General features: G+C 38.1%; 27 protein-coding genes, 2 long non-coding RNA genes, 1 other non-coding gene and 1 pseudogene across 37 annotated transcripts; 14 read left to right on the top strand and 17 right to left on the bottom strand.

Annotated features, from left to right (window-relative positions):
• Positions 1-17,333: 17,333 nt before the first annotated feature.
• On the top strand, positions 17,334-20,409 carry LOC137959991 (protein trichome birefringence-like 6). 2 transcript variants are annotated; one of them, XM_068807429.1, is made up of 5 exons: positions 17,334-18,108; positions 18,224-18,416; positions 18,503-18,693; positions 19,122-19,283; positions 19,379-20,409. In XM_068807429.1, exons 1-5 carry the CDS (start codon positions 17,393-17,395, stop codon positions 19,704-19,706), a joined length of 1,590 nt encoding a protein of 529 aa, XP_068663530.1. In that variant the 5' UTR covers positions 17,334-17,392; the 3' UTR covers positions 19,707-20,409. The 2 variants fall into 2 exon arrangements, with proteins under 2 accessions (XP_068663530.1, XP_068663531.1); XM_068807430.1 differs by having other exon boundaries at positions 19,125-19,283.
• Positions 20,410-25,487: 5,078 nt separating this feature from the next.
• Positions 25,488-45,990, bottom strand: LOC137959078 (histone-lysine N-methyltransferase EZ3-like). 4 transcript variants are annotated; one of them, XR_011114039.1, is made up of 20 exons: positions 45,816-45,990; positions 43,890-43,991; positions 43,462-43,784; positions 42,935-43,096; positions 42,587-42,671; positions 42,262-42,417; positions 42,125-42,172; positions 41,972-42,043; positions 37,562-37,649; positions 37,134-37,467; positions 36,720-36,873; positions 36,405-36,622; positions 36,103-36,234; positions 35,711-35,801; positions 35,577-35,624; positions 35,364-35,492; positions 35,157-35,234; positions 34,875-35,090; positions 32,770-32,858; positions 25,488-25,740 (listed from the first exon to the last, which is right to left on the bottom strand). XR_011114039.1 is itself a non-coding variant. In XM_068806365.1 (19 exons), the coding sequence occupies exons 1-18, from the start codon at positions 45,852-45,854 to the stop codon at positions 34,905-34,907; spliced, it is 2,445 nt and encodes an 814-aa protein (XP_068662466.1). In that variant the 5' UTR covers positions 45,855-45,990; the 3' UTR covers positions 32,453-33,238; positions 34,875-34,904. The 4 variants fall into 4 exon arrangements, 3 of the variants coding, with proteins under 3 accessions (XP_068662466.1, XP_068662468.1, XP_068662467.1); XM_068806365.1 differs by lacking the exon at positions 25,488-25,740 and having other exon boundaries at positions 32,453-33,238; XM_068806366.1 differs by lacking the exons at positions 25,488-25,740; positions 32,770-32,858 and adding an exon at positions 33,278-34,042.
• A 3,619-nt stretch (positions 45,991-49,609) lies between these two features.
• On the bottom strand, positions 49,610-51,397 carry LOC137959620 (DELLA protein RGL1-like). The gene has a single exon (XM_068806975.1). It carries the CDS (start codon positions 51,395-51,397, stop codon positions 49,610-49,612), a length of 1,788 nt encoding a protein of 595 aa, XP_068663076.1.
• A 3,533-nt stretch (positions 51,398-54,930) lies between these two features.
• On the top strand, positions 54,931-58,108 carry LOC137959839 (ubiquitin-conjugating enzyme E2 32-like). Its single transcript, XM_068807224.1, has 5 exons — positions 54,931-55,233; positions 55,873-56,004; positions 56,093-56,177; positions 57,338-57,501; positions 57,589-58,108. Exons 1-5 carry the CDS (start codon positions 55,123-55,125, stop codon positions 57,997-57,999), a joined length of 903 nt encoding a protein of 300 aa, XP_068663325.1. The 5' UTR covers positions 54,931-55,122; the 3' UTR covers positions 58,000-58,108.
• Positions 58,109-58,402: 294 nt separating this feature from the next.
• On the bottom strand, positions 58,403-59,370 carry LOC137959621 (uncharacterized). Its single transcript, XM_068806976.1, has one exon. It carries the CDS (start codon positions 59,186-59,188, stop codon positions 58,403-58,405), a length of 786 nt encoding a protein of 261 aa, XP_068663077.1. The 5' UTR covers positions 59,189-59,370.
• A 2,566-nt stretch (positions 59,371-61,936) lies between these two features.
• LOC137959914 (probable WRKY transcription factor 35) lies at positions 61,937-63,421 on the top strand. Of its 3 annotated transcripts, none has more exons than XM_068807326.1 (3): positions 61,937-62,266; positions 62,382-62,519; positions 62,671-63,421. In XM_068807326.1, exons 2-3 carry the CDS (start codon positions 62,410-62,412, stop codon positions 63,188-63,190), a joined length of 630 nt encoding a protein of 209 aa, XP_068663427.1. In that variant the 5' UTR covers positions 61,937-62,266; positions 62,382-62,409; the 3' UTR covers positions 63,191-63,421. The 3 variants fall into 3 exon arrangements, with proteins under 3 accessions (XP_068663427.1, XP_068663425.1, XP_068663426.1); XM_068807324.1 differs by having other exon boundaries at positions 61,937-62,213; XM_068807325.1 differs by having other exon boundaries at positions 61,937-62,213; positions 62,683-63,421.
• Positions 63,422-64,436: 1,015 nt separating this feature from the next.
• On the bottom strand, positions 64,437-68,060 carry LOC137959460 (ATP-dependent Clp protease proteolytic subunit 5, chloroplastic-like). The gene is made up of 9 exons (XM_068806829.1): positions 67,774-68,060; positions 67,512-67,637; positions 67,293-67,410; positions 67,103-67,195; positions 66,698-66,743; positions 66,522-66,594; positions 65,358-65,392; positions 65,167-65,255; positions 64,437-65,047 (listed from the first exon to the last, which is right to left on the bottom strand). Exons 1-9 carry the CDS (start codon positions 67,905-67,907, stop codon positions 64,844-64,846), a joined length of 918 nt encoding a protein of 305 aa, XP_068662930.1. The 5' UTR covers positions 67,908-68,060; the 3' UTR covers positions 64,437-64,843.
• A 2,246-nt stretch (positions 68,061-70,306) lies between these two features.
• On the bottom strand, positions 70,307-74,320 carry LOC137959002 (uncharacterized). The gene is made up of 7 exons (XM_068806253.1): positions 73,949-74,320; positions 72,440-73,191; positions 71,383-72,064; positions 71,166-71,266; positions 70,923-71,012; positions 70,702-70,829; positions 70,307-70,560 (listed from the first exon to the last, which is right to left on the bottom strand). Exons 2-7 carry the CDS (start codon positions 73,121-73,123, stop codon positions 70,416-70,418), a joined length of 1,830 nt encoding a protein of 609 aa, XP_068662354.1. The 5' UTR covers positions 73,124-73,191; positions 73,949-74,320; the 3' UTR covers positions 70,307-70,415.
• A 1,398-nt stretch (positions 74,321-75,718) lies between these two features.
• On the bottom strand, positions 75,719-77,224 carry LOC137960251 (universal stress protein PHOS32-like; annotated as a pseudogene).
• Positions 77,225-77,632: 408 nt separating this feature from the next.
• LOC137960252 (uncharacterized) lies at positions 77,633-78,885 on the top strand. The gene is made up of 2 exons (XR_011114124.1): positions 77,633-77,889; positions 78,208-78,885. It is a non-coding gene; the product is annotated as an uncharacterized lncRNA (long non-coding RNA).
• Positions 78,886-81,845: 2,960 nt separating this feature from the next.
• LOC137959240 (receptor-like serine/threonine-protein kinase ALE2) lies at positions 81,846-88,671 on the bottom strand. The gene is made up of 8 exons (XM_068806618.1): positions 88,275-88,671; positions 87,287-87,760; positions 86,713-87,087; positions 85,878-86,093; positions 83,590-83,961; positions 82,950-83,193; positions 82,730-82,877; positions 81,846-82,485 (listed from the first exon to the last, which is right to left on the bottom strand). The coding sequence occupies exons 1-8, from the start codon at positions 88,303-88,305 to the stop codon at positions 82,111-82,113; spliced, it is 2,235 nt and encodes a 744-aa protein (XP_068662719.1). The 5' UTR covers positions 88,306-88,671; the 3' UTR covers positions 81,846-82,110.
• Positions 88,672-90,498: 1,827 nt separating this feature from the next.
• LOC137960576 (polyubiquitin-like) lies at positions 90,499-93,251 on the bottom strand. Its single transcript, XM_068808232.1, has 2 exons — positions 93,150-93,251; positions 90,499-92,029 (listed from the first exon to the last, which is right to left on the bottom strand). Exon 2 carries the CDS (start codon positions 92,027-92,029, stop codon positions 90,656-90,658), a length of 1,374 nt encoding a protein of 457 aa, XP_068664333.1. The 5' UTR covers positions 93,150-93,251; the 3' UTR covers positions 90,499-90,655.
• A 350-nt stretch (positions 93,252-93,601) lies between these two features.
• LOC137960577 (uncharacterized) lies at positions 93,602-99,988 on the bottom strand. Its single transcript, XM_068808233.1, has 9 exons — positions 99,769-99,988; positions 99,563-99,646; positions 98,875-98,984; positions 98,715-98,765; positions 98,225-98,368; positions 98,044-98,133; positions 97,060-97,166; positions 96,017-96,101; positions 93,602-93,864 (listed from the first exon to the last, which is right to left on the bottom strand). The coding sequence occupies exons 1-9, from the start codon at positions 99,878-99,880 to the stop codon at positions 93,766-93,768; spliced, it is 882 nt and encodes a 293-aa protein (XP_068664334.1). The 5' UTR covers positions 99,881-99,988; the 3' UTR covers positions 93,602-93,765.
• Positions 99,989-101,502: 1,514 nt separating this feature from the next.
• On the top strand, positions 101,503-106,813 carry LOC137959021 (aldehyde dehydrogenase 22A1-like). Its single transcript, XM_068806279.1, has 14 exons — positions 101,503-101,628; positions 101,759-101,802; positions 102,117-102,215; positions 102,512-102,639; positions 102,851-102,973; positions 103,833-103,986; positions 104,069-104,172; positions 104,247-104,325; positions 104,608-104,703; positions 104,857-104,994; positions 105,084-105,299; positions 105,390-105,581; positions 106,029-106,172; positions 106,278-106,813. Exons 1-14 carry the CDS (start codon positions 101,517-101,519, stop codon positions 106,431-106,433), a joined length of 1,785 nt encoding a protein of 594 aa, XP_068662380.1. The 5' UTR covers positions 101,503-101,516; the 3' UTR covers positions 106,434-106,813.
• Positions 106,814-107,203: 390 nt separating this feature from the next.
• On the top strand, positions 107,204-107,277 carry TRNAI-UAU (transfer RNA isoleucine (anticodon UAU)). Its single transcript has one exon. It is a non-coding gene; the product is annotated as a tRNA-Ile (tRNA).
• Positions 107,278-109,527: 2,250 nt separating this feature from the next.
• Positions 109,528-113,224, bottom strand: LOC137959089 (nuclear intron maturase 3, mitochondrial). Its single transcript, XM_068806387.1, has one exon. The coding sequence runs from the start codon at positions 112,690-112,692 to the stop codon at positions 110,464-110,466; it is 2,229 nt and encodes a 742-aa protein (XP_068662488.1). The 5' UTR covers positions 112,693-113,224; the 3' UTR covers positions 109,528-110,463.
• A 1,623-nt stretch (positions 113,225-114,847) lies between these two features.
• Positions 114,848-120,090, top strand: LOC137960481 (DEAD-box ATP-dependent RNA helicase 24). The gene is made up of 6 exons (XM_068808117.1): positions 114,848-115,178; positions 115,444-116,050; positions 116,596-117,824; positions 119,226-119,268; positions 119,367-119,760; positions 119,855-120,090. The coding sequence occupies exons 2-6, from the start codon at positions 115,453-115,455 to the stop codon at positions 119,904-119,906; spliced, it is 2,316 nt and encodes a 771-aa protein (XP_068664218.1). The 5' UTR covers positions 114,848-115,178; positions 115,444-115,452; the 3' UTR covers positions 119,907-120,090.
• Positions 120,091-122,088: 1,998 nt separating this feature from the next.
• LOC137960480 (FIP1[V]-like protein) lies at positions 122,089-129,857 on the bottom strand. Of its 2 annotated transcripts, none has more exons than XM_068808115.1 (9): positions 129,082-129,857; positions 128,807-128,967; positions 128,347-128,509; positions 128,197-128,265; positions 127,983-128,102; positions 127,710-127,811; positions 127,395-127,561; positions 125,576-127,130; positions 122,089-123,217 (listed from the first exon to the last, which is right to left on the bottom strand). In XM_068808115.1, exons 1-9 carry the CDS (start codon positions 129,652-129,654, stop codon positions 122,567-122,569), a joined length of 3,561 nt encoding a protein of 1,186 aa, XP_068664216.1. In that variant the 5' UTR covers positions 129,655-129,857; the 3' UTR covers positions 122,089-122,566. The 2 variants fall into 2 exon arrangements, with proteins under 2 accessions (XP_068664216.1, XP_068664217.1); XM_068808116.1 differs by having other exon boundaries at positions 122,090-123,217; positions 128,383-128,509.
• Positions 129,858-132,319: 2,462 nt separating this feature from the next.
• LOC137959947 (uncharacterized) lies at positions 132,320-135,957 on the bottom strand. The gene is made up of 8 exons (XM_068807375.1): positions 135,554-135,957; positions 135,322-135,389; positions 134,463-134,529; positions 134,204-134,352; positions 134,049-134,119; positions 133,164-133,232; positions 132,928-133,028; positions 132,320-132,810 (listed from the first exon to the last, which is right to left on the bottom strand). The coding sequence occupies exons 1-8, from the start codon at positions 135,812-135,814 to the stop codon at positions 132,529-132,531; spliced, it is 1,068 nt and encodes a 355-aa protein (XP_068663476.1). The 5' UTR covers positions 135,815-135,957; the 3' UTR covers positions 132,320-132,528.
• Positions 135,958-137,669: 1,712 nt separating this feature from the next.
• Positions 137,670-138,861, bottom strand: LOC137960230 (uncharacterized). The gene is made up of 3 exons (XR_011114122.1): positions 138,623-138,861; positions 138,395-138,487; positions 137,670-138,283 (listed from the first exon to the last, which is right to left on the bottom strand). It is a non-coding gene; the product is annotated as an uncharacterized lncRNA (long non-coding RNA).
• Positions 138,862-148,596: 9,735 nt separating this feature from the next.
• LOC137959239 (uncharacterized) lies at positions 148,597-152,687 on the bottom strand. Its single transcript, XM_068806617.1, has 8 exons — positions 152,489-152,687; positions 150,850-151,377; positions 150,594-150,659; positions 150,324-150,490; positions 150,092-150,245; positions 149,533-149,991; positions 149,337-149,441; positions 148,597-149,039 (listed from the first exon to the last, which is right to left on the bottom strand). Exons 1-8 carry the CDS (start codon positions 152,618-152,620, stop codon positions 148,776-148,778), a joined length of 1,875 nt encoding a protein of 624 aa, XP_068662718.1. The 5' UTR covers positions 152,621-152,687; the 3' UTR covers positions 148,597-148,775.
• A 6,931-nt stretch (positions 152,688-159,618) lies between these two features.
• Positions 159,619-170,051, top strand: LOC137958442 (uncharacterized). The gene is made up of 27 exons (XM_068805455.1): positions 159,619-159,899; positions 159,999-160,064; positions 160,478-160,564; positions 161,167-161,223; positions 161,327-161,391; positions 161,481-161,650; positions 162,461-162,522; positions 162,616-162,699; positions 162,830-162,989; positions 163,110-163,225; positions 163,330-163,458; positions 163,551-163,622; positions 163,735-163,830; positions 163,932-164,009; positions 164,103-164,228; positions 164,474-164,650; positions 164,778-164,972; positions 165,062-165,175; positions 165,260-165,510; positions 165,767-165,812; positions 166,034-166,282; positions 166,442-166,672; positions 166,828-166,919; positions 167,081-167,309; positions 168,757-169,113; positions 169,645-169,718; positions 169,804-170,051. Exons 1-27 carry the CDS (start codon positions 159,798-159,800, stop codon positions 169,907-169,909), a joined length of 3,591 nt encoding a protein of 1,196 aa, XP_068661556.1. The 5' UTR covers positions 159,619-159,797; the 3' UTR covers positions 169,910-170,051.
• A 1,013-nt stretch (positions 170,052-171,064) lies between these two features.
• On the bottom strand, positions 171,065-176,057 carry LOC137959843 (solute carrier family 40 member 3, chloroplastic). Its single transcript, XM_068807228.1, has 14 exons — positions 175,731-176,057; positions 174,853-175,057; positions 174,666-174,729; positions 174,446-174,570; positions 174,259-174,348; positions 173,895-174,074; positions 173,674-173,748; positions 173,237-173,338; positions 173,028-173,148; positions 172,797-172,943; positions 172,316-172,422; positions 172,127-172,240; positions 171,488-171,979; positions 171,065-171,408 (listed from the first exon to the last, which is right to left on the bottom strand). The coding sequence occupies exons 1-13, from the start codon at positions 175,874-175,876 to the stop codon at positions 171,686-171,688; spliced, it is 1,770 nt and encodes a 589-aa protein (XP_068663329.1). The 5' UTR covers positions 175,877-176,057; the 3' UTR covers positions 171,065-171,408; positions 171,488-171,685.
• A 239-nt stretch (positions 176,058-176,296) lies between these two features.
• LOC137960028 (pentatricopeptide repeat-containing protein GUN1, chloroplastic-like) lies at positions 176,297-180,534 on the top strand. The gene is made up of 4 exons (XM_068807482.1): positions 176,297-178,422; positions 179,376-179,592; positions 179,676-179,860; positions 179,968-180,534. The coding sequence occupies exons 1-4, from the start codon at positions 176,570-176,572 to the stop codon at positions 180,224-180,226; spliced, it is 2,514 nt and encodes an 837-aa protein (XP_068663583.1). The 5' UTR covers positions 176,297-176,569; the 3' UTR covers positions 180,227-180,534.
• Positions 180,535-180,634: 100 nt separating this feature from the next.
• On the top strand, positions 180,635-181,351 carry LOC137960029 (dirigent protein 11-like). The gene has a single exon (XM_068807483.1). It carries the CDS (start codon positions 180,728-180,730, stop codon positions 181,349-181,351), a length of 624 nt encoding a protein of 207 aa, XP_068663584.1. The 5' UTR covers positions 180,635-180,727.
• Positions 181,352-182,382: 1,031 nt separating this feature from the next.
• On the top strand, positions 182,383-189,031 carry LOC137958565 (ATP-citrate synthase beta chain protein 1). Its single transcript, XM_068805631.1, has 17 exons — positions 182,383-182,614; positions 183,867-183,992; positions 184,110-184,212; positions 184,351-184,416; positions 184,501-184,624; positions 184,804-184,938; positions 185,447-185,507; positions 185,641-185,717; positions 186,736-186,891; positions 186,969-187,097; positions 187,198-187,330; positions 187,459-187,586; positions 187,674-187,779; positions 187,959-188,035; positions 188,134-188,204; positions 188,309-188,593; positions 188,794-189,031. Exons 2-17 carry the CDS (start codon positions 183,893-183,895, stop codon positions 188,867-188,869), a joined length of 1,827 nt encoding a protein of 608 aa, XP_068661732.1. The 5' UTR covers positions 182,383-182,614; positions 183,867-183,892; the 3' UTR covers positions 188,870-189,031.
• Positions 189,032-190,426: 1,395 nt separating this feature from the next.
• Positions 190,427-202,286, top strand: LOC137958855 (phytochrome B-like). The gene is made up of 4 exons (XM_068806037.1): positions 190,427-192,913; positions 193,224-194,031; positions 194,144-194,437; positions 201,555-202,286. Exons 1-4 carry the CDS (start codon positions 190,804-190,806, stop codon positions 201,772-201,774), a joined length of 3,432 nt encoding a protein of 1,143 aa, XP_068662138.1. The 5' UTR covers positions 190,427-190,803; the 3' UTR covers positions 201,775-202,286.
• A 1,482-nt stretch (positions 202,287-203,768) lies between these two features.
• Positions 203,769-219,620, top strand: LOC137959041 (uncharacterized). The gene is made up of 13 exons (XM_068806312.1): positions 203,769-204,350; positions 205,267-205,681; positions 205,935-206,586; positions 217,544-217,584; positions 217,732-217,800; positions 218,058-218,158; positions 218,334-218,412; positions 218,504-218,602; positions 218,682-218,750; positions 218,874-218,923; positions 219,048-219,129; positions 219,239-219,333; positions 219,415-219,620. The coding sequence occupies exons 1-13, from the start codon at positions 203,944-203,946 to the stop codon at positions 219,548-219,550; spliced, it is 2,295 nt and encodes a 764-aa protein (XP_068662413.1). The 5' UTR covers positions 203,769-203,943; the 3' UTR covers positions 219,551-219,620.
• Positions 219,621-219,967: 347 nt separating this feature from the next.
• On the bottom strand, positions 219,968-223,572 carry LOC137959042 (uncharacterized). Its single transcript, XM_068806314.1, has 4 exons — positions 223,326-223,572; positions 222,676-222,731; positions 220,149-220,215; positions 219,968-220,062 (listed from the first exon to the last, which is right to left on the bottom strand). The coding sequence occupies exons 1-4, from the start codon at positions 223,455-223,457 to the stop codon at positions 219,982-219,984; spliced, it is 336 nt and encodes a 111-aa protein (XP_068662415.1). The 5' UTR covers positions 223,458-223,572; the 3' UTR covers positions 219,968-219,981.
• An 8,150-nt stretch (positions 223,573-231,722) lies between these two features.
• Positions 231,723-233,408, top strand: LOC137959622 (glycine-rich cell wall structural protein-like). The gene is made up of 2 exons (XM_068806978.1): positions 231,723-232,287; positions 232,609-233,408. Exons 1-2 carry the CDS (start codon positions 231,756-231,758, stop codon positions 233,406-233,408), a joined length of 1,332 nt encoding a protein of 443 aa, XP_068663079.1. The 5' UTR covers positions 231,723-231,755.
• A 1,205-nt stretch (positions 233,409-234,613) lies between these two features.
• LOC137960012 (uncharacterized) lies at positions 234,614-237,579 on the bottom strand. Its single transcript, XM_068807455.1, has 11 exons — positions 237,401-237,579; positions 237,179-237,323; positions 236,841-237,036; positions 236,510-236,622; positions 236,357-236,426; positions 236,073-236,233; positions 235,904-235,999; positions 235,552-235,651; positions 235,373-235,459; positions 235,152-235,243; positions 234,614-235,023 (listed from the first exon to the last, which is right to left on the bottom strand). Exons 1-11 carry the CDS (start codon positions 237,460-237,462, stop codon positions 234,874-234,876), a joined length of 1,272 nt encoding a protein of 423 aa, XP_068663556.1. The 5' UTR covers positions 237,463-237,579; the 3' UTR covers positions 234,614-234,873.
• Positions 237,580-238,871: the final 1,292 nt, after the last annotated feature.

Below are 238,871 nucleotides of genomic sequence, written 5' to 3' on the forward strand. Positions count from 1 at the left end.
AGAAAACTGTTAATAAGAGAGGTTTACGCATTTACGGGGAGAAGACGACGCTTTAGAATTAGGCTCTTAAACTTCATTGCTGCGTTGTCGGAGCTTGAGGTCGTGGGTAATGGAGGTCCTCGGCTTCAGGGTGCTCGGAAGGGTACAGAGTTCAGAGACTGGAAATGAAGGAGATATGTAGTTGAAGCAAAGGATAGAGCAAAACCTGGGTTATTTCCACTTTTATGCATTGCATTTACTTTTGTGTGAATGTTTCTGCCATCTGCGTGAAGCGCTGGCTGCGATCTGCTACCTGTGACAACACGGACAGAGACGACCTGTACCAGGGGAGTTAACTGCAGCGAGTGGAGAATATCTCAGTCTTTTACTTTTCTTTTTTATCTTTAGCCATCGGTGAGCGGACCAGCTTTAGCTGTGAATCGTGGGGAGAGACTCGGGGGATGTGAAGTGAGATGTGAACGAAAAGAAACAGAAAATGATAGTTCCAGCAGGTGTCCCGGCTCTCTGCTCAAGCCTCTCAGCGTCTCTTTCTGAACACCTTCAAATACTTGTCGCCTACTGAACATTGATCGTCAAGTAGCTGCTGCTATCCCAACCAATTTCCCCCATGAAACTCTTTTAAGCTCCAGATCTCCCTCGTCTTTTCTGGGTTATACGAGCCCATCTGTCGTATTATTGTCTGAATCATTAATTTACCTTCCCAACAAAAGCCATGGTGTTTATCGTTTTTGGGTTTTGAGTTTTGACTCGAATATTTATAATTTAATCTCTGGTGTCCTGCGATTGTATCCATACAACCGAAACAGATGATTCAAAATCAGCATTGGAAAGCCTGATCAGCTTTATAGCTTTGTTCAGTGGTCTTTTTTAACTGGTTTTCATGCTTTTTCTTGTTTAGCCTTTTCTGGCCCTATGCTTCCTCCTAAAAAATAGGCACGAGACTAAAGCTGAATTAATAATAATTCCACTCAAAGTAATCTTGTCTTAATCTTGCCTTAGTCGCAAGATTATTGCTTTAAATAAATAAATAAATGACAATTTTTGGGTCAAAGTTTGACCTTTGACCGAAGATGGCAGGAGAAAAGGCATAACGATGGGATAAAGAAAGCATTGCCCAGCGAGAACGCACTTCATGAATGAATGATGCTGCGCCGGTTGCCACTCTGGACAGTCGCCATGGCTTCTTTCGTCTTTTACCGAGTACAGTCTGCCGGTGCAGCGTTCTACTTGGTTCTGTTCGTTTGATTCATAAGATTGGGTTAGACGAAACCTTGATCCGAACCCCTGAGAATCAGCATCGTCCTTACAATGAGTCCTACATGAGCGAAGCTTTCTGAATCCAGTTCTATACAGTCGCCATGGCCGTGGAAGTTCATCTTTTGTATTCATTTCTTTGTTTTAAACTTTACTGAAGTGACGTGCATTTCCAGTTCCATACAGATTGATGCGATGACAAACTCCGCGCGGAAGAAAAAGATAGATTATTAATTAATTCTTTGTCTTTGTCACTCCAGTGAACCAGTGGAGATGCTCCTAGGTAACCACTCCTAAGTCTGAATTGTGGTAGATTTGCATTGCTCGTCTCTTTCATGAGTGCATTTGTTGCAGCAACTATCACTGTAAAATTGCGACGACAACACAGTGTGATGGGACTGGTGCGACAAATTCATGAACAGTGAGGTCATCTGATCAAGAGCAAGTTGATTGACGGGTCCTTGATCTGGGATAACCAACAGTAGAATGGCGACAAAATGTATTTGTTTCTCTGCTAAAATGGGTCCTTTCTCTTTCCCGCCCATTGTCAATCTCTTTTGCATTGACCCGACTTAAACCAGGCAATCAGCTCTTTCGCCATTGATAAAGCTGCGACAGGACAATGGAATTTTTCCGGAACCCACCTGTCTTGATCTCCTTTTTCTCTTTCCACACGAAGGTGAAGTGAGATCCAATGCACGGGTGGAGATAGCTGATGATCATGTAATCCAGCTAACCGCGGGTTTCGATAAGATCAGTAAAGAACTGGAGGCTGAAACAAGTCGGAAGACTCAGGCTTTTGATTATGGACGTTCCGATTCTTCTTAAAGCTTACCACCAAGTAACACATTGTCCGGCTTCCCGAGACTTCTCCCAGCCGGGAAACACGACTAAGACTATAGATGACATTGACACTTCACTCTGCACTGAACGGATCAACTGTTTTGAATATAGATCGACTTTTTCTTTCTTGAAAAGAAGCCCATGCTTGTCGTGTCGGTTCTTAGTCCATAAATTAAGGGCTTTTCCCTTAAATCTTTAGTCTCGAAAGAAGTATTTTCTAGTGCATAAATTAAGGGCTGTTTGGAACTACAGAAAAGAAAAAAAACAGAAAAAAAGATAAAATTTTCTGTAGAGAATTATTGGAAGAAGATAAAATAAGAGAGAAAATCCCTTTCCCCGGTTTCTTATTTTCTCCATGCTACTCTCCCCGGCCGATGACTTTCCCCATGCCGCAGCTCCCCAATCCACAACCAGTTCTTGCCTCCATCGCCTGCTTTGTCGCACCCCATCACCGCCCGCTCTGCCTCGCTGCTTCCCTCCATCCCTCATCGTGGTCCGCCGTGCCTTGTAGCTTCCCGCCACTCATTGCTTTCCTAGTGTAAGTTATTTTTTATTTATTTTTATTAAATGTAAAAATTCTAAGGGGGCAGGCAGGAGGTTAGGGGAGGATCTGGATCCATTCTAGAATTGAATCTGATGCTGAATCCAAATTCGGATACAGGTAAGCATGCCGATCTAAAATTGAACTTAATAGAAACATTGTCACTGAATCATACAGAAGAGAAGAAAGGGAAGTGGGACTCAATTAGGAGAGGACGAGTAGATGCCTCAATTTTAGAGTTCATAAAGGGTAGAAGCAAAGTGCAATAGTTGCAATAAATAAAGTGAATAGACCCTAAACAGAACTAGAAAATAGAACAGAAGACCAACCCTTAAGAGGGTGGAAGTTAGCTAAGGAAGTGCTCAACCCAAAAAACAGAAAACAAGGTCCTAAGTGTTTAAAATAGAGATTGCCATAAAAAAATTGCAATATTAGATTAGTCCATAATACGTTGGTAATCCGGTATCGGTGTAATAACGGCAAAATAACCATTAACCTTACACTAACTTTAAACCTTAAACCCCAAATCCTAATCTAAATTGAATCCAAAATTAAATCCTAAAACCTAACCCTAACTCAAACCCTAATCCTAAATCTTAACCCTATACACTAAACCTTAACTTAGGGTAGATGAGGGAGATAGGACCCTAAGTTTTGTTGAGCTTGATTTTAATAATAATATGAACTTAATTGAAACCGAAAATGAGTCTAATGTGATCATAATATGAACTTAAGATGAATAGAATATGTAAGCATAATATAAACATTATAAAAACACAATAATGTGAAACTTTCGAGCATAATATGAAACTAATGAACAAAAAAATACCATACAAATTTGAAGCACAATATGAAAGCATTATCATGAATAATATGAAAAGAAGATCTACTATAATTTGAAACTAATGATATACATAACATGAACATATAATCTAAAGAAATCATGATTGCAACAAGTAATAATTCATAATATTATTCATAAATGTGTTATGCTTGGCCGAACTTTAGCTTAACTGTCGAGGAGTTAAGGCAAAGCATCAAGTTAAGAGTAAGGAGATAAGGTTGATTGAATGCGTCCTTAATTGCACCATCTTGACATCTAGCATGGGTTTTCTATTCATTGTAGTCTAATAGTTTTCGCTAGTGAAATCCTATCTCATGTTATTGATGTAAATTATTTAATTGAAATATGATTGCTCGTTCAAGAGATTGTAATGTATATTTTAGGTTTTCACATTTTTATAAATAAAAATGCACAAGTGCTAAATATACTCGTATAACTTTTGAGTTGTCCTTTAGGACAGTTAGTCTTGAAAATTTGTTTATTATTGATGGTGATATAGTTTTCGATAATTGTCTATGTATTTTGGATGCATCTCCCTGATTTCTTTGAGTGTTGTACCACATTTTTTGTTGACTAATATCTATTGTGCTTTGGTGACGGAGTATGGTGCATGCACATCAATAAATTATGCTACTAAAACATGAGAAGCATAGGGAGATGCTATAGAAATTTTGACAGATATCTTAAATTGTACCCATGCACTAGTAAACAATTTCAATTCCTAAATGGGCGAGATGGAGTCGTGAATTCAAGTGAACAATTTCTTTTTATGTGATCTGGGAACCATAATTTAGGAACCTTCCCATCTAAAAATAGGGATGTCAAAGTAGGGTCTAGATAGTTGTTACGATAAATAATTTGTGTGTGAAACATATTGGTGTTAAGCAGAAAATGGATAAGAGTTGGACAAAGATAATTCTCAATAGGCCCATGACTAAAGAATATAAGAAACGGTTAGAAGCTTTCATTTAAATGACATACAACAAACTTGTGTAAGGTACAAATAACAAGATATATTGTCCTTGTAGAATGTATGTTAATAAGGTTTTTCGGGACGGACACTAAATAAAAGACCACCGAGTTATACCCAATGGACATATCATGGCAAATTAATTAATAGCTAGATATTAGGAAACTTGCTAAAGACAATATTCTACCGCCCAAGCCGATCATCACATGGAAGTGAACGTAATATGCATGATAGAATCCACAAGTTGAATAAACATTTTTTAGTGATTGTCAACCAGGGCCGGGTAGTCATACTAAATATTCAAAACTTAAAATAAGTGGGGTTGACCAATTGACGCACTTGTTCATAAATGCAAATAGCTTGTTATATCCTGATTGTCAGAGCTTCTCTAAGTTGAAATTTCTTATTTGTTTGCCCAATATCAAAAGGACATGTAGCATGAGTAATAAGGCAATGTATAATACACTTTTTCTCATGAAAGAAGCATTTTCTCCTGACGAGTCACTGCCTTATAACTTCTACAAGGCTACAACTCTTTTCTATGAATTGGGATTCCATTATGAGAAGTACATGCGTGTGAAACTGATTGTCTTATTTTGGAAGGAATATGAGAAAGAAGATAAGTACCTACATTGTTGTGAGCCAAGGTATGTATGATCTAACAACAAAAGGAAGTCAGTCCCTAACAAAGTCTTAGCCTATGTCCTACTCAAGCCACGACTTCAACGGCTTACATGACAAGAAATAGCTAAAAAAATGAGGCGACATGTCAAGATGTTGTGGATTAAATAAATATATTGAGACATTCAACAAATTCAAAACTTTTGCATGAAATTGACAAAGAGTACTCGAGGTTTGTTGTAGATTCATAGAATGTACATTTAGGCCTCACAAGTGATGTTTTGACCTATTTGACAATATTTGTATATCTGACAACATATGGTCAATTGTGTTGATACTGTGTAATTTTTCTGCATGGAAATGTATGCAAAAACCATTATTTTATGATGAGTTTACTAATTCTAGGGTCCTAGAATGTACATTTAGGCCTCTCAAGTGATGTTTTAACTCATTTGACAATATTAGTACATCTTACAACATATGGTCAATTGTGTTGATACTATATAATTTGTCTTCATGGAAATGTATGCAAAAACCATTATTTTATGATGAGCCTACTAATTCTAGGGTAGAAGTATCTTGACAACGATATTGATTTCTATTTGCACCCATTGGTGAACGAGTTGGAAGAGTTACGTGAAGAAGGTTTGCAAACCTTTGGTGCACATATTGGATAGGGTTTTACAATGCATGTTCTACTTATTTAGACCATAAATGATTTTCTTACTTATAGGTCACTTTCTAGTTGGGGTACTAAATGAAAATTGGCATGCCTAACAGGTATAAGCCAAACACAGAAGGGGAAAATGTTATATGGATTATTGGGGGGTTTTAACCCATGGACCATAATAGTGAAGAGACAGAAAATTTGATGGTAACAGGAGCATCAACCTCCGTCACCCTCCTGGTTTAGCTTTCTGGATGTAATATTGAGAAACAATTGTAGAGCTCTCCTAAATATTGTATAGAAAAATACAAGGCAATAAGAAGAGGAAATGATCTCCATATAAATTGAATTGGGAAAATAAGAACATATTCTTTATGCTATTGTCAAAGTTGAGATTAATGGACAATCTGGATGTCATTCATATTGAGAAAAACATATGATACAATATTATGGGCACAATTTTGAATATAAATGGTAAAAGAAAATAAACTTTGTGAGTGCTAGGTTTAATCTAAAAGATATGGAGAAAAGAAAGGAACTACACCTAAGAAGAGAGAGATTCGGTTTACATGCCTCTTGTATCGTACACATGTCTAAAAAAGAAAAACATTATTTCGTGTTTGGCTTTGTAACATAAAGTTTTCATTTGGGTATGTTTCAAATATATCACAATATGCCAAGGTGGATTGCCCACATGTATCAAGTTTATTGAGTCATAATTGCAACATAATGATGTAATGTTTAATTTTTGTGTATGTAAATCTGATTAGTGTTCCATAATTAACATGTTAGGCTTTGCCTAGTTTTATCTCAAATCCGTTGGTGTTATTGTCTTTTTATTAGTAGTGTTGGAATATATGAATAAGTTGGAGTGTCATTGATGTAATTAGTTTATGATTTTTGTCTCTTCTTCACTCTTACTAGGGTGAAGGATATACTTGTAATATTGATACTTTTATTATCTATAAATACTTGTAATATTGGTTTTGCCTAATTTTATCTCAAATCTGTTAGTGTTATTGTATTTTTATTAGTAATGCTGGAATATAGGAATAAGTTAGAGTATTATTGATGTAATTAATTTATGCCTAGTTTTATCTCAAATCCGTTGGTGTTATTGTCTTTTTATTAGTAGTGTTGGAAAATATGAATAAGTTGGAGTATCATTGATGTAATTAGTTTATGATTTTTGTCTCTTCTTCACTCTTACTAGGGTGAAGGGTATACTTGTAATATTGGTACTTTTATTATTTATAAATACTTGTAATATTAGTTTTCCTAATTTTATCTCAAATTCGTTAGTGTTATTGTATTTTTATTAGTAATGTTGGAAGATATGAATAAGTTGGAGTATTATTGATGTAATTAATTTATGAATTTTGTCTCTTATGCACTCTAACTAGGGTGAATGGTATACTTGTAATATTGGTACTAGGGTGGGCAATCCACCTTGGTACGATGTGCCAAAGTGGATTTCCCACATGTATCAAGTTTATTAAGTCATAATTGCAGCATAATGATGTAGTGTTTAATTTCCATGGGTTTATGTAAATTTGATTAGTGTTCCATAATTAACATGTTAAGTTTTGCCTAGTTTTATCTCAAATCTGTTAGTGTTATTGCCTTTTTATTAGAAGTGTTAGAAGATATGAATAAGTTGGAGTGTCATTGATGTAATTAGTTTATGATTTTTGTCTCTTCTTTTCTCTTACTAGGGTGAAGGATATACTAGTAATATTGATATTTTTATCATTTATAAATAAAACTTAAGGGAGAGAGTTTGGACAAATCCCCAACCCTATTTTTTTCCCACTTTTCTTCCCATATGCACTTTTCTCTCTTCTTCTCCTGCCTGTCACCCTCTCTCTCTCTTCTCTCCTTTTCTCTTATCTTCTTCTTCCTTATTCCTCTTCATTATCTTCTTTACCCAAGATATAGTCAATGGAGTCCTGAAAATCAACATGGTATCAGAGCAATTATTAATTTTCAAGACTCATAGTTACGATTTTTTAGAATTCCAAATTTGTTATTGCTTGGTGGAGTACAAGGTGTCAAAAACTTGGTATAGTGGTCTTGATAGAGCAGTCATCCATGAAAGTCAGATAAGTGTTTATTTTTTTGGTTGTCGACACATTATCTCTGGAAGACAAGGTTCTTTGCTAGTGTAATGCATATAATCTATATCTTGCTTTTATTCTTCACTATCTAGCCATTGTAGTGATTGTTCATCACTTGGTTTCTATTGTTGATGCAACATACTTTGGTTTCTGGTTCATATTTCTGTTGTGATTATGTTGGCTTCCTTGGTTTCTTCTCTTCAAGAAAACCTTGCCAACATTTGGCTTGTTGATGAAATTAAGATTGACAAACCAATAGTTTAATCTAGAATTATTGGATGAAGTTTTTTTATATACCTGTTTGAAATTTTGGAATGCCGAATGATTGTTGGTATTTTTTTTTCTCCTTGATTCTTCATTGCAACCAAAGGTCTTTTTGAGCTCCAGAAATCTGGATGAATTCCAGCAGCTTGAGCATCCTTTTATGAAGCCTCTCTGAACTTGGCATCTTGGTATGTTATCTCTTCTCTTTGGAAACAATTCCTTATTCAACGATGCTGCTAATTATGTCAAGATCTATCATTAGAAAGTTTATGTTTTTATTCAAATGAATCTGGAAAGTATCACAGATAAAATATTTTGAGACTTTTTTTTTCCAAAAACTTTCTTATGATGAACTAATTTCTTGATCAAGGTAAAAATACTTTCTACTTCTAAGATATACACTTACCAAAACAAGACTTGCCTTTCTTTATTGTTGATCAATATGAGGAAATTATTTGTTGCTGCTCTTGCTCTCTTCTTGGCTCCAACAGGTTGACCTCTCTAGGTCTGATCTCAGAAGTTTATTTTCGGATTGTTGTTGTTATTACTTAACAAAATCCATAAAGTTTCTCAAGTTCTATACTTGGAAAGTCGTTGTTATTGGTCAACAATATTAAGAAAGAATCTCATGATCTATCCTGGGAAAGTTTCTTTTTGTTAACTAACAATATGTGAAAATAATCTTTAGAATACCATCTTATTTTCAGAAACTTATTTTGATTTATTTGTCAAAGAGAAGAAGTATGCCTATTTTGAATTACGACAACTTCCCAAAAAGGTAGTTACTTAATTTGATGTTACACATTACAAAAGTATCTATGTAAGGAAATTCTAATATAGGATCAAATTCAACAAGTACGTTTTTTTTTCTGGTTATGAGAAATCCTTGTAGCATATTAACAACATGTTGGGACAACACTCGGTGTACCTCAATTATCACTCAGTGAAATCCTTTCCAGTTATAACTAGTCTAACCTCAAGTTTTGCCTTTGGTATGTTTCAAATATATCACGATGTGCCAAGGTGGATTGCCCACATGTATCAAGTTTATTGAGTCATAATTGCAACATAATGACTTAATGTTTAATTTTGTGGGTTTATGTAAATATGATTAGTGTTCCATAATTAACATGTTAGGTTTTGCCTAGTTTTATCTAAAATTTGTTAGTGTTATTGTCTTTTTATTAGTAATGTTGGAAGATATGAATAAGTTGGAGTGTCATTGATGAAATTAGTTCGTAATTTTTGTCTTTTCTTCACTCTTATTGGGGTGAAGGGTATACTTGTAATATTGATAATTTTATCATCTATAAATAAAGTTTTAGGGGGAGGGTTTGGACAAGTCCACAACCCTATTCTTCATCCTATTTTCTTCCTAACATGTGCACTCTTCTCTCTTCTTCTCTTGGTCGTCACCCTCTCTCTCTTCTTTCTTCTCCTCTTTTCTTCTTCCTTCTTCCTTCTCTTCTTTACCCAATATGTAATCTATGAATTCCTAAAAATCAACAAGTATCATTATTAATATTATGAAAATACTATGTAGGTCACCTTATATCATGCCTCCCTACACACTAAGGATACCACCAACATGTATAACATCCCCCAAGAACGATGATATATCCATGATTGGAGATGCATGACAATGAGCTACTAGGGAAGGACAACCATGTCCCAGAGACCCAGGGTATTAAAGGCAACACAAGGGTATTTGTTAAAACTATATAAATTTTTAGTTGTAGTTATTTATTTAATTTGAGTTTAATTATATATATATATATATATATATATATAATTATATAGATATGCTGATCCAATACGAAAAGCGATTTGGTGTGAAACATGCGAAATGACTATCTCAATCATCTGATCATAATTAGACTGCTGAGATAGTCATTTCTCATGTTTCACACCAAATAGTTTTACGTATTGGATCAACCCTATATGTATATATATGTCTCTCCATCCACACGTGGGCATCTGGGATCTATAGTTCACTCTTCACTCATTAGGTAGGCCATATCCTTAAGAACCATAAAGACATAAAGGTAGATCATTTGAAGACCTACACTAATGAGACATTTCTCGTATGGGAACCCCTATGTTGAGGTAAATAATAAAATTTACAATTAATTTTTACATTGACCTTAATTGTTAAGTTTGATAATGATTTTATTCTGTCTTATTCCTTTTTTGAAGGATAAGTTTGTGTAAATATTCGGGATAACATGGACATGTAGTTGTATATTCAATATTTGGTGTTGCATTTTGACAATACCATAGTATGCACACCTAGTACAAAAATCATGGGACTCACCTTGTAATACCATTGACCCCTTATAGAGTTGTTTCTCTTGTGGATTGGTTGTGGTTATGTAAGTTGTGTGTTTAACATACCAGGGCCAAAACTTATACGCAAGCTAGTAGTGTAACACACTCACTTTTGTATTTTACAAGTTGTAGGATGAAAATTATAAATAATATTAATTTATTTATATGCTTTATTTCAATGGATAGTAATACTATACTTTTGCCATGCTATCTTCAACAAGATGACATGTAGTGAATGGTGTAAGAGACAAAAGAGGATACATGTAGTGAATGGAGTAAGAGACAAAAGAGGTTGGTGATCCAGTTGATGACCATGCCATAGTACATTGTGCACGTGGTACCAAGTTTAGGTGCATCAAGCGGGTTCGGTTTACTTTAGCCGCCTATATTGAATATGGCTCGAGCATCTTCTTCTTCTTGCATGTCACATTTTGAGGACGAGTACAACCAGACTCACGAAGATTTGAGCTAGGCTCGAGCACAATTGAGGGTTTCTAACCACTTGACTCAAGAGCTACTAAAAGTCTCCACTAGAGGAGTATGGGCATAGGATGAAGGCTATGAAGTCTCAACTCCAAAATGAGATGCAATAGTTTTTAGCAATGTCATGCTCTACATTATAATATTAAACATTGTCATGTTTTGTACCATCATAATATACCATTAAATCATATTTTGTGATTATTACAACGATTTTGGCTCTCACTGTAAATCTTATCTTACTTGATCCCTTAAAATAGATGAAAATAGTTTTTCATTTTATAGATTGGAGATTAATCACATATGCAATGATGATAATATAGTTATTAGCATAATACACTACAAGAAAATAGACTTTTTCCAACCAATGTTTCACTAAAAGACTTCACTTGGGCATTTTCACTACTATAAGTTTTGCAAGTGAATTTTCAAAAAAATATTTGACAGTGAAAACTGATTTCATTGATAGAATCTTAAAAAACTCTACCAACGAAATCTGATTTTACTGTAAGAAATTTAAAATTTACTAACAAAAGTGAATTATTTACGGATGAAATTTAAAATTTTCTATAAAAGGTCACGAATATAAAACTAAAAAACTATCAATAAAATTTTGTAATTCACAAGCAAAAGTCTAAAGTCCAACAATGATTCAATTATATTTTATTAAAAAATATTCGAAAATTAAAATTTAAAAATTTCTTGCAATGAATTTCTTATTTTCAGTAGTAGAAATAGTTATTAAGTATATTTTGTATATTAATTTTACCTTACTTAATAATAAAAAACAAAAAATAATGATAAATTTAAAAATTATATAAAAAATTTTACTAATATAAATAATAAAAAAATAAAAAATGTATAAACAATAGTTAAATGATTAAAATAATTAATTGGTACAAAAAATACTAATAAAAACATAAAAAGTATAGAAAATATATAAATTAAAAATAAATTACAAAAATACATTAAAAAGAAACTACACATCACTTCGGGGGAGTAAAAGGAAATTATAATATTAAAAAGAAAATATAAATTATATTACTAACATTTTTAGATGGGTTTAAAGATATTAATCAATTTATCTAGTATTTTAATTTATTTTTAAATTATACTAATAAATCCATGCTAATGGATATTATAATCCAACACTCATAGGTGTCTAAAAAAACCAAGTAAAAGGAAAAAAATTGAAGCAGTGGTCACAAGTTTAGCTTTTAATCCAATTCCACCCTATTTCTTATTATCAAGGGACCTAAACTCAAGTGAGTGCTAGCAGGATAGTCTCATTTAAATAATATTAAAAAATTAATAATTTATAAGTTTGAACAATAAGTCTATAATTGACTAGTCATCTTAGGATGATATTGGCTTCAATGTTAACATAGTACCAGAGTAGGATCTTTACCTAGACTTAAACCCAGTTGCATCCGTCTATCTTTTCTACATCTCTAGTTCATTATCTAGGGGTGGCACCAAGCCAAACCTGCTCACAAACCATTCGAGCTCGACTCAATTCAATTTTTACTTGAGCTCGGCTCAAGCTCAAACATGAAATAAGGCTCATTAAGTATAATAAGCCAAACTCGAGATTGCCCAAGTTCGGCTTGTTAGCTTGTGAGCCAACTCGTTAGCCTACATTTTTTTTTAAATACCCTTTACTCTAATTGCTCTCGTCAATTCCCTCTTTAGTTGGTTGATAATAGCTCTTATTTACCTCAAACCTCAAAGACGATCAATCGTTCAACCCTTTTGGGTCCCTCAATATCTAATGTTGTTGTTTGCAAGTGGAATCAATATTATTGATGGAAGTGTTTGCTCTTTCTTTTAGGTCTATTAAATTGGTTATTATACATTAGTCTGCTCTATCACAAAGTCTTGAAATTATCTGTGACACCTTGCAGTTCAATGGTACCAAAAGTCATCATAATATTCTCTTTATTTATTTTTGAATTTTTTGTTATTTTTGAAGTTTTAAATGTAGGTTTGAGCTTGAACCCGACTTGATCTTGGACTCAAACTCGATTAAAATTTTTGGGCTCAAACTCGATTCCAATTTTAGGTTCGAGGTTGAGCTCTAGCCCGAAGTATTCAAATCAAGCCAAACTCGAACATGTACATGTTTGAGCTTGGCTGGACTCAATGCCACCCCTAACATTATCCTTATATGTCCCACACAACCCAGTTGCTCCGCCAAGTCGGCTGGGTTTTATCTATTTCAATTTGTCGGTTCTATCCGAATTTATAACAATGATCTCATATAAAAAAAATACTAAAATTGTTTAAGAATATCACAAACATGGGAGACTAACTATTCTCTAACAAAGGCTTTAAACCTCGGATATGGAGTTCAAAATAATAAGGAACACAAATGTCCCGTTGCCATGCAAAGAGGTACTTGTCAAAAGATGAACATCTCTTCTAGAATCATGTGGAATGGGTACAAATGTAGAACGACAACACCACAAATAGCATGAGGTTCGAAGACGATCCATTTGTTGATGAAAAACAACCACCTCTAAATAATTCAAATCTCAATGACTTGCCTATTCATATGTAGCAACTTGCCTACTCTTTAAAATCTCGAATCTCGGAGGCGAGGAAGAACGGTTCAGAGGTTGCAACTTCTCAATGGATCGTCACTGGTGTTAGGGGACGGCATCGTGCTCTTGTCTCTCATCGTCTCCGGGAAGCCATCCCGCCTGCTGGTGAAGATCAACGACGGGTGGGCGACGGCGAGGGTGGTGGGGCGGTACATGGGATCTATGCATAGACTAGCGACGTCTGCTACTGTGAAGGACGGGAAGGCGTATGCGAGCCATTTCTTGGGCAGGAGGTTTCCGATGAAGAAGCATGTCATCGTCGAGGCCGTGTTCTCGCCTTTGAACTGAAAGCTTTTAAGGCGGCATCCGTCGTTTTCGTCGATGAGATAAAAAAAAAGGGCAAAAAGAGAAGGGGAAGAAATACGGCTGACATGCTTTAGGGTGACGTGGCAAGGCTGATATGTCATTATGCTCGCTGTCAATGATGACGTAGCTATTTGAATGCCAACGTGATGGTTGATCGATCAAAGTTTGTATATTTAACTAATAAATTCAAAAGATGGGTATTTTATTAATTATTTTTTAAAAAAATGGACTTCGTAGTAGGAATTTTTTTTAATATCCTAGGGATTTTCAAATCCTCGTTCTACTAATTAAAGATAATTAATACAAGATATATAGTTTCTCTTCTTCCCCGGTTTCAATTGCGACAAACTTGAGCAAAAGTTGCAGAGGAAGCTAGTTTTTTATGAGTAAAATATGTTACCTGAATAAAAAGCATGTTGAAGAGCATTCCATCAGAGCTGAAAATGGGGCCGCAACGGTGATACCAATCACTGCTCCCCATTCTCAAGTACAAGATTTTATGAAGGAGACACATGATCGTTAACTCGAGAAAAAATTCTCCATCTCCTTCTATGATAGAGATAACCAATAACTTCTATCACGTAATCTTATCTATATTTAAACTATAAATATATGCCTTCATGAATATAAATCACGGTGAAATTTTTTTTTCCTTCTAATTGATCTATATGGTATCAGAGCGATCGATCAACAATTTTTATTCCCGTCGCTGCAATGTTCTTCCTCTCTAAAACACCCTTTGGAAATTCCTTCCCTGCATCTAGAGAAAGAAGGTTAGTTGTTCATCTCTCCATCATCATCGATCATCATTAGAAAAATTCGACTCTGTCCGTGGTTGTCGCCATCACCTTCGGTCAACCAACGCCGTCGTCAACATAAGCCAAGTAACTCACCAAGCCGATTCCCTCTTTCCCCTTTCTATTGCTTGTCTCCAACATCAACAAAGATTTCTGGCGACCACTCTTTCACCATTGATCCACCGTTCGTGACACCTACAAGCCACTAATGACAATCAACATCCTCTCTACCATCAAGAAGCAGAGGAAAGCCACCACAACCGTAGTTGCAGGTTTGTAGCCACTGTCGCTAGAAACCGCCATCGTAGCCAGACCCCAAGGGCCATCCAACACCATTGCCTTCGTTCGTCCTCCTTCCTCCCCCTCGCAACCTTTGGTCGGATTGGATTAATAAAAAAATTGATTAATTGAAGTCTCAGAGAAGAGGCCAATGCACGCCGTTCAAGTGAGCCCCACGTGTGAATCTCACCTGTGCTAGAAAAAAAAAACCTTGCTTCATAGCCGTCCATAGACTCATCACTAAGGAAGGTGTCGAGTCTTGCATCTTTGGGGGGGTTAGTCAACAAACTTCAAATTTGAACTTCAACTTTAACAATATTGCAATCATCTACATGAACTTCAACTTTAAATTTGGTGTTAGAGTAAACAAATTCATGTGCACTGGAAAACATTATCCAGTATTAGTGCCCTTAAACGAGAAAAATATAAAAAACAAGAGAATGAGTAACTTTTAATAATATACTTAAATAAAACATAATAGCTAAATCCAAAATTAGGTAAAACAAATATGATTAATACGCGAATAAGCAATTTAATGTATAATTAAAATATATTAATATACTAACTAATTAAGTTAGATATTATTTTACTTAATGATTGCACTTTATTGTACAATAATATAGTAATTACATGAGCCAATTAACTGTGCATGTGATTAATTATAAACAATTAAAGTTAAAAATAGCAGAAACGAATATAATAAATTAAGTTATTAATTTATTAATAATATATGATATACTTTAACATAAAAAGGAATGATTAAACAAAAAAAATTGATCAAATGCTAACTTTAACACACTATATATTTTTATGTATAATTAATTAATAATATTTTTTGTTAAATTTAAAACCATTGGTATTATTAATTATAAAAATGGGTTAATTTTTTTGAAATCGAGTTAACCCAGATTAACTCGACTGAAGTTGGGCAGGTCCGAGACTCTGGTAGAACCAGTGGTTTAATTTTTCTTTCCTCACGATGTTGCGACTAGGGCTATGCGACGGAGGCGGCCCTGGGGGGCACTATGATGACTGCGACAAAGGTGACGTTGGAGGCTATATGAGGGTTGTGACAGAGGTGGTGATGCGACAAAGACGATGTTTGGTGTCGGGAGGCCGGAAGGTACAACGGCGTATTGCGATGGAGACGCACGGGACATACCGAGAGGGAGAAGCAAGTGGGAGAGAAAGAAAAAAAATTTGGCCTCCTACGATGTGTCCCGCTTGCTTTATCCGAATGATTTGCAATATACTACAAAATTTGAAATCCCGAAATTAAATCATGAGTGTTACCTTCGAATTCATTTGATTCATTAATATGAATCGGGCGCTAATGCTCCACTAATGACATCAAGAGATAAACTAAGTAATGGAACCGAAGTTCATCTCCTTATTCAAGTTAACTAACCCCCTTTTTGTGCTCCTCTATACACATCAATTCCTTGGCAATTTATAGGTGATAGACGTGTTTGTTCAAATAGAAATTCTCCCTCATTTTTGTAACAAAAGTGTGAGGTGAGAGGGAGGCCACTCCGGCCATTTTTATAGTTAAAGTAGGTTCTCCATTGTCCTTATTCCTACTCCAACAACAAGTGAGATGGTATCCTTGTCTTTCTTTAAAAGGGATTAGGAAGGGTAGGGTCTCTTCGTAACCTGACTTGCCAGTCTTCTTGGACCAATGTATAAGCTTGAAGTTGAAGCGTCTCCCTCACAAGAAAGTCGCTCCATATATTCATGGTTGACTCTCTAAAGCAGATTTTCAGGCGGGGCATATGGGTTTGGCTTCTGATAGTTGAGGTATCCCATGGGACAGCTAGCTCAGTTTCCATTTGGGATTTCTTCTTTTATTCACTTTATGCTTACCAATCAAGCTCTGCATTTTTCCAAAGAGAGAAAGTTATTCTCTGTATAGTATGTATGTGTGATACGGACAACGTCTCCACGATGACGGAGTATAATGGAACCAACAGGCACTCATGCACCGTAGCCTGATCCGAGGCTCAGGCGACTTTATCCGGGAAAATAATTTAGATCAGTTGTACATTAACGAGTTGAATGTGAGAAAAATTATAGTTTAGTCTCGGTTTTCCGTTTTAAAAATTATAGTTTAGTCTCGGTTTTCCGTTTTAAATTTTTCGTCGGAGAATCCGACCTTCACGGTAGCTTAATTTAATGGCAGTTTGGAAATGACTGTAATACTATCGATGTATCCGACATTATTGATAAGGTATTGAAAAAAGGAAGAAATAGAAAAGAGGATGAGGGTACTATTGTCAATCAGTCGAAGATATAGGACTTTGATGGACTCGGTTGAGTCACAAGATCCTGTACGGTGGTTTCTTTGTGTCGTTGTCCCTTCGAAAGCGTTCCGGCTTCCCCTGTACAGACGCTGTCTGCGACCGCAAGCTTTCTTACGAACCGCAAGACTGCAACAATCTATACTGTGTACGAGCTTGCTTTCGTTGTTTAGAGGAGGACATGGAGAGGCAGAAGAGTTTCTCTTTCAAATCGACCAGGCTTTTCGTCTTCTCCTTCACCGTCGGTTCTTCGCTGCTCGTTTGCTTCTTCTTTTTCTATTCTTTTACCGACCCACCTTTAGCTACTCGAGAGATCTTTCCCAGAATCAGTGCTAGAGGTTCTGAACTTCAGAATATCACCTCTTTTGCTTCAAAGATTCCTGTTAGAGAGGTGAAGAATGGGGGATTGGCGCTCCCTCGCGTGAATGAATCTGCAAACCTTGAGAGAAGTAATCAGTCTGGTGTTTCGAATATTAAAGTCAATGCTACTGATGCTGAAATTCTCGCTTTGGTGCGCACCCATGAGGAAGTCTCCGCTAATCGTTCTACAGAAGGGGTAGATTCTGTTGTCCGGGAGGTTACGGTCAAGAGAAATAAATCTGAGGTACTGATAGGCAAGATTGAAGAAAACATGTCTAATGAAGCTCAGAGTTCAAACCTGACAACAAAGCCGTCGAATCCATCCGCTAACATTTCCTGGGAATTTAAAAAGCCTGTTGCCGATAGAAGTAGATGTGATCTTTCGAAAGGTAGATGGGTTTTTTACGAGAGCTATCCTTTGTACAGTAGCAGCTCTTGCCCCTTTATAGACGAAGGTTTTAGCTGTCAAACTAATGGGAGACTAAACAGAGATTACATGAAGTGGAGTTGGCACCCCCAAGATTGTAACATTCCGAGGTAAGTGGCTATCTTTAATTTCTTCTTTTGCTGTTAAATCTTCTTGAATTTGTGTTGATGTTCTTTAGTAAGTTCCGTTCAAAAAGAAGACGTGGATTGTGGGTGTTGGTGTCAGGTTTAATCCTGTGAAGATGCTGGAATTGATAAGAGGGAAGAGGCTAGTTTTTGTTGGGGATTCCCTAAATAGGAATCAGTGGGAGTCTATGTTGTGTTTGCTGATAGGTGCTGTCAAGGATCCGAGCCGAGTTTATGAGGCACATGGACGAAAGATTACCAAAACCAGGGGGAATTACAACTTCAAGTTTGTGGTAATTGGATATCATATGCCTCTCATTTAGTTTTACTGTTTGAAGTATCTGTCTAGTTTTTTTATTTCTTGAGGTGGATTTTGCAGGACTATAAGTGTAGTGTTGAGTTCTATGTTTCACATTATTTGGTTCATGAGGGTAAGGCAAGAATTGGAAAAAAGAAGGTACAAACACTTCGTATAGATACAATTGACAAGGGTTCTTCCAAATGGAGAAGTGCAGACATTTTGGTATTTAACACTGCACATTGGTGGTCTCATTACAAAACCAAAGCTGGGTGAGTGCAGTTATGCTATCTTTGGCTTGATTTTATTTTGACTTCTGACTTCTGACTGCACCTGTTCAGTTGAGAACTACATGTTTATCTCCATGAGAACTTTAGTGCTGTTTGTCATTGTCATATGCTATTGCCTCTATTATCAGAGTGAAACTGATATAAAAGCAAAAATAGTTGATTGTATATTGATCTGTTAACATAGGTTTTCTAAGAAATGTGTCAAGTTCATGTCAACAGACATGAGATATTGTTAGTCTTGGTAAATATTTTCCATTGTTAGCTGAAATGCCCGATGTTTTCATTTCAAGAACTTGAAGTTAAGGTTTAAACTACTGCATTAGCTAAGCTATCAAGTAACAATTTATTTTGGTATACGACTTGTTCTCTGAACCACTCTAAGCGCATTTTTAACTTCTATCATCTCTTAGCAGAGTGAACTATTATCAAGAAGGAGACCTTGTCCATCACCACCTTGATGTTTCTATTGCTTTCAAAAGAGCTTTGACAACTTGGGCATCTTGGGTTGATCAGCATATCAACCCAAGAAAGACCCGAGTCTTCTTCAGAAATTCGTCTCCATCACATTTCAGGTTAGTTCTTGCATCACTCTTTAGTTTGGTTCTCAACAGGATTACTAAATTTCCATAACTGATGGCTTGACCATGTCTATTGTTACATTGTATAGTGGAGGTCAGTGGAACGCTGGTGGACACTGTGGGGAGGCTACAAGGCCCCTTAATGACACTTCTCATTGGAGTTATCCTGAGAAAAATATTGTTGAAGAAGAAGTTATAGAGAAAATGAAAATCCCTGTGACAATCTTAAATGTGACTGGTTTATCAGAGTTTAGAATTGATGGTCACCCTTCTCTATATGGAAGAAAACCAGAAAGAGGTTCGTCTACTGGTATTCAGGATTGCAGTCATTGGTGTCTCCCAGGAGTTCCTGACACTTGGAATGAGTTATTGTATTTTCATCTGCTAATCCAGGGGAAAACAACTCCCATTGTGTGATCCCAAACTTTCTACTTGTTCCAACTGAATGTATGATGTAGTTCCGGGTAAGTGGATAAATAAACCGAGAAGAAACGAGAGAGGCTCAGACTTTGTTTGGCAGAGACAAGAATAGGAACAATTTTGAGCCATATAAATGCCACTGCCTGATTTGAAAAGTGTTTGTAACATTAGATCATCAGATTTCGCTCCAAATGTTTCTCACATTCTTTCCCCCCCATATTTGTGACCAAATTGAGATGTTCAGAAGATGTAGTATTCTTTGCCTCCACATTTGTTACCAAATTGAGAAATTCAGATGAAGTATTCTTTGCTTCTACATTTGTTATCAAATTGAGAAATTCGGAAGATGTATCATTCTTTGCCTCTATATTGTTACTAAATTGTGAAATTCTGAAGATGGAGTATTCTTTGCCTCCATATTTGTTACCAATTTGAGATTGCAGTACTGGGTAAGATATTTCAGCGACGCCTCTGTTTCTGGTTTTCGATGACTGAAGACAAGCTCTATGTTTTGAGAGATGGGACCTGCTGTGCCACAGGAGTAGCAGAGGGGGTCTAGAGGAGCCATTGAAGCCATTTTATTCTGTTTCCCTTCATTTGAAACTCTGCATTTCATTAAGGAAGTGGTCTGTAATGCTGTGAGTTGTGTCTGAACCGTTTCCTTTCAAAACCTTCTGAGCCAAGTACAAACTTCTTCAGATTGATTACAGATTTACTCAGAATAGTTCCAATACAGATTTGGTTAAATGAAAAAAAAAAAAAAAAGGGCCAGTAAAGGGTGTTATGTATTTGATTACCCATCTGCCCTTCGAAACCTCTTTAGGTAATCTTTGTCCAATCTCTCATTGGTTTGACAGTTAAAAAACCTTCATCAATGAAATGGGGCAAAAGCTGTTGCTGTAGAAAGGATCGCTCTTAAAAAAAACCCATCTGCCTTTCGAAAGATCACATCTCCTTCTATCCCCAATCAAATTTGCTGATGGATTCGACGCTTTTGCAATCGAGATTGAACTATGAGCCTCACTGGATCTCATTTCTTCCATCTTTACCAATCGGTACATTAGATCTATTTTATCTCGGTAGTGACTCCAGGATTACACCTTCCGTCGCACTGTTGTTGGACTCCACCTCGTGGGTGTGCACAGTACCGATAGATGATGAGAGAGCTGATTTAAAGAGAACACAGGAACTGATCTCGCAATTCCAACAAGTTCATCAAATAAGGGTGTCAATTTTATCAGTTTATTCTATTTTCTGTTTATCATCCGTTAAATTGAATAAAAACAAAACGAAAATTCTTACTTGATTTGGCATTCGGGTAATTTTACCCGATTACCGGTTTATCATTTGTTAAATGGAACAGAAATGAGTGAAGACTATTCTAATACCGACTTATCTGATAAAATGAGAATCCACTTAAATATGCTTCATTTTTTTAAAGAGAAAAAGTGATTGTTGCTAATAAAATTGGTTGTTTGATTGTCATGCTATAATTGAGAAATCAAACCCCTCCAATAACAATTTTACTCATATAAGGTCGTAGACTGTGTGTGCCACTGGCCTGTACTCTGCTTCTACACTAAATTTTGTCTCTACATTACCAAATTTTCACAAAAACAAAAAGGCAGAAACCATTGGTAGAACGCCTGTTTACTTTAGACCCAACATAGTCTATGTTTGAAAACTGTTTTAACCTCAAAGGTTTTGCGGACATAGTAGTTCATTTCCTAGTGGTTGTTTCAAGTATCTCAAGATTCTATAGGCTCCATCACGATAAATCACTCATGTGATTTCATAAATTGATTAATCAAAGGGAGAATAATTGATCAACGTCCACTGAATGATTGATCAATCACGAAATCATACTCTGTTTGATCGATCAATATTCAATGAACGTTCAATTCCACTTTGATTGATCGATCATTTTATGCAAATCTTAAATTTGACTTTTCTCCAAACTTCAAGATACCATCTCAGACATTTCCCTTCAATAAAGAATTTGAGACATATTTCATCTCTGATAAAAAAAACTATTTGGGTACACTACGACTCGTAACTCTATATAAAATAAGTCACCAATCAAATCAATTGTGGCACAAAGACAAAAAAATATAATTTACAAACCTAGATTGATCAAAATCACAACTTTGAGAAGCCATCCATTCCGATTAAAGTCATTGTCTAGGGTTCAAGAAGGAGGGCAAATAAACAATGACCTTCCCTGGTTTAGAAGAGCCTTGATACCATGTAAAAATTGAAGAATATTAAAAAAACAAAGAAAAAAATCGCAAGTGGGGATATCAGAGAGGATCAAAATGACAACCTTTTGGTAGGGGTGAAATTTCGAAAAGACTTTTATTAATTTTAAACTACAAATTTATAAAAAAAACTAATATAATACCACCAAACTAACTCATATTACAATAATTTATGAATGAAGTACAAAATTTTATGATATTTTATACATTTAGTGAATAATTTATTAAGTTCTATTCGTATATAGTTTTATCTCTCGTCATGGACACTACCAAGTTCATCATAGCCATTGCTAGGGGTGGCATCGTATCTCGAGTTTGATAGAAAATATAATTATAACATAAAAATAAATTATTTTTCAAATAGAAATTTTTGATTGTTTGTCAAGATGATGGCATTTAAGTAATAAGCTATTATCATCATCCCAAATTAAGTTATCATTTTAGTTCCATAAGTGGTGCCTTTATAGCCCATACATGTTTACTTCCTAGGGTGTACATTTTGACATGTATTACCATAATTGGCATTTCAATACAAACTAAACATTTGAAGCAATTAAAAATAACCAAAATTTGATCTTTTGGTGTAACATATAATAGTGCTACCAATTATTATTACAAAAATATTACAAATAAAACACACACCATAATTAAAAAGTTGAGAGAGCCGATCATTTCTTCAATGTTGACACTTCATTATCTCATTAAAGTTATAAATAATCTTCTAGTTTTCATCAATAAAAGGATCATTTTTTATTTTTTATTCTCATCATCACTACTTGAATTTTAATGTACGCATCTATAAGATTTGTGAAATAGGTAATTACTATAGGTGACATCTTGCATTGTTCATACCTTTTTATTAGTAGTAGATAAATGAGGGTTTGTTATTATAAAATCCATATTAGATCATTCGTTGGAATCAATTGCTCTTATACCAATGTTACAATCTAGCAAGAAGAATAGTAGAATTTAAGTTTTTGGTGCAAAAGGGAACAGAGAAGGAAAGGGAGAGGGAGAGCTAAGAATTTGGATAGGAAAGCAAAGATAACAATTTTTTTTAGGGTCTTGAGTCTTTCGTTACTTGTCTTTTTCAACTCCTTAAGTGGAGAAGATAATTACTTAACTCTGACAGCAAGGCTAGGCTGCTCCCATCTTGTAAAACCATGTCCTATTTCTACTTAATTACCTCAGAATGTCCCTTATATGCTTAAGTAATGAAAAAGACCTAAACTTATAGTAATTAGCTTATATCCTCTCTTGCACCTGAATTTTCCATTTTACCCTTATACATTAAATTAGTAAATTGCCCTTGGGGAAACTACTACTAACATTGGATTGCTAGCAATGACAAATCGATTTGTATCATATATTGATGCAATATAAGATACAATAGCTAATAAAGATATTAAAATTTGATATGTAATTGTGTCACAATCACACTACACATCTTAAAATTAGATACTTTTTACCTAATATACAATGCTAGTCGGTTACAAGGGCAATGTCGCGCTAGTAAGAATAATCATGCACCATTATTGAAAACAAGGATCATACAAATTTATCTAGGAAAACAATTTACCAATAGTTGAGCAATAAAGACCTTGTAGCCCTTGCATGCTCAAAAAATTATTTATAGGAAAATTATAGTTTGACTAATAGCTCTGTTTAAAATTATTCATTTGCAAATCCATGATTCATGATTTAATACATAACTAAAATACCATTTATGTCATAGGGATTAATAAGCTAAGAAAAAAAATGTAGATTTATATAAAGGAGAGGATGATTATGTCAGTTAGTATAAGATTTGAGGGTGTAACATTGGAGTCATAAGATCCAATTTGATGTTTTTCTTTGTATCAACTCTCTCTCTCTCTCTCTCTTTGAAAGTCTTTTGAGCTTCCATCACATAGATGCAACTCCTTGACAAGTGAAATCTTTCTTACAAGCTGCAATATTTGCAACAACCTCTCATGTCCATGAGTTTTCTTTCGTTTATTAAAAGGGATAAATGGAAAGGTAGAGGATTTTTCCTTTTAAACTATTGAATGATGCCTTGAATTTCATTAATAACCATTTAATCTTTAGGGATCCATTTAGATGAGGGCATTGTGGGGTGTAATTTGGATCTTGGTTAAGACAACAATTAGAGTTTCAATAAGAACTACTGAAGGTCTTTTGCATCTCCTTGAATTTGATAGTGGATCTCTTCTCTCTCCTCACCTATGGATGCAGGGGCATCAGTCGAACCACATAAAAATTTGTGCCTCGTCTTTTTCTATTGTGATCTCTTTTTCCTTTTTCTACGATTCATTTTCCCTCTTTTGCAAGTATCTTGATTCCGTTTAAAAAAATTGGTATTAAAGCGCTAAATATCGACTTCATCTAAGTCTTAGACCTTATATCAACTTGTGTCACATAAGGTAGAGAAGAGAAATCAAAATATGAAAATTGATTTTGGGCTTGTAGCAAAGAGAAGATTGTCACAAAGTTTGATTTTGTGAATGAGAGATTTATGGTAAGAAGTTGTCTTCTCTTAATTGTAATTGTTAACATAAGGTGTAAAGATGGCAGCAACAACTTTGATCTATGGTGTGTCAAGATGCTTCTTATGTTGATAGAAAACAATCTAAAAATTATGGTTAAAGAGATGGAGACGAAGCCAATGAATGTGAGTGATACTGATAGGGAGTAATTAGAAATAAAGTCTTGACTAATATTCAATTATGTTATCAAAGTGGATCTTAAGGAAGCTCTGGAAGAGAAGATTGTTGCTAGTTTATGACTAAATTGCTCGCCAAACGTTCAACCTTGAACGATTGGCCCTACACACTTCATATGGTGGAAGGTAAATCTATGAAATCTTAGTTCAATTATTTTTGCTCTTGCAAATATAGAGGTGGACTTAAAATATGAATATTATGCTTTGTCGTTGTTATGCTCTTTACCTTCATCATATAAGCACTTTAGATAAATAATTTTGTGTGTAAAGAAAACAATTTCAACTAGGTATTAAGACATCTTTATTGAGCAAGGATATGATTGATTATCAGCTTGTTGGTGTTTCTAGTAATTCAAATACTAATCATACTTTATCTATGGGAAGAAGGTCAAAAGATGAGGACTCTAATAGTGGTAAGAAAAGGTCTCGATCAAAGTTTAAACATAAGAAACTGATTCACCGTTATTTTAAGAAACAGGACATATTAAGGTTAACTATTACAAATTTAAGAACAAGTAGTAGAAAAATAACATTAATAGATATCAAAACAAGAAGAGTCAAATTTATAGAAACTAGTATTAAAGAAGATGATAAAAATGTTATCTCAATTGTAAGAAAAAAGGCAAATATGAATAGATTCTAGAGTAGGGTTGTTTCTACCATATGAGTTCCCACTAGTTGACCCATTTTAAGGCTATTGAAAGTAGAGTTATTAGGATGACTAACAATCTAACTTGTCAAGCTATTAAGATAGATACAATCTAGTTGAAGATGCATAATGATATGGTGACAACATTGTAAAATGTTAGATATATTCTAAACTTGAAGAAGAACTTCGTCTCCTTAGGCACCATTGATACCATAGTTAAAAGTATGTAGCAGAGTTCTAAAGATTAGAGGAGGTGCCCTTACAATAATGAAGAGAAATAAGATTGAAACTTTGTTCTTCAGCCATTTCCAAATAATTGATGATAGAAAATGAAGCCTCCAGACAAAATTTCCAAGTATTATGATTTTATAGCCGCCTACTCGGATCTCCAATAGGCACTCCCTAAAAAAAACAGGTTGTTGTCAGTACAGTTGGGTACATAATATGTACTATTATTTAGACTTTCTTGAATGTGGATATGGCAAAATAATGTAGAAGGATGAGATGTTTTTGAGGAGACAAAAGAGAAGAGTTTTTTTTTATATATAAAAGAAGAAGTGGAATAGTTTGATGGCTATTGCCATAGAGAAGAGTTAGTATTATGCTAGTACAATCCCATATTTTTTTAACTAAATTTGGGATGTGACAAGTTGTGGCACATGAGCTTGGGTTAAATAAGTGAAAGAGGATTGAACTTATTATGCAAGAGAGGCATGTTATGTGGGTAAAGTACAAGAAAGGTGGACATTTGTGAACATTGTGTTTTTGGCAAGTAGAAGAGAAGTGTCTGCATAATAGTTCATTAAATCAAAGGTATTTTGGAATAGATCTATTTAGATCTTTTTGGACTAGCACAAATTATTTCTAAGGGTGGTGATTTATATATGTTGATTTTTCAAGGAAGGTATGAGTTTATTTTTTTAAAATCAAAGAATAATGTATTTGTCATCTTTAAGTAGTGGACATGCACAATTGAAAAATCAAACAAGAAAACATATTAAAGGGCTAAGAATTGATAAAGGCTTTGAGTTTTGTGGTAAAGACTTTAACAAATTCTATGAAGATCAAGGCATTGTTAAGCACCTTACAGTATAATACACACAAAATAATAACGATGTTCCAAAGCACATGAACAAAAAAAACTTAGGGATGAAGCATGAAGCATGTTGTCAAATACAAAGGTGGACAAGGAGCTCTAGGTAGAGGCTACCAACCTAGCATGCTATTTGGAAAATCTTCTCCCTCTATAACCATTGAATGCAAAACTCTAGAAGGGTTTGATACTTCTATAGATTATTCAAATTTAAGAATATTTAATTGTCTTACATATATACATGTTAGTGAAAGAAAGCTAGAACCAAAAGCAATGAAATGCCGTTTTTTTCATTTATGCTTCATGTGTTAAGAGATACATGTTGTATTATCTTGATCCAAAATCCCCAAGACTTTATATTAGCAAAGATGTTAGTTTTGGTAATCTACTTTATTTAATGCAAGGAATCATGATTTTCCATTTCTACAAGTATAAGAAAATAAAAAATTTCTATTAAAATAGTTGTTTGGAAAATAAGAAGCACAACTTCAAATAATTCTATCAAGACAAAAAAAAATCTTCTTTTATTTAGTCTCTACTAAATCAAGCGCCTTCAATACGTATTGAAAAGGAAAAGGCACCACCTGGACATGAGTAAATGAAAGAGTACAACCAATGGGAGTTGTTAAAAAGCCTTAAAGATACAATTATGCAAATTTGATTGCCTATGTTTTGTTAGGAATAGAGAAAAGTGATAATTCAAAACCTTCCACCTATTCAGAAGCTATTACTTGTGACAATTTGACAAAGTGGTTGATTGCAATAAATGAGGAAACAAACTCTCCATTAAAATCATACTTAGGAAAATTTGTTAAGCCACCTAAAAGGAAAAAAAAATGACTATTGGATAAAATGAGTTTTGAAGAAGAAGGAAAACATCCTAGATGTAGAAGATACAAGGTATAAGGCACAATTAGTAGTTAGAGGTTACAATCAGGTACCAAGTTTAATTGTAATATCATTTTTCATCTATTGTGAAGTATTTGTCTATACATGCCTTGTCTTACTTACACTAGTAGATATGTATGATTTAGAATCACAATAGCTTGATTTTAAAACTGCCCTCTTGCATGATGCATTGGAAGAGTAGATTTACATACATCAACCTTATTTTGTTATTCCTCAAGGTAAGAAAGATTATGTTTGTTTGCTAACAAGGTTCTTACATGTTTTGAAATAGTGTTCTGGATATTTGATTCTTTTATGGTAATATTAGTTATTTCATTACAAGTATGATAATTGTGATTATTTCATAAAGTTTTCAAATGGTTCATTTATTTGTTGTTGTACATTCATGATATGTTGATAGTGGCAAAGAAGATGTCTAAGATCCTTAGGTAAAAGAATAGTGAATTCGAGATGAAAGATTTAGGAGTTGCTAAACAGATTCTATGAATGGAGATTGAGAGGGACCAAAAGGAAGGGAAACTATATCTTTGATAGAAGAAATACAGTGAGAAGGTCCTAGAGTGTTTTAGCAAAAAAATTACTAAATTAGTTAGCTCTCCATTTCTTGTTCATTTCAAACTTTCATCTACTTTGTTGCCGCAAAAAGAGGAAGAGAGAAAGCTTATATGTTATGCATCCCTTACACAAGTGCAATAGGATACTTTATGCATGTTTATGTGGTTATAGTGGTTAGCATGTTTATGTCTAATTTGAGGAAAGAACATTGGCAAGCTGAGAAGGTACATCTAACACTTTTTTGGAATGCAATAATGCTAATAGTACTTTTGTTGGTTATATTGATTCATATTATGTTGGAGAACTAGTTCGTAGAAGGTCACTTATAGGCTATGTATTTTCCCTTGTAAATTATGCTATTAGTTAGAAAGTTACATTATAACTTGTTGTTGCATCATCTACTACATAGGCAGAGTACATGGCAATGACATAAGTTGTTAAAGAAGTAATTTGGTTGCAAGATTTGTATTACAAGCTTAGTTTGGATCTAGATTTTATTGTTGTTTGTTATGATAGTTAGAGTGACATACACTTGACTAAGGATAAATTGCATCATGAGAAAAGTAAGCATTTTGTTGGAAGATTGGCCCAAACCCATACAACCAAAGAAGGCTCACACGTCCAAGTGTGTGGAAGACGGGCTCAAACCCGCATACAAAGGAGAACGCCCACAAAGTGGTGGTATGATGGTAAATAAAGAGTCATCTCATAAAGATAGCACTCATATAATTAGTTTATGATTTATGTCTCATATTCACTCTTCCTCTTCACCTCCTAAAATCTTCTCTCCACAACTCTTCTTCTTCTCACCCTTAATCGTCTTCTATTGTGATTATACATCATGAAATCTTAAGTTTCAACATGGTATCAGAGTGGGAGAAAAAAGAAGAGGAAGAAGAAGAAAAAAAAAAAGAGTTTCTCATTTCTATATTTCATTGGATGTTTCACTCTCTTGATATATTTTTTATTTAGAAGACTATATACTATTAGAAAGATATTTGAGTCTAATTTCCAACTCAAAAAGAATCGTTGAGATCATATTTTTCTAGAAAGATAAATTGACATCTGAAGCAACAAAGGTCAAGCAACAGAAAAGTTTAGTGCAGTAGCAGAAGGCTTCAACTTTTGAGCCATTTTATGTCATCAAGAATGAGAATTTATATGGAGAATTATATATTAAAAGAAAGATCTAGGTGGATTAGCACTTGAGCTTGCCGAATATTTGTTAACTTCAAACTGAGATCATTGACATTATCTCTCAGCTTGAGGAGGAGAATAAAAGGAGAAGTATGAAGGGTGAGCACATTTGAGATTGTCTAATTTATTAATTATCAAACAACACTTGGTTCAACTAATTATTGGCAGTCTATTACTCGGCTTAACTCACTCACTGTCAAAACTACTAATTGCTATCTGCTATCTAGTACCGGCTTGACTCCAACTTGATTATTACCTTGGATTATTACCTTGGATTATCCTCAACTTATTACTTAGTGCATAGCTTACTTATTCAATGATGGGCTTGTTGCATATTCTTTTATATATCTTTATTGCTCTTAAAGATTTTTACTACCAACTGGTTATTCTTTGCTATATAACTGCCTATTTGGTACGTGTTATTTGGACTCATGCCCATTTCAACTGTTATTATTGTGTCTCTCTGATTGAAACATTATTATTGGAGGAATTCTCAGTTGTTTATTGTTGTCAACATTAGTTATTCTAATGAAGAAAAAAACACATAGTAGTCCCATTATATTATCTTTCGGTGATTACCCTTTACTCCCTTATTTGGCATTTTTACTTTGACCATTTGAGAGTCGGTACCCTGTGGAAGGACATCGTAATGGAGGAGTTTACTGCTATATTTCTAAGCAATGCCTATAGACCCACTACCTACAAATGATAAGAGTGTATCCAACATCCAACATGAGTCAAGTCTATTATTCACCCAAAAGGTGTTTTTTTTAGCTAAGCTGAAAAAGTAGGGCTACTTTTTCGCCTGTGAAATTGAGTAAAAAATATTTTTTACTATGACCATTTGACTGGAGTGTGAAACGATATCTTAAGACTAGGAGTAATTTTACTCTCTTATATTATGCCAGCTGGGTCTCTTGGAAAAAAGAGACCACCAGCTTTAGGGGGAGTGTTGGAAGATATGGTAGACTGTCATTCTATACGAGAAGATCTTATACACCATTTGTAGCAAACTAGGCGTTTATGATGTTCTCTCAACCCTAGCTTGAGGGAGAGTGTTGGAAAATGGGCCCAAATCCACACAACTAAGGAAGGCCCTCCAAGTGTGTGGAAGATGGGTTCAAATCCACAGACAAAGGAGAAGGCCCACAAGCTTACACAGTGGTGGTATAATGGTAAATAAAGAGTCATCTCATAAAGATGATACTGATATAATTAGTTTATGATTTATGTCTCTTGTTCACTCTTACTAAGGTGAAAGATATTCTTATAATATTAATATTTTTTATATCTATAAATACAATTTAAGGGGGAGGGTTTGGATAATTCCATTACCCTATTCTTCCTTCTCTTTTCTCCAAATTTGTCACTCTTTCTCTTATCTTCCTACAACCTTCTCTCTACAACTCTTCTTCTTTTCACCCCTTAATTTTTCTATTGTGATTATACATCATGAAATCCTAAGAAGTTTCAACACATACTGATGTCAAATTTCGTTTTATCTGAGCCACTTTTGCACAAGGTAAATAGTGAAAAAGATTATAATTGAAGATAATCCGAATGATATGTTAGGTAACCTAAGTTATTATGTGTGAGCAAGTTCAAACATTGCTTGAACTTGATTAAAACTTGAGACAATTGAGTTGTGTCCAAGGGGGAACTTGTGAGGATTTATTGAATGGTGAATTAAATTATATAGACGCCCATCAAACCATTAAGGATTTGTTTAGATGAAGCCATTATATATAGTCTAGTTTTTGGTTGAGATAATCACTAGGGTTTGAAATCCTTTTTTAATAACTATTGAAAATATTTTTTATCTCCAAAATTTGATAGTAGATCTCCTCTCTGCTCTCCTATAGATGTACACTACACTAGCCAAACCACATTAAAATTGTGTATTTAGTATTTTTTTGTATGTTTTCTCTTTTTTCTAATTTGTGTAAGTCTTGCTTTTGTTTTAACAAATTGGTATCAAAACTCTTTTAAGTATTGAACTTTACTTCACATTTTTTTGGCTCATGAAAGTAAGACGAGTTGGATAATAAAAAAGGTACAAACACTTTGGGTAATACAATTGACAAAGGTTTTCTTCTATATGGAGAAGTGTTAATATTTTAGTATTTAACACTGATTTGTACTCTTATTCAAAAACCAAAGTAGGGTGAGTACAATTGTGTTATATTTGGCTTGATTTTATTTTGAATTTTGACTTTTGCCAGCATAATCTTATGAATTAATGAATGGGATATAAACTATTTATTTTAGAGCTACCTGTTTATCTCCATAGAAACTTTAGTGTTGCTTGTCATTGTCATGGGTCATTGCTTCAATTACCAGTTTGAGATCGACGAGGAAGTTGAAATTTTGGTTGTGTATTGATAAGTGAGCATCCCTTTTCTAAGAAATATGTCAAGTTCAAGTCAATAGACGTAGTATAACTTGTTTGTCTTGGTAAATAATTTCCATTGTAATCAACAATGCCTTGGATTTTATTTCAAGCACTGGGAAGCAAACGTTTAGACTACTTGATTAGCTAAGTTACCATTAAGACACAATTTATTTTGGTACATGACTAAAGTATTCTCCAAACCACTCTAGAAGCATCTTTTAACTTTTTGTCATCTCCAGAACAGAGAACTATTATTAAGAAGGAGACCTAGCCCATCATCATCTTGATGTTTCTATTTCTTTCAGAGGAACTTTAACAAATTGGGCATCTTAGGTTTACCAACATATCATCCAGATGTGCTTTAGTTCACGTATCACTCTCTAGTTCGGTTCTCAATGAAATTTATTGTTTTAAAGATGATGGCTCGGTCTTGTCTGCCGTTATATTATGTAGTGGAGGTTAGAAGAACTATGGTGGACACTGTCAAGATGCTACGAAGCCCCTTAATGACACTTTTGTTAGGAGTTATCTTGAGAAAGATATTACTGCAACAGAAGTCATACGAAAAATGAAAATCCTTATAACAATCTTAAACATAACTAGTTTATAAAATTTTAGAAAGAAACTTTGAAAGAAGTTCTTCTACAAGTAGTCAGGACTTGCAGTTATTAGTGCCTTCCAAGAGTTCTAGAAACTTGGATCCAGGGGAAAATGACTCTCATTGAGTGATCACAAACTAAATATATTGTGCTATGGTAATTTCATTTGGTAACTCAAAGGGAAAATTGCTCCCATTGAGTGATCAAAACTCTCAACTTATTCCAACTGAATATATTATGGTGATTAAATTATAGAAAATAAAAAATAATTAGCATGCACAATGGTTTAACGTGGTTCAAGCATAAAAGCCAAACATTCTCAGAGAGCATAATACATTCTATAATTTATTATTGTCTTTAATATTTTCATATAAAACTAAGCATGGATATGAAGGCTGCTATATAAAAAGAGATGACTGGGTGTCCAAAGTGGTCTAGAGAGGATATCGGTTAATTAAACCTCTATGGGAACTTACTAAGTTTGTCAAGCACCAATATCAACATGTTCTCTATCACAATGATAATCAATTTCTATATATTTGGATTTGTCGTGTGAAGAATTGGATTAATAGTCAAAACTAAAGCACAGCAATTATCACCAAATACAGTAAACCTACAGTAACAGTTCAAGAGGACATTAGGTAATTGACAAATCCAAGCTAACTTTATTGTGCTAATTGCCAAACCTTTTGATGTAGTGCCGCAATCCCAAAAATGCAGAGTATAGCCTTATGTGAAAATTTATGCCACTAATGAGAACCTGCATGAACATAGGCTTTGGCCCCAAATACCCGAAGGTGTTTATAAGAGGATACTAATGTGTGCGTTAAAAAATTTCTCAACATGAGAACAAAATTGTTTAAAAACAGAGTAAATGCCAGACTTGTGTTGAAGTAATTAAACCCTAGTAAACCAATAGACTCAATAAAAGAGATAAAATCAAGAATTAGACATAGATGGCGTAGATGCAGGACCCCATACATTTGTATGAGGAAGTTGTAAAATGTAATTACTAAAGCTCAAAAATGGAACTCGTGTCTGTTTCGATAATTGGCAAATATGACATACAAAATTAAGATAAGAATGACTAACTTTATTGCCAGAAAGTTCAGTAACTAATTTAGCCACATAATCACCCAGCCTACAACACCATAACTGAAAATAAAAAATAGATGACAACTCATGTAGAGAAAACAAACCAACAAAGAAAACATGACTAAATAAGACTTTAACAGAAAGAGAGTTCCATTCTAAAATACCCAAATTAGTGCACAAAACTCTTCCTTGGGACCAAACTTGTCTCTATTATTTACCTTTCAGTTTTTGGATCCCCCTTTACATCCAATGAAAATCACAGCCTTCTCTGATTAAGCTTGAACCTGATATAAGTTGAAGCCTATCCCCTTATACCAGATAAAAATTCACATTTTTTTTATATAAAGTAAGAACAGATCTCCCTTTTCATAACAATAATCACATCACATTGAAAAAATTACAGACCGTAATTAATAATTGTAAAGTAAGTAAAGCAGCAAAGTTTAAATGAAAACTGAGTGATTTGATGAGATACATCAAAATAATTAGAGGCATGCCTCATTGCAACTTGATTAAATCCGCTTTAGAGAGTGAGTCATTCGAGTGAGTGAAACATCCAAATGATGCAAGCACCCTGCATAAGGACACCCTCGGCTGAACCAAGTGGCCTAGGATATCTCATGTCTGCGCTTAACTAAGAATGTTGGGGAGACAGGTTAAATGGAGAACTTGCTCTGCCTTGCCCTTCTAAAAGCAAGAAACCATTGTTGGTGTGCGTGTAGCGATAGCAGAATAAGGGAGAACCATGCTTGGGTTTGGATTTTGGAACAAGGACAGGTATTGCCAATAGAAAGAGAGAGGAGAAGGACAGGCCTCCCTCTTATTTTGGTGGAAGTCAAAGTCCATATCTACAAGAGTTTGTCCCTGGAAAACTTCGCTTAATAATTGAAAGAAAAAAAATAAAGACCTCTACACTCAAAAGTCTAAATAAACTATAAAGCTATCTTGTGTGTCGCCTTTAAAGAAAATATGTTATTCATCATTTCATGCAACTTCTTGCAATTATTTCATCAACTTTATGATTTATATTCTTTTTAGTAACTTAACCGCACCAACACTTAATTTTATCCATTTACTCACTCAATTTATCCATTTATTGGATTGAACTTTTGTTTCGGTCATTTACAAATAGATATAAAAAAATGTTTATCTAATGAAAAAATCCAGAGATTATGCCCGTTTACCCTTTTACCATTTATTAAATGAAGTATAAATAATAGTTGTTCCATACCTGATTAATTATTTACCAAAAATGGTCAAAGATAATTTCATGATTTTAGTTTTAGTAATATAAAAGCTTGATCATTCCCTTTCTAATCCCTAACCCAACCTTATCATCCTCCTTATCAACATCATTCAAAAAAGCATATTTTAGTACGAAATAGTTTTAACAAAAAGACAAAAATTGGATGGAACAAGACGAATATATGGCACCACTTCTGAGAAACGAATATATAAAGATATTAACATATTCAGTTTTCATTCGTTAAACAAAAGTAATTAACTAGAAGAGTTGCCAAGGTGGTCTCATGTAATATGTGTTTGAAGTGCTCAGAAGTATGTAAAGACATTTTTATTCAATCTATATACAAGTTTGCCAACAAGGAATACATGTAAATGTAATCGAATTCTAGGCATTATTTATAAAGAAATAAATAGAGAAGCATGACAATAAGATGGAGTAGAAGCCAAATACCTCATATAGTCAGCTTTACAATCTGGGAAATCAAGCAATTTTTTTTGCACGACCATGATGGACGGGTGTATCATCCTTCCTCGTTAAATCAGGCTTTCGAGCCCAGACTGGAGCTTCATTAGGGCCATAGCGGTAGTCATAGAAAAGCTCCTCGCTAGCTTCTATGTGCTCATTTGCAAATATTCCGACTCTATGATCTCCAGCTACGAACATCACCTGTCCACCGGCTCTCCATTCAGATAAAGAAAGCATTTCAAAGTGGCATTGCCAAAATTAACGAACCTTTGCATGACAATTTGGGTTTGACGAATGGTTTGCAAACTTCAGCTTGTCTCCCTTGCGATGTGCATCAAGAACACACTGCAGACAGTCAAGAGTTCTGTTCTTAATACGCATAGGCAAGCCCAGGCAATTACGGTAAATAAATGCTAGGAGAGTTTATGCACAACAAGGGTTCGAAGCGACCAAACAGCTATGAGTGTCACATGCCTGATCGTTTAAGTCAAAAAGAAAAGAGGAGTTTGCACGATCATATATCTTCCCACGCTTGTCCGCTTCTTTATGGGAAACCAATTCCCCTGTATATTCTCCAAGGTAATCATTTTTGTTCACAGGGTTCTGAAATACATTTGAGGTTAGTTCTGGTGAGAAAGATCATAATACACTCTGAAGATAGATGTTTTATTTTTTATTAGAACCAACCTTTATAAAGGCTCCCCATCCTGCAACATCAGACTTTCCTAATAGAATCTGATTAAAGCAATCAAATTAAAGAAATTATGAGCAAGATTCTCTTTGACAATATATATAAGAATGGAAAACTACCATTTTCTTACCCTCTGTTGTTGCTTTAAGAGAAGCTTCATATTTCCACATTGATAGCCATCCCCTCGAGCCGGTGGCTCACCCAGCGAATCACCTCCACAACTGTAAAAAGAAATATATAATTTAAGTGCAGTAGTTTGTGAGGATCCTTTACTCAGGTGATCCCTAAAAACTACAAAGGATCCGGCCTACGAATTAATGAAATTTCAGATCCTATGAATTAATGAAGTTTCATCACTTTCATTGGTAAAAATGTATATATTATCCTCCTATGAGATAGATGAATATACAATAATAGACATCTAAAACAAATACCGAACACAACCTGTCCATTCCTGATATTCAACCTAAAATGTGATTTGCACAGATCTAAACTGACAAGTAGAGGCAGAGAGAAAACCACCTAACCCAGCAGTTCCTACAAACATCAGGGTCACATTCCCGTCCTGCTGCGAAGCATGGACACTGCCTACTTCTGCATTGGCTTTTAGCACAATGGCATCCTCTGAATCTGTTTTTGCAGCTCTTTGAACACCTGAAACATTAGAGGAATCCACAAACTAGTCATTAAAAGGTGACAGCTTATTTTTAACTTCTTAGAAAGTAAATATTGGACTTGTATCTGAAGTGGCAGTCATGTCACTAGTTACACACCCAAAAGAAATGAGGAATGCCCGAAGAGAAAAACACTAAAAGGGAACATACCCACAGTACTTCTCGCAGCAAGTACCATTATGAAGACATGGACATTGCTTCCCACACATTAACTGGCAGCCACATGGTGTGTACTGCGTACAAGGTAGTTTCCCATCAGCTATCCTTTTGCGTTTGGACATATGACCAGCTGACTTCCAAGTGTACTTAAGTTTACGTGTTCGACCCCTTCTGCGGAAGAATCTTGTTCTTGTTGGTATTTCCTGTTCCTAAAACAGTCCAGAAAATAAAACAAAAAGACTTGAATTATTAGATAAATATACAACACAAAAGGATCAATAAGCTGCTGCTTTTATGAGTTCTAACCGTATGCTCCAGATCATTTTTTCCATTGTTGTCTAAGGTTAAGCTGGGCAATGTGGAAGATCTGTTTGAAGCAGTTTCTCCATCATTAAACATGTAATTGAATACTTCCATGCAGGTCCTCAAGCCAGGTAGTAAGTTCCTAGCTATAAGGCAACTGCAATCACAACAATAGAGAAGAAGAGTTAAGGGCAATTACTTTTTTTTTTTTTGAGGCATCGAGTTATGTGCAATTACTTAATGGAAAGAAATCAATAAACAAAGTCTCCATATTTCCTTCTTATTTAATTTTCATTGGAATCTTCCTTTTCTCATGGTCTATAATACTTCAAAACCTACCGCTACCAAAATAATAAAATAACTCCAAAAATTATCAGAATATTTTTTCAGGGTAAAATGCAGATCCCAAGGCATTACCTATTTCTTCCAAAAATCTCAATTCCTTTCGTGCATAGCTCCTTCTCAATTGGATACCAACTGTGTTCAGCAACATCTGCCTCTAGTTCTCCCTTGCCGGAATAGGAACTTTGCATTGTAATAGGAACTGCAATTCCAATGTTTGGGTCCACTCCAAATGATTCAGCATTTTTGCCTGCCACAAGATCAGAAGCTGCCTCTAGGCAATTCACTGTTTTCTGTTTTTTAGTTATTGAACTAATAGAAGCTTCATTAGTGGCCAAAACGCCATAGCTTATGGCTTTGCGCTTCTCCATATTTGCAGCACTTGATGTCCCTTCAATATTTGCAGGAACTGCAAATGAACCAAAAATCCATTTAAATCAACATTGTGCAACAATTGTTGCTTCAAGATTTCGCTTTTATGATTTAGAAAAAAGGTGTCATACCATCTGTTTCTATGAAAGTCGCATTGCCCACCACATCATCAATATTTTGATTAGTCTGAGTGGTATGTGAAAGTTGGTTTCCTTTTCCCTGTGAAGAAAAATCTAAAGTGAAAATTTGATGTTTCAGAGAGAAAGATTAAAATTTATTTTAAGAAAAGCTATAAAGCAAGAAATTAAGCACTTGTGGTCAATTGTTTTAGGCAAAAGATGTACTGCAATGCTGTGAGGTGTACAGCTAAACTCTCTGATAGTATGAGGTACATAGTGGTGGCAACTGTTGACCCCACCCCAGCCCAACCCATTTATTTGACATGAATGACCCAAAATGGGTCAGGAAAGGGTTTCCTTATCTGACCTAATTAATAAACAGATCAAGCTTGGGTTTGACACCAGGACCCGATAGTCCTGGTTAATTTGATCAAAAGAGCAAAAATTGGAACGAATTGGTCTAGTTCAATACATTTAAACCAGACTGGACCTTTATTTTTAGTTTGGGTTTAGTTTTTACTGCTTAAAACAACTTATCTACAAGGAAAAAAAATAAAAATTTATTTCCTTTAATTTTAAATAATAACATATATATATATATATATATATATATATATATATATATATATATATATATATATATATTTATTTATTTATTTATTTATTTATTTATACTTTGAGTGGGTTAACCCAAACCTAGTTTGGGTCTACATTTTTACAACCGTTTCATAAATGGATTGGGTTTGAGACAACCCATTTAACAACAGATATAGGTTGATCTGACCTGAACCCTACCCAAACCCAACCTATCGCCAACTCTATATTAAGGTGTTGAGGTGTGAAGAGTTGAGCAACATGATCATCATAATGATCATGAAGACAAAATCCTCTCCCCCATGCCCTGGACAAGCTGACCTTCTTTAGGTGGCGTGTTTGTGGATGTACTGACAGATTTTGTATTGTTTCAAGTACGTATTCTCATCATTTCCTTCAGTCATCAGTTGTGTGTGTGAGCAGTTGCTTGTCATCAACAGGGGAAGGTTAGTCCTTATCCTAGGTCAGGCAAGCTTGTAGACACCAAACAAAGGTCTTCACTATCGCTATGACATTTGTATTTGAGCCACACATAACACACTGCACTAGGAAAAGTCATCTAGGCAAAGTTTGTGGTAGCTGTGTAGGTGACATAAGTAGGGCTGTAAATGGACTGGATTTGGACCAGATATGGGAATATCTGATTCTGATCCATTCACAAGTATCTGAATATCTGACATACAAAAACTAAATAAAGTATTCGAAAATCAGATATTAGAATCCAACTCCATCGGATAATATCCAAATTCAGTTACTGTGCAAATCCGAAAACCTGAAACAAGATTAAATGGAAAAAAAATAATGATAATAATAATAATAGAAAACACTACAGTAAAAACTATGATCAATGGAATCTTGAATATACAACTTTAGTTAAGAGTAATATTTGAACATATTACAATAGTATCACACATCTCTTCTTTGCCCATTCATATAAAAAGATATTACGCATAGAAACTGTAAATAATATTGTCAAATTTGAAGAGGTCCCATATTCCAATGTTTACTGGATCCGGATCTTTTGATTTTGGTGGGTTTGGTCAGATCATAATTGCAAATATTATCTAAAATCTCGAATCAGTTTTGGACACTATTTGGATTCTTTTACAGCACTAGGCACAAGTTGTGACAAGGAAGTTCACAACTTAGGTAGGGGAGTTATTCGTGTAGACAACTCTCTTCCCCATGCCTTGGACAGGTGGCATAGTTATAGGTCAACTGACAGATTTGTATTATCTTATATATGCATTCTCATCACCTCCTTGGCTGTCAACCATGAGTGAGCGTGGAGTTGTTTGTCACCATTAAGGAGAAAGTTAGCCCATGACTTGACTCGAGCGGGTTTGCAGGTGCCACATAGGGTCTCTACTGTCCCCACAACAATAATGATGCAAAAACAAGAATAATAATGATTAAGTACCTAAATACTCTTAAGATATATGCAAATGACTACATGACCAAGAATTTCAGATTAATACCTTACAATGCCATCAAAATTACCTACATGCCCTTACCCTTAGCTAACTCTAACTTAGTGAATGAAAAGTTTTCATTAAGCCCAAACAATGAAATATGACATAAACTTACAGTACATGTTATATGATAGGGCAGGTTTCAGTTCTTACACAGAAAGGTAGTTTAGATTCTAGTAATAACAATATTGAAAGCATCCTCTATAGGGTTGATAACCGAGATTTCAGCAACTTAGAAAACTACAATGTAAATCCAAGTTTCTTAACTAAAACTTAAAAGGAGAGAAAATAGAATTTATGAAGTTATAAAGAAAAAAAATGAAAACAAAGAAAAACAAAAGGATAAGTTACTCGAATAGAGAACAAAATCTTGAATAGAATTCAATAGGCAACACTGATCTTTGTGTTACATATGAAGCCGTTTTATAGGCCTGAAATCAACAATATAGGAAACTTCTATGCTATTCCATTGTAGGAAATAGACTAAAATCAGGATTTATTAATCTACTTCTACTAGCTCAAAAGGAAATTTAAAAACAAGAAACGATTTCTAACTCGTACAGTAGCTAACTTTTAAGCTCAAAACAGAAAATACTACTAAAAGAAATTTCTAATTGAAGTTTTTATTAAAACAACAAGTTGCAATTTAGTTTGTGCTTTCCATCTAACAGCAAGGTTAGTTGAAACTACACAAACTAGCAAGATGCATTTATTTTGTATTTTCTATTTCAAAAAGGTTGAAATAGAAAATTACAGCTTGCGGACTTTCCAATTTAAGACCATATATTTTAAGACTAGGTCTAACATTGCAAAGCCGATCTTCTTTAAATTCAGCTTCCCTCTCCTTTGATTGAACCTTCTTTCTTTTTAAGTTGAACTCCTTCCTTCTTCTTTTATAAACACGAGTGATCTTAAGGTGATCTCATATCTGTAAGTCTTCTTAAGCTAGCTCTTCCATATTATGATAAACTACATCAAATTCTTGGAAAAGTACCTTAAATTGAGCACACTATGCATGCAAAACTTCATGATATTTCGTTGCAAACCTCCAACTAGATGCAGTTTTGGAAGCTAAAATCTAACTTTTGACATGTGTTCCACATTAACTTTGTAATCTCCACGTGTACAACAACATTTCCTCAGCGCTGTAGATCAGCCAATTCATGACCAATGTGTCTTCTTTGAATGATGGTTTGCAATTGCCATCATTTTATCAATGTGGGAGGTAAACCAATGAGGTGTTCCTGTACATCAAATAAGAAATGATTGCGAACAAACAAGAAATTAGAAATACCTTTGAATGGATTTATAGTAATTGTTTGAAATTTCAGGTTTGTCTTTAGAGCTAGACAACACCAAATTTTCCCAATCTTAAAGAATGTACCAGTGCAATAAAACCTAGACCAGAGGCTAATTGAACTGAGCTCAACCAGACCTGATGCCTTAATCAGGTCAATATCCTAGGAACACATTTTTGGTCAAAACCCAATTTACCAGGCCAGTTAGGCTGGATAAACTGGTGAACGAGCCGAATTGTCCAGTTAGCCAGGTCGCATTATCAAGAGGGGGTAATTCACCCCTGAACGACACAAAATGAGTGAGGCCTCCCTCCCTCTATTTTGGCACACCAGCAGGGAAAGAGCCCCTGCCCTCCCCATTGTCGACGGCTGAGAGGGCAGGGTCCCCCCTCCCCCTGTCAATTGAATGGCTGGGGGAGGGATCCCCTACCTTCTGTGCCATTGTGGATCCCTTGCTTTCCTTATTGTCACACACGACAGTTAGGAGAGGCAAGCAATCCCTCCCCATTGCGCAGAAGAGTGGAATGGGGAGGGGGGCAGAGCCCTGCCCCTTCCCCCATCCTCCGCCAGCGAAATTGATGGAGGGGTGGGGCTTCGGTCCCATCCCCTGATATCAGTTTTTATTTTTTTAATTTTCTGAAACAATGGTGTTATTATTACATCATCCTGAGTCAACCAGCAGTTGAATGAACAATAAATGATATCAATGTAAACCAAAAATAAAGGATATAAACTAGAGAAAGAAGTAAAGAGCACTAATCAATAAGAAATCCCAACAAAATGAGAAATGAGAAATTCTAAACAGAAACCGTTGCTAAGCTACTCAAAGATAGCCCTAACAAGGTTTGTAAGGCTTGCAAAAATGGAAGTTCAACTTATTGTAATTTATTATTTGAGTAGGTTTTTCTTTTCTTTTTCTTTTTTGCTGCTGTTATTGGTAGTATTGTTGTTATTATCAGCAGCAGCAGCAGCAGCAAATAGTGCTGCAGCTGTTGCTGTTGTCATTTTATCACACCTCCAATTATACAGGTAGCATCATTGCAAGTTTCAAGCCATACCGATAGGTAGCACTGTTCACTGCAGGGTTTCCCACCATCTTCAAGTTCAGATCCAACTGACAGCTTCTCACTCTGTGCAGAGCAGGTTCTCATTATACAGAAAATCTTTAATGTTCATGCTCATAGGAGATGCTCCATAGGATGAAAACTTACAGGAATAATTAGGGTTTGCGAGCAGCCATGCAAGCGGCAGTCAAAAACCTGCAACAAGAACTAAAATAAATATCATGCAGCCAGAAATGCTAATAAAAGGGTCTTGATATTAAACCATTAGAGGATACTGAAACTACCAAACAGCGACGACAGAAAAGATTGTCAAAGGAATCAAGTGCTGCACTAAGCGTCTTGTCGAAGAGAAATTGCTTCTCATGGACTATCTCACTGGAGCCTTCAGAATCATTAACATGCTTTGGCTGATGCTTCTCCATGAGCATTTCATACCTCTCCTAGAAGTGTCACAGGATGAACAAATAACATCTTGAGAAAACCAGCTTTTAACACAGAAAGAGAGATTCTCATATGATGAACAAAATAAAAGCAGATGAAGCAAGAAGCAAGACGGAGAAAGACAATAAAATCTGAAGCTCGTCATTCATTGGCTAAAGTACCCATTACCTGAATTTCAGAGTGGCTCGCTTCCATGACCTGACTTAGAATATTCAGCACTTCAGGTTTCAGTCCATACTCCTGAAGAACCTGCCTAAATTTCAAGAACAGAAAAAGGACATCTTAAATTGATACTCCTAATAATAAAATTTTATGAGATTGGATAAGGTGTTTGCAGCATAAATAATGTATAAACTGTTATAAACTCCTTGACCCTAACTGGGGCACAACTATGGATCATATTTGCTAGACTATTTAAATACCAGGGCTTTATCTGTCGGTCTGCCATTTATATGGTGCTACTGCCTAAATACTTCGTACTTATTTGCACATCAGTTGCTTCTAAATTTTGCTTACCACAGAATTTGTTCTTCTCCTTCCAAAAATTCATGCTTCTCTTCTACTGGCTCTGAAATTTCTTGCTCGCTATCACTGCAGATCAGTGCTTCACTACCACATGGATCATAATAGATCTGTCTCCTCCCAGCAACAGATTGATCTTCAGCCATTCTTTGGTTTCTGTGCTGTGTGAGTCATGTAAGAACAAGAAAGTAAAATCTTTACATCAAAAGACAAAATATTTACGAGAGAAAATTTGAATATTTCAAGTTTTTTTGCAATAATTAGTGCATCTAACTGGGATATTCAATTAATTCTATCCATTGCAGGTCTGAAATTAAAATAAATCAAAATTTTCATACTCCAAGACGGAACCAAAACCACGATCTTTACATAAGGCTTTCTCAAGTGAAAGTGAAACCAATTCAAGATATAAAACTACTTAATCACATCAAGTAATTCAAAAAAAAATGTGTTCTTCAATAAGTCAAACAAATATGAGGGTGGATATGTATAGAACCTGTGAAACATCTAAGTTTTCTTACCTGTCCAAAAATATCCAGGTAGTATATGGAGGTATTTTTTCAATAAAGGGAAGCTTGATAAAGTGAACAACAATCTTTACACTGCTGTTGCTTCCAAATACTATTATAGAGGATGAGCCTTCCTCTTGATAATTGATATTTTCTTTGTCCCCTGATCCTGTGCCAACACCACTCAATTTATAGGTATCTTCCTTAATTCTAGAATCAAGTAAGTTTTTAGCATCATTCTGTTCCATTGAACAAAGATCTTTCTTTGATGTTGCTAACACAAACAACCGAGAAGTGTGCCCAGCCAAATTCTTCCTATTCCTCTCAATTTTGTCCTACACAACAAAGAAAAATGATGATTTGTTAGTAATCTCGCACATAACAGTGAACATCCAAGCATTGACTTGAGTCGACTACAAAATGCCCATGCAGTCACGTACTTGAATTGACGTACATCTGGCGGCCTGGATTTGCTTTTTCAGTTGATTTATCCTAGCTAACAGGGTCACAAGAGCTTCATTTGCCTGTTCTCCTCCAGATTTCTGCAAATTGATCAGAGATATTTTGAAGTTTTTGGACCATAACCCATCAACATCTTATTTATACATCAAGAAGTTTTTTTGTTTTTTGGAAATAGCAAAATTGAGAATTTGGGATGTTGAATCAAAAATAACATTGACCAAAACAGAAGATAAAGATATTTTTACAGCCAATGTACAATCTCAATATTTTATGTTTGAAGAAGAACTCAGGATGAAGGGCCGTCTTCTCATATTTAAGACTCAGCATGCATTATCCTCAGCAACACGCCAAAAATGATTTAACTTGTATTAATGAAATCCACTATGGCCAAGAAGCACATGGTGACCAGTTAATCACGCATAGGGAAAGCGCAAAATGATGAAAATACTGAAGAAATTTGGAATATCAGCAGACATATCTCACAAAGCTCATTGCATTAAATTAAGAGGTGATTCTCCTTTTTCCTGAGGAACTGTTTAGATCATACCATTTGAAGCCTGAAGAAAGGTCACCTCTAGGAAGTGGAGCCAAGTTAGATCACCTTAAGAGGGTGAGCCGTCGCGTCTGGCAACATTGCTAGAATAACTAGTTTATTCAAGAAGTTCCTTCAGTTCACCTGCTTATATAAATGTTTGATGAGATTCACATTCAACCATCAAGCAGACCATGTAGATTCCATGGATTCCTGATGTAACAGTCTCAAATTGTGGATCCCCTGCTTCACTAAAGAATAATATTTTGCATTGCAAGTGCTTTTTACATGTTGTTTTTTTAACTTTTCTCATCTGGGAAGCTTCAGTTGTCCATGATTCGAAGGTGATGATTCCATTACTAATGACTTACATTAAGTCACTCAACACCCATAACCACTCTACCAAAAATCAGGGAGCGACCAACTTATGTAGGATGTCGTTCATATTTATTGTGAAAAAACCTACATCCCATTAGGTGACAATGGCAACAGTTAATGAAACCTGTTCTTTGAATAATACTATGATGTTGTTGATGCCAATTCCTGTCAGAGTGAGAAGCTGCAGGTATGAAACTAAGCACACACATGGAGCTAAAAACATTAAAGAAGCATTTACATTGCAAATAGAGAGAGAGATAGAGAGAGAGAGAGAGAGAGAGAGAGAGAGAGATGATAACTACAAACACTCAGGTCATAGTTGCAATCAGAAAGCATCCAAGAGACCCAATAACTCTACATTCCACCCCTGTACTGTCCCGGTTCTGCATAATAAGAAGCCTAATTGAAGGCGTTGAAGTACGTGGAAGGATGATGTTCATCTAATTACATGAACACCGTGCTTCCTTAATTTTCTCATTAACCTACCCAAATATCTCCATCAACTTAATCTTCACACTTACTTCAATACTCATGCATGTAGTTTTAAACCGTCACAGACAGCAGTGGAAGTCCTTTATCGATTCATGAAATACAAGGAGTCATATTATTAAAGTTCTTCATCTTAGGTGGAAAATGGAAGAAATACTTCCTCGTTCAACGACTTTACATCATCAACAAAGTCAATTCCGCAGCAGTCCACCAAAATTCAAATGCAGATTTAACAACAGTCCTTGGACATGACAGAACTTTAATAGAACATATTCGTATCTCAGAGATCATTACCGATTCTCGACGAAATTAGACAAAAAATACGGAAAAATATAGAACTGGTATATATATCGAGAGAAATATCGTCGGATTTTCCCAATAACATGTAGAGCAATCATATAAACGAGAATAATAAATGATTAAATCGAGTAATCAAACGCGAACAAAGCTAAGCTTAAAAAAGCTAACGTAGATAAGTAATTAGGAGGGAACTTGAAGAACAGACCTTGCTTCTAGCCGCAGAATCGGAAGCCTTAGAAACCATATCTTCTCCTCCGCCGCGATCGAAGTCAAGAAGTGGAGGCGCCCGAATTAGGGAGATATTTTGCGACGATTGCAAGAGGCGTTATATTGCAATCGTCGACTTGTTGGACGTGACCTCGTGACAGCAAAGAATAGGCCGTAACCGTACGGTGTGTCAGTGTTTCAGACGAGCGGAAAAACTGAAACGCTTATTCTCTTCTATTTCTTCCCGAATAGACTGCCACGTCATATGCCGTTTGCGTTACTGTCTATCTGTCAGAAAAATTGGCGGCTTCGGAAATCGTGACGGATAAGTGGACTCGGAGTTCGGATCTGCTGCCTGCTAGTCCGCTGGTAGCAGTGGATCCGAACTTGGAGTGGTCACAGAACTCACAGACTCACTGAGTTGTTATTGTCGGTATATCTACCGAACCTTGTAAGCCCTGTATCATCCGGTTTCTTAGATCAATCTCAAAATTTGATACGTAATACCTTAATCTTGTTTCTTTACTGTCAGAGATCTCAAACGGACCAAAGCATGAATACAGAAACTAAATCGATCAAATTCGGAATTTAGATCGAACTGATCCGAGAGTACTAGTAAGTAAAAAGGGAATTTTACCAAAATACCGGTTTTAAACAACTTATTTATGAAAATAACGAAGACCACAATTTATTTACAAAACTACCGAACTTTGACCGGTCCACTGTATATGTGGACAGTCAAAGGTGACACGTAAGCTTTGACTGCTTACGTGTTGCTCTATCATCAGAGCGATGCTGTAGATGAACACATAGACTGCCACATCATTATTATTGACACGTCATTTGCCACGTCATTATATGATAAAATTTTGAATAAATTTAAAAAAAATTAAAAAATCACATACACTTTTTACTACCTTATATCTAAAATAAAAAATTATTTAAAAAAATTAATAAACAATTAAAAAATTAACTCTTACTTATTTAACACCATTTAATATCAATTAAAATATTTATTAATTAAAAAAATTATCGTTATACTTTTTATTTCTTCATATTTTACAAAATAAAATAAAATAAGTAAATTAATTAGATTTAAAATATTTATAAATTAAAAAATACAAAAAAAATATTTTAGAGTTTAAAAATACAATTTATTTGTATATTTTTATCACCTTATTAACGAAATAATAATATTTACAAATTTTAAATATTTATAAATTTAAAAAGTCTTACTCTTAAGTCTTACCCATATATTATCGATTTAAAATATTTAAAATTTTAAAAAAAATACAAAAAAACTATTTTAGAGTTTAAAAATATAATTTATTTGTATATTTTTATCACCTTATTTATAAAATAATATTTAGAAATTTTAAATATTTATAAATAAAAATAATCTAACTCTTACCCATTTACTATGGATTTAAAATATTTATAAATAATTTTTTTTATTTTTAAGTCTTACCCGTATATTATCTATTTAAAATATTTATAAATAGAAAAAAATTTACTCTTAAATCTTACCCATATATTATCCATTTAAAATATTTATAAATTAAAAAAATATACAAAAAAAATGTTTTAGATTTTAAAAATATAATTTATTTGTATACTTTTTATCACCTTATTTACAAAATAATAAATTATTAAAAAATATATTATTTAATTAAAAATCTTACAAAACTTTACAATAATTTTAATTTGGCAAAAATTTTATTAACATAAAATCAGAAATTAAACAGTAAATCACATAAAAATCAATACAGTAATTAAACACCTAAATTCAAATTAATATTATAATTAAATACAATAATTCTATCCAATTAACAAAAACCCTAAAAAATCACCCCAAGGTTTTGAGAGAATGGCCGGGACGAACAAAGGGGAAGGGAAAGAACGTCGGCGGCGAGAGGATGAACAGAGGGGAACGGAGAAAAAGAACGAATGATAAGGCTGAGACGAAGAGAGAGTGGTTGAGCGGAGGGCGTCGAGGGCGAGGCCGAGTGGCGGCAATAGGGGCGAGGTCGAGGTCGAGGCAGAGCAGAGGCCGCAGGCGAGCGGCCGAGGCCGAGCGGCGGCAACAGGGGAGGCGAGCAGCAACAGGGGAGGTGAGCGGCAGCAGGGGAGGCGGCAGAAGGCGAGCGACGAGAGGAGAGCAGCCGAGATGAGAGGCGAGGAGAAAATCGTGGAGGAGAAAATCGCTTGCGGCCGCTGCTCTGCCTCGGCCTCGTCCCCGCTGCCGCCGCTCGCCTGCGGCTGCTGCTCTGCCTCGGCCTCGACCTCGCCCCTGTTGCCGCCGCTCGGCCTCGCCCTCGACGCCCTCCGCTCAACCCTCTGTTCATCCTCTCGCCGCCAACGTTCTTTCCCTTCCCCTTTGTTCGTCCCGGCCATTCTCTCAAAACCTTGGGGTGATTTTTTAGGATTTTTGTTAATTGAATAGAATTATTGTATTTAATTATAATGTTAATTTGAATTTATGTGTTTAATTACTGTATTGATTTTTATGTGATTTACTGTTTAATTTCTGATTTTATGTTAATAAAATTTTTGCCAAATTAAAATTATTGTAAAGTTTTGTAAGATTTTTAATTAAATAATATATTTTTTAATAATTTATTATTTTGTAAATAAGGTGATAAAAAGTATACAAATAAATTATATTTTTAAAATCTAAAACAATTTTTTTTGTATTTTTTTTAATTTATAAATATTTTAAATGGATAATATATGGGTAAGATTTAAGAGTAAATTTTTTTCTATTTATAAATATTTTAAATAAATAATATATGGGTAAGACTTAAAAATAAAAAAAATTATTTATAAATATTTTAAATCCATAGTAAATGGGTAAGAGTTAGATTATTTTTATTTATAAATATTTAAAATTTCTAAATATTATTTTATAAATAAGGTGATAAAAATATACAAATAAATTATATTTTTAAACTCTAAAATAGTTTTTTTGTATTTTTTTTTAAATTTTAAATATTTTAAATCGATAATATATGGGTAAGACTTAAGAGTAAGATTTTTTAAATTTATAAATATTTAAAATTTGTAAATATTATTATTTCGTAAATAAGGTGATAAAAATATACAAATAAAGTATTTTTAAACTCTAAAATATTTTTTTTATTTTTTTAATTTATAAATATTTTAAATCTAATTAATTTACTTATTTTATTTTATTTTGTAAAATATGAAGAAATAAAAAGTATAACGATAATTTTTTTAATTAATAAATATTTTAATTGATATTAAATGGTGTTAAATAAGTAAGAGTTAATTTTTTAATTGTTTATTAATTTTTTTAAATAATTTTTTATTTTAGATATAAGGTAATAAAAAGTGTATGTGATTTTTTAATTTTTTTTAAATTTATTCAAAATTTTATCATGTAATGACGTGGCGAATGACGTGTCAATAATAATGACGTGGCAGTCTATGTGTTCATCTACAGCATCGCTCTGATGATGAAGCGACACGTAAGCAGTCAAAGCTTACGTGTCACCTTTGACTGTCCACATATACGGTGGACCGGTCAAAGTTCGGTAGTTTTGTAAATAATTTGTGATCTTCGTTATTTTCATAAATAAGTTGTTTAAAACCGGTATTTTGGTAAAATTCCCAAGTAAAAATGGCTACATCAGAGACTGGGTAAAGCTCCAGTCCCCTAGTTTCATGGGATCATGATCAATACAATGAAAACCCTTCCTGCTATTAGTTATTTTTCGGACACTGATAAATTACAGATATTCACATCCGTCATGAACGAAGCTCGATCGTCTCTCATCTGAGCTTCCACGCAGAAATAAAATGAAGGGGAGTGCCTTTCCAGCTAATAATCAAACTCTTCCCGTTCACGTCGATGGTACAAGAACTGCAAGTGGGGAATTTCTCGACGATCAGCTCCGCCTGGTATAGATACATCTGGTTCATTTCCACCTCCATAAATCCATAACGCGAGAAGAAGGATCTCCATACATCAAGTCCCACATGCCGTACGATCCTCTCCCTCCCCTCCGTCGCTACCATACTTCGGATGCCTTCGGAAAAGAAATCGGCTTCGACGGACATCCTGTTTGGGTCGTTTTTGTCCATGCCGGCGTCTAAGCAATCGAACCACGCGCTGAAGAAGAAGAGACATTCGATGAACCGATTGTTGAAAGAGAGCGAATTAAGATTTGCCTCCACTTCAGTGACCGCCATTAAGCAGGGTTTCAAGCTTCTGATCACCCTCATCGTATTTTCCAGGCTCTCCGGCTCCACAATCATGAGGCTTAATACGACTGAAGCGTAGACAACCACGGACTCCTCTGCCTCCACCTCGAACATGTCTTCCTTCAGGTCTTTCATGTCTGAGACGGGAACTTCCTTAAAGGCGAAAGGTAAATTGAGGTTCTGTGCGACGCTCGTCAATCGTTTACCCGTCCTTGCCATCCTCTCCGCTGATGCTCCAACAGCGCTGATCTTGAGCAGCTCCACGGGGCAGGTGACCCTTTCTGCAAGAGCCTGCATCAGAAGAGTCCATTGAACTCCAATTCTGATGCCCATATCAACCAAATGAATCTTCTTCGATGTCTGCACCGTGTCCAATATGGCTTGGATTTGAGTACATTGCATCACGAGCGAGAATGGGAGGCATTGATGGCAAGCCAACAGAGCAGGATGCGGGCCGCTCGTCAAATCCTCGAGCTCTTCACCCCATTTAACTCTACCTTCCGAATCCTTCCATGAAATTCTTCCCGTTACTCTGTCGATTCTTTCGCGCAAGGCATCGGCGAAGTAGTAGACTACGCGTTGGACTGGATTGCCCACATCGGAGGACAAGTAGCGACACTGGGTTAACAGTCTGCTTGCTCGATCGAATTGTTGGTTGCCAATCTTCTCAGCGGAAGCTAGAAGGAGCTGGGCTAGCTCAACGTCTTTGATTTCATCCTCCGTGAGACCCGCAAGCGAGGTACCGAATGGATGCTGTAGCATCGAGAGATCATCGTCTTTTACTGAGGTTTCTATGTAGTGAGCGCCGGCGACCCTCATCACATCTTCCGTCGACAATTCTCGCCTTCCTGCAGTAAGAGGCAAAGCCACCGCGATGCTCGGTTCTTTGATCTTTTCCCTGCTGATCATAAAACTCTTCTGGGTAGCCCTGTAGTTGTTGAGAAGCTCCAGCGATGCCAAAGATATCGAACTACTCTTCTCCTTCTTAGGTTCCAGTACCTCCCAGGTTTCTACGACTGCCGGCTTCTGAGTGAAACTCGGATCAGGTTTCAGCTTTTCTAGATCATGGAAAGACTGAACTTCCGGTTCAAATTGTATGTCATCAGCCATGATGAACTCCGGATAAACTTGCTGGTCCTTCGTTGGCAGAATTCCTTTCTCGAACAGGTTGTCTTGAGTGAAGCCACAATCAGAGAAGAGATGATCAACAACTGCCCATTCTGGGGTTTCCATGAAATGAGTTCTTTTCCCTTGGCCAACTTCCTCTCTTTGCAGTCCGCCTAACGAGCTGTAACCATTAGCATCTAGAGCTCCCTGAAAATTGAAGGGATCGAAGGAAGCCAGAGATCTAGCCATCTCGAAATGGGAACCGACCAACTGACAGAAGAATCTTTAGAGATAAATATAAGTTTCTTGATTTCCTCCCTTTGGAGATTTGAACCAGTCTTTCATTGACAAATAAAAGAGAATCAGCATAAACACCAAGAAATTCACCTGTATAATCCGTATTCAAAGGACTAGAAAGACACAAATACATAATTGCTAGGCAGTTTAAGATAATCAAAAGCACACGCCTTGACACAATCAATATCAAAATCAATTTGTAATATTTTATCAATCTTCGACCTTCTCGCTGATTTTTTTACTGTGATGAAACTACAAAAGAAAATTAATTTAGTCCACCTTGGGATTATCACTCGGTGATGGAGATTTTCCCTCGGCAAACATTCGAGCCACTGGTTTCATAATCTCATCAACTAACCAGAGTTTATATATTGTAAAATATGCAGCGCCGACAGAAGGGCGAAAGCTTAGAGTTGATATGTCGATGCTACCGATTAAGCCTGCAATCGTGGCAAGTTCTGGATTTATCTTTTGGCCTGAATTTGGTTGAAAGGAGGGAGCCAACTGCAACTATAAGAATGAATCTGGACAGAAACTAATGTTATTAAATGAGGTAAAACAACAACAGAAGCCAAGCAGATGAACAAAGCTGCAACTCCAATGTTCACTTCGTTGATTTTACATTCGAGATACCGGAGCAGTTTTAGATTTCAACCTATGGGTTCTATCATAATACCAAAAATCTACATCAAAAGTAAATGCATCAATTGCAGACAAAAAAGAAGGAATAAAGCATAGGAATCACAGAATACTAAGAAGCCAACAAGGTGCAATTCTACAACAGGATCTCCGGCGGCATGCTTCAAAAAGATGTCGGAGATTCTTACCTTCAAGGGTCTGTCAATCCCTTCTTAAGTGAAACTCAAAGGTTGTGCCAAAGATCATCGAATGAGTATATTATCTGATAATTAATAGATAAGGATCAAAATATAAGTACAAAATAGACTCAAACTCAAACTATGAAGAGTTGTAATCTCTACAGTCTTTGTTGTAAACTTTATAAATAATTCATTCCTCATCAATGAAAACCATGACAAATATTATTCTCCATCCTGAAATTCTATATGGTATCAGAGCTTTTGATCGATTAATCAGAACCAGCTCGTCGTCGCTAGAAATCGCCACCAAAGCCGAACCTTGGGCTCGATTCTTCGCCTGTTGTCGCCATCGCCGCTCCCTATCGCTTGCTAGAACCATGTGCCCCTTCTGCTCCTTTCTCTCCCTCCTCTCCGACTCTGTCTCTTGTCGTTGATTTCCCGTCGAAATCCCTCCACCTTCATCGTTGCCGTCGTCCGCTCTATGGGCAACCACCCTCACCGACGCCACACCAAGCTTCCCCCCGCTTGGACTCGGTAGAACTAAGCCAGGCAACTTAAGTCTAGGGGGGAATTATTTTCCCCCCGACGCCCTATCCTGCGCACATACCTACACAACGTGCGAACTCACACGCATAATTCACATGTGTGAGTTTTCGCACGTGCAACAAAAAAATAAAATAAATAAAAACCCTCACTACAAACCCTCTTCTTCCCATCTAGACGATGTGATTCCGTCCACCCAAGCTGTTGCTCTTCCCCATCTCTTCTCTGGACGATGAGATTTTGTCTGCCCCAGCTATTACCAGTGTCATTGCTCCTCCACATGTCTTCGTTAAACGATGTGATTTTGTAGGCCTTAGCCACTATCAGTGCCACTGCTCTTCCACATCTCTTTTCCAAATGATGCGAGTCCATCCACCCCAGCCGCTACCAGTGCCTCTGGTCTTCCACATCTCTTCACCAAACGATATGATTCCATCCTCCCCGGTCGTTGCTCTTCCACATCTCTTCACCGGACGATGTGATTTTGTTCGCCCCAATCGCTGCTCTTCCACATCTCTTCTCCGAACGATGCAATTTCATATCTAACAATAATATGGTTTAGCATAGCATTTACAGGCTCTGAGACAAATGTTGAGTAAATGAAGATTGACATGACCTAGCTAAGGGCCCTTTCCTCACCCTTCTCTCCCATCAATAAGAGGGAAATGAGCCTCTTAATCCTTTGACTAACAAGATTTGTTGAGTCAAGGCAGAAAGGTGCGGTTGTTCATTCATTTGGATCACCATGAAACTTGAGTTTAAAACCATGTTATAAAAATTTACCAAGAACAACCTTATCAGTGTTAAATCAAGTCCGGCTCGAACATATGCAGGTTCGGGCTCGCCTCGATTCAATGCCACCCCTAGGAGAAGTTGTGGAGGCCAAAAATAAAAAATAAAAAACACCCTCCCCTTCCTACTACCTTACATGTACTTTCTATCCAGTCATTTCTCTCTCTTCTGCAACTTGTTGTCTAGTTAATCTCAGCTCCTTACTCTTGCATAATCAACATGCATTTACTGTATTTGTTTTGATTAATTGTGATTGAGAATCAATTCAATTTTGAGGGAATGTTTCATCAGATGTAGTCATCTTATTATCAATGTTATAAAAGCTAACTTGGTCACCGTCCTAGAGAGGTGACTATGTCTAATTGAACCAAGTCAATTGGGTTGAATCACCAAATGATAACACATATCGAAGAATCAATGTCTCCCACTCCCACTCTCTATAAATCTACAAGGCACGAGAACGGGGGAAGGACTCTCTCCTTGCATGAGTGATCCAATCAAACAAATTAGATAAATTGATTAATTGGTTCCACTAGCCAACAAGGCCTAGTCAAGGAGGTTTTGACTCATCTTAGGTCTTTGATATATACATTCTAAACAAGTACTTGAGTTTAGGTCTTTATTTATACAAAAATAAATTAATAAGATGGATAAAATTATAATAGAACAAATTAATGATATATTTATTAGTAAATTAATATAAAGCATGTTAAATCATTTATATGTTTAATAATAAATAGAAATTATATAAATTCAGCTTTAAAAATGACACATTAAATGAAATGTATGTAATAAGAATATAAAATCATAATATTTTAATTTACGACCAAAGATCTAAGATTCACATCAAAAGGTAAACCAATGTCTATTGGATTCAAATTTATACTCTTCCCATGTTAAGAAAAATGGATTTGGTTCAATCGAGTCTCAGCACATGATCAGGGTTAATTGCACAAAGCAAAGCTACCGGGGAATTTGGAAGGAAAAGGAAAAAAAATTTCAGAGAGGGAAAAAATGAGATAATTATACCCAAAAATGATCTCTTATCACATTTTTATCACAATGTATCACAAAATGACAGTTTGCTCGAAGTTCACTTCATCACTTAATTAGAAATCTAGATTGCATAACTCGGCTCGAACCGGGTACATTCGGGCTCGGTTCGAACCATGACCCAACTCTTCTCGTTTCTCAATAGCGAGAGACCCATTCATAGCCTCGTCAAATAAAATTTCGACACGTCAGATTTCTTCTCTCATTCTCGTCATCGAGTCCAATAATCAGCAACGCTATCCTGCCCGTCAGATCTCCATTGAACTCCACCACGTCCTTCCTAAACCTTTTTTAACTTATTCCGTTTCGCTGCCGCCGACTCTGTGGCTTTATCGATTTCGAAGCAATTTCGTTTTGCCTCCCATCACCGTTGTATCAACTTCCCGTCGTTATCTTCCACCTATACTCGATATTGTTGAAGGCTTCAGATCTCCTCCCCTCAGGTTGCGTTGACGCTGTTTCTGTACCGACATGGCGGAGGAACGGTACAATCTGAAGAATCCGGCCGTGAAGCGGATACTTCAGGAGGTGAAAGAGATGCAATCGAACCCTTCTGATGATTTCATGAGCCTTCCTCTTGAGGTAACATCATATGGTTACCCTAGTCTGTGTTTTTTTATTTTGTTTGTATCATTTCGGCTTTGACTTTTTTGGATGCGGCTTGGTGATAGGGGTTTACCGGCTTTCTTTGTTTTTATTTAACTTTTCGTGGGACGATCCTTCTGGATTTGGTGGGTGGCTGTGAGTTTCCCTGGAAATGTTTCGGAGTTTATATGATCTGTGGACGTGACAAGCTTCGGAAGTTTGATTTGATTCAAAACGATGTCTGTCACGGGAGGGAACTAGGTTTCAGTTTTCCGTAGGTTGCGTTTAGATTTTGACTGTTGGAAATACTTTGATCTGTTGATTGAGGATTATGTGTCCTTGTATTTTTGGAAATTTAGCTGTTTGAAACATCACATCTGAGTATTGGATCACTTAAATAATTTAAGTATTTAACCGATTGTGATGAATCATTATATTTAGTGGGAAAATGTAAAATTTGAACCCCTTCGTTTATTTTCTTTCCTGTCCTAAATCCAGTCTGGATAAATACTTTGATCTAGCCGTCTGAAACCATCTTTTTAGTGGAGAAGATACAAGTTTAAAATCTCTCTGTCTATTATTTTCTGCCCTAAATCCATTCTGGTGGTGATAACTGAGAATTTACTATGTGTTCAGGAAAATATATTCGAGTGGCAATTTGCAATTAGGGGTCCTCGTGATAGTGAGTTTGAAGGGGGAATTTATCACGGACGAATCCAGTTGCCTGCGGAATATCCTTTCAAGCCTCCATCATTTATGTTGCTAACGGTATTATAAAGTTACAAGTCTTGAAGTTCTATTTTTTATTTTTTATTTTCTTTCTCATGCCCATAGACAATTTCTTGTTTCTTTGCAGCCAAATGGTCGCTTTGAAACTCAAACTAAAATTTGTCTGAGTATATCAAATCATCATCCTGAACATTGGCAACCGTCCTGGAGTGGTAAGTTTTTTTTATTTTCAACTCCGTGCTTCATCTGTACTGTCTGCATGTTATATTATGCAGTCGAGTTTTGAAAAGTAGGTTGCAGCATATGTCACTTAGCGAGATCATGATTCATGATGAGGATAGATGATTTAGGGTCAAATGTTTTTGTTCCTGTCTTTATGTTTGGCATAATAAATTTATTCTTTTATTTACTTGTTTCATAGATAGAGTGCCAGATTGAATAGTGTTAGTTATCTGTTGTTTGTATTTTTGCTTAAATTCATTCTCTAGAAATACATATTTCCTGTCAGGTCATTCTTTTCTCACTGTGGCTTTGCTTATGCCTATTGACTGATTTTACTGCTCTATTTGGGCTGCACTAGTAAACAATTAGATTCAACGACTGTGCTCCTTGTGGTGCAATAAGGCCTGCATATGGGGTCTCTCCCTCTCCCGTGACCCATTTTGTGAGACTTAGCTTTCTCTTTTAACAGACTAGAATTCAATTGGCAGATTTTCTTGATTACTCCTTTTTTGGAAATGCTTTATGAATGTTCATTTGTCCATGATGGGTGGCAGATCTCAGTTTCTTTTGTGTTTAAACAACTTGCTTTCTCTCCATTTGTAGCACCAAATATTCAGTTTACTCTTTTTCTGGTTTGTAGACTATACGAGCATGGTGCCACAAAAATGTATTTTTGGCTCCTTGAGACTGTCTAGTGGCATGTCAGCCATATGACAGAGTAATCAAATGACATCCATTTCTTCAGTGATAAATGTACATACTCATGCCACATGAATGCATGTGGCAGTATAATGTACAATATGTCAGTGCTTCTTGCGGTTGTAGTTGGGTGTCATCCCGTTTTGTGTATGTTAAGTGTGCCATCAAACATTTTGTAGTCTGTTCTTTAAGTTATATGAGCATGGTATGAGATGTAATTTTTTATGCCATCTAATTGTTGTTTCACAGTCATTATTGGATGATATGGGCTGGAATTAAGGTATCGTGATTAGGTTGTTTGAAAGATATGTTTACGTAGTAAGTTTGGTGCTGCTTACCGTATAATATGTTTGTGTGGTAACTTGTGTACTTGTTGATACTGAACTTCTGCTAAGTATGCTTTTATTAAGAACCATCTGAAACTAAGCTAATTAACCGTTCCTGTTTGCAGTACGAACTGCTTTGGTGGCACTCATTGCCTTCATGCCCACTAATCCAGATGGAGCACTGGGCTCTCTCGATTACAAGAAAGAAGAGAGGCGGGCTCTTGCCATCAAATCAAGGGATGCTGCCCCAATTTTTGGAACACCTGACCGCCAGAAGCTAATGGATGAGGTTTTGCATTGCAACCCTAGTTTAATCTTCTATCTTGCAAAACATTTCATACCATCAGAAGTCACTCTGTTTTCTTTAACGATACAGATTCACCAATATATGTTGTGCAAAGCTCTCCCAGTACCCCATCCGAGCCCAGCTCCTCCAGCAGAAGAAATTTCAAGTAATGAAGTGGGAGAATCCCAGGTAAATTCAGAAATTTTGGAAGATATGGCGACTGAGCATCCTAATCCATCAGAAGCAGAACCAATGACTGTAGAGGATGTGCGGGAGGTCCGAGTGAATGCCGATGCAGGACCCCTACGAGTAAGTTTTAGTGCTGGTTTTCAGTTGACAAGAAGGATGTCAGCCGAGTCAAGCTCTCAGCCTCGGGTTCAGAAACCCGATGATCGCTTATTTACATGGGCAGCTTTTGGTCTGACAATTGCAATTGTGGTTCTGTTAGTGAAGAAGTTCATGAAAGCCAATGGCTATGGCAGCCCTGTAGATGGTCTGTAAATTTAATTTTTTTTACATCTTCCTACAATATTTTCGCACAGTCATTGTCCAGTTTGGATAAGTAGTGTGTAAATAAAATTCGGCATTATTGTCATCGAATATTGGTTTCTGTTTCCTCTATCGACATCTACATGCTCGATTTAAGCAGGCAACTTTGTACAATATTATTTTATGATAATCTTAACCAATTAACTATCTTTTCCAGTATTATGTAATCAAATGGTTTTTCATTTTTCAAATTAGATCAGCTTATGGTTTGAACTGCAATGAGTTTGGACTGATTTTCTTGTATATCATGTTTTCTTTACTATCTATAATTTTTTTATTGGAACAGTCACTGAGCATTAGACAAACAGAGAACACTGAAGAATCTTTACAAATCCGATACAGAAAAGAAAAAGAATTAGACCTTGTCACTGTTATCGACGGACTGGACATTTGCTCTAACCATACATAGCTTCCCCACCCACACCATGCCTTTCACTAGCCTCACCACGCCCATTACTACCGTGATGTAATACAGGCTCAAACAGATGAAATCTGTAATGTCGATCCCTGCCGCTACCTCTTTCTTTAGGCTCACCACCAAACCCAGAATCTCCACCTCATCCCTCAATCTCCACCACCAGACTGCACCGAAAGTCGCCCCCGTCACCACCCTCTGCGCTGCCGTCTCCTCTCTGTTCTCCCCATAAACCGTATCGTCTACCAGAGGTCTCACCACTGTTCTCATCCAGAAAATCGTCATCTCGTGCAACCCAACAAAAAACAGAGTCCGTTGCGCCCATGTCAGGCGGCATTCGCCGCTCTCCAACGGCCATTCTCCGGCGACGATAGTCGCCTCAATGCCCACTCCGACACACAGCTGCAAGACCCATAAAGCCGTCCACGAAACGAGGAGGCTTGGTCGAATATCTCGGCCTGTGAGAGAGTCGAGAAGGGCCAGGAGGCTGATGGAGAAGACGAGAATGTGAACCAGAGGGGGGTTCAAGTCTACGAGGAAGGAGATGATAGTGGAGGATGGAGTCGGATGGGGCATGACAGGAAGAAGCTGACGGGCGGTGGAAAGCCTAGCCAGCAAGACAAGGGAGAGAGGGGAAAGAAGGCTTAGAATGGCGAGCGTGAAGAAATAAAAGGAGGGCATCAATAAAGTTCTGCTCAACTTCTCTCCTTGTCTCCATTTCTCCATTTCTGTCAAGACCGACAAGGACTGAAGCCTCTTTTATTTGCAAAACCAGTGGCGATCATGAATATAGACGAAAGATTGAAGTGGTGATCAGCACGACTCCGGCCTCTATGGTTGGTGAAAATTAAAACGGAGGGTATCAATATCATGGGCGCATGACACAGTCCTCGCGTCTTCTTACCAGAAAATCTTTATTATACTTTCAAATGGATAGAGGAGAAGCATAGAATACTGCTCAATTATATAAGAAATCTGGGTGATCAGACTGGAAGAGTACATTTGGACGCGTTTAGGAGAAACCCTATTGCCGGCCGTCAAGTGCAAAGTGCAGACTGGGCTCGCGTTCAGGTACAATTTCTGTTCGAGTATGCGAATGTTTCTGAAATCACCATTTTTTTCACATCCAGATGAAAACGAAGATCTTTCCACTGGCACGAGGAGAACTCTTTCAAATTTGGAATCTGAATCTTGCCAGTAATTGATTTCTTTCATTGGTGAAATATATTTCACTGACTATAGTTTAAGATTTAATTATAAATGGGTATTATGATAAATTAGAAAATATTTTTTATTCCATTATTTAATTATATGAATCATTATATTAAATTTATACATTAATTATATTAGATGACTATAATTATTAAGTAAAATATAAATATCACATATAGTTTAAATTTGAAATTAAGCAATTAAATAATGTATTTACTAAATCATATTAATATTTATAAAATTTTATTCTATATAATGTTTACTAAATATAATTATTTAGTAAAATAAAATTACTACATATGTTATAATTATTATATATATATATATAATTTATTGTATTTAAAAATACAACAAAAATGTTATAAATATTATTTTAAAATAAAAATAGTAGACTATGTGGAATTTGTTCCACCAAGAATAGTTATGTTTTATTGTCGTGATCCTATTTGGTTGAGAGAATGCATCAGGAAAGTTTTCAGATTGTCTTTCTCGGTGGAATTTCCCCAATTCTTCCCTCCTCTTCTTCTTCGTCTTCTTTCTTCTACTGCTTCTTCTGCTTCATCCCACTTTGCCTGGACATTGGAGTTTGACTCATCCGCATGTAGGCCACCATTGGGATCCTTCATTACTGCCATCATCTACCACCCATAAAGTTACCCTTGCTCCATGTCCCTTCCCCTCGTACCTGACCTGCCTTCCTCTCAAATCATTGTCCTCATGTCCCGTCTTCATTGTAAACAAAAAGCGGAGGCCGCTTGCCGTTGTCTTCATTTCCTGTCTATGCATAAATAATAAAATGCGGAAAGAGCTTTTTATTATCGTTCCCTGCTTTCTCCCAATCCTTTCTCTGTTATAGCAAGAAAGCTTATTCCCCTTTCTTCTCCTCTCAGAGACTGGAGCGATGAGAACGAAAGTTGGTGAGCGGAGAGGCGGCTTTATCCCCCATCTCTATTCACTACTACCCTACACAGAAATCTCAAAAGTTTACGAAATCTAAGGGTGAGTGAACCGAGAAATAGTTTCCCACTTTCCTATCTCTGTGTTTTGTTTTTTTGGGGCGAGAACACATTTATTGAGTTCGCCTTTGCGAAGTCCGGCCGCCCAACTTGTGTCTACTTGCTCGGAAAAAGACAGGTTCCAGTGCTGAATTATTGTTCAGGGGGAGGTCCATCTGAGCTTTCAATTTCTGAGTGCATTTGTATCATATGCCCTCTCTTAAGAAAAGTCAACATTTGGGACCTTAGCCATATGTCTCATGTATCTCTCATAAAATACATTATATCATTCTTTATTATAATTTTTATACGTCTACAATTGCTTAATTACTTGTATTAGGTTAAATTTACCCTATTTTCGCAAGGTTAAATTTTCAACTTCATCCTTCGTCTAATTAACTGCAGTTCCAAAACCCCAAGTATTTCACTTTCATTAAGAGGTTGGGTGGAGGGAAGGGAAGTAGTTGAGGAAATTGATTGTAGCCAGCTCTGAGAATCCAGTTGCCTCAATGGCAAGGTATTGGATTATAAAATGATCCCAACCAGACGAGTAGTGGAGGTAGAAAGTTTCGAAAGAGGGCAATCGTGAAGAAAAGCAGCCAGACCTTGATAGCATCCTTTTCAATGAATCTTGTTCATATTGATTATATGGGAAATGGGTCTCGTTCAAGTTATTTCCGTCATTCAGATTGCATTCTATCACTAACTAGCATTAAATTTCAAATTAATCATCCCAAATCTCATTAATAACCGTACCTGCAACCGGTAGCAGAATGCCAGAAACATTATCTCGTCCACTGCAATCGTCTTCTTCTGCAACCTGCAGCAGGCAGGACCACTCGATAGTCGAAGTTTCTGTAGCTTCATTCCCTTCGTGAATGTTTATAGATGACGTCTTCTTTTCCCTGTAAATTCACGGCCTGATTCTTACTTTTCCCCATCAAATCACCATTAAATGGACCATTGAGCTCTAATATCTCAGAACTGTACTGGGATGTGGAGGGAAAGTTACAGAGGTACTTCTTCGGCGTGTACTTGAGTTAGCTTTGCAGATTTCAATACCCTTCATTAGAGTCTGGTACGTATGGGATACAGCTTTGCTTCTGTAGCTCTGTACGCTGTAGACGTCTATGAGATATTGGGGAAGACAGTGGTGTATGCGCGTGAGTGGGGTGGCGGTGCCCCCGTTTGCTTTTGGGATAAAACTGATATTTATTGCTCTTCACCTGCGATTTTTTCTACTTTTATTAAGGAGTGAAAGGAAAGAGAGACAGCAACTTGGCTTGTCACATCTTGCTCTCCGTCTTCTAAATGGCTTGGAGATGATTCATATCCGTTTCTCTGCTACTCCATCTCTATATCTCTTCGTCCTCAGCACTCTCACGTTTTTTATTTCTGCTCTTTTGGGTTAAGATTCTACAAGTAGCCAGGAGAAAGAAGTGATAACCGTAGACAGGAAAAACAATGGAAGATTCCAGTCGCGAAGAAATGGAGTTGAAGTCTTTGGATGAATCTAAGTTGGATCATCAGGTCTCTAAAAAGAGGTAGTCGATTTGCTTTTGTTTGGAGAAAATCTGGTCCCTGTGAAATATTGCAGGCATGTACTGTAATTTGTTTCAAGAAGTAGTCCTCTTTCCTCTGGATATGTTCTATAAGATCTTCTGTTCTGGTCTTCGTTTTGATTTGTTTTTGTGGAACTCGTCTGTTAACAGGAAAATTGTACAGAAAACGGTAGTGACGATGACGATCGAAGCAGATACTGGGAAACCCAAGGGTGAAGGACCGCCGTCGGATCTCTGGTCTTGGAGGAAGTACGGGCAAAAACCCATCAAAGGATCTCCTTATCCAAGGTGATTCCTTTTTCGGAAGATTTTTTTTTTTTTTCATTCTTTTCTTATAAGATCTCAGTCAGTTGATTGTAACAATTAACTGCTTTCTCATGCCGAATGTAATTTTCAGAGAGAAACTTTCGTGCATTTCTGATAAACTCCATAACTGCAGGGGCTATTACAGGTGTAGTACCTCAAAAGGCTGTTCAGCCAAAAAGCAGGTGGAAAGATGCAGAACAGATGCTTCAAAGCTTATAATCACCTACACCTCCAGCCATAATCATCCAGGCCATGATCTTCTCTCAGACACGACCAAAGAACCCCATAAAAAACAACCCAACCAAAGCCTCGAAGCTCGTATACCAGATCAACCCATTGTCAAAGAAGAAGATTTATCTGGGAATCTCTGCTTGCAGTCTGCCATGAACGGTTCCCAAGAGATCACAACTCAAAACGAAAACGCTTTAACTAGCACAGCAGGGAGCACCCATGAAGACCATTTGAGCCTCCTGTATGATGAAGCTCCTCTATCCTCTTACCCCAGCATTATCAACTTCTCTTCCCCCAAACCAGAAGAAAATGACTTCTTCGATGAACTTGAAGAACTACCCATCTCTTCATCATTTACAAGCTGGATGAGGAGCAGTTTCTTTGATGACCGGATCTCTTCTTGCTCCTCGCTGTTAGCCTAGTTTAGCATTGAAGCATAGCTCCTGCACTCCCTGTAACTTATTTTTATTTTTCTCAAGGATTATCCCTTTTGTGTAAGATATGAGAAGAAAATGGAAGTAAACAAATCTGTAGGAATCTAGTTGATACACTGTTTCTTCGAGATGATTAACTGCTTTTTGACAAAAAGGGGAGAAAAAAGCTGGGGAGAAAAGAGGCCATAAGCTTCACGAGGGTGGCTGCTGGGTGTTTGATGATGTGGCTGTTTTGGATGATTTTCTTGTTGAGATGCTTGCTTCTTTTTACCTCTCTCTTCATACACGATTCGTGTCTAGGATCTGATCCTCCTAAAAAGCTTCCTGTACTAAAATCAGGGCAGCAGCACTAACAGAACACCCACCCAGAAACGCCAACATGATCACATCACCCTCCTGATTTGAGGTGACTTGCAGCACCAGTCAGTACAGAAAACGTCAAATGAGTATTGAGTTACAGTTTTGAAGCTTAAAATAATGAAGATTCTTAGCTGCATTAGAAACCAGTTCTGTGCTCTCTAAAAGTGATGGAAAGAGATGAATTAATTAATTTCTTTCTTTCATAATGGATGAGCATTGGCTGTATCAACAACAGCCACATCCGCATATCACATCGCCATCCTAAGTTCTACTGTGTAAAAGAAGAGAGAACTTCTGAAATAATTTAGCCTAATTTGTTGGGGGCAATTGGAATCCACAGCAAATAAGTAAAGCTTGTTTGGTTCTCGTTTAAGGGATCTGGCCTCCATTGATAATGCTGATAAATACTGGTAATTGATCTTCTACATATTGAAGTGGAAAAGGAGAAGATAGCTCCTTTGAAATAAGAAAATGATTTGTAATCAATTGAAAAAAAGAAAGAAAAGTTTGTTTCTCTAATTAATCTTTTTATTATTTACGTTTTATCTTGGTATCAAATCATTTACCTATGTGTTGGCGACTTGATCTAAAAAATTAAAATTATTCTTGAATATGAACAGAAGAAGGCCAACAAAGAAGACAGGAACAATCATGTGTAGATGTAGGATTAGAAAGATTTTGTCCAAACTTCCTGAACCAACATCAAGATTCTAACCCTCAAAAGCAAAAGAAATCCAATTTGGAATTGGAGGGTTCTCTCTGTTTCAAGAGTCATTATGAAATAGATGAAAAAACAGCCACCACTCAGTAATGGTAAGAGAATCTTGCAAAGCATCTCATGGTGATAAAAAAGAAAGAAAAGAAAAAGGGTATGAGTGGCGGTTGCTGTATCTGGGGTTTGTGTTTGTTCGTTGAAAGTAGGTATAAACGACAAGACAAGATGAGGCAGGCAGAAGGAGAGAAGGAATGATTAAAACCAATTTTAAAAAGGAACTCCTGAGTGGAAGCACTTGGGTCTGTCTTCCCTGAACTGGGGGTTCAAGTTCAATGCAGTCATGATCTGGGGAGAAAAATGTAAAATTCATTTCAGAGGCTTAGACAAACATGAGGGAGCCTCCACCAGCTGCATTCACATTTCTGAGTAGAAAAATTCTTTTATCTCACAAGATTTCGAAATTAATGTGTTTCACCTGTGTATACCCAGATAGTGAATACAAAGACTGAACTCATTTGGACCTGTGTATAATGGGATGAAGATGAGTGGGTATGGCAGAGTACTCCTTACAGGACCTCAGCAGCTGGAAGAGGTTGAAGAGCTTTGAGAGGGTTCATGATGACTCCATCTATAAGCCCATATTCTTTAGCTTCTTTAGCACTCATGAAGAAGTCACGATCTGTGTCCTGGTTGATCTTTTCTAGACTTTGACCGGTGTGGTAAGCAAGATATCCATTAAGATTAGCCTTGTGATACAACATTTCATTGGCCTGTGGAGCAAGACTAACATGGTAAGAAGTACTATAAATTCAGGATCGGTGTCAGGTACTTTTTCATAAACAAAACTAGTGACGATCAAGTGTATCCGAACATATGAGAACTAGGGTACCTGGATGTCTATGTCAGTTTGTCCACCTTGGGCACCGCCCAGGGGTTGGTGAATCATAATCCTTGAGTTTGGTAAGCTGTATCTTTTCCCTTCATGTACATGAGTCACGAGAAGAAAGGAGGAAATGTTTTCAGAATAGTTTGGCCGAAGATGCTGAGGAACTGCCTATGTAACAGCTAAAAATAGATTACCTTTGGAGCCAGCACTGAGAAGGAATGCACCCATACTGTTAAAAAACACCAGAAAATACCAACCAGTGAATATATAATCATATAACTTCTGAATCATAATCATACATGGACAAAATCAAATGTATAGTGTGAGAAAAAACTAATATAGTAAGAAATTCAATTAGCCCCATATCCTAATTCAGCTTGCTGCTTCAGCGAAGAGCCAAACCATGCTGGATTTCATTTTAAAATCAAAATATCATCTAAAGCCGACAATGCACAGTTCTCTGTTTGTCCTCTGTTTGCTATGCAATCTGAAAGTCCAAGGTTAGCCTGTTGACAAGTTCATGCAATTAGAGAAAAAGAAGCATATGATGATCTGAAGACCAAGATCCCAGTGCATGGGGAGAAGAAGGTTAGAGCTCTATAGGGTTATTAAGAAACTTGTTACATGGGGTTCCTTTTTAATTGTATATTTTTCATTTTGTTTATATTCGGGCCTGTTTTATTCAATTAGTTGGAAAATGTGTAGCTGCTATAAATGGTAATTCTAGCCTAGGGTTATAAGGAGGGGGATTATGACTCTAGGTGCTTTTTGGAGTTCTGAACTGTTGGTGGAGCTCTCCTTGATGAGAGAGATTTGGATGCTCGAGTTACAACCTAGAAGAGTAATTCTCAATAATCTTTTCCACTAAGTACTGCTGTTATCACATGCTTAATTTAAGTATATTCTATGGAGAGGTACTGTTTTTAATTGAATTGGAAAAAAGACTCAGGTCCCATTGCAAAATTTAGAAAGTATAATCTAACCAGCCATGACCAACAAGTTTTCTATATCCTTTGGCCTATGCTTTTGGTTCATGTTCTTACTCAAAGACTCTTTCCTCATGCAACACTATAACTCATTTTTTTTTTTAAAATAAAACTATAACTCATTAGTACCACATTCTATACAACATGCTGTTAGAATGCTAACATGTTCACATGTTCAATTAACCAAATCCAAAACATTTCGAAGGAAGTATCCGAGATTTTATAAACCAATTTTTTCAATGTTATACTAATTAAAAAAAGAAAGAATTTACAGGAGCGTTCAAGCAAAAACAAAGGAAAAAAGAGCTAACAGTTGCTAAACAAAAACTGGAATTTTGAAAAATAAGAACGGCAAACACTGTAAGACACTACCTTGCTGCAAGTCCAACACAGACAGTGGACACATCAGGCCGGATATGCTTCATGGTATCAAATATAGCCATACCTACAGAGAGGTAGAATCAACAAAAATGATTAAAACCACATGCAACATGGCCTGAGTACTTCTAATTAACAAAAAACTCCACAAACAACATATTGTTTCTTACCCGCTGTTACAGATCCTCCTGGAGAGTTCACATACATGATGATGTCCTATTGAAAAAGATCATGAAACAAAGTAGAAGGCAGCATTCAAAAACCATAATACATGGGTAGAAGGCGGAAAGAAACTATATCTTAATATCCAAACCAAAGTTTCTATTGAAGAATGCAAGGTTTGTAAGGTCTATCAAATTTGTAGCAACCCTTTTCGCATAGGTATAATTACTAATTGAAACTATCAATCAAACCACCACACTAATGGGGTCAAACACGGATGTTTTTAGATTTGTTTCAGTTCCTCCAACACAGAGCAGACCTATTTCATCTTCCCTAGCATAATTTCGTGAAAAGAGAGAAACAAAATTGTTTTTTTTTTTTTTTCTGCAGAAATGAAGGATCAGAGAATCGACCTTGTTGGGGTCAACAGCATCTAGGTAGAGAAGCTGCCCAACGATGATGTTAGCCATATCATCATCCACGGCTCCACCACACCGGATTATCCTCTAAAGATCAACAAGCACCGAGTACCATGTAAAAGTTAAGTAAGAACCCTAAATTTAGGGAAAGCCTAAAACTCACTCAACTCAACATAAACCTCACATGCTGAAATAACTGACTGATAATGCTCTGAAAGCGCTCTTGCACCATAGGTGGTGGCCCCTGACCTCCAGATGCTTCAACCGGAAAGAAAGGGGAAGAGGGGACGCACAGATCATCCCTAAAAACAGTTCCAATAAAAGAAAATAATAATTATAACAAAAATACTAATACACAATATTCCATAAACCAACCAGGCAAAAAACATCGTATAAGAAGTACCTTATAGACCAAATCTCCCGACCGAAGCTGCTATTGTGTGTCCTGTATTCAGCTGGAGAAGAATAAACAGCCTTCGCAGAAGTCGAACGTTTATTCCCACTATGAGCAGACCAACTTCGGAAGTTTCTAGTATAGATTCAAATAGAAACGACTGAAAAGATAAGCAACGACAGCAGAATAAAACAAATCATATTTCAGAGGAAAATGAAACAAAATACGGCACAAACAAAACCTAATTCCAGAAACGGAAGCGAAACCGTACATGGAACGAAGACGTTGGAACGGAAGAGAAAGAGCGTGACGCTGGGAATGGGAGGATAGGTTGGAAGAAGAAAGGAAGGGAGTGTTGAGTTTGAGAGCAGATGCAGAAGTAGCAGCCACGCAAGAGTTCGCCATTTGAGAGGTTCTAAGTTAATTGTACAGGGGAGAAGACAAATGGTGGCGGTGTAACTGGTGCGGTATTTCAGCTGGGTTCTTGGGTTCTCCCTTACCCGCCCGCTCCTCGACTGGTGGATTCTTTTTTTGCAGTAGCGGCGCCGGGAAGTTAGAGCGACCCAAACAGGCAACTTCCAGTGACAGATTCGGATACAAGGAGCGGTAGCGGTAACGGTAACGGACACGCACGGCCGTCGCCGAGTGGTGTATTCGCGTAAGAGAGACCGGCAAGGGTGTCGGATTCAGGTCGGGTTTATGAAAACCCAAACCAGCCCGCTAGTTTGGACCTTAAAAACCTGTAACGGTTCTGCCCGGTTCTCTTGCTCTCAAACCAGAGTTTCTCCCTTGTCCATTGGCAACTCTAACAACAGCCTTAGGTTTCGAATCTAACAACACTTCACTGTTAGCAAAGAAGAAATCAATACGTCTCCTTCAAAATTGAAAAGCAGCTCCAGTTCTCCAAGAAGAAATCATATCGTCTCCTTCAAAAGAAGTAGATCAGCTTGAAGTGCACGATTATCAGAAAATTAATCTTCTCCAAGATACTTCAAACTGGTAACCAGATTTTGGTGCTGTGATATTCTTTGGAGAAGCAGACATTGCACAAGAAGCTGCACCGGAAGCAAGCTCTATCACACTGTAAAGCTTTGGTTCATGCTTGCTGGGAATGCCTGGAAATTGTTGTTGAAATCAAGGACATTAGTCACTCCTTGACTATCACATGGCAGCCTCTAGCCATCAAAAGCTCTCTCCCTTTATGATAAGAATACAGCTCTATTTACAACTTGATCTTTACTGTATCTCCATTCTCTGTTTCTTTTCATATTTGATATTTTATCTAAGCTTTGTACCCTTCCATGTTTGTGCCCGATCATGTACTTCATCAATTAATTCTTTTCTCATTGTTCTTAAAAAGCCAAACCAATCTTCTTAGTAAATTGGATCTCCATAGATTCCACTAATCTTCATTTGCCTTTCACATATCTTCCTTTTTCTTCTTCCATCTTCATAACACTGTCCTTTAACTGCTAAATAACAAGATTATGATCCTAGATCATCCTCAACAATAGGAAAGGTGACAAACATCCCAAGGTTGTCATACACAACAAATCATCAGTTTCCTACTTGAGGTTAAATAACCAATCACATCATATTCAGAAGGAAATATGTTTTATAAAACCAGTCAACTTAGGTCCCTATCGATTAGGAAGAAAATGAGAAAAGAAGAAGAAAGTGACAATGAAGACAATAATGGTGGACAATCTAAAATTATACATTCAAAAACCACCAAAACTGGGTAAGATTGGGATTGGGTTGTTACTTGCAACCCTGGTACATGAAACTCACTCAAACAATAGTCAGACATTTTGCTGTTAGTTCAGCACTAGCACAAGCCAAGGCTAACATAAAAGATACTTGCCATTTGAGCTGGTCTTTAGTCATCACTTAGAAAAAGCAAAGGCTAGCAACCTAGAAGATAAAATCCTCTAAAAATTAACATAATATAACGCCAAGAACAGGTAATTTGAAGAGTCAAAGGATGCCATATTAAAGGTTAATTGCCACCCTTTTCTCCCCATGTATCTGACCCTTCGACATTTTGTTTTTGTCCATCAGAGAGTGCTCCCAGTTTTGTAAGCCATGAAGCAAATCTTGGAAGTCCTGCAACATGTACATCAGATGATCAGCAACAAAGTCGAATAAGTGCTTCCCTGACATTGTACACAGCAAACTATGTATAGATTTTTCAGAATATGTCCCTAATAGCAACGATACAAGCCAGCAAAGAACTCTGATTCGTGGCTCATCCCATCAATCACCTAACGTACTATCTAGTGGACGCCAGCAGATAAGTAGAAGCCGTTCCTTCCACATTTCAACGCAATCAATTTGGATTTCTATACGACTGGAGCACCCCACCTCAAGAAAATTCCCGATTAAACGTAAAAACAACCAGATGACAACTCCCATCTCTTATATCTTCTCGCTGTCAATGAAGTTTAAATACAACCTAGTTCGTGCATCAACATACAGAAAGGGTTGCTCATTTGTGCTTCACTCGATTGTACACAGAACTCGTTAACGCCAATGTGCAGACATTCATGACCAAAAGGAAGAAGTGAATTAACACGAGGATACTTCGTTTCTTTTAATAAAAATAGCTTCTCATCAGAGAGTGAGGAGGGAATGAATCTTACATCATCTTTATTACGACTGTGTCCGTTAAAATCTCCCGCCATTTTGATCTTCGATTCATTATGGATAACACTGCCACATTCTTTATCATTCTCAACGCTTCTGGATAAATTCTGGATGTTTGGATTCCAGAAGAAAAAAGGTCACCCGAATCTGATTTTTAGAAGAGCCAAGAATATCAATTTTCATAGCAAGCATAGTTGTTTCTACTAACTTTTACAGTTTCAAGATAAAATATATAAGCATATACATATATATTCAATTGAGGGACCATCAGCAAGTTGTCACTGGCTGTGTGGTTTGCTGCACAGCTCGATAGCATTGCAAACTACACAATGGAAGTTTAGACTTGGAATCCCGATACTTGTATGTATTTGTGCACGACGGGCCTGCACATTTCTCTCTCGGAGGAGGATAACTACAATCCACAACAAAACCACACAGGAGTCAGGAGCCGAAGTGGGGGTTAACTACTGACTGTAAATAGAGCAACTGCATGAGAAACCATGTCATGCAGCAGTAGATCATAGATTTGAGTAGAGAGCATGTGAAAGCTTACCTTCTTGGCTTAGATTCGAATATACTAGGCAGGCCAATATCTTTAGGAAATGTGACCACTGTGCCAGTCGGACCTATGACCCATCTGATTGCATTTGAGGCAAGAATTGCAGCATTGGCAGCCTTCTCCTGCACAATTAAAAGACAGAGATGGAACTAAGTAAATGTGCAAAATAGTCAGTAGGATGTACTCCCAAAATTAAGGATGCTTAGGTCCATTACCTTTGCTAACTCATCCCGCTGCTTTCGCTGCTTATCTTCTTTTCTCTTCCTATTTGAATCTTGTCCCCGTATCTTCCTGATTGCCTCAGCCTGTTGGATCAACGCAAAATCAGAACCCTTGCAACATCACAAACCACAGACTAGAAAAATATGGCGTAGGTAGTGTGTCTTTATGTGTTTGTAAGTGTTCATGCCCACACATGAGAGAGAGAGAGAGAGAGAGAGAGAGCATATAACACAAACCTCTGACTCCCTATTAGCCTTTTCCACTTGCATCCTCCTCCGCTGAGCAGCTTCAGCCTTCTTAAGCTGCTGCTCCACTTCAGAGAGTTTCTCTTTATGCTCTGGAATTGCATCGTTTATGTAAGTGTACAGAATCATAAAACTAGGTTGAATGTATATTTTTTATTTTATTGGACTAAAAAGTAGACAAACCACCTTTTGCATATGAGCCACTTACTTCTCGAGGGAGCAGGGGGTAATCCATTTGGAAATTCAATTAAATTTTCAGGCGTTCCAGAAGATCCATCTTTGCCTGATTGCAGCGCGCGTTGACGTGTTGTGAGTGAGATTTCCTTCTTCCCATCAGCCAAAGAATCAAGAGACTCTTTTTTAAGCTTCTTCCTCTTAGAGTCAGGCCCACCGTCTGATCCCAGATCTTCTTCATCTTCTATATAATCAGTATCTTCAGAATCTTTTTCAGGCCTTGACTTCCTCTTACCATCTATAAACCTTTGCGATGATCCATTCTCTTCAACGTCATCATCATATACACCATCAGCCATTTGACTTCTGGAACCCTTTGATAACTTTCTTTTCTTAGCATCTTCATCCCCTTCGTCGCCGTATTCAGCCCCATGGTCTGCACTAACTTTGGCTGTTTTGAGTCTTCCAAGATACCGAAGCTCCTCATCCTCCTCTTCATCAAGAGCCCCATCTAAAACCCGTCTTTTTGGGACGCGTTTGCTCTTCCGAACTGGCTCAGAGAACTTGTCTGCGTGTTTTAAAGATCCGCCTTCATCCAATAACTTGACCTTTGAACCTTCCTTTGATGTAAGATTACCAGAACTAAATTCCTTCCATGTAACTCCTTGCAGGCCACCCGCTCTATCAGGAGGTGACAGCTCATCATCAGAATTGTCCTGCATGATACAAGAGATATGTCCATGAGTTAAGAGACAAGCAAAATAAATAAAGCAAATAAAATAGGATAATTGAGAAAATATAAAGACATTATGCTCCACAAGTCAAATGGATACATGATATGGAACCTACATGAACAGCCCAGTTCCTACCCTTATCAGCACCAAAATGCAGGGAGGTGACTCATTAGTCACAAGGTCAAAATCATCATTGTGATGTGGAAGAAACTAGACTGAGTTCAAGTACTGCCCTTTGAAGAAGAGAACACACCCTCACAAAAGGGATAAGCATTTTCAATCCAATTCTCAAGCTACTGAAGCTTATTGTCTACATATAATAAATTTAAAGAAACTGATAGAAAAACACCAGCACACCTGAAGGATGAGCTTCTGCCTTCGTGGAGCATCTGAACTACGAAAAGATTTAGAGGTAGAACCACCCGATGCACCATCGGTTGTAGATTTGGCATGTATTGTTCGTGTGACACCCCCAACCTTCAGCTTTACTTTCCTTAGCTTGTTCTCATGTGAGGAAGCATCCGCTTTGCCCCCAGATCCATTTGTCACAGTCCCAGCATTACGAGCATCGCTATGCCTTCCATTGCCATCCTCTGAGCTTCTTGGTTGTGAATCAAAGTTAACTTTATTGGTGTTCTTCCAATTAGCAGGTGCAAGTACTCCTTCACTTGACCGCCTAATATCCGATGAATTTCCTTTAGAACAACTGCCATTGCCATAAAATCCACCAAATTCTCCGTATGTTCCATCCTCCTTTTTACTCTTCTTGGGAAGACTTTCCCCTTCAGCCCTGTTGAAAGAAGCCCTAGAAGGATTGTTGAGATTCAACTCCCTCCTATTAGAACCAGCACCTTTACCTGCATTTTCATCACTAGAAGCTTTGCTGGCATTATCTGAGGGAGGTGTGGAAGATGAAGGTGATATTTCCCGAGTTTCAAAGAATGAGTGAGAATCAGAGCGTGGCCGCCTTGACGTGTTACTTCTCCTCTTCTTAGTTACAGCAACTGTACTATCAAAAGCAGACCCCCCAAGCGCCTCCATGGCTTGAAATCAACCTTGCACAAGAATATTACCAGAAAATTGAACTGTTTGAATCCTTCTGCCAATTCCTGTGTAAGAGTAAAAGAGAACAAAAAGATTTACAACAAATCTGAGAAAGAAATGCATTAAACAAAGCTAAAAATATCTCAAAGGAATTTTCAGAATGGGTACACAAAAACATCTACCATGATGCCAAAATAATTAAATAACATCAATGATGTTAGTAATAAAAGAAGCTATCAAATATGTAAGTACGACTACAAAACAACATCCAAACCCTTGAAAAGAGCAGTAAAAAAAAAAAAAAAAAAGAAACCAACGATTCAAGATTAAAAAAAAAAAAAACCAAAGAATTATAAACCCACTAAACACCAATGCACTATTCAACAAACCCAGATTGCAAAAATCAACAAGTTACGGCAAATACCAAGATAATGGAGAAAGCCATAGATTATCCTATCTCAAACAACAAAATCGCTCATCTCTAAAGGATAAAACAAATCCCGAGACAACCCACGCGACCATGGGAAAAGATCAAGAACTCAACAGTCAATCCAATGAAACCAAGAACACCTACCAAAGCGCCGAGCAGATCAAGAAACCCAAATTAGAAAAGCAAAGCAGCAGATGAATCAACCAAACCAGATCAAAGACCATAATCTCCACCACACCCGATTCCCAAATCGACAGACTATCGAAACCCCAACAGACAACAAATAAAACATCAACGAAACAAGAATAACCCAGCTGCAAAAACAATGTACAGACAGCAGATGAACCCATCTAAAGTACGTGAAACAGAGAAAGCGAGAGTAAGGCGATTACCAATCTGACGAGATTCCAGAAACCCTAGCACGAATGTTCGTCAAACCGCCATAAAAAGCAAACCGGAGCCGTCGAAACAGACAAGAGAGAGAAAGAAAAGCAGGCAAAGGAAACGGGAGACAAGCGCGTTTTTATCCGTGGGGAAGGAGGAGGAAGTTTCATGGGGTATCTGTTACGAGTTAGGGTTAGGGTAAAAGTTTGGTTGAGGTTGGGGCAACTGGTGAGAAAGATCGAGAAAGGCGGGGTGGTCTGGGCTGATGATGGGTCATGATGATGGTGGAGGTAAAGACGCCTTATTTTCTTCCTCATCTTACCTTTCGTTTCTCTCTTTCTTAACACACGCCCGCCTGTGTGTGCCTCACCTTAGCTTAGCCCCCCCTCCCTCTCTCTAATGTGAAAATGTGCGATGATGACCATTCAGATTTTCTCTTCCTCTCTTTCCTGTTCTTTCTCTCTCTTCTCTCTTACGCCCTCGTTTTTCTCTGAAAAAAAAAAAAAAAAACCACAAACGGTTTTGATGCAGCGCGTGCGCAGGTTAAGACAGTTCGCACTGTGGGTACAGAATAGTGGGGGGGTGAAAACAGCCTTGGCAAACACTGTGCGTAGTGTTTGAGGTTCGGAGTTTCAGTAGTCCCACGACCAGGAATTCCGTTTCGAGTGACTCGCAGTTGCAGAGTTGGTCACCGACTCACCGGAATCACGAAACTATCTACCGAGGCGTGGACCCCGGGTGAACCGGGTTCACCCACCATTTCTCAATAGACTATAAGGCCAAAAACGTCCAAGTAAGCTAGAAACGTATCTGATGAGAGTTATTAAAGGGAACCCGGTTCATACCAATAGAGATTATTATCCATACGTACATATATATGTATCTATGATACTCCCACTTCTAGCCAATATGGGATTTTAGTCGGGATTACGCAAAGATGCTTTCCAGGCTCCATCGATTCAATGAACTGGAGGCCTACGATCGGACAGGCAGAGAGAGTGGGGAAGGATATTGCTTTATCCCTCTCTCGATGGAGCTACTCTTCGTTTCCAACCGTCAGTTCAGAAATTTGCAGAATTTAGACGAGCTAGTAAACATAGGCAATTTAATTTCTCTAGACGGATTGTTCTTTCTCCATTTTGCCATTGGTCGTGGGAATTAATACCAGTTGCTGAATCGATACGATGGCAGCATCATAAAGACAAGAAAATGATCAAACGGGAAGAACCAGAAGTTCCAATCTTGTACAGAAGTAGAGTCCACATTTTCCAAACACCATTAAAACATGCATGGGGAAGAACAGTATGTTAGAAAAAAAACATAATAGTAAATTTTAATTCAGAATTTACAATATGCCAGAAAATTAGGATTGTGGATAAATACATGAATCCATTCCGAAGTTTCGTCTTTATGTTACGGAATCACTACGGCGAACGAGACGAACAAATGATTGATATTGTGGTCTTCCTCAACTAAATCTCTTTATCCCTCAATGTGACATTCGTCTCTCTTCCAGATAGGGAGAAGGGAAACTGTGTGTGATTTAGTATATTGGGGACCATAACCATTTTGTCTCCTTGTATAGGGTTCTCATAATTCCCTATGGTATCTACTCAATTGGCCCATATTCATGGCTCATTCCTTAATGGGCTTAACAAAATTAGATCACTTAATTTCAGTCCATTCTATTAAAAATAAAAAATATAATTATATAATAAAATAGAATAAGATATGTGAATTTCACGTACAGTAAACACAAGGTGAGCCTTTGGGATACACGACGAGGAACAGAGGAAAAAAATAAATCATTCATGAGTGATTGCTCTTCACCACTGTAACAGGACAGGTTCCATGGTTTACCACGTAGTTACTGACACAGCCCAAGCTGGCTCTGCAGAAAATCAACAAACAGAAGTTAGCTAGCTGATTACTTTCATTCATCTTTTACAGATAAATCCATCCAAGGAATCGTCTTCAGTCCAACACTCACTGAGAATTATCAAAACTTAGACAACGTAAAGGGTGCTGGAAGCCTAACCTCTTGATCTTGCCAGGTCCTCTGATTCCAATAACAAGACAGCTCAAAGGGATATTCTCAATAGCTTCGCAAATCTTATCACGGGCATCCCCCCAGAAGACCTTCATAACCACAACGATCTGCGAAACGAGAATCTTGGTCAATCAACTCTCGAGTATTTCATCTTGGATTCTCGCTCCCAAAAGGAAGAAAAAACTGCAAATCTACGAACACATACCTCTTTCTGAGCGGCTACAGTCTTAAAGAATATCCAGAGTCTCAACATCCGGCTTCACCCCGTATTTCTTCTCAATATTTGTGTCTGTCAATTCGTTTAAAGGGATCAAGGCTGCAGAAAAGAACCCCGAGAACTTGTTAATGATTGCGAGAACTACCCATTTGGGCAAAATGCAGCTAATAATTCAGAAAAAAAGGTAAAAGATTCCCAAAATCGATGATCGTGTACTGAAACTGAAAGCAGCGGCAAATTATAATTATTTCTCTTTTATGGAAAGAATTACAGTTAAAATGACCCTTTCTTTGGCCAGGCATTCACAGTGTATGAAAAAAAAACAAAGATTTTGATCATAGAATGATATCTCAATAATTTGTTGCTCTTCGCCGGTGATAACTGAGAAACGCAGGCGACGACTCACTGAGGTTGATGGAAGGAAACGACTGTTTGACCCCCGAAGGTCGGATAGAGTATCAGAAGATACAGAATGATAAAGAACCGAACTTCACAACAGCCGCCATTAGTCCTCTGGATGAAGAATTCCTCAATTCTCAGCGAGGCCAGTGCAGTAAGGTAATTTACTCTTCCTAGTGCTGTTCTTTAACTAAAAAGGGAGGGCTTTGTGCGTCCTCTCATGGCTGCTAAACGCACACTCGAGAAGCAGAAGCCCTTGCCCAATTACGCAGAGAAGAAGAAATACAGTAATATTCCTTCAATTCATAAACTAAAAACGAACAGATACGTCGAGATAAAGACCCTGATCAAGTGATCATGATATCAGAAACATAAGGGCAAAGAAGAACGGAATACAAAAACGAAGAAGAGAAAACTGAACGCAGAAGATTAGAAAGCAGGAGATTTTGCTTACGGGAACCGGTGGCCTCCCAGAGCTGCATCTCGCCCTCTTCGTAGTGCACAGAGGCTTGGACGTTAACGAGGATCAGATAATCCCCCTTATGAACCAGATTGTCAACCGCCCACTGTAGGGCTTTCTTGCTGCGTGGCCACTCCTACAGCTCTGTGTCCTTCCATCTTTCCCTTGCTCCGATCCATGAACACACCTTTCTCCTAATAGAAGAAGTCCCCAGGAGAACACGAATGATATGAAGCAGAGCTTGAAGATTCCTCCATTAAAGCACGACTTGTGGTCTACCATATACAGGAAAAATTCTGATACTGAGATATCTGAATTTTTAGGACTCAAATTCCCATAATTGAACTGATACGGCGATTGATTGAAATCGATAGGCAAGAGATGTCTGAGTCTCACAGTTAGACGTCTTTCTTGTCCTGATAAGGTTTATTACTAAAATTACGATTCTTCGACTAAATATGTTAAAATGACAACATAAGGACTTTTTGGGACGAAAATGCCCATCGACCCAAGATTTCGAGCCCAACCCATTCGACTCCCTATTTCCGTCGCTCTCCCTACTTTCTCCTTCCGCGTGTGGTTCTTCACCTGCAAAAGCTAACCTGGGCGATTTCCTTCCATCTCGCTCTGTAAAATTACCTGCGTGACTCCTCCTCTCTCTTTCCTTATTTTTCTTTTCTGTTCCCCCCGTTTCTTCTCCTTTCTCCCTCTAGATCGATCTAGGTTTCTGGTTTTTGTCTGGATTGCCCCAATCCGAACGTGCAAGTCACCTTGCGATGGTTTTCCTCCTTAAGAACAAGTAAGAGCCTTCACTGCTGATCATGTAAGTATTAATCGTTGATAATATTTGGTCTTTTTTCTATAGTGTGGATCCAAATTTTTCACATTGCTCTTTGAACTGCTCTAGATTTGTTCGAAAATTTACTCGTTTTTCACAAAGAGAGGGCAAGTGAGCTCCTATGACAAAATTAAATGAGAAATTTTCATTTAGTGCCAGACCGTGTTCGTGATATATACACTTGGATTCCTTTTTAAATAATTGGATTTCGGTTTTCCTGATTGTTAATTATATCAATCTAATTCTCAATCCATATTTATCTGTTCTAGTATAGCCTAATTGCGATACTTCAACGTTTCGCAGGTGTGGATTTAAAGATCAAGTTACTTACAGTTACTGGAAAGAGATTGAAGCTTAACAAAGAAAAGGTATAGAGGCGATCCCTTTTGTCCAGCGGAACAAAGAGAAAATTTTGATTCACTGGTTTTGTGTTCATATTTGCTGCCTCTGCATCTCATAATATTCCCAAAAGCAGCTTCTCTTAATTCACTATTTTCCCATTCTCTGAATGCTTAATTGTTACTTACTATTGCGCCAAAAGACCGGTCTGTTAGCGAAGGCGTAGCATACATATTAAAGACAAGTCATTTCAACACTCCCCCGCACGGGGAACACCCGTGTACAAATGCAAATGCACAATCCCACCTATACGGGGACGGCCAAAGACAAAGTCCTACCTATGCGGGGACGAAACAAAGACCAAGTCCTACCTATGTGGGGACGAAACAAACGGGGGGAGAGGGACTGGAACTCGAGACCACCTGCTCTGATACCATGTTACTTACCATTGTGCCCAAAAGACCGGTCTGTTAGCGAAGGCGCAACATGCATATTAAAGACAAGTCATTCCAACATTAATCACTGATGTTTTACTATTCTTTGTCCCGCAGTTTGATTTATTTTCTATGCTTAGACATGGTGTAATGTGACAGGATCAAGATGATTAAGCATACCTGGTATTTTAAAAATGACCTTGCTACATTCTGAGGCTTCGTTGCTGTTTGAGAGGGAAGAAGAAGAAACAAAGAAAGAAGAAGAGAGAAGGAAAAGGAGGACCAAATCGAGGGAGAAATTTGCAAAATCTTCATTCATCCCTATCTTGTGCATCCACTAAATAAAATAAAATAAATCAAAAGATTATAAAATTTGTAACCAACTCTTAAAATCAAGAAAACTAAAAATACAAAAAAATTACATAAATATTTCCTAAGACGAATAATCACCACCCAACCACATTGTGGTGGGTCTGACCGTAGGAAACAGTAAAAAATTTCACTTTTGGTAAAAATAACTTATTTATCTAAAAGAACATCAATATAGTCTTTGTGTGGATGCTATTGGGAGAAGAGTAGGATCCAAAGAGACATCAAAAGATGAATGGGTGTTTTGTCAATCAATGTGATAGAGTTAGGAGGTGTAATACAAATGAGTCATTAGGAATGGATGGGTAACCCCTTATATGCCATCAAGTTTTCGATGTTAAAAGTGGAACTAATTTTTAAGTAAGTGACAAAGTCAATAATATAAGGAATTAAGACTACCTTTTCAACACCTTAAAAGGTCATGCACTACAAGCTTACAATTTTCTAAAAGGTCTCGTAGGAAATTGCTCGTATCAAATTCGAACCATGACAATCACCCACATTAAATTGATTTTTTTTTCATGTTTATGCACATTTGCCTCAAGTTTAAGTCCAAGTTCACTCATATCAAATTCGAACCATAAACAACTTGAAATGGGCACATGCCCATAGACCTATTCACAAAATTGACTAGTTGGAAGAATTAAGTCCAAGTTCGGTGTTGATCTCCAACACGGCATGAAAGTAAATTTTCCAAGCTTCAATTAATGACTTCAATTTGACCATCAGTTTAAGGGTGATAAGCAATAGAGAATTTTAATCGTGTCCCCACCATGTGCCATGGAGTTTGTTAGAAATAACTCATAAGTGAACATCCCTATTCAAAATTATAGTCCGAGGAAGACCATACATCAAAAGAATAGCCAAGCGACATTGGAGATCAGGCATTTTGGTACAAGAAATAAAATAAGCCATGTTGGATAAATAGTCTACTACAACGAAAGAGAGGAAACATGTTTCCCAAATGTACCAAGAAGGCCAAAGACGAAATCTAGGTCTTACCAAGGGCATATAGGATCTGGTAGGAGATACACAATCTTGTGTTTGGCCAATTGACACATCCTACACTGTCCTACCAATTCTGCAACATCCCTTTTTAAATTAGGCTAATAGAATCAACAATCTACCTCATTAGGCTTGTTGCAACCAAAATGTCCCTCTAACCCTCCCGCATGAATTTCACAAATTAAGAAGTCTCTCACCAATGCACGGTGAGTGCGTAACTTATCGCCTTGAAACAAGTAATCATTCTCAATGTGGAAGTCATTCAAGGTGTGAAGCAATCCTTCTTGCAACTCGGTATAAATGTCACCAAAGTCTAGACATGTGGTGTAATCTTCTATGAGCTTCTCAAACCAAGTAACCTAAACAACTCACAATGCAGAACAATCTAAATCTATGACTTGAGGCATTGCCACCTTATGCTCACTACTTGATTTGTGCTCCAAGTCAGAGTACTATAGGTATTTGATCCATTGACCATGCATATTAAGTTTCTTTTTGAAGTTGAGATAACAAAAGGTCTCATGATCAGAGTATAGAAAAAAAATTTGCGACAAAATGTCGCTCTTGACTAAGTAATCCACCAATAACTACACATGACACATAGCATTCCACTTGAACCACTTTAAAAAGAGTCAAGTAACTTCATAAAAAGTGCCTTTGTCATATGTTATCCATTAGAGACATGATGGTACTAACTCCCCTAAGGAATCGTCAATAAAAAGTTGTGAGACTATAAAAATTCCGAACCTCATGGAGAGTAAAAGGTTCCGCACTTTACGGGGGTCAACAACAATACCAATAGAAGTCACCGAAAAAACTCAAAAAGACCACATATTTAGTCAAGAAGGGACACTTCGGGAGACTAGCATAAAGATTCTCTTTCCCTAAGTGTTTGACAAACTTGGGTGAGATGGTCAAGGACATTGTCAAAATAGAACACAAAGAACTTGACAATAAATGGTTGAAGCACCTACATCATCATCTGTATAAATTCTCAAGGTGGTCAAGATCTATAAGAAAATCTTTGGCCATCAAAATTGAAGATGAAGAAGATGACTACCTCCGCTTCATCATGCAGCAACAAAAGAAGGGAAAAAAATCTTTTTAGGCTGATGAGAAGAGCAATGGGCAGCGTATGCAAAGAAAAGAGGCTTTCTCTTCATATTTCAGGGAGAGAGGCATCTTTTTTGTCCTATTCTTTGAGAAATTATACCATAGAAACAAATCGGGAAATTTAAAACAAAAACTAAATCCTGGTGAGAGGACGAGAGGCAATCTTGAAAAATATACTGAAAGCTTCTTCAAGCAAACAAGTAAAAGTTTCTAGGGCACGAAAATTGGATGGATGGATTTCAAAAGAAAAGTCGAACCAGAAATGGTGCGCATTTTCGTCAATTTATTATGACCGACAGAAAACGTCAACATCAATCCCGGTTTTTTCTCTCTTCCGGTCAATAGCTAACTTCAAAATCACATTAGAAAACCGCCAAAACTTTCCTTGTTGCTGCATAGCGACGGCCCTGAGACTGGACTTTCAAATGCCAAAGGTAGTCCAGTCTATTTTCCGGCAAGGGCAGGCAATTTTTTCTGATTTCTCAGCCTCCGGTTCGGAGGACTATTACTCAATAAGACTAACTCTACAGGGATTTTATACTTTTGACCAGACGCAGTAATATTTGTCCAGGGTATCTGATTTGCTCTTTTCGGACCTTAGAGCAAGAACACGAAAACATTCACCAAGACTGAAAATTAATCGGTCAGAAAACGATGGCTGACAACCAAAAAAGACACCTGTAAAAAAAATTACCAAACAATTTCATGATGATCAAGAAACACAAATAAGAAAAAGGAAAACAAAAACGAAAAAACACAAAAAGAACTTGAAGGAATATACAAAGTTGGCATTAGTGGATCAACCAACTGCCAGTTGGAAAAAGGACCTGTCCTGGGATCAACCCAAGAAACCCCTTTTCCATTCCAATCATAAACCAGAACCCAGTCAAACCATGTAAAGCCAAAAAGGACTTCATTAAATCATCTAATTTTGATTTAGTGGACTTCATCTTCCTTCGTGCAGATCCTCTGAGAATACTGCTGTTCGTGAAATGTTGTCAGTGTCAAATGCACTTAGGCCTGAAAAAGGACCAGAAGAAAACATGGATGATGTTCCATCGGATTCGTATGTAGTGGAGGACTGCTTCAGATTGGGACGGTTGGACGTGGTTACAACGGAATCTTGGTATTCAACTACACGCTGAACCATTTTAAGAGACTGCACAACTTCTCCCATGGTAGGTCTCTGGTTCGCCTCAGGGGCAACACAAGCTGCTGCAATAGTGCACACACGGACAAAATCATCCTTTGGGTACTTACCTTCTAGTTTTGGATCTGCAAGCTCCTCTAACCTGTCCTTATCTCGGAGGATAGGACGGGCCTGCAAGAAATATCAACCAAAAGCATGACCATGACAATTATTATTTCCAAATTCTAAGAACATTATATAAAATATATCCAACCCCAATAGAATGTGTACAAGTGAAGTCAAAGTTGAGCTGCAACTGAGATAGAGATGCATAGCCTAACTGCTTGAGCCTCACAAAGCATAATAACCAAAAAGCTTCATGAGATAACTTGGACATGAAACTACGGAAAGAAGAAACATGAAATGTAGTACTTACCCAAGTAACCAGGTTCTCCTGGCCAGAAGGTTGCGACATTTCTACAGGCTTTCTTCCAGTCAATAACTCAAGAAGAACAACTCCATAGCTATAAACATCACTCTTTACCAATAGATGTCCAGTCATAGCATACTCAGGGGCAACATACCTGAAAATCAAATTGGTTCAAAGTTTGTGGAGACAGGACAGACAGGAATAACATGCCAAAAACAGATCTTACCCAAATGTACCCATCACACGTGTAGACAGATAATTTGCACGACCTTCAGGAGCTTGTTTAGCCAGACCAAAGTCTGCAACCTTAGCATGAAAATTGTTCTCAAGCAATATATTGGATGCTTTGAAATCCCGATGGATGACACAAGGTTGAGAATCCTCATGCAGATATGCAAGACCTCTAGCAGCATCAAGGGCAATTTTCATTCTAGTTTCCCAATCCAAAGGGCAGTTTGCCCCCAAGGGACCTGGAAAAAAAAAAAAGTGACTCATAAAACACTGCTTGTAAGTGTGTTAGACCACTGATAATTCTTGTGCAATAAGTATGATACAGATTTTGCAGGAACAGCTTTTCGAGTCTCACAAAACTTTAATCAGTTCCACAAATATCAGGACTAAGCAATATAGTATCCCAAAAATCCATAGCATACCAAAATCGACCAATAATGTTCACCAGTTCAATTTGACCAAAGCTAGCAGAGTTTTAATGCCCGCTGGATTTATTTGGGTGTTCTGCATTTCATAACTCTTCAAGTTAGATTTCATCAAATATTTAGGTGATTCCCATTCTTTTCCACCTGGAACAGAATGCAAGTAGACACAATACTAGGAAGCTACCGGAAACCTGCAAGAACGAAATATACCATGGAGCCAGGCCTCCAAGCTGCCATTGGAAACAAGCTCATAGCAGAGAAGGTTTTGTGAAGAGTCACGGCTGCAGTAGTAACCCACAAGCTTCACAAGGTTGCGATGATGTAACCTGCTCAGCATCTCAACCTCTACTAGAAATTCTTTATCTCCTTGGTGCCCTCCATTGGTAAGCTTCTTGATAGCAACAGGTGTACCATCACTCAAGACACCTTTGAAGACCCTTCCAAACCCTCCTTCACCAAGGATACTTGCAGGCTCAAAATTATTTGTTGCTTCTTTAAGTTCTTCATAGGCAAGAAACCTTGTACTTGCTGGATGAGGAAGAGATCCTTCTCTAGAGACAGTATCACCACTCTTAGGCTTCACTGCAAAATAGCTTCTTATACATTCAGAATTCAATTGAAGGACCACAATTTAAAACAGTTATTTCTATAACAAGGAATTAATATGTCTAACCTGCAACAATTAAAGGATTACTATCCAATGAGATGCAGCAGAAAGCTATTTACACCTAGAAAATGATGAGGACAAGCGAATTTGCACCAGAATTCTCATGCCGGGTAAAAAACTGAATTGAGGATCTTATAAATCAACTGGTATGAATTTGCCTGCTAGCTTTCTAAGGAGCATACTTGTATCCTTTAGAATTTTTAGCTCCTTGGGATGGTCGCATTCCATATCTTGAAAGTTCCAACTATTTCAGACAGCCTACTAGATTGTGTTCATGGTCTAATCATTGGTTTATTGATTCCTTTCTTCCTTCAGCTCTGTTATTACACTGAGAAGAGAGATAATGAGTTATTTGTTTATGACCAGTTCCAAGAGAAGGTGACCCTTTGTTTATGCATTTCAAGGATTTGAGTTTGTCAGCTCTTTTGAGGAAAGAACATTGATAGTTAGCTCTCAACCGGAATTGGCAGCAAGCCAACCCAAGAACATGTACACCAACTTGCCCATAAGAAACATACAGGTCAAGCTGACTACACTAATGAGAATGCTGGGAATCTAGTTTTAGGGCGCCCGATGCTGTTAATGAGTGTCCCCTAAATTCAAAGATAGAAAAGTGATCTTTTATCTCTCGCTTACAAGTTTAGAAGAACAGATTTCCTTTTATATGTGTATCAAACCACAGAATCATGAACCTCTTCCTGCTATAGACAATTCCAGGGTTCACATATTACACCTTCCGATTCCAAAAGAAACCTAAACTTTATATTCATTTCGTAACATAACAGTTAAAGGTATGAATTGGGTTTTTTCAGCAAAACAAAGAAAGAAGGTTAAAGGTCCTTTTTTTTTAATGGCATAACAGTTAAAAGGTCCAAAAAATGCATTTTTATGCCTCCAAACCTGATGCTCTACAATTCAAGAAAGTATCAAAAGCATCCTACAAAATGCTAGTTGGCAATCACTTGATCTTGATAAAACCTTAAAGAGTCCTTATTTTAACACCACTAGCCATTTTTCCTGTGGGATGTAAAGAAGAAATGAAGCACTATTGCTTTATTTTCTCAGGATTGTGAAGGAGAAATGAAGCACTATTCCTTTATTTTATCAGGAATGTAAAGGAGAAATGAAGCACTATTGCTTTATTTTGGATTGTTGAGAAAGTTTATGAAAGAAACAGAAAGGAAAATACAAAGCGTAAAAACAAGGGGGCAGGAATATTGCACAATGAGGTATTGGAGATCAGTGCCTCCCCTTGCAAGCTTATTCAGAAATACAATTTTTCAGATCTCAAAATATAGACTAAAAGATTGAAATACAATGAGAAGTCAAGAATTTCATCAAGATGCAACTAAATCTTCAAGGAGGAAAGGTTGTTCTTGCACCATCTCCCCACCAGAGAGAAGCCAACTTCCACCACTAACCAATCAGAAAATTTGCTTTTGAAGATCCTTAAATCTCATGAGAAGGGCCTTTAGATCAGCCTCATTTGGTATCAGTACTACCAAGAGGACCCAATGGGTCAGAAGAATAACACCATCACCATCTCTGAAAGAGTCCACTGGTTCCAGATTATTTATGTTACCATGAACCTTCACTTGACGAATTGACTTGTATATTTTATTTCAATTTAATGTATAGCCGTTCATTGAGAATGGGGAAATTCTTCTCAGTAGTCTAATACTTTCAAACTGACAGCATCTGTGAAAATCTATCTTCCTTCAAATGATTCGTATTTTATACAGAAATGTTACTGAGTAATATGAGCAGAGACTTTACCAGATCAAAGATAAAATGAATGTTCTTTGATTGAAATAAAATGTACAATACATACCCACGTCTATGGCAGGAAGAGCGTTCTTCTTATCTTGGCCACTTGTCCATGCATAGACAATAGACACAGAAATAACAATGACCATTAGAATCCCGCCAACAACGCAGAGAACAATAATCAAGACTGAATGGCCCCCTCCATTATCAGCAGCTGATGTACTTGGCACATTGGGATGGAAATGTGGCGAAGATATTGGTGACAAGCCTGAGCCAGGAGCTGCAATCATATTGCAATCATATTATATTGATGCTGACAAAACACCCTTCTAGTATGTTACCAGCAACCAAAATGTTTGCGGTTTAATATAAACTTACCATTTCATTTCATATGCTATAGCAATTATAATCTGACCTTCCAAAATCACAACTTTCATCCAGTCACACATGCCAACATTTGTTCATAAAAGCACCAGTAGATTTAGTTATTGAACTCTTTTACCACTAACAATAGCAACAGTGCAGATAGTAGAAGACAATCTAGAGGTCACAAACCAATTACAGCACATACTGCAAAATTGAAGGAAGTTCTTGAAAGACCAGGGATTGAAGTCCATTCAATGGATGCCATATATATTTGAATGATAATCTTTCTATAATTGTTAGTGAGCTAAAATGAGGAATAGAAAAATCAAACAATCTGCCCCAATATGCACAGCTGCTCTCCATAATGTGTTAATCCAAAGGCCACTAGGAGAAAAATCAACATATACTCAATTAGCCTAGCTGATGCAGTAAGTAAGACACCATAGTACACTAACAAAAAGGTTCATCTGGTAGGGACATGAACTGTGCACTAGATTTATGGGCAAGTAAGAATTACAGGGAAGGAGTGTTACCAGGAGATGGAGCAGACGGCTTAAACCAAGTGAAATTTAGAAGTTTGTAATCACCAACAAACGAAGAGTCAAGATGAACCCTATGCATAGAAAGAGAATAATTCATCCGTGACATGTCACTTTCTGAGAAACTGAGCCCTGTGTGAGGTGTAATATCCATTGTAATATTCAAATCAGCCAAGCCCAGTACATAAAACTTAGTAATCTCAAACTGAGAAACTCGCAGTGCCAGCTGAGAAGCTAGTTCTTTCAGAAACTCTGAACTCCAGTTTGAACTTAATGAAACATTTAACAGAACGAGCTCAAGCTTTATTGGATACACACAATGACAACCTCGGTTTGCTTGTTTTGGCACCATGTCACCTTTGCAACAACCTGTACAAAAGATGCACCCCTTGCACATATGTTAATAGTTTGAGATAAAGTTTCTTCCAGAAAGCGAAATTTGTGAAAAAGAAGTATACAGTGCCAAGATTTGAAAATAATAACTCTCTCAGACTAAGGCATGTTAAACTAAGCTCTAGAGAAGGAAAAAATAAAAAGACAAAAGAGAGACAAGGAGAGTGAAACTCACCAGCAAAGGTAGGAGACAATGGTGGTTGCGATAGACCAGATGGAACAGTGCCAGTACCGACAGCATTTGGAGCAAGAGAAACTAACCGTGGGGGTAGAAAGTCAGAATGGGGAGCAGGACTTTGGTTTGTTTTTTTCAAAGGTTTTGAAAGGTGCTGAGAACTTGGGGGGTGACCATGGGTTGTCAATGAGCCGTAATTTGGAGACTGTGCAGGTGTTGGGAATCGATGTGGTGAGGAGTGCTTCCTATAGGGCCTATTGATTATAGGAAGTGGGACGGGCAAAGGGAGATCGCTAGCAGCAGGTGCTATTTCAGAATGATCATGACTCCATCTGCCGGATGAAGCCACATTAGGGGCCTTGGAAGGTGCTTCTGATATAGGTTTGAATAATCCAGCTCCAGTGACCACAATTGCCATGTATAACAACAATATCACGTGTTTAAGCAATAGCCCTTCCGCTGTTCTGAGAAGTCCTGCAAGTTCAATTAACGTCTTAAACATCCATAGTGAGGCTAAAAATTACAGCCGACAAGTTTAGCCAACTGTAATAAACATTCTGTGATGTTGGATTCACAATCATAAGCATTTCATGATAGAATAATATACAGTAGTAAAACGCTTGGAAATCTTTCACCTCTAATAAATAAACATTTGCAATCTGAGGTTCTGAATGTTATTATGCAAAACAGATAGTTCCTGAACAGTGACCTAGTTTCACAACGTTACAAATGCCCAAACCAAGAAACTCGTCGTCAATAGAACACCAAGGAATGGAGAAAACGCAAAGAGAAAAAGAAACGACATGACCAAAGAAAGCAGCTCCAGACGCAAGACAGACACAATGGACAAACCACATCCACTCTTTCACTCCAACTCCCATTCCACCGCATTCCCGAACCGTACTTCCAAACCCGCACTATCACAAAAGCCACCATCAAACTCCTCACAAAATCCAAAACCCACACAATACAGCTCACAAAGAAATACCTTCACAGTACCGCACTCCGCAACCCGCCATAGCACCTTCCACGGAGCAGATCTGCGTAATCACAACCCACAACGTTGTCCAAGATCAATCACCGCCGAATCAGAAGAGAAAACTCAAAAACCTACTAAGAACAAGATTGATCAAGCGGGTAGAAACGAAGAGGCAGGAAGCGGTGTCGATCCGCGGCTCGCGAGAGCCGAGTCGGAGATTGCGAGCCTGAAAAGAGGAGAAGTTGGAGGTCCATGAAGAGAGCGTTTTCAGTAAAAGAAATGCAAAAGATTTCTCTTTCCCGTCGAGAAACGAGGTCCTTGGCGCAGGCAGGCAGTCTGTTGCCGTTTCGGGGGTTTACGCAGAAAATCGCGTTTTTCGCAACTTATCTCCGCCACCTCTTTGGCTTTTGTCGGAAGCTCCTTCCATTGTTACATACACACTGTCACTCTCGTCCGTACGAGTAATAATATATTTTTCTCTTCTTCTTTTTTTAACTCATTATCTCATTCTAACGTGCGCGCATGACGGTAAAGCACTGTGTAACGGTAAAAACAAACTGTCGTCACCTCTCTTCTATACACAGCAGCGAGCTTAACGTGAGACGCCGATAAAAAGCTTCAAACTCTTAAAATCTGGCATCGTTCGAGCAACTGGGTAGCTTCTCTTGAGATGATTATATTAGTGATCGTTATTGTATCACCAGCGAGAGGAAACATGCCACGGATTTTTCAATCTTCTAGACTGAGACGTTGCTCTTCCGCTTTACTACCGATTAGTATGAAATGACTAAAATAACCTGGAAACCCGGTTTTAGAAAATAAATGGATGGTATCTAGGTGAACCTAACTCAACCCAGGTTGAGTTCAACTTGCTAAGCTCAATGGATAAGAGCCCTGTTGCTGGTGATGCTTCCTCTCTCTGTCTTCATAAAACACCAGGAAAGACCACCATGAATCAGCTTCCTCTCTCTGTAAGAAAGCTTGCTTAATCTGACGGACTTCGAGATGGAATCCTGGTTTTAAATTGTATAAAATATAATTTTGTATGTATTTTATTCGCAGCTTGTATGATGGAAGATCTCCTTTTGAGCTCCAAAACCCTAAATTAAGATTTCGACCACATGACGATTGGAATAAAAAAATCAGTCGACCTGGAGCGATCGAGGCAAGGAAGCTGAAAACAGATGATTTCTCCCCGTATATAATTCCTTGATGCAGAAGGAAGTTTCAGTTTTGAACAACCCAACAATCGATTAAATCCCTTTCGTAAGTCACTGAAAAAGTGAACGGGAAAAGTCATCTCCGATCTTCGTCCTATGTTAAGTCCGACTTGCAGACGAATGCATCATCATCTGGTGTGGCGTTTATTTGATCTTCATCGAATTTGCACTCAACCAATCTCAAGGATGACTTGTAATGGCACACAAATGACTGGAAAAAGACTGTTTTGCAACATCGATTTCTTGCACGCAGCGAAAGATGGATGGAGGGGAAGTCCAGCAGTCCGAGTGTTTTGATCCGTATCGACGATTTGGCTTCTCCGAATGGAAAAACCCAAAAAAAAAAAAAAAAATTACTCTCGAGTGCCTCACAATTCTTCCGCCGGATCGATCCGGGAGCTTACGAGCCTCTGATGGTCATTACCGGACCGCTCCACCGCGGGAAACGGAGCCTGCAAGCCATGGAAGAGCACGAACGGGGACATCTCTGCGGGATCCTTTCCAGAAACGAGAATGATAGCCTAGTTGCAGTGAAGGCGAAGGGGGATTGTACTTGAGACGATTAACATAGACGGCAATTAGTTCGTTGAGATGATGGCTCCCGCATGTTGCTTCATCGTGGAGCTTCTCTGTGGAGCTTCTCTGCAAGGCGACTAGTCTCTCAGAAGTAGATCTTCAAGACGCACTACAAAAGGCCTCTGCTAGAGACGAATTTGCTCCTGCTGGAAAACAAGATCCCTTTGTTTGTTCCAGAAATGCTTGTTCATCCTGCTGAGACTTTTGCTTTACTAGGTATTTTTATATTTTTATACATAATAATATTATTCTCCATAATTTATTTATTTTTTTACTAAAATCCATGTAGATCAAATTTTATGTTTTCATCATTCGTACTACCAACTTAAGATCATTTTTATAAGCTAAAATCCATAGGACAGCAATAATCAACACCGACATTTCCGATCTTTGACTAGAGATCATCAGAGGTTGATCCCCCCCATACACGGAGGTAGTGTCACATAAAACACAAAGGATATATTACTACCCTCTTTAAGAGGATTGATCAGTCAATATCATAGACACACCTATTATTAGAGTTTTTATACGCAAATATCCCCCTTTAGTCACCACAAACACAGCAGCAGTTCAGGCCGGAGCCCGCAACTGCTTTTAGATGCCCCCACGCAGACGCAGAACCAAGTGCAAAGTCGACTCCTTCTGGATGTTGTAATCCGCCAGAGTTCTTCCTTCCTCGAGCTGCTTTCCAGCGAAGATCAACCTCTGCTGGTCAGGAGGAATCCCTTCCTTATCTTGAATCTTCGTCTTCACATTGTCAATTGTGTCCGAGCTCTCCACCTCTAGGGTTATTGTCTTTCCAGTCAGGGTTTTCACGAATATCTGCATTCCTCCCCTCAGCCTTAGCACAAGGTGAAGCGTAGATTCCTTTTGAATGTTGTAGTCTGCAAGGGTCCTTCCGTCTTCTAGCTGCTTCCCTGCAAAGATCAGCCTCTGTTGATCTGGGGGAATTCCCTCCTTGTCCTGGATCTTCGCTTTCACATTATCAATAGTGTCAGAGCTTTCCACTTCAAGGGTGATTGTTTTGCCCGTAAGAGTCTTCACGAATATCTGCATTCCACCCCTCAACCGTAGAACAAGATGAAGAGTGGATTCCTTCTGAATGTTGTAGTCGGCGAGAGTCCTTCCATCCTCTAGCTGCTTCCCAGCAAAAATAAGCCTCTGCTGGTCCGGCGGAATCCCTTCCTTGTCCTGGATTTTTGCCTTCACATTGTCAATTGTATCGGAGCTTTCAACCTCCAGAGTTATGGTTTTTCCGGTCAATGTCTTAACAAAGATCTGCATTCCTCCCCTCAATCGAAGGACAAGATGGAGTGTAGACTCCTTTTGAATATTGTAGTCCGCAAGAGTCCTGCCGTCCTCAAGTTGTTTGCCAGCAAAAATCAAACGCTGCTGGTCAGGAGGGATACCTTCCTTGTCCTGGATTTTGGCTTTCACATTGTCAATAGTATCAGAGCTTTCGACCTCCAAAGTGATCGTCTTTCCTGTTAAGGTCTTGACAAAAATTTGCATGCCTCCCCTCAATCGGAGGACAAGGTGAAGGGTGGACTCCTTCTGGATGTTATAATCAGCAAGAGTACGGCCGTCCTCAAGCTGCTTCCCAGCAAAGATGAGACGTTGCTGGTCCGGAGGGATACCCTCCTTGTCCTGGATCTTGGCTTTCACGTTGTCGATTGTATCAGAACTCTCAACCTCCAGGGTGATTGTCTTTCCTGTCAGAGTCTTGACAAAAATTTGCATCCCTCCCCTCAATCGGAGCACAAGGTGGAGGGTGGACTCTTTCTGGATGTTGTAATCTGCAAGAGTCCGTCCATCTTCGAGTTGCTTGCCAGCAAAAATGAGACGTTGCTGGTCAGGAGGGATACCCTCCTTGTCCTGGATCTTAGCCTTTACATTGTCAATTGTATCAGAACTCTCAACCTCGAGAGTAATTGTCTTGCCAGTGAGAGTTTTCACAAATATCTGCATCTGTTTTATAACAAAAAGGGAAACAGAAGAAAAAAAAAACACAGCATCCATCAAACACAATGACAAGGATTTCAGAAAAAAACAACCATTACTGCAGCAATAAAGCAGAGTAAATATCATTCAACTCGATCTAAGATACAAGTGCAAGAAGAACTCCCCCCCAAAAAAAAGACTAGGCAGCGTCTCGTCCAATTTGGGAATAAAAACGGAAATAAAAAAGTAGAGTATACGAAAATATGAGAGTAATTATAAATTGATACAAGTGGGACCATGAAATAAGCTCCGATCATGGACGAATGATATCGTAAACAAAATATATATGGAAAACAACTCATAGAGTTCATTTACTTTTCAAAAACAACGAAAATATGTGATCGTTTTTCTTTTTCATATTAAAATTTTGACATAGAAGATGTATGAATTAAAAAAAAAATGGTAACCATGTCTAAGTTGTGTACTCCCTGTCGACAAAATGAAAAGAACTGATCAAGATCAACAAAAAAGAAGATATTTTTTTATGGTCGGCGGTGATGGAAGGGGGTCTTGACAGATCATGCAGTTAGAGTGAGTTCCAGAGGCAAGCTTATCATAAACTAGTACAATCCATGAAATAAAGTCCACAATAGAAGCAAGAACCAGATTTAACAAAACGAAATTTAAAATAACAAAAAACAATATCATCCAGATTGAAGAAAGACATCTATAATCTATTAGATCGGAACCACATGAAAACAAAGGGCGAAATGAGCGACATGAAACCTCCAAAAAGATGATGACATGAAAACAAGAAAAATAAATACAACAGAGAGAAGAGACCCGCCACACAAAAAAATAAAAAATAAAAAAAATTGATTGAAGATGTTAAACGATCATCAGCATAAGGGACAGTAATCTAAGAAAGAACCCAAGCACGCAAACAAATCAACCCATTAAATCCCTAAAGCAAGCTCAACGATCTGCAAATTCGACCGACAACCGATCGTAACCTAAACCAACGGTAATCCACACCTAAAATAATAGCAGAACGAACCTCACCGCTGCGATTGATTAATAGAAAGCACAACAATTACAAGTTAAACCTGAAAAAATAAGATGAAGAAGGAAAAACGGAGAGACGAACCTTGAAGAGGCGGCGAGCGGTTTCTTTGATCGAGAGGAAAAAATAGAGGAGAGAAAAGTGGCGAGGATAAGGGTGGGCAGCCGTATTTATAGATAGAACGGCCCATAGGAGACGGTCACATTTGGTAGGAATTACGGGTCTACCGACCAAGTCGGTCGAAAGTGGAAGCATCGGGAAGATACGAGGATTTCAGGGCAGATGACCGACGCGTAGTTAGTAAGCGATGCCGTCACCATGCGTTCGAGCTTTTCCAGCAAAATTTTTTTTTTTTTGTATATTTTAGACGGATAATCCACTGGATAACAATCGGCTTTCCACTAATTGAACAGCCTTCCGTTGGGCAAGAATAGATCGATTGACGAAAACAATTCTTTTGCGCTTCTTGAAGAAAAGGGGGGCAGATCAACATATCGCAACATCCAATCATCGGACGGCTGAGATAGCATACCATATGACTTTGCAAATTAGATCAGTCGTGGGTGGTGACACGATTTCAAATCTGATAATCACGACATATGAATACATAGGAAAACTTGATTGAACATCGCTCGTTGCAACATTGCACTTTGGGGGAAAAAATGAAAGATATTGAACATCAAAATAGAACGGGTGTTATTCAATCTCCAAGAACTTTCATTTTCTTGGCTGTGTTCATATATGGTCTGATGACCCACTCGTTCTGTGCTTCATTTTGATCAACAGTCCCCAATTTAATCTGGCAAATTAAAAGCAAATGAGAGAAAGAGCATATAAAAACCACATACCATATAACAACATATAAAGGATTATACATGTATTGATTTTGAACTGTTATTATCTAGTATTAGAACTGATCTCTTCTTTTTACGACATTCTGTCACAAATTTTCTTTATTTTCAACAGCTCATCCTTGTCACATCTACTATTATATATTGGGAAAAAATGAAGTCAAATGTTCGATAAAGTTTTCTTTCATCCACTAGTCCAGTTCCTTCTCAATTCTATCCTTCAACATTTCTGCTTTACAAATTACTGAAGGGATGAAGGAATTACAACAGGAAGCAGAGACAAGGCTGTCTAGAATGAAAGAAACTGAGAATTTTGAGAGAGGAGAGAGAGGATAAGAGAGGAAATCCGGCACAGTAAAGAGGAAGAATGATCAGATAGAAGAAAGGGGAGTGAAAACCAGATTAGTGATTGTCTCACTGGGCTTCATCTCGTCAATAAGATCACATTACCTTTCATTAGACATGCACCATTACTAAACAACCTGCCCAGATCAAGGGATCATAGTGGAACGGCAAAAAAGCAGTCCGGTCTCAGTTTTTTCTTAGATTACACACAGTAAGAAGTAAAAAAGGTTCTTCTTTCGATTTGAGTGGAAGGTGAGGCCCAGTTCTTTTTCACACGGTCAACTTCTCTCCTACTGCATTTCCGGACCACTTTCCCATCCTTGGCTCCTATCCCTTAGTGTCTTTCTTTTTTTCTTTTAAATAGAGTCCCATAGTGTCTTTTGAAAGAGAAGAATCGAAGGATCTTCTTCAATAATGTCTCTTCTCATGACAAGGTAATTGACACAGTTAGTTATCAGGTTTTTCGCAGGTTCTTTTACTCGGGAGAGTTCAAGTAATATCCATGAGTGGTGCTAGAAACAATCAGCTGACCTTTCACTTAAATCAACAACCTGCCACCCCCTTTGGCTCCTTGTATGTAATTAAACTAATGTTTGACAGGAATATTAAAGAAAAACTGGATAGATAGGTTGTGGGAATATTAGATCCCATCATAAATCCATCATTCTTACCTATTTGAGTAACCTTTGTTGCTGATTCAACAAAGTAGAGCATAAAGATCTCAACTTCAAAAAATTGTGGACTTCTAGAGGACGATTTCCTAGTGCTCTTGAGGTTGAAGGCAACTCTCCAGTTGTCATAACCTGGAGTAGGGCTTGTAGTTATCCTCATTGGTGCCTGTGGATCTACAAAAAATCCCAAGAACTAGCTGATAGAAACCCCACTCTTGGAATTACATGCACAGAGTCTTGTGTAGGCTTGGGGCACTAATTTCTCATTATATGCACTCCAAACCGTCCTCGAGTTCTTTAAGTTGTATTTTTTAACTTTCTTCTTTATAGAAGGCTTATTTCTTAACTATTGGACTACCACTTTGCACAGTTGACTTTCTGATGTGCAATCTTCTCTACATTTTTTTTGGCCTCTGATTATTTTTCTGGATCCTCAGTATTTACTTCAGCATTCAAAAGAAAATTTCTGTTAAAAAAAAAAAGAGGGTTTTAGACTTGAGTTAGGCAGACTTAACTATCATATACATGATTTAAAACACATTGTTGAGTTTCTTGGGTTGAGCTTGGTTTCATCCCAAATGACTAGCCAATTAAGTGGCATATTGCTCAACCTTATAAACCATTTAACTTTTCTTTTCATTTTTCAATGTGGGATTTTTTCCCAATCAACATTCCCCCTCACGTCTAGGCTTACACATAACGGGACTGATATGAAGGCATAAACCCTCTAATAGGGCACGACCTTCTTAATGGGGCACAGACTCCTTCATGGAGCCTAAACACACACACTCCTACCTCAAGGAGCCCACAATACATAGATAACCTGGGGACACAAACTAGGCCTTAGCCCACACAAACAACCTACTCTAATACCATGTTCAGTTTTTGGCTTGAGCCCGGTTCCATCCCAAATGACTAGCCACTTAAGAGGCCTATTGCTCAACCTTATAACCCATTAACTTTTCTTCTCATTTTTCAATGTGGGATTTTTTCTAAACATATATATGGTATGAATTGTCATATTCACTCTTCAGTAGCATTTGTTAACTTTTAAATTGTGAAGTAACTAAACCTTTCTAGTTACCTGATAAAGCCTCAACTCAAAACGGGGACCCATCTCCTTCAGTTCAACAGATTTTGGACCTCCATGTTTCTCATAGACATGATGTCTGCTTATTCAATTCCAACAGAATGCAACAGAAGTCAATACACATGCCACAACTATAAAAGAACAAAACATCAATAACAGAACCTTCACAAAAAAAGAAACATTAAAATCATGTTTCATGCATTAACATATCAGAAGACCAGAAATGTCATATGCAACATCATTCTAACCCTCCTCTATAGAAGGTGGCTTAAATTTTCCCTGAGATTGTCATATTGCTCAATGCACACAAGCATTAGCATTAAAGTAAAGCATATAGATAATCTTTAGATGCTTGGATGCTAAGAAGATGAGAGATAAACCTCCAGCTACAGGAAACAACCAAAGAACACTTCTATTAGTAGGGAAAGTCAAAAAAAAATTATGGTTATTAGATGGAAAGAGACCTCTAACTTTGGATAGTCATTTTGGGATGGATGTAGACCCAACTTTAACATTGCATCAGATCAGGGTGTCTGTTTTATTAGGGCCCCGTTTAGTTTATATTCCATTTATGTTATCCATGTCAAAAGCCATTATCTGTTAATTTAGACCTGAAAGTAAGCAGGAATGTAAGTGCGGAATAATCTTAAGGTTAAAATCTTGGACCTGGACACAACTTTAACAACTCCAAATTACTTTAAATGGGAATATTAATATTATTACCAGAATAGCTTTTGACAAAAGGTAGGTAGACGAGGATTGAAATGCATGTTGTACATCAGCTCCCTTTTTGCAATTATCTAACCATTAGAACTTCATTAAACCAGCAAGCATAAGTTCATCTTTAGATTGCTCTTTTAAATGCTTTCCAAAACTTTATATAATAAATCGTATAAACCTGATCCTTGAAAATGATTTTGACTATGTAGCTCAATGTTCAACTAATGAACATTTAACAGCAAGAAATTAAGCTCATCAAAGAGTTGTCACACAGAAAAGCACCCTGCAGTTTGCAGTTTAATGCATAAGGACCTTACCTGAATGAAATGTAATCAGACTGATTTGAAAAGGTAATAATGCGCTTTGAGTCCGGCTTAGGTACTGGAAAGAGATGCTTTAAAATATTTGCGGTCCTCTCACCAAGCTGTCAGAGAACACAAGCACATTAGAATGCAAAGGTACCATAAACTTTTGGCTACTTCATACAATTCTAAAGATCTTTACTATTAGTAACTCATCTGGCAGCATATGGGAAAAGGCGGGGGTATCTATATCCTGATACATGTAACACATCAAGTGATACATGTGAAATCTCAGGGGTGCCAATACAGCCCCAAAAAAGAAACTATACAGCCCGGACACATGGTGCGTATCAGGCATATAGTATCAGATTTTGGGTATCATAATATGATGCCTAATATGTGCCAACCCAGGAAAAGACCGCAACTTTCTCAACTTGAGAAAGTAATTTTCCAACAGCACACTTATTTGAAATCCCAAACCAAATGCATAAGAGTCTGTTCAATCCCATCATTTATTAACAATATTTTATTCAGTTTGTTTTTCTTAGGAGGCTCAACAAGCTATAGGTAAGAATAGAAAATCAAAATGTTTTCCTTATGTGCATAGTACTTTCTTTGGTGAAACAGTGGAGGGGGGAAGGAGAGAGGGGAGGAAAAGGTTGTCAGATTTTCCAAAACCATAAAATTGCCACAATGCCATCTCTACCTACAGGCAATGAGATAGGCCAAAGAGTAGGTATCCTTCTCCACAAGCTTTACATTGATAAGCTTGGCATATTGCTTCCCTTTTCATCAAATCACTAGAGATTCAAAAGAAAAAAGCATGGCATTTAGTTGACCCTATTGAATTCTCCAGTTTCAGTTAGATCCAACAATTCCGTTTGGATTCCAGAACTTACCATGTGACAAGAAGCATTGGAAAAGCATGAAATATGAATTTGAAATTTCTACAGACAATTAGTATAATAGCTCAAATAAAGTGTAGAGTCACAACTATACCTTAGTAGAAAAGTTGTTCAGAATTAAATGAGGATAAGCCTCTGACATAGTTCCCATTGCCTTCTTGTCTTTAATATCATGTCTTGTAACCTGAAGATAAATACCATCCTAAGCACTCCTCCAAGATGCAAAGGACCAAGAACAGGAGTTCACAAGCACAGGAACAACTGGAGTTACATACCACATTAAGCAATCCAAAGTAAGCAGTTGGTCCAAAAGGTAAGTGGCAGACAATCAAACCATCAGGCTCTCCACGATGCTCATGCACCAAGATCACATCCGTAAATTCGTGTGCACGGCAAGTTTCAACGATTTCAGAAATAACCTACAAAAGAGTAAATATGGACTACAATTCAGCATCTTTCTTCAACAAAAACTTACAGAGACACGTTAAATTTCAAGATTGCATTAGCAAAAACCTCGTAAGAACAGGAAAGGACATATAGAACAAATCAGGGGCCAATCTTGTTCCCGATAATAAACATTTTAAACTTGTGAAGTTATATGAAAAGAAACATATCTAATACCCCCAAACCTCCTTCTTTCTTTTAAGATGTAGTTTCACATTACTGATTAATTCTACACATTGAAACCACAAATGGGAGCCATATTTCCAGGCAATATTCAAAATCATGCAGCAAAGACAGCAACCACAAGAAGATTGAACCAACCTGTCCACCACGGTTCATTCTTTGTGCGTTAGGGAAGACAATTTTCATTTCCTGAGGGATCAATACAGAATAAGTTAGCACAAAGTTGCAGGGTCAAACTCCAACAGAAGGTCAAATCCATAAACATCCATGAACTTGCAAGTAACTTGAGGATGATAACCTTCATGAACTGGGTCAGGCGAGAACTAGGATTACGTGATGTGGTCAACAAAATCTTCGGATCCCTCTCTGATGCTTCGGCATATTCATCATCTATATGCGTCCTTGGCACTAAATACGCATACAAGACAATAAAAGGATATCAATTTGAGATTTAGAGTAGGTAGCAACTATAATCAGAGACATTCTAATCCAGAATATTTAGCAATGTAAGTTATCTTTAGGTAGCTTAAGCCAGATTAAATACACTATTTCAGATCTCTTACTGGGAACAGCACTACTAGCGTCAAAATATCAGATACATTCAACTTTTAAAGGATGACTATTGCATAATGCACTTCGAGGTTTTATTTTTTAACTCATCAATCAGCATGGAAATGAACTGCACCAACTACGAGATTACAACTTTAAGTTCAAACAATATACACACAGGGATAGAAGGGGCAGCAGTAAAGGCCCTAGCAGATCTGGCCAAGGTCTTAAATCAAACACAAGAACCCAGGGGTAACGTCCTATTCAAGTTCGGACAATAGCAAATATAGCTGGAGAAATTGAAAGAATCTTCGTCTGTAGTTGCACGCGAGGTTATCCATATTTGCATGACAAATCAAAGTTCATAATTTGAGACAACCAAAGTCCGAACAGCAGCGAAGCCTAACCAGTGAGTCTAAGAGAAAAAGCCGTCTAACCTTCAGTATTTTCATCTTCAAGATCAATTTCTTTCCTCAACGCAGCCTCCTCATTCCTGAGCTCGGTTGGAATTGGTTTACCCTCTACCATGCAAAGCCAGAGCCAGTACCAGGACGATTTAATGCAAACAACGAATTTGTGATAAAATAAAAACAAAAGAAACTAAGAACCTAACGAAATAGAAGCCGGAAAACAATTCTGGTACCTTCGAGAGCTTCTTTAATTTTCCGCTTCTTCTCATAGAGCAAACGCTCTTTTCCTTCTAAGCTCTTCCGATACAGGTACTCTCGCCTCAATCGAATGTTTCTGCGCAACATAACTGAATGTTCTTCGATCACAAAGCCTGGGTTGGCAAGCCGTGTGTCTCTAAATGGCGGTCGACGAGCAAAATCTCTTCGGTCCCAAAAACCCTGCCTAAACGTTACCTCTGCAGTAACCCTGCGTACTTTGCAAGCACGTCCAAGTTTACAACTCAAACCCGGAGTAGCCGAAAGCTCAATTACACTCGGCTCCCTAAACATTAAGAAATTATTTTTATCACTTTCCCCAATTTCCAAAATTTTCATATAAATTTTTAATTATTTTTATTTTTAAAAATAAGATGACGCCTAATTTTTGAAAGTATGTATCATAGGAAAAACATTTCTAGTTTTTTCTATAATATAAATTTTCAACCGTGGGCACTAAGGAGGCCACAGTAAATTTAAATTTATGGTCAGATTTAAAAATTACAAAATAAGTTAGACAACATTTGGTGTGAAAAAAATTAATATTAGTGCGTTCTAATCCATTATCGAGATTCAATCCTGAACCTCGCCTCTCATATTTTTTTTTAAATGTATGCATAATTTTATATATAATTTATTTGACATATATTTTATCTAATATTAAATGTCGGTTAAGCTCGAACTCAGTTAAAATTATTAGGGGCGCCTTGAGTTCGAGTTTTAAATATTTAAATCAAACATGGCTGAAACATAGGAAGGTTTGAATTCAACTAAATTCGATGCCACCCTTATGCCTAATTTTAAGTAAAGGTCATGCCCAATTTTATGTAGAGGTCATGCCTAATTTTATGTAAAATATATGCATAATTTTATATACAATTTATTTGACATGTATTTTTTGAAAAGTTTTAAATGTATGTTGGAGCTTGAACTCGAGACATTTTTTTTTAAAAAAGTTTTAAATGAATGTTGAAACTCAAGTTCGATTAAAATTATTGGGCTCAAGCTCAATAACAATTTTAGGTTTCAACTCGAGTTCAAAATATTTAAATCAAACTCGGCTCGAGCATAAGCAAATTTGAGCTTGGCTCGGCTTGATGCCACCCCTAAGCAGGGGTCTTGAGTGTGAGCATCTTGCGATTCTTCCTCTACTCCTCTATTTTCAAAAACTACCTCGTTCTTTCCTATTTTTTGCTTTCTCCCCGATTATAGAGGAGGAGAGCTCTTGGTCTCGGTGCTATAAATATTTTACTTTTTATAAATTAAGTTAATAAATTAATATTATTTTGATATTACTAATAGATATTTAGTTAATAATTATTTATAATATCCTTTTTATATAACTATTTTATATTTAGATATTATAAAATTATAATTTTAATAGTAGAAAAATAAATATTTATTTAATAGATATATTTAATATATTTTTATTTAGTAACTAATATTAATTTAATTTTCTAAAAGTTAGATATATCAAAATATTTTATTAATAAATAATTTATCTACACTTTACCCGGCACTTTCCATCCATTGTACACATACACAAATAAAATTACTTTATACTACACTTTTTATTGCGCACTAACACAAATACGTAATTCACTATCCCTTTCGTTTACTCAGGTTTTCCCACTAACCCATTAGTCGTTGCCGAGCATTGTCTATACATATTTGGATGTTGCAAATACTACACATATTCTCGGTAGTTCCACATTCCGACTCGCCGATGGCGTTCTGGTGGCCTCTGCTTGTTCTCGGATTTGCTTACGCGATCTGCCGTTTCCTGCTCATGCTCATACCCCCTAACGTCCCTTCCATTGAAGTAGACGCTTCTGACGGTATTTTCTGTTTCTTCTATTTGTCATTTTTTTCTTAATTTTCTCTTACCCTTGAACTCTGCTGGTTTTTCCTCCCAACTTATTTATGTATGTGAATTGTTTCATGTTTAATGGTGATGATTCATCACAGTGCTGGATGATGGAAATCAGACGAAGGAGAACACTTATATTTATGTGAGTACGCGACAGAGGTGTCGAGACCATGTCGCATTTCGTGTTATTTATTGCATGAGTGGATTATTTCTCGAGTTTCCTAAGGAAGAGGATGTTTTGAAACTCCTTTCGGTAGTATTCTTCTCTTCTGGGTATTTTTTTCCTGAAGATCGGGGGAAGGACAGGGACAATACGAATTTGTAATCGAGCTTCGAAGACAATTCAGCGGACGTCAATTTTGCTGAATTTGTCACCACTTTAATGGTAGAAAAGCTCGCACGTTGAAAGTGGCAGACCTTTTTTTTTTTTTATGCTTTTACTGAATTTCAATGCAGATACCAAGTAAAAAAGCAGCTCCGACAGACAAGGTCCAGTGTTATGAGCCGGCTACTATGAAGTATCTGGGATTCTTCCATGCATTAACTCCTGATGAGGTTAGTATGGATGTACTACACATGTTGGTCTGGTTTTGCTACTTAAAGAAGGTCACCATTGCCCAAGATAATCAAATGAAATATGAAATATATAATGGTATCAGTTCAATTATCAGGCACTTTATCAGATGGCAATGTATATACTGACAAATCCATGCACTTTTCCAGTTATTTCTTGTACACTGGGGCTCTTTGATAGGCCTTTGTCCTTCATAAACTAACTGTTGAGCTATAGTGGTTACCACATTCTATTCTATCAGCTAAACCACAAATTAAGCATAGAATGAATTATACAGGTCAAGGAGCATGTGGCACAGGCAAGGAAGGCACAAAAGATATGGGCAAAAAGTACTTTTAAGCAAAGGCGGCAATTTTTGCGGATTCTCTTGAAATATATAATCGAACACCAAAAGCTGATATGCGAGTAAGGACATATTCTTAGAATGATATGTCTGCAAGATAGAACCTTCATGTACAAAACCTTCTTTTATCGAAGGTGCTGGAAGTACTTTTGGCAGTTGATCCATCCTCTTATGCCTTAACTTTTTGGAATTTATGCACGAAAATTTTGAGCATTTATTAAGGCTTTGTTTTACCTGAAATTCTCCATGAGCTGAAGATTTCATTTTCAATAGGACATCTTCTCGAGACACCGGAAAGACAATGGTGGATGCTTCACTAGGGGAGATAATGACTACTTGTGAGAAGATCACCTGGCTTCTGGAAGAGGGTGAACGGTGGCTAAAGCCTGAATACAGGTTACCTCTTTTTACTTTTTCTGTTTATAAAAAATTAACCTGTTAAAAACTTCATCGAAGTTCTGTGTATTTGTGGGCTCTTTGCCCTTAGATATTTTGTATTTGATCAATGGACCTGTAGCGCCATTACTTGTCCACATCGTGAAATGGGGGCAGAGAAGGGAGAGGAGAGAGAAATTGGAAGGAAGGTTTTCCATAAAAGGGGAGGGAGATAAGAAAAAAGATTAAAGAAGTGTCTGATCATGGCTTGCCAACTGGCTGCTTTGATCCTTTCCTCCATTCTGGCATAGATAAGATGCATGCACCAGACTATTTTAAAGAAAAAGTAGTTCAACGTACATAAAAGAAGCACTTCAATAAATGGAGATAAAAAGTTCTACCTTAACAGTTAAAGATATTTCTGAGAAGCATATTAGGATCGATGTATGTGGCTGACTGCTGCAGATAATTTGGAACCATCTTCCTTATCCAGTAAGCAGTTACATTCGATTTAGCCATAGTTCACAGTAACAGACAATAGCATTGAGTGTTATAATCAAATAAATTTCATGAGAACTTGAATTTTGTGAATTATGTTAACATTTGATCTTAAATTTGGTAAAGTATGGATCTGAAATTTATGTTGCACTCAGAAAATTTTAACAGCTGAATGCAATCCAGTTTGAAATTAACACCACACAGTTGGTCAAACTGACAAGGAAAAATAAGTTCAGGCCAACTAGAATCACTTGGTTGCATCAATGTTTTTTGCCAAGAATTTGTATTTTAAGACTAAAACTAACCGATTAAGGTCTTGAAGGTATTCACTTTCAGCTTAATTGACCAAATAAAATATTTACTGTAACTTCAATTGCTGCAGGTCTACGGGAAGGTCTATGCTGCACAAAATTTCCAAGGTGGAGTTTCATCCTCTTGGAGTGATTGGGGCTATTGTTTCATGGAACTATCCATTTCATAATATCTTCAATCCCATGTTAGCAGCTGTGTTCTCAGGAAATGGTATCGTTATAAAGGTAAATTAGATATGAAATAAAAATTTACAGGCCTTTCTAGCAAAATGTTGGGGGAAAAAAAGCTAAGCTTGTGCTTATGTAGGTTTCTGAACATGCTAGCTGGTCTGGTTGTTTCTATTTTCAAATCATTCAAGCAGCTTTGGCTGCTGTTGGAGCCCCAGATAATTTGGTTCATGTAATTACAGGGTATGTCATAGTGATTCTTATATTTCTGCTTGGTGTCCCTATTGCTCGAGGCCTTCATATTATTTGCTTGTCAGATTTGCAGAAACAGGAGAAGCTTTAGTAGCTTCAGTTGATAAAATCATTTTTGTGGGATCAACAGGCGTAGGAAGAATGGTACAGTTTTTTCATTTCCTTGAGTTTGATAGAGATATCTTTTCAATATAAGCTTTCTCATATGTCTGCCGAACCCTAAATCTATATTACTTAAGTGATGCCTATTAAAAAATAATAGAAAGATTGATGCCAATATATTGTCAATGATCAGGTAAAAATATGCAAGGCATCAGTAGTTCACCCGGTGAAAATTCGGAACCAGAAGTAGTGTGCTAACAATGTTCACTTGTTTTAATATGTTTTTTGCATGATAATCCAGTTCATATGGTTCTCTTGATGCAGATAATGAGGAATGCTGCAGAGACATTAATACCTGTTACTCTTGAGCTTGGTGGCAAAGATGCATTCATTGTGTGTGAAGATGTTGATGTGTCTCATGTATGATAGTTTTCTTATCTACAACTTGATCTTTTTTGGCAATAATTGATCCCAATGTTCATGTTATAGGACTTTCCTTTCCCATCTTTACTTGAAGATTTAGCAAAAGAATGGTATTGATTTTGTCTTTTTCTTCTTGTGTACATTATGTAGGTTGCCCACATTGCGGTTAGGGCGGCTCTACAATCAAGTGGACAAAACTGTGCTGGTGCTGAAAGATTTTACGTTCATCAAGAAATTTATGCTGCTTTTGTGGCTCAAGTTGTCAAAATTGTGAAATCTGTTTGTGTTGTAAGTATTTAGCTATGTTTTGATAATAACATTTATCTATCAAACTTCATCTTAAGGCTAAGAGTAGATAATGTCACCGCCTCATGTAGGGTCCACCACTAGCAGGAAAATATGACATGGGAGGAATATGTTTGCAAGATCATGCAGACAAACTTCAAAATCTCGTGGATGATGCCATAGAGAAAGGGGAAGAAATCTTTGGTCGAGGAAGTTTTGGCAATTTGGGTGAAGATGCTATTGATCAGTTTTTTCCCCCAACTGTTATAGTAAATGTGAATCACACAATGAAGCTAATGCAAGAAGAGGTAGCGAGTTACTTTAAACCTAAGAAACTTACAGTTTTGGATGGTTCCACGAAGACAAGTTTATTGAAAATCTAGTTAATTTCTTGTCAGGCTTTTGGGCCCATCATTCCTATAATGAAATTTAGCTCTGATGAAGAGGCTATAGTGCTTGCAAATGACTCAAATTATGGACTGGGATGTGCTGTCTTCTCTGGCAACCAACGCCGAGCCAAAGAAATAGCTTCCAAACTTCATTGTGGAGTTGCTGCAATTAACGATTTTGCCTCCACATACATGTGCCAGGTAGTTTTTTTACTCTGTCATCTATTTATCTGGCTGTAGCTGTATGAAAGCTATATAGTTATTCACCTTGAGGCCTTTTACTTTAATAGCACGGTAAAAGCAAACAGTGTGGATAAACTTGCAGCTGATTCTGATCAATCTGATACATTAATTTATGAGAGTCTGAACAAAATGTAACGACTTAAATGTATTTCTTTCAATTTGAGAAATGATTTGCCATTTTTTTGTCAAGAGGAGTTTCGGTTTCACCTGCTCCTGTATAATGCCCAGTGGCTGTGATGTTGAGAATGTAACCTTCCTCACTTAATACTGATAGTCACTTTCTGCAGACTCCACTCTTCATACTTTTTTTCATCACTTCTTACTCAGTCATGCAAGTTTTGAATTTCTTCCTCTTCATTACCAATTTGTTTAATTCTTCCTGTTCTTTTTCTTGTGTTAATACAGTCTCTGCCATTTGGTGGAGTGAAACACAGCGGATTTGGGAGGTTTGCTGGTGTTGAAGGACTCCGGGCTTGCTGTCTTGTGAAATCCGTTGTGGAGGATAGATGGTGGCCATACATCAAAACCAAGATACCAAAACCACTTCAGGTCTGTGAAAAGTTGATTTTAGAATAAAGAAAAAGTTGAAAAGAAGAGTCCGGCAATGTTTACCTATATTGATTACATCTTCTTGTTTTGCATGAACAACCCTAGTATCCAGTATCAGAGAATTGTTTCGAGTTCCAGGAGTTACTAGTGGAAGCTCTGTATGGCATGAATGTATGGGACAGGCTGCGAGCTTTGGTTAATGTCTGGAAGATCCTTTCTGACCAAAATTCTGCAGTGGGATCAGCACGAAGAAATCAATGATTCCATGTCATGGCATGATCCGGTTCGAAGAAGCAATGCATTTAGTTGTCATCCCTGATCACTAGGTTTTGCAGCTGAATGTTTCCTTCAACTGTGCAACATTTAGAGCTGTGTTCCTGGGAGAGACTTGAGGGCAGCCATACACAGTTCATCAACCCTGCAATGAGCTTCAAAAGAGGTGGATCCTGCTTCCTGCAATCACTTCTAAGCTGCGAGCATATAACATTGAAGCAGGGTCTGTATACTAGAGTATGCAAATCATAAAACTTTTATTTCAAGATAATTTTTCTTATGCTTTCCACTATACCATTTTTCTAGTGAATTGATTCCCAAATTTCACTGGAATGGGAGCAATCGAAAGCTACTGGTCATCACAAAAAGAGTAAGCAATACATGTCTTGAGTATTCGAGATACAATCCAGCTCCGTGATGGAGCTTCACTATCTTCTCCTCCGTCCGGATCGTTCATCTCTTCAGGCGCCGGCACCGACCTTGCATAATCAACAGACTCCAAGATTTTAAATAAAATATTAATTTAATAATTTTGAAAATAAATAAATGTAATTTAGAAAGGGTCAGGGAAGGGTTTTTAATTTTTGCCCTAATATTTTTTTATTGATAGAGAAGGATATATATATCTTTTCTGGATAAATCGATTTAGTAATTAAATCCCTTACATTTGGTGAATGGATATTAAATATTATTTTTTAAAATATTGGAGCCACTAAATAAGGTTATATTAAATACTTAGCATTAACATCCGTATAGCTGGTCCCGTAGCTCAGTTGGTTAGAGCGTTGGTCTTATGAGCCGAAGGTCGCGGGTTCGAGCCCCGCCGGGACCAAATTTTAAAGTTTTTATCAATTCTTGTTAATTTTTAGTCTTTTTGGACCAACTCTAATCAAACCCTATTTTTTCAGGTTATAGAAGCTAAAATATTCAGGTTATTGTGAAATTAAATTTATTCCCCACAAATTAATTCAGAGACAAGGAAGGCAAGGGGAAAAATAAAGATTAAACAAGAGAGGACAATAGGGGTGGGCATAGGTCAGGTCAGAGTCAGGTTTATCAAAACCCAAACTCGATCCCTAATCCCAAAACTCGAACCCGAGAATAACCCGATTCATGAAACCTGAACATGACCCGATCACCATCCTTGTACCCCCGTCCTAGTAAACTTGACCCGTCTCCGCCCTATCCCAGTAAAACCCAACATGTCTCAACCTTGTTTTATATCTTTGTCTCATATGTGAGTTAGATTCTGGTTAGGTTTAAGAAAACCCATCTTCAACCCGAAACCTGTCTGGTTTTTTTCCTTGCCCTGTCTCCAACCCGCAGGATGAAATTACAAACTCGAACCTAGGTTTTTTTTTATCAATGCATGTTATAAGATTAGTTAGATTAACGCAACACTTAGAGATTACTTAATGGGCAGTTTTAAAATCGAAGTAAGCTGCTGGTTTTTTTGTCCCAAGTTTAGTTGGGTGATTCCAATTAAAATAATTGTATTCATTTTATTAATTGAATTCATTGTCACTATTGCTTGAATTTGACAAACAAATTGCATCATGTAATATGTATCTATTAAAATACTGCATATGTGTTCCCTAAGAAATTCTACATATCTTTCTGTTGAAATTGTAGTCTGTAAATGGAAGAATAAACTTCATCTTACTTGGGTTGTTGGTTTGTAGCTAATACCCAAGCTAACCTTCTGAATGAAACAAATCATGCTCGACTTTTTTCAGTACAGCCGTGGTTATTTGTGGAGTGGCTTGTGGCCTTGTGGGAACCTTAAACCTCTCTTTACCCTTCAATCCAGTGTAGCTCATCTAATAGTAAATACAAAAATTGTGCTTGTTGTAATAGCAAAACCTAGATTTGAGACATGTCCACAACATCAGTTGATGCTAGAAGCTAGATAACTAGCTTTGCCAACAATTGCAGCTACAATTGTGCTGTTTCTCATCTCCTCTTTTACACCAGACTGTAGTTTCCAATGCCAATTCCAGCAGTCCTCTCTAATTATCACACTAACCTCTATCTCAATTGAAGCTTCAGATTGGAACCCCTGCATCTGTTTCAATTTTTTAAAATGGTGATTAAGCATTTCATTGCTAGTTTCTTCCTCACAGTCTCCTGAGCATTTTTCAATTCTAAAGCCCCTTCATTTTTCCCCTCATTGCCTTGTTAGACATTGGTGGATGTAAAACCATAAGAGGAACTGCTTGGATGTCAAGAAGATCAATCTTCTCTACAGCTGCACTAAGCAGAACTGTCTTTAACTTATCAACTTTCACTTCCAACTCTAGCTCCAAAACATTAACAACATGATCTTTCAAGATTGACATAAGCCGCTTCGACCCAGAAGTTATCACCAGTGTTTCGTCCAGCAATTCAACAGGATATATTCTCACAGGTCTATGAAAAAATGCAGTGTAATTGGGGTCAAGCTCTGAATGCTTCTCTCCTTTGACATTTAACCTTACAACTGGACCAACTGTTCCATTTGCAAGTGAAGCTATAATTCTACCACACATGCATTACATAAACAGGGCACCATGATTATGCAGCCTGATTGAGCACTTTCTTATGGAACCAAAGAGGCCACATAAAACCAGTTTATAAATTACAATTATCTAACTTTGGGCACTAGAGGGAGATTGATCTCATGGTCCACAACAACAATTGACTGAAAAACAAACTCTTCTAAGGGAAAAAATAAAAATAAAGAATAAAAGAAATATAGCTGTGAATGGCTTACATTTGTCACTCAAGGACAGACTTAAACTTGACATTGTTGCTATCAAAGATCTTTTTAAACATGGAAGACGCTTCTTTTGGCCACTCTTGCAAATAATTCTGCCAAAATGCATCATTAAATTAAACCACAAAAAAAAAAAGATGGAAGTAGTGATGCTTTTAAACAATAACACTACTAAGTCCAACCAATCACAATATGATACAATCAAATAGAAGAAAGTTTAAGAAGAAAATCTAATAAACACGCAAGTGCAGGATACATATTGTGAGTTCAACATGAGGTCCGCCAAAGTAATTATCTTACAAAGGCTGGATTTAAGAGAGAGCACCACATTGAAATCACAACTTTAAACCTCACCTACACAACATCTTTTACCTCAAAAGAAAAAAACTTTCCTACTATCCCACCTAACTGTTGGCCTTCTTCCATGCCTATTTTTCATGATTTGAATTCATAAAGATGATTAAATATGCACCCTGTTAAAATACCCTGTTAAATTGATGGTCAAATGGAATTGAACTGAACAAAGAGAGGACACCAACATGGATAGAAAAACATTTTGTCTTCAACCTAATCATGTAATTGTTAGGAAATAATAAATGTGAAATATGTTGAGAGCATGTTTGGCTCCAGTCACATGGTTGGCTCAAAATAAAGGGCCTAGTCTCCTGCAGGAAGCTGTTTCATGCCTTCAACAAGCAAAGCTCTAACAGGATGTGAGCACAAAGGATAAGCAGCAGAGAACCAAGAATAGCTTCTGACAAGAGCCGCAAATCACCTCAGTTCCTGCAGGAAGACAGATACCAGTTTCTGCAGGAACTTTGTGCCAAAGGCCCCTGCAAATAAACCAAAAGTGCATTAGCGGAAGGCTACAGATTGTAGCCCTTGTAAGCACCACCTTTTATGCTCCACAAGAATCACTTTGTGCAAGTACAGCTCCTAAGGAGTGCAACAAATACATAGTGACTGTTGGGTCAAAATAAGTTTAAGCAATCACCGGTAGCCCTGTAGAAACATTCCTTTTACTGCCTGGCTAGAATATTGATTCGGACTGACATTGTCTTGGAAGATAACACCACGACATGTACTATAAACTTAATACTTCTTAAACAGAGACCATGTTTTGCAATACTAGCATCAAGTATCCAAACATCCAACACAGTTTTCCCAGTGCGGCAACATAGAACTCATAGCCAGCTTGTAGAGGGCAGGACACTCCAAAATCCAATACATAGTGCCCAATTCTGAGCAGCATTCTAGCCAGATTTACAAAACATCCACACATGAAGCACAATCTATATCCTGGAGAGTTATGTTGCCTAAGTATAAATTGCTAATGTGTTCTGTACAGAGAGGAAGACACTTCCGATTCAGACTTTCATGAATGGCACCCATACCCATAACCCACTTCTTTGGATCTTGTGGATCAACATTTAGACGATTCTGTAGTAAACGCACTCGATATAAAATAGTGTCTGTTCTATCACAGAAATGAGCCACACACCTACCAGAAGGGTCATCAGATGCTAATCTGATCAAAGACATACATAAGGCCCCATCCACAGGAATAGGATCTGAGAGGCTCTTATCACCCATCATTTTAATCTCTCTTTCTGTAGGGAAGTACACTTGTTCCATACCATTTGCATCAACAACTTTGAGATCCTTGGTGTAATGCCTGATAGCTTCCACTTTTTTAGATTCATGTTTCTCCGCTAAGGTCAAGATACATGAGAATCTCAAGTGATAATTCACAACAGTTTTAACCATTTTGAAGTTCCGACAACAGCAGAAGTAATTGAGCCATCTCCTACCAACACCAGCATACCACTTTATAATATCGACATCTTCAAGTGGAATAAGTAGTTTAATTGGACGTGGCCTCCCCATTGAGTTTGTAAATCCTGCCATTTTGACCGCATTTCTAACTAAATTCATTGGTGCAATAACTTTCATACATAATTTAGTCAAATCTTCCACTATGCTGTTATCATATTTCTGCATTTCGACACTTTCCTTCATTTGTTCTTCTCTTAAAGCTTTTTGAAGTCGCTTTGGCTGCATATACTTAACAACTTTCTCTTGGAATTCGTCATAAGCATTGACTAGGTCTTCTGGCAACTGATCTCTAATCTTTCTTATGTTAAAAAAGTCACCAGAGGATAGTTTCCAATGCCAATTCCAGCAGTCCTCTTGAGACCTGAAAAATTCTTCCACAACATCGTTTGCCCACATTCTAAACATCTCACTAACCTCTGTCTCAATTGAGGCTTCAGATTGGAACCCCTGCATCCGTTTCAATTTTTTAAAAAGGTGATTAAGAATTTTCATTCCTAGTTTCTTCCGAATAGTCTCCCGAGCATTTTTCAATTCTAAAGCCTTCATTTCTTTCATTTTAAGATACTTCTTTTGAGCCCTCATTGCCTTCTCAGACATTGGTGGATGTAAAACCATCGGAGAAACTGCTTGGATCTCCATACCAAGAAAATCAATCTTCTCTAGAGTTGCACTGTGCAATGCAGTCTTCAACTTATCAACTTTTACTTCCAACTCTCGCTCCAAAAAATTAACAACACGATCTTTCAAGCTTGACATAAGCACCTTTGAACCAGAGGTTATCACCAGTATTTCATCTAAGTATCTAACAGCATATACTCTCACTGGTTTATGAAAAACTGCAATGTCATTTGTGTCAAGTTCTGAATGCTTCTCATTGATATTTAACCGAACATTTTGAATATCCTTATCTAAACCATTAAAGTAAATATTTACAAGGATCGAATTCAAGCCACTCTCTTGGGGAAAACCCCTACCGAAACAAAAACCGCCAAGTTCTATATCTACTACTCGAAATTCAAAAAGCTTTACAATTAAATTAATCAATACCTGGTCTTCAATCTTATTCTTCATGATTGAAACCAATTTCTGAACTTGGTCGGAGTTGAATTTCTGCTGATGGAAATGAACACGAAACCACCAATTAGGATTCTGAACTGAGGACTTGAGATAGCGAATTGCTGTGTGGCGGCCCATGGAGACACGGCCACCGTAAGAGAATGTGGCAAATCGGCTGTCGTAAACCACCTCAAGCACCATGCGGACTGCTTCAGTGACAACCTTGAGATGGAGGTCCGACAGAATCAAAGATTCTCCTTTTTTTCTGGACGGATGCAACCGAACGCAGTGCACTCCCACGTCGAAACTGTCAGTCTGGAGTGACAGAGCTAGGGTATCGACGGGGAAACGGATGGATACGATATCGCTCGATCTTTTCCCAGGAACCAGGTTTTGACAAGCAGCCAAGAGAACGGGCGGGGTAGAGATTACGGAGCGAAGAAGGTCGTGGAACTGACCCCCCCGGTATTGGCAGAGAACTAGAGTTTCCAGGTCGGCTCTCGAAATTGGCGATGCGGTGGAGGTGCATAGCGGTCGGGGGGATTCGAAGCATGAAACCCTGGGATTCAATTTAGAGAATCTTCTATACTTGATAAGCATTGAAAGCGGAATGAAATATAACAAATCGAAGGGAAAGGCGGCAGGTGGAAAATCGATGGAAGAGAAAGGGCGAGAGGTGTAAAACTTGAACGAAGGACGGATTCAGCAAGCAGGGTGAGAATGAACGTGGAAGTTACACGCTCTTCCGCCCTGCAAGAAAAAACAGGGGGAGAGAGGGAAACCGAGGGAGAGAAGAGCGTGGAAAGGGACGGAATGTCTCGCTCCCATTTCTCCCTCTCTTCACAAATTTTCAGGGATTTAAATTTTTTTGTTGCCCGGATTTCTCTTCTGAGAAGGAGAAAGGGGGACGAACGAGGGGCAACCCTGAAGACTCTCTCTTTCGCCGAACACAGACAAAACCAAAAGACTCTCTTTCGGCTCTCTCCATTTCTTCGCCATCATCTCCTTAAATCGACGCGCCTTCCTGGTCAAAAAATTAACTGTGCGATTGAAGCAGAAGGGTTGATGAAGATCACAGAAGAGAGGGGAAAACTGGTGGAGATGAGACGGGAGGAGAGGGAGAGAGTATGACCTATAGACCAACAACAGGAAATCTAGTAAATTGATAAAATTAATTGTTGCGGGTATGAGCCATAGATCATGGGTTCGAATTACACGGAGACCAAACCTTTTCTGATGAACAATATTTCCTTACGCAAACACTTTGGGCCTATTAGTGTACCATGTAATTAACTTTCACGGGAAAGTGGCTCAAAAGCGTTAGTGTGTTATATAAGTGGGAGTAAAAGTGAATTACACAATTCAAGTAAAAAAACGAGTGTAAGCAAATTCACTCCATGATACTAGTGAATTCACTTTCACTCGACGCTCCACATTGAGACTCATCGTTTCCTCTCTTGGCGCTCGTCGATGCCTGGTTTTGAGCTTCGACACTTGTTGATGCCTTCCTCTCGATCCTATCTCATGTCATTCTCAACCTTTCTTCCAACCGCCTCATCGGACCTATCCTGCCTCAACTCGTCTATTGCGCTTACCCCAACAACATCGACCTCCACAATAATCAACTCATTGGTCCCATTCTGTAACAATTGGGTATGCTCATCTGCCTAAAAAACAAGGGCTTGTTGGTCATGGCAATCATGGGGATTGGATCATTGAGGGTTGTTGGTCATGTAATCATGTAGCTAATGCCATATTATTGATGACTTATTTTTATTGTAGAGGTACAATATGTTGTGGGTTGTTTCACTTCCAATTTGATTTTTTTATTGAGCTCTTCGATTCGAGTAGAGATCAAAGTAAATTGAATGAAAATTTTGGATCTCCTTTTCTTCTCTCTACATGTATGAGAAAGGGGGAAAATTCAATGTGGATTTTGTCTTCCTTGCTATTTATATCGAGTCGTTGAGCATTTCCTTCTTCTTTTTTGTTAATTTTCTATCAATATATAAGCTAACCATTTGTTGCGATTCCGAAAGTTTTTGGATCAGTTTATAATTTTACTTTTTTTATCATTAATTTATTTTTTTGACAAGTACAAACTAATTTAGTTGGATTTAAATGAAAATATTAATCTTATTTTTATTGAAATACTCATACTATTCTATTACTAAAATATCATATTTATAAATATTTATTATATTCATAACTTTTAATAATATATTAAAATACTAATGTAAGAGTGATAATTAATGTGAGTGGTAACTTTCCGTTCCTAAGAGATCGGTCTGTTGGGTCCGATTGGCTAGGCGTTTGACAATTAAGATATTGTAAAAGTAAGAATTTGATCAAGTATCTAGATATTATAAAAGTAAATATTTTTATTCAAGTATTCTATTTTTTATAATTAATTAAAATATTAAAATATTTTAATTTATAATTATTATATTAATTTAAACTAAACTAAAATCTATCTTATTCTATTATTAAAATACCCTATTTATTTATTTATTATATTTATAACTTTTAATATTATATTAAATTAATTTAGATATTGTAAAAGTAAAAATTTGATTAAGTATCTAGATATTATATAAGTAACCTCGGTATATTATTATTTATTTATTTAATTTAATATTTTGTTTTAATTTTATATTATTTATCTTATTTTATTCATTAAAAAATCCACTAATTAAATAATTAAATAATGATTCGTTCTGATCAGCATCATCGTCAATCTTTTCCACCAGCGATCGTCTTTTCCACTTCGGCTCCGTAATTTGCCCTGCCTTGCTTCTTGTTCACCGTAAGTTGCTCTCAGACTCAGTTTGTTCCTCACGCTTCCTCCTCTAAAGCAAACCCTAAACCCAGTTTTGGTTTTCCAGTAGGCCTCCGTGCCACCGTAATCGGTGCACCACCGTTTCCTCTCTTCCAACTTCCTAGTCGGTTTAGAATTTAAGAGCCAGAGGAGCTGTGCCCCTTTAAAAACCTCGCTGTTTCCCTGCCACTCCTGGACTCAGATTGGGCAACTCTACTTCGAGCCATGAGGCCACTACAAAGAAACTCAGCTGCAATAGCCTGATTCTGTGAGTTCCACTTTTGTTTTAGACTTTTGCTTTCTCTATAGAAGAACGGGCACCGAGTTGAAGAAAACAGTAGGGGGAAGATAAGAGGGTCCTCGCGTCCTCCACGGATTTCCGAAATCTCACAGGATAGCAAGCAGTAGAACATGTTATTCAGTTAGATAGGATTAGGGTTTTCCATAGAGGGGTTTAATTCCTGCTTATATCCAATTCTAGATATCCCTTTTCCTGTTGATACTATTTTTGTTTGGAAATATTATTTTGATAGGTGCTTAAAATGTCGAAGAGGAAATTCGGGTTCGAAGGCTTCGGCATGAACCGGCCAGCGACCTACAATTTTGAGCGCTCACAGGCCCCTCAACGCCTTTACGTGCCGCCCACCGCCCGTGGAGCGCATGATAATTATGAAGACCACGATCTCGACAACATTGAATACGATGATGGCGAACCCGTAGAACGTTCGGGGGCGCAACAGGATGGTGGGGGCGGTGGTGATGCAGAAATTGACCCCCTTGATGCCTTCATGGAAGGGATCCACGAAGAGATGCGGGCGCCGCCGCCCCCAAAGGCAAAAGAGAAAGCGGAAAAGTATAGAGATGACGAAGAAGATGATCCCGTGGAGAGTTTTCTAAGGGCAAAGAAGGATGTTGGGCTAACACTGGCTTCGGAGGTACTTCAGGCTGGGTACAATTCGGATGAAGAGGTTTATGCTGCTGCAAAGGCTGTGGATGCGGGGATGATTGAGTACCATTCGGATGATAATCCAATCATTGTTGATAAGAAGAACATTGAGCCAATTCCGGCTTTGGACCATAGTAGTATCGATTACGAGCCATTTGATAAGGATTTCTACGAGGAAAAGCCTTCCATTTCAGGTATATTTTCTTAACATCTTTAGATTAGTTTTTATTTCCATTATCTGTAAGAAAGAAAGTGTAATGGAGACTAGGATAATGGAGGTACTCACTGTATGACATGCAAACAAATTTTAATGTTTTCATGATTGGAATTGAATGACATTTATTTCTTTTTACATCAAGCATCACTTGTTGTCATCCTTTTTTTTTTTTTTTTAAATGATGCGTCCTCACAAAAAGGGAAATGTGTGGACATGTTAAACATTAATGCAGTTGTCTTTAGTTCCTGATATTTCCTTGCTCGAAACATCTTGACTTCTATCTCCAATTTCCAGCTACGATGCAAATTGTGTTTGCACTCAAACAACGCAGTTTTTGACTAACAACTTATTACCAACTATGCAATATGCATGGAAACTCGGTGGAACTATCTGTTCTGCCTTTTGATTATATCCATTTTGCTTCATAATGATTTTACTTGCCTTTCAAGTCAAATGTTCTTTACGCAACACTCTTTATGTTTTGAACTAGACCCAACTCTCTTTATGATTTCTGATTTTCAGGAATGAGTGAGCAAGAGGTAGCTGAATATAGGAAAAGTCTGGCTATACGTGTCTCAGGGTTTGATGTTCCTAGGCCAACTAAGCTGTTTGAAGACTGTGGATTTTCTTCAACTCTTATGGGTGCTATTTCCAAACAAAAATATGAGAGACCGACATCTATTCAGTGCCAGGCGTTACCAATTGTACTCTCTGGTCGAGATATTATTGGCATTGCAAAAACTGGTTCTGGGAAAACTGCTGCATTTGTTCTCCCAATGGTTGTTCATATCATGGACCAACCTGAACTCCAGAAAGAAGAGGGTCCTATAGGTGTCATATGTGCACCCACTAGAGAGTTAGCCCATCAAATATATTTAGAGGCAAAGAAATTTTCGAAGTCTAATGGAATAAGAGTTTCTGCAGTGTATGGTGGAATGTCTAAACTTGAACAGTTTAAAGAACTCAAGGCAGGCTGTGAAATAGTAGTTGCCACTCCTGGGAGATTGATTGATATGCTGAAGATGAAAGCTTTGACCATGTCGAGAGCAACATTCCTAGTCCTTGATGAAGCTGATCGAATGTTTGATCTTGGGTTTGAGCCTCAGATAAGGTCCATTGTGGGCCAGATCAGACCTGACCGGCAAACTCTGCTCTTTTCTGCAACTATGCCCCGCAAAGTGGAAAAGTTGGCTCGTGAAATCCTTGTGGACCCTGTGAGAGTTATAGTGGGTGAGGTTGGGATGGCTAATGAGGACATTACCCAAGTTGTAAATGTGATTCCTTCTAATGCTGAGAAAATGCCTTGGCTTCTTGAGAAGCTTCCTGGATTGATTGATAATGGAGATGTTCTAGTTTTTGCTTCAAAGAAAGCAACTGTGGATGACATTGAAACTCAGCTTATACAAAGCGGGTTTAAGGTTGGAGCTCTCCATGGTGATAAAGACCAGGCATCGCGAATGGAAATTTTACAAAAGTTTAAATCAGGGGTTTACCATGTTCTTGTTGCAACTGATGTGGCTGCCCGTGGGCTTGATATAAAATCAATCAAATCAGTGGTTAATTTTGATATTGCTAGAGATATGGACATGCATGTACATCGGATTGGTAGGACAGGGCGTGCTGGAGATAAAGATGGCACTGCCTACACTCTTATCACACAGAAAGATGCTCGTTTTGCGGGTGAACTGGCAAACAGTTTAGTAGCTGCTGGGCAGAATGTCTCTGTGGAACTGATGGATCTTGCCATGAAGGTAATTTCTTTACTCATTTCTCTTTTGCATTAGCCTGTGAATGTTGCCATTTTACATTATTTTTCTGTTTCATCTAGTTTTTGGGTAAAAACGTCCACCTGTTTATGATTGTGCATGTGTTCCACATCTCAGATTAATTGTTTGAAAGTGAGATTTGTTGTGTATGAGATAATATGTGAAAAAATCGTATATTTATTTGGTAGGAAGAGGTTTCTTAAATTTGTCTTAGTCATTTTAGGAGGAACCAGCCCAAATTTAACAATTTGTATGGATGACAATCCTTGTAGGATTTTGTGGATAAGTAAGATTCTACTCCAAGTTGTCACCTGAAGATTTGATTTCAATAATGAATTTTCAGATTGTAGATTGGCTGAATCAGTTTTTTTGTGTATGTTAATCTAAAGTTATACTGAAAATATTTTTTTGAGTGGCAATTTGAGAAGTTCTTGTACAAATGAGTAATTTTGTTTTATTATAATTGGTAGCAAACAGCTGCAAGCTTATTGGAGCTGGTTTTTTTCTGGCCAATGGTTATATCTAAATCTCCACAGTTTGGTATCTTTGCCCACGAGGCTGGGTAAAAATAAGTGTTGAACATGAGTCGGGAGTTCCATTTAGTTCTTTACTTTAGCTTGGGATGCTGAAGGCATATTTATTTCTTTATTAAATAAAAAGTGCTTCAAAACAAGAAAAAAATGAAGTGCCTAATGTTTTGTCTAATTTCCCCTCTATCCTTTCTAGTATGCATCTATTATTTTTTATTTTTTATTTTGGTAACTTAGCAAGCACCTATTATGTGGCAACCAAAATGCTACTATCCCTTTTAACATTTTATATTCTTGGTGTTCTTGTTGACCATGTAAAATTTTCGAATACTAGAGCTTAGGTAATGGGAAGAGATGAATATAACTTTGAATTGGCTCTATTGTTCTAGTAACTGTAGTGTTTGTGTATTCATCCTTAGATCAGTTGAAACCCTTGGATTCTAATGCCCGCAATATGTAGATCTAGTTTGTATCTGCACAATCACTTCTTTAATCAGTGAGAGCCATATCTTCTGAATAGAATAAAAGAGATTGCCTGTTTCATGTGAGTAGTTACTTCATCCAGGTAAGTGCAAAAAGGTGGAGCCTCAAAGCTGATAGTTGAATGCGTCATACAGGAAGTGCATTTGTGTGCTTACCATTGCTCTTGCACGTGTTTTAACACCCTCATACGTATCTGAATAATGGCAATTCATCTCTTGGGTGATTCTTACTTCTAAATTAAGTCTCTCTGTCCTATCCATGTTTGTGAAGACTTCCTTCCTGTACAAAATTGTAATGTTGGTTGGTGACAAGAGTTATCAACAGTTGTAAGTAGTTGTTTACCTAACATTGGAGTGTATTATATAATCCTCAGGATGGGAGATTTAAAGCCAAGCGAGATTCAAGAAAAGGATCTGGTATATATTATTACTGCCATTTCTGCCACTTGTGAATTCAAAAATTTCCCTCCAGCTTATTTTTCAGTTGATAATACAATTCATGTAATATTTGACAGGGAAAAGAGCAAAGGGTGGGGGTGGGGGTGGAAGTGGGCGAGGTGTACGAGGAGTGGATTTTGGCCTTGGAATTGGCTACAATCCTGAGTCAACCAACCCATCAACTCAGTCCGTTTCAAATCGATCATCTACAGTGAATGCACTAAAGACTGGAATGATGACTCAGTTTAAGAGCAACTTTGTTGCTGCATCAGATTCTCAAACAAGTTCAAGGAATAATTCCAGTGCCTTTGCTAATAAGAGAACAGCCTTACCTGGCTTTATTTCTGGTGGTTCCATAGGTGGAGAATCCACCGTTGCACAGGCATTTAATTCATTAAGTGCCACTTTTAGGCCTGCAGATAGTGCGGGTGACAGTTCCAAGGATAATGGAAATAAGAAGAATTTGGAAAGGTAAATTTTCATTAACTCGCTCTTAATAGTTAATCATGTTTAAAATAGCTTTGATTTCTCTTTTATGTTTTTTTTTTTGTTGGGTTGATTGCAGTTCAAGAGATAGGCCCCGAGAAAGAAAGCGTCCATCAGGTTGGGACCGTTAGTTCTGCTATGATGTTCTAGTGTGGAAAATGTATTTTGAAGGATAATTTGTGTAACCATCTGTATCCAGTATGCTTGGCTACTTAGTTGTTTCTCTTTAAGGACTACTTCTATGTAGAGGTGACAGGCATCTAAATTTGCTCATTCATTTATTTTATATTGAAGTCTAATTTTACAAATTGGCAACTTCTGTGTCTGTCATCCTTAGCGGACAGTTTTCTAGTGCATTGCAGCAGGAGTCACCAAGACTACTTCGTGTATTCGGTGCGCCTCAAAATTTTGCAGTTTGCTGACTTGATGCAACTGTTCATCGCAAAGTGTATTTTTCTCTTGGTATATTATGATGCAATGATTGCTACTGTAGGGTGATATGAGAGCATTTGAACTGGGCATTTGCTAGTATGTTGGACTACTAATAGTGTATTTGCCTGCCACAGAAGTAACCTTATGAGCCATTGATTAACCTTTCAAGGCAAGGCAGCTTCTCTGCGTGAGGACTCATGTGAGCACATATTATTTTGTTATAATTTTCGGAGACAAATGTACTGGTCTCTGTATAAAAGAAACAAGGATGGGTCACTGGCAGTGGGCATTGTTGTTTTATTACTTTGAACTTGTGTAGCTCTTGTTTGGAGATATCATCTTGCTATTGTGGGTGTGGTAGGTTGGAGGAAAAAAACTATTACTGCAGGTGATGTGGCTGAAACTGAGACACGAGCTTTTTATCTAGGAAACTGATTTGTTTGCTCCAGATGCTTTTCAAAGGAGAGAGTTTTTGTTCAGGCGACTTCTTAAGGGCGTCATGTTGGAAAAAAAGGTTTATCTCTCAGGGTTTAGTTGATCTGAGAGGCGAGTTAATTGCCTGAGGATTCTTATCAAGGGTAGTTCCACTCTTCTGGAAACCAGTTTTGGGTGTTCTAAGCCATGTGTTTTCTCTTGTTCCAGTTTTTTTCTGAATCCTACAGGTTTTCCTTTTTCTGAAGGCATTCTGGCAAAAATATCCTGCGGGAACAGTGAGTTCCAACCACAGTCATAATAAAGCTTTTCAACTTAGGATTATGTGCTCAGTTAATTGACAAGAGTAGAGAACGGGCGGAAGCTGTCACGATTGGACCGACTGCCTCGATGCACAGAAAAAGCAGACGCCCCTCATCGCCTACTACTCCGCCCTAGAGAAGCCGCAGGGAGTGATCGGAAGGAATACGAAACGATTCATCCATGAGAGCAGACTCTCTCAGACCAACAAAAGGAGGAGAGTCGAGATTATCATAGAGGGGAAAATAAACGACGATGGGGAAAGCTCAGGATGTTACGCTCGAAGATTACGTGCGTTTCCTTGAAGGTTCCCGAGTTCAGGATTTCTCCTGCAAGCAACTCACACAGGTTTCATCCTTCTCCTTAGGCCTCTTTCGCGTACTCTACTGTATTTTGTGTTTCTCTTTGCCGTCCTTGTGTGAACCAATGCTGGCGGCTCTCCTTTTTGTCCTCGTTCCGATGGGCATATATGGATTTCTCGATACTCTTCAACGTTGATATAAGTAATCTCTGGATTCTGAGTGTACTGCATCTGAATCTAAGTTCTGTTTGCTAGATCATGGCCATGAACGGGTTCACCAAATCGATTAACTTTTCCAAGGTAACTAGCCTCTTCGTGTCAATAAAGTTCGTTTCACTCATGCACCTTCAAAGAGACATAATGAAGGCACTGGATTCGTTTCCTCGGTCGACAATAGAATAGCACATATCTCCGGCGGCTTTCCTGGAACTAGAAGAGGTGAAGGAAGATATGGGGGTCCTGAAATGGGGATATTATGTTGGTGGATGACCTGAACTCGATCTGGGCGATGCCTGTGGTGAAGGGACGCAGCAGCTGGCCGCAACTGGGGTTTCCGAAAGAGGTGAGAAGATTGAGATCAAAGAGAAGGAAACGGCAAGAGTGCCATTATTCAGTTCTGAAGCCACTGGTACAGCGGATGAGATGGGTCATTTGTAAACAAATTTATTAAACCATCATCCAACTCCAAGACAAAAGTTCAGTGACAGCAAGGTCTCCATGGAATAATTTTCACCCACCTCTTGGCTGTGAATCACGATCGAGTTTACAAATGAAAAACATGGAGTGGACACGGGAATCCTCTGTGAATTTACTCTTCCCAATAAAAAACTACAGAAAATGTCATAAATGTATGATGGATTGAGTTTGAGATATCTGTCTGCTACTGGAGAACAGAGACGGAACTGATAATGTAGAACCTTGAAGTTTTACAGTAAGAACCATTATAAACTGCAAGACTCTTATGCCAAGTTTGGAAGAAATATACTCACAAAGCTTTAAAGAGGTTATCTTATCTTAGGTTTAGGAAATAAGTCCACTCATAAATCAGTGCAAAACGTGGTTCAGCATCTCATAGACCGACGGAAAGGGATTGCTGGGTTTTGGAAATGTAGTAATCCAACTAATTGACTGAAAATCCTCATACATTTACATGTATTTTCTTCTATATCCGATGAGTCTTTTTTTTTTTTTTTATTCCTTGCAGAGGAACAGTCATGAATGAAGAGAAACCAGAAGGAAATCTGGCGGAGAGTAACTTTCTGCTTCTCTGAGTCTGCTTTCTTCTTCTCCCCACCGTCAATTGACCATAATACTGATATTCAAAGACTAATGCCCTACCCAACGCCTCTTACGGACTGGCCTCTGCTGCTTTATTTCTCCTGCTTCATCCACAGGAACAGCTAGTGGCTTCAGGCACACATCTGACTCTTTTTTCATTGCAATGGGTTCCTTAAAGCGCTCCCTTCTCCTTTCCATCTTTGCCAGAGATTCACGAATTCGTTTATCATCAAATTCACCATTACCTCTATTACTACTCTGATCCACACCGTCTTCTGACTGCATCTTCTCATCCTCCATGATGCCCCCTTGGGTTGCAACAACAACTGCACTTCGAATAGTTTTCTCTATAGTTCTGTTCTTTCTTGTTGGAGCTAACTCGCCATATGCAAATTGTGCTGGCTGACCCTTCCCAATATCTGAGACTTCTTTGTGTTGCACAATAGAGTGCTTGTCATACTGAATTTTCTTGCTGTTGACACTGGAATGCTCCAAATTATCTGATCGCCAACTTCTAGACTCTGATATGGTACAGAAACGATTGCTTTCCACTTTCGGCAAGTCGAGCTGATACTCCTTTTGATTGTTTACTTCATCCAAATGCCTTACAGATCCCCAGTTCTCGTGAACTGAAAGATCTGCCTTGCTGTACCCATGGAACCTAATATCTTGAGGCCCAGAAGATCTCTGTGACATGTGCTGCAAGAAAGTTGGAAGCTAATTCATGAGATGCATCTACAAATGACTCTCACATACCCAGTAAAGTACACGGTTAATCAAAATACCTTGTTTTCTTTTTAACTGGCTGATCAAAAACACCAAATTACACTACAGAATTGATGCCCGTATAAACAAAGCATTGAAAATTTTATCGGTTAAAAGCAGCACTTCCATGGAACACTTCCTAAAAATCCCCAATAACGGGACCTAGTGATGTGAAATTTGAAATATGAAGGCAGGCAGAAGTACAGAATAGGAAGAAACTCAGCTAAGCATTATATAAAAGGAAAAAGTCATCAACTAACACAAAGTAAAAATACCAATCAGCAGGAAACATAATCCACATAAACCACCTTAAAATTTTGTGATGAACATCACAAGTTGATTATATCTAACATCATAAATGGATTAAATCAAACAAGACGAAACAACTGTGAATGCTACTACGTTTCTTTTCAAGGGAAACATTAGTTGAGTATTCTATCAAAAAAAAAAAAAAAAAAAAAAAAGCATAAGTGGGTAATGCTGCTTCTGCTTCTGATATCTTTACTTTTTTTTTTTAAAACATTCTGATAAAGCATTGCTACCAGAATTTTTCCTAGTAATGGTAATCAAGAGTAAATATGACAGTAGGAGCACTACAACATACAATCTTTACCACTGCACACTATCTTTGGCGGGATATCCACAACCATTTCACTCTTAAGAGTGAGTAACAAGATGTCTCAATGACCGTAAAACATGAGATAAAGCACAAAAAAATACTATATATATAAAAGCACTGAAATTTAGCAACCTTGAATTCTCTCCAAGGAAATTGATAAAAAAAAGTGAAACTCAAAACTCAGTACCTGACTTTACACAACAAAACTCGAATTACCATGCAAGTGTCAGATACCAAGTAAACCAAATTAACAGCTATCCTCAACAAACTTAAACAATTTGAACACTTCAGGGGAAGTGACACCGCCAATTACAATAAATATACAAATCATGTAGCATATTCTCCACATTATAAATAAAAGAAATTCCAAAAGTCATAATGAATTATCAAACACAAAATTTCCCAAATTTTAAAAGTTTAAGACATTCTCTCAAATTTTGATAATTGCAATGACAAACATTAGAAATAGATTTGGAAGAAGGTGCTCCAATATGAGTCACATACAAATCTGTACAACAGCTGGCACTGAAAAACAGTTGAAAGCTAAACTGACAAAGGTTTCTCTAGAGTCAAATGTAACCTGTCAGTGATATGAGATGAGCAAACATTCACCACGCATAGCAAAAAAGAATTTCAGAAATGTGGAAGCTCATCAACAACTATTTGACAGTTTTGTTAGCTGCAGCTTTGAGTATCCAGGCAGTCAAAAAAATGGGGAAAGCAAGAGAGGTGTAACACAAGATCTTTGAGTAAATTTTGGTGTTACACCTGAAAATGAATCACTATGAAATCTGTCACAAGTACAGAGAAGAACATCAAAGCTTAATTTGGAGACCTTATGTTCAGAAGCTGCACATATATTCCATCGTTTACAGATTCAAAAAGCAATAACAATGTTATAAGAATCGCGTATATGATTTGAATTGATTTATGCATAATAAAAAAACATGAGGTAATAACCTCTAGATGTTGAATCAAGTTATGTAGAAACGAGAATACAGATCATCTAACAGACAGAAAATCAATAGGGAAGCATAGGCTCTACTTCTTAGCTGTCATCCCACAACAAGAGCACAAACCAATGTTGAGATCTTTACCATATTGAGAAGACTGACCATATTACATGGCAAACCAATGTTGAGATCTTTTGAACAGACAATGAAAGTCACAACAAAAATGTGACTCAACTTGAAGCCCATGATTTGTGGACTAAGTAATTTAGTAGTCCCACAACAGTAACCATATTGAGAAGACAGACCATATTACATGGCAAACCAATGTTGAGATCTTTTGAACAGACAATGAAAATCACAACAAAAATGTGACTCAACTTGAAGCCCATGCTTTTTGGACTAAGTAATTTAGTAGTTACCAGTAGCCTTATACTGCACATGTTTAACCAGGCAGGATTTTCATTATCTGTAAATACTTTCCCTCGTACATGTTAACAGTTTCATAATTGAAACTACAGCTGTTCTCATGGTCACACCTCCATGCTTCTTTTGGAGATAGCAATATTCACAACTATCAAAGAAAATAATGCATATAATGGTCTCTACCACTGGATACAGGCATTGCAAGTAAAACTAGAAACCTGTGTTGCCACGATGATTGAACACAATTTATAGAAGTACAGATATACAAGGGGCTAGACTCATATTCCCCAACTTTACCTGGCCTTCCCAATCATTTAAATATTTGCTATCCCTGCTCCTGAAGGTAGCCAGATGCTTAAAACACTCTGAATCTGTATGTGCTCTTATTGTACTTTTTCTGCCATTCTCAAACTGGTGATCTAAAGCAGACCACCTATTATCAGAGATACAACTAAGTCTTGGACGTGTTTCATGGTAAAATGATCCATCATGATCAGGACGCTTAAAACTTGAACTATCATTGACACAGTTTGTGGGTTTAGATTCCCACCCAAATCTTCTTCTATCCAGATAATCAATATCATCATCACCAATGCCGGAGTCAAGATCTTTTCCATGCATTGAAGAACGATAGTGCTCCCCCTCATGATAAGCATGCCAATACTCATCTCCAACTCTCCTAGAATGCAGGCTGGTGTTCTCTGGAGATCGCCAATCCCTCAGGTGTCTCTCATTTGATCTCCAAGAATCACGTCCACCATCTCTTGATGGAATAAACTCACACCAGTCTCTTCTATGTGAAATTTTAAATTCCCAATAAGATCGAGGAGATGGAGATCTATAATTATTTGAATGCCTCCAGTCTTTATCCGAACCAAGGTGTGGGCGGCGATCATATCTCTCTCTGTAGTCCACGTCCCTTGTTTCTTGATGAGAGCGTGGCACATGCCTATCATACTTCTCAATAACTGACTCTTCTCTGCCACAGTAAGCGGCATGTCTTTCATACTTCTCTTGAATGAATTCTTCTGCTTCTCCATATCTTTCTCTTTGGGCATACTTGCTTTTCCTTCTGTGCCACATGTGCCTTTCCTGCTCCGAATATAAGTAAAGATCTTTAGATACTGAGGGGATAGATTCCTTATAAGTTTCCCAGTTGTTGTGTCTTCTTTCATGAAAATAACCTTCTCTTTGCCTTAATCTATCATCCCTAAGCTCAGATCTTTGCTCCAAATAATATTCTCTGTCATCCCGGTTTCTCCTCGAAAAATGTTTGAAGCCACTAAACTGTTTTTGACCAAGTCTTCTGCTGGAATGAGACACCATTCTTTCTCTCCCCCTTGAGTCAAATAAGTCTTTTTCATCATAAATAGAAACTTGTTGCCTTTCATTGTAGGGCACATTCTTGTGCCTAACAATTGGATGGTGGTCACCATCACAAGTGCTCCTCTTGTCTTCCCCAGAGGAACCCCTGTCATTGTGTACAATTCTCTTCACTTCCATCAAATCATGGAGCTTTTTTCCAATGGAATGGTTCTGCTCTTCTTGAGAGTTGATTTTGTCTTGAGAGCTGTAGTCACTGCTACCTTCAGTGTTTGTTTTACCAGAGTCACTTTCAGAGCCATAGAACTGATCACTTTCAAGATAAGATGGACTTTCACTATGCTCAAACTGATGCTGTAACGGTGATTCGGCTGTGGACTTAGACCTTAAGATATCTTCATCCCTGGCTTCATGTACAACATTTTTTGATTTTTCAGTTACCCCTGTAGTATGTCCTTCCCCCTGCTGATGCAGGGGTCCATCTACCTCCACACACTTGGAAAGACAAGTGGACTCCTGTTCTGGGTGCCTAGTCAAGTCAATAAAATGGGGCAAACAAAAGTGAGAAGAATAAAAAAAAAAAAAGCTTAGAAGACTCAGAACAAAATAATGAACAATTGGAAGGAAACAATATACATATTAATCTATGAGTCATAGATTCAAATAGCAAATAGCTACGATGGCAGAAGTTTAATCCTGGCTATGCTGTCATATAATAGCATATTGCAAGCAGAATACTAGATGCAGTTATTTAGCATCCTCAATGGAAGAAGAAGGAGATGAAGAAGGGAACCTGGACTTCCTGCTGTCTTCACTTGCATTGCCAAGTTGTTTCATGTTTTGATCATTGTCCACATCTGAACTCCCATTCCTTGACACTCTCATTGAGGAATCCCCAGAATGATCTACTTCATCCTGGCTTGAAACAGTAGAATCTTCTGTACAATCCTTCACAGGAATCTGCAGCAAAGAATACAGTATATAAATTAAAACAGAGACAAGCTTAAACTCACCTGGAGCTCATATATAAACTGTCAAAAGCATTTTGAAATCAACCATGTTGATCAGATTTTCATAACCAGGAATTTCCTAGGTTCAAGGAGCTAACCTCTATGACAACATCAGAATCCCGTCGTCGTGGACACCTTACATCCATTGATGGACGGCGTTCACAAATGCCGCCTTCAACCTGGATTGCTTTGCCTATAGGCTACATGAGTAACCAAAAAAATGACGAAAGGGTTCAGCAATCATTGTTATGGAGAAAGTACGAGATATACATTGTAGCTTACGAACAAGCAGAGAAGGCACAAGGTCAGCAGCAAAAACATTTATTCAAAAAGACAAGGCAAAATACTCGTTCAGTTTAAGCTAAGCATACCATTTCAAGGTGCATACCATCCCTTTCAAGTTTTTCAGAAGAAAATTTGTCTTTGTGAGCAACTTCACTGGTCTTGCCTTTAGAGGATACCAACTGATGCAGAGTTTCATCTTCATGTACCTATGACACAGTAAACACTTGTAAGAGAAGCAGCCACAAGTCACAACTGATTAAAAGTCAAGATGGTTTCCAAATGGCTAAATGAGTAACTCACTTGATTTGGCCTTGACGATTCATAGACAGGAATTCTAGAGAGCATGTTTGCTTGCCGACGTAAATTCTCCTAATAAGCAATTCAAGAAAAGAATCCCAATGAGACCTTGCCCTACAAATTGAGAAAAAAGGTAAAGACCACTAAATTTACCCAAAGTGTTCCAATAAAAAAAATGACTTCATGTACCAAGCACTTGCAATATGCTTTCCAGCTCTCCTCATCCAAACCAAAGTTGAAAAAATCTGTAATATCTACTCCAGGACGCCTCCATGGCTTCCACTCAAACGTTTCAACACCTATGTCTAATATTGTCCTGCAAAAAACCAGATATGACCATCCTATAAAAATTAAAAAATTAAGGACGAAGCAACATATGGTGATTAATGTTACATACAACACTGAAATTTTTTCAATATGAAGAAGTCAGGCGACAGCCAGGTTAGAATGAGCATACGAGTGGTTGTTAGAAAACCAAGCCCATTAAAAGGTTGAATAGACTTTGCAGAATCGATATCTACTGATACAGATTAGTAAAGCATCTCGGCCAAATAGAGATCCACTTTTAAACAATACAATAGAATGCCTATATCAGTGGCTTAACCAGTCTTACTTATTTCGAGGAAGAGAGAACTCAGACCCATTCTGGAAGACTGCTGAATTGCCAAAATCACATGATGACGTGGAAGCACATTTACTTGACGTTAAATTAAGGCCAGTCCCGTTTGCGCTTCTTGTTTTGCTTGGAAAAGGTGATGCATGAAGTCTTACGTACTACATGACGGAAATTTAACAGAATAGGAAAGTAGAATGATGTTAGCAACCAATACGGAAGACAAAACTGTTCTCTTAGCTGACAACAGAATGAATTTCAGCTCGCTCAGGTACCTTGAATTGGGAATACTGCGGAAGATAGCTACCCTTTACCGACCCTGCTCTTTCTCCAGAATGACCCAGCGAACACTCGTTTGCCTCCGTCAACTGTGAGGGGTCCAGTCGTTTCCTATCCTTACTTGTAATTACCAAATCATCTTCTTCATCGTCACCTCTGTCCACCCCTCTTCGATTACCTGAACTTTTACATCGGGAAAAGCGACCCAACGCGCCGTCGCCTTCATTCAATACTATATGAAGGTCATCTTCACTATCGCTGCCATTCTCCACAGCGCAATTCTCATCTTCTGTAACCGGGACCGCGGGTTCCGAATCAACCACTTTTTCATCCTGATCTGCATCACCGTCGCTATTTCCTATATGCTCAGAGGAAAGAGACTCGTCATCGCTGAAAATAGCATCTTTATTACAAGAATGTGGATAAAACCCCCCATCAACATCACTCTTGCTTTTCTCCTCTTCCCCCAGCCGTAACTGGTGGAAGCGCGGCAAGGAGGATATCCCCGCATTGACATGAATCCCCGCGTCGTCGGTGTAAAGCTCTCCGAAGTCATCGATCTCTTCCATGCTGAGAAGACCACAAACAACACCTAGTTCACCGGAGGCTAATAGTGGCGAGAGCCCCGAAAGGACCACGCTTCGATTGTGTAGAGATCAAAACGCTGGAAAACATCATTTTTCAGAAGGAATCGATCCGGGTTAGGATTTCTGTCTCTCAAGGAAAGAGCAAAGGCACGGGAGCGGGAGCGAGAGCTCGCGAGCGCCCCCCAGAGCAGAGAGTAAGCAGCAGAAGGTAGACTCTTTTTACGTCTCTAGGCATCGGGGGTTTTATCTTGTCGTTACAAAAACCCTAGCTTTTTGTTTAATGATAAATCGCGTCAGGAATCATTTTCTCTGTGGATTAGAATAAGTTGAGGGTTAATGAAAGTGAAAAATGATACAGCCACGTTATAGGATAATCAGATAAATAAATGAAATAATAACAAAAATTAATTAAATTTTTATAAAATCATAAAAATTATAAAAAATCACTTTATAACAAAAACCTAATAACACTATCATTCTAATGTATAACAAAATCATAAAAAGAATGCTACAAAATCCTTAGAATGAGTACTTGAATCATATTTTCATTTTTAACATATATTAACTCGGGGGGGTTAGTGCACTTTGTAAGTGTTGGGGAGAGTAAAAGTGAAAGTAAATCACTTGTTTGTGTTTAGTGTTTGCAATGAAAAATGCCGTGTGTTTATGTTAGTGTGCACTATGTAACGTGTAGTGTAAAGTACTTGTTTGTGTTAGTATGTACAATGAAAAGTGCGGTGTAAAGTGTATAGAAATTATTTATTAATAAAATATTTTGATATATCTGACTTTTAGGAAATTAAATTAATAATTGTTTATTTAATTAAATATATTAAATATAATAATTAAAGAAATACTTACTTTTATAGTATTAAATTGTAATCGAATTGTAAATTTGTAATATCTAAATACGAAATAGTTATATAAAAAGGATATTGTATTATATAAAGTTAGTCTATTAGTAATATCAAATAATATTAATTTATTAAATTAATATATAAAAAGTAAAATATTTACACAAATACTTACTTTTATAATATAAAAAAACTTAATGTAATTATTATATTAAAAGTGTTTAAATTCTCATTCTTAAACTATTTATTATCCAGTGCACTATCCCCCCGACTTAATAATAAAAATAAAAATAACACAAATATAACTCAATTGCCTATTTAAGTATAAGCAAACTATTTCAATATCTTGAGAACAAATGTAATTAACTTAACATCTTGAAGTAAATCTTTTCTTCTCGACTTGAAAAACACCACAAACTAGAATGAGAGCTTTTGAGAGTTTTTGGAACATAAAAAATTGCAAAAAATAAAAAATAAAATGTAAAATTTCATTTTGAACTAGTAACTCACTTACAAGATTTGAGACTTACATCATATCAAGGTTTTAGTGTTCTACAAATGAATTTTGAAATCTCACCCACTAAATTGACTTTAATTTTTTTTTAAAAGACAATTCCCAAAAAAAATGTTAAAATTATGTTAAGTGAGCTTGATGGAATTATCAAAGATTGTAACTCAATAAGAATGAAAGAAGATATCTTTTTTAAGATAAAATCATATGTTGTAATGCACTATTTTTTAAATAAAATAATTAACTCTATGATTAAATACATACAAAATCTTATCTACAACAAGTCCTTGTTTTTCTAACAAGTAACAACAATTGTTAACATTTTGATTCAATTTATCATCAACAACAAATTGTTACATTTTATTGTTTCCAATCATGTCCATTAGACAAATTGTTGCATTTTATTGTTTCCAATCATGTCCATTAGACCAAAAGACTTGTTCACCAGCTCATCAGGGTTTTCTAAGCCTTGTCTGGGTAAATTTATGTTAGTCCCACATAAATGTGCAACACTAATTTTGACTCATGCTATAACAAGGCTAAAAAAATATTAAGAGCCTTTAGGGTTTGTTTGGAAGACCATGAAAAAAAAAAAAATGAGAATTTAACCATTATTATTCTAAAAAATAGTTAGTAAAAATAAAAATTTGATCTTTATCTAATTTTCACAAACTATTTTTAGAATAATAATTATCAAATTCTTATTTTTTTCCTTTTTTTCTTTTCTAGGGGTTCCAAACAAACCCTTAATCTTTTTTATTGGAAATGGTAGAAAGAGATAATAGTAAGCTTAGAGTTTGAGTGAACAAAAATCCAAATCTCTATTATTGTCACCTTGCCTAAGCATACCTCGACTTTAGATGATATGGAATTTGATATATTTTGCCTTTCTTTTAATTAAATAAATTTTTTTTATTCAATCAATATATTTTGAGTTTATGTCAATACAAAAAAAAAATTCCCTCAATTCTTTTTTGCCTTTAGGAAATGTTCAAAAACATAGAAAATGAGTTTCTTATTGATCCAATTTAAAACTAAGAAAAATGAACCCAAAAACACTGAAATAGTTCTTAATCACTTATCTCTTACTTAATTTTAAAAAAAAAAAATTCTTGTTTTTAATGTAAATGAAAATACTCCAATTAATTTTCTTGTTGGTAATGTACAAACACAAGAAAACAAGTCAAAGAAAATGTTTTTTAATAGAAAAAAAATTCTAATGAAAAATTAGTAAAGAGAATTGCCTACAAAAAAGAATGATTTCTCATGTTAGATTGAAAAGTAGTAGCAAAAAATAAAATAAAATAAGAGTTTGACACAAGAACTATTTAGAGATACTTCAACAAGGGATAGAATGCCTTAGAGAAGAACCAAACGGCCAATTGGCAGATATGATTCAACAAACTACTTAGAGATAGGAATTAACATCAGCACAACAAACTTCACCCACAAACAATAATACAATGAGGTAATACCTAGAGTTCAAATCCTCTAAAGATGATCAAGTGGAGTAAAAGGGACAGCTTTGCTGGTTCTGGAAGACCAGTATCCTACAAAAACAGACACACATAAAGAGACCACTGACAAAAGGAGAGCAAAAGCTAAGGCAGCATTCCATGAACTTCCTGAAGCACTAGATGGTGAAGATATATCCAGTGGAATCCAGTCACAGTTGATAGAATAGTGCTGAAAGCCACTCCATGACTTTCCATCCATAGGATACCAGAATGCAACTGCCACCTTGTTTGTTTGACCTATAGTGAACTGGACATCCTGCAATCACCGAAAGAGATTCACGAAAATGCCTTTTCGATTTCATATTTATATATGAGATAGATTTGGGGGAGTGAAATTGTAAAAAGTGGGTATTAAGTTTTGGTGAGAAATTACCTGTTGAAAGCGATCCATTGTTCTAATTGGCCTTGAAAACTCGAAGTAATAAGTGCCCTTTTGACCAGATGTACTGAATGGGCTGTCTCCCTCAAGAAAACCTGATGGGAAATTATCACAAGTAAGAGTAAGACAACAAATCTGTGGACCCGGTAACACTGGGTCAGCATCTATATCCTGCCAAATTCAGAGAACTCTGACTAAAAGAGACTAGCAGTATGTAAAGTTTTGCATACCTGAGTGAACATTAATGCTATCATGCCACCATGCCCCTTTCCAGTTATTCTGAGCACTAGTGTCATTACCTGATTAAAGGAACGAATAAATCATTAATCAATACATACTGTGGTGCACTATATCTTTAACAGATTGTAATTCCAGAACACCGGTTTGAATGGCAAAGCAAAGTAACAAGGGATTACTGCAGCCACATGGAATGAAAGTTTGGTTCTTCATCAACAGGAACTTCTTTTTGTATGTCAAAGTAACAAATGCATCGAGGAAGAATTCTTGTCAATCTCATGACATTACCCGGAGGTGAAAGAGTCATTGGAATTTTTACTGAAAAATTATCCAATGTCCCACATTCTTCTGAATCTATACAATCTTCTGTTTGTTTTCCTTTCAGAAGCACCTGAGGGCGACAAAAATTATTTCTAATTCTATTGCATAAACATCAAATGATATCTGGCCGCATTTAACTAAATTACAGCCAGTAACTATATTCACTAACACCTTTGCGACTAGCCAAAATTTATGTAAAATTGTATGAAGTAAATGGGCTGCAAAAATCTATCAAATTCGGTAGATAGAGGTCATAATCCTACCTGTATATTGCAAATGAACAAATGGAAAGAAATGACTCTACAGTTATTATGTTATATAAACAAGAGACCTTTAATTAAAAGGTAAAGGTGATGATAGGTTTAGGTTAGAAGCTCATCCAATCAAGCCAAACAGAGAGTGGCTACGCTAACAGAAAATGAACATACACCTTTTCAAAAGGGGGTCATCTGTATTTCTCTGTTCTTTAGTATACCACTTCTCATTATCAGCCAAAAAAACCAAAAAGACATCTTCTGAATTGAGCTCTGAAGAAGGCTTTTGAAGAGTAGAAATACCTGAAGGGCTTATTCCATCAAGAAATCGACAATGCGGGTTCCACGAGTAAAGATCAACAAGATGACCAAACCTTTAAAGAGAAAATCATAAGAGATGTCACACTCAGGCCATCAGAAGTCATGCGTTGGTATTCAGTAGATGTGAACATCATTACCTGTCACCTCCATTTCCATTATCTAGAGGGTTGCCACCATAAAGCCTACCAGGAATGGCATTTCCAATTGAGAAGTGCATAATATCCACTTCATGGCCTCGACAAGTTTTGTTTGAGCATGTATCTGGTGTTTCTTTGCATCCCCCCATCTAGTAAAATAAGATTTATCAGTTCTTGTAACAAGAAAAAGGACTACAAATTTCCGAAATATGTCAGAGTAGATCATAGATAAATAGTGGCGAGTGTCAAATACACTTACATTATGGTATGTTGCAGATTCTCCCACAGGAAACATGAGAGCAACAGATGGACATTTTTTACTTTCACTGCATCAGATTCAAGACCTAATCACCAACATTATACTCTGAACTTGGTACATTAATGAAAAAGTTGTAGAAAAAAAGAGTGCTGGGGCATTTAGTCATTGTCGAAGACCTCCTCGAAGACAAGCATAAAGGAGATCTTTCCAATGTTATCAGAAAAAATTTGGCATGTGTACAAGGAGCATTATACATCAAGGGACACCAGTTGTAAATTTCGTACTAACTTTTGGGTTTTCCAGACATTTCCCAGCAGATTTTTTGAATTACATTCGACTAATGGGTGATGTTAGAGTCTGGAGAGAAGTAAAAAGGGAAATCGCCTACATAAAAATTAAATATATAAAAAATATAGGACCTGAACTAAAATAGTACTTTGCCCATACATAGCATATTATTTTTTGTTTCATACAAAGAACTTACAATTCTTTCCTCCGGCTTCACAGAAAGCTAGATGAAACTAACACTTCTCAGAGTTCCACTAGTTCAAAAGCTAACATCCCAAAGAATGCCAGTCATAATTTGAGAGCTTGAAAATATACATGTAACAGAAATTGGTTACAATGATACGATTTTATCATCACTACAACTTATTATCTAGCTGCTGATAACCTCCAAACATTAGAGGCGCACTCCTACACCATATCGAAGTATTAACTAAATGAAGCAAAGAGCAGGTCCGATGCCAAACGTTGAACTCGAACAAGGAGACAAGAAGAGCCTACTTTATCTACATCTTAAAACCAATCTTCCCTCGCAAAAGAAAGTAATAATAGTTTCAGAATAGAACACACTTACCCTTTAGAGTACACATACTCTCCATCAACTTGCAGCAGGAAAAAAACATCATGACCATCATGCAAAGCCTACACGCCCAAAAAAAAGATTAACGAAGGAGAAAGAAACCAGGAAAAACCAATAGATTCAATCTACTACTTCAAATGGTCCACCGACAAAAAACCAATAGATTCCGTTGCAAGTGGTACCTAAAATGAAACAGAACTATATCAACAGAAATATATCAACATACCTTCACAGTCATTTTACCGCCCTTGTACTCATTTTCCTCATCCGGGTCTAACGCAGGGAGAAGCGAAAATTCAAATCCATCAACTTCGCTCCAATCATCAGGATGACCGTCGAGCGTCACAACCCCAGGCCTGAAATTCGCTTGAATTCGAGCATTCGAATTCGAATCACAGTTCTGACCTTCTCCATGATCTTCGTGTGAGATACAAAACCCGATTAATACGGAGAACAAAACAGCAGATCTAAGGAGAAATCTTAGCATGGCTAGAGACCAATAATCGAAGCGGTAGCAGAGAAGGTTTGGATTGGCCAGCTGCCTTGTTTCCCACGAAAGAGGAAGGATAACAGATATGAAGAGTTTTTGAACGGAACTCAGCAGCCATGGCGGCGACCTAGACAAAGATCTAGAAGCAGTTGATCCCAGAGCAGAAAAAACGAAAATGACACTGTTACCCTTTTGACTTCGTTTTGGGCGATGCAATGTCCAGATTCTTTTCACGGTAATCTGATTTTATTAAATAAAATAAATTTTACAGATAAAATATAAAGAAATTAATTGACATATTTAACCATTTATTTTAAATAGGTTAACCATTTATTTAACCATTTATTTAATAAAAAATATTTAACCATTTTATGTTTTCTTATTTTATATATGAATAGGATATTTAATAACTGAGATGAAAAAAATATTTTTTATTAATTTTCTTATTAAATTTTTTTTATTTGATCGATTTTCTTGCATTTGTGTCCCTATATGAAATAACAAGAAATTTAGTTCTACTATGTGTTTATATTTGAAATAAATTATTTTTATAAATAATTTATATGTGTTTTGACTGAGAGTACTTAACCAGGTTTTTACTTAGGTTTACGGCGCTCATGTTGTCACAATGGACTGAAATTTTATTTTGCTTTATACCGTAATCGTATAGTTATTTTTTGTTTATAAAAGACAAAAGGTCTGCCACCTATTACTTATTAGGGACATGTTGAACATATGAGACTCAGTTCTACTTTGTAGTTTTTATGTGATTGAGATATTCTTTATGTTTTTATCACATTTTGTCAATTGAAAAACTCCATTGATTTCATATTGTCTTCTCTTATTTAGTTCTATACATAAAATTTAGAGAATTATAACGAGTAAGCATTACAAAGTTCATTCATAAAGATATGTGTCACATATGGTTCTCATTCAAAGGATAAAGTTGAATTGTGATACTTGAAAGATAACACTTGCTCTAAAGGACCTATCGTGATTCATGCAATTTAAATACTTTTACTTGGGTATGAGGATATTATATCTATAGTCACATACATTTTTTTAGGTTTGACCCATTATTATGTAGTTTCTATTAGATGTAGGGATAGTGGGCAGTTACAACTTATTAATCTTTTAAAGGGAAAAAGAGTTTCGAGAAATTGTAAGTTTGGGTTTTTCCATCAACAGTGTTTTAGATAGATTAGACATTTTTTTTGCAAATTCCAAGAATTTTATCTGCCATGGTTGGAGGTATGCATCTTGGGCTTCCGCTTTTCTTTTTACGAATTTCATATTGTTTTAGACATTTTGGCTTTCAATAAACACTCTCATTAGGTGACCTCTGATGGACCATTGATTTCTTGCCCAAACATGGAGCATGTCTTCTTCATTGTCCAGAGTAACGAAAACCTGGCAATGATCCAGTAACATAATCAACCACTTTCGTCTCCCAAATGGCAAGGTCCAAAACAAATTTCCCAAACAAGTCTTCTCTATTATGTTTACTTCTTTACTACAATCGGCACTGAGTATGGGATGTGGTGGCCTCTGATACAACCATACGCCCTCTCTGCTCTATTCAGACCACTAAAATGGCTTCCCACCACAAAAAGAAGGACCAAACTGCTTACAAAGCAGCTACATTCCCCTACATTATCCTTCTCGTTTTTCTTTTTTCTTTCCTCTCCTTTATCCCATCCTGACTTTGTCTGCATCGCCCTGATCATCTCGGGTAAGAAAGATTAGAAATCCTCGTTCTGGAACTGATCAGAGAGAAATTTACAGTCCCATCTACTTGCTTATGGAGCAGGTGAAAAGGGAAAAAAAAAAAAAGTTTAAAAAACTCCCAGCAAAAGAAAGCTACATAGTACTTACTACACAGTCGTGGGAACAATTGTTTTTGACTCACAAATATAGATTCCACTACAATGAAACGATCGAACGTTGGCGAATTATGATCACTGCAGCATCAGTGGTATGGTTATTATACTACGAACTGAAACAACATGGTTGCAGAGAAACTGACGAGGTGTTATTCACTCTTCTCTTCTGGGGTGTTGGGATTTGATTTTTTTTTTCTTGAGCTCTGCGTTTTGGATTCCTTGTAGTGCAAGCGCAAGATGTGGTGGGAAGAGACATGGACTACTGTGGGAGAAGTATTTCAAAAGCAGAAGTTTGCAGATTTGAATGAAAGGGGGTACATGAAGGAGTTTGAGTAAGTGAAGTGGATGATCTCGCTGTTCTTCAATGGCTTCCCTGCGTTCACTAAGCAGTCATCGAAAGAAAGTCTCTTGAAGGCTCTTGGGTTGACCATCCTCGCCGAGGCAAACCATCCACAGTGGACATGGATGTTCCAAGGAGCGCAGCTGGATATGCAGGTGTTCACAATTTGAACGATGAACTCAGGTATCCCTGTTGTCGAGCTTCTGCTCTGAGAAATTATTATATCTCTGTTTGTACAAACTCCTGATACAAATCGAAAAACGAAACAGAGGGTAGTAGCAAAGAGATTGGAAAAATCATGGATGTAACGTTCAGAATTCAAGCTAGGGAAAACGGGTGTCTCTAAAGGTATACCGTGGGCAGTGAGCTTCGTGTTCAGGGAAGAAACTGAGTGACTTGCTGGGGCGCTGTCATCTTGCACATAGTTTTGCAGTTTGTTTGAAGCTCCTGTGAAGGGATTAAAGACACCAAACTGTTACAGCAGAAGAAGTAAGAACTCGTTTTCGAAGCAGACATTACTACAGTAACAGAAGAAATAAGAATTGGTTTCTTCTTCGATTCGTATTCTCAGAACGCCTGTACCTGGAAGTAAGCCACCGTTGCTGATGGAGATAAGGACCATGAGATGGGTGGCAAACAAGTATAAACCAGTACTCATGATGCTTCGATCGCCCAAGATGAAACCTTCCGAAGCCTGGCAGAGTGTCTTCTCATCTGCCTTCCACTCCAATATCAGTTTGCCATGAGGCAGAAAGCCGAGTTTTAGGGTTTGGTGACCCTACTGATATACCAGGTACAGAAAGTGGAGGAGAGGACCACCTATGATTTCCAGAGACTCGTCTCTCCTTTTCCAACTACTTTATGCTGCCTCAGACAAAAGAAACCCAGCAGCTATTAATGCATGCTAGCCAAAACCTTTCCATGTTCATTTCCTGTATGGTTGTCTCCTCCTTCAAAAAACTCAAGATTTCGTTTATCACTGTAAATGGTATCTTCTCTCTGATTTAATTCGGTCCCATCTAATGATGCAACAAAGTCGCACCTAATGGCAGCAGATGTTTCCTCCATTATTATCAACTGATCTTTTGTGGGATCATGGAGGAATACTGGAGAAGATGCCCAGGTAAAGAATGGCATCTCTTACATGGAAGTCATCTTCTTTAGTTCCTGTAACACCTGTCCAGTGAAAGATTGAAATAAACAGTCATGTTTACAGGGGAAAAATTTGTCTGAAAATTGTATCAGCATTTTAAGAACTGTAATAAATGCAAAGTGGCATCTACCCAGAAAAGGCAGGAAGGCATGTGAACCAGGCAAATCGTGATTCCATGATAAACAGAGGCAGAAAAGTGGCGAAAGGCAATCCATGGTGTCCTTTGGGATAAAAGACAGAGAAAGAAAGACAACGGAAGCAGCTTGAAATTCTTTACGGATATCGATTGCTTGATTTCGTAACATCAAATCCTGGTACGTTCATTCGGGTATCCGTAGCTGTAGAGTTTATTCGGTTAAAAAAGCTGTGTTCGCCTGTTTGCTCTTTTAAATTCCACACGGGCTTCTGTACCAATTCCAGATCCCGCAGATCCCTCTCCAGCGTTTCTTTCGCTGCATTTCTCTCCCCGTCGTCTCGCTGTTCCAAAGGCTGAAAATAGTAGCAAACACTGCACGGCAAAGCATCTCGCCAACCACCTATGCCCGTGAATGACAATCGTTTTGAAGTTGCAGAAGAAATTTTTTTTGCAGTAAATCCATAAAACCGTAAAAAAGGATGTATAGAAGATTGTCAAAGAAACGGATAATCTCGCCATTGGCGAACCGCACTTCACGGGGAGCTGTTTGTTCATGTTTCATGGCTTTCTGTTCAATCCATGTCTCTCAAAGTGTCAACATTCTACTGAAGTGCGTAGTCTCTGCGTGTCGTCGTGCTGCCTCTGCCACGCATTCATGCAAGCCAGCCCAGAGAACTCGCATGGATTCAGTCTTCCTGCTTTTATGGGAATCATGGGGTTAGAAGAACCATCGCCAAATTTATCGCAGCTAAACGGTTGGCTCTCTCTTTCTGTTGCCGTTTTGGATCGAAACTCGGAGTTTGCTTCGAGACCATTTCAGGGAATTTTGAAATGTGGAACTGGGTGTTCTTTTAGTTTTCTGGGTCAGCTCACGAATCAGAGCATCTGCTTCAATGGGGAAAACTCTTGACCTTCTGCAAATATTGAAGTCTTTGGGCCTGACAATGAAAAGTTTGTCTGGATTATAGCCGTTGGCCATTCTTACTGTCGTGGAGCTGCTTCGTCCGAGTCTCCGTCCAGAAATTAACATGTTTCTGAATGTTCTGGGAAATCTGAACCTTTGTTGATTCTGGGAGACTCGTCTTATTTTTGGAGAAATGTTTGGAGGAGGGCCGAACAAATTAAACCCTTTAAACCTAAACCCTAAGTTCTAACTCACACTGCCATGATGCTGCTGGGGGTCGAACCCATTTTTGAAAAACCCATGTTAGGAGACTCTTCTTTTGTTTCCACTCGTGATTGAGAGACGAAATCTGGAATCGGTTGTGCAGGAGTTTCCCACCAAGATAAATATATCCGAATCCGATGTTCTGATTGCGAAGATAGAGAGCAAAGCAGTCGAACTCATCTGCTAACATTTCTTGGGTAAGTAAAAAATCCCGTTGCCGGTGGAAGTGAATGTGAAGTAATGGAAGAATGGACAGAGATTACATGAAGTGAAGATGGCAGGCCCAAGATTATAACATTCCGTGGTAACTGACCGGCTTCTTTCTTTCTTTAAATGTTCTTGAATTTGCATTGAAGTTCTTTGAGCCAATTCCGCTAAAAAAGAAAGACGTGGATTGTGGGTGCTACTGTCGGTTTCAGGGTGTAGGATTACTTTAATGAATTTAGAAAGCATATATGAAATTCATAAACCAAAATCGTACCTCCTGATATGGCGTCAACTCTCCGTGAATATAGCTTTTAGGCTATCGTCTTCGGCGAACAAAATGTATCATCTATCACAGAGGCTCTACTAAACCAGACTCCCTTTTATAACCTCCTTTCCATCAAAGGAGACAACTAAACCGTAAGGTTGTAACCGATGACCACCAACAATGGAAAACCATCCGATGGATGAGTCACTTAAGTGACGGTTCGTGAACCGTCTTACACCAGGTTCTAAACAGTGATGATGCTGGAATTGATAAGAGAGAAGAGACTAATTTTTTGTTGGGGATTCACTAAATAGGAATTTCTGTTTTGCTGAGAGAATCTACAAGGATTCGAGCCGAGTTCATCAGGAAAATGGACTAAAGATTACCAAAACCAGGGAGAATTACCTCTTCCAAGTTTTGCGTAATTGTATCTCGTATTCCTCTCATATAGTTTCACTGTTACTGATCCTAGAAACTGTTGGATATTAAACTTGATTGGAATCAAATAAACATTTGAAGGGTCTATTCTCATTTAAATGGTGCAAATAATATGTCATTGGAAAGATATACCTATCTAAGTTCCAATGAATCAAATCATTCATGAATTGATATTTTCTAGAAGAAGCTATTGTCAATTTACTATAGGCTATTCAACAAAACCGAAAATAAGATGCATGAATTGATTAATGTCCTTTGATGTGATAAGATGCATTCACTGACTAATGTTTTTTTATGTGATAAGATGCATCTATTAACTAATATCTTTTGATATGATAAGATACATGTATTGATTAGTGACTTTTGGAGTAATAAGATGTATCTATTGATTAATATCTTTTTAGTAGTATAAATACCCATATACTCAAAATTTGTAAATAAAGCAAACAATTGTATTAAAGAAATTAATTTTTTTTTGTCTCTCTTTTGTTTTTTTTTCTTCCTTTATCTTTCTTTGAGTTGTCTGTCCACTATTACTTCCAACAAAGTGGTATCAAAGCGAGGTTGAGATAATGAGTTCCAAGGGAGCATCTCTTTCTTTCCAATATCCACAATTATCCAAAACCAACTATGAGAGTGGGTTAATTCGGATGAAGGTTATCCTTGGCTCTCAAGGATTATGGGAGATAGTTGAGAAAGGTTTTGAAGAATAAGAAAATGAAGTAGTTTTGCCAACAAATGAAAATGAAACTTCGGAGAAAAAAAGGAAGATGGATCAATGTGCACTTACTGCCATTTATCAAGGTTTGAATGATGACATGTTCGTGAAGGTTGCCAACGACACCAAATCCAAGCAAGCATGGGATACTCTTCAAAAACCTGTCATGGGAGTTGACAGAGTTAAGAAGGTACGTCTTCAAACTCAGGGTTGAGTTTGAATCACTTTTGATAAAAGAGAGCGAGTTTATCTCTGATTTCTTCACAAGAGTCTTAGTAGTGTTGAATCAAATGAAAAGGCTAGGAGAAAATATTGAAGATGTTCGGGTTGTTGAAAAGATTCTAGCTCTCTCAACACAAAATTCAATCATGTGGTGGTAGCCATTGAAGAGTCTAAAGGCTTAGAGATTATGTCCATTAATGAATTAATTGGGTTATTAAGAGCCCATGAGGAGAGAATGAATCGAGGCAAATAAGAGCAAGTTGAGCAAGTCTTGCAAGCAAAGTTATCTCTCAAATCTAAAAGGAAAAGCACTTTAAGACGCGGAAGAAGTCAAGGATGTGGTAGAGGTCATGGATGTGGACGCAGACGTAGTCAAGGAAGAGGTAATCTTGAGCAAAATTCTATTTTTGATAATAGAAACCAGACTTCTCAAAGAAGACGTGGAAGAGGAAAAAGAAGAGGTAACAATGGAAGCAACTATTGGAGAAATAATAAGGTAAGAATTGACAAATCCAAAATTGAATGTCATTCTTGTGGGAAATACGGACATTATTCATGGGAGTGTCAATTCAAGAAAGTAGACAAAGAGTCCAAATTGATTGAGCACAAGGAAGAAGTTGAGGAGCCTATATTATTCCTTTCACTAAAGGATGAGCCCGTGGGAGAAAATAGTACATGGTACTTTGATAATGGCACTAGCAACCACATGATAGGTATGATACAAACAAATTTGTGGAACTTGACAATAACGTAATGGGCCATGTATGCTTTGGTGACGATACAAAGGTGGAGGTTAAAGGCAAAGGTACAGTCTTATATCCAATGAAAGGTGGTGGCTAAAAAATTCTTCATAATGTTTATTACATTCCCAAGATAAAAAGTAATATTTTGAGTATTGGACATTTTTTTTAGAGTGACTACAAAATCACCATGGAAGATCGTTTTCTTTGGCCTAGAGATCGAGAAACCAATCTTATTGCTAAGGTCACAATGACAAAGAATCGAATGTTTATGCTTGATATGAAGAACATTGGAGCAATGTGTTTAAAATCTTATGTGAAAGATCCATAATGGATTTAGCACATGAGATTTGGTCATTTAAACTTTGGAGGAATTAGAGACTTGGAAGAAAAGAATATGGTGAAGGGCATTCCAAAAGTTAATCATCCCAATCAAGTATGTGAAGCATGCTTACTTGGTAAACATTCAAGAAAGTGTTTTTCAAAATAATCCACAAGAAGAGCCACCAATCCACTTGAACTAACCATGTTGACGTATGCAGTCCTATCAAGCCTCAATCTCTTGGTAAAAACTCTTACTTTATCCTTTTTATTGATGACTTTTCTAGAAAAACATGGATATATTTTTTGAAGTACAAGAGTGAGGATTTTGAGGCTTTCAAAAAGTGTAAAGTTCGAGTTGAGAAAGAAAATGGTTATGAGATTAAAACACTACAAACTGATCGATGGGGAGAATTCACTTCCAATGAATGCAATAATTTTTCTGAAAAATATTGAATTCATCACCCTTTAATAGTTCCTAGATCGCCATAACAAAATGGAGTTGCAGAGAGGAAAAATAGAACAATCCTCAACATGGCTAAAACAATGTTGAAGAGCATGATGAATTTTGGGCAGAAGTTGTTGCTTGTGCAATCTATCTCTCAAATCAATCACCAACAAAATGCTTAAAGAATGCAACACCGCAAGAAGAATGGAGTGGACGGAAGCCAAGTGTGTCACACTTGCAAGTTTTCGGATGAGTAACCTATATTCATGTTCCAGAACAAGAGAGATCCAAGCTCGATGATAGAAGCAAGAAGTTTGTGTTCATTGGCTATGACGAAAATTCAAAAGACAACAAGGTCTTCAATTCGAGCAGTAATAAAATTCTTGTAAGTAGAGATATTGAGTTTGAAGAAGATGCTTCATGGGATTGGAGTGATAATGAGGAAGGAGTCTATGATTTTTTTCCATACTTTGAAGAAGAAGAGTCTGCAATGCAACAAACTCAAGGTAAAATTACTCCTCCAACCTCACCAAATACATTATCTCAAGCATCATCGTCATTTTCTTCACCTTCATTTTGCTCAAGTGAAGGACCTCAAAGGTATCGGAACCTTGAATACATCTACAATAAAACTGATAGGTTAGAAGATGAAAACTTATTTTGTTTTGTCTCTAATAATGAACCTTTTAGTTTTGAAGAAGTTGTAAAAGAGAAAAGGTGGACACAAGCCATGAAGAAATTCAAGCCATTGAAAAGAATGATACTTGGAAACTTGTTTCTCTTCCAAGTGGTCATCGGGCTATTGGAGTTAAATGGGTATTCAAAGTTAATAAGAATTCCAAGGGGAAGGTAGAGAGATACAAAGCAAGGTTAGTTGCTAAGGGGAATAAGAAAAAACAAGGCATTGACTATGAAGAAGTATTTGCTCATGTTGGTCGCCTAGAGACAATCCAATAATTTCTTTTGCAGCTCAAAATCATTGGAAGATTCATCAATTGGATGTACAGTCCGTTTTTTTTTTCTGAATGGTTATCTAAAAGAGGAGGTTTATGTTGAATAACCATTAGGATATGTTGTTAAAGACCATCAAGACAAAGTACTAAAATTGAAGAAGGCTTTGTATAGAGTCAAGCAAGCACCAAGAGCTTGGTACAACCGTTTTGATAAATATTTCCAAGAGAATGGTTTTACTAGGTGCATGCATGAATATGCACTTTATGGAAAACAAGAAAATGGAGGATTATTTTTCTTTTGTGTCTATGTGGATGATCTTATTTTCACATAAAGTAATCTAAGAATGTTTGAAGACTTCAAGAAGACTATGACTCTAGAATTTGAAATGAGTAACATAGGTCTCATGTCTTACTACTTGGGAATTGAAGTAAAACAAATGGAGGATGGAAATTCAACATGGTGAATTGTAACCCCACCAATACCCCCATGGAATATGGCATGAAACTTTCTAAAATGGCTGATGGAACAAGAGTAGACCCAAAGCCTTGTGGAAAGTTTGAGGTACTTGACTTGCACCAAGCCTAATATTTTGTTTTAAGTTGGAATTGTAAGTCGATTCATGGAAAATCCCTCTGAAAGCCACATGAAAGCAGCTAGAAGGAATCTTCGTTATCTCAAAGGTACTTTTGACTATGGAATTTTCTGTTCATCTTCAAATGAATTCAAGTTAAGAGGGTATTGTGATAGTGACTATGCCAGAGATATTGATGATAGAAAAGACACAGCTGGGTTTGTCTTCTTTTTGATAAATAGTGCAATTTCTTGATATTACAAGAAGCAACCCATAATAAGACTATTAAAGAAGCTCCATTTAGAACAAAATGAAGCAACCAAGATTATGATAGAAACCAAATCGACACTTTCTCTAGCAAAGAATCCAGTGTTTCATGATCAATCCTAGCATATTGATACAAGATATCATTTCATCTGAGAGTGTGTTGAAAAAATGGAAATTGAGATGGAATATGTGAAATCACTTGATCAAGCTACTGACATTTTTACAAGACCTCTCAAATATGAAAGTTTTTAGAAGCTAAAAATGTTGATCAGTGTTGCAAAGATATCAAGTTTAAGAGGGTATGTTGGATATTAAACTTGTCTGGAATCAGATAAACATTTGAAGGGTCTATTCTCATTTAAATGATGCAAATAATATGTCATTGGAAAGTTATCTAGGTTCCAATTAATTAGTCCATTCATGAATTGATATTTTCTAGAAGAATTTATTATCAATTTACTATAGGTTGTTCAACAAAACCGAAAATAAGATGCATCCATTAATTAATGTCCTTTGATGTGAAAATATGCATCCATTGACTAATGTCTTTTGATGTGATAAGATGCATCTATTGACTAATGTCTTTTGATGTGATAAGATACATCTATTGATTAGTGATAAGATACATCTATTGATTAGTGACTTTTGGAGTGATAAGATGTATATATTGATTAGTAGCTTTTAAGTAGTATTAACCCATGTATTCAAGACTTGTAAATAGAACAAACAATTGTATTAAAGAAATTCCTTTTCTTTTGTTTCTCTTTTGTTTCCAACAAAACAGCGTCTATGGATTCTGCGCTCAGGGTCTGCAGATTTATATACACTCAAGGCTAGGTGCGCCAATTCGCCATTCTTCACCTCCTTTCACAAGCATTTTTGAAACAAAAAAGATGTGAAATTCGAAGGTTTAGAGCTTCTAAGACTGATTATGGGAAAGATTTCTTGACTCGTTGGAGACAGGAAGGTAAAGGAATAGAAAAAGAAGCAACAGAGTAGCAGGAAGAGCTCGGGTTCCAAGCTCATTCAAATAGATAGGAAAGGGAGTTTCAAAGATCTCCAATCATGTGAAGTCCTCTTTTCTTCCCAGATCAACAAAATTGTTCTTCACTACTTGATAGATCCGTCGTTCTCTTATATTATAACCTATACGTGTCATATATCAAATTAAAAATATAAAAAATTTGGGGTGGATGTTACAATATTCTTTATTATCTATACGTATAAACATGTCTCTAGTATAATATGGTATCGGTATTTGATGCAAGTGGCACTATACCATACAATAATATATCACATTTTAATGTTCTTTACTATTTGTTTTACTAAAAAGGCGGTAACCCCTTTAAATAAGTGTATTGATACGTAACATTGTCTAAAGGTAGAAATTTAGGTCTTCGACCTTTTTTCTTTTGTTTCTAGCAAATACCGATAATTTTTTTTTTTTGGCAAAAGTGAAGAAAGTTTGTATCTTCATCTTACAAAGACGTTTCATCGAGATTTCATTGAAAATCCATATCTTCTCGTAAATTTTTTTTACTGTGTCAAATTGGACCTACTTATGATAATTGGGTTCAAATAACAAATAAACTATTTTCTTATTTTTTTTATCAATTCTCTGACCTAAGTGTACAATAAATGATATTCTAGGTGTTATGTTAGTAGATTATTACATGGTATTTCAAAATTTATTGTAATTGTAAATTAACATGATTAAATGTAATACTACCCTAAAATTTAGGCTTAAACTAGTACTTATACTTGTTGGGTAAATATTATTTTATTTTGTAAAAATATGTGACATTGATTAAAAATTTATTTTTAAATTAAATATAAAGATTAAAAATTACACCGAATTTCAATTATGAATATTTAATTCAAATCATCTTAGGTAAGTAATGTATAACAAAATAAAGAAGTTCCTTTATGTTGTAATAATTAACATGACTTGATTAAAATTATAATATATAGTGAGTATATAATGATATAGATTATTTAAATTATTAAATATTTATGTATTTAATATTAATTAAGTATGCCTATGAGGATGATTTTAATCTTCCTAATACTTTGTCTTATATTAGTTTTACAAAAAACACAACATTAAGATTAAAAACTAAATAAATATAAAATACTTAATTAAAATATTTATTTTATTATATTAAAAAACCTTGCGAAATAGGGACAAAAAAAATTATCTCCTAATAAATTACATTATATTTCTTAATGCAGTTGTGAAATTAAAAAATTACATAAGGCCAACATAACGGAACCGATCAACGACTATCTCAATTATCCGATCAACAACTATTAATTAACGACTATCCCATCATTTGATCGCTTAAACGAACCCAGATGATCAATGACTATCTCAATTTTTCGATCAACAGCTATGACAACTGTCTAATTAACGACTATTTCAACCATCTGATCATGATCAAACATTTTCACATCAAACATATTGTATCAGTCTTTAAAAAACCTAACTTGTATTATGTATCAGCCGATACGATACGGGCAACCATGGTTGCACAGATAAAGGAGAGGCAGCATGACGACCGAGATATCCAAAACGCTGCCGAGGAATCTCCGTACTCGCGTTAACCGTCTCAGTTTCTTCCACGTTATAGATTCCTCCGATCCATTTTAAAAAAACGATGCGGATTTGATTTCACATCTGCGTTCGGGTGACGCGACGTTCCGTACACGCGGGCGCGGCGGGTACGACCGGCAGCCCGTGTGGGCCGGGCATCACCTCCTCAGCACGAGTAAACCGTACCGAATAGGAATCTATCTGCAGCCACGTCAGCAGCGTTCCTGATGACGTGACACACCGCTGACGAGACCTGGTGGGCCCACACAGTCAACTTTTGAGACAAGATTGCTGCAACAAATCGCGCGCTTTGCGCGGGCTGCCGCTGTCTCTGTCTTCCTCGTTCAACAACCTCTTCGCTACGAACACTAGGACCGAATCCGTTCGTCTCTGCTACCGATTACAGCAAACATCTTTAATCCAAACCTAAAAAATTGCTCTGTTCTCTGGAGCAGATGATGAAAGAAAACCGAACTACTCTCACTTCGATTATTTACGTATTTACAGGCGGGACAAAAAAAGAAGAATGGGTTTCTATGATTCGCTGTGGCAACCACCCAGAGTGAGAACCACGCCTTGAAGATCGCTATTGAGCTTTGCTGGTTTGGGGGTTGGTCGGGAGCTGGGCGTTGAGTGGATGTGATGGCCGGATTCTAGGCCCCGTGAAATTGCTTGTGGCTGAGGTCTTGTATATGTGGCTTTGGCTTGTACTGGGCAGGGATAAGGTTGGGCGACGACGGCCGGAGCAGTCAGCGATGTAGTCTGTGGAACAATTGCTCTCGTGACAATGGCGGGTCCCTGTTTTTCAGAACAGAGCAAAATCGGTCAAGCATGTGAAAAAATCTTGCAATTTGGGTTCCTGTATGGCTTCAGTTGTGACAGAGATGGAATCATCTCACTTTTGCCATTTTCTACTTTATGTTCCATAAGGTAAAAGGGACTTTTTCCTGCTTCTTGCAGAAGGATATGAATGGTGAAGGATGTCAAGAAGATAGCTTTTTGCATTGGCTAGTAGCAGAGTTCACCAGACCACATGTTATCTTTAACTTCACGAACTGGGTTTGAGAAACATTTTTATAATGGAAGGAAACTTACAGGAGAAAACAACACCCCTCTCAGAATCTGGCCATTGACATTTGCAGTCATGAGATACCCAGAATCAAAAGCTCCATCTACCATTCCATGGACCTCAGCTCCGATCTGTATAGAAGCAAACCAATGCAATGCACTGCTATAACTGGAAGAGATGAATGAAACTTGGAATTATAGATAGTTTCAGGCATGGACTTACCAATGGTGGAATAACTTGTCTCTCTCGTGCCTTGTGGTCTGACCGTGGGAAATTCATGTCAGGTTTCCCATTATGGACAACATGGATAAACTGTTCTGTTCTTGGCTGTCTGCAGAATTCGCCAGGAGTTAAATGAAATTCCCGACCATTCCATCTACTGTGATTTCTCTGCTCTAATGTACCATTGGACTGGTTGTCGTTCAAACTCTGTTTCTTGAACGAACCAATTGGAAGAGAGACAGAGATAGTCTCAGGTGCAGCGGAGGACAGCTTATGGCTTGGGATTTGCTCTTGATCGGATTGTGAAGGAGATGACTGTTGGGATGCTGAAAGGGAGTGTTCTTCTTGCTCTGATTCTACAGTCCATGACTTAAACTCTGATGTCTTCCTCCTCTTCAGATTATCTATTTCAAATCCTCCCTGATTTGGTTCTCCATTTGCCAGAATAACATTTTTGTGCTACAAAACAATCGAGAATCAATCTCAATATAAAACAGGACAGTTTGACAATCAATCTATACAAAAGGGACCTCAAGTCATTCAGCTCGAGCAACCTTACCGAAAGTTCTGCTCCTCTCAAGAATCTCCTCTTTTCTTGGTTCCAATGGCTACCAAACATCTTACACAAAGACATATTGTAACGGCCATTCGGGTGATCGCCTCCTAATTGCAATATCAGTAACTCATTCAAGGGCCTCTCATCCTCTCCACATCTGTTAGTGTCTGACAAAGTAAGATAAAGCACCATTTTATATAAGAAACCTCAAATGAAACAGTGATGAAAACTTTACCCTCCATAAATGGTGATATCTGAATCTGCAACTACTGCACTATGAGAAAACCGGCCTTGTGGTGATTGTCCACAAATTCCAAGTTGGCTCCATGAACAAGTACTCACATTAAGAACCCAGACATCATTATAGTAATGTTTATCTCCTACTCCACCAATGATGTAGACCTGTAAACCACAAAAGAAAAAAGAACATGTTAATACTTCGTTTTTTCTCTTTACAACACCATTAGAGTTGAAGTTTAAATGCTTTGGGGAAATGAAATCTTGCCTTGGATCCAATATTTACAGCTACATGACCTGCTCTAACCCCTGGGGAGGATCCTTGAACTGGCAACTGAGACAGAATAAAAAACTCATCAACCAGAAAGTTAATACAGAACAAGTATCTTCTCTGTTAGTAGTTCTTGCTTTACAAGCATCTTCTATATGCAATCAATGGCTTCCTTGAAAGCAGAGTAACAACAACCCACCAAGAAAGCCATTTGAATAGGAAATTGGCTGAAGAAAGCAGAGTAACAACATACCCTCGACCAAGTTAATGTGTCTGTGTCAAGAACATCAACTTCACCATGATAACGATCTCCACAGTCTCCACCATACACAATTAATTTATTCTCAACAGCAACTGCAGTGTGGCTATCTCTTGGTGCAGGAAGATCACCCTTGGCCTCAGGAGAACTCCATGTCATCGTCTTAAGATTTAAAATATGAACATCATTCAAGTAATTTGCTTCTCCTTCTCCGCTACCCCCAAATATAACTAATTTACTGTCACCTACAACAGTGGCAGTGTGGCTTTCACGAGCTGAAGGAGGGTTCCCTTCACAAGTAGGTCGAGTCCATTCTCTGGTTATCAGGTCTAATATATGAAGATCATTTACTTTTTTGGACCCGTTTGTTCCTCCTATAACTATCATCTTGTATCCCACAAGAACAGCACTGTGGCTATCTCTTGTACCGGGCTTCTGACCTGTAGTTACAAGAGTGCTCCAAACCATTTTATTGAGATCAAGTGTGAGGACATCGCTGAAATGGAGTCCACCACAACAACCCTGAAATATAAAGAGTAGATGAGAAAGCAGTGAAAGCAACGGAGGCAAAACAGAAAATTTAAAGAGGAGAGTACAAAAACGAAGCAAATTAGCTAAAGGGATGAGAGGAAAACGAAGCAGAAAATAATGACAGAGAGAGAGAATCCAGAAAAAAATAATCAGTCTTTGCTGTCTTCGCCGAGTATGGTAGTAAGTGAGGTAAGCACACAAGCACCAGTGAAAGAGATGGAGAAACTCAAAAAATAAGATTAAAACTACAGAATCATCTCTTTCATGATAAAACATTAAAAAAAAGGTGATCGAGAACCCAAAAAAAAGTACAAAAACCAGAAAGTTAACGGACAGAACTTTAGATAATTTGTAATGGCAATTTAGTTTGGGATAGAGAAGAAACAGATATGTTGAAACCTCCAGGCTTCTACTTAAATCTTCTCAGTTCCATCAAATCAGAAGCTATCACCAAGCAAAGTTACTCAGAGGAATCCAGGAAACACAGGAAGGAAGCATTTGTTGTAAAGAAAGTTAAATCCAGAACCAGAACAATAATTCTTATCGATAAATTCGCAGTTCTTAAAATGCTAAACTACCCATTAAAGAAAAAATCAACTAAAACAAATAACAAAAAGACAAGAGCTGCAACACAATATGGACAATAATTCAACATAACAGCAGGGTCTTCATAAAGATACGGAGGTAAGTTCTTTCACTAGAATTCTGTCTCCTCACTTGAGGAAAGGATAAAGGAGTATAAACAGAGGGGAGAAATGGAGAAAGCAAGCGACCACCAATAAAAGAAAGTAAAGCACGAAGCTTCGCGCACAGAAAGAAATGTGAATTTTTAAGCAGAAGAAGAAAATCACCAAAAGCAACACAAATATGTTAGAAAAAAAAAAAAGCAAAGCAGGAATAGCCATTGTAATGATAAAAACAGCACAGTACGGACACCAGTTCCGCTGCTAAATAAGCAATACGAGTATCCTGAAGTTCAAGGAAACGAACCAGAGGGATCAAAGGCATCGGAAAGGGAAAAAAGACCAAACACAATAGACGTCAAACTTTTCACACTAAACGAAGAAAGAAGATCATGAATCTATGGGTTCAGCAAACGTACTCCGAAAACGTAAACAACCCCGTTCGAACAACAGGCTGAGTGTCCCCATCTTTCGGAAGGATTGAAGCCCAGGGCCTTGGGATAAAGCCACATTGCCTTCTTCTTCACTAGCTCGGCGCCAAGAGAACCCATCTCTGCTGATCTGTGCTCGAAGCTCTTGTAAAAATCAAGTCGAATCCATTCAAGAGTGAAAACGAGGAAGATAAGATGGCTGGGTGAAAAGTACACCAACAAAACCAAGTGAAATATCACACATCAGTTTCTGTAGACAAGAAAAGAAAGGTGCTTTCAAGTCTTCGTCACTGTGTCAACCAACAACAAGCGATGGAGATGGTAACAGCCCAAAATAATTACGAAATTTTTTTGCTTGAAAACACATTGATAGCTCGACATGACAGATAGTTAGATAACTTCACATAGCTTTGAAGGATTAACAAAGAGTGATGTAAAATCATGGGAGTCTGACTAAGACAAAACAGACGGAGAGAGAAGAGAACTGGAGGTCCCACACACATTCCCATGCAGCCAACAGTCTCTTTCTTCTCCAATATACATTTGTTTTATTTCTGGAGTGGTGTAGTATATGCTTCTTTCTCTTTTTTCGCTTGTCTAACTGAAAATGATGGCATTGGGTTGTGGGAAAATGATGGGAGCCTTTGGGTTTTTAGGGTAGGTGGGAGTGGGTTTTCAAGGCAGGAAATTTTTTAGTGTTTTTCAATACCTGTTTGGGATTGATGGATTGGAAGTTCTCTCGAAGTTCAAGGTGGGTTATTGATGTAGATCTACAAATGTCTCTTCTCAAGGCCTTGGGGAAAGCAGGTCTGGTTCTTTTTTTACAAATTTCAAGTTTCGGGAATTGGGTGTTCTCTGTTTACTGCTACTCTTCACTCTTCCCAGCTGAGCTACGATTCTGTCTACTCGCTCTTCTCTCCAGAATTTCTTCCACCATTAATCTTTCTCTCGGATTGAACATCCTGTTGATGTAATTGAAATCGAACATTAATCAATCTCCTCGTCTGGGGCAAACAACCTGTTGACTCTTCACCGAATTGATAGGTCATTAAGGCCAAATTAAGCGAGTCAGTGACACAGCGTTCTGTACCTGAATTACTCTGAAGCATGGCCTTGTCATTTAGGTCATCATCATTCATCAGTGGGTGAAGAAGTCCAGATCTATGCCTCTCATTTGTCACATCTCCTTCTGAAATCGATGTTCATTTATTCAATACCAGTGAATTCCAGGGGACCCAATCCAATGTCTACATTACACGTGAATGGTGATTACTTCGACTGCTTTTCGTTAATGTGCATCGGCTGGCGTGCACTTTCAACTTTCTACTCTTCCGGTTCCGGTGCCCATGACCGTTCTTCCTTTTTAACGATCCAAATTCCCAACCATTATATTGCACTGAAACACGGCTCCGGGGAGTTTGTTTTCCCAGGGGCATGGAAGGAGCTTTTACCCTATATGGCAAGTTCGCAACACATGACTTGAGGTGACTGACGTGATGGTTCCCGTCTCAAGAGGCCGATGGGTCGCGTCCAGATCGTCTGGTTGCAGAGAGAGGAAACCCGCAAACGGGTTGGAGCGCACTTTAACCATTTAGCCAGCCGGAAGACTGTTGCTATTAACTGTTAAGCATTTTTTCGAACAGAGGCTTGGGAACTATGAACAGGAGAAGCAGAGGCTTAAGCATCGTAGCCCGTATCGGATATTCGAAACGGCCGACGAAGACGGAGTAAAAAATACCGTAAATGTAAAGGAGGAAAGAGAAGGGATAGATAGAAAAGTACAGCTTCGATTCCCGAGAAAAAATGGAGGAGACGTTACGTTACTCGTGAACGGAACTGCTAACCAAGTACAGTGCAAGTGTTAGATAATAGAGAAACCCGCGAGATCGGCGGCATCTCCCACGCGTGAACCCTTTTATGTCTCTACGTACAGTCGGAGGTGCCTAGGTTTACAAGCGAGCGTTGGTTCCGAGGAACCAACCGTCGCCGTGTCGCACTGCTCGCCTTTCTACTCTCCGGCGCTCCGATGCTGGTGTATTTAAAGCCTCCCAGTGACGGATGGAGAGAAAGACGCCGAATGCGAGCGGAAGCCGTCTCTATCAATCAAAGCATGTTTGAACTTGGGAAACGGCGGTGGCGCATCGGTCGCCGTGTCTCACCCCGTCACGAAACTTTAAAGACATCGAAACATGAGAAATTTTCCAGTTCCCACTCCAAGTTCACAGGCCTTAAAAGGACGCTCCACCCCAAGCCTGCCGCAGAGTCGAGGAACAGTGTTTGTTGTGTAATAGTATTTTATTCGACGAAGATCACGCGTTTTTTTGACTCGCTTTGATGGGAGCATCAGTATCACAGAGGTGGTGGACGTTGATCGGCTTGAAAACCCAGAAGTCGTGATCCATATCAATACAGTATTCGATCCTTCCGCTATCGATTTGGAGTGAAAAAATACCATTTTCAGCCGGGCAAAAGCAAATCTTTTGATTCGGCCATCGGCCACCGGCCCCGCCCAAAACTCTTCCGATCTGACGAGGTCATAACTCTGTACACCTAAAATATTGAAATGTCCAGTATTTTTCCATTCCGATATGAACGCCTAGATTAATTAAGAAAACCAATAAACAGATCCAGACTCTATCAAGGAGAACTCAGGAGTTCCTTTTGTGAATACGAGAGTGAAGGATTTCTCTATTTATGGCACAAGAAAAACTCTGCTTTTCTTAAACCCTATGCCTTAGATGGTTGTTATCATATTCAATGGTTATCTCTGTCTTCCGATCATGATTATATCAGTCGTTTGTTATCTTAGGTTTGCTATCTCATTCGGGATTAGATAGCTGTTTTACACTAAATGGTTTTTCGTATTTATGATAAACCTTATACCCTAAATTATAGTGGATTTATTTTATAATAAAATATATTAATTTAATTTATTTATCATTTGAAGTATAATTTTTATATTTATATTAATAAAACTTCATTATTTATATTTAAAACTTGGCCGCCTTTGAAAATGAAAACAAGGGGTATGAACCTAATTTTTATTTAACCATCAAATTTAAATTGGAGAGTTAAAATTAATTTTATTTTTGATATTTTTAATTAAAATAGAGCTAATGATATTAAAGTACCCAGTGGGGTGGATAGTCCACGAGGAACTTGAATTTAAGTGAATAATTGAATTGAACTTAATGAATTGATTCAACTTCAACTCATCATTGGGTGTCAATGTAGACTAGTTCAAGTGCACTGGAAAGCAAATTTCAGTGTTAGTGCCACCAAATGAAAACTCTGATATAAAAAAGAAAATGAGTAACCTTTTATAATATACTTAAATAGAACATATACCTAAACAAATAATTAACTAAAATAAACATGGTTACTACACTTATAAGTGATTTAATGTGTTGCATTAAAATATATTAATATCCTAATTAATGAAAAACTATATTATATTACTTCATGATTATAGTTTATTATAAATTAAAACAATAATTACGTGTGATTAGAAAATTTTATTAAAAATTAATAAAAAAGTATAAAATAACATAAGAATATATAATAAATAAATTAATTATTTTGTAATAACATAAGATATATTTTAACACTAAAACTCACTATTTAAAAAAAAAGTGAAAAAAGTAAAAAATAAAAGTCATCGTCATCGTCAAAGATCCCTTCGATTTCGGATTTATCATGCGGCTTCGAGACCTTCGAAACCGTCGCAAAATTTTGTTATGGCGTGAAGATCGACCTCACGGCAACAAATATTGCTCCTTTGCTGTGCGCCGCGCGAGGTTCCTATCCCAATCCGTTATCCGAAGCATCATAGACTCGGTAAGAACCCTAAAATCCTGCGAAGCGCGGATTCCGATGGCAAAAACCCTAGGCATTGCACAACGAGAGATACAAGATAAATGAAACTAGGGCAAACCGAGAAAGTAGAGAGCGAAAACGAGAGATGACGAGAGAAAGCAAAGAGAGCGAAGACGAGAGGAAGAAATGGAGCCAAAAAAATCGTCGCGAGACGAAGGTTGAGGGACAAGGAGAGGAGAAATGAGAGGGGGGGGGGGGGAAGCAACGTGCATCATGCGCTTCAAGTGGTTGATTCGGAAAATCAGGTTGAATCCAAATTCCCCAATTTTTGCCTGAGAGAATGAAGTGATGTAATTTCACTTCAATGTAATTATCCTATACTAACGACATAATTTAATTAATTAAGTAATGCGGGGGGGGGGGGGGCACCGGGTGTTCCAATTGCTTCTTGAGGGGGGTTAGTGCACATGACTGAGGACATGATCTTCATGCACATTACGCAGTTCATGTCCTGATGTCGTTAGGGAGCGCCGAAATTCATGTCATGTACATGAACATACGTGACTCAAGAGTAAAGGGCGGAAAGTGTTTTCCGCCCGATTTTAAGAATCATCTACATAACTCTCGCGCGGGCTCTCTCTGGCTCAGATCGTCTCGCTCATTTCTCCTTATTTCGTTCCCGCACCTCGCTCTTGTTCCCGCAGCCCCTTTGTCGTCTCCCTGAAGCCTGAGCTCTCTGCTCCCTCTCTCGTCTCTGTCATCCCTCTCCAGTCTCCCTCTCTACTGCCTTTATCTCTCGCTGCGAACGTCCTCCCGGCGTCCTTCTCCTTCTTAGACTCGCTCTCCCTTTGAACCTCCCGCTCGCTTCTCCCTCTCTCTTATCTCTCTGTCTCTTCTCCCTTTCGGCATCTAACTCCCTTCTCCCTCACGCTATTATTTTTTCCCCCAAAAGACCTTCCAATTTCTTGCAATTTCCCCTGTTTCAGTTTCAGTTTTCTTCGATTTTGACATTTGGGCTTCTCGGCCTCCCTCTCTGCGTACCGTCGGAGCGCCACCTCTATCGGCGTTGCCTGCCGCCGTCGTCGTCGCCATTGCCCGCTGGCTCGCCCCTGAGGAAAACGACGATAGTTTAAAATTATCGTCATCACAATCATTAATATATAAAATTTATTTATAAAATAATTATTTTTATTTATTTAATACATTTATTTTATAATTACTATATTAAAATTAGTGATTTAATAGTCATAATTAAAATATTTTTAAAATAAATATTTGATAAATTATTTTGGCATAATTATCCGATTGCCTTAGTTAATTAAACTAATGGTTTTAAATTTTGTGGTAATATATTATTAATTAATAATACATAAAATGTATTATGTACAAATATATAGTGTGTTAAATTTATGATTAGATCAATTTTTTCTCTTAAATTATTCATTTTTAGGTTAAAGTATATCATATGTTATTAATAACTCTACGAATTACTTTCATTTTTTTATTTATAATGTTATTTATTTATTATTTGTAATTAATCGTGTGCGTATTTCATTGGCTCATGTAATTACCATATTAATGCATAATAAAATATCTAATTCAATTAATAAATATATTAATATATATAATTATACATTAAATAATTTATTCGTGTAGTAATAATGGTTGTTTTACCTAATTTGGGGTTTAAAGATTATGTTGTAATTAAGTATACTGTAAAGGTTTAGAGATTTTGTTGTTTTTTATGTTTTTCTCATGTTGGGGCACTAACACTAAAAACTGTTTTCCGGTACACATGAAGTCATCAACACTAAGTGGATTTTTGAAGATCAAGTAATATCCAACATGAAGATCATGTCATGTCATGTACATGAAGATCAGGTAAGAATTTGTGTTAGTGTTGACGACTTCATATGCACTGGAAAACAGTTTCCAGTGTTAGTGCCCCAACATGAGAAAAACATAAAAAACAAGAGAATTTCTAAACTTTTACAGTGCACTTAATTACAACATAATCCTTAAACCCCAAATTAGGTAAAACAACCATTATTACTACACGAATAAGTTATTGAATGTATAATTAAATATACTAATATATTTATTAATTGAATTAGATATTTTATTGTACATTAATATGGTAATTACATGAGCCAATGAAATACGTATATGATTAATTACAAATAATAAATAAATAACATTATAAATAAAAAAACAAAAGTAATACATTAAGTTATTAATTTATTAATAACATATGATATATTTTAACCTAAAAATGAATAATTTAAGAGAAAAAATTGATCTAATCATAACTTTAACACACTATATATTTGTACATAATATATTTTATGTATTATTAATTAATAATATATTATCACAAAATTTAAAACCATTGGTTTAATTAACTATAACAATCGGATAATTATGCCAAAATAATTTATCAAATATTTATTTTAACAATATTTTAATTATAACTATTAAATCACTATTTTAATATAGTAATTGTAAAATAAAAATAATTATTTTATAAATAAAAATAATTATTTTATAAATAAAAATAATTATTTTATAAATAAAAATTATAAATTAATAATTTTTATGAAGATTGTTTAATTTTTCATAACTTAGGAAAAATTAAACATCTTCGTTTTCCTCAGCAGCGAGCCAGCGGGGCGATGGCGACGGGGACGGCTAGGCAAAGGCAACGGCCGGCGACGGCGGCGCTCCGACGGTACGCCGAGAGGGAGAAGAGAGGGAGGCCGAGAAGCTCAGCAAATGCTCGACCTCCCGTGCTCTGCGGGAATGAGAGAGGGTTGCGGAAATGAGAGAGGGAGCAGAGAATGAGAGAGGGCTGCGGGAATGGAGACGAGAGAGGGTTGCAGAGACGAGAGAGGGCTGCGAGAACGGAGACGAGAGAGGGAGCAGAGAAAGAGAGAGGGTTGCGGGAATGCAATGGCAGAGAGGGTATGCGGCAGAGAGAGCCCCGAGAGATAGCCCCGCGCGAGAGTCATGTAGATGATTATCAAAATCGGGCGGAAAGTGCTTTCCGCCCGTTACTCTTGAGATATGAACTCTTGATTCATGTATATTCATGTACATGACATGAATTTGGGCGCTCCCTAATGACATCAGGACATGACCTGCGTAATGCGCATGAAGATCATGTCCTGAGTCATGTGCACTAACCCCCCTAATACCAAGTGCGAAGATGATCATCATGTACATGACGACATGATGGACATGAACTTGATCTTTATGTATCCATTTGGGGGACTAACCCCTCGAGCCCATCCGTTTCCCAAGGGTCCATCACTCCTCAGGGCTGGGACTCTCCGGGTTCGTAAAACCTCGTTTCTTAGCGGCTCCCAGGCGCCGGCTTTCTACTCTCGATAGAGTGTGAGACGTCGCGGAAGCTTGTCCTGGTTGCAACTGGTTTTCTCGCCCTCTCATCTAGATCTGCTGTTCGTCAGGCAACAGATCGGGAATGGAGATGGCGCTCAGGGATGTTTTCTTACTTATAATTGTTGTTTCTTCCTCGAGTTTTGTTGCGGGTGATTCGATTCATGGTTGCGGTGGATTTGTCGAGGTAAGTAAATAGTGAGTTGGTGTGGCGATTTAGTGTTTCTCGAGTGCGCCTCTATGTTTCTGTTCGCGTATCTTTATGTGTTTTTGTGGGTTTGGCCAGGCTGGTTCGTCTTTAATCAAGTCGAGGAAGCCGTCTGATGCGAAATTGGACTATTCACACATTACAGTAAGGCACTTTGCGACTTTTAAACTTAAAGGCTTTTAGATTGTTTTGTTCCCCCTCCCTCTTTCTACTACTACTATTACTATTACTACGACGGTAACCACAGTTACTAGGTATACTACGATGTTGTCTACTATGGATTCGAATTGGATCAACGATATAAAGGTCGAGTTGCATAATTATTCTCAACTATACCTCTTTCCTCTTGCTGATTCTTGGTCCCAAACAACTCATTCTGTTTCTTTGGCATTTTATGATAACAATTGAACTCAAGCGGAATGTGAATGTGGAAATTATCTTTTTATTTGAAATAATTTCTTTTTCGCTATGATCCAAAATTTTCCCGTGCCTGGGAAACTTTACCATGCACTATGAATAGGATGTAGTAACTGCTTATCTACCTCCACAAATTGTAGGTTGAGCTTCAGACGGTTGATGGATTGGTGAAAGACAGGACACAGTGTGCTCCTAATGGTTACTATTTTATTCCTGTTTATGATAAGGTAATTGTTTGTTATATGCTTACACTTTGCTCTCCTTACGCATTTTTTGTTTTCAATGGACGTAGGCCCTTTTTTTTTTTAAATATCTTGCAATATAATCTTCTTAAATTGAACTCCAAGTTCCACATTGTCTAGGGAAACGTGGCTCATGTTAGAATTGCTTTGTGCATTGCTACCTACCAATTGTGTTCGGTGACTTTGATCTGTTATAGTTTGTTTTTGTGTTGTTCTCAAATTTAATTTTCTAGCTTATTCCAAATGCCACGGTTGCCAAGACATGGTATTTTGACTCGGTGAGTCAATCAGATTCTCATGAAGGGATATCTCAGATCTGGGTATCAGTCTCACCCCTTCTATTTCGGCAAGTTCCCCTGACTCACCCTGAGTCCTATTCAGTCCAGTTGTTGACGTAACCCAAAATGGGTGATCTGACCTGGGTTTCCAAGGTCGGAACGCCGGGGTCAATACAGCTTCCAAGTGTGTCTGAAGTTAATCACATCTGGCTTTTAAACTGCTTGGCTTCTTTACATTAGCATGTAACCACATGCCTCTAGAGAGGCATTTGTCTTCAAGTTCTACTTTCATAAAATTTTTGCTCGCAGGGTTCATTTGTCATCAAAATACAGGGACCTGATGGATGGTCTTGGGACCCAGATAAGGTGAAAACGAATGCATTTACTTGTGTCAGTTTCTGAATGTACCTTCAACATATCTCCATCTTTATCAATTTGCAAATTTGAAGCAGTGTGTATATTCTTCCAGGTTCCTGTTATTATTGATGAGAATGGCTGCAATTCAAATGCAGATATTAACTTTCGCTTCACTGGGTCGGTATCTGAGGATTTGGGTTTTTATCATATGAAAACTATTCGTTGAAATCTTCTTGATGTTTTTTCTTGTCATATTATTGTTTTAGGTTTACTATATCTGGAAGAGTTATGGGAGCTGTTGGTGGAGAGAGCTGTTCCTTGAAGAATGGAGGTCCTTCAGATGTAAAGGTTGAACTGTTATCACCCATGGATGATGTCATAGCTTCTACCTTGACGTCATCAGTAGGCAACTACTCATTCACAAACATTATTCCAGGTATGGAACAATAACTCGAAACTATCCAGTGGGCAACGGTAAAGAAAAGTAGCTTGCCTAGCCAAATAGCTGCCAACTAACGACAAGGAACCAATCCACAATTTCTTGCCCCCTCCCCTGTGTCTGTCCATGTTTTTACTTGCGAGCTTAGTATAAGGAGCTTATCCCTTTTCTCACTTTGCTTCTTCATATTTTCATTGTTTTACCTTTTTCTTGTAATTTCCCTTACATCAAATTACCTCCCAGCTAATTATAAGGAACCTATCCTTTTTCTCACTTTGCTTCTTCATAATCTCATTATTTTACCTTTTTTTGTAACTTCCCTTACATCAAAGTACCTGCCAGCTAAATATAAGGAGCCTATCCTTTTCTCACTTTGCTTCTTCATAATCTCATTGTTTTACCTATTGTTATAATTTCTCCTTCCTTTCCATCATTGCATAAGTGCTTCTTATGAATAAGTATAATACATGTGCGCGCTAACTCTGGTTTGTCGTTGGAGTCGAAACTTCCATGAGTTTTTACCCTCCATGGGTAGTGGTGGTTTTGCAATTGGACTCTCGAGAAGAATGTTCTGTATCTTCTCTGCAGCTAATATGTTCACTGGTCTCATAAAGTGGTTGCTAATGTACTAAAGCAGCTCTTGCTCCTTTAGAATGCTCATTTTATGTTACAAACTTTGTGTCAGTGTGTAACTTATTTCCTGCTTTAGATTGCTTATTTTGTTTTATAAACTTTGTATCACTATGTAATTTATTTCCTTTCTTTATGTTTGTTTCATGTGGTTTGCTGCTGCCGCTGATGGTTTAGGAAATTACAAACTGCATGCTTCTCATCCAAGTATAAAAGTTGAAACTAGAGGTTCCCCAGAGGTTCATCATTCTAGCTTCACTCTACTTCTTTATCCTTTCTACTTTTCTCTTTATGCATCACTACCTCATTTTGTGAGATCCACATTTTTTCAGGTGGAGTTAGGATTTGGAAATGCTGTCGTAGATGATGTCTTCTTTGTCCCTGGATATGATATCCACGGGTTTGTAGTTGCACAGGTAACTCTAGGAGGTTGCATCTAACTGTCTCACCAAAAGGAAAATTTAAAATTCTAGACATTCCTAGAACTGTGCCTATGGGATGTTCATGTCAACTGATGTCCAATTTTTCTTTACTCTCCTATTGCAGGGAAACCCAATCTTGGGTGTTCATGTATATATATATTCAGATGATGTCTTGAATGTGAACTGTCCCCAGGGTAATGGTAATTCCCCCTGGCAGAGAAATGCGCTATGCCATGCCATATCTGATGCAGATGGAAAATTCACATTCAACTCAGTTCCTTGTGGTAATTACTCTTCATCTGATAGTCTATTACCTGCTAAATGAGAGGCAAGAGGCTAGGGGCAAAGAGATGTAGCTTCCGTTCCTCGTAACTTAATGACAAATGAGGTTTTACAACTTGCAGGCAAGTATGAGCTCTTACCTTACTACAAGGGTGAGAATACGGTTTTTGACGTTTCACCTCCTTCAATGAATGTACCTGTTGACCACCATCATGTAACGGTTGCACAGAAATTTCAGGTAAGAATGGCGTATGGCCAATTCTTGTGCAAGGTTTATATCTCAGAAGTACAAGGAATCCTTATATTAATTAGAATGTGACAGAGTTGTTTGGTCCTGTGCAGGTCACTGGATTTTCTGTTGGTGGCCGTGTTGTTGATGGTAATGGTATTGGTGTTGAAGGTGTTAAAATTATTGTAGATGGTGTTGAAAGGTCTATAACAGATGCTCAGGGATATTACAAGCTTGACCAGGTGTCTTTACTTTTTCTTGTGACTTGTAAGAGGTAATTTTCCAATTATTTATTCTCCTTGGTTTATATTCTCTAATTATTTTTTGTGTCCAGGTTACATCCAAACGTTATACGATTGCTGCAGAGAGGGCTCATTACAAATTTAATGGTTTAGAGAATTTCATGGTAAAAAATATGTTTTGGAATCCTTAAAAATTACTGGATATATGGAATAATAGATTCATCTCTCTTTGTTCTTCTCTGTTTCATTAGCCATAACCATCAAATTAAATGCTAGGTTCTGCCTAACATGGCCTCTGTAGAAGATATTAGAGCAGCTTATTATGATATTTGTGGCACAGTTCGCTCTATTACATCAGGTTACAAGGCAAAGGTAACTCTTCTTTGAATATTGGACTTAGGAGAAAATATGTATTCGTTTAAGTTACCACTGGTTACAGAGCACAGGCAAACTTCTTATAATAATTATCACAGGTTGCATTGACTCACGGTCCTGACAATGTTAGACCTCAAGTCAAACTAACAGATGAGAATGGAAGTTTCTGCTTTGAGGTTTGTTGGCATATAATTTTGGTGGATCCATATTAACAACTAATTGAATCACCTCAGTCATTCAGTAAATTTTTCGTGTCTGTCATTATGTAGGTTCCACCTGGCGAGTACCGGTTATCAGCTCTACCAACAACAGAGAGTTCTTCTGGTCTTTTGTTTCTGCCATCTTTTATTGATGTGACAGTGAACAGCCCAATACTCGATTTAGAGTTCTCTCAGGTAAAAATGTCAACTTCATTATTTCTGTTGTTTTTTTTTTTTTTTTAAATAACAATGAAAGAGGTGATTGTATTAAGAAGAGAGCCTCATGGAAGGAAAATTACAGAAGATCACATAACAACCATTATTGTTGTTATTATTGTTTTCTGTAAATTTTTTCTTAGGAGTTTCTTCTGTTGAGTTTATTTTATTCTGCAGAAATGATGATGAATTTCATTTAGTTTATTTAACTTCTGAAACTGTAGGCACAAGTAGATATTCAAGGAAGTGTTAACTGTAAAAACATCTGCGGTCCATCAGTACACATTTCACTTTCACGATTAACTGGTAAACATAAAGAGGAATTAAAGACAATTGCCTTGACACAAGATAGCAGCGACTTCACATTTCCGAAAGTTTTTCCTGGCAACTATCTGCTTGAGGTATAATCCTTTTCTTTGTGCCAATGATCTTTTCAAGTAGTTCTGCTATGCAAGATCTAAACAGTTGATGGCATATGCAAACTGGAACCTACTGACTTGTAGATTGGTACTCCAATTCTTTTTTAAGGTGAAACATGAATCTTTATCTGAGGAGGATGATTGGTGCTGGGAAGAGAGGTCTATTCATGTGAATGTCGGTACAGAGGATAAACAAGGTGTTCTCTTTGTTCAAAAAGGTTACTGGGTAAACATCATTTCAACCCATGATGTAGATTCTTCCTTACATCAGCCTGATGGTGCCAGTCTGAACCTAGCAGTGAAGGTATCAATTTCAGATTTACAAGTAAATATTCATTTGTTTTAACCATTCATTAGATTCCCCAATTTATATTTCCTCAATGTATACTGCAGAAAGGATTGCAACAAGTGTGTATAGAATCTTCTGGAACGCATGAGCTTCATTTTCTAAACTCATGTATTTCATTTGGGAGCTCTTCAGTGAAGTTTGATACTTTGGATCCATTGGTATGTAATATACTACCGTTCAATGTTCTCTTTCAAGTGTCTTGCTATGCTACATCCCATTTAAGTGTTTTTTTTTTAATGCAGCCCATATACCTGAAGGGTGAAAAATACCTTCTCAAGGGAGTAATCGAGGTTACTTCAAGTGTAGAGCAGGAGGGCCACACATTGATGGAGAATGTCATTGTTGATATACTGAGTGAAAAACATGAAGTCTTAGGCACAAGTCATGCTAAGCTCAGATCTGATTCAAATGATCAAACAGGAATTGCCATCTATGAGTATTTAATCTGGGCTAATCTTGGTGATTCATTGATCTTTGTTCCTCGGGATTCAAGGTAATACTATATTGGATTGCACTATGTTCTTCAATTCTAATATGTTCCTTTTTTGCCTTAAGAGGTATATGTTCTTGTTATCATGAGCATTTTATGTTTTTTTTGTCTAAAAATTTGATATTATGATAATTTTGGACTTTAAAGGTCTCAATCTGCAGTGTACTTTGTGGTACATGGTTGAGAACTTAGTATCTTCTACTTTGATTGCTTTGTATAGTTCTTGATTATTTCATTTTCATTGTTATTTTTTACCCAGAAATAATGAGGAAAAGAAGATTCTGTTTTATCCTAGAGTGCGCCAGGTAGGAGCTTTGAAATGTTTACATATTCATCTATTTATTTATTCATTTGTATGTTGAACTCCATACCATGCTTTTGTGAGACTTGAACCCAAGACTCTATATTAGAAACCATCTTATGCAGCCATTGGGCAAAAAGGTCCAATCTATCTTAAAATGTTTAATTAATTTCATTGATATTTATCTCATGTGGTACATTTCTTGTCTGGTAACTTGTTAAATAGGTTACAGTCAAAAGTGATGGTTGCCAACCTCCTGTTCCTACCTTTGTTGGCCGGATTGGTCTCTATATCGAAGGATCAGTTTCTCCCCCTCTTTCTGCTGTTGGTATCAAAATTCTAGCAAAGGAAGAGAGCAGTAACGCTCCGCTGACAAGAGGTGAAGTGGCCCTGGAAACTAAAACGGGAGAAAATGGCTATTTTATTGGAGGCCCTTTATATGATGATACAACTTATAGTGTGGAGGCCTCAAAGGTATGTATCTACAAGTTTTTTATTGTGTAAGTGCATATTCATTTGGTTTAGTTACTGTTTTGTGTGTGCGGCTGTGTGCAAATTGCACATTAGTTACATTTATTATATGAAAATGAATTGAATTGGCTCGTCTCATATTATGCTTCTCAACATATGCAGCCCGGCTATCATCTTAAACCAGTTGGCCCAACTTCTTTCTCTTGCCAGAAGCTTAGTCAAATCGTTGTACATATATATCCTGGCGAAGAAGCTAAAGAATTATTTCCTTCTGTGTTATTATCCTTGAGTGGGGAAGATGGTTACAGGAACAACTCAGTTAGTCATGCTGGTGGACACTTCATATTCGATAACCTTTTTCCTGGAAGCTTCTATCTGCGCCCGCTTCTCAAGGTTCTTGAAGCTCCATTTATCTATATAATATAGACATACATTTGTGTTGCATTCATGTTATACAAAACTAGGTGGTCATAGGGTGATAGATAGATGGTAGATTACCAGAGAGTATGCACCTCATTTTTGCTGATAGAATTCTCTCTTTTTGGTAGGAGTATTCATTCTCTCCTCCTGCACAAGCAATAGAGCTTGGTTCTGGCGAATCTAAAGAAATTATTTTCCATGCAACCCGTGTTGCTTACAGGTATGTCTTTCGTGTTTCTATGATCAAGTTTTTAACCCATTATGCAAGCTTACTAGTTGTGCCATATCCCATGTCAAATTCATGAACAGTATTCTCATGCTATCTACAATATATCCATGTCATTTATGCTGTTATTGGCATTGAGTAGTTTCTTTTTGCAGTGCCATGGGTGTAGTGGCATTACTTTCTGGGCAGCCAAAGGAGGGTGTTTCTGTTGAAGCTCGGTCAATGTCTAAGGGTTATTATGAAGAAACAACCACTGATTCCTTGGGCAATTATCGTCTGAGAGGACTTCTCCCAGACACCACTTACCACATCAAAGTAGTGGCAAAACATAACTGGGGAAGCTCAGGAATTGAACGTGCCTCTCCAGAATCTGTCACCATTAAAGTCAGTGTTTTCATAATGATTTCTTGTTATCCTCTTTTATATCAGTGGGGATAACTCCTCTTTCATATGTTGGCTACATAATGTTTGGAGACATGGAGCTTATGCAAAAGATTCCTAAATATTTAGCTATATTATCTGAGAATTGTTTTAGCAGTATTGCAAATACTGGAGTAAGGATGTTATTCTGCATGAACTAAGTAGTGCATGAATAGAATCAAACGGAATTTTTAATGGATTATATACTAATTTAGAAACTGATTCCTTGGTAACTTTGGGGGGTAAGTTCTATATAATTATTTGATATGGTTAGTTTTTAGTTTGAAACTGACAACATAGCCTGCTTCCCTTCCAAAATGACTAATGTAGCATGTTTATTTCTAACCCGTCTCCAAGATCTTCCATAACTGTAGGCAATAGAGGACCTTTACCCATTAATACCCTCTCTTGCATACTTGGCCAATATAACAAATAGTCAAACTGCTTCAAGACATGGAGTACATGGACAGAGGCTACTAACAGAAACGAAATTGAGCTTTGAATTACTGTAGTACCATAATAAACTAAGCTGATTCCTAAACTGAGTATTATTCTACGTGCTGATTAATATATTCATATGGTGATATTAACTCTTGAGAATAGCTTGAGACATAGTATCTAATAATCTAGGTGTAGAATTGTGACATAACTTGAAGCATTTATGGAATCCTAAAGTTGTACAACCCTTGTGATTGATTATTGTTTAAGACATTTTTTCTTTTTTTTTGCCACCCCATGGGGAGTATCATGGGAAGGAACTAACTATTCACATGCACCCTAAAAAATGTGTTCTTGAGGTCAGTTTGGATAAACAGCTTAAGGAGTACTTTGCTTTTGTGGCCTACTCCAGAGAACATAAAATTATTGTTTTCATGGTAGAATAACTTTTTTAGGCAATTACCTTTTTTTAATAGCTTGCAATTTTAAAAGAAAAGAAAAAAATAAAAGAAAGGCAGTTCATCCTTTTGTGTTTTTCAAACAAGGATAATTATGTCTTCTTTGGAGCAACAAGTGACCTGTTATCTCACCTGGATTGCAGGATCTCAAAACAATGGTCTAAATGAGTGATGGGGAATGTTGGGGCAATAGGTCCTTAGTTCTATATTTGGTTAAACATTCACGTCGACATTTTTCTTATGGGGGGTCTATTTTATATTTGAATCTCTTCCGTTTCAGGACTGAGTTGTCTTCGTGAACCTTATTATATTCAAATAAGTACACCTACTAAGAAGAATTGTCACTAGTATAGAAGCTCGAGGCACAAAAATGTTGTGGTTCATATAAAAACGATATACATTTTTATGGTTGTTGTGTGGTTGTTGATGATCTTTTCTGATCCTTTTATCTTTTGATTGGGAATCTTGCATATCCTTGTTACACTCAGTGGATACTTCCTTTTTCTCTTTCCTAGGTTGGATCTGAAGATATCAAAGGCTTGGATTTTTTGGTATTTGAACAGCCAGAGATGACAATTTTGAGTGGTCATGTGGAAGGGATTGATCTTGAAGAATTGCAACCACATCTATCAGTAGAAGTTAGATCTGCAAGTGACCCCTCAAAAATTGAATCAGTTGTTCCACTACCTCTTTCCTACTTTTTTCAGATAAAGGACTTGCCGAAGGGTAAACACATTCTTCAGCTTAAATCAGGTCTCTCATCAAGCATACAGAAGTTAGAATCGGAGGTTATTGAGGTTGACCTAGAAAAGCAGTCCCAGATCCATGTGGGGCCACTCAGATTCAAAGTTGAAGAGCAGCACCACAAACTGGTACTTGTTCTCTTAGTACATGAGATTTATCAATCAAAATTTATCATTACAATCTTATTATTAGCGTTGATACGTTTTGTATTTTCAAAGTAGATCTGTAATGATGCCTTATTTGTTTTTAGACCTCGCTACTCAATTTAGTCCTAGAATCAAGAAATTTAACCGATTTTGGTCTTTTTTGATGATGAACTTCGATAGAACCATGACTAACATGTATACAGTATGTGAAAGTTGGCTTTACCCCTCATAAATAAATCTTTTTGATGGGAAAAGTTTACTGAGTTCCACTATACTTGGTAGGAATTTAGAGCTTAGTTTTTAATATAATTGATCTTAATGTGGGAGTTTTTGCTATTTTAGATGTTGTAAGTGGAAAAGTAAGTTGATGACCTGTGATAGAAAGAATATTGTTAGACTCCAGCAGTATTTCCTCTTTCTTTTTGAATGAATTGCTGTTACTTTTAGAAAGAAATAATTCTGTGAACAAGGTGAAGCATCCTTTTAAACTACAATCTGCATCCGTTTGTTCAGGAACTAACACCAGCTCCAGTGTTTCCTCTCATTGTCGGCGTCTCTGTTATTGTGCTCTTTGTCTTTATGCCAAGGTAACTGACTTCCATGACTTTTTGAACTTTTAATTCTTTTAAAGTCATGAAATGGTTTATTGACTAAATTCCCTTGAAACATCAGGATGAAGGATTTATATCAATTTACTGTGGGGTTGACCCCCTTATCTACTTCAACATCTGTCAAGAGGGAAGTCCGAAAGAACATCGTGAGAAAGAGAACTTACTGAAGAGCACCATGGATCAACAGCCACTGTTTGTGTTCAACGCTAACTCATTTTCTTTTCCTATATCGGTACAGTTTTGTTTGGATAGCCGTTAACAAAGCACAATGCCATGAAATCACTGTGGTCAGAGATTTTAATCTGCCGAGCCAGCATTGCTATAGGGTACAAAAAAAAAAAAATGCTGTAGGTAACTTATCTCTGCATAACTGCATGGGGGAGTAGGAGTAGGTCTAGGTCTCGGTCTACTATTTAAGAGATGTTCTTCCTGTAATTCAACTTTGTTAGGGGCTAACCATAAAGGTTGTTGAAGGAAACAGAAATGGAAGACACGAGGCTACAGCACAAATCTTATCAGTTCTGGCAAGGAAACAATTTTGACATTTTAATAAAAAAATAGAAAAATGATATGTTTCTAATGGTTGAATCGATTACTGCTCTATCACTTATGGTTATTGTGTTAGCTCCATGGAGTTTAATCTTATTGCTTGATCTGAACCAATGGCAAGGTAGAACTATTTATGGTTCAAGAAGCTTGGCTTTAGTCACTCTTCTCTGTTTATGCAATTCACCATGTAAATCCCTTTCACATTACGCAATTTTCTGAAAATTACAAGGATAACATTTACATCTGTTCAATTGTTGTAAATCAAAGAAAAGAGATGCATCCCTCTAAATAGAGCAATTACTATTACTCTGGAGGTGCAACTAATGCGATTTTATCTTTTTCTTCTTACCGTTTCTCTTTTGTGCTTAATTAGCAGATACTCTATAGATATCTCTCCATAGAAGACAACAATTTCAATTTGCCTTCTTTTCATCCCATTATTAAAGCATGTCGAGGAATTTAAGGCCATAATCGTTTTGGTGTGCTTATTACAGTAGTTCATACCAGGCACCCTCAAGCTTAGTGAGGCTCCGAGCTCATTTTTAAAAACCCGAAGATATAATAAAACAGCAGCCTAAGTCTCGATTGTAAGTCTTTCTTAAATAAAAAGTTTAGCAGATTTACCAACCCCGGTAACCAAAATTTTCTGGAATGTCACAAAATTTCAGTAGAGGGTCTGTTTGGAAACCCTAGAAAAAAAAAGAGAATTTAACCATTATTATTCAAAAAAAAATATAGTTAATAAAACTGAGATAAAGATCAAATTCGCCTTTTCGCTAACTATTTTTACGAATAATAATGGTCAAATTCTCATTTTTTTTTTTTTCCTTTTGTTCACTATGGGGTTCTAAATAGACCCTAAATGATATTTCTTTCGATATGTCAAATATACTTTAAACCTCCTATCATCATTCTCGTTTCTCAAATGCTGGCCTCACAACAAATACAATCTGCTAATGCTACACTAGGAATATACATAAACTCAGACTTATGGCTACATAAAGCTTCATACATACTCGAATACAGAACCATAAATGAATAGATTGTACCTGGCCTTTCCTTGGTGAAAGTATGTGAAGGCAAAGTAATGGAATATTGCATCTTTACCTGTAGCTTCCTGCAGAGCAAAAAGAGGAGCTTATCAACAGCATCACCCACCTAGCAGCAAGGTAACAAACAACTTTCGGATCAAATACCTTGGGCTCCTCTGTCAGTTGGGCTGCTAAAGAAAGCACGGTTCCCATGTAAATAGGTCAGCAGATACTGAAGAAGTACCAAGACATTCACCATTCTTACTTGATGTGAAAACTTCTTTTGTATACTGTCTGGATCACCATGTACAATGCAGAACTCCAGCAGATCCACACAAGAAAATGAACGGATCATACTATGGATTAGTATTGAGAATCAAATGAGAGAAGTTTCCTCTGTTCATCCGTCGGATTTGCCAACCACGAACAGAACAGCAATGCAGCTCCAACTACAGAAGAGACAGAGAGCATTGCTAGAAACCCAAAGCGTGAGAGATCATTCGCAACAATAGCAACACCCAGCATTACAAACTCTGCTAGGCTTGCTATGGAAACCTCGGTTGTTCCAATTAGATTTGCTTTATTAGAAGGGATTCCAGTCTGAAGAATCTGTGCCCCCACTACATCATAGGACATGTGACCCAACCTGGACAATACCTGCAAGACAGATACACAAGGAAATATGATTCATACCAGTGGAAGACATGATAAAACAAGAATATTTTCATTGTAGAAATTCTTAACTTAAAAACATAAGTGACTTCCTTCTTGGTAAGTAAGATATAAGAGACTTATGATGCTTACAATCAAAAAGAGGAAGAAAAGAAGGGGTGTTTTATGAGATAGAGAGCCGCTCCAATACACAGCAACAGCAACAGAGAGAAGTGATGCTTGGAATATCAAGCCAGCGGCTCCAGCCTGGCAACCAAAGCCATACCATTATTTAGGAAGCAATTAAGAAAATTGGAATGATAATAAGGAAGGGAACTAAACCTTTAGTATGCCTAGCCGTTTGACAAGACTTGCAGAGATGAATGTTGCAGCAACACCCATAAAAGCACATAACCCACTAAATCCACCAATTATGGATGGATTAAGACCTGTTAAGATCCATAGCAAAAATCCATATCAAGTAGTGAATCAGAAGTGAAGCAGCTCAAAGCCGGGCCATCTGAAAACATTGGATAACGGATAATTTCCACCTCTGCTTCAGTTCCATTTCCCAGGAAGCCATTTTTTTTCATAAATTTTATTGGACAGAAAGAATGAAAATTCCAAACATACAGAAACTGATGACATGTCTAATTACATGTAGAGTTTGTCTGGACAACTACTCTCCAGCTCAGTGAAATTACCTTCATTATTGCCAAATTGGCACTAAATCTTATGAAAACTAAAACAACTTGTATATTATTCGAATAAAGCTTTCCAAGATTCTATAACAACCATTGACAACATAATTTGTAAAACATACCATGCTGAGTTAAGAATGCAGTCATCAATCCCCCTGGAGTAAGAACAATGTTAAAATACAGAAGCACGTAAGCAACACTTGCTGGGAGAACAGGCTGTTGTTTATATTCCGTCCACCCATGTTTGATGGCATCTAGACCTTTTTCCACTGCATCATAAAAGTGATTGAATAACAAATACAGACTTTATCGGCCAGTATGCTTCAGAAGAAAACCTAATAAACAGGAATCACCTAAATTTCCCGGATCAGGAAGAGGATGGCTGGCCATAAAAGGTTTCTCACAGCTATTAAGTAATTTACATCGCTCCAGAACATCAGTTGAGAGCTTGTTGGTTAAAAAGACAAACAGCATCTGCAGAAATTGAAATCAGATGAAGAAAAGGCACCACTGGAATTAACCAAAAACAGAAACAGAGAGGTAGAGAAAGAGAATAAATTACCACAACAGGCAAGGTGCATATCATTAAACCCGCAGCAAGCTTCAAACAGGTAACTGTATCGTACTTGGACAGAAGAATGCCAAACACCGATGCTCCAGCTATCTAAGGAAACATAAAAGAATCAAATAATCATAAGCCGCTGAAACACACATTAAAGTGCATAACAATATTGCCCCTCCAAGGCTTTATGTACCAAAAAAGCACACGGTTTACTCATTTAAGTCTAAGAATGTTGAAGGTCCCAAATAAACATTAAATATACACATAAAATATACTTTTAAGATTAGCTTGAGATGTCTAGAATGCTTTAAAGAGGTCACAATAATATGAGTCACTGAAGATTGAATCAGACATGTCAACACAGACACATTTTACATAATATATATATCAGTTTCTTTGTTTGCCCAAAAAATAAATAAATAAATAAAAATACTTACCTCACAAAGGAGATCAATACGGCTTAGCATTGCATTAGCTTGAGCTAGTGCGATTGGCCTATTTGAACCTGCTAACTGCACATTGAAGTGGACACTTGTATTAGAAAGAAAACTATCATTAATACAGAAATGAGAAGAAAATGAAAAACAATTATTTAAATAGTGAAAGAAGATTAGAAAAACAATTAAGAAGACGACCTAAATAAGACAAAAGTAATTACCAGAACAACCCAATCACGCTCAAGGGCAACCCCCAATGCCAAGCCTGATAGTCTTTCAATGGCACCGGCTAGTACTAGTACAATAAACCAAGGTTGGAACAGTACAGATGTAGCAGAAGTGGGAGGGACACTAGTAAGTGCTTGAATTATCATAGCAGCAGACAGCAACTGCGCAGCTGCCTGGAAATTTTGAAAGTAGTAATAGTAAGAAGAGTAAAAGTAGGAATTACCACAAGTTTTCATTCCAAAATTATAATAAGGTTTCGAATGGGGTGTGTGGGCACTGACAGGGGGAGGGGGGATGGTGGTGTTTGATCAATTTTCAGGAATAACTTCTAAAATAAGTTGAAGTCAAAGAGTCAACCTGGACAAAATTCAAACAGTTATACGCAGGGACTCTGGGAAAAGAATCCATCAGGTTACCAACCAACGGGCCTCCGACAAAAATTGTCAGCTGCATACCACAAAGTCGGTCAAAAAAAAAAAAAAAAAACCACAAGTATGTTAACTTCAAGCAGACTAGTATATGATTTACATCCATGTGTATGTACCTTTGTGAAAAAACTCACAACAGCCACAGGTAGAAGGCTTGGATGAAGAAGTGCAACAGCTGCAGGCCAAGCAAAGTTCCAGAGCTGTTCAACCAAATTTCCAGCCAGGGAACAAGCATACAAGGCTGAGAATAAATATGTAGAGTGAGTGGACAAAGCCAGATTCTTGAAGTCTGAACATTTAAGTCTTGTAAAACTTCAAGAGGTAGAGACAGCTCACCATATAAAGCCGCAGGATGGGCTGGGGTGGCTGCTAGAGCATCTTGTTCCTCTTTAGTAAGAACCTAAAATTGAAGTTTTCAATTATATTAGAAGAAAAAGTTGAAAATGCATGAGTTATCAAAATCACAAAATAATCCAAAATAGACATGTAATAAAAACCAATGACTGGGAATTAGGTGCCGTACAGGTAAAGTTGTAAGTAGATTATCTATATAGGTGTCTTCAGTCAGTAAACTCAAGGGCTCAACTTCAAGGATCTCTGATTGCAGATGGACAACTGGAATAGCGCAACCATAAGAAACATCATCTGGAGCCTCATCCTCTGTAGCCACTTGGTTAAAATCTACATCAGTATTTGTAATGGAACACCTCGAAGAAAATTTTGCAGGCCTGGAAACAGGAAAAATAAAAATGGAAATGCATCAAATGTATCCACTTCTAAAGCATTGAGTTTGAGTGACAATTAGACTGATGACAGACGATTAAATCAATCAAACAAATTAAGTCAGATGCGTCATTTAGATGTTCAGTTTGTGACAAGTGAAGCCTCAACCTGCACTTGCTATTATTACAGAATATACCTGTAAATTTCCCAGAAGCTGTACACGCTGGCTTCAGCACATCGCATCAAATTTTGTAAAATATATACTTCATGTCATTCATCTAATCCATCAATATCTTTTACAAACAAAGAAAACGACTCAACATCATCAAAAGTAAAGAATGCTACTTTCCAACTTTCTCTTGTAATACCACTCTCTTTTTGCAGCACTCTTGGCAAGAAAAATCATCCTCGTTTCTCAAAATTTTAACACCATAAGCAAATTCAAATAGCTCCAGGATTTCAGAGAGAATGGTCTCTTATTCTCAGAGACAAACAAAATTAAGACCGAACTCAGTGCCAACACATCTTATACACGTCTACTTTAAATTAACGACAATTTCGTATCATGTAATTCGCGCACTCTATACAATCCAACACAAGGTCCATTTTTCTAAACATAATTAAAAAGAAAGTTTAGAATCAGTTCAAACAACAGAAATAATCTAATTGTTAAAGTACCCGAAGGTGGGCGCCAACGGATTCAACCATCTGCAAGGGAAACTTCTCCGATGAAATGCACGAGGCGGGGGAGATGAAGCAGCTCGTCGGAGGGATAGGGAAAAGAGAGAAGGAGAAAAAGAGTGAGAGACGATAACCAACCCCATGGATGTTTCAGGAAGATGGGATTGAAGAAGCAGCAGTCTTCCTGCCTACTCATGCATGCAAGATTAACAATAAAAGAGAAAAGACACCACGTATCCAGACTTTGCAGGGCTGGAATTAGGGGCTAAAAGATCCTTTCCGAGGAAATGGTGGAAGTTCTTCGGGTACTCCGGCTGCGGCTATCCTTATCTATCCGGTCCCTTCACTCGCCTGCAGGAAGACGGATACAACCATCCGAAGACCAAACAGAGGTTATCAATCTCATGAGAAGCCGTTACTGTGAGACCCCCACGAGACGCCTCCTTATTTGAAATCGGATGCGAGGAGTTCCCAGTTTTCTTTGCTTTCTGGGAATGCCGTCTGGGTTTAATATTATACTCAATCCTGTTTGTGAATCATGTTTACGTTTGAAATCAGATGCGAGGAGTTCCCAGTTTTCTTTGCTTTCTGGGAATACCGTCTGGGTTTAATATTATACTGAATCCTGTTTGTGAATCATGTTTACGTTTGCAGTGTTCCGTTTCAATGCCGAGGGGGTGCGTGAAGGAAACTAAAAAGAAGCAGAAGGACGTAAAAATGAAATCCGAACACGAAATCGACGTCCTTATCGGGGGACACATTAGACTCCGGGTTTTATACCCCAACCCCATCTTCTCCTTGTAAACGTTGTCCAGTCGATCCAAAACAAGACAATAATGGCGACTCCTACTCCGCCTCCCCATTGCTCCATCACGCCCTCTAAACTCTCCCAAACCTCTCTCCAGAACCACCACCACTTCCCCCAGAACCACCACAATCACCACCACTCTCAGCAGAACCAGTGCAACGTTTCCCTCTCCTACCAACCCGCCGCCTATCACCACCTCTCCGCCGAGTTCCGTGGCCGCCGATCCACCCGACTCGTGTCCAAGTTCCACTTCAATCGTCCCAAGCCCCCCGGACCCGGTCCCACTAGGCACTCCTCTGTCGCGGAGCAGGCGCTGCATCTCGCCGTTCGCCTACCCGATGCTGCCTCCAACGACCCCACCTTCCAGAACCTTCTACTCTCCTTCGCCCCCAAGCTCTCCCTCCCCGAAGACTACTCCTTTCTGCTTCGGGAACTGGGTAACCGCGGCGAGCTTTCCAAGGTTCTGCAGTGTTTTCACTTCGCCGTCGCCCGAGAACAGAACCGGGCCAGCCAGGGGAAGCTTGTCTCGGCCATCATCAGCATCCTTGGTCGCCTTGGTCATGTAAATATCGCGAGGTCCATCTTCGAAGCTGCTCGGGCGGAGGGGTACGGTAACACTGTCTATACTTTCTCTGCTCTGATCAGTGCCTATGCCCGGAGTGGGCTATCGGAAGAGGCGATTAGGGTTTTCGAGACCATGAAACAGTCTGGATTGAAGCCCAATCTGGTGACTTACAATGCTGTCATTGATGCCTGTGGCAAGGGCGGGGTTCATTTTGGACGAACTCTGGAGTATTTTAATGAAATGATTAGAAACCGGGTACAGCCCGATAGAATTACCTTTAATTCGCTTCTAGCTGTCTGCAGCCGCGGTGGGACATGGGATTCTGCCAGGGATATTTTTAATGAAATGGTTCGACGAGGAATTGAGAGAGATATTTTCACCTACAACACTCTTCTGAACGCTTTCTGCAAAGGTGGGAAGATGGATTTGGCAATGCAAATCATGGCAGAGATGACGGAGAGAAATGTTGGGCCAAATGTGGTCACTTACAGTACTGTTATCGATGGCTTTGCCAAGGCTGGGAGACTGGATGAAGCTTTGAATTTGTTTAAGGGAATGAAGTATGCAGGGATTGGACTGGACAGGGTCTCCTACAATACTTTAGTCTCAATATACGCCAAGCTTGGGAGGTTTGAGGAGGCGCTGGGCGTCTGTGCAGAGATGGAGAGCGCAAGGATAAAGAGAGATGCAGTTACCTATAATGCTCTTTTAGGTGGGTACGGAAAGCAAGGCAAGTATGACGCAGTGAAGTATTTGTTCGAGGAGATGAAAGCAGAACACTGTACACCCAATGTCTTGACATACTCTACATTGATAGATACATTTGCTAAAGGGGGTATGTATAAAGAGGCCATGGAGGTGTTTAAGGAGTTTAAGAGTAGTGGATTGAAGGTCGATGTTGTTTTGTATAGTGCTCTTATAGATGCTTTGTGTAAAAATGGTTTCGTACAATCTGCAGTTGCTCTATTGGATGAAATGACTAGGGAGAGGATTAAGCCAAATGTTGTAACTTATAATTCAATCATCGATGCATTTGGACGAGCTAAGAGTGCCCAAATCAGAGAAATTACTGATGATGAGATGAGCAAGGCTTCGGTGGACCATGTGAAAGACCTCAAGGTGGGTCTTGCCGATGAGGATGATCAAGTCATGAAGATTTTTGAGCAGTTAGTGGTAGAAAAAGAGCAGCTAGTGGTGGAAGATTTCAGGGGAAAGTCGCAGGAAATAGGATGCATTTTGAGTATGTTCCATAAGATGCATGAGCTGGAAATAAAGCCAAATGTTGTCACCTTCTCCGCTATTTTGAATGCATGCAGGTATAGATTCTTGTGTAATTCTTTTCTATCTTTAGGACCTCATAGTTGTCATTTTTGGTGGGTTGGAAGTACATTTCATATGATATAGTTAGTAGTAATTGTTTGTAATCCTCTGCTTGACAATTATATGTGCTATGGGCTCTGAACAGAGTTTATTTGCAGATTGTGCTTTGGGTAGAATTTTGATGGGCAGGTCCTTGGATGAATTTCTTAAAAGGATCAAATTTTAACATGTTTGTGTGTTCATCTGCTGTGACTGATAAGGACCTATCAAGTGAAATCTCTGCTGCATGTCTACTCTGTGATCCAATAGTTCAAAGTGCCTTAATGATCATTATCAATAAACATCAACAACCTTCCTATTCCAATATAAGCAACTGAGGTTTCAATTCAAAGTTTTCTTCTTGATAGGACTCTGGCTTACATCTAACTGCTGGTGGATATTTTTCTGTTTTGCATGTTACATTGTTCAATCAACTGTTGAACAAGATGATTTTGCTGATACGATTCTGTAGGTACAGAAAATCATTTTGAGTTGAAGTCCACTTGATTACCGTCTTAAGTTATGATGGTTGGGTTTTGTGAATAAGAGTGTTTACTTGCACATCATTCAGTTCAGTATTTGGAGTCTCAATTTTTATTCTACAAGCATTTGGCATTTGGAGTAATTGTCTTTTCCCATTTCTCAGATTTGTATGCTTTATCTTTCTCCACTTTCATCATGTCCTAGTAGTTACAGACCCGACCTGCTCAAATGCACAACATACATGCTGAAGGAGCAGTCAGCATTATTTGATTTTTCATTACATATAAGTCCTCCATTCTTTTCAGGTTGCAGTTTTTTTCAACTTTTCACTTTCTTGAGCATTTCTGATAAATCAAGCTAATCAGTTTGTACAGTGGATATTCTCCATGTAACTAATATTATTTATTTGGCCTGATGCATGTTGAAGCCGTTGCAATTCATTTGAAGATGCTTCGATGTTATTGGAAGAGCTTCGGTTGTTCGACAATCAGGTGTATGGTGTGGCACATGGACTTCTAACAGGCTTCAGAGAGAGGGTGTGGAGGCAAGCACAAGCTCTTTTTGACGAAGTTAAGCGCATGGACTCTTCAACTGCATCTGCTTTCTATAATGCATTAACAGATATGCTGTGGCACTTTGGCCAGGTAAGTTTAACCCAACTGTTAAAAGTTTTATCGTTTTATCCTTATGAATGATGCTATGGTTACTTCAATCTGTTTCCTTGCAGCGGCGCGGGGCTCAGCTTGTGGTACTTGAGGGAAAAAGGCTGCATGTTTGGGAGAACTTATGGAGTGAGTCCTGTTTGGATTTGCATCTCATGTCTTCTGGTGCTGCTCAGGCTATGGTTCACTCATGGCTGCTTAATATACGATCGGTTGTTTTCAACGGGCATGAGCTGCCCAAGTACCTAAGGTACAGGCTTCACTTTCTTGCCTCTAGATTCCAAAGCCAATCATATCTGCATCAAAACTCATAGTTAACTTATGTTGCATCTCATTCAATCCTCTACGGCTGGACAGCATTTTGACAGGGTGGGGAAAGCACAGCAAGGTGACAGGAGACGGCACCCTTCGGCGTGCTGTTGAAGCCCTTCTTGCAGGAATTGGTGCTCCCTTCCATCTCGAAAAATTCAATGTTGGCCGGTTTAGATCCGAGGGGGCAGTGGTTGCTGCCTGGTTGAAGGAATCAGGCACACTGAAGGTGCTTATTCTTCATGATGATACAACACACCCAGAAAGCGCGTTTAATCCATTTCATGATTTGCAAATAGTCTCGTAGCAGCTGCCAGGCGCATCTTTTCGATCTCTAACAGCCTTTGTCCATATTGTATCAATGTAACTCTTTGAGATGGTTGCCTTCAATGGTCATTGATCTCGGGTCTTCACCTTGTCTTTCTTGTAAAGTGGGAAATTCCTGTTTCGGAAACAGAGATGTTCTCCGTACTTTATCGGCAGAAAGTTACGTTTCGCTCTTCGTCTTTTTTCCTCAATCTATGCGTCCCGGTCGATGAAAGAAAATTGTACGCAGAAAACTGTGAATTTTCTACATAAATTTAAGCAACTTTTGCGCAGTCCCAGTTCTTAGGCGCAAGATTGAAAGCAGAAAATGCCGAGGAAGCATCCAAAAGCTCAAGTCATCTTAAACCTACGGAATCTTCCTCTGCAGTGTTACTAAACTCATAAAAACCTGAAGAAATGTAAAAAAATTCCATGCCGAAAGCATCAATCATTGAATATTTGATTAAACAAAATAATTGATTCCTGCTCTCTTGTCGCATCCATGATCTTCTTCACCATTTGTATGCTTGTATCGCCTCAACAAGCATCGAACATATCTCTATCGAGACTCTTTCTACCAGTTCCTGAGTTGAGAACCATGGTCGCCAACCCACTTTCCTCCGTACTCGTAACCGGCGCCCTGTTCCTCATAGCCTACTCCTTATCCAAGCTCCAGCCCAAGAAAAGCAACTTAACCGTCTACGTCCACGACTACCTGAGCGGACCAGACGCTTCTGCAATTCCAGTGGCCGGTAAAAACGGAGTCAATTCCGACGTTCTGCACTTCGGAACCCTCATCGTGGTGGACGACGTGGTGACAGAGGGACCGGACATCAATTCGAAAGCCATCGGACGGGCCCAAGGCTTGTACATCAACTCTGCCTTGGACGGGAAGGGCCTGCATCTTGTCTTCTCGGTGATTTTCACGGAGGGGGAGTTCAAGGGAAGCAGCCTGGAGATTCAGGGCGCAGATTTGTTCTCTCTGAAGGAGAGGGAGTTCAGCGTGGTGTCGGGAACTGGGTATTTCAGGTTTGTGAAAGGGTACGGGATAATGGTGACGGAGTTGATGGATATGGTGAATTTGAGGGCTGTTCTGAAGCTCAATATCACTGTTAAACATTACTAGCTTTTATATTTGATGTATAGAATACTTCGAACCAAACTTCACTTATTTTTTCACTAATCATGGCTGTGTTCGATTGAAAATCACATATAAAGACTTCTAAAAAAATTTACAGTTTCTTAAATGAAGTTTCAAGTTTGAGTCTCTTTTTACCTCGAAGGAAGAAGAGAATGTCTCATTACTTGTTTAGGCACAGCCCCAAAGAATAATCAGAGGTAGCTGAATCTTTATTTCAGGTCCAATTTTAACAAAAACAGAGAAAGGAAAGCCTAGCGCGTCCCTTCCAAAAAGCTCCATTAATGGCCGTCTGGTTGGGAGATTCCGGGATATATCCCGCAACAGAAGTGGACCAGACGACGGTTGGCGACGCGGAATCATTGCTCCTTACCCAACTTGAAAACGCTAGTCTTGACTCTTGATTGAAAAGAAATTTGTTCTCTTCGATCTTTAGAGAACAAATTTCACTGTGTTTATTTATTGATCGTTGGCGCCACATTCCTTTCCCAACGGCAGAAATCTTTTCAACAAAATCATATAAAACTGAGCTCAGTTGTTGCATTCATGGCGCCTAACGAACACGATTAGCAATTTGGTGCCTACTGGAAAGAATTAATCCATGGCCGAAGGATAATTGATCGGCCATGACTGCACGTCTGAAAGGAGTAAAAGTACTTCACAAGTTAGAACTGCCTGCATGCGAGACTGGAACGGACCCTGAAGCGGGTACGGAGTGAGGTCTGCACAGGGATCAGCGAACGCACGAGTTATAGTTCGATCTTACGCCCGTGTCCGGATGCAACAACCACGCGACACGTCAGCGCGGATTCGGGTCTGGCTCCACCGCACCATTCCGACATGCAGTTACGGATTTTGGCGGGTCGTCAACGTGTCATTTGCGTAATTTCAGTCTATTCCATGAGCTCTTTCGTTGAGAGGGAAAACGCGCCCACCCAACTCCCAACGGCCCTCCCCCTTAGCTTTTCTGTCACTCCGGCTGCTCGCTTGCATTCGAACCGAACAGGCCCGAGCTAACTAACATGCGCCACGTGCTGTGCTTACCTCTCATCTTCTGCTCTCTTTTCACTCTCCGAAGAGTGTCGGGTTGCAGGCGTGTTTAAATTTCTCTATCTGCAGCTATAAATGCCCGCGTCGCTCCGAGATTTCTGCGTGCCTCGTTCTCATATATCTCCCTTGTTTATTCGAACGGGCGCTTCACACATCCCCTCGCCTGATTAAAGGAAAATACGAGTCGCTTCCCTGATTCAGGTGGACAAGATCTCTCCGGTTTTGTTTCTCTTGTTCCTTGGTCTTTTTATTTGTCGTGCTCGTGAAGAATTCGAGGACTGAGTTTGCTCGATTTTTTTATTTGGTGTTCGAAGGTTGATTTTTTCGCTTGACGTCGTGATTGTCTAGTTTGATCTGTTGAATGGAAGATCTGATTTTTCTTTTTTTTTTTAAATTGCTGGAAATGTCTGGATTTTGATTGCCTCACTTAGTTTTCGTGTTGGTTGTGGTTTATGATGCTGGATCTGGAGTTCTCGAGTTATTCTTTCGGTCACATGTGTCGATGTTTGATGGTTTGTTTATTATGAATTTGCGTGGTCGAAGTTTACAAGTGAAAGATCTGTTTGTCTTGACTGGCAATTTGAGTAAATTGAGGATGGAAGAATTATTAGTGTGAATTCTGTTGCATTTTGCTGATTGGGTTTTATGCATGTGCATGTGCACTATTCATAACCTCTTGCCTATTTACGCAACCGGACAGCATTGAAGGCCATAATTGGCTCTGTATTTGGATGAGCCGCTGCATCATATTTTTGGCTTAATGAATTGCGCCGTTGTTTGTAGTGTCGATTGAATGGAGTAGTGAAGGAGAACAAAATTGGTCGATTCAGGCTTTAGCTTGATGGTAGCATGGGTGGTGGGTTCTTACGTGAGGTCTAGAGTTCAAGTCTTACAGGTGCATGGGGTACTTAGACTTGTGATGATACGATCACTATTCAGAACAGAGAAAGAGAGCAGCAGTACTTGATAGCTCCCCAGCTTTCTAACCGCTTGGAATAAACAGTAGATATTGAGAATTCTGGAACTAAACATGTGTTTTTTCTGGTTCTAAAATTTTTCTCTGATGTTGAGAACTCTGGAACTAAAGATGTGTTTTTCCTGGTTCTAATTTTTTTCTCTGATATTAGCATGGAGTTTATGGTTGGGGTGAAGCTTTTTCAATGAACTACAAGATTAAATTTTTTTTTGGGTGATTTAAGCATTTTATTTACCTGGAGTTACTAATGAATCATCACACATAAATTTAAATTTAATTTTTTTTTTTTGTTACCCTCTCTGAATGTCACTAGAGTAGAACTTTGATTCCTTTATTTGGAGCTATAGTTATGGATGCCAAGTCTTTTATGAACAGGAAGCTTCTTATATTATTCAAATACTTTTGGATAAGGGTATGACTTCCTGTCTCATCATTTCCTAATCCATATGATTTGGCTAATATTTAATTTATTTGCAGGTTTGCATTGTTTTACTCCTCGTAAAATGGCTACTGGACAATTATTTTCACGAAATACCCAAGCACTGTTCTACAACTACAAGCAACTTCCTATCCAGAGAATGCTGGATTTTGATTTCCTTTGTGGTGTGTAGTGTATAGCTGCTTTGTTGCTCTGTTTTTTCCTCAAATCTTTATATATAATGGCCAGAATTTAGTTTGATGACTTCTAGATGCTAATACTGGATTCTATTTGCTTTTTAGGGAGGGAAACTCCTTCTGTTGCTGGCATTATTAATCCTGGTGCTGAGGGGTTTCAAAAACTATTTTTTGGTCAAGAGGAGATTGCTATACCAGTTCATTCTAGGTTTGCATGCTTTTGAATAGTTTTGTTAAGAAAATACATCATGAACTAATATTCACGTAAGGTCCTTGATTTGATTTCTCTACTTTATTTTAGTAGAGACACTAAATCAGCTTTTGCTGTGTGTACTATCTTTTAAAGCATTGATGCTGCTTGTAACGCGCATCCAACAGCAGATGTCTTCATCAATTTTGCTTCATTTAGAAGGTGGGTAATTTTTTTGTATGGTAATTGTAGCAACGGAAAATCTTCCAATTTAGCCTGAAAAGTTTGTTTTTTCTGCATTTGCAGTGCTGCTGCTTCTTCCATGGCTGCTTTAAAGAAACCAACCATCAGGGTTGTGGCTATCATAGCTGAAGGTGTCCCTGAATTTGATACCAAGCAATTGATTGCATATGCACGTTCCAACAATAAGGTACAGAAGCAAAAAACAGAGCTCTTTTCTTTGTCGACTGATCCACAGTATGCCATTGGAATTACAACCAAATATGTTTGTCATTTCAATAAAAAAGAGTTAATAATACTAAACAACTCGTTGTCCAAATTCTGCCTGCATGTGCATGTTGTTAATCTTGATGTGGATGTTAATTGCAGGTGGTTATTGGCCCTGCTACTGTGGGAGGCATTCAGGCTGGTGCGTTTAAAATTGGTGACACTGCAGGAACAATTGACAATATTATTCAGTGCAAACTTTACAGGCCTGGATCAGTGGGATTTGTTTCCAAATCAGTAATTTCTTATCCCTATACTGGATTCTCTGCTTTTTTATACAGTATGTTCCTCCTCTATGAGAGGCAAGTACTTGCTGAAGAAATCAATTTCTCACACACATGAAAAATGAAAAATCGTTATGCTGTGATAATTGAGGTTACAAGCTCATTGGATCGAGTGACCAACAGTCATGATTACTTCCTGTGTTGTATACATTTTCATGGTTTGGTTTGAACCTGAATGCTTACTTCCACAACCAGCAGGGAGACCCTTAGGCCAATTCTCAACTGCTGAGTACTATCTTGCACACTACTTCCAGCTGACAGTCACATGCTAACACAGGGAAGAAATTATTGCCCTCCCACAAATCAGAAGATCTGTTAGATGCGAATAGAGCAAGAGCAATTGCCAATTGGCCTAAGCTTTTAGTTTCATCCTTGAGATATCTTGATGCTCTGCTGTGAAGTAGCATGCACAGTTTGTACTTTCTAAGAATTGGATCTGACTGTCTGGTTTTCTATCTCAGGGTGGCATGTCAAATGAACTCTACAACACAATTGCACGTGTTACTGATGGAATATATGAAGGTTTGTACCATGATTTCTCATTGTTATCCATGGGTTTTACTTTAATGCAACTGTGTTATTTGCTAGCTAGTGCTTCCTTTATCTTTTCCCTTACCTATATTCCTTTTTAATGTGTGTGGTTAAATCTTTGCAGGCATAGCAATTGGAGGAGATGTTTTTCCTGGCTCCACTCTCTCTGATCATGTCTTGCGTTTCAACAACATACCACAGGCATGTCATTATTCACTTGCTGTCTTTTTTTTTTGTTCTTTTGAGAGTATAATGGTATTTGGCATTGGGTCTTTATGAAGTAGTAAGAACTTTTTGTGGGTGTTTCATACTAACCTTTGAATCCACTTTAAACAAGAAGATGGATATTTCATACTGAACCGTTAATGTTGAGTGGTGTTGATCATAATATGTTTGATGTAATGTTTTAGATATGTTTGAAGCTAATATCCGAAGTAGAGTTTCTATTTCTTTTTCTTTCTTATTTGTAGAAACACTGACTGACTTGTTTGGTGTTTGAGGTGCATCTAAACTTGGTTTTTCCCACGGGTTCTTTATCAGCTGAAAAACCATGAAAGTAAATGAGCAATTGCCGTCACCTCTTCTCTTTGCAAAAATATGAAAGGAAACCAATTTTTTTCTCTTTTGTTTTTCTTTTTTTTTTTTTACATGAAATAGCTGACAAACTATTTTCTTTTTTCTTTTGGCACTTTTTTGGGTTACTCTCAGATATATTAATTTGAATATATAATCTATCCTCAATGTTATGTTATTTTAACTGAAGATGATGGTTATGGTTAAAATATTAATTATTAGAGTTTGTCCTTTTGTGTCGTCAATAGGAAACGGATTTCTCAATTAAGTACTGTTAGATGATTTTAAAATTTGAGCAAGTTGCCTGAACTCAGATACATAATGGGTCTTGACGAAATAAAAAGAATTAGTTACAATTTTTTTCTTGTTAGCACATGTTGTAATTGTAGTATTAAGTAAGGAAGCTATTCCTCACATCCAAACTGGTTAAGATATAACTTTGCAAATTCTTCTTTATATAGGTTTTTTGAAAATGGCTCTTTATATAGTGATGACCCAATAAAGATAAGTTCATTATTCATATATCCGTGAAGAATGTCCCTTCTGCTACCGGTCTTAATTTGAAATTAATGAATCTATAAGCTCAACTTGTTCATGTATGGAGAGAATAGTTTGCAGTACCTTAAATGAGTTGATTCTGGTTCAGGTCAAGATGGTGGTTGTGCTTGGAGAGCTTGGTGGACAAGATGAGTACTCCCTTGTTGAAGCACTGAAACAAGGAAAGGTTCAGAAGCCAGTCGTGGCATGGGTTAGTGGGACATGTGCTCGGCTTTTCAAGTCAGAAGTGCAATTTGGCCATGCTGTGAGTATCCTTTTACCTGTTTGTCTTGACATCTCATGCATTTTGGGTTGTTACTCATGTTGTTATTTCCAAAATAGGGTGCCAAAAGTGGCGGTGAATTGGAGTCAGCACAGGCCAAAAATCAAGCATTAAGGGAAGCTGGAGCTGTTGTCCCTACTTCCTATGAGGCACTCGAGGATGCAATCAAAGAGACTTTTGAGAAACTTGTATGTTTATCATATTCTATAAAGTTAGGTGACTGAGATTGTCCTAAGTATTGATTTACAATAAAAATATTCAACATTACCATGCTGTGATTTATTTTAGGTTGAAGAAGGGAAGATTGGCCCTGTTTCTGAGGTGAAACCTCCCCAGATCCCCGAGGATCTTAACTTTGCAATTAAGAGTGGGAAGGTTCGAGCTCCAACCCATATCATCTCCACCATCTCTGATGATAGAGGTCTAATTCAAAACCCTCAAGAAAGTTTTCGTTTCTTGCAAGGAGTCTTTTCTGGTCTGTTCTGCTTATAAAGTGACCATAGTCAACGACATGAGAGCTGTTACTCAGTTACCGCTTTTATGTTGCAGGGGAGGAACCGTGTTATGCTGGCGTCCCAATGTCTACAATTGTTGAACGGGGTTTTGGTGTGGGTGATGTTATCTCTCTTCTGTGGTTCAAGCGTAGCCTTCCCCGTTACTGTACACAGTTTATTGAGGTGTGTGTGTAGATGATTCATATTTGACAAGTAAGATTCTCTTGGTCAACATCTAACTGATGTTTTTCCTTATTTCTCATTCGTCAGATCTGTATCATGTTATGTGCTGACCATGGGCCTTGTGTCTCTGGTGCTCACAATACCATAGTCACTGCTAGGGCTGGAAAAGATCTGGTCTCTAGCCTTGTCTCAGGTAAATGCAAATTCTTGATGCTCTATAATGTATCTGTGGTATTATATGCACAATGCCATTCAAAATTAGAAAAATATTGCACTTTAAAGTACCTTTCTTCACAGTGTCTGTCAAAATTAAATTGGTGATGGTTGCTTTGCCTTGACAGAAATTAGAAACTGAGTCGTTTTCTTGAGCAGGGCTGCTAACAATTGGTCCCCGGTTTGGTGGTGCTATTGATGATGCTGCTCGCTATTTCAAGGATGCTTATGACAGGGTGAGCAGATGATTTTCTTTTTTAGTTGTTTTGAAGCAGGAAATTATCTTTGGGGCACCATTCTTGTTCTCATGAGACCTGTTCTTGCTTCTTCTCAGGGTCTTTCACCTTATGAATTTGTCGAAGGCATGAAAAAGAAAGGCATTCGTGTGCCAGGAATTGGCCACAGGTAAATTATTTTCTTATGTTCATTTTTTTCTCCTGTGAGAGCTGGGTGACATTATCTGGAATTTTAAGTGTTTAAACGTTCATTCTATTTATCACTTGAACTAGGATCAAGAGAGGAGACAACAGAGACAAGAGAGTTGAGCTGCTTCAGGAGTACGCGCACACGCATTTTCCATCTGTGAAGTACATGGAGTATGCTGTTCAAGTTGAGACATATACACTATCCAAGGCAAGTAACTTGGTCCTCAACGTTGATGGTGCGATAGGGTCTCTTTTCTTGGATCTTCTTGCTGGAAGTGGCATGTTCAGCAAGCAAGAGATTGATGAAATTGTGGAGATTGGGTACCTAAATGGGCTCTTTGTGCTGGCTCGCTCTATTGGTCTTATCGGGTTAGTATTCAGTATCTATTTTGTCTACTATGTTACTTTTGAGCAATGCTTCATTTGGAAACTGATAGTTGGCTGCCTTGATTGAATTCCAATCCAAAAGTGGATAGATTAAAAAGATGAAACTCACGTGGCCGCATTTTCCTCCTTTTCTCTCTCCATTAAATTTCATTTTTAAACATTTTTTTCTTGGAATTCTGCAGCCATACCTTTGATCAGAAGAGATTGAAGCAGCCACTGTACCGTCACCCTTGGGAGGATGTGCTTTACACCAAGTGAAAGGATCTGGAAGGTGCTAAAGCACTTTTTTTGCGAATTTTCTATCTGGTGTTTGTACTGCTCATAGCTGGTAGTTATTTTTAGTAGAAACTGAATGGAAGATTGCCTAATATTGAGCATCATAATGCTATTTGATAGTGAAACTGTTTTCCGACCTCTTAATGTGGAACAATGTAGACACTAAGGACAGCAGCACTGGTTCGAGCCACACCTGGCCCTGCAACTCCTTCCTCTATCAATTCTCATCCTACCAGTAGTTTATTCCGCCAGTTCATCTGGAAGTGATGCTTAGTACGCACAAGAAACAAAGAACATGGGTGAGCTCTCCAGATTAACGTTCTTTGGGCTTTGTCAGCAGGCACAGACAGAAGAGCGCTAATAATTGCCACAGATATCGCGGTCCCGCCGCCTCAGTGCGATTTGACAAGTCCATGTGCAGTTATCCTAATCCCCTAGTATCCATTGTGAGTGTTCCAATCTATTTCTAATCAGAGCAACAGGTCAAAGATTCCTTAACTCGCTCCATGTTTAATTTCTTTTCCTACTGCACCTCGTACCCATGAAAACTCTCCGTACCTCTGTCTGAGGCAGCTCACTTGTTCAGGCCGACGCCTCCGAGTAGTCGGACTTCGGGTCCAAGAGCGGTAGAAAAGGAAACTGATGCCATCCACTTGTCGCATTTAGGGCAGTTAGGTATGGTACATGTGTACGAAGGTTCTCGTTGAGTTGAACCGTTCACAGAGATGGTCCCCTGATGGATCAACGATGCTGATGTGTGATCGAAGCACTTGACGGGTTGTCGGCGAGTTCACTCCCTGACGGAGCCCTTGCATGAATGAATCGGATCTTAAAACGGAATATCTCTTCAGAAGAACGGTTCCTGGGCAATGCAGAGAGCCGTCGGACCGGATGAAAACAACAGTTCAGTGGTGGGTCGCCGAATTGCAAGCAAACACGTGATGAAAACCACATATCAGTAGTGGTTTTTGGTTCTGTAAGTGAGAAACTGTACTCTCCCGGCGACAGGTTAGGAGTTTCTCGAGCCATGTCTGGATGATTTCCATTTCAAAACCACTAAAAAGAAAAAACAAAAGATAAACTTGTCCACTTCAACTTTCAGAATAATAGGAGTAGAGAAAAAACAAAAATTTTAGTAGTGATTTTTCAATTACTTGACTTTAATGTTGTTGAAACCAAATCAACAAACTAATCAGCAGAGTAGCTGGTTCCAATAGAATCGACTCATTGTGGGAGGGTGGGGGGTTTCATCTTTCGTTCGATTTTATGAAATTTTGATTGAGGTGACCCAGAAGCATAAAATTACAGAGCGACATTCTGAAAGAGAGATTCAAAATCAATACCAAATTGCCAAGGAAGCGATGAAATTATGGGTATTATTTCTGTGTTTACGCTCTACAGATAACTGTTGTTGAACAAACTATTTCCGGCTTCAAAAATGAAAAGTCACCACCCAAAGCATCTTCTCTCTCTCTCTCTTTCCCTCGGGGGTGGGGTGGGGTGGGGTGGGGGGGAGGTGGGGAGGCATCTATCGTTCGATTCTGACCTTTTTATCTCTTCTTTTATGGAATTTTGATTGAGGTGACCCAGAAGCATAAAATTATAGAGTGACAAGAGATTCAAAACCACTACCCAAATGCCAAGGAAGCGATGAGATTATGGGTATTATTGCTGTGTTTACGCTCTGCAGACTACTGTTGTTGAACAAATTATTTGTCTTAAAAAATGAAAAGCCTGCAAAGCCACCACCCAAAGCATCTTCTCTCTCTCTCTCTCTCTCGTTTCTGGGCACTTCTGTGCTCTGCAATTTTCAACTCTCGCAGTCTGAACTGCAGGGCTTGAGCCTTCCTCTGTTCCTCGGGTGAGAAAAGCTCTGAAGTTCCGAGAAGTGAAGAGAGCGTAGAAAGGGGTAAAAGATGGCTTCGGGCAGCAGAACCTCCCAAACTAACAAGAGCCACTCCTCCGGTTCAAGCAACATCCGCGCCCAACCTCACCAACATCACCATTCCCACCAGCACCACCCGCAGTCGGACTCTATCAGCAGAGCTATTGCTCAGTACACCACCGACGCTCGTCTCCATACTGAATTCGAGCAGTCAGGGGAACCGGGTAAGTCCTTCAACTACTCGGAGTCTGTCAAAAGTACTAATATCTCCTCCGTCCCCGAACAGCAAATCACCGCTTACCTCTCCAAAATTCAGCGTGGAGGCCACATCCAGCCTTTTGGTTGCATGATTGCCATTAAAGAGTCCACCTTCCAAGTTATTGCGTACAGCGAAAACTCCATTGAAATGCTCGACCTTACTCCGCAGTCCGTCCCCACCCTCGATACTCCACCACTGCTTACCATTGGTACTGATGTCCGGACACTGTTTACCCCCCCAAGTGCAATCCTCTTAGAAAAGGCGGCAGGAGCGCGAGAAATCACACTTCTGAACCCAATTTGGATCCACTCAAGGAACTCCGGAAAACCATTTTATGCAATTCTGCACCGTATTGATGTGGGGATTGTTTTAGACTTGGAGCCCGCGAGAACCGAGGACCCTGCCTTGTCCATTGCTGGGGCCGTCCAGTCTCAGAAACTCGCTGTGCAGGTCATATCACGTCTCCAGGCTTTGCCAGGTGGGGATATTAAACTCTTGTGTGACACTGTGGTGGAACATGTCCGTGAGCTCACAGGCTATGATCGCGTCATGGTTTATAAATTCCACGAGGATGAACACGGGGAGGTGGTAGCAGAGAGCAAAAGAGCAGATTTAGAACCCTATATAGGTTGGCACTATCCTGCCACCGATATTCCACAGGCTTCGAGGTTCTTGTTCAAACAGAACCGGGGGAGAATGATTTGTGATTGCCATGCCATGCCGGTGAGTGTAGTTCAAGACGAATCATTGATGCAACCTCTGTGTCTGGTGGGTTCAACACTGCGAGCACCCCATGGATGTCATGCGCAGTACATGGCAAACATGGGATCTATTGCTTCATTGGCACTGGCGGTTATTATCAATGGGTATGAGGAGGCTGTCCCTACTAGTGGTGGGAGGAATCCGACGAAACTATGGGGCCTAGTTGTGTGCCACCATACATCCCCTCGCTGCATCCCCTTTCCGCTCCGCTATGCTTGTGAGTTCCTCATGCAGGCATTTGGACTTCAACTAAATATGGAACTACAATTAGCATCCCAGCTGTTAGAAAAACATGTTCTCAGGACGCAGACTCTACTGTGTGACATGCTCTTGCGTGACTCCCCAACAGGCATTGTAACACAGAGTCCAAGTATCATGGACCTTGTCAAATGTGATGGTGCTGCTTTGTACTACCAGGGTAATTATTACCCACAGGGAGTGAGCCCCACTGAAGCACAGATCAAGGATGTTGCAAAATGGTTATTGACTTTTCATGGGGATTCCACTGGATTGAGCACAGATAGCTTGGCTGATGCCGGCTATCCTGGGGCTACTTCCCTTGGTGATGAAGTTTGTGGAATGGCTGTGGCGTATATCACCTCAAGAGATTTCCTTTTTTGGTTCCGATCCCATACAGCAAAGGAGATCAAGTGGGGTGGTGCTAAGCATCATCCAGAGGATAAAGATGATGGCCAGAGAATGAACCCACGTTCATCATTTAAGGCATTTTTGGAGGTGGTCAAGAGCCGAAGTTTGCCTTGGGAGACCGCGGAGATGGATGCCATACACTCTCTGCAACTGATTTTGCGGGACTCTTTCAAAGATGCTGAAGTGAGTAATTCAAAGGCCATGGTGAACAACAATAATCTCACAGATATGGAGTTTCAGGGAGTGGATGAACTAAGTTCAGTGGCGAGGGAGATGGTTAGGTTAATTGAGACTGCAACAGCTCCAATCTTTGCTGTTGATTCTGATGGAAGAGTTAATGGGTGGAATGCAAAAATTGCTGAATTAACTGGGTTGTCAGTTGAAGAAGCTATGGGAAAATCACTAGTTCATGACCTTGTTTACAAGGAATCCTCAGATGTTGTGGATAAACTACTTTCTCGTGCTTTAAGAGGTATTTAGTTTATTATTTTTTGCCCAATTTTGTTTAAACATTCATAGTGAACCTTGTAAAACTCGGATTATGTTTTAATGATTTTAGTATATGAGGCATAGGTCTTTATTATCTTGGAATCTGATCTCTCCAACAAATTCAGCAATGGATCATACATGGTTTTTTTTTTTTTTTTTTGAGACAAGTCAGCTCGTGAAATATTTTGGATATGTATCTTAGCAGCCAGATTTATTAAAGAACCAGTGGTGCCCAAGGAATAAAACTGATGATTATTGTGAGAAACATTCTCATTTGTTATATATTAATGCAGGTGATGAAGATAAGGATGTGGAGATAAAGCTGAAGACATTTGGGACTGCAGGAACAACTAAGGCTGTTTTTGTGGTGGTTAATGCATGCTCTAGTAAGGATTACACAAACAACATTGTCGGTGTGTGCTTTGTTGGTCAGGATATAACAGGGCAAAAAGTGGTCATGGATAAGTTCATTCATATACAAGGTGATTATAGGGCTATAGTACAAAGTCCTAATCCTGTGATTCCTCCTATATTTGCTTCAGATGAGAATACTTGTTGCTTAGAGTGGAACACAGCCATGGAAAAGCTTACTGGCTGGTCAAGAAATGAAATTGTTGGGAAGATCTTAGTTGGAGATGTTTTTGGTAGTTGTTGTCGGCTGCGGGGGCGGGATGAACTAACAAAATTTATGATCCTTCTTCACAAAGCAATCAGTGGGCAGGATTCTGATCAATTCCCATTTACATTTTTTGACCGAAATGGAAAATGCATCCAAGCCCTCTTGACTGCAAATAAAAGAGTTAATATGGATGGTCAAATTATTGGGGCCTTCTGTTTCTTGCAGGTAGCAAGCCCTGAACTACAGCAAGCATTAGAAATACAGAGACAGCAAGAGAAGAAGTGTTTTGCGAGAATGAAGGAGTTGGCTTATATTTGTCAAGAGATCAGAAATCCTCTTAATGGGATCCGATTTACTAACTCACTATTGGAGGCCACAAATTTAACTGATGATCAGAAACAACTTCTTGAGACTAGTACTGCTTGTGAGAAACAGATGATGAAGATTTTAAAGGATGTTGGTTTGGAGAGTATTGAAGATGGGTGAGTCACTTACTTTGGGTATTCTATCTTAAAGCTCATAAAGTTCAACGTAATTAATGTTATTGATCTTGCATATTGCTTACTCAGATCTGGTTATTCTTTTTTATGACAGTTCTTTGAAACTTGAGAAGGCAGACTTTCTGCTCGGACGTGTCATAAATGCTGTTGTTAGTCAAGTAATGATTCTATTGAGGCAGAGAGGCTTACAATTAATCCGTGACATTCCAGAAGAAATAAAAGTTATGGCTGTTTATGGGGATCAAGTCAGACTCCAGCAAGTGCTAGCTGGTTTCTTGTTGAACATGGTGAAGTATGCACCGACACCAGGAGGTTGGGTAGAAATCCATGTTAGACCAAGTTTAAAACAGATCTCTGAAGGGATCGATATTGTATTTCTGGAAATCAGGTTTGACCAACTCTCATTAGTGTTTTTATTTTTATACCATAACTTTTGTGAGAACCAATTTTTCCTTTATCTTTGTTATATCAACAATTGGAAAAATTATATGACAGGTGTATTTAGGTTGTGCCATAAATCTTTACTGTGTGCCACAACTTGACATCACTTTCTGTCATGAACCTGAAGTCTCAAAGATGATTTATTGGCCTAGGGTGTATGTGCGCTGCTGCAATAAGCATGTACTTATTTATGGACCTTTTTATTTGCCCTTAGCAAACTTATGTAACAACCATTTATAGGTGGTGGGTAAAAACTTTCACCAGCCTATAGTTGTACATGTGCTCTACATCTCAGGTTGGTTGTTTGAAGAGTGAAAATTTATAGTGTGTGAGGGAACACTCCCACATTAGCTTGGGTTTGAAAAGATTCTATCCCACATTAGCTCCCCTCACAACAAGAGATTGAAGAGAAGAGAGGGAGGGGGGGTGTAATTTAGCGCACAAATCAGCAGCCGAATTGGCTGATCTAAGTACAAGAAATGGTGGATACAATGTCCAAATATAAAGAAAAATCTGCCAATGACGCCATGGGGGGAAGGATGAGGTGGAGCACCATTCGATGAAAATCTTGGAGTCTCCCTCTACGATAAGGAGACCACTGAAGCAGTTCTGAAAAATTTGCAAGCCGTGAAGGAGACCGGCGAGCTCAGCAGTGGTCGAGTCACAAATTCCGAGAGGGTCAAAGTAAGAGAGGATGGCAGTGCCTCTTGGATCAAAAACCACCCCACCAAACCCGGGTTCCTAAAGGCGCTACCATCAAAGTTTAGCTTATAATATCCGGAGGAAGGAGGCTCCCAAACAACAACTCGGCAGGGGGCAGTGGAGACAAACATCTGAGCGATAATATTCCAATTGGTGCGGATCGGGGCACAAGAGAGGCACCAAGGAACAAAAGCAATGCAGGCAACCAGTAGAAGCTTGCCCAGGCTGGGCAGGGGGGTTCCAGAAGAGAAAAGACACATGGTGCTCAGGTCAAGCGGGATCTAGAAGTTAAGTCCCATGTTGTCAATCATGTAGGTCCAGACCTTCCAGGCGAAGTCACAGTGAAGGAGGCCGTGATTCACAGTTTCAGCCGCTGTCCCGCAGAAGGGGCAGAGAGGATCGGGAGTGGTGTTGCCACGCCTAATAAGGTTGTCTGCAGTAAGGATCTTGTTGCAATAGACACTCCAAAGGAAAAACTTCAGCTTGGGTGGGTTCGAGAGGTGCCAGGCAAGAGCAGCCGAATGTGGGGCGGGAGGCCGGGTCCATCCCATAATATGACGGTAGGCCGAGGAGACCGAGAATCGCCCGCTATCATCAGGGAGCCAAATCATCGGGTCAGCCGTCTGAGGGTGAACCATAACACTATTGAGACTATCAATCAAGCCACAAGCAGAAATGACTTCCTCATTAGTAAGGTTGTGTCTGAGGCAGAGATTTCATGAGCCATTCTACCAAGCGTCAGAGATAGATAAGTCGCAGCTGGTGGTGTGTTGAAGCAGTGGTGGGTAAGACGAGGCAAGAGAGCCATCACCCGACCACCATTCCATTCAGAAACACAGACTGGAGCCATCTCCAACAAAGAACCGAATGGCAGTGCGGAAAGAGGATAACAAATTAAACATGGCCTTCCAGACGGGGGAGAGATGACGACAGTTGCCTCCAATGATCCATCTATCACCAAGACACTAAGGCTTGAAGGCAACCATTGGCTTCCATGAAGCCCCAAGGAAGAGTTGAGCTTCTAAAACCACTTGAGCAATAGAGCATGTCCCATTTCCTTGGTGAGCTTGATCTTGAGCCCACCGAAAGATTTTGGCTTACACACTTCATCCTAGCTAACAAGGTGATAGTGAAACTCATTTCCAGTGTTATGCCACAAAAACGTCTCTTGATAATGTCAATGCACCAGCTAATAGAGGCGGGGCAAGCCAGGAAAGAGAGGAAGTAGTTGGGAATACCCGCGAGGCATGAGTTTAAGAGGATCAATCAACCAGCCTTGGAGAGCATCCTACCCTTCCAAGAGGAGAGACATCGCTCAAGTCACTCTATCACAGAAGCCTAGAGATCCATTCGAGGTCTGCTATCAGTAAGAGGAAGACCTAGGTAGTATGTGGGCGCAATCACAATGGGACATCCTAGAGTCTCTGCCATAATTTGAAGCTCAGGGAGATCGATGTGATATCCCATGATGGTTGACTTTCCTCAATTAACTTTCTGACCAGAAGTGATCTCAAAAGGGCCGAGAAGGGCCTTAATGTTGCGGACCTGGTCCAGTGTGCTGATGCCGAAGCAAATGGTGTCATCTGCGAACTGGAGTAGGGGGGGGGGTGTCAAAGCAACTTTGTTGGGAGACGACCTCTAACCAACCAATGTTGCGGGCAGAGTAAAACATTGAGGATAAGTACTCAGCAATGTTGTTGAAGAGGAGTGTCTCCTGAACGGATGCTTCGAGTGCCTTGGAAGAAGCTACATACCGTGCCATTGAGAAGCTAGGAGTAAGAGGCTGAACCTCCATTTGTCTTTGAGGCCCATACGCTGCATAATGTCGTCTAGGAGGGACCAACTAACTCGGTCGAAAGCTTTCTCAAAGCCCAACTTAAGGACAAACCACGGCCGACCCATCTTGGCAAAATGATCCACAATTTCATGTGTGACCATAGCTGAGTCAAGTATGTCATTGCCTCTGATAAAAGCACTCTGGCCCCGGTGGATGATGGTAGGTAGAACAACCTTGAGACGACGAACCAGGATGTGGGCGATGATCTTGTAGGAAGTTGAAACTAGACTGATTGGCCAATAATCTTGAGGGCGCTCCACTAGTTTTCTTGGGGACCAGAGCAATAAGAGAAACACCAACACTCTTAAAGGTGATTCCATGATCATAGAAGCTTCGGACCATGGAAATGATGTCCAACCTCACAGCGGGCCAGCAAGCCTTGTACAATTCCCCGTTGAATCCATCAGGCCCTAGGGCCCTATCCCAGGGGAGTTCTAGTACAACATCCTCAACCTCCAAGTTAGAGAAAGAAAGCTCAATGAAACTCGCCAAAATTAGGGAAATCGCGGAGAAGTGAAGGCTAGGGAGCCTGGGCCGGTGGTGGTACTCCTCTTTGTAAAGATCTCCAAAGAAGCTGAGAAAAACATTACAGGTCCTATCCAAGGTAACCTTGTTGTCAATAGATAAGGAGGTGACCTAGTTAGTCCTCCGGCGGGCCGAGGCGATGGCATGGAAAAACTTTGTGTTAGCATCCCCCTCGGTCATGGGGGAGAACCTTTTAATTTTGGGAGGAGTAAGCCAATCCAATACCATGTTTGTGTTCTATTTGGCCTTTGTGCTTGTCCTCTATAACCCATGTGTGCACTGGGGGTGCATCGGTGGTTAAAAAAATCACTAGTTTATAGTTGCATATGTGCTCCACATCTTATGCAAGTTGCTTGGATGTGATAGTTGTTGTGTATAGGAAAATAATCCCATATTGGTTTGGGGTTGAAAGATCCTATACTTATTAGTTGGGAAGAAGCCTCCTAGTTTTGGCTAGTCATTGTGAGAAAACTTGCCTCCCCTTTTTTTTCTTTCTTGATGGCAATGAGAGATGATGCTTCATTAAGATAGCTGACAAAGGTTAAAAAGTACAATCCGCAGATTATTTGGCTTAAGTCAAAATCTACTCTCTATAATGAAAGAAAGAGAGACTCAAACAGCGAGAGAGGTGCCAATAGCAATATGTTGTCGGATAACCCTTTCCTATTGGTGCTTCTAGGAGTGTCTAGCTAATCAACCCTTAAGTTTCTATAGATACTCTTCAATTTCATCAAAATACATGAAAAATCGACTTAGTGGATATTTATTCCCATTGGACCAATTTGAGCAATGGCTGTATCTCCTTCTACAATGAGCGAGGTGGAAAATTTGCTTACAAAGAGTTGAGTTCCCCTATGAAGGGCTTTCAACTCTGCCACCAATGCATCACATTCGGCCAAAGGGTGCAGAGTAAATGGGAAGGATATTACTTGTTATGTCTTTGATAAACATCTCTCCCACCAACAGGAGCAAGATTGCCCCATGAATTGCCATTGAAATTTAATTTTAGCCATCTCTCAGGAGAAGGGGCATGGATGATGAGCTCAAGAATCATGTGTAGAGTTGTTAACTACCTTTTAGTTTCTTCTGAAGAACGAGTAGGGATATGTCTCATGAATCTTGCTTGCCCGAAAGAAAACTCAGTGCATGGTTGCCTCAATGACCAATAGGCTTTTGCCTACCCACAAAGGTCCACTCGTTCCTGATGATGACATCAAATATAGCTTAATTTTTTCCTTCCAGTTTTACCCATTGGGACCAAATTCATTGATCAAACAAAGCATGAAGAGATACTGGGAAGCAAAGTTGAGGACCAAACTTTAGGGTAAAGGCACTCCAAAGTTCTCTAGAAAACTGTCCCAACTTTAGCAATTGAAAACCTGCTTGCTGTTGTCAAAATGTTAGCAGTTTTTATTGAGATTTTCTTTAACAAGTTATATGAATTGCTTAGTTTATTATGGATTCTATGGATGCTAGAGTAATTTTGCCTTAGTTACTGAAAAGAGAAAATATAAAACCCTAGGTAAAAACACATGTAGTAGGGGTGTAAACGGATCAAATTTGGTCTGGATAGTGGAATTCCAGATCCAATCCGTTTTCGGATATCCAAAATCCGAATGTCCGGGAAACTATTCGAACTCGGTATTCAAATCCAATCCGTTTGGATAGTATCCAGATAATATACAGATCCAAAATCCTATAATGAAAAGCATATGACTCCTGAAAGAAAAAGTCTCATAAGGAGAAGAGTAGAGTTGCAGTTTATGTGAAATCTAGAAACAGGGGGTTAGAAGTCGATCCCTCTTCCTCTTAATTACAGAACCTAAAGTTTTTTTGCCACTTTCTTTTCATTTCCTGAGTTCTTAACAGTGAAGCTTGTCAATGGACGATGACACAAGCACAATCACCCTTCCAATGTGAATCTAACTATACAAACCGAAGGAGAAAGAATATGAGAGAGAGAGAGAGAGATTATCTCAAAGGAAAATGAAGAAGTCAGGAAGCTCGTGTTCGGCAGCAGCTGAAGTTGGCGAGAAGATACTTGTCACTGGTAAAACGAGAGTGGAGGAAAAGAGGAGAGGAGAATGAGAGTTAAGCGAGAGAGAAGGGAGGGGAAAGGTAGACTGGCTGGCGGAGGATCTAAGAAGACAGGAAAGTTATTGAATAGTGGAAAAGTAAAAGCTTAGTCACATAAATAATAACCCCTTGAAGATTCTCTGACTTGAATGTTATAAAACCGATAAAAACTTAAACACTTGAAAAGAAAGCATTGAAGATTCAAATTTAAAATAACAACTTTTGGGGAGGGAAAAAGAATCTGGGGGAGGGAAAACTTTGGTGATTTGTAATGTTTCCTGATCTGGATATTTTCTGGATGCGAATTCATCGATTCTGATTCTAATTCAAATTTAAAGCGGATATTATTTATACATCCAAACTCAGTCCTAAAAACAAAAAATTCAGATTGACCTGAAATTTCGGATCCGGATCTGAATCCAGATCAAATCTGGATAATATCCGGACCCATTGACTCCCCTAACATGAAGTCTCTTACAACATGTATATCATAGTTTTGTACTACAGAAAGCTCTAAATCATAGTTTCCTCACATGATATTACCAAAATAAAGACGTTTATCATGATAAAAATAAGCCTAACCCATTACTTTATGGATTGACGATTATTTCTGGGCAAAGCACTTCCAACTTCTTCGTTGTTTATATTGGAAAGTCATGTAGACATTGACTAACCTTGAAATCTTCATATTACTATTTATAGAGTTCTTTTGCATCAGATATATCCTCAACTTTTAAATTAGCCTCTGGATGTATCCGATATAATTACGAATTCTGATTATAGATATGTATAAATAAAGAATTATCATTCATTTATCCAAATTAAAATTAGAAACAAGATTAGCATGGAGATAGCTAAACTGCTCAGAACCAATCTTATCTCTTCCTGTAATGGAGCTTCCGTCTGCCCATACTTTTGGAAATTACAAAAATGGTCCTTGCTTTGGCTTAGAAAATGCCCTGGTAATGCTTCATATTGAAGATTCAATCTTATAGGGGTCCACAGATTCACTCTTGGAGTGTGCGTTTAAGTCTCTGACAAAGCAAAGAAAAGATTGGAGATGTTTAGGCCTCCTCTTTCTCACTGTTTTCATTTCTAAGGTTCTCAAAATTTTCATTTCTAAGATATTTTTTCTTTTGTCTAAGATGGTGCTCCAATGAGAACTTTATTATATTGTTAACTATTATTATTTTTATTTTTTTATTATTATTACTATTAGTATGATTTTAGGCCCTGATCATTAGGGAACATTTGATGCTATCGCACTCATTTGTTGATTAAATATGAAATTCTTGTTTTGCAGTCGATTGTACTTGTCAGATGACTGTTTTTTTTTTTTTTTTTTTTTTGAGCTCTATAATAAATCCAGATGGTTATACTATTTGGACTATCTTGATTGACTGAAGAATGTCCTCTCATTAGTGCAGGCAAGCTCTTCAATTTCTATCAACAAATATCTTACACAAATGGAACAAGCGACATCTAATTGAACCTACTAACATGATTCTTACTGTAGATAAGCTAAAGGTTGAAAACCATACACATTGACAACCTATTGAGTTCCTGTGATGGAATGTCTTTGATTCAAGTTTATCATTCACTGTGGATATGCTGCGCTTAAATAGCATACATTAGACTATTGTACTTCTGAGGTGTAGGGCAATGTGGTGGTTCAAAATGGTTGGTTCATTTGGATTTCATGGTCTAGTAAGCCAAAGAGAAGGAAGCACTGGAGAAGACTGATGGGTTTAAATAATCGATCATTCCAGCTTCATGGATGACTAATCTATTTTTAAACAAATGTCTAAAATCTTTCAGTCCATTTCTTTGCTTCAAGTTTTTCTCTTTTTCTTTTTTTACAATATGAATCTCTTTTCTTTCCTTTTTTCCCCCATAACTATGACCATTCTTTGTTTAACTGCAGGCTGATATGCTCTGGGGATGGCCTCCCTCCAGAACTCATCCAAGACATGTTTCACAGTAGTCAATGGGTCACACAAGAAGGGCTAGGTCTGAGCATGTCCAGGAAGCTCCTGAAGTTGATGAATGGAGAAGTTCAATATATTAGAGACTCTGAGAGGTCTTACTTCCTTCTCCTAATGGAACTTCCCACTTTGCAAACAGTCTCAGATGACATGAACTAGTGCCTGAATACCTGACTACTTTTTATTACTCTCACATGGCCATCAGTCTGTTCATAACATCAATTGGCTCTGCTTCATCTATAATTATCAGTTTGATTAGCATCCTCACGCGGCCGATCTGGTTCTGATAAATCTCAACTTGGTTTGGCGTAGTAATTCATGATTCCGACAATATCTGCTCGAACTGCAAAGGTGATGAACTGAAAGTATATTGGTGTTCAGTCTTGAACTAGGGATTGTGCTGCTCGAACTTGGTTTGTCTATATTGGCCTATTTGTAGATGTAGTGGGTCTTCTAATGGTTGTATAGAGAGGGAGAAATTGAAAGTGGTCCTTATCTCCTATATATAATGTGTAAATCTAATTTTTACTTCGTATTATTTGTCTATCAGGGAGGGTGTGGATGGACAGAGTCCAATTGTTAGTTTTGTCAGATATATTTATGTAACATAAACTGGTTTAAATGTCTTGGAGTTCCCTTCGTATTACTAAGGAAAGATTTTTGAAGCTCTACCAAGAACCTTGCATAGTCTTACACAGGAGTACTACATGGGGGACTATTTCTTATGTAGAGCCATCATTGTTTGCTCATGTGAGATCAATTACCAGGATAGAAAAAGTGAAATGGAATGCTTATTTTGTTCTATCCATACAATGTTTACAATAGACCCTGGTAAATGGGGAATTTGTTTCGATTTGGCTTGCAAAAGGCGAGGATTTGGTCACCCCTGAAGCCAACCCTGTATACATCCCTGAACAAGGCATTCTTTTCTCTCTTTATTCCGTTCGATCATCACAGAGACCAATTTCCTCGTTAATCCTTGTTTTTCAAAGTGCATGTCACTCGTAAACGGAAATTTCCTTAGCATCATCAATTAGATGAAATCAATCGGTTTCTGTTACTGTCGCACAACATTCTTTGACTCTGTTATAACAGGAACGCCGAAATCAACAGAGGGTGAACACGCCTTTCTGTCAACAAAAGTAGTTTTTGTTTCTTCTTTGTGGAGTGGCGCAGCTGCGATGCCCGAATGGAGGAAGCGTGCAAATTTTTACATTACAGCCGCCATTGTTGCTTTCACTGCGGCCCCACTGAGAGGTGATGCAGGTCAGCGAAGACGAGAGATTTTCTCCACATCCTTCGCTGCTAAAAGATGAAGACTAAAAGCAGACCAAGTCGGAAAAGCAAAAGATTAAGCCCAAAGATTCTCGAAACTGATAATGAAGGGGCTAAAAGGGTTTATCCTGTTGCAGTTTTGAACTCGTAAGCACGACTTTACGTGACAATTTCAAAGATGTTTTCTTCACTTTCTGAGTTTCTGTGACGGGAACGCTAAACTAATCCGTTTTTGAGTGTGGGGAATGGGGATTGAGAATACTCTCCAGAAAAGCAAAAACATGATCCATTCGCGATTAGCATAGGCTGGACCATTTCTGAAATTACAATTATTGAATTTTTGCAGCAGTTTTTCTATTGAAACTCAGAGATGGTTAGACCTTTTCTTAATTTTTTTATATCGGAAGTATAATAATTAAATCGTCATGACAATCGCTCGCCTCAGAATATTCGAATGCTTTACTGAAGTTAACTGGATGCTTCGATCGGATTTGGTCCCACTGATCCACCATTGACATTAACAGCCAGCCATTCAGTTGCTTCTAATTTTACTACTCAAGTGCTAAATGAAAGGACTTTCTGGATAGATTAGTCAAGGACTGATTTGCAAACTGGGATGTGAATTATGAAGAAAGTCACTCTGTAAGTTCATCTGATCTCATTAGGAAATGGAGAAAGAATTTTGGTAGAAGCCTGTCAGGTACGAAAAAAAATAATTGTAAAAAAATACCCACCATTAAAATTCGTGGGAAGTGGAGAGCCTTTATGGGAAAAGCCGAGGGACTCATGAAAATCCAGACAAGAAACAACTGACCCATCGTTTCCTATAAAGTATGAACACATTGGACTGTGGACGAGAAGATGGGAGATTCAGACGGGAAAAGGATTAACGGAGAGCCCAATTAAAGAAGGAAAAAAATATTAAGATCAAAACCGAGGCAAGTCCCCCCTCTTTGAGATGAAAAGTCGAAGACATGGAGTAGCGGAAACTCTACCTCTCTGAAAATCCCATCAGCCATCCTATTTCTGGATTCTGGCTTTTGGGGATTCGCGATGGAGGCTCCAGCGGAAGAGTTGCTGAAGAAAATCCAGGAACTCGAAGCGGGTCATGCGGTTCTCAAGCGACAAATGTCGAAGCTTATGCTGGAACGGGGAAATGAGACCAAAGTGGAACATACGCACCAGCGCTCTCACTCGGTCTCGCCGCAGAGGTCGAGGTTCGGCGCCCCGAGAAGAAGGACTGGTGGCCTTGATGCAGGCCTTGCCGCCTGGAGGAGGGGGTCCTTGTCTTTCAGGCATGCTTCGCCGCTGCAGCGGGAGAGTAGAAGTGACGAAGTCAGAGGGGGGGACGATGCAAGGCCTACTGCAGGCCAGTTTACGGACCGACAGTATTTGAATATATTGCAATCTATGGGGCAGTCGGTGCATATACTTGACCTTGAGTGCCGGATTATATACTGGTCAGTTCTGAATTTAGACTTTAACTTCTTTTGGTTCTTCCTTCTTGTTCGAACTGCAGAGGTCGGACAAATGAAGTCAACTGCCAGCTTATTCCTCCTTCTTTTTCATTTTGTTCTTATAAGTTAGTTTTTTCTTTGCATTCTTGCCCTTTAAATTGTAAATTGAATTTATGCAGCATTCTCTTTTCTAGTGTTGTACTCTTCTGTCCTCCTGACAGTTTATACTGGGTAAATACATGGTATGTCCTTTGGATTGAATTGATTGCGAGCTGTGACCACGAGTATCAATTTAGTAAGATCTATCTATACCTGGAAAGGAAATTTAGCGTCTAGCTTGTAAACCCCAAGGTTTACTGATAACGTCAGTTAAGTGTCATAATGGACAGGGAGATGCTGTTGGTTAACCTATGTAGTCCTGAGTATTTTTTGGAAATGCTGTTGAGAATAGGTACTTATGGAAGCAATAGGTAGCTAGCATACAGACCCCTTGTCAGACCTGTGTTATAATGTAGCATCACTTGTTTTGACGAAGAAATTTGGGCTATTAACAAAGCTGCAAGAACATGAAGGTTTATTAAGAATTGAAATGTAATTTCCATATTATGAGGGCAAGTACCCATTCCATTGTCTTAGTAGTACTCAAATCAACATGGTGGATTTGTGACCAATGACTCAGTGCATTTTGCCCTATAAAAAACATCCCAACTACCTCAAATTCTAAACTAAGCTGGGATCAATGTGGTTGATTATTGGGTATGCTTCACGTGTTTGTCATCTTACCTGTCTTTGCATTATTTCTCATGATAAGGACTCATAATACAATATTGTGAATTGTGACTCGATTCACCTCATTTGCTCTTCTTGTGTCAACAATTTGAGTTTAGCTTACCATTTATGAGAATATATGATTTTGCAGGAACCGCTCTGCAACACTCCTTTATGGATATTCTGAATCAGAAGTCCTTGGTCAAGATGCCATGGAGCTGTTGATTGATGCCTGTGACATTGAGATGGTTAGTAATATAATTAACCGGGTAATGATGGGGGAGAGCTGGACTGGCCAATATCCAGTTAAAAACAAATCAGGGGAGAGGTTCCTAGCAATTGCAACCAACACCCCTTTTAAGGATGACAGCGGTAATTTGATCGGCATAATTTGTGTATCAAATGATTCACGGCCATTTCAGGAGACTCATCTTCCTCCAAGTACTAGAAAGTTCTCAGAATCTGAAGTTGGCTTTAATCGGTCAAGAAGCAGTTCTATTGGTAAAATGGGTATGGACTCTCAGCAACCTCTCCAAGTTGCTATCGCCTCCAAATTGTCAAACCTGGTAAGCTATTCATCATGCCTCACTCACATTTTTACACAAACAAAAAGAGTAGGAACGTTTAATAATACTTAAAAATTGTACCTACTAGCAATGACATCCTGGATTTGATGTAGCCATAACAATGTAAACCTTTCTACCCCAGAAGTGTAGAATTTAATCTGTTCGTCATTGTGTTCAATAAAGAAAAATATATAGTAGTTTGGAAGAGAATGTTTGTCTATTTTCTGTTAACAGTTGAGGCTGAATGAAACAGGCGTCCAAGGTTACGAATAAGGTTCGCTCACGGATACGAACAAGTGATAGCAGCGCAGAGAGGCAAAGTGTTAGTGGTGAAGGCCACCAATCTGACCATTATACCAATCTCTCAGACCATAAGGAAGATGCAAACTCAAGTGGAGCTAGTACGCCTCGGGGAGAGGTTCCAGCCTCCCAGTTTGCCATGTTTTCTCCCTGTCTTCAGGAGGAGAAGTCCCCTGGAAAATATACTGAAGGAGCCACAGGAGACAGTGAAGTAAAGGCTACTGGAATCCACAAAATCATAGGTTCGAAAGCTGAGGCTTGGATAGTCAAGAAGGGCCTCTCGTGGCCCTGGAAAGGAAATGACTGTGATGGATCCCATTTTGTCTGGCCCTGGTTCAATGTTGATCAAGAGAATAACCTCAGCTATTTGAAATGTTCTGAATCTAGTCTGAAATCTGAGCACCAGGTTGCTGAAATGAACCGGCCAGCCAATAATGAGGTTTCGGGGTCCTGGTCCTCTTCATTTAATGTCAATAGCAACAGCAGCGTGAGCAGCTGTGGAAGTACTAACAGCAGTGCTATTCATAAACTGGACATGGAAACTGACTCCCTGGATTACGAAATTTTGTGGGAAGATTTGACCATAGGAGAACAGATCGGACAAGGTATTTGTTATGCATAAATGGATTTCATTTAGAAGTTGTATGCTGCTTTGGTTAATAGTGGTTAAATATTAATTACATAGTGTAAGTAAGTTCATTGTGTTAGAGCTCTTTATCTTGCTGGTTTTGGTCCTTGAATATTTTGCTGATTTCATCCACTATCAGATCAACTATGGATCAACTTTGTTATGCTTCAGTTACTGGGCCTGATGCTTGGTGTTGACGATCTGTCAAAAAGTCTAACTAATTGCTTTAAAAAAAAGAAAAAAGAAATACTAATTGATTTATTGCTATAATTTTTAGTTGTTTTAAAAGTCTTTCAGACCTTGCTTGTGTTAGCCTGAGCTGTCAAACAGTAGAAGGAAAGAATTCGTTTATGGTAGCATGAGTTGTCTTATGGATCAATTACTATCTGTTTCCTGATATTAGGAAGAACAGCCTGTCATCTTCCAAATTCTCTCCTTGTATTGTACTATAAATACGTTGTAAACCAAAGAGAAATTATTCAGAAAATGAAGAAAGATTCTTTATTTTATCATGGTATCAGAGTGGGTTACTGAGGGGAGAATAACTTTGTGATCTTGCTCGATCGTTCTTCGAAGCAGTGGGTGGAAAGTGCTATGGAACAGAGTCCGTAGCAAGCTCTTCTCCCAGGGGTTAAGGCAGCAGATGCCGCTCGAGAAACAGCAGAAGCAAGTGAGCGTGTGTCCAGACAGGCCACCAGCATGTCTCAGTGGTCGTTTATGTGAAACACGGCTCCATACCTCCAGCCTGTTTCTGTCTGGATCGAAGAAGGTCTGCTTTGTCTTCCTATCAGCAACCTAGATGCCACACCAGGTTTTTGTGCTGGAGTTTCGTGATCAGCACCCTTTTTCCCATCTGTTCCCCTTGAAGCCTTGAAAAGGAATCCGGTTCCCCGAGCCTCTCGTCCTTGTCCGGTCTCCGCAACCATTTTTTCGCTCTGTAAAAAAATGATTGGAGTGCAGCCCTTGTTTCTCTCTCTGGGTGAGACTCTCTCCTCTATTTCCGGCTATTACTCCATTTTTGCCGGCAATTCTGATTCGGGATGCCGCAGGTTGCATCTCGGACTCAATCTCTGTAGAGGCCTGAACTGAACTGGGCATGGTGATAAAAACCTTGAACTAAAGAAATAAAAAAAAGTGGATAAAAAGCACGTGCAGGCATTGCAATTAGGGGTGGCCAGACGCTACACTTATCTGGATTCTGGAACCTTATTCTCTTCTCTATACAAGTGACCCGCATGCTGTGGCTGTCATCTATGTGGTCCACTTGTGATGACTGTTGCTGGCATGCTCGTGTCTCTTGGGATTAGTCTCTGATTTGGAGAGAGGTGGCCCAGCTGATAACATCTTTTGATAGGATTTCGTGAGGAATTACACGTCAATATTTTCTCTGGCTAAATTTATCTGGTATTTTCTTCCTGCATGAGCCTTGATTCTCCTTACTAGTAGTAAGTGGCACTTCCTCTACCATTTTTTTAGTATTCCTCAATTTTATTGGGCAAGGGAATAGAACTCAAAGGAATAATTTACTCGATTCATATCTTGGATTGGTAGAATATATCTTGGTAGACTTTTTTTTTTCATGAATAGTGCGTATATTGATAAGAAAAAAGAAAAATTACAAACCTAGCTCTGGGGGCCTGATTCCACAACGAAGTGTTGGAGAGAAATGCCCGCCTTGGCCTGGGAGTTTGCCAGGTGATTGGTAGAGCACGGAATGTGATTCCATTTACAGCTTAATGGGAAAAATAAATTACATATTTCATTGAACATATCCCAATGACCCCATGGGGGTTTGTCGTGGTTTGCACACCAATTGATGACCACTTTTGAGTTGGCTTCAATATTAAGGGGACCAGAAAGGTGGCTAGAGAAGATTTTGAGCCCGTGCAAAAGACCCGAGAGTTTTATTGTGGTAGAGTTTGAGTTGCCGAGGGGGCCTGCATAAGAGAAGAGGAGGTCACCATTTTCATTGTGGATAACACCAATGAACCTTATTGGACCCGGGCTGAGTCAAGCACTTCCATAAAGATTGAGCATTGTGTGCCCGGGAGGAGAGGGGGCCCATAGAGCCATGAGTGGGGGGCGAGAGGGCAGAGATAGCCCAGCGATAGTCTGCCAGTTCCCCTTGAAGTTTGAATCACTGAATTTTCTGAATTCTTTTTATTTAGGAGCCAGAGAGAAACTTGGCTAGAGATTTGCTCAGTCAGAACCTTAGTAGGAGAGGTTTTGAATTTGAATTTTTTCCTATTACGTTCTTTCCAGAGAGCCCATATTATATGACTAATACAACAAGATATCATTTTACCTGATTTTGGGAGTTTGGAGCTGACGAGTGAGAGGACAGTGTCTGCTAAGTTTCCCGAGGCATAGTATTGGAGGCCAATTTTGCTTAGAAGAGACGTCCAGACCAAGTGGGCAAATTGACATGACAGGAGAATATGGGTTGCTGTTTCTGAGCCATTTTTGCAGAAAGGGCAGAGAGGGTCTAGGATAAGGGTGCCCCATCTGATTAAGGAATCAGAAGTTAAGATTTTGTTCTTACAGGCAGACCAGATGGAGAATTTGGCACGTGAAGGGGCAAGGAGGTCCCAGGCATAGGTAGCAGGGTGCTTTGGATGAGCAGTGGAGAGGTTGTTTAGGAATTTGTAAGCGGAGGATGTGGAGAAGGATCCTTTTGGGTAGGGAGTCCAGATTAGAGTATCACCTAAGTTGTTTGGCGTTCTGATTTGAAGGTTGTGAAGGAGCTCGAAGGCAAGGAGAGCTTCAGGATCAGTGAGGCGCCTTCTAAGATTTAAATTCCAATCCCCATTTTCTGACCAGATGTCATATATAAAGACCTCTGAGTTACCCGAGAGGCCAGAGATTTCTGGGAAGCTATTTTGGAATGGGAATTGGCCAGCCCACCAATCATTCCAGAATTTTGTTGAGCCTTCATTTCCAATGTAACATTTTGCTGCCATTTTGAATTTGGGGAGGAGCCGAATGATTTTTTTCCAAGCAAGTGAGAGAGAATAAACTCGCCCTCCCTCTGTCCACCAACCAGAGTGGATATTTGTTTTATCTGCAACGAAAGCTCTCCAAATCAAAGCAGGTTGCATATTAAACTTCCAAATCCACTTAAGAAGAAGAGCAAAGTTTGTGGTGATGATATCCTGGATACCCAGCCCACCCAACGATTTTGGCTTGCACACTTCCTCCCATTTAACCAGATGATATTTTTTTTCACCGTTTGGACCACCCCAGAGGAAACGTCTCTTTAGAATCTCAATTTTTGTTTCTGACTGAAGCTGGGCATTGGAACATCGATAAAAAGTAGTTGGGAATTCCCTACAAACATGATTTGATTAGAATTAATTTGCCTGCTTTTGAGAGGAATTTCCCCCGCCAAGAGGCAAGCCGCCCTTCCAAGCGCTCAATGACAAGATGCCAAGAAGCCTTTGAAGGGAGATAGGGGGTCAGAGGGAGCCCTAGATAGGTTCCAGTAGATGATTCAATGTTGCATCCAAGATAGCTTGCCATAGAACTGAGTAACCCAGGCTCAATATTGTAACCCGAGATAGATGATTTCTCCCGATTGATTTTTTGCCCAAATGAGATTTCAAATAAGCTAAGTAGGGTACTTAAATTATGAATTTGACTGAGGGAACCATCACAGAAAAGAATAGTGTCATCTGCATATTGGAGGAGGCTAATATCGAGGGCAAGGTCAAGAGAAATAGGACTTAGCCATCCTGATGTTTTAGCCAAATGGACCATGGCAGCTAACTGCTCTCCAATGAGAGTGAACAGAAAGGGGGATAGAGGATCCCCCTGCCTGATTCCCCTAGAGCCTTTAACATATCCACAAGGTTTGCCATTTACCAAGACAAAGTAAGAGACATTAGAAATACAACTTCTCATCCAGAATCTCCAGCGAGTGGGAAAGCCCATCTTATCGAGGATGATGTCTACCAACTTCCAGTTGACTCTGTCAAAGGCCTTTTCGAAGTCAAGCTTGATTACTACTCTTGGGTTGTTCGATTTTTTGAAAGAGTGAAGAGCGGCCATAGACGAGTCTAGGATGTTCCGGCCAGCAATAAAACCACTCTGACAGGGACTGATGATACTTGGGAGAGCAGATTTGAGACACTTGGCCAGGATACGGGGCTAGTATTTTGTAGGAGCTTGTGGTGAGACTTATGGGTCTATAACTTTGGCCAAGGTGTGAGCTGGATTTTTTCATGACAAGGGCAATGAAGGAGGCGCCAATGGATATGTAGGTGATACCTACTTGATGAAAATTGTTGACAAAATTGTGAACATCACTTCTGATAATGTCCCAGGATTGACGGTAAAATTCTCCGTTGAAACCATCCGGGCCAAGAGCCCTATCTCTAGGCATTCCAAGAGCTGTTGCATCAATTCATCTGGGGAGAAAGGTCTTTCCAGTTGTATAGCATTAGATATAGAGATCTGACGGAATTCAATCTGGTCCAGGATAGGGCGGTTGAAATTCTCCGCTGTATAAAGTCCTGAAAAAAAACTTCACAAACTCATTAGCAATAGAGACACCAGCTGTACATTCCTCTCCATTGATTAGAAGGGAGGATATACGGTTAGTTCTCTTACGGTCAAAGGCAATAGCATGAAAAAACATTGTATTTCCATCCCCACCAGACAGCCAACAAAATCTGGCACGTTGTTTCCAATGAGTGGTTTCACTTGTGAGGATTTTTGAGAGATCATAGTTCAGGTAATTTCTACAAATGATTTCAGGAGAAGAGAAAGACCTTTGCTCCTCTAGAAGATCCAACTCAGAGAGTCGTTGACTGATGGAGGTTTTTTTAGATGCAGCAGCAGCTGTAAGGTTGCGAGCCCAGGGTCTAATGACTGCTCTGAGTTTAAAGTGGAGCGCCCACCCAGGATTCGGATGTTGAGGGAGATCGTCCCACCATTTCTTCAAATTTGGAATAAAAGAGTCCTCCAAGAGCTAGGAATTTTCAAAGCGGAACGGAGAAAAACCCCATTTTGGGGGATGAGTGTTTATAAGGATAGGCCAATTTTCAGAACCAATTTTGTTGAGTACCTGACCGGCAGTATGGGGGAAGAGAAGCAGCCAGTCATTATTAACCAAGAAACAGTCTAATTTGGAGAGGATGGGGGGATTTTGGCCATTGGTCCAAGTAATTTTTTTTTCCTACTAGGGGAATTTCAAGGAGCTCTAGACAACTAATCAAGTAAGAAAAAACTCGCATTTTGGAGGTGATTCTTTTTGCAGGGAGGCTTTTTCGGAACAACGGAGGGTGGCATTGAAATCCCTAGCCAGAAGCCAGGGGATGCTCCATTGTTGGACTTTAGATAGAATTTCCTCCCAGAAGATGGATCGATTGCCATTTCCCGAAGGTCCATAGATCCCCGCCAGGGCCCATTCAGATCCCAGAGATCTGTCTCGGAAGCGAATGCAGAGGGAGAAATGACCAAGATCAGTGTACACGACCTCAACCGAGTTTGGGTTCCAGATGACAAGAATGCCACCAGAGTGCCCAACCGCATTGATCACAGCCCACTCGGGGTCCGAATTAAACCATAGACTGCATGCTATAGAGATGTCAAAACATTGCAACTTTGTTTTTGTAAGTATAACTATATCAGGTTTACATTCAAAAAGTGTTGCTTTGATAGAGTCTCGCTTAGAGGGTAAGTTGATTCCTCAAATGTTCCAGGATAAGACAATCATGGCCAAGAGATTCTGCGAATATCCTCGTCTAAGTAGCAAAAGAGGCCATTATAGTATTGGGGGAAGTCCCAACACAGCTCCAGCATCTTCTCGAGCTGATGCGGGGAGACGTTGCTTGCTGAGTATTTCATAATCTATTTCTGCATATTTTCACATCATTCTTTTCGGGTGAGATGCGGGTAGTCCTTGAGATATTCAGAGTGTGGGGGGGATGGGATAAGGGGCGGTCCTGATTTGGTTTGCTGGGTTCTGATGCGGGGCAAAAAAAAATTCTAGAGTAAGTTTTGGTGAGAACTGTGGGTGGCTTCCCCTGTTTTGGCCTGCGCCTGGTAGACTTGACGACAAAAATGTTGCAAGTCTTGACTCAAACACAGATTCCTCCTCCAAACTTTTGACTCTTCTGCTGTACAAATCAGTGTCAAATTGGATGGAACTAATTATGTTTTATGGTCCCAAATTGTTGAGATGTACATCTCTGGGAAAGATAAATTGGGATATATTAATGGAGATTTTTCACAGCCTCAACTGACAGACCCAAATTTTCTGAAATGGAGAATAAAAAATGCAATTGTAAAGGGATGACTAATCAACTCGATGGACCCATCCTTGATTAGCAATTTTATTCGATTTCCAATTGCAAAAATGGTATGAGATTCTATTGCTATAACCTTTTATGATGGCATTGACGCTTCCCAAGTATATGATTTAAAAAGACGGATGACAAGAATGAGGCAAGCAGACGAGTCTATTGAAAAATATTACAATGATCTTTAGGGCTTATGGAGAGAAATTGATTTTCGTAGACCAAACCCGATGGAGTGCGAGGTCGATATATCAAAATACAATTCTATCTTACAAGACGATAGGGTCTATACTTTCCTTGACAAGTTGGGATGATCAGCTAGATAAGATTCGAAGTGATGTACCACAATTGCAATCGTTTCCTATAATAGACCAAGTGTATGCTTATATAAGAAGAGAAGATATGAGACAGACAATAATGATAACGGAAACCGAAAATGCAACTGGTGCTATTATGGTTTCTAAAGGAACCAAGATGGGACAACAACAACCATCCTCACTACAACTATCTCCTTCTACATGGAATGGAAAATCAAAGACCATCTCCAAGACAAAAGGAAAATCAAGAGGAGGATGTACTCATTGTGGAAAAATGAAGCATACTTGTGAAACTTGTTTTAAGTTACATGGGATGACAGAATAGTGGAATGAATTCAAAATTAGGAAAGAACATGAAGCTACCTCCAATGAAGGCTCAGGATGGGCTGCTCTTGTGAATGCAGAACCTCATTTATCTTTTATCTCACACATGGAATCAACAACAGATACTATCAATAACCAATGTAACTGTAGGTATGTATTACTTAGTTCTAAAAGGAATGATTACAGTGGTTGGATAATTGACTCAAGGGCAATCAACCACATGACATTTGATTCAAATGATCTTATCAAAGTTACTCAACCAAGGCGAACTAGCATTGCAAACGCCAATAGAGATACATACCCTGTTATAGGAGCTGAAACTGTCGTTTTATCACCTTCATTCTCCTTATCTAATACCTTACAAGTTCCATCCCTCTCAAATAAATTAATGTCACTTGGTCAAGCTATTGAGGGATTAAATTGTGTTACGCTAATCTATCCCACTTTTTGTCTTCTTCAGGATATTCTCAACAAAGAGATTATTGGACGTGGTACTAAGAGAGAGAGAGAGAGAGAGGTGGGGGGTGGGGGGTTTGTTGTACTACATGGATGATTTAGCTCTGGAAAAGCTAATCATATGTAACATGCAACTAATGTAAAGGAGCGGTAGATCTGGTGCTGACACCTTCGTCTAGGGCATCTATCATTTGGGTAAATGAAGCACTTGTTTCTAGATTTATTTTCAGAATTACATGAATCAGGTTTTAATTGTCATACCTGCATTTTGGGCCAAAAGTCATCGTGTACCTTATCAGTAAGCTTGCATAAAAGTGAAATTCCTTTTGCCTTAATTCACTTTGATGTTTGGGGTCCTCCTACTACTACCACCCCTTCTAGAGTCTGATGGTTTGTTTCATTTATAGATGATTGCACTCGAATTACTTGGTTGTACCTGTTAAAACATAAAGATGATGTTTTTGGTGTCTTTTGATCCTTTCATGTAATGGTTCAAACACAATATTCATCTAAAATTCAGATTCTCCGATCTTACAATGGACGAGAATATGTCAATCTTGAATTGTAAGCTTATTTTCAAACTAATGGTCTTCTACATGAAACTTCTCATGCCCATATTCCACAACAAAATGTAGTTATTGAACAAAAGAATAGGCATATCTTAGAAACAATCTCAACCCTCTTACTCGAAGCACATATGACCAGTAGATACTGGACGATGTTGTGGCCACAAGTTCACTTGTTAAATCAAATGCCGTCAAAAGTGTTGAATATTAAGACCCCATTATAGGTTCTTTCCAACCATGTTTCTTTAACTACTATTTTGGTAATTCCTCCATGAACCTATGGATATGTGACATTTGTTCATCTTCATAAAACTCAGCGCACTAAGTTTGATTCATGCGCAGTGCACTGTATTTTTCTGGGGTATGACCCACATAAAAGGGATATCAATGTTACAACCCTGTCACTAAGTGCTCCTATGTCACTATGGATGTTACCTTCTTGGAGTATGAGACATTTTATCCTTCCCCGATACTAGCATCTCCTCTTTACGGGGAGATTCAAAGTGAAAGCAGATTTGGCAAAAGTGGTTTGGGTTTGAAGATAATTTGATGAGTGAAGAAAATTTGTCGGTAATTAATGAAAAAGATAGAACTAGTGGTGCTAGTATTTTTCAAGGATCTGAATCCGACAATGAACCCCCTCACTCATCTGTACCCGAAAACCCAAATCAGTCTTGTGAGAATATTCCTAAGGTGAGCTCTCCTACTACACCTTCTCCAATTGATATCTTGGATACTTCTATTGGTTATAATTTACCTTTCAGATACAATTGTGGCAAACCATCAAATCGATACTCCCCAGATCTTGGGAAAAGGAGTTCACGATACTCGATTGTGAATTACGTGTCTACCCAAAGGTTGTCAGAACCTATTAAAGCATTTGTGCATACATTATCCTCATGTAATGTTCCCAGTGGAATAAAAGAAACCTTAACTGATCCAAGGTGGGTTCAAGCCATAAAACAAAAAATGGAAGTTTTGCAAAAAAATAATACATGTACTCTAGTCTCACTATTAAAAGGAAAGAAAACAGTTTAGTGCAGATAGATCTTCTCCATTAAGCACAAGGCAGATGGCTCCATCAAAAGATATAATGCAAGACTTGTGGCGAAAGGATATACACAGACATATGACATTGATTATCAAAAAACTTTTTCACCAATGGCAAAATTAAATACCACTTGAGTGTTGTTATCCCTTGTAACAAACCTGGATTGGCCATTGCATCAGTTTGACGTAAAGAATGTCTTTCTTCATGGTAATCTTGAGGAGGAGGTTTGTATGGATATCCTATCAGGGTATACTGCATCTTCAGTAACTAAGGTTGTGTGTAAGTTGCAACATGCATTATATGGGTTAAAACAATCACCCCATGCATGGTTTGGTTGGTTTAGCTTGGCTATGAGGAAATATGGCTTCAAACAGAGTAACTCAGATCATACTCTATTTTTGAAACATCGACTTGGAAAGGTAACAACTCTAACAATCTATGTAGATGACATGATTATTACAGGGGATGACATGGAAGAGATCTCTAGAATACAAGAACAATTGACATTTGAATTTGAAATGAAAAATCTGGGAAGACAAAAAAAGGTATATTTCTGTCTCAAAGAAGATATGTGCTAGATTTGCTATCAGAAGCAAGATTACTAGATTGTAAGCAGGTTGATACTTCAATTATCCAAAATCATAAACATGGAGAGTATGCGGGTGCAATCTAATAAAGCAAGATATAAAACATTGGTTGGTAAGCTAATCTATTCATCCCATACTCGACCAGATATTGCTTATACTTTAAGCATAGTAAGTCAATTTATGCATTGTCCTAGTAAAGATCATATGGAAGTTGTTGTTCGGATTCTTCGTTATCTAAAGTTCTCTCCAAAAAAAAGGGCTTATATTCTCCAAGAATCATCATCTAAACATTGAGGGTTACACAGATGCAGATTGGGTTGGGAATATTGTTGGCAGGAAGTCCACCTCAAGTTATTTTACCTTCGTAGGAGGGAATTTTGTCACATGGAGAAGCAAGAAGCAAAAGGTAGTGTCGTTATCTAGTGCAGAAGCCAAGTTTAGAGGAATGGCCAAGGGTCTTTGTATGTTGGCTTAAAAGACTGATAACCGAGATTGGATTTGCTCCTAGTGCCGAAATGAACTTGTTTTGTGATAATAAAGGAGCCATTGATATTTCTCATAACCCAGTCCAACAAGATCGAACCAAACACGTTGAGTTGGATAGACATTTAATCAAACAGAATCTTGAAGCCAAGATAATTCGATTTTCATTTGTTTAAGTCTGAAAATCAACCAGTAGATATACTTACAAAAACTGTTTGTTGCAAGACCTACTAGTCACATGACAAGTTAGGCATGACTGATATCTATGCACTAACTTGAGGGGGGTGTTAGTGTAAGCTGTCAAACAAAAGAAGGAAAGAATTTGTTTATTGTCGCATGAGTTGTCTTACGGATAAATTACAATCTGTTTTCTGTCATCTTCCAAAATTTCTCCTTATATTGTACTATAAATACGCTGTAAACCAAAGAGAAATTATTCAGAAAATAAAGAAAGAATTCTTTGTTTTATCAGCTTGTATGGCAATCTTTACACTTCGTTATACTTGAGTATTCTATTGGAAGTCACGAAATTGTTCCAGTGATGATTTTATCAATCTGGCGGGTGAAGAAGACATTAATAATTTGCAAGTGTGATGTTTTCTCTTTAGTATCTGTCTCCAGTGTTATTATCTTATATATTCTGAACAGTGTCAGAGCCAGAAAGTTTTGGAAGGAGGGGCGAACTATTCCCTGCATCCCCCCCCACCCCCACACACACACACCCTGGCTCTGCCTCTGATTCTAAATATCATGGCAGATTAAGTGTTGTCTAGTTGCTTTATGATGTTTCTGTTTGATGTTGATAAGATTTTTTGTATGAATTTTATTTTTATTCTTCTGTGTTGCTGCAGGCTCCTGTGGAACTGTGTATCATGGTCTCTGGTATGGCTCGGTAAGCTTATATTTCTTTCTTTTAATTTGTTTTAGTTGATTATTGTTGGCAGAGCTTGGTTCAAGTTATCTATGATCCAGGGTATAGCGATGGTATTTTACTTGGACTTACAACTTTGTACTATAAACATGTTTTCCTTTCTTAAAGGATGTTGCAGTTAAGGTATTCTCCAAGCAAGAATATTCAGAAGATGTCATACTCTCCTTCAGACAAGAGGTGATCTTTGATCTAAGATTCTGTTGACTGTTACTTTTCTCAATTTACATCTAGTGCTGGACACAGCCATGATGAATTATTTGATGATGACTGTCTCTCTGGGAAAATTAAAACCCTTAGATGGGGTCATGATTACATTGAGAAATTATAGCACTCGGGACTTTCCTGCTTTTAGTTGAAGCATGTATTTTATGATTTGTCATTTAATTTGTTTCAAGCTGCAGTTTATGATTTTTTAAGTTGTTTTTCTTCTGAAGCTCTCACTTATGAAGAGGCTACGACATCCAAATGTTTTACTTTTCATGGGTGCTGTAACTTCTCCTCAGCGTCTTTGCATTGTCACAGAGTTTCTCCCAAGGTTTTTCTCTTGCTTGAAACAATTATGTTGACAAGATTCCCCTATATGTAAAGTTGTGCTAAATGGCGAGAACTATACTAGGGGAAGCATTTCCCTTGTTTTATTTTGTAGAGATATGATTTGAATTAATGTCTTCATGTTGTTCTTTATTTGATTTACATTTAATCTCTTTCAGAGGAAGCCTGTTCAGACTGTTGCAACGAAACACACCAAGATTGGATTGGAGACGGCGTGTTCATATGGCATTAGATGTTGTATGTGTTACTTAAGGTTTTTGTCCTTTATCAAACAATGAAATTGGCTAGTTTCTCTCTAAGTCTTGATTATGTTAATAATCTAACACAGGCTCGGGGCATGAATTATCTTCATCACTGCAATCCACTTATCATCCATCGTGACCTAAAGTCTTCAAATCTGCTGGTTGATAAGAATTGGACTGTGAAGGTCAGTTATCTTCTGAAAACCATCTTTTCATAAGATTTAAGCCATCTATGCCATAAGTTTTTCCTGAACCTCTTGACAGGTTGGAGATTTCGGTCTGTCACGTCTGAAGCGGGACACATATTTAACTACGAAAACCGGCAAAGGAACGGTATGCAAATGATGACTCTTTAGCTGGTAGTCTTTCTGTTGCAAATATTCTTTGTACATATACTTTGACAAACATATGATCATGCACTTACAACATTAAAGTTTCCGTTTGTTTCTTTTGAAGCCACAATGGATGGCACCGGAAGTTCTTCGTAATGAGCCCTCAGATGAAAAGTAGGCCATTTTATTTGAGATACTAGTTTGTGCTGTGAAGCGGCTAAATATCCCTGCTTGGTGCTAGACTTGAGAATGTTGTTTTTCTCTCTTTTTTGTTTTTGTTTTTGTTTTTGTTTTATAGGTCTGATATCTACAGCTTCGGAGTGATCCTATGGGAGCTTGTTACAGAAAAAATTCCTTGGGAGAATCTGAATTCAATGCAGGTAGGCTCCTTCATTGAGAAATTATTTTCTGCCTTGTTTCATTTCGGATTCAACATTGACAATTAGGGAGTACAGACTCAAATTTCTCAACTGTTGGTGGCTTATCCAGGTGGTTGGAGCTGTTGGGTTCATGAATCAACGCCTGGAAATCCCATCAGACTTGGATCCACAATGGGCATCAATCATACAGAGCTGTTGGCACATGTACAATTTCATTTTGTTAGTAGATAATTTGAGCTTTTTTCTTGCTAATCAATCTTAATTCGTTGTTTTGCGTCTCCACAGCGACCCACACAGCCGGCCTACGTTCCAAGAACTGCTAGAAAAGTTTAAAGATTTACAGAGACAGATCACAGTCCAATCTCAAACACACCGGTCTGGTCATGGAGACAATACCCCCCAGAAGGCAGCTTATAATTGATTATAAACAGACTGGTGATGCTTATTGTTAGTCATAGGTTGAAGAGGTCCAATTATGTTGCAATATCATAAAGATGCATCAGGCGTATCCATTGAATGCCATTTATCAGAATTCAAGTCCCTCGTGCCACCGGCAACAGCAATGTGTACAAAATTATTCTTATTTCTTTCTTACTTTCTTTTTCTTTTCCTGCTAACAGGCTTAGCCTTATCAGCAAACTGGAAGAGGCTTAGTTTCACCACTTGCAATTGTATGAAAATGTTGTTCCCAAAGTTGTAAAAGACTAGTTGGATTTCTGTGCTGTACCAGCATCTCTTCCCAGATTCACATATGAACAGTTTAGTCTGCTATAGCGTATGGCAAGTTCATACAAGATCTTAATATACTGGATTAGGAATACGAAAAAGATTATTACAGGCGAGCCAACCAGATTAGCGAAGCAAGTGGCGGACAGCAGCAACAGCATCACCTTTGTGTTCACGCAATGTTCTCTCAGCCACCTTTTTGTCCAGCTGCTTGATGTAAAATGCATCAATTACAAGAGGGTGTTGTAAAGGAGAAGAAGAAAATGACAGAAACAAACGAAGAAATAACAGACCTCAAGCTCATTTGCTATGATGTCAACATCAGTTGGGTTGATCTTGACCGCAGCCAGTGCTTTTTCTCTGCAGCAATAAAATGTCCACCATGTAAATTATAAGCGATTGAACTGATGGGTTCTAGCAGTAGTTCTGCTCTGAGGCCTTGCCCTAGGTTAATTTCACCGAGACTTGATTATCCGTTTGATGGACATGAATCCTAAGACATTTAGTTTGAAAACACCATACAGTAATAAAGCCTAAAGAATCAAAGATAGTGTAAATCAAACTTATGTGGAAATGGGACAAAAGAAAATGGGAGAAAATTCAACTTAAGGATTACAAACTGGTCTCATGGGTGTGGTAGTCTGTCTAATCTTAAGGTGGCTCCCAGAGAGGCCTTCCAGATGGTAATATTTCAAGTGAAGTCAGTCAACAGATGTACAGGAAAGTCCTGTATTGACAAAATTTTGAAAAGTAATGGTAATGCTTCTGCTCTGCTAATTTTTTTTCTTCTTTTAATTTCTTAAGGCCTTGTATCCTTTTTGCCAAAAGATCTTTCAGTAGAAAAAAAGTTTTAAGTGAAGGCTGATACATCCCCTAAAACCGTGTTACTAACTAGAAGAGTAATCCTGGAAAAAGTTTAGATCATTCAGATTGCATGCTATTTTAAGGAAACACTAAAAGATAGAGAAAAACGTTCCTCCACCATTTACTGAATGTTGAATATTGTCCTTCAGAACCCAATTAAAGCTAGAATCTTTTCTTTATGTGAATTAGACCAAACTTTTGAGGCTGCACTTTCCAAATCCAAAATCTTGCTCTAGGCCGAACTCCAAGATCAAGCATTTCAAAGTGTTATATAGAGTGACTAAGCTGGGCCAGTGAGTTTTGGCTTCAAGGAAAGTCTCAAATGTTAATATAACTCAGATAATGGCATGTGACAACACAGTACATGTTAGATGTATCTAGGCTAAACTACTAGAGGAGATACATCTCAGGGGATGGAATCAAGAGAATCTGGACTTACATTCATAAGATACTAATTTCGTGGAAAATGAGTCCTAATAATTTCTTCAGATTGAATTATATACAAATTTGGTGAAGTAACCCCGGTTATGTAGGCGTTTTAAAGTAGGATTTATCTCAAGCAATTAAAATGGGAAAGCTAAAAAGAAGGTTGTATGAAGATGCAAAAATGAAGTGGATCTCTCTTGTGCACTTTTTAGAATAGTGAAATTGCATCAATCTTGTAGCAATAGAAACAGGCCAACGTATAAGTGGAAGAACAAAATTGTTGCAGAACAACATGAAATCAATTGAAGCCCAGGAGTTATATTTATCAAGCCTAAAACACCCCCAATCCAGGATTTTTTGGAGAAAACCCAAATCTGGGCTTAAACATATTTATAGAAGTTTGGTTAATTCGTGCACTAATGGGGCCATAAAGTGGGAACATTATGTTAACCATATGTTTGTCATTATTTTTGAAGATTTCTCCAGGAGAAGAGAGTAGAAAATGGTTGTTTCATTACACAACCTGTATCAAGAGCACTGCCACATTGGTATCTCTTGTCTGACATTACTCCTAATGGTTAGCTCTGACAACACAAGGCAAATAAGTTTTGTCAAATTGGAGAATTCATTAAAAAGCTTGCCAAGTTGTCTACGAACAGGAAGGATGGGCACAAAGATTCTTACTGTTATTACTGCATCCCATGTGACATACGTTTCCTAGGTGCAACCATTGGTGCGAAAATAAGAAATGCACAGATATGGAGGTTCAAGGTAGGGGTGAGGTGCTAGATCAATTTGGCCTGAACCACAAAATTATTTTTCTTCAATGAGGAATAGGAAAATCACTTCAGTCAGTTTTCAGAGATTTCTGAATGATAGCTTCTCATCTAGTAACCCTAACAATACTCACCCTTTACTTTCCCAAAAGTTGTTCCAGAGGATGGAAGATGCTTTCTCCTCCACACAGCTCTTCCAGCAAACAAGGAAGGCAAAGGACCAGGTGCCAAAAGTTTGAGGAAGAAATCTCAAAACTTAAAGATGGAAAAGAAATATCAGCAAATACACGACAAGTAGCTTTGACAAGAGAGTAGTGAACCTAAAGGTTTATAAACAAATGCATTGTTTCAAATTCCAACTTGAGACTGAAAATACTTCTTTTTTTATTTTTTTGTCATAAAAGCTTCACAACTGAAACTTACCGATAAACATCCTAGTTATGACAACGCTAAACAGATTCCACATGAACACTTTGTGTGTGAAACAGTAGCACTCTCTCTTTTTTATGTGTTGAACCCTATACACTGGAAAGACTTAAATAAATCACATTAGAACAACCCAAGCCTTCCAATGTGGCTATTGAGCCAAAGGCCCAATCCACAACCATAAACACTCCTTTTGATAATGGAAACTGAGTAGAAATTTCATATCAACTAAAGAAAACAAACATAAAATTTTCTAATGTACTAATAAGTTTCAATTGTTAAAACCAATCGTGTCTATACTAACAAACTTTCCAAAATAAAGACTCACCTCATTCTCATAGCATTCCAGTCAGCTTCTGATTTTGCTGCAATTGACGCCATAGCCTACAATTAAAAGCAAGTTAAGGATTGTGGAAAACCTGACATCATTGTCATAGAAACGCACAGTATTGGCCCTTAGAAACACAAAGATCTCTCGGATATCACCAAAACCAAATACGCCATGCATATAAAGCACTGCATTGAAACAAGAATAGTCATTCAGATGCGCCTCCTATTTATCCATACCCAATCAAGACCATGGCTTCGACAGTCACTTAGCCGAAAATCCCTTAAAACCATGTCCAACAGAATCACGTAAACTGTTTGCCCCCAGGTTCCTTCATGTCATCCTCAATGACGGAGAAATTTTTCTTTGGGTAACCCAAAGAAGAAACTCCATTTTGTAAATATGGTTTTCAGAGAAACGAATCTCAGTACTATTTATAGGAAAGCAGAGTACAAGCACACATCAGTTCAATTCCTTCGTCAACTTCTCCTAACAACTAATAAGAACTAATCAACGAAGGTGCTAAAAGATATTAAAATGGGCATCAGTTAAAGTTATAAAATGCTATAGGTCTTCCACAGAAATGGTTATCTAATAAGACTATTATTTCCCCTTCGTTTCGACTTATCCAGGTAAAAGGGAAGACAAACCTCTTGGACTCTGACTGAGTTGAGTTGGCGATCTTCTACATGATCAGTGAGCTTATCAAGGGCTTTGCTTTGTTGCTGTAAATCTTTAGAATCAACCATACGGTCCACTCCTTCGTCTACAAACTCCTCCATTGCTCTTCGCGACGATAAACAGCCTCCTCCTTGGTTCCCTTCTCTGCTGTGCTATGCTATGCTATGCACTTAAGAAGGCCAGAGGTTTCCTTATTGAAGGGCAGAGGGAGATGGTTCGTTTCGGACCTGAATTTTATGAAAACTGCAAAAACACTCATTTACATGAGTAGCCAATGAGATGTTGAATCACTCCAAAGGCTTTTATTTATTTACTTATTTATTTATTTAAAATAAAGAAAATTAAACACTTTAAAGGAATACTTTGACTTTAAAATATTTAAAATTTAAAAAACATTTTTATAGGTTATTCAAGTGTTTTTACAATACTAGTAAAATTCAATGATGGTCCTAATCCTTTCAAAAGAATGGCTTAAAATTTAATTTTAAGCCTCTTCCACACAATTTTATTTTTTAACCTTTTTTTGGAAATATAAAGAAAAAAAGACCTACTAGTTTCTTTTAGCTGAAATTATTAGGGTTGGTTGTATATGAAATTGGACTCTGATAGGTTGCAACCTGATATAGGTGTAAGTAAAATAACAATATTAAAGACCATCAATATTATATTTATTATATTTGATTCATATAAATCATTATTTTTTAAAAAGATGTAAAAAATATAAAAATACATGTTTTATTGTATTACAGCTGGTTGGTTTCAATTAGGGAAAGACATAAGAGTATCATTTGTATGGAAAAAAGAATCATAAAAAAAAAAAATTACTTAATCATAACTCAATCCTCTACCACTTTGGGAATGATGGTTTGATTACCTCAATGGAAGATCTTGTTGCCCTAGTGATCTAGCTGGGATGGGGAGGAGATCTCACTGATTTAGAGCTCTTGTACTTTTGGGTAGGGGAACATTATCCTTTGGGTCCTCTGAAACATTCTTGGATGCAGCCCTGAATGATTTTGTAGTGTTCTAAGCTTAAGAAGACTGAGGTATCTTTACATTAGAAGTTCTTGAAGGCCCTTTTAAAGTGATATGAGGTTTGGTTGCAATAAGGCAAAATCTGGTTCATGGGAAGAGGAAATGGTGATTCTTGAATTTGCAAAATTTGCATAGGCTTTTATAGCTTGATAGTAGTAGTTAGCTACTTACGATGTAATTGACTACCTTTTCATTTTATAGACTCTTTATAACTTCAATGTAATCGACTACTTTTCGAGTAGTCAAGTACTTTGGTTTGCATGTCAATCAATACATGTGATTACTTTGAATGGACTCAACTATATTGGTAACTCTACCCTTTTGTTGTTAGACTAAAGTAATCGACTACTTTAAAGAGTAGTCGAGTTCATTTCAAACAACAAGTTCTCAGTAGTTTTGAAGGGTCTTAAGTAGTTGACAAGTCATTTTTCAAATAGTAAATTGCTTTGAAAAGAATGCAACAATCTAAAAGTAGTCGACTACTTATAATGCATATCGATTGTTTTACTCGTGAACTTAAAATTTTATACAAATTCCATATTTTCTAAATCCAATTAACTTCTAATCTTTAAAAACTTTCTGAAGGTAGAGATTTTGTAAAAAAAATCTTTAAGATAATCGTTTGTACCAACAAATTTAATGTTGACCAACCCTTTTTTAAGACAATTTCTAAGAAATGATGTTTGATTTATATATATAGTCATACTATGAAGCACAAGGTTTAATGACAAATTAATAGCAAAGGTATTATCATACTAAATGGGAATAAAATCACACTCTTGGTTGTAGTCCCAAAGGGTTTGCTACAACAAGGGCTTGAGTGTAACATAGTATTGCGAACATATATTGATCAACCTTGAATGTTGAGAGTGTCATATAGTTTTGCGTTTTAGAGAACTAGGATCCTAAGAAACCACCAAAAAATTGACACATTCTAGATGTGATTTTTCTATCATCAAGTCTACTTTAGAATATTCTAAAAGATAAAATTCATTAGTTATAGGATAAAATAGAAAAAAAATTAGAGTTTCCCTAAGGTATTGGAAGATTTTTTTCACATCTATTACATGAGACTCTTTTGAATTTGATTGAAACTTAGCACAAATAAATGACATATTGGACATCCGATCTACTAAGTGGAATAGACTTTCAACCATGCCTCCATATCCAGTTTGATCAACATTTTTTTCAGCATCATCTTTGCAAAGTTTGCATAGGTTTATCTAACTTTTATGACTTACTAAAAGTTTAAATTCAATTTGTACAACAACTACATACGAAAATTTTATAGCAACTCACAATCACTACTTTGAATTGCTAATACACTCCTAGGGTGCTCTTGCCTTGGAGTTCAAATATCCATTATGATTTGCCAAATGGCATCTAAAACATAGAACCGCAAAGGTTTAAATTACAACACCTGCCCAAATACCTTGGGACTTGTTGCTAACAGCACTATGTACAACTACCTAGACTTAGTAGGGAATTTTACTTCTTTTAGAAGGGGTACCAACTTTAAACTTTCAAAAACACAAAAGAAGCCTTTTGAAAGACATATATACAAAAAAATAATTTAGTTACAACTTAGTCCCAGGTGAAACTACTAAGATATCAACAACATTTGATGTTGTTTGTAAAATTGAATTGAAATGGCTATAGTTAAAATAATTTTTGAAATTCACAATAAGATCTTGAATACTAAATTTATTAAAATTTCTTTCAAATAAAGTGTATTTTGTGAGGAAAGTATGAAATGAGAATACTTAGTTCTTCGAGGAAATACCTTGGAAAGATAGCTCCTTTAGGAATTTGAAAATAAAAAAACTTGTGAGACACTCATAATGACTACAAAGCTTTAGAAATTCGTGCAAACAAATTGCTTGTTTAGGCTAGAGAAGACTTGAGTATGTATATCACAAAATCCCAATTAAAAAAACTAGTCTTTGCATAAGATTAGCATTAATCTAGCTTAGTCAAAACTAATTAAAAAATATTCCAAATTTATGAAAAAAACTTATTAAATTTTATTAAAAATACTTATTAAAATATTACAAAGATTTCTTAAAAGATCAACATTCCTTCTAGAGGCGTTTTCTTCTCGTTGGCAACACCATTTCCTTTTTTGTCATTAGAAGCATATCCCTTGTTTTTTGTGTTGCTAAACTATTTCTCCTTTGTCCTAGAAGGGCTAGAGTCAATTTCAACATTCACAACATGAAATGAATAGTATTTAAGAAAATAATCTCCGAGCTGACCGAGAGGAGCATTTCCATCATACCCTCGATCACTCATGTCATGTATTATTTTATGTGATTGGATTAAGGAATATATTTTTTCTTGACTCTAGGAGAACTTTTCAAAGTCTCTCTTTAAACAATCTCTTGTTTCTTCTAGAGAGTCATATTTTGCCTTTCATACATCATTTACATCACTACGCATATGACCAACATGCAAATGTGAGACATCTATATGTCCCTCCTTACTAGTGCATTTCTCCTGCAATTTAACCAACTCGTATTATCCATCAATGAAGGAATCTAATTTTGATATTATCTCATTGCGAATAGCCTTTGGATTAGTATCTCATTGCGAATAGCCTTTTTCAATGAGTTTCTTCACATCAAAATCTTCATGATTGGATTGGGAACTTACCTCATCTTCTCTGTCCATGAGAGCCATGTTAACTACTTCCTCTTTTGATACATATTCTTTACTGTTGGAGTAAGAAAGTGCTTCATCCCAAGTTTCAACTGTCAAATCTTTCTTTTTTAGTTTCTTTGTTCCTTTCTTTCTCCTTTTTGAGTGGGTAGTACACAATACAATGATCATTGCTTCCACACTTGCCATCATCTTTCTCAATGTTTTGACTTGTTGTTTGTCATCTTCTTAAAGGTTTCCCCTTGCTCTTCTTAAACCTAAAAAATATTTTAAGCTTTCTAACAAACATGGCATTGTCATTATCATGAAAAAAAAAACTACCATGATAAGAGCAATCACTAACATCAACGAAAAAAATCATTTGATTTCCTATTCTTATTTTCTTCCTTTTCATATTATTTTAAAGTCATTTCATGGGTAAGAAGATTATCGATGAATTATTCTAGAGTAACAATTTTTACTCTTCTTATTTCATTGATAGTTGTAGCCTTGAACATAAATTCCTTAGGTAAGCTCTTTGCTAAAGAGCAGGTATGCAAGAATCTTGCATGACTCTCACAATAAGAAATCTCACAAAGCTAAAATTAATATGGTGGAGTCTAAAAAGAGTCTCATGGAATGAGGTCTCGCAGAAAAGTATTAGTTAAAAGTGTTTTAGTTATGTTAGTCTTCTATTTATATTCAGTTGTTCAATGGTTCTAGGACTTATTTTTTAGTGTTTAACTTTGGGTGTAACTGGTACTTGAGTAGTTTAATTATAATTTGATTCTATTTGTTTCCTTTATTATAAATAGAAGCTCATAAACTCAAATTACATAAAGTTAATAAAATATTTTTCTTTTCCTGAAATTCAACACTGTTAAGAATGGTATAAAAAAAGATTATTTGTGTAAATAGTGCCAAGCAAAATTAGCTTGCTCAAGATTCTATTGAATCTTCAGTCATTCTCTCAATAGACTTGGTTTCATTTTGACATTCTCATACTTGTTTAGAAGTATGTTCAGTTTTGCCTTTTTTACTTGAGAAATACCTTCATAGGTTACTTCAAGTTTATTCCATACTTCCTAGGCACTATGTACACCAATTATTCTTGAATGCACAATAATAATCAAATAGCACAAAAGTGTGTTAAAAGCTTTATAGTTTGGGGGCACTTTTTTCTTTTCCTTATCAATGTACTTGCAGAATATTTTCTACCTCCTTATTTCCCCCTCTTCATAGGAATATAAGTTCCTTGGATAATGATATCCCAAAGACCAAATTCATACCTCAACAAGAAGTGTTTTCCTTCTTCGGTGTGTATAATTCCTTCCATCAAATAAAGATAGTTTTATGATTAACATGTTGATAACAAAGGTTTTTGAAGGTGCTAAAGTTAGTCAAAGGTGGATCTTTGATATTTGTTGGAAGATATGAATAAGTCGGGGTGGTGTCATTAATGTAATTATCTTATGATTTTTGTCTCTTATTCACTCCTACTAAGAAGAAGGATATACTTGTAATATTTGTACTTTTGGCATATATAAATAAAGAAAGGGGAGGGTTATGACACAATTCCATAACTCTGTTCTTCCTCCTCTTTTCTCCCCAAAGTGTGCTCTCTCAACTTCCTCTCCTACACGTCCTCTCTCCTTTCTTCTCTCTTCTCTCTTCTCCTTCTTTTTGTTCGTCCTTCTCTTTTTTTTTCGAAAATTTGTAATCTAAAGAGTCCTGGAAATCAATAATATTCAACCTAGAATTAAACACTCGGAGTATACTAGCTCTGATACCACTTTTATAATCCACAAAATAGATTTATTAACTAAACTTTATCGCGTATGCTACCCAATGCACTTCCATTCTGTAAATTGAACAACAATAAATAAAAAAGCATGCAACCATAATGTGTTCAGTGACCTAATGACATTTACAACAATAAAATCTATGGGTCTAAGATTACAACACTTGTCCACCTTTGGGACTTATGTCTTGCAACTACTAGGTAGGGCACTAGACCCATGGAGGGATTTTCAACTACTAATCAGCTTATCCAATATCTATTGATTGATTTTACAAATTTAAGGGTTACTTGCTTCTCAATATAGCTCAATAATGCCTCTTAATAGGCTGATTTTACAATAAATCAATCACAATTGAATACTGATCCTAGGTCCTACCAACGCAATAGAAGTTTAATGGTATTATTATATGAAAATGATAGACCAAAAGGATGCTAGTAAGAATGGTTTCTAATAGGAGGTTGATGAAATATGCACTCAATGTGCAGTGAAAAAAAAATAATTTGAAAGTCAATGCAAAACTTATCCGACAATATAAAACCAAGTATTTGAACCAAGGTTTAAGAATATAAACACAAAATACTTAGCTCAAAGGGCAATTAGTAAAATTTGACTTCCTTTGAAATCATGGGAGGATAAAAATCTCCAAGTCTTAGTTTAGGATCAAGATCAATACTTCAAAATTTTAATTTGGCAACGAGTGAAAATAAGTTTGATTCAAGATCTTCTTAAAAAGAAGTCTCTCCAACATTCAAAAAGCTAGTAGTTAGAGCTAAAAAAATTACATTATGTTATTTTGTAAATCTCATAAAATCTATGTTAAAAAATTATGAAAAAGTGCATTAAAATTTATTTTACTACTTATTAAAGTTGTATGTCACCTAAAAAATGTTTACATGATTAATTTGGATTTGAACTTGCAAAGCTGAGAATTTGTAATAGCTATACCAAGTAGTCAACTACATTAAAAAAATTCTATAGCTTCCATTTGATACATGTGGTCGACTATTTCTGGCTTTTTGAGGCTTGATGTAATCGACTACTTAAAAAATGCCAATCTTGTTGTTTACCTATAGTCAACTACTTTTCTATAATGTGGTTGATTGTTTTTGCTTTGGCCTTGTGAAAATAATCAACTGTTGATGTAGTGGTAGATGACTTTTGTGAGTTTCCATGCACATGTAGTCAACTACTACCCATGTAATTGATTGCTTGAAAATTCCAAGAGCTCTCTCTTTCTACCAGTTGAATGTTTTTACCAAATTGTTCGACTACATTTGGTGTTTTACTTATCAATAAGACTTCTTCCTATTTGATGTAGTTGAATGCTTTTGACCAATTGACAAAAATGGCTTCCTTTTTTTTGGCAAAAAATCAACTTACATCTCATGATTAAAATCCTTGGTTTGTTATCATCAAAATTAGGAATAAATAAAAGATCTTCGAACCTTGATCCAGTATGCACATCGTAGGTCACGTGTCCCCTAATCTATAACAGGTTGCATGTGAATTTTTTGATGCACGAATCAAACTAAACCCATTTCAAGCGCGGGTCCTAAATGAGGCCATGAATTATCACCGCCTAATAACGTAGTTCTTCAATGACCGCAATTTGTGATTGCATATATTTTATGTACCATATTTATATGTATGCTATGAAATTCTATACACAAATCTTTAGAATACTCTATTACATGTATTTATACCCATTCTAGTTTTTTGTCATTAGTCAATTAATTTTTTAAGTATTATAAAAAAAAATTAAAATTTTTTTCATAAACTTTTTTTCTCATGTATTGATTAAAAAGTGATAAAGAACCCACATAATAAATATGTGGTCCATTTTAAAAAAGTTAGATCAGGCAGGCATTTCCATTTAGGGTCAATCATCTTGGTCCCATATGAATCAATAGGTGCAAGCCACTATAGTCAGAAGTTCATATTATAAAAGAGAAAAAATAGTATTTTTAGAGACTCTTCCACTTTTTTTCCCACCCTAAGATGTTCCTTATGCAGTTGTAGTTTCATGGATTTTGCAACAATTTAAAAAGTTACAAGACAGGGTTTCTATATAAATAAACTGTACTTGACAAAACCATACTTAGAGGTCCTGCGAGATTTCTTAGCCAGCATTTCATCATGAGATTGAACCAAGGTTGTCCAGTCTAACTCTCGTTCCATCTCATATAAGTTGAGACAGTTCGTTGGTAGGGAAGAGCTAGTTTCCTCGTCTCTATCAAGCTCGAAATGGATTAAGTGTATCTCTTATTCGTATTATCGATTGAATCCTTTTCATGCATCACTGCGCCATGTGATGTTGTCCGACTCTTTAGAATTCAAAAGACGATCGAGCATGTGCAATGTAGTTGAATTTATTAAGCCCTGCCAACGCTCTGGACTTTGCCGTCCAGAATATCATCCATTTGAGAAAATAGGCTTTCTGCATTAAATGGAGTTTGGTTCTTGATTTAGAGTCATTCAAAGGTCTGATTCGTGGAGAACAGTCGGAGAAATTACTCTACTCAGACTGTGAATAGGAAACCTGCATTCCTGGGTAGATGGGTAATGGGTAATGAATCGTCTTCTTTGTTTTGTAAACCAACTGAGAATGGCCGAGCAAGGTGATTTTGTGATGACGTGAATATATAGGAACGAAGCAGGCAGCAAGCATGAATACGTGGTGAGAATTCAATCAAGCAGAAGTTATACGGATTATAGTTGGTTGGGAATTAAGAACTGTAATAATTGTTAGTACATAGTCAGATTCAGAGGAAGCCCCAGCCTCAAAGCATGTGAAGCGCAGGAGAAAGTAAGGAGGCATGTATTGATTTCTTACGCGTATTTGGGCTCTATAAATAGAGATCTGAATCTGCATCGAAGAAACAAGCATTGCTTCTTTTCCTTCTGCTTACTGTCACTGGTGGAAAAATGAGGAGGCTTTTGAAAGAAATGCTCGTTTTGAGTGCACTGTTTGCAATGTCAATGGTGGTGATAGGAGTGGTAGAAGCACGGCAGTTTGAGAAGGAGAGTTTTCTGGGTGGTCACGGAGGTGGACTCGGAGGTGGTGGAGGACTAGGAGGGGGAGTTGGAGGCGGTGGGGGACTAGGAGGAGGAGCAGGAGCTGGTGGTGGACTAGGAGGAGGAGCAGGAGGCGGTGGAGGACGAGGAGGAGGAGCAGGAGCTGGTGAAGGACTAGGAGGAGGAGCTGGAGGCGGTGGGGGACTAGGAGGAGGAGCAGGAGGCGGTGGGGGGCTCGGAGGGGGAGCCGGAGGTGGCGGAGGTCTGGGAGGAGGTGCTGGTGGTGGTGCAGGTGGAGGACTGGGAGGTGGTGCAGGTGGAGGACTTGGAGGAGGTGGTGGTAAAGGTGGAGGGCTGGGAGGTGGTGCAGGTGGAGGACTGGGAAGTGGTGAAGGTGGAGGACTTGGAGGAGGTGGTGGAAAAGGTGGAGGGCTGGGCGGTGGTGCAGGTGGAGGACTGGGAGGTGGTGAAGGTGGAGGACTTGGAGGAGGTGGTGGTAAAGGTGGAGGGCTGGGAGGTGGTGCAGGTGGAGGACTTGGAGGAGGTGGTGGTAAAGGTGGAGGGCTGGGAGGTGGTGCAGCTGGAGGACAGGGAGGTGGTGCAGGTGGAGGACTGGGAGGTGGTGAAGGTGGAGGACTGGGAGGAGGTGGTGGTAAAGGTGGAGGGCTGGGAGGTGGTGCAGGTGGAGGACTTGGAGGAGGTGGTGCAGGTGGAGGACAGGGAGGTGGTGCAGGTGGAGGACTTGGAGGAGGTGGTGGTAAAGGTGGAGGGCTGGGAGGTGGTGCAGCTGGAGGACTTGGAGGAGGTGGTGGTAAAGGTGGAGGGCTGGGAGGTGGTAAAGGTGGAGGGCTGGGAGGTGGTGAAGGTGGAGGACTTGGAGGAGGTGGTGGTAAAGGTGGAGGGCTGGGAGGTGGTGCAGCTGGAGGACTGGGAGGTGGTGAAGGTGGAGGACTTGGAGGAGGTGGTGGTAAAGGTGGAGGGCTGGGAGGTGGTGATGGTGGAGGACTGGGAGGAGGTGGTGGTGCAGGTGGAGGACTGGGAGGTGGTGAAGGTGGAGGACTTGGAGGAGGTGGTGGTAAAGGTGGAGGGCTGGGAGGTGGTGAAGGTGGAGGACTTGGAGGAGGTGGTGGTAAAGGTGGAGGACTGGGAGGTGGTGAAGGTGGAGGACTTGGAGGAGGTGGTGCAGGTGGAGGACTGGGAGGTGGTGCAGGTGGAGGACTTGGAGGAAGTGCAGGTGGTGGACTAGGTGGTGGAGCAGGAGGAGGAGCTGGTGGAGGATTTGGTGGTGGTGCAGGTAGTGGTGGTGGACTAGGGGGAGGAGCTGGAGGTGGTGCTGGCGGAGGGTTTGGTGGTGGTGCAGGTGGAGGTGGTGGAGTGGGAGGGGGATTTGGTGGTGGTGCTGGTAGTGGCGGTGGAGGAGGGCATGGAGTTGGTGGAGGATTTGGTAGTGGTGCAGGAGGTGGTGATGGAGGGGGAGGGGGAGCTGGAGGAGGATTCGGTGGTGGTGCTGGCAGCGGCGGTGGTGGTGGTGCCGGTGGAGGACTTGGCTGGAAGGCCCCATGAAGAATGATCACCACTAAAAAATATGATATCTATTACCCAGTTATTTATGTTTGGTGAGATGCCCTCGCATACGCTGAAGTCCCCGTTTTTCTATTCCAAAAACGGTTTGTTTCTAAGTTGGAAGTTAAACTAGAATAAAAAATTTCTCCTCAGGTGAATGCACCGTCTGAGCCAAATTCCTGTCTCATCCATCTTGCAACTCTTTAATTCACTGAACGTTCTCTATCCTCATAATGGTAATGTCCAGAATTACAGAAATTAGCGTTCTCTTGTTAATGCTTCAGTTCTGTCATATCAACTCTTCTGCACAGACACTGTGAAAATCTGAAGAACTATTCATTCTTTTGGTTGTAAATTTTGCTATAAATTTGTCTGACATTGAAGAGACAAAGAGCTACCAAAGACTCCGCATCAAGAGCACTTGTTGCTTCATCCAGTAACAGGATCTTTGCATCCTTAACAATGGCACAAGCAATTGCTACTCTTTGCTTCTGTCCACCAGACAACTCGACGCCTCTCTCATCCACAAATGTCTCATAACCCTGCAATTGTCATGAAAACCCATTTAAGATTCATCTCAAAGCATTAGACTGAAGAGAGACAAAGTGACTCGTAAACCTGGTTCACAGTGATCCAACCTGTTGCAACCTGTACAAGGTTTTGGAGTTAAAAAGAAAATAGCATTTTTCGCAAGACGATTCAACTTTCTATTCAAATGAACCTGCCTTCAAGCTTAGTCCAGTCAAGTCAGCTACTCGGAGCAACTCCCGGCGGAAGAAAGGTACGTTTACCAATCGCTTCTGGTTCTTCGGAAGAATCAACTGATTTCTCCCTTCTTCATTGATATGGGAAAAAAGGAACCGTCTACCAGTTAGGAAGCCATCTTGAGTTTCATCTTCTAGATAAGTCCAGAGTAGAGATATTCTCCCAGGTACTAAAATCCCACCACAATAGACGAACAAAGCAGACCTGTACAGTGGAAAGGTAGTGACATTGGTGGTGGATTCGGAGGTGGCAAAAGCGGCGGTGGAGGAATTGGAGGATGCTGTGGTGGTGGGTTTGGACTTTGGAGGTGGTGAAGGAGAGGTATTTTAACCCTTTAATTTAGCCATGATGTAGACGAACTGTCGACGCCCTTCAATTATTTAGATAAAATTTCAAATATAGATTTCGTCAAGGCCTTGGATGGGGTCTTCTTTTATTTGTTCTTTCTCCGTCCCAACGTCGTCCCAGCCTTGTCCAAAGCTCTGAATAGAGCGGGGAAGGCCCCAAAAAGATAAACGCGTCGTTTGTATCTTTATTTTGCCTGATAAAAACTAAAAACCTCGCTTGAGAGATTCGAACTCTCACAGGTAAACCCATGTACTTTGGCACACGACCAAAGCGACGTCTCCTGTACATTATCTTGATACCTCTTTAGATTACTACACTTTTCAACTTCAGTTCGTCAAACGATAATGGTGACCTATGGCAGATCAGAAGGAAGATCATAGCATTTCACGGCACCCACCAAAGCCATGGCTTGTCTCATCGACTCCCCCAGGTACTGAGGATGGTTCTCAATGCGAGTAATACCATGCTCCTTTTGCAGTTCATGTAAAATCCTTCCCACAATCTGCAGACGAAACCATGAATGAATAATATAACAAGATTACAACGTTAGAATGGAAATCGACAGCACGCAAAGCTGCACCAGAAATGAAGAATTGCGTGATAATGTCAATGGAGATGTGCACAACAAACCTTCCGTGCATAGCCACCATAAGCCACTCCTCCAATTACAGCTTCTGAACTACTGCTCGCCCTGATTGAAAATGTTTTGCCGCGGAAATTCTCTGTTAACATCCGCAACAAAGACGATAATAAGACCAGTTAACGGCTGATTACTGATGAAAAGAACTTGTTCATGTGGTGAATGAAATCCAAAACAGAATCTTCATGTTGTCAAAGTGTTTGAGAGTTACCAGGCTTGGGCATCTTTTGGAAAAGCCCCACCTTCTTCAGAGAGTCAACTGTGTGAGAGTTTGTGCCACCAGCTAGTTGTAAAAAACCTTCAAGTATATATAGTTTGGTAAGCTTTCAAAACATGCAGAGAAGTATAATATGACTGCCAATGGCCTTCACAAGGGATGCCATTACATACCACAAGGTCTGTCCCTAACTGCAGCCAATCGAACAGCAAAAGCAATTGTTTCTCTTGTGGTTCCTCGTCCAATGTCACCACTCATTGGCCGACCATCCAACTGCATGTTAGATGTTGAACTGAACCACATTAGAAGATGAACAGAATCACACCTTTAGAAGGGATCTTATCGGATAACTGATGGGATTATGTTTATCCCTTATCACTACAGTCCATTCTCATCATACACGACAATTTAGAACTTTGATTGTATGGAAAACTTTAAAGAGGGAAGCTACTGCTTGATGTACACTCACTTCAGTAGGAAATTATATGCAGAAAAGAACCCAAATGCTGGTATTTGGATACCCACCTGCCATATATTGTGGCATGTCAAGTTTGGCTTCATGATGGAGTACAGAGTTTTCATACAAGAGTCAGTTGATTCCCCAACATCAGGAAGGCTAACCTGGATAAAACAGTATATGAATGATGATCTGACGATCAGATCTCATGAAGATATATAATGGATGGAGGCTTACTGCCACGAGTTTAAGATGAGCAATTGAAGCAGCCAAGCTATTCCAGAGCTCTTTGAATGAATCAGTCTGCCTCGCATTAGTGTGTATCTCTATTGCATCTACATCTTCTCTCCTTAAGAGAAGAGCGGTAGCAGCAGCATCTCTGATATAAGTAACAGCGCCTATTCAATCCCACATATTGGATACAAGAGGAACATTATTCACTTAAAATCACTGAAAACTGCAACAAGAACTGAAATAAAACACTTTAATTTAACCGAAAAAAATCCAAGAAGGGTACCCACTAATCTTATCGTATGGGCAACAAGGAATGCACCGTCCACATCCATAGCACCTTTCAGTTATAACTCCATACTGCAAAAGAAGCTAATCGATATTATTTAAGGCATTTTGAACCAGAGAAAGGAAAAGAAGAAGTTTGTTAAATTGAGGATCACCTTCCTTGGAGATTCTTCATCAACAGATAACCTTGGCATCAATATTGCATCTGCAGGACAGACCTTTTCACATGGTCTGGAGCAATCAGGGGGACAATTCACAGGATCAAATTCTGTGGAAATAGTAGTATGGTTAAAGAATAAGCTAGAAAATGAGACCAAAACAAAGTACAAGGACGAATTTCTTTATTGAATCCATCTAATAGTTGACAAGACATGCAAGAGAAAAGAATCTGTAAGAACAAGTATAAATATTCTCCATCCTTCGAACACTTACAGTAATTTCATTTCTTATCGATTTAGGACGAGGAAATGAAAATCAAGCGCTCACCAGCCTTCCGAAAGTGAAGATCTTGATCATCATTGACACTGACCATTACCCACGGTCTCCGAACAGGGGCAATTTGTATGGCCGCATCAATCCCTTCATTCACTGCATTCACGACAGAGGCCTCCGCCGCACAATCGATGCAATCAACCCCAGCAAGCGTGTACACGAGAGAGAGGTTCCTCACATCGACCACGTCCTAATAGAGTTGCAGAACAGCAGAACTTACAGACTGTAATACACTTATCTTCTCCCTTTTCCTCTTATAAAAGAGAAACTAGCACTTCCCATTTATAGATGAGAGACGAAAGAAAAATACAATTTACTCCTGGAGGTGTTACCTCAAAGCTAGCTCCGCAGATGAGCTTCACCCAGTTCCCGCAGCGCAGAGAGTCGATGGGAGATGAAGAAATTGAACGACTCTGCGCGGATATCTGCGCTAGAGTTTTGATGATTCGGCTCCATCGATGATGTTTCCGCAACTCGCTGAGAGAATGAGACAGAATTCGTTAGGACAACGGCAATTGGTGACATTTATGGGAAAGGAGAACGCAAAGAGAGACCTTCCAGCCATTTGTTGTATTGGGCGAGTAGAAGCAGAGCAAGAGAAGAAGCGTAAAGCCATTTGTTATCCGTGGGAAGGAGGAGACGAAGTGGGTAATCCAAAGACGAGAGATTGACACCAACGCATCAGAGTTGCTCTGTCGAAGGATCCGCCAAAAATATGCCTCACTCAACTTGATTCTCTTTGAAATTGCTTTTGATTTCTTCAGGATTATCTCCTTTAATGATCATATCATCCACAACAGCTTTCCATGTTTTATATCATTTCCCTTGGTCTTTCTTCCTAATCAATACCATTTTTGTGATTGAAGTTTACCTTATTATAACACAGATATTTCAAATTAAATATTTATAAAAAGATCTTTAAATCTAGTTTCTAACTCAAAAAAGAATTTTGTCAACCAGAGTTTTGTTTAAATATAAATAGACATTTAAAGTAGCAAAAATCAGGCAATAGGAAATATTCAAGGAGTTGCACAAAGCTTGAGTTTTTGAAACATTTTTCCACAAATAATTAGAATTCCTATAGAGAATTACATCGCAAAAGAAATTCACGTAAATATACATTCTAATCCAACAAATATTTTCTCAATCAAAAAATTTTCAAAGAGAAATATCAATATTAGTCGAATCAGAGGTCATGTTGGTAGCCTATTGCATGTGAAAATTAGAATTTGAAGCTAATTGTTTTCCTTTATTTTTTGAGTTACTAAATAAGTTTTTTTTTTTTTTACAAAGCGTAAACTTTCTCGATTAGAAAATCGTGTTTCTTCATTCTAAATTCCAAATATATTTTCATAATCTTTCTAATTCCATAAATTCTTTCTTGAAAATTTCTTTCCGAGTTGGTCAAGTTGTGTTGAAAAGTAATGCCTAACATGAGAACTCTATGTTTCATATTATATTTTATCTCAAAACTTTCCTTATTGGAGGGTTTTTTTTAAGTTTCCTCAATCATACCTGCTTATAGATGAAATATTGTTATCTCCTTTTTGAGTCAAACTTGGTCATTTTACGTCCATCTATTTGTCTAAAAGTGTCACCTTCTTATTTGGAAGAATAAAGAGTTGTATTGTGTATCTCCTTCCATTTGAAGTATGAGAGTCACTCTGCTTTTATTCATATCCTTAATTCCCTCAAGTACTTTCTTCTGTTTGTTTAAAAAACCACTTAAGAGCAATGCATAAAGACCCACTACTTGCAAAGAGCATATGTTTGTCCAATATCCACCTTTATTCAATTATTTTATTCTACTTACCCAAGTGTCATTTTGAGCTACCCTTAAAAAAATAGTAGATTCTTTTCATTGCCCTAAATGGGTCGGACACCTTCAAATTTGAGCAATCATTTAAGACTGAGTTGGAGTTTCGTCATTGGGGTAGGGGTGATTTTTCTTCTCCACCATTATTTTATACAAGTTGGGTTTCTTGACATAGAACAAAGAGATCATACCTTAAGGGGGGAAAGTAG

This window comes from Aristolochia californica, unplaced genomic scaffold (genome assembly GCF_029961685.1).
Source record: "Aristolochia californica isolate CCGP_79_NKW_82.1479 unplaced genomic scaffold, dmAriCali1.0.hap1 SCAF_3, whole genome shotgun sequence".
Taxonomy (NCBI): domain Eukaryota; kingdom Viridiplantae; phylum Streptophyta; class Magnoliopsida; order Piperales; family Aristolochiaceae; genus Aristolochia; species Aristolochia californica.

Coding starts and splice junctions, on each gene's coding strand:
- LOC137959991 (XM_068807429.1), top strand. CDS start 17,393: ATGGAGAGGCAGAAGAGTTTCTCTTTCAAATCGACCAGGCTTTTCGTC. Junction 18,109..18,223: donor CAAGATTGTAACATTCCGAG/GTAAGTGGCTAT, acceptor TGTTGGTGTCAG/GTTTAATCCTGTGAAGATGC. Junction 19,284..19,378: donor TCGTCTCCATCACATTTCAG/GTTAGTTCTTGC, acceptor TACATTGTATAG/TGGAGGTCAGTGGAACGCTG.
- LOC137959078 (XM_068806365.1), bottom strand. CDS start 45,854: ATGGTTTCTAAGGCTTCCGATTCTGCGGCTAGAAGCAAG. Junction 42,173..42,261: donor TTTTCTGTCGTCGCTGTTTG/GTAGTTTCAGTA, acceptor TTCTTGTTGCAG/GTTTTTGACTGCCGCTTGCA. Junction 36,623..36,719: donor AAAATGATCTGGAGCATACG/GTTAGAACTCAT, acceptor GGACTGTTTTAG/GAACAGGAAATACCAACAAG.
- LOC137959620 (XM_068806975.1), bottom strand. CDS start 51,397: ATGGCTAGATCTCTGGCTTCCTTCGATCCCTTCAATTTTCAGGGAGCT.
- LOC137959839 (XM_068807224.1), top strand. CDS start 55,123: ATGGCGGAGGAACGGTACAATCTGAAGAATCCGGCCGTGAAGCGGATA. Junction 56,005..56,092: donor CATCATTTATGTTGCTAACG/GTATTATAAAGT, acceptor GTTTCTTTGCAG/CCAAATGGTCGCTTTGAAAC. Junction 56,178..57,337: donor TTGGCAACCGTCCTGGAGTG/GTAAGTTTTTTT, acceptor TCCTGTTTGCAG/TACGAACTGCTTTGGTGGCA.
- LOC137959621 (XM_068806976.1), bottom strand. CDS start 59,188: ATGGAGAAATGGAGACAAGGAGAGAAGTTGAGCAGAACTTTATTGATG.
- LOC137959914 (XM_068807324.1), top strand. CDS start 62,134: ATGGAAGATTCCAGTCGCGAAGAAATGGAGTTGAAGTCTTTGGATGAA. Junction 62,214..62,381: donor CATCAGGTCTCTAAAAAGAG/GTAGTCGATTTG, acceptor GTCTGTTAACAG/GAAAATTGTACAGAAAACGG. Junction 62,520..62,670: donor AAAGGATCTCCTTATCCAAG/GTGATTCCTTTT, acceptor CCATAACTGCAG/GGGCTATTACAGGTGTAGTA.
- LOC137959460 (XM_068806829.1), bottom strand. CDS start 67,907: ATGGCGAACTCTTGCGTGGCTGCTACTTCTGCATCTGCTCTCAAACTC. Junction 67,411..67,511: donor CGGGAGATTTGGTCTATAAG/GTACTTCTTATA, acceptor AACTGTTTTTAG/GGATGATCTGTGCGTCCCCT. Junction 66,744..67,102: donor ATGCTGTTGACCCCAACAAG/GTCGATTCTCTG, acceptor CTTTTTCAATAG/GACATCATCATGTATGTGAA.
- LOC137959002 (XM_068806253.1), bottom strand. CDS start 73,123: ATGGAGGCGCTTGGGGGGTCTGCTTTTGATAGTACAGTTGCTGTAACT. Junction 71,267..71,382: donor ACCCCCTGCTCCCTCGAGAA/GTAAGTGGCTCA, acceptor ATGCAATTCCAG/AGCATAAAGAGAAACTCTCT. Junction 71,013..71,165: donor AGGCTAATAGGGAGTCAGAG/GTTTGTGTTATA, acceptor TTGATCCAACAG/GCTGAGGCAATCAGGAAGAT.
- LOC137959240 (XM_068806618.1), bottom strand. CDS start 88,305: ATGGCGGGTTGCGGAGTGCGGTACTGTGAAG. Junction 82,878..82,949: donor CGTGTGATGGGTACATTTGG/GTAAGATCTGTT, acceptor TTTGATTTTCAG/GTATGTTGCCCCTGAGTATG. Junction 82,486..82,729: donor AGGAGAACCTGGTTACTTGG/GTAAGTACTACA, acceptor TATTTCTTGCAG/GCCCGTCCTATCCTCCGAGA.
- LOC137960576 (XM_068808232.1), bottom strand. CDS start 92,029: ATGCAGATATTTGTGAAAACTCTCACTGGCAAGACAATTACTCTCGAG.
- LOC137960577 (XM_068808233.1), bottom strand. CDS start 99,880: ATGTTGCGCAGAAACATTCGATTGAGGCGAGAGTACCTGTATCGGAAG. Junction 99,647..99,768: donor AATTAAAGAAGCTCTCGAAG/GTACCAGAATTG, acceptor TTTGCATGGTAG/AGGGTAAACCAATTCCAACC. Junction 98,134..98,224: donor ACTTTGGATTGCTTAATGTG/GTATGTAACTCC, acceptor ATTTATCTTCAG/GTTACAAGACATGATATTAA.
- LOC137959021 (XM_068806279.1), top strand. CDS start 101,517: ATGGCGTTCTGGTGGCCTCTGCTTGTTCTCGGATTTGCTTACGCGATC. Junction 104,173..104,246: donor TTGGTTCATGTAATTACAGG/GTATGTCATAGT, acceptor TTTGCTTGTCAG/ATTTGCAGAAACAGGAGAAG. Junction 106,173..106,277: donor AGATACCAAAACCACTTCAG/GTCTGTGAAAAG, acceptor GAACAACCCTAG/TATCCAGTATCAGAGAATTG.
- LOC137959089 (XM_068806387.1), bottom strand. CDS start 112,692: ATGCTTATCAAGTATAGAAGATTCTCTAAATTGAATCCCAGGGTTTCA.
- LOC137960481 (XM_068808117.1), top strand. CDS start 115,453: ATGTCGAAGAGGAAATTCGGGTTCGAAGGCTTCGGCATGAACCGGCCA. Junction 116,051..116,595: donor GGAAAAGCCTTCCATTTCAG/GTATATTTTCTT, acceptor TCTGATTTTCAG/GAATGAGTGAGCAAGAGGTA. Junction 119,269..119,366: donor AGATTCAAGAAAAGGATCTG/GTATATATTATT, acceptor AATATTTGACAG/GGAAAAGAGCAAAGGGTGGG.
- LOC137960480 (XM_068808115.1), bottom strand. CDS start 129,654: ATGGAAGAGATCGATGACTTCGGAGAGCTTTACACCGACGACGCGGGG. Junction 128,968..129,081: donor CGCAGTATTCCCAATTCAAG/GTACCTGAGCGA, acceptor TCCGTCATGTAG/TACGTAAGACTTCATGCATC. Junction 127,812..127,982: donor ATGGTATGCACCTTGAAATG/GTATGCTTAGCT, acceptor TTACTCATGTAG/CCTATAGGCAAAGCAATCCA.
- LOC137959947 (XM_068807375.1), bottom strand. CDS start 135,814: ATGCTAAGATTTCTCCTTAGATCTGCTGTTTTGTTCTCCGTATTAATC. Junction 135,390..135,553: donor GCGGTAAAATGACTGTGAAG/GTATGTTGATAT, acceptor TTGGGCGTGTAG/GCTTTGCATGATGGTCATGA. Junction 134,530..135,321: donor GAGTATGTGTACTCTAAAGG/GTAAGTGTGTTC, acceptor AATCTGATGCAG/TGAAAGTAAAAAATGTCCAT.
- LOC137959239 (XM_068806617.1), bottom strand. CDS start 152,620: ATGGGTTCTCTTGGCGCCGAGCTAGTGAAGAAGAAGGCAATGTGGCTT. Junction 149,992..150,091: donor TGAGAGGAGCAGAACTTTCG/GTAAGGTTGCTC, acceptor ATTGTTTTGTAG/CACAAAAATGTTATTCTGGC. Junction 149,442..149,532: donor GACAAGTTATTCCACCATTG/GTAAGTCCATGC, acceptor GCTTCTATACAG/ATCGGAGCTGAGGTCCATGG.
- LOC137958442 (XM_068805455.1), top strand. CDS start 159,798: ATGGAGATGGCGCTCAGGGATGTTTTCTTACTTATAATTGTTGTTTCT. Junction 161,651..162,460: donor ATTCACAAACATTATTCCAG/GTATGGAACAAT, acceptor CTGATGGTTTAG/GAAATTACAAACTGCATGCT. Junction 166,283..166,441: donor ATAGTGTGGAGGCCTCAAAG/GTATGTATCTAC, acceptor CAACATATGCAG/CCCGGCTATCATCTTAAACC.
- LOC137959843 (XM_068807228.1), bottom strand. CDS start 175,876: ATGGGGTTGGTTATCGTCTCTCACTCTTTTTCTCCTTCTCTCTTTTCC. Junction 174,571..174,665: donor CCATCCTGCGGCTTTATATG/GTGAGCTGTCTC, acceptor ATTTATTCTCAG/CCTTGTATGCTTGTTCCCTG. Junction 173,339..173,673: donor GTATTGATCTCCTTTGTGAG/GTAAGTATTTTT, acceptor ATGTTTCCTTAG/ATAGCTGGAGCATCGGTGTT.
- LOC137960028 (XM_068807482.1), top strand. CDS start 176,570: ATGGCGACTCCTACTCCGCCTCCCCATTGCTCCATCACGCCCTCTAAA. Junction 178,423..179,375: donor GCTATTTTGAATGCATGCAG/GTATAGATTCTT, acceptor TGCATGTTGAAG/CCGTTGCAATTCATTTGAAG. Junction 179,593..179,675: donor TGCTGTGGCACTTTGGCCAG/GTAAGTTTAACC, acceptor GTTTCCTTGCAG/CGGCGCGGGGCTCAGCTTGT.
- LOC137960029 (XM_068807483.1), top strand. CDS start 180,728: ATGATCTTCTTCACCATTTGTATGCTTGTATCGCCTCAACAAGCATCG.
- LOC137958565 (XM_068805631.1), top strand. CDS start 183,893: ATGGCTACTGGACAATTATTTTCACGAAATACCCAAGCACTGTTCTAC. Junction 184,213..184,350: donor GCTATACCAGTTCATTCTAG/GTTTGCATGCTT, acceptor TATCTTTTAAAG/CATTGATGCTGCTTGTAACG. Junction 188,594..188,793: donor CGCTCTATTGGTCTTATCGG/GTTAGTATTCAG, acceptor GGAATTCTGCAG/CCATACCTTTGATCAGAAGA.
- LOC137958855 (XM_068806037.1), top strand. CDS start 190,804: ATGGCTTCGGGCAGCAGAACCTCCCAAACTAACAAGAGCCACTCCTCC. Junction 194,032..194,143: donor TTGGAGAGTATTGAAGATGG/GTGAGTCACTTA, acceptor TTTTTATGACAG/TTCTTTGAAACTTGAGAAGG. Junction 194,438..201,554: donor ATTGTATTTCTGGAAATCAG/GTTTGACCAACT, acceptor GTTTAACTGCAG/GCTGATATGCTCTGGGGATG.
- LOC137959041 (XM_068806312.1), top strand. CDS start 203,944: ATGGAGGCTCCAGCGGAAGAGTTGCTGAAGAAAATCCAGGAACTCGAA. Junction 205,682..205,934: donor CCTCCAAATTGTCAAACCTG/GTAAGCTATTCA, acceptor TGAATGAAACAG/GCGTCCAAGGTTACGAATAA. Junction 218,751..218,873: donor CGAAAACCGGCAAAGGAACG/GTATGCAAATGA, acceptor TTTCTTTTGAAG/CCACAATGGATGGCACCGGA.
- LOC137959042 (XM_068806314.1), bottom strand. CDS start 223,457: ATGGAGGAGTTTGTAGACGAAGGAGTGGACCGTATGGTTGATTCTAAA. Junction 222,732..223,325: donor ACTCAGTCAGAGTCCAAGAG/GTTTGTCTTCCC, acceptor TTTTAATTGTAG/GCTATGGCGTCAATTGCAGC. Junction 220,216..222,675: donor TGGAATGCTATGAGAATGAG/GTGAGTCTTTAT, acceptor TTATTGCTGCAG/AGAAAAAGCACTGGCTGCGG.
- LOC137959622 (XM_068806978.1), top strand. CDS start 231,756: ATGAGGAGGCTTTTGAAAGAAATGCTCGTTTTGAGTGCACTGTTTGCA. Junction 232,288..232,608: donor AGGTGGAGGGCTGGGCGGTG/GTGCAGGTGGAG, acceptor GTGGTGGTAAAG/GTGGAGGGCTGGGAGGTGGT.
- LOC137960012 (XM_068807455.1), bottom strand. CDS start 237,462: ATGGCTTTACGCTTCTTCTCTTGCTCTGCTTCTACTCGCCCAATACAA. Junction 236,427..236,509: donor ATGAAGAATCTCCAAGGAAG/GTGATCCTCAAT, acceptor CTTCTTTTGCAG/TATGGAGTTATAACTGAAAG. Junction 236,000..236,072: donor CTCATCTTAAACTCGTGGCA/GTAAGCCTCCAT, acceptor TGTTTTATCCAG/GTTAGCCTTCCTGATGTTGG.